Source organism: Scleropages formosus, chromosome 16 (genome assembly GCF_900964775.1).
Source record: "Scleropages formosus chromosome 16, fSclFor1.1, whole genome shotgun sequence".
Lineage (NCBI taxonomy): Eukaryota > Metazoa > Chordata > Actinopteri > Osteoglossiformes > Osteoglossidae > Scleropages > Scleropages formosus.
The window spans coordinates 12773135-13061492 of record NC_041821.1 but is presented as its reverse complement, the minus strand read 5'-3'; the positions used below and the strand labels follow the sequence as shown (position 1 = coordinate 13061492).

Here is a 288358-nt window from a genome sequence, read left to right as displayed (position 1 = left end):
TTAAGACCGCGTGCGTTGCCGCTTATTCGGAAGCGCGCGAGATAAAGTCTTCCATTCACGGGGTCCCGAGGGAGAGAAACCGTAACCCCGCACCTTCCACGAGCCATCCTCGCGCGTGAATAATGGCGTTGTCACGCGGTGCCTTCCATCCGTCACCGGGCCGAAGTCGCGCCCGCCTGCCGGAGACGGCGCGCTTCATTGCGACCGAGAATTAAGAGGGGCTCTTTAGCATATGTGCTCTTAATTATGCAAATCATCTTGGCGGCTCATTTCTTAATCACTTCTATGAGATGCAAATGCAAACAAGCCCTTTGTGTTTCTCGAAAGCCGTCGCTGCACAAAATAGGCACAAAATAAACACAAAAACGGCTCCCAAGTTCACTGTCTGAACAAGGTTTCTCTTACATTTACATTAAATGGTAATTAAAAGTGTTTCCTCAACTATAGCTCAATCAAAACACGTTTATGTTTAGGTCCTCACATTACGCGCCTGCTTTATTTATTAAAACATTTAATTTATTACTTGTTAACAGCTGCTTCCCCAGTGGAGGGTTGCAGTGGTTCACCTTGGAAGCACTGGAAGGAAGGGTACACTCTGGATGGGACACCAGTCTACTGCAGGGCGAACACACACACACCTTTGCACACTTTTGGCACTTCACAGTGACCAGTTAACCTGACATACATGTCTTTGAACTGTGGGAGGAAACCAGAGCACCCGTAGGCAACCAAACTCCGCGCAGACGGAGGCGGATTCAAACCCATGTCCGAACCCGCAGGTGCAGAGCTCTGAGGCCCTGCACCGCCCCTAAACACCTTAAAGATATTGGAATTACGGAGGGGAACTTTCAGCGTGCTGCTGGTGGATGAACTCAAACTGTGTCACGAACGAGTGAAGAACCTAAAACCTGAAGGTGCCTTGTTGGCGCTCTGGGAGAGAACATTTATTAACACTGAAACAGAGCGGAGTGGGGACATTTCGCCCAGTAGAACTCATGGGAAACGTCATTAATGTGGACAAACGTGCTGCTCAGTGATTCAGAAGCACGCAGACCTGGTGAGCCTCTCATCGTCTCGCTGGAGGCAGCTGAGATGCTGCTGTCAGCTTGTAATCATACTTGGGTCCTACTGTTTACCTCTACAGCGAAACCTGAAAGGCTTTCCTGTGCCTTCATCAACTCTTACTTTGTGCGCGAATCCATTTTTTTTGCATATTTTTAGGATTTTTTTTCCCCCCAAGTAAAACCGAAACCCTGCAAGTGAAATGCGCTCAAGAGGCAAAAGCCCTGCGATCGTTCTTGAAAAAATTTTGGATGCTTGCCGTTTTATTTCGTTCTCACGTTTCTTCCCTGGTGGCGTTGCTATGGAGCCAATGCTCTTTTTTTTAAAGAAAAAAATCTCTAATTGAAGATCATAGAGAATATCGGTGGTCTTCGTAGCTCAGGTTGATGGCTGAGGTGTTCGGTCGTTCGCCGAGCTTGGCATTTAGGTTGCAAACGTTTCATCACCAGTCGAGGTGACATCATCAGTGCGCAAGTTGTGCTTCCAACACAAATCACACAGCTTGCGCACTGATGATGTCACCTCGACTGGTGATGAAACATTTGCAGCCAAGCTCGGCGAACAACCGAACACCTCAAATCTGTAATTTTCCCTGTACTTTGGGGGTCACCCAAACTATGATATCCAACCCCAGCTCAGCTTCGCTTTTGCTCACGTTGAACTTCATGCTCCGCTGTTGAGCGCACTTTTCTGTCTTCCTGATTATGTTGCTTTGGAGAAAAGCGCCTGGAAATGAATCGGTGTAAACGGCGACACCCCGGCTACTGTGAACCCAACTTATGAAAGCGACGCGTCTTCGCATTGACATCTGCATCAATAGTCATGGTTATAGACTTCTAAAGAGAGTGGCGTGTAAGTTTTTGCAAGTTTGTGCTTCTATCTGATGTGTTGAGCTCCATCTATAAAGTGGGTCAGTCAGTAATTTATTCACACTTGTAAAAGTCAGGTACTGTACTCTACTGCACTCTACTGTTATTTCCCGTCTCAAGTGCAACTCCAATGAGTAGGAAATGTGCAGGTGTGCGCTGTGAACCCAGGGGTGGTGCCGTTCGGCCGTTCGCTCTCCTGTCCTCCCTCCCGTCCGGGGAAGTCTGTGCCTTAGCACAAGATCAGCGCAAGTCTCTTCAGGCGAGCGCTTGGACGAGGAGGAGGATAAAACCCTACGTCACTGCAGTGATTTACCACGTCACGCTGATGATGTCTGCTTCTCTACAAAGATGCACGAAGGGTAAATTTCCTGCCCCTTAGCACCATCTAGGGGGTGGCTGGTAGCATAGTGGTTAGAGCGACTACCTTTGGACCCCAAGGTCAGAGGCTTGAGCTTCACCTCTGGCTGTAGTACCCTTGAGCAAGGTACTTACCCTGAATTGCTCTACTAAAATTACCCACCTGTACAAAAGGGCAAATAATTGTAACCTTAACATTGTAAGTTGCTTTGGAAAAAAGGGTCAGCTAAATGAGTGCCTCTGTATATGTAGGGTATCGTGGTTGTGGAGCACGAGGCTATTTCCAGTGTGCAGTAGGGTTACCTGAAATCCTTAGTTCATTTGCTGCTGACCTGTGAACCACAGCTCATCCCAGAACCCTTCCCCACTGTCATTGCCTCTGAGGTTCCACTTCATCATTACGTTTCCATTTATCCGAAGCAGCTTACAACGATTTGCCCATTAGCGTCATTGCGTAAAGTTTACTGCAGCGGTCCAGGGTAAGAACCTCGATTAAGGGGACTCGAGCAGCTTGAGTGCGCGGCAATTGCCGTAACCGCTGCGCCACCTGCTGGCTCCTGGTGACAGTAACGGTAGATCTAAAGCTGAAATATATCTCGCATTTGTTGCACATAATGCAGGAATGTGCTTTGCTAAAACGCCCTGTCTGTTGTGCTCCGGGAGGAGTAATCGCAGCGGCGGCTGTTTCCCACCTTGTGTAAATTAGTCCGCTGGCTTAACTTCTATTTTACTGTGTTCACTTTTATTAACGTTCAACCCCACTGAGATTAAAATCTTCTCCCGAAGGAAACGAGAAGCACTGAAATATGAACTTTATACAATTTCCATGACCTCAGAAGTAATTACACACAATTTGACCTGTTTTTTTTTTTTTTTTTTTTTTTACCTGTTGGATTAATGTGTTGGTCAACATACGCTGAGCGCTGTTTTCATGAGCCACCGAGGTCACCAAGCACATCATTTGCTTTGTGGCATTTTTAACTGTTTTAATGTGGAGGTCCTGATGAGGCGCTTTCAAACCGGACTTTTGCTCACTATGCCGATTCCAGACACGTCACATCGCTTACCGTGCGGACGGCGTAGCCGCCGAGCACCTGCTCGCACCTGGGGTCAGCGGGAGGCACCTCCGTCCGGCTCGACGCTACATCCAAGCTGACCGCGTGGAGCCCCTCCGCCCCTCGGCGGCATGTGCAAAAGTACGGATGGGTGGAAGGGAGGAGGCCTTTTCGCCATCAAAGGTAAGAAAACCCCCATCTGAGGGGACGTGGGGACAATAAGATATTTCGGCACTAAGGAAACAATATTGATTGTGCAAAATCAGTACAGCTCGTGGGATGTTCACACGTGGAGCCAGTTGGTAGCGACGGAGTTTGTGCCACCACTTTAGTCAGCCAAAGGATGTGGGTTCAAGTCCCCACTCCTGCTGTTGTACCCTTGGTCAAGGTTCTGACCCTGAACTGACACAGTAAAACTTACCCAGCTGCATAAATGGATGATTATCACTATACATGCCTAAAATTGCAAGCTGCTTTGGACAAAGGTGTCAGGCGAATAATGGCTGGTAATAATAAAAAAGCAGTAAGAAAATGTTCATGGAAGGACGGGACAGGTCACTGTATGGCCAATTCGAGACTGTTAAATCTCCTGTAAATATTTTGCTAGCTAATACTAACTAATAAAAATAATTCAGAGTTTGACCTCATAATTCTTCCATTTCCATTTTTCCATCAAGCTATCAGCTCTTAAAAATAAATAGATTAGGCGCTGATTTATCCAGAACTAGTTTTCGTAATTTGATGCATCTGTGTTACTTGGCCCACCGAAATGAAAAAAGTGGTGAAAACTGCAATGTAGGCATTAAATATTGATGAGATAACATTCTCTTTATTTATTATTTTTTTTCATAAAAACAAAAAAGTGTTTTTAATCCTCTCGCGTTTACAGTTCATAATTCTGTACAGCATAAAAAGAAATAAGCACTGCTTAAGGTACAGAGTAAAATCTCAAACTAGAAAAACAACTCCAAAATAAAAATTCAAATTACAATAGAAATTAGTAGTAAGACATTGTCTGAAGTGCAATGGCGTAGCTTGGATGGGTTTAAGTGGAAAAAAGAAATAAAAATATGTCTCTTTTTAACAAACATTTCTTTACAGAGGGTATAGCCAGTATTATCTGATGTATTTAAACTTGTAAAAACATATTTACAAATAGTAATTTTATTTTATATACTTTTCTCATATCACATGTACATCAGCACCAGTAACAAATGAAACGATAGCAAAAAAAAAAAAAAAAAAAACCAAAGAGAAATAAAAAGATCTACATTTGACTTGGTCCCAGATCCATGCAGTTTGAAGGGAGCTTCAAGCGACAAGAGGACAATGCGACTATGGTCTCCTGGAGGACCAGAGTGCACCGTCCCGCGTGGAAGCGTCCGTCCTTCGTGTCCTCGTCGGGATGCTCTAACATCGCTTGCGGTGTGACGCGCAGCTCTTCCGCGTGCGCAGGGGGAACGGCAAGGGGAGAATTCCCCGGAGAATCACCCCCGAGGAGCTCTCAATGTGAGACGGGCCTCAGCTGGGCGACGGGATCGCCGGCCGCGCGCGCCCACCCCTGCGCTTCGGACGAAACGTCGCACGCGTACGCCGACGGAGCACGCAGGATTTGCAGCGTACGAGAAAAGCGCGAGCGGGCCGTACCTTAAGTTGCAAGGTGACTTTTAAAAATCGTTCGTTCCGATGACGGTTCCTAAAGAGCGCGAACGCGCCGTAACCCATCGTGGCCCCCATGGGTTAGGACTGAAGCAAGGGAGAATAAGACTCTGTCTGTCTGTGTGTGTGTGTGTGAGAGCGCTCCCAGCGGGCACTGACTTCATACACTGGCTCCTCTTTGTTCATTTCATTTGTAACGTAAAGTTAACTCCCCAAATAAGTTTCAGTCAATAATATATTTATAATGTAGATGTTCTGCGATGTACTTGCTATTTAGTGTCTGGAAAAATCTTGGAAAATGCTGTAATGAATAAAAAGTACTTTTGACTTTGATATTTTTTTTTAATTTTAAGACATATTAAAGCTAAAGCGTAGTATTTAGAGCCGCCATCTCTGGATGTGGAGGTCACGTGTTCAGATCCCGCATCCCCCAGCTACGGTACCCTTGGGCCAAGGCACTTACCCTAAATTATTCCAATACAATTACCCAGCTGAATAAGCGGGTAAATAACTGTAACTTGCGCCGTCGAAAAAAAAATCACACACACACACACACACACACACACACACACACACACACACACACATTTTCATAACCGCTTGACCCATACGGGGTTGCGGGGAACCGGAGCCAACCCGGTAACACAGGGCGTAAGGCCGGAGGGGGAGGGGAAACACCCAGGACGGGACACCAGTCCATCGCAAGGCACCCCAAGCGGGACTCGAACCCCAGACCCACCGGAGAGCAGGACTGTGGTCCAACCCACTGCGCCACCGCACCCCCTAAAAAAAAAAAATCAGCTAAATGAATTAACGTAACCGACGACAGAATTATGCTGGGTCCAAAACCGAACTCCTGTTCAATGCCGACCGATGACTGATCCGTGCCAGAAACACGTACGGCGTCCCTCCCGCGTCGCCAGCACTGACCGACACCGCGCAGGAGCCGCGGACTCCGTGGAAGCTCCTGCGGCATTTTGCCGAGTTTCACTGACACCTATCAGCCGGGTACGTTAATACAGTTCGCTCCGCTACAAAGAGACATCTTCGAGAAAGCAGCTAGCGAAAGACGCGCGATAAACCGGAAAACGTCGGTAACGCCGAGCATTCTTCATAAGAGCGTTCCTAATAGGAGGAGCCAGTGTAATAGATCACGGGTTCAGAGTTATTTCTCCCTTGCCCAGTGCGAACGTTTAACAGTGATCTTCAGCTGGAACTGAATGCGGGAATACTTTTTCATAACATACAGAGCATGACTCTGATAAAGTCACATTTTTGACATCTGACTCAGGCCTTGCAAGACACCTACCGGTAAACCCAAATGTCTTTCGTGAACATCCTCAGGGCAGCGCCACGGAGACCTGGCTGCTTTTGGGCGGAACAAAGGCGCGGGAGACCCTTGGAGTACTACCCAACCCCGGTCGGTCTGCCCGCCTCCCGCCACCGGACTGTCGATTTTGACGGGACGCGTGAGAAGCCACGGTCCGGTAGCGATGGGAGGGGTCGCGTGCGCGGCCCGCCGAGAACGCCGTGAAGTCTGACCTTGACTCGCCTTCAAACTCGGACAACTCGGACCCTCCTTTAACTCGCGGCCGCCATCCGGCAAGCGCTACACCAAAACATAAGGGTAGTCTTACACCAACCCGTTTCCTAGACAACGATCCCAGAAGACCTCTGAGCCGTGCCAAAACCGGGGACTTTATGTTTGCGGATGCAACATGAAAAGATGTATTCCACAGTACGGCAGGGGTGAAAAATGAGAACCTCAACGGAGCGCAACCTTACTCGTCGTTATGTCGTTTATCCTTGTAAGGATAAATACTTACCGCTTCTTAAAGGCATTATTTAGCCTTACGGCCGTATTATCGAACGGCTCGAAAGCAGTCATCGTTTTGCTAAGAGGCGAGATGTTTATGATTTCCTTTCTTTAGGAACAAAAACAAAGTCACCACCGGTGGCTGACGATACACTCGCTGCCTACCATTTCGTTTTTACCTTTGAAAAATAAAGCTTTTGATATCATATCGCTCCCATAGCTGCCATTTGACTCAATTTCCACGCTCCAGCCCCTTTGAACTATGGGTAGCAGCCAGGTCCCCTCACGGCACCGAGGAGAGACCCGGCCCGCTTGATGCCCGCGTGCCGGTTGCTAAGCGACGGCCCACCCCAGCCGCGTTCGTGTCGACATCCCACAAAGAAACGTGATTGTTTTGTTGTTATTTTCACAGTATAAACAGCAGACAAACGCAGATGAAATGCAAGCCTCTAAGGGAGAGTGGGGGGTGCGTGAGAGGCTGGGGGGGGTGCCGGTTAAGATGAGTAGAGAACGAAACAGATGTGAGTCACAAGGATGCTTTCCGCAGCTTCTTCCGAAAACAAAGACGAGTGTCGGCTATAAACTCGAGCACAGGTTAAACTTCGCTCCTCTCTGATCAGCGTGAAGATGCGTTCCGGCGAACCGACGACGCTCACGCGGAAATAAGGCTCCGAGTTGACAGGTCGACGCCACGGAACAGACAGCACGACACTTACAACATTCATATAACCCAGATACTGAAACATAACTGGTTTCTCCAAAGGATTCCTTTCCTTGGCCTACCGCGAGCACCTTACCGCACCCCCGCATCCAAGCAAGCGTCAGAGTTTCGGCAGAAGACTTGATTCAAACTGGAAAACGGAGACAAGTTTGGCATTTAAAAATAAAACGCAGCAGCAGTTCCCTCGTCTCGGACCGCCCGGCTTCTCGCCGTAGCCCCTCGATCCGAGCTACCGCGAGGAGCTGCTTCTTAAATACACTGACAGCACATACAGGACACGATACATTTGTTTTCTCAGCCGATTAATGTTTTACAAAATGAAAACAGTCATGTTTAATTCCTTTTCATCTGCGGTCCTTATAAAGTCTATGCACTTTGCTCTTTGCTATTGGCTAGGGAAGAACTCTTCCATCCAGCCGTCCGTCGACTCCAACTCGGTCCTGTCTGGGAGGTTAAAGGGTCCGCCCGCCGCGGCTTGACTCCCGTAGCCGTACGACAAGTCCTGACCGGCCGCGCGCTGGTACGTCTGCGGCTGGGCGCTCTGGATGTAGGAGCCCCCCGGGCCCGCCATGGGCTGACCGGGCCCCTGGCCGAAGGGGGTCATGCTGGGGACGCTCTGGGCCATGCCGGGCACGCCCATGGGCCGTGGCTGACCGGTCCTTGGCTGGCCCGCCATGTGAGGCATCATCTGCCCGCCCATGGCTGGGTTCATGGCCGCCGGGTTCATGGCCGCCGGGTTCAGGCTTGGGTTCATGGCCGGGTTCATGGCCCTAGGGTCCACCACAGGCTGGCCCACGCCCTGAGGAAAGTGCTGCTTTGCCATTCGAGGCTGACCGGGCTGCATCGGGTAGGCGGGGCTGCTGCCGAAGGCCATCTCCCCACTAGTCCGGCCACTCATGGCCTGGAGATTCTGCTGTTGCTGCGGCGGCGGCGGCGGTTGCTGCTGCTGCGGCCAGCCCTGCGGCCCCTGGGCGCCACCTCCCATCATGCCTTGCAGTCTCTGCGCTTGGGCCTTTGCAATAGGCTGACCCACAGGAGGGCCTTTCATTGACTGCTGGGGCATGGCCGGGTTCATTAGCATGCCCTGTCCATAGCCGCCCACCATGGCGACCCCTTGTCCTGCACCAGGCTGTCTCTGGCCCATACTCATGCCGCTCTGACCCGGGTGCTGCAGCATCTGGTTCATGCTCGAGTTGAGGCCGTACACCCCTTGCTGGCCGCCGGGCTGGCCGCCGTAGGCCAAGCCCATGTCCGGCTGGCCGGCAGACGCCGGCATGGAGGCCGAGTTCTGAACCGGCGCCATCTGGATCATGCCCTGGTTCTGCTGCTGTTGCTGAAGCATTCGAGCGTTTCGGATGTTCTGGAGGGCCTGGTTCCTAGCGGCCATTTCCTGCTGCGTGCCTGTAAAACACAAGCACGGCCTATAAGAGCCGAAATGAAGTACAGTGACCTCCCGGTAGCAAAATGCAGCTGTTGAGTCAGTGCTTTGGGACATTTGTGGCTGAAGTACCCCACTACACCGACGGTGATTTCAATAAAATGTTCACGTAGAGTTATAGCCGAACTATTTTTCATCTGGGTGGGTTCTGGGTGTCGTACCATTTTGTCATACCTTTCAGTAGTCCGCTACCCCTTTACTGTGGCAAAAATCAAAAAAGCGATGTGCTGATGTCCGTCTTTCCGCAGATTTTTTTTCAGACGCAGAAGACACACACACACACGCACGCGCGCATTACTCTTCACAGAAATGTTAATCGATGTCTCCAGTGAAACAGCGGCGAGTTTCTCCTCTCCATTAGCAAAGTAAATCTCTGTTTCTCACTGATCTCAGTTGAGTCGACAGAACACTTGAGATCTGGGTCAGGTTGCCATGGCAACAAGAGGAGACGAGAAATTATGCATTTCAGATGGACACCTCAGTTTCGGTACGGCAGCGTTACCGATAGATTAAATATGACTTAATACAATAGATTGGAGCGGAGTCAAAATAACTCTGGTGGACAGGATTTCAAGAGAAGAGATTTCTCCGTGATTGGGTGTAATATGGTGTGGAAATTTAAAATAATAGTGGATAAAGACAGGCCAGTTTTCCTTATGGAACAGTGTTTGGTAGGAGGTGCTTCAGGTCTCTCTAACAATTTGAATGACAAAGGTTCAAATGATTGTGAGATACACTGAATACGTGCTGGTAGTGAATGTTTAGGGCTTCACTGCATGAAGCTGTGAAACACCGGGCACAAATCAATCCATGTTACTCTTATGAAAAAAGACAAATAAGTTAATGCGATGTATTCTTTTGCAGAATGTGTGAAAAGCCAGCTCACCAAAAAGGGTGTAAGAGAGCGGACAGCAGCACACACACACACACACACACACACACACACTGACTGAAACCGCTCGTCCCAAGCGGGGTCGCGGTGAGCCGGAACCTAACCCGGCAACAGAGGGCGCGGGGCAGGGGACGCACCCAGGACGGGACGCCAGTCCATCGCAAAGCACCCCAAGCGGGACTCGAACCCCAGACCCACCGGAGAGCAGGACCCGGCCAAACCTGCTGCACCATCGCACCCCCCCGACAGCAGGACTGGTTCTGCAAAACTAAAACAAGTCCATGTGGAGTACGAGAAGAAGAAGCGGAAGAGCCTGCACTTGGAGACCTTCGCGTGGCGCAAATCACAAGTATCGCTTGATCGTGCTCCCGGGCAGCCCTGCCTTCCGTATGTGTAACGTCTGGGGAAAAACTAATGGTGCAGGCGAATTTACAGTTTTATGTCTCGATCACGATGCTTTATCACAATCAGGTGGTGCTTGGAGAAAGGATAAAAGCAACAATCGGTTGCTTGGGTGATTGGTTTGATGTTTAGTCGATCGCCGGTCGAGGGATTTTTGGTGCCAAAAATTCATTTCCAGTCACGGGAACGTTTTCAGCAAGCAGGAAGCAAAAGGCGGAAACTGGGCAGAGTGTGTTTATAGAGACTATTAAGTGACCCCAAGTGATGGAAGTTCTGCCTGACCGACGAGTTTGCTGCCGACCTGGACGTGAACCTCTTGACTTCTTTTTAAAACCCAACCTGCGTGCAGCTGATGCCTTTTGTATCACGCATCTTGGGACGCACCCGGACGCATCTTCAGTGACGTAACCGAGGCTCGCCGGGTGTTTCAGCTCACGGGTCAACACCAGACACCCTCTCCCGGGCAACCCGACCAGGGACGATCGGACCCCGGCCTGAATCCGGGGAGCCCTACCTCGAACCCACGGCCCACCTCTCCTGATACGCAAGCTACCGGTACGTAACGACGGCATCCCGAACGTCGTCCCGAAAGCGCGCGTCTAAAGACTCGAGACGAGCAGCCTCGCGCTTTGCGAGCCAGCGCTGCGGGCACGGTATGGGTTCCGGCGGAAGCGAACGTGTACGAAGGCCCGCTCCGCAGGTCTCCCAGCTGCACGACGGCCCCCGTACTGAAGCGATGCACCACCGCCAAGTAAACAGAGGCAAGGGTCTTACATAACCGCCGCCGCCGCTAATTACCCTAATCACGCTAATGTGCACCGCCGTGGCCGTTACCGTGATTGCGAACCTTCTTTGCGAGGCTCCAGCTTTCGATCGCGGTGACTTTAGCTCATTTACGTGACCGGCGATACGGAAAGACAACTCCTCGGTCAGCGAGCCGCTTCGAACGCGTTCTAATGACCGAGGAGAAAGCGAGGCCCCGAAGATCCAAACTCCACCGAGACATTTTACCATTATGGAAATCCCTGGTTCGTAAATACTGTGCAAAAAAATTAGAAATCAGTGCTTTATTGCCGGTATGTTTGACGCTCTGCCATTTCCTTACATTTAAAAATCATCAGTACAACATAGTATCATCTCCAGTTGCTTGTATACAGTAGGGACAAGGAAACGGGGATGATTCAGTAAAATATCCATCCGTATTTAAAGAGAAAGCGTGAAAATGTAATGCTTTGGATGAAAATGTGCGCCGAGCAGCTTGTTGAGTAATGATGTTAAAAAAAAAAAAAAGTCTCCTGAGATGCACAGGGCTTAGAAAAGGGTGCACGTGACCTCTTACCCTGGAACTGGTTGACCTGCTGAACAGGGTAGGCGTTCCTCTGCGGATGAGGCAGCTGGTGTCGGGGGTGCTGCTGCTGCAACTGAGAGGGGTGTGAGGAAACACAGGGTCACGCAACGTAATCAAGGTTCGCGTCTATCCGTTTAGCCGACGGACACGCAGTATTTCGCTACTTACGACGATTTAGCCGTTTATATTTATAGCAGGGTAACGCAGAGCGTGTCGGTTCGGGGCGGGGACCGTGCTCAAGGGTACCGCGGCAGGAGGTGGGATTCGAACCCGGGCCCTCTGAGCTCTAACCGCACGCTGCCCGCTCCACGTAGCCGCGCCGCGAGACCCGCCGACGAAAGCGTACCTGCTCGGCGAGGAGCTGCTGCTGCCGCTGCTCTCGCAGGACTTGCTGCTTCTGCTGCTCCATCAGATGCAGCTGCGCCCTCTTCTCCTGCTCCATCTGCATCATCTGCTTCATCATGGCCGCCTGCTGCGCGTTGCCAAGGTAACCGGGTGCCCCCGCGCCGGCGCCGGGCCCCGGCGCCACGCCGCCCGGGCCGGCCAAAGAGGGCTGGACGCCGCCCGGCTGCCTCGGGACGCCCGCCATACTCTGCTCCTGGGGAAGGGAGGGAAGCTGGAGGTAAAAGCAGGGAACCGAGCAGGGCGCGAACTCGGCTGACGCTCGCAGTAACGCGGTACGAGCCCCTCTGGCTGTCAGACTGGTACTTCTCACCGTGGGCCGCCTTTGAGCATGTACGTCATCTCCTACACCAGTTCAAGGACCGGAGTAAACAAGTGGTTTACCGTTACCATTTACCACCCTGAGCCCGGTCGACAGCAAGCGTGGGCGTTTTAGACAGAACGCTCGGTTCGGAACCCCCGGCGCGTCCCTTCGGGGAGACTGCCGACGGACCACACGTTCGTTCGTTACGCGGGAGGCAGTTTTATCGACTCGGACACCTTCCGCGGAGCCCGGCGAGGCGACGCTCTCTGGGATACACGCCGGGTGCCCCCTGTCATTTTTCAAAGGCTTCCCCTGCATAAATGAAATATGTGTAATTAACATTTAGAGACACTAACGCTCCTCGGTGATCCGGCTCCCCTCGATGCCGCAGCCCCGGTAAAAGGGATCAATCGGCTGCGGAAGAGCCCGGATACGGAATTCCGCGTTCGATGCGAACGAGCTGCGGTTTACGCCTTCCGTTTTGCAGAGCACTACGAAAGGGTCGAACGTTCTGCTTCTTCGGAAACGGAACGAACCGATCAATATGCCGTGCATTCTCGTTACAGCGCGCTAATATAAAAATACTGGGAGGTGCGCCGTTAATACTCGGGTCGCTACGATCAACCGCACGTTCTCGCACAAGACGGCCCATCTAGGAATACGTATAAGAACGCGGGCGCGACACGCAAATACGCATGATCCCTACAAACGGCGCCAACGAAATTTCAAGCTCTTATAATAGCAGGTAAACAAGCTCCCAGATTGTGTCAGCTTTTTGCACGTTCAGATTTCTTAATCCAGACGAGCAAATATTGTTGACTCTTGCAGCAATATTGCTCTGCGTAAGGAGACCGGACGCATATTCCAAGTGTCTTAACTTTCCTTAGGCGTAAATACACAGTGACAGTCATTTAACGACAGACAAACTGCGTCTGCAGCCGGAGAGCCGTCGGCGGGGCTGCTGCCGTACCCCCGAGAAAGGTAATTCGCAGTGCTGCTTCATTAACGGAGTAAACGTGAACCTGCGAGCAGCTTCCACGAACATGTGATGAATTGCACAAGTGTCCAACGCAAGGAGGGATAATCCCCCCCAGCAGGGGACGCTGTACTGCGGCCGGACCGTTGCGTAGCCGTGCCGGACCAGGACGCGCGCCGGGCGCCACCCGATCCCTGTTCCCCGGGCTCATTCCCAGTTCCCGCGCTGCCCCGGGGCGGGCGACCCTCGGGGGCCGCGACGCCGGTCTGCCGGCACTGCGGACGGCGCAGAAAGGAGAGGCCGCTCGATTTATCTCGATGTTCAACAAAGAGCAGCCGCGTAAACCGGGGGCTTCCTCGAGACGGCGCACAATGGTTGCCACGGCAACAGCCGTCCGGCATCGCTGCCCCGGACCTTGCGGGAGGCCCGCTCGGCGCCAAGAGGGGGGGGGGGGGCGAAGGCCGCTTGAGCGTCGCACGCCCGTCTCCAAGGAAAGCCGCTTCAGCTGCTGCAGGAACACGCTCGAGAGCCACCCCCGCTGAAGAGCGGCGCTTGGCGGAAGGCGTCGAACACGCAGCCTGCGCTCCCTCGCTCCTGCCGGCCGGACGGCCCTTTAATTTAAGCCGTTAACAGGCTGCGCCATCACTACGAAGCAGCCAGTTCCCTGGAGGACACACCTATGGCAGCCGTCCACACCAGCGCGCACACACGCACACACACACACGCACACACACACACACACGCTACTCCTGCAGGCGTATGCCAGATGGGGCCATGGATGAACCCTGCTGTCACTGCTAGGCTCACACTGTACATGTCAGGCAGGTCAGGCAGACTGTCGAAGTAGAACAAAAGTCACCGGACGAAGGAAGCACCTGCTCATTTGCATACGGCATAACGCTTACACCCCATACGCCACCCGGCAGCTTCGCCGCCGTCAATCATTGACCGCGATTCCTCGGTCGCGAAAAACGTTTTCAAACACGCGGTAAGGAGCGCGCTGCATTTTAATGCGTTTCTCGGCAACGCGGTGCCGCGAAACCGAAGCGGCGCAAAAGAGGAGGACGAAGAAGGTGGAGCGGATCCGCCGAGCGACACCCGAAGCGACGGACGCTCTCGGCTCGGCCGGAGGGACGGGAACCCGTGCCGGCAGCCTCCCGCCAGAGGGTGGCGACGTTACTCTGCCTCGCCGCCGCTGTACCTGGCCCTTTTCCCCACAGATGGCTTAATCATGACCAATGAAATATATGTCTCCCCTGGTCCCCCCGGATAATGCGTCTGACGCTGGGCTCCCGCGCCGGAGTGTGACAGCGGAGACCGGGTAGCCTGGCAACCGGCGGCGTAATGGCGAGCAGGTGGTGCTCGTCGCGCGTGATGGACGCCGCGCGCCGCCGCCCGAGACAACCCGAAGGGGTCCCGCGGGAGCACGGACCGCCCCCCCCCGCCACCCCCATCCACTCAAAATGAGATTTTGTTCACCGCCATCCATCTTCCGTCTCGAGGGTGGAGCGAAGGCTCTTCGGTCCCCCGACTCGAACGCACAGCTGTCTCCCGCGTGACCCGATCCTGCCCCCCCGGCTGCATATTCTAATCCCACTTAGGCGCTACTGTCGCTTACAGAGGATCATCGCTCCTCCTGTAATACAGCGCCGTGTGCAACTCGGCGGAAGGAAAGAACCTGCGGAAGATCTCCGAAATCCTCCGCGAGTTTCTCCCCCGGCCTGCGAGCGAAAGTCCTGGACGAATAGGGCGTGCAGCCATCCGCCGGACGGTCCCGCGTCGGGGCGACCCCGACGCCACCGCTCCCTGCGGCTCTCGGTGTGAATCGGTGTAAAGACGCGCGCTTCTTACCGCACTGAGCAAAGCCTACGTGCTGAAGGCGATAGGTTTCCGTCATTTGCGCCGCTGTCTTCAGCTCAGGGCTGCACTTTTGGATATACATTTCCGATGCCAGATGAACAAACAAAATGCGATGTTCCAAAATGTTCAGGGTTCTGCAGCCACGGTCCTTATTATATCTATATTGCTAACAATAACAGCAAGCGGTGCCGCGGTTCCGGGGTTCAGGGTTCGGCCCAAATTGGCGTCGCGGGGAACTTTTCCAAGGGTCCCTCCGTGAGCTCGATAAGAGAAGCCGGTCCAAGCTCGGGGTGTGCTGCTTGGCGACGGCGGGACGCAACGCGCAGCGGACGCACGAGGTGGGCAGCGTGTGCGGCGGTGGCCACGGAGACACGCGTCACGCCCAGAGAGTGGCGAGAGCGGGGGCTTCACTAGCGCCGGCGGCAGGGACCGGTATGTAGGCACCACTCCAGGTTAAAGTTCCCACGTGAACTCAGCCGGGCGCTTGGCGAGGCTCCGCCCACAGCAACCTCGACTCCCCTGCCCCCGCCGCGCCTTCCTTCTCCGCGGATCGGCCGAGCCGACGTAAAAAGGCAGGCTGGGCGGGGGGGCGAACCCCGCGACCCCGCAACAACCAACAGCCGCCCCTGAGACGGAGGGGAGCCCCCCCTGGTTCGTCCCAAACCCCTCAGGCGTACAGTGAGAGCAATAAGGCCCCCGCCCAGGTGGGCCTCCTTGCCACACCTGAGCACGATGTACAACAGGTGGCCCGCACCCTCCCCACCCCCATGGCCCAGATCACACGCCGCCGTTTCGTGGCGTCTTCTGAAAATTACGCAACACCAGAACACACGATAACCCCGAACAGATGGTGCCACCGGGCTTTCGTGGAATTAGGAGCCGTCCCGACACCGGTGGGCTAAAGAAGACATCCAGGGCCTCTCGCGGGCTTAGCGTAATCCGCATCAACGCGAGGAGCGGGGAGGACTGCGGGTGACTGCGGATCACCGAGCTCCTGGGGCATAACCCGACGGGGGCGCTACGCAGCGCTGGGTGTAAAACACGGTAAGACAAAGAACTGGCTTCCATAGGGGGTGGAGGGACTGGATGGAAATGCAGAGCATGCTAATGGTTGTGCTTAAAATTCATGCACCTTGCCAGTGACACACACGCACATACACACACACACACGCACACGCACGCACTCGGTCTCCTGGGAAAACGGCTCTGAACTAATGAAGAAATGAGCTCTCAAATGGGGCTCATTTGATCTGTAAGAGAAAGTGCTGCCGTCTCCTGGAACCTGGAGAGCGTTCTGCTACTGAAGTGTCCCGAGCTGCTGGCAGCGATTTACCCAGAGTGCCGTTGCCCACCGCGGCGAGACCCCTTCATGCGAACGGAGCACGCTGCCTAGGCGCGCTCTCATTAGCGTGCACCACGTTCACCGGTGAGCTCTGTCATTTCTCACGACTGCGGCGCCGAGAGGTCCGACTGCGGGGCTGCACTCCAGCCGTTTCGATTCCGGGGCCCTGCGCGTCGCACGCACGTAAACTGCCTACCCGCATACCGTAACCGGGGGGACTTCAGAGGGACATCCAATCGTGATTTGACTGAAAGAACAGATTTAAGATTTTAAGACGTGTGGTGGAAGGAGCAGCCTGTAAAATCCGCAGTCGGAAACTGGGAAAGCACGTTTTCCAGCAGCTCCCCGTCTCCCCGGTTGCGGTCCTGCGCTCTGGCCAAGGCGATGGGGTAATACTAGCATGCGAGGTGGCCACGGGTCCCGCTCTCCTGGTCACTAGCATCATATGTGTTCCATCAGCCAGTGCAGACACCCTCTATTGGAGTGGGAGGCGGGAGGGGCGTACAGATGGGGCAGCAAACTGCCACCCGCCACCACACAGCTGAGTCAACAGCGGCAGACGGCGTCCTGTCAACACGGGGCTTCGTCCTAACCAGCTTTGCGCAACGGGAGGATGGGACGAAGCAGGCCTCCAGCCCATTAGCTTGTCCAAACAATAAAACCCACAGGCGTCCACACGCATCCCTTCCCGCCGGCGTCTCAGCCGGACGGCACGCACGCCCCGCTGACTATACATCAGCCGAAAGCTCGGCTCAGTTCCTCGCGCAGGGCGGCACGGTGGCGCAGCGGGTAGCGCGGGCGTCTCGCAGCGCCCGGCCCGTGTGGTTGCATGTGGATTTGACTCCTGTTCGGTCTGGGTGGAGTTTGCATGGTCCCCCCACTAGTGCTCTCCGCTTTGGGTATAGCCTCCGTACCACTGGGGTCCTACTTTTGGATAAGTGGTTCTGGCAGTGAGTGAGTGACATTTACAACACATTATTATTATTCTTATTATTATTATTATTATTTAAACTACTATCTCCCTCAAAAGTACAAGAGCCATGTCCCTTGTATGACCTTGCATGAGCCTGATGGCTGCAACCCTCAGCCCACCGCTCCATTCTTTCCTTGCCGTCCTGGCAGCGGTCGCTCCCTCTCCGCGCTGCCAAGGCCGGCGACCGCTGGACTCGAGGGGACCGCGGAGCTTTGCAGCCACAGCGATTGTTAAAGTGGGGGCAGGAGGAGCCGGAGCCGGGGTGGCCTGCGCCGGCGCCCACAATGCGGCCCTCTCTCGCCTCCTCCCCACCCGGCGCAGCTCCTTCTAAACAATGGGGGAATTATGGGACGGGCAGATTAGCCATTATTGATCCACAGCTACAACAAAAGGGGGGTAGCGTGTGGAAATGAGAAAAAGGCCCTGAACGACGGGAGCTCCCGTCTTCTCCCTCATCTCCGGCATGTTTATCACAGAAAGGAGGCCTATTTAATGGTATTATTTGATTGCCTTGATGTCAAATGGTTGATTATCCTCCATCAGCGATTATCTCTGGTCACGGCCCTTCCAAGCTGGCGGATCTGAGCAATTTTGATAGTTTAGCGAGAGCATCGTTCCTGTTACATGCCTGTTAGAGGAGCCAATCGCAGCGTCCCTCTGCCGTTCCCTCCCCTTCCCTCTTCCTTTCCCTGCTCGTGACGCATTACGGCTCTTCGACGCACCGATCGCTAAATGTCTCAATTAAAAGCCCTGGTTCGGGGTCAGGACCAGAGGACGGAAGAGCACGGGCGGGGAGCTGCAGGCAAAAGCCTTCTGCAAACCTCACATCCAGCACAGGAGGAAAGCAGGCCTCGGGGTTTGGCGGCGGCAGCAGGCGGCGTAGTGGCTGGAGCCTCTGCCTTTGGACTCGAAGGAGGCAGCTTTGAATCCCACCTCCTGCTGAGGTACCCTTGCTCGAGGTCCCCCTGGGTTTATACGGCAAAAATTCCCCACGTGGCTAAATTCTAATTAGTTGCGCATTATAAGATAGTTCAGAGAAATGCATAAGCATGAATGAAAAAGTGTCATTTGAACAGCAGTCGCCAGGAAATACACTGCAGTACACCACTGTTTTGGGGTAACCATACTACACCAGACAGCGTGACACCTGTAAGCACAAACAGAGACTTGCTTTTATATTTACAACTGTCGGGGATATGAAACTGACTCACTCTGGTGCAACAAATGCTACTCTTGAAGTGTACTTAGTTTTCTACAGCTTCAGTATTATTTACTTTTTATTATATTAAAATGATTTACTTATTCATTCTTCCTCCCTTACATTTTTCACCATATGGCATTCATTTGTATCTTTGTACTGCATTACATTTCAGTTGCTTGCCTTTCCTTATCTTTGGCGCATTCCCTTTCCTTCGCTTGCCATGGGAAGCTCGTCTCTTCAGGAAGCCTCGGATGGTCTGTTTTACAAGCACAAGCAGATAAGGGAATATGGGGGTATATGAGGAACAGTGGGGAGCGACCGCAGGGCAAACATTGGGTTAGATTCTCCAGATGTGCAATAAACCATTTTTTAAGCTTATTTGTGTCTCATTAGCGAGACTCCGAAGAACCTTGAATTGAGCGAAAGCGATCAATCCCGACACTTCCCAACGCAAAGCCAACGCAACCTGCCCGACTTAAGAAAAACATTCTTTCGCGGAGATGTCGTAGGTCTGCGTTTTCAAGATTTTCTTCAAAAACCTCCCTAGAAATTGAACCGACGTATTCGAGAGCTGCAGAAGTAGTCTTCAGGAAACATCGCCGTTGATACGGGATACAACAATGCGCACATATGTCTCTACTGTTGTAATAACTGTTGCACTTTGGTTCTGAGAAGCTGTACTAAATCCAAGTACATGCTCTATTTAACAAGCGCGGCGCAAAGCATCCTGGGACGCTTCCGTAGACGACGGCAGGTGGCGCGGCCCTCCGCGTCGATGAGTTTACGAGTCGGCCTCCCGTCCCAAGTGAATAGTGTTGACAGTCGAGGCTAGGAAAACAATCTGCCACAAGAAACGGAATGACGGGGAATGTGTAATCCTTTCATGTTGTCAAAGATTTTTATGTTGGCCACAATAGGCTTCGGAGCGTCAAATTATTTGATCAGAGGCAAAGCGAGAAAAAAAAAAAAAAAAAGCAGTAGTTAATGCATCAGGGAGGCAAAATGATACAAACTTCGCAAAAAAATGCGTAATTATGTCACACGGATCGCTCCTTAGCCAGAAAGCACGGATACGGCTATCTATCGGCATCGAAAAAGCTAATAGCGGTTTCCGAAATAGAAAATGGAAAAGCCATTTAACCAAGTGCGCGTATTACGGGCCTAATGGCTGAACTCCAAATGTTCGGGAAAAGGGGGAAACGCGGGCTTCTCTCGATTTCCCTCTCTCTCTCGCACGCCGGATCTGTCTCCAAGGGGAAACGCACGCTTTCAATCACTCGACCGCCGCAACAAGAGCGGTAAACAAACAAAATTCGCCATTATTTTGGGCTCTGCCGAGGAAAGAGTCCAACGTAAATAGGAGACGGAGATCAGCGCTCGGCGCTCACGGCGCGAGCTCTGCCTTGCGAAAGGTCCCATCGGTCTCTGCTACTTTCCAGCGTCCCTCTCAAACCCCAGGTAGGGTGTATCACGCGGACTAAAACGTCCACTTCAAAAGCCACTCACGGGCTGGTGGTGGTCATTCGACAATTTTGGTAATTCAGCAATATTTCTTCCTAAAAGCAGCCATTATTCCCCTCGCCGCTGAGCTAATCAAAGGGTGACGGGGCACCCGTCATGCGATGGGACCGCGCTTTTCTCTGCGTCCGCACCGCACGCTAGCTCCGCTTCGGGAAAACTTCGCTTTTCACAGTGAAGTTCCACCACAGGTCTAGCACCCCCGCAGGCTTGGAAGAGGTATTGCGTAGGACAACAAGCAGGATGAAACGGTCGACATTTACACTGATTCGTTTAGCTGATGCTTTCCTCCAAAGAGACTTATTTAAGTATGAGAAGTATTGATTATATTTATCCATATATGTATAAATATGTGGGCACATACACTACACACACACACCATCTGAACCGCTTGTCCCATACGGGGTTGCGGGGAGCCGGAGCCTAACCCGGCAACACAGGGAAAAGGGCCGGAGGGGGAGGGGACACACCCAGGACGGGACGCCGGTCCGTCGCAAGGCACCCCAAGCGGGACTAGAACCCCAGACCCACTGGAGAGCAAAACCCGGACCAACCAACCGCGCCACCGCGACCCACCTCACGTACACTATGTACATTCATTTACACAGCTGGGTATTTTTACTGTATCAGTTTAGGGTAAGGAAGTGGTAACTGAACCTGGGTTCTTCAGGTGTTAGGCAGTAGCTGAAAGCACGGCACCACCTACGGCCACAAAACAGCGTGGAAATACAGACAAAGCATTTCTCTGGAACACCGGTGCTAATATTTATTACGGTACACTTCATCCAAGGCAGCGGTGCATCACCCATATTTGACACTGTGTCGTCAACAGTGAGGATTAAAAATTCTCAGGAAAAGGTAAATCAGCAAGATTACTGTGTTCTTGCCTTAACTGCCATTGTTGTGTATTTGCCTGTTCAAAATGAATGAGGTGATGCATTATTAAACCTGCCTGCTTTTCTGCATCCTGCACATTGCACACATCGTTTCAGAGTCGCACGACATGGGACCGCTGTCACGATGGCCTTCTTGCACCTCCACGATGGACGTGGCCGCAGTAACACCTGCGTTCTGGGCGCTAGGGCAGCTGAGAGTCAAGGCAATTTTTTGGAAGCGGCAGCCAATAAAGATGATCGTGATTGTGGGGATGTGACATGACGGAGCTGTTAGGAGATCTGGAGAGAAGTGGATCTGCATGGGATGCATTCCAAGGCCCTTCTTAAATGCCGAAAAGGATCCAGCAATTCTGAGGGCGTGAGGAAGGTCATCCCAACGCATCGGAGACAAAACCGAGAACCATCGCACTTTCAGTTTTGGACCTCCTGTGTGCAGGACCGCCACCTGGCCATAGCTACTAGGGTCAAGTGTCATCTGTTGAAATCCCCATTGGGTGCTGCTTCGGTACCATTAAGGAAAGCTCTTTCCTCCCTTCACACTAATTAAAAACAAACCCCGGTGCTATAAATGAGCCACAGCAAGAAACCGTAAGCGCTGCAGGTCAGCCCGAATGCGGGCGGCCGCCGCGAGGAGGAACGATGATGAGATCTCCAGACGCCGCGAGCCTTTGCAGCCTCGCGGTTCCCTCACCGATGGCCTCGTCCCCTCGTTCCAGGAGCCGGCATCCACCGCAGAGTCTCCCTGCTTCGGTCCTCAGAAATGGGCCTGGAGGATCTGGCGCATTAGAGGCCCGCAGTCCGCTGGGACAGGTGGTGATCTGTGGGGCCTTCCCTCCACCCCTCCAGCTGGAGCGGAGGAGCAGATGGTGGAGAGCTCTCCGGGGTTTCGGCACCAGGCCTGCGTCTGCGGCAGGGTGGCCTCCTCCCGCAGCCGTGCGCGGTGTCTTCTCTTGGCACGGAGTCCAGCTAAAGGGCACGATTAACGCCGCCTTCCCCTTACAGGCCGAGCAACACGAATCCGTCTTCGGCAACGCATTTACGATCATCTCGGTCACGAAGGTCACACGTTCGACGAAGAAACGTTAATTCTGGTTCGGAGACGGTCAGCTGATGCGGTCGCACAAAACTGCGGTCAAAGGAAAACCGGGCAACAAAAGAGGCAATATGAATACCTTCCACGGTCAAGCGATTTGTGCTGCGCGAGAGCTCAGACACAAGATGAATAGTCCACTCTGACAAGTAATATAGATGTGTCCGTGTTCCAGCGCAGCAAGACAAATTACATGCACGAAGGATGTATTTCCAAGTCATCCGCAGCAGGACTAAAGTAAGCGTGACCGAGGCAGGCCGTTCTTGGACCATAACAGAAGAAGTGTTCGAAATAGTCACCGCGCAGATATGTTGGAATGCCACACTGCTAAAAGAGTTCTCATAAACCCATATAAATATCCATTTAAGGCAAGGAGAATGGAGCGGAAAAGGTGCGGCCTCGGTCTACTCGGGCGGCTCTTGACTTTCGAGAATCAAACCCGATTTTCGTTCGGGGAGGGGGGCGGGGGGATGAGACGGACACCACCGCCCGCGAACGAGCGCGATGCCGCGGCGCGCGAGACGTGCCTTCTCCGGATCCGTCGCCGGATCTCCCTCCTGTCGTTCCGGTCCGAACGTGGGAGCCGAAGAGGTTTTCTTCAGCTTCGGAACGATTGCCTTCGCTCCAGCCCTAACATGCTAGCATGTCTCTGTACGACTGGAGGAATCCGCACGCGGGACGGAGCGGAAGCCGGTAGCGCGGCGGTTAGAGCTGCTGTAGTACCCTTGGGCAAGATACTTCCCCTAAATTAGTCCCTTGAAAATTACCCAGGTAAATCAATGTAAGTCCCTTAATATTGTAAGTAACTCTGAAGAGAAGTGTGAGCGAAATGAATAAATGTAAATGAGACAGGGTAATAAGGTTGAGGTCTGGTGGCGAACGGCAATGCCTTTTGTCTAATTGGCCAGGAACGCACACAGAGACATTGAAACACACATGAACACACATGAACACACACACACACACACACACACACACGCTCGTGCCTGATTAAAAAATTAATCAGGGCAAACACCAAGGGACGTAAGGCACATTAACCTACGGCTTCTCCCTATACGAGTCCTGCCCTGACTGCATCGCCCGCTATTAGGGCCGCAGCTCACCAGCGGGTGTGGGGGGACCAGAGGGCACACCTCTTCCCGCCACGTTGCCACGCACGACGCCCGCTCGTGCGCCTATGTGCACACGAGTGCGTACACCTGCACGCGCGGTCTGCTAGGCGCTCCGTCCGGAGACCAATTACTGGGCTTGATTTATGTGCCCGGTCGGCAGGACCTCGACAGGGTCCCAAACTCTTCCTCTTCTCGGACGAGTGGGACTTTTATCAGCTGGCCGTGCGATTAGAGCAGCCCGGGCAGCCCCGGAGATGAGACCCCCGTCCGATAAGGCCCGGCCTCCTCATTTCTACCGAGCGGCCGTTTAACATTTCTAAAGGGGGTGGGGGGTGGGGGGAGGGGCGGCGGTAGGCCAGACAGCTACTCCACTACAGTGCTGGGTGCCACCGCTGCTCAGTCCTCGTTTCGTAAGTTTTTAACGTGCATTCGTACAATTTTCACATCAGTTAGCTCGGTTATGCATTCAAAACCCACCCCCACACCCACTCTTTGTAGGCTCCCCCTTCATCCACGGTCGCATGCTGCGGCAGCGCGCCGCTTTCGGCGCAGGCTACGGGCGCCACGTGCGGCTCGGTAGGACGGGTACCGGCTAGCTGCCGCGGGAGTGGACAGATCTGCACCCCGGGCTACGCGCAGTCAATAGTACCAGATCGCACAAGCGTACGGCCTCACCGCACAAAGCACGCGAAAGCTCCGACCCAATACCCAACCTTTCAAATACGGAAGGGCAAATGCCGCAGCACAAATTCTAATATAATTATTCACACCTCCCCTTTTAAAAATGCCTTCCACACGCATGGTGAGCTACGCAATTTAGTTCTTCCGGGGTTCACGACGCGGCCCGTTATTAATATTAATTATTGTTATCAACTCGTATTTAGCTGACACCATTGTCCAAGGCAACTTGCGATGCAAGGCACATTTTTCTAAGCTGCTTGTAAATACAACAATAAGACGCACGCCTCCCCAATCACACAGTACGAATTTACCTAATTTACCTATTCAGCTGGAACAAGTCTTTGGACCGCGGGAGGAAACCAGAGAACCCAGACGCAACCCACGCAAACAGGGAGAACGCTGAAGCCAAAGTCTCTTGGTGTGTAGGATCCAGTCCCGGAGCGTGATCTCCAGGAAGCCCAGTTCGACCGAAGCCACCGCGACCGGCAGGAGAACCTCACCGAGAGCGATTCCCCCACGGTGAGCAAGAGTGGTGACTGTTAGTTGTTGACGGGAGTTCGGCAGCACCCCGGGGAACGGCGAGAGAAGAATAAAACTAATTACACGGCGATTTTCTAATTACCTGTGACTTTCTAGCGGAATGTGCAAAACGAGGAATTGGCAAAGTGCGACGTACGGAGACGCTGAAGCGGCGCCTATGTAAGGAGGGGAAGAGCGTAGGTAGTGTTGCCGGTGAGGCTGGAGGGGGAGGGTTGGAACTGGTGGCGTGAAATGAGCCGCGTTCCCACTGTCAGGGAGGAGTGTCTCCACGTGGACCGAGAAACATGTCGGCGAATCTACCTGTCAGTGAATCTATTCGTTAACATATTACTTTCTGCATTTTACATTATACAGTGGTTGCTTGCCAACTCAACTGAGAGTTGGTCTGTTGCTCGAAAAGTCTGCCAATCGAACGCGACGGAGCGGCCCGGGGTTCGTCTTCGATTCGATCGGTCCGTTCTCTTCAAATTCTACGTTCGGCTACCCGCCTACAGAGTTGCGGCAAAAGCGGCGGCTTTTCGCTCATTGTCCGTACCTCGAGAATCACGCGTATATCTCTGCATCTCTCCGTCCGCTGGTGAAAGGTACTTTTGTTTACTCCGAGTTGAGCTGTACATTTTTTCCGAGAAAAGCTCCCCACGGTGAGCCGAGATGCCTCTTGCAGGAGCCGGCGCGTTTTGAAACCCCTGCTTGGGTATTTATGGCCCGCTGTAAAAAAGAAAGCACGATAAAGAACTGGGCCCAGAGCTGAATCACGGTAATAAGAAACCTAAGGCAGCACCTACTTTCCACGATTCCCATCGGTCGGCTAATCGGGTAGCGCATTGGCCAGTGATACGAACAGTATTCTAGCTCAATTTAATAAAAAATAAATGTTATATGCGGGGGCGCGGTGGCGCAGTGGGTTGGACCAGATCCTACTCTCCAGTGGGTCTGGGGTTTGAGTCCCGCTTGGGGTGCCTTGCGATGGACCGGCGTCCCGTCCTGGGTGTGTCCCCTCCCCCTCCGGCCTTATGCCCCGTATTGCCGGGTAGGCTCTGGCTGCCGTGACCCTGCTCGGGACAAGCGGTTTCAGACGATGTGTGTGTGCTTCTCAATAAAGTCTGTAACTGTGAAAAGTACGTAAGTTGGGGAGCCAGTGCAATTTCTTCAACAACTGGCTCACAGTATCGATTTCCGTTGCAACGACTTTGGCGGGCTTTGCAAAGTTGAGAGAATCCGATTAAAGGGACATGCGACGCCAGGCAGAGGATAGGGGTTACCGTGCTCGCACCTAACCGCTACAGGGTGTGGGTGAGAAAGAACAGCAGCTCATTGGCAGTCTCCCCCAGCCTCCGAGTCGCACGCAGAGCCACGCGCCTCCAACGCTCCGCTACGGCAAACGGCAGCCACACCGGGGAGATTATAGCGCATTAAGTGGGGTCTCCTTGTAGCAAGCAGTGAACTGGAGGCACAGGTTGCCGAAGAGAGATAATGAAAGAGACAGGTTAAGTCCCTAAACAACTCTGCGATTTAAAGCATTTGAATAGGGTCTGGGGTGGCGGGGGTGCGTGTGCACGGGGAGCCAGCATTAACTGTGGTTAAGAGTACGGACTCCGGGGCAAACTGAGGGTGGTTTAATGAACCATCCGCCGGAGCAGAACCCAACAGGATCACGTAAGAAAGATTTCTTGCATCTCCTCTATCCTTCCCTTCTCGTGCGACTCGCACAAATACATATGTGCTCGGGGAGCGATCCCGCGGTCCGATCCCTGCTGGACGGAAGCCCGCCCGTAAATCAGGGGCGTCCCGGATCCGACCCTCTTGGAATACAGAAACACGAGGAGAGGAAAGACTTGGATGCAGGGCTACGGCGAACTGGACCGAAGGTGACTCGGATGAACAGCGTTACGAAGCAGCTGACCCGCATCTACGGTCGCTAACGGAAGATCCGTATGTGAGGAAGGTGAGGATGAAGATAGGGGCAGCAGGGGGTGCGGTGGCTAGAGGTTCCCCCTTCAACTCCTGGGTTCCTGGGTTTGAAGGCCACCTCTTGCTGCGGTGCCCTTGATCAAATTTTCCGGATGTGACACAGAAAAATCGACCCCGTTGAGAAAATAACCGTAAGTAGCTTAACGCTGCGAGTCGCCTTTTGGAGAAAAGAGTCGGCTAAAGGAAGGAACGCAAACAGATCTGATCCGAGGCGTCCGGATCCAGCTCGAAACCCGACACGCGGAGGGACCGCTTGCAAGAGGGGCGGAGGAGCAGCGCGGAGAGCGCGACTTCCTTTCGCGGAGAGCCCTGGTTTTTAGGGGCTTTCCAAGATCCCTTCTCAGCGGAGCAAGAGCAGAAGCTCTCTAAATAATAGCATCCCATTAGACGGATTTGCTACGGGCAGAGCTGCGGCAGCAACGCGTGCTGCAGACCAACCAAAGAGGGCGAAAAATCAAGGTCCGTTAAAACAAGAAAAGGTTTTCCATCGGCGGACTTTTCTGACGATATCGCGATTTCGGTTTAAGCGGGGAAATATAAATGTTTTCCAAGCAGGGGCCCAGATGGATCAAGCCAGCACTTGAAGAAACCATCTGTTCCATAGAACAGGAGAGGCAGGACTTAATCCACAAAGAGCTGCTCGTTTCCGGAGTACTCCGAGCTCTCCCGAAGCAAACCGCGCAACGAGCAGCTACCGGCAGGCAGAGGAAGAGAGGCCGCGCGCTCAAAAATAGACAGCCCGCATTCGGGGGGCTTTTCACAGAGAAGGCGGAGGTTGGATGCAACATCTGTATCATCTGTGCCTAATGTTCCTATTTTGTACAGTTCTCCCTTTTCCCCCCCGGGAAAGCTGTTGCTGAAGAAGTGCAGGCGGAGCGTGGAGCGCGGAGGGATGGGAAGTTTACCATTTACCTAACGGGCAACGCCGTGCGCCGTCCTCTCCGGGCCGGCATCACCTCATCACAGATGCGCACGGATGCTCTTCCCCAGAACAGTAGAGGAACCCTGCGTATGCAACCGATGAATCGCGTACATTTCAAATGCGCCATCGATACAATCGCGGCGTACGGGGTGACGACAAGTCGACGAGCACGCAAATAATACCGACGCTCATAATAACAAACACGAAATACACGATGAGATAATAATAATAACCCTTTGATCTTAAGTTGCATTACGTGTTTATACTGTGTGTATTTGTATTTTAACAGTTTACCGACTGTCTCTACGTTGCGGCGACCCAGTCCTGTTTGGTTGCTAATTAATAAAGATGAAAAGAAGAGGAGTAATATGCCACAATTCTATTTTTATCGGCAGTAATGAAAACGCGCATATGGATATGATGATGGACATTGCCATCAAGTTTACCCAGAAGCATAACAACCGCTCGTGTGGTTTGTAAGGGAGGAACCGAAGCGGTTTACCGGCGCCTTCTTCTGTGCTTCTCGAGGGTAGAAACGCGGAAGCCCCACGCACCCTGAGCAGAACTCGAACCCCACGCCCACGGAGCAGCTAAGGAACCGCGAGGCACCGGCTTCATCCACTTTGCCACGGCATCCCGATGTATCCAGGCGTACCGTTAATAATAACAGTAATAACAATAATAGTACTATAAAATCCTGAATATGAATCCTAACAACTGAAAAACATGGCTGTGTCATTGCAGCGAGTCTAGAGCCAAAGTCTATCCGCTGCCGTACAAGTGAGTGCTACTAAGCCTCTCTCCAGGGAACGCGAGTGGTCATCTGCTGCAGTCCGGCTCTGGCACCAGATGGAAATGACCATCTCCCTCCAGCAGATGTGACCGTGTAATACGCGGTTAGTAGGGGGCACCGGGGACAACGGAGCGGCGCTGCTTCGGCCAGAGCGCCAGATGCCACCTGGACCGGCCGGACGCAGGGTCGAACCTCCTCTCCTCTGGTGCTCCGCGCTGGCTGGAGTCTAAAGGCCGGTGATGCCGAAGCCAAGGAGAGGCAGGAAACTAAAGACCGGAAGCAGGAAGCAGGAAGCAGCAGCTTTTACTCCACCCAGTTCAATCTGAATTATAACAAACATCCATCCATCCACCCATCCATCCATCCATCCATCCATCCATTCTCACCAGGGGCTCATCAAAAGTGTGGTCACCCAGAGCTAATTCCAGACGCATAGTCGGCAACAAGGGTATACCCTGGGGGGGAGTGTTTTCTCCCCATGCTCTGGAAGGCTTGTGCGGTATGTGCACAATGTGGCCCGCGCACCCGAGCCATCCTCCGGCCCCCACCCCCAGAGAGAGGCCGGCTCGCCCAGCCCGGCGACCTGCACGCGCCTGTCAGACTCTGATTTATTGTCCCTAAATGGACCTATCACCACTCTTCCACAGCACTTTGTCAAGGAAGCCACCAGCCAGTGAGGAATTTCACAGTTTAAAACAGCTTATCGGGAGGAAGTCGCTGTCGTGACTCCATTGCGCAAAAAAAAAAAAAAGAAAAAAACGAATGACTCCAGGCTTGCCTCAGTCACAAGTCCTCCCAGTAGCTGCAACACGGACTTCAGTTCAAGACTGCAACCAGAAAATTGTGCACGTCAGAGAGGTGTCTCGTGACCCAGGCTTTCTGACTGTAGAGCCTATTTATAAGAGGGAGAACGTTTTCTCCGTGCGCTACCGGGGTGCGCGGCAGGATCGGCCAGACTTCGCTCCGAGGACGGGATCCGTCCGCGGGTGACATCGCATGTTAAAAAAATTAAACTCCCCAACCGGCCGGGCCTCAAATTCCCAGGTGCGTCCGAAGACGCGCAAGATCTATTTCCGTCTCATTTGCACGGGGGGGTTTGGCGCGGAAGCTGAGGTCTATATATATATCCTTGAACAACATTCCAGGGGAAGCGCTCCTCTTTCGGACCCGGCCGGGTCCGCACTCAAGGGCGGGGGGGGGTTGGGGGGCGCACCGCGACGGGCCCTTTTGCTCCCCCGCGCGCTGTTCGGCGGGCTCTTTCTTTCTCGTTCTTCATTTCAAGAGAAGAGACTCGCCGGAGTCAACGAGACACGTCACGCCGCACAAACAAGGAAGCCGGTGCTGGAAAAAGAGGGCGGCACGCAGCCCTTCTGCTAGCGCCCAGGCATCCCCTGCGCTGTGACTAACAGGCTTTGTTCCAGCATAAAGAGCGCCATGATTCAGAGACGCAGACGTCGCCGCCGTCAACAAACAACCTGCCCTTTTCCATTGGCAGAATAGATTAGGTGTTAGCTTCGAATGGCTGGGGACACGCTACCGCTATATGCTGCAGGCGAACGGGGGGGATCTGAGAACACGACGTGCCTTCAGGTTCATGCAGCTCAAACATAAACTTCCTCTCCTCATTAAAAAAAGAAAACATTTAAGTAATGTGTCATCCAGTAAACGGCTTCATCCTGAAGAGCCGATTTACCCTTCGGACATGCGGAGCATCAGATGTGCAGCGGGTCTCTGCGAAGTGTGCACATTCGCCCCGTGTTCACATGGATTTCCTCCAGGGGCTCTTGTTTCCTCCCACACTCCAAAAACATGTGTTTCAGCTGAACTGGCAACTCCACGTGGCCCACAGCATGAATGCGTGAGCGTGTTACACCCGTCTGGTGTATACATGTGTGAATGGGAGGCAGGGAGTTTAGCGCAGCGCAGCGTAACTCACGCACAAGCACACTGTCTGAACCGCTTGTCCCATGTGGGGTCGCGGGGAACCGGAGCCTAACCCAGCAACGCAGGGCACAGGGCGGGAGGGGGAGGGGACACGCCCAGGACGGGACGCCAGTCCGTCGCAAGGCACCCCAAGCGGGACTCGAACCCCAGACCCAGCGGAGAGCAGGACCCGGTCCGACCCACTGCGCCACCGCGCCCCCCGCAGGACAACTCACCTCGGGTAAAGGTGTGAGCTAAACGCTTGTCAGCGATCACCGTACGTTGCTTTGGAGAAAAGGATCTACCAAATGAATAAATGTAAATGCACTGAGTTTAAACACCTTTTTACTATTAGACTCCTGTGGAGTGCGCCATGCTGTTCTCTATCCAGAGCTCAGCACTCGTGCAGCGCGTTACATCCGCGATGTTCCTTCTGCCTCGGCCGCTCACCTTAACCGCAACCCCGGCCTCGCTCCTAAACGGACGCAGCGTGAACTCCTGCGTAACGCGGTATGTACTTACATGCCACTTACAGAATTGGGAGCTGCCGGGAACTGCCCTGAGTAATTACGCTTCCTGCCCTCCTACATCGCGACCGGGGTGTTTTTACCACGTCAGCGGTACCGGCTCGCTCTTCCTGACCCCGGGGGACCCGGAGGGCCCCCTCGCGGCAGGTCTGCCTGTTGAAAGGACCGGCAAAGAATCGGAGCCGTTGAATAACCTGGCAGACGAAGCTTAGGAGAGGCCTCCGAGCGCGACGCTCCTCCACGCGTGGCGCCGCACAACGCGTCACGGGCCAAGGCGCGGCGGGTACACCGGGACCCGGAGAAGCCGAGTCCTCGGGAGAGCGGCGGTCAGCGGGAGAAGCGAGAGGTCTGATGATCCAGCACTTCCCCGAGCCCCCACGCACTTAATTAGCTCCGCTCGGCGCTGGGTCCTGCACGAAAAATAGATTGCTTTGCCGTCCTTTCCGCAGCCAGTCTTTTCAAAGAAAACATGACGCTGCAGAAATACGCTCCTCTCATGCCAGCAGGGCATAATGTTTAAAAACTCTGCCGCCGGACTGACAGGTGCCACACGTGAGGGTCGTATCTCGCTTACGCCTTTGTCCGTCATTGCAGCACAGGGGTGAGCTGACACTGGAGAGGATGAGCAGCTCATCGCCCCGGTAGGAATTATGGGAGGGTCCTACGGCAGGAGCAGCGACCCAAACTTGCGTTCGCTGCGGCAGCTCTGACCGCGGCGCCACCTGCCGCTCCTCCAAAAAATGTTAAGAACTTGTTATTATTACTATTCATTTGCTTAGCTAACTCCCTTTCGGGGGGGCGCAGTGGTGCGGTGGGTCGGACCGGGTCCTGCTCCCCTGTGGGTCTGGGGTTCGAGTCCCGCTTGGGGTGCCTTGCGGCGGACTGGCGTCCCGTCCTGGGTGTGTCCCCTTCCCCCTCCGGCCTTACGCCCTGTGTTGCCGGGTAGGCTCCGGTTCCCCTCGACCCCGTATGGGACAAGCGGTTCAGGTGTGTGTGTGTGAGATTCCCTTTCTCCAGAGGAATTCACCATGATAGCTTTGTATACCAGCTTGCAGCGATTTACCCGTTTCTACGGCTGGGTATACTTCCTGTAACGTTTCGGGGTAAGAACCGCGATCGGTTGCACGCGCAGCTGGATTTGAAGCGGTCTTTCGAATGAGAAGAGGCCAGAGCTCCAGCCAGAGCGCTATGAGTTGGGAACCTAACCGCTTGAATAACCTTGACGAAGGCACACAAACGTTTAGAACGTAACGTATACAGAAAGAGACAAGCGGGCCGGCGGCTGAAATGCGGCACGTAGGCAGGCAGGCAGGCAAGCAGGGGGAGAGAGAAAGGCGCTTTAATGCTGTAACTGCCGCAGTCCTTCCTGCCGGATTACAGGCCGACGCCGCATTAGCACCCCGCCGGTAGGAGCCGGAGTCGCGAAGAGCAGCCTTCGGGCGGGGGTGGGGCGAGCGAAACGAGGCCGTCCTTTAGCGCACGCCGAGGTACGGGGAGCGAGGCGGGGGAGGGGGTCCGGAGAACGCGGAGTAGCCCGGAGCAGGCGGCGGGTCACACGCGGTGCGCGCCGTGGCAAACTCGGTTTACAAAGAGACATCTGTTCCATTACCTCAGTCCATTGTGGCTAATTACATCCTGGTCTGTCTGCGAAATGACAAGCTCTTATTCTCCGGCGAACCACTAAATCCTGCCGTGTCCCCGGAAAGGCGTAGCGGGCGGAGCAGAGGCGGAGCGGGCGGCGCACGGCGGCCTTTTCCCGCCGCGTCTTAACATACGCCGCACGTTTTCTCCGCACCTCCGCTTCGGCTTAAAGGGAGGCGACGCCAGGGTCAGGGCAGCGTGGACGCTACGGTCACGCTGGATTTTGCGTCACGCCAGCCGTCCGCGCTGAAAAACGAGGCGACCCCTAGACGTCGGAAGACGCCGAAGAAGTTTTCGCGGAACGACGCGCCCGCCGCCGAAAAAGACGCCGAAACAGGTTCGCCGCCGGATTTGGCGAAAATCATCTCTACGATGTTTTATTATCGCATCCACAGATCATTCGCTTTTGGCAAAAAAAAAAAAAAAAAAAAAACTGTAATAAAGGCACGGTGGAAATGCAAAAGGAGGCGCTGGATTTCTACTGAAGTTGAACAAGCAAAAAAAAGCGCAGAAGTACAGACAGAGCAACAGCAGCGCCAGTGGCTGGAACAATCTGTACCTGTTTTGAAATCCATAGCTACATAAAATTAATTTCGGTTGCAATTAGCTGACTGCATCTGGAAACGCAGACGGAGTTTTATCAGCGACTCATTATGGAAGAGCAGGTCTCCGCTCGGAGCCTGGGCGGTCATTGCGAAGCGAGACATTATCTACCGGAATGAGGAGCCCGTTAAGCAAAGAGAAGCGGCTATCATGGAGCTCCAGCCACGTTAGCAGATTTCTGCGTGCTGCGAAGGTCGCTACGGGCCACTGGAACGCAGAGCAGGGATTTTCAACCTTCCCGAGGCCACGAACCCCTTTAAGAATACACAAAAAACCAAATACCCCTCATAAAAAATTTAAAAGAAATTCGTATAAAATATCAAACTCAATATATTGCGTTGGAATCTCAATACCTTGACAAAGGATTATGTACTAGTAATAGCACATTAATGGGCTATTACCTTCTACTTAGTTTGATTCTTACGGTCAAAGTAAGCCAGGGCTTCACGGACCCCCAAGTTAAGAACTTCCGGCCTTGAGACAGCAACCAAGCAGCTTGGTCATAGAGACATTCGTTTAGCCTACAGAGCCAGTCAGGTAATAAATAGCTTACGGGCCTCTACTGAAGCTGGACATAGTACCTCTGGTAATATTACATACAGCAAGAAGATTTAGCTTCGAGACCCGGATTTACTCAGAGGAACATCTCTCATCTCGTTTCGGCATCATCGCAAGGACTTTGCAATTAAATGCACATAGTATATATACATATTTATAAATTCACCTGTGTAAATAGGTAACTCACTTAACATTGAAAGTAATTCAGAAGACATGCATCAGCAGAAGGAGCAAATCTCTGGGACAGCTGGTAGTGTAGTAGTTAGCGCTACTGCCTTTAGACCTCAAGGTTGTGGGTTTGATCCCCACCTCTGGCTGTAGTAGCCTTGAGGAAGGTACTTACTCTGAAACACTCCAGTAAATTACCCAGTGGGGGATGTGATGGTGAGCATGTAATAGTTGTGACCTTAACATTGTAAGTTGCTCTAGAGAAAAGCATCAGCTGAATGAATACATGTATGTGCACTGATTTACATTTAACATCTTCATAAGGCACTACCAAGTTACTCATGTGGAGAGAGAGAAAAACTCCCCTCACTACCGCAGGTGTGCATGATGCCAGGACTCGAGCGGAGACTCGAATTCTCCTCAGCGAGCGAGGGGTCCCGGCCCAACGGTACGAAAGCAGGATCCTCTCTTCCCCTTCGCGATAAGCCTGTCATCGCTCCCACGTTATCTGTCTAACCTTTCAGAACGGGACGAGCGCAACTCCTTCGTCCCCCGGTCAAAGGCCCGCGGTCCAGAAATTGCGACGACGCGCGGCTCCGGCAAAAAGCCCAACGACATGTACGCGGAGAAGCCATTAGTCTTCAACGATCCATCAAACGACGCCTCGCGTTAACGGCACCGCCAGGAGCGGGAGGTTGCAGGAGGCGGCTTCCGTGGGTCCGTGTCCATTACCGCGGGTAAACCGGAAAGGCTACCCGACGTTAAATTACAACGAGGAGAGACATAACTCACCCTTCTGCTCTGTGGCATTCTGTGACAGCTGATTTATGTTAGAAACTTGCAGAATGCTTCCTTTCCGAAAACGCAAGGCCCCTCGCAACGCACGCCTCACCTTGTCAAGGTGAACCAGGCAAAGAAAATAAATAAGCGCCGCGCACCCCGCACGCCTGCACGACGCAGACTGTAAAATGACCGGAGGCACAAGTCTGCTAATGAGTCTATGTGTTCTGGGAACAAATAGGCTTGCCTCCGAGCGCAGAAGCGATCGCGCCGCAGCGAGACATCCGCCGGCGGGTACGCGGAGAACCGATGCCGACCGCAAAAGCCGAGTCGCGGCGCCGCGCGGATTAACGGCCGCGGCCATTTCCACGGAGAAGCGCGTCCTTGGGGCGCGGGGGCTTTGTCCGTTCGTCCTCGCCTTCGCCTTCTGGGAACTTTGCTCCTAAGCGACATCGAGCTAAACTCCCTGCCTCTTCAGCATTCCTATTTCGAGCGCCAAGCGTCGCGTCGCGTCGGAACGCGTGCCGTTTTGCTGTAAGCGCTCAATCCCGCAGGGGATTTCGAACTAAAGCAAAGTCGTCTCCTCTGAAACAGCGCGGAGGAAAACACGGGGAGATATGCCCACGGAAACACCGGGAGAAAGAACCGGGCGCCGGTAAGCAGCGCAAAACAATCCCTTGAGGTTGAGTGCTAAAAACAGTTCCGACACTACGGTAAACAATATATACGAATTCAATTATCTATCCAAGCGGATGCGTACAGGCATCCGGGCTGCAGCACTCTGGCGGCTAATACGAGCTTGAAAGTATAGCTCACGGTGAGTATAGCTCGCTGGTGCCGCAGCGCACCGAGCAAGGAGAGCTCGTGTTACTTGAGGAAATCGCAATATTCCTATGAATTTCAATGAGGTGATTTTAAAAACGGGAAACCGGAAACGTTTGCGTTCCAGTTCGCTCTCGGTCGTGTTTTGCTCAACGGGACGTTTTCTGCGTCACAACCCGGTCCGCGCCGGTCCTTTTAAATCAGTCCGGCTTGCGAGCGGGTCCGATACTTCTTAACTGGGACGTTCGGCACTCGGCTGTTATGTCTTTTATCGCGGTGATTCAGCACAAAAAGTATTTGCGTTTTTTTTGTTTTATTGAAAAACTGGAAATGATCAAAAGCCGAGCTAAGTTACCACGTTATGAGCCCACGCACCTTATTCACCATGGTGACTTACACTGCTAGATATACTACTTCCACCGGGTCACTAATCCATACATCAGTGGAACACACTCCTCTGTGTCACTCACACACTATGGGGGAACCTGACCGGCATCTCTTTGGATTGTGGGAGGAAACCAGAGCACCCAGAGGGAACCCACACAGACACAGGGAATACATGCAAGCTCCGCACAGGCTGAACAGGGATCAAACCCACATTCTCTTGCACCACCAAGGCACTATAAAGCAACAACGCTACTCTCTGCGCCAACGTGCCACCCAAACAGGGGCCCGGTGCATAACACATCACGCTAAGCTTCGTCGACGGACTCGCAGCTTTATTAATTATTCAGCTGACGGACGCCTTTCTCGATGACAACATGCACCGGTTTGCATACCGCAGCATACAGCCGAAGGCACGGACCTTTGCCAAGGCGACAGCAGGAGCGAGGATTATAACACCGGCCCTTCGGTTGTAAGGCTACAGCTCTCAGCACTATATGAAACGGTTCCCCTACATGCATATCGTTTTCACAAGCGGTGAACTGCAACATTGACTGACAAAGATAAGAAACAGATTGAGCATATACTTGAAAATCACGATAAGAATGGCGAAAGAAGTTTCTCAGTTCTTCGCTGATCTTCCCATCGTGCAATAAATGCAATAAAGCACATTTTTCTTTGTTCTGCTGCACAGCAGCGGCTAAAATGTTGTTTGCAATCTGCTGCCTGACGCCGTTTGCTTTGTGGTTATCTCACGGGTTTATGAGCTCCTGGGCAGCCGTAGTTCTTGAGAGGCGTACCCAGCGCAGCCACATCTCGGTACCTTCTTAACTAATGCGACGGCAGAGAACGGCAGGTCAAGACAGGTAACGCCGGATGGTATAAATATAGGACGAGTTCCAGAAGATGAAATGGCGCGCTGTGATGTTTGTGACGTACGAGCGGGACAAGGGTGGCCGACCCCGATCCCGGAGAGCCTCGGCCCGGCAGATTTTAGAGAATACGTTGCCATTAATACGTGAGATATTATACGAGGTGAGGTATTATCCGAATAACGACTGCTTCGTAGGCGCCCGTTGACGAGATTTCGATATCGCGGGTGAAGCGTGAGTCTGCGGGGCCGCGTGCGATGCGAGGCTTACGGTCGGCTGGAGCAATTACCAGCGGAGGACTGGGCTTGTTTTGTGGGCCAAAGAGAATGTGGAGGCTGCTGGGGTCAGTTCTCTCCGCTGGTAGCGTGGTGGCTAGCGGCGTTGCCTTGCGCTTGAAGGACCGGGGTTTGAGTCCTGGCCCTGTTTTAGGACCTTTAATCAAGGTATTTACCCTGAATTGCAACAGTAGAATTTCCTCTCTTGTACGAATAGGCTAATAATCCTATGTTGCACGATCTCCGTCACAGCTCAGAATTTCTAGAGATGCTCACCTTTTGGGATTTATTCAGCTCTGCACTGTACCCTAAGCGAACATGACTCTCAGGTGGAGTAGATAGGTGAGGCACGGAGTTTCACAGTCCAGGCAGCGTAAGCCCCTGCACGCTAGACTGGAAGACAAGCACAAATGTGCGTGTAAGGTTTGCAGTCAGCTTGCGACATGTAGCAAGAAAGTGACCCACGAAAGGAATGCGTGCACGTGACGGAGCGTCCTTGCACTGTGCGTGCAGTCGGTTGGTTTACGGAAGTGGCTCAGTATAAGGGGAGCGTACAGCATAGGCCCTTTAGTGGAATACGGAATCACCCACCCACTCTCTCACACACACACACACACACACAAACTCTGGGCTAGAGTCATCCCAATCAGCCCTTTACATGCCGTGATGCCCATCAGAAACCCCTAGCATGGCGTGGGCCTGGTTTACACACCCACCCAGGCCACCCAGCTGCCAGTAAGTCTATCCCTCATCGCTCTCCTCATTCTCTCGCCACACAATGGAAGGCCTCCAGGGATGGAGAGCCGCCTCTCTCGCTTGCACACCGCAGGCTTATCAGGGCTCTCCAGTGCCGCAGAGGGTCCCGTCATCCCAGAGCGGGTGTCAAGTGGCTTGCTGGCAGAGGGCTGTATCACCAGGAGGTTTTGTGCAAGTCTGCCGCAAGAGGCTGGGGGATCAAATCGGTCCCCCGCCGGCCTGCAACGGCTGCAAAAGACAACCCCGAATACACTGCACAGGGGAATCGTGAACTTCACCCTGCTTCCAACAACATTTTTATGAAAAAAATTTACCCATTTGTACAGCTGAGAAATTTTTTACTGGAGTACTTCACAAGTAGGTGAGGGTACTACAGTAGGAGCTGGGATTTGAACTGACAACCTTTGAGGATAAGCTGATACAGAGCTCTACTTTCCACAGCACCTGCCATCCCTGCCATCCCTCCTCTTGTTTCCAGTGGTCCAAAGTCTTAACAAACCTAAATGCAAAGTTCCACACATACTTACTGCGTCACAAAGCCAAGACTGAGTTTAGATAACAGTGAAAAACCTGGAGGACTGACATATCTCTACAGTAGCTCTTTGTGAAAATTTCAAATTGCAGCTCATTATGCCTTGCAACATTCTAAATAAGTAAAAAAATCTTTCATAACTTGGACAACGTTGATAGTGACAGGCAGTACCTTGCTGCAAAGAGCAACGTTCTCTTAGAAAAATGATTTTCCCCTCTGATCAATATGTTAACAACGTAATTTCGAGAAGTAATTAATGCACCGCAAAGGCAAAAAATACATTTTAAGAACGTGACCAAAAAGTACGAATGGCAGTTCCATGAAAGGGGGTGGGTGGGAGACATGGGTCCATTGCACCGCGTTGACGTCCGATTGTGTCACAGTCCACCTAGTGGCGCCGAGACATGGACGGCGGTGCGATTTACGCAAGGGTACATTAGTCTGTGTTTCAAAGTAGGCTGAGTACATGTGACAGATCACAGAGCCCATGGGGTGCTCAGGGAACCCTTGAAGGATGTGGTGGAGTGGGGGTGGTCTGGTGTGGAGTGGGGAGACCCAATACTACCTGACCACTATCTGAACACCTTCGAGAGGTGATCTCATAGGACAAAAATGTAGGCCTGGCCTGTCAATCTCCCGCTTCATCTGTAAAGATTGGAAGACCGAGGATCACGAGGAAAGGCTGCCATGAAGGGGTCCGTACGCCAAGGCGTTGGGTAAACGCGGTCGCCCTCTCTTCGCTCGCCGGGACCGCCGACACCGCGAGGTGACCGTGGCCTCTCCCATCCTCCGTTGCGCCTATCTGTCATGAGCCGGTGCCAGCTGCTGCCTCCCCCGCCGTCTGTCAATTACTGTGGCTGATAAAATTGATTCAATAATGGAAACACAATTACCCAGAATCAAACCATCAACTCACTCCCAGTCATAGTCAATTCCGCTGGAGCGATAAACCTTTGAACTTCCGGCCCGGTACACGGCAGGAGGCAGAGGGAAGGCACGGGGCGGGCCGGGGAAGCCCGGTAGCTCTCGCGCGCCGCAAGTCCTTCGAAACTTTGGCTTCGGGGTGCGGCGGATACCAAACCGAGAGCTCGGCGCGGAAAGCGAATCGTCCTTGGCACGTCGGAGCCGCTTTCGGAGGGCGGGGAGCAGGAGGTAGAGTCGGAGAGCCTGGGAATCGACGACAAAAAAAGACAAGCGGCAGCAGCGAGACGCAAAAATGTGTCGAGTAATGCACGCAACGGAGACCACGCGCTCCACGAAGACCGGATCGCCACTTCGAACGCGACGGCCTTTCTTCCCACGCTTTCAGAGATTAACTATGGCTTCATTCATCCATGTCACACTTTTATACTATCGGTGTATTTGTGAGCCACCAAAAAATTATATGCGACTGGATTTATGGACCTTCTTCGAATGGGAATGAAGTCGGGGTTTGCCCCGAAGGTCTTAAAGGAAACTTTTTTCAGAAGTCAGGCACTGTGTAACTTCCATTATAAAAACTACTCTTCATGATCGACAGGACTGTTCCACGAATGAATGCAAACAAACAAAATGATGTACCTCCCTTCTCCGCCTACTGCCGATCCATTCTGATAACGCTACCAGGCACGGTCAATACGTTCGCAGACCGGCCTGTGCATAGCGCCGCTGCGATTACCAGCCGTCGGCACGTGGCAGCCAGTCTGAGAACTTATTGACTGTACCAACTACACGGAATTCAAAGTCGTCATGTTTGCTTTACTAATTTTCAATCTTGGCTGGTTATATTTAATTGATCGGCAACCAGCTTAAAATGGCATATAGCCCAGGCTGCACCAGCATTCCCGGGTTAAGAGGAGGGGTGTGGCGGTTTGCCACCCTGCCGGCACCGACGTGCAGGAGCCGCAATCGGGCTGCCGCGGTTTAAGCAAACACGGTGCCCTGGGCAGATAAAAAAATATATGAAACGAGCGACCAATTTGTACGCCTAGGCGTTCTTATCAGGCCCCGAGAGACAATAGGTCCTCCGATAGGGCCTCCTGCTGCCCCTGATAGGGAGTCTGCCTTCAGTCAAGCTGTCCATTAGGGTGATGGATACACTAAGAATAGGGATGCACATGTGTTATCCGTTTCGCTGGGAGCCCAGAAGGCCGCCGCGAAGAGCTGCCAAACAAACAAAGCCCTCGCTCGCCTAGATAATGGTGTTTACGGACAGCCACGTCACTAATGTGGGTGACGCTCGGCCAAGCAAGGACATCGAAGCCGCACAACGCGTCGGGAGGGCTGTTTTGGAAACCGCTTACTTCACGCTCAACATTTCCGATTAAAATTAATAATTAACATTTACGGTTCTTTTCGTTTTAGACGCGGCCGACTGATTACGTGGTAAAACAGAAAGACGTTCGTTAGAAGCTAACGGTTTTGTTTTTTTCTTTTTACCGAATGGGTTTTGAATCTAAACCTCAGCGCAGACGATAATTTAACAAGAGAGAGGAAAAGGAGCATATGTGTGGATTCCACGAAATCAAACTGCCATGATGGCGATGTGAATGCGCACAAATCGAGACAGATCGCAGCTGAAAAGCGCTTCGAGAGGGGGGCAAAAAAACGGAACCGAAGCCCACGGGCTCCACGAGGTGTGGAGAGCGGCGGTACGGGGGGCGGAGAGAGCACCGTCAGGACCATCCGTCATCTGCGCAGAGTTCACGTTTATTTGGGCTCATTTTTCTCTGCGGGTCGGCAAAGGTGGACGGCGCTGTGTCCGAGGGCAGGCCCGTCCCCCGAGGGGCCGGTGACCGGCAGCATCCGGAGGGCGGCTCTCGAAGGGAGGGGAACGGCACCCCGCGTCCTCTTGAACCGCACCGCCTGTCCTCCGGAAACGCGCCCCGTGTCCAGCTGCCGCTCCGCGTTCATCGCTACCTGTCCTCCGGCGTCCGTGAGAAACGCCGGAATTTCAGGCCGATGCCAGTTCCGGTACCGCGCCGAGCGCGAGTCCGATGGGCCGAGCTCCGGAGAGCCACGGGATTTAGTTTTCCTTCAGCTACCCAAGCTGGGATCTGACAGATAATTCTCCTCATCTCCTGCAGAGCGGCGACAGCCCCGCTCCCTCATATCCACGCCGCGGAGCCATCGCGTGCTGCCGTCGTCCGTGTGAAAACGCGATAAAAATCTCAAGAGCGAACAGGAAACGCTGCAGCTCACGAGCAGCACGGAACTGCAACGGGGAAAAGAGAGCTTTGCGTCGCGAACCTGCCGCGCCCTCCGACTCGGACCGCTTTCGCTCCGAGACGGCCGCCCTCCCCGGGGCCGAGAGACGAAGGAGCCTCTCCTCAAAGGCTGCCGCGCTCCGACTGCTACGTCCCCCCCGTGCGAGAACATCAGCCGCACTTTCCCTTCCTTTCGTGCCCAAATTATTCACGCTGCTCAAAGGAATGCGCACGGCCAGAGCTATTTGTTACAAGTCGTGCCTTAAAATAGGCCACCGAGCTGCTATATATAGCGGCGCAAATTAAGTTATTGTAAACTTGTGTGTCCCGCCAGCTCCATAGGGAAGCGATAGTATTTCAGCCCCCCTTCCCTTTTCTCCATACGCCGGCGCTCGGCTCGTTCTCGCAACTAGAGCCGAGGCACGCTTGCTTTGACCCCCGTCACGCGGGCCGTAATCCTTGGCAAACACGCTACCGCTCCGTGCGGCGCTGCGCTGATGGGATACATCTGTTTGCTCGCCGCCAGGTCACCACTTTCTGACAAAAGTGCACAGATTAAGGGCTTAAAGGCAGCGTGGGTTCGGAGGCAGCCCTCCCGACCGGCCCGCCAGCCACGGGTCAGGCAGACTCACTTCCGTGTCTAATGGAGAGAGGGGATGCCCGTTTACCTTCGCCGCACCACATCCTCCTCCAACACTCTTCCGCTCGCCCACGCTGCCTCGAAAGAGCCGGATCCTGGCTAGTAAACCGCGGGAGTGCCGTTTCAGGACTCTACCGGGATGCCGGCTGGCTAAGGGGGCTTCTCTCGCTGACCGTCTCTCACGACGTCAGAGAACCCGCAGTGCCATCCACCTCCAGCCGAGAGAGCAGCCTTCCACCGGACGCTCCCTTGAGGAACCTGCAGCAAAGCGAGGTGAGAGGATGTCTCAGCCTGGTCTGTGACCGGCTGCTCTGTGACTCCAACTCTCAACGTGGCTACGCCGTGCTCTGCCCGTCGATGCTACGGAGGGCATCCCGTTGCACTCATCCTACAGGAAGCGGTAATAAGAGGCGGGCGTAACTGGGGATTGGGTGGAAGAGCATTATGGGTATCGGCCGCTGTAGCCGTAGCCCGAGCGAACAGAGATAAACAAGCTCTGCAAGTCTCCTTAGGGGTATTTTCTCATACATGGACTAATTCCAAGCGAAGGGACCTGCGCACTCTAAGGTACTCTACAAGTGTGTACAACTTGTTGCACATATTGATACGCTACAACACCCAAGCGTAATCTACCGTAAGTATGAATGAGAATAAATTACATTACTTTGCAATGTCGATCAAGAAATGAGCTACTCAGTCCATCACTTTATCAGCTGTCGATCAGCCAACCAACAAGTCCATCAACTCGCCAGCCAAAGAAACTCACTCATCTACCGCGATAATACAGACTCGAAATCGCTACCCATTCATCTACGAGAACTTGACCTTCACCGGCCCTTTGTGTTCCACACGGCCGATCCGGTTGTGTTCGGTTCCCAGAGACGAGGCGGCAAGAGCAGAGGACGTGCCAAATGACGCAAAACCCGAATTCTCCAAAGCGCAAGAAAACCAACACAAGGTGGAGTGGCGGCGTGCTCTTGCTCCCTCGCTCGCTCACAGGTGGTGTCTAAATGACACTACCCAACTTCCCAGCCCAGTATCAGGTACCGGGATGGGGATTATGTACTTTTAAGAAGGGATTAACCATGTTTCGGCGTTCAAGGCAAATTGCTGCGAAGTAGAAGATTCCCGGTACAGAAAGTAAAAATTCTGCTCCTAATCCGCAAAGCTCCTTAGTGCTCCCTCTTCAATCTCCACGGATGGCACCAAGCCTGCCGTCCAACATTTTGAGGAGCGTCATTTCTAAAACAATTCCGCCAGCCCCATCCCAACCGCTCCTCCGCGGAGCCTTTCTCACATGACAACTATACTAATAAAATTAATGATACTAGCGGGCAGCGCTTTTATCGCTTGTGTATTACCATAGCATTGTTTGACATCAGACACTTCGATGATCCTCTTGCAGTGCAAAAAAATCAATTTTAGTCAAACGACAAATATTCCATGTGGGGACGTGCATCAGACAAATGTATGCAAGGGTAAATAAACATCCATATGAGAATACAAGCACACCTCAGGGTCACCGAAACCCTTTGTGATCTCTGCGCTTCTTCATCCATTCACCTCCACACTTGCCCTCAAACAACAAACATCTCAGAATCCTGCAAAACACGATGCAGCTCCTTCTGAAATCTGCTTCGCCAAGCTGCTAAGCAGAGGTGGCTGCTGATATGCTTGGTCATCCCTTTTCACCTACTCTTTCGTGACCTTGAGCTGAGCATCCTTCCTCATTAGCATCCACGCGTCCATTCATCAGTTGACGATAACTCACTATCTATTCATTTCTCCAGCGATAGGACTATTATTATTGTTTAAGCTTAGTTTAAACAAACATGCTGACAGCAGCTACTGAGTCTTGTGAACGCATGACCCCGAGTGATTCCCACAAGGACTTCCGAGGGCGGCCAGCAGTTCGCGGGAGATCGGTGTTCGCAGCGGTTCCTCCAGAATGACCCGTTCCCCTGTTCGCCGCAGTATCACCGATTTGATCTGTGTCTGCTAGGAGATGTGCGGATGCGGGGAGATCAGGGGTGGAGCTTTCGGGAGTTGTAAGTGTCCATCACGGTGGTTAACGCGGGTGCCTCGCAGCTCCTCGGCTGAGCATTTGGACACGAGTTCGAATCTTACGCTGAGCCTGTGTGGAGTTAACATGTTCGCCCCATGCTCGTGCAGATTTCCTCTAGGTGTTCAGCCTTCTTCCCGCAGTCCACTGACAAGTGTTTCAGGTGGATGGGTCACTTCGTGTTGCTTGTAGCGTGTGTGAGATACATTGCTCTGACGTAGAGACGAGTCAACGACGGCAGGGAGTCTAAAGCACAGTTAATTTGTTACGTTCCACCATATGAACCACTACTAGAATAACAGGTAATACTAGAAATGCTATAATATACTAGATATGGTATTCACTGTACAGCAATATTGAGGAAAGTGTTATGAATGAATGAATGAACGTAAATGTAGATGTAAGGAGCAACTTCAGACCGCGCCAGGCGTTGCCACAGGGACGGCAGATTCCACATCGGCCTACGTGATGGAGCTGGGGGTCGTACGCGGAGACGGATGCGTCGAGGACGACGGACCCCTCGGCGGCCGAAGGCGAGCCGCTGCCCGTACGGCGAAGAGAGGCTCGGGTTGCGCGTTAAGCTCCGGCTGCGTTAAATGCCGCTGTCCCCGAGCTCCGTGAAAACAGCTGCTGCTGGGAACAAGGAAGGAAGGAAGAAGGAGCACGGCGATGCACAAAGACGGGGATGCGAAACGCAACCGCAGCTCGGAAAAGCCTTCGGAGCGCGGACGCACCGCACGCACAAAGCAATTTACTGCCGTCTGCAGTTTTGTTCCCGACTGTAACCGAATAGCCACCAGGGAGCTGGGAGGCGTCTTACGCAGACGCGTATGTTGCGAAGGTTGCCGAGCCTGTCTCCGCAAATGAATGACAGGCAGAAAATGAACACAGAAGTGCCTTTTCCCCCTTTTCAAACATTGCCACTTTTAATTAAAACAATGCCCTCTTCACAAAGCTAATTGTTACTTCAGCGTTACCCGTTAAACTAATTGTTATTTCGCTGCAACCTGGCACTTTGCGGCAACGTAATTATTCGAGACAGTATTAACATGACGATGTGTCTGCTAAAAAACCCGCCGCCGTCTGACAGAGAGCTTGTTTCTTCTCCTTTTCTCCCCTCTCTTCTTTTTCCGAGCCATCAAGGAGCCGCGCTGCATTCTCGACGTCTTCCTAAGTCCCCCGTAACCCCCTCCCCCCCCCCCCCACTTCGTCTTAGAGCTGCCATCGATTCAGGCAGCAAGGTGCCGTGGGCAATGGTATCCATGGCAACCTCGAGCAGCTGAGGCTGCCAAAGTTTTGCTGCGCGCGAGGTGTTTGTGTGTGCGTGCGTGCGTGCGTGCGTGCGGACGTGCTCGCGTGTGTCTCCGTGCGACTGTGTGGTGTGGCGGGGCAAATCATTCTCATGCCGGAGCACGGATGGCGCCGGCGGATTCCCGCATGCTAAGCGGGGCCGCTCCTCCACCCCCCCCCGGGAAGTCCGTCGCCACGCCTCCCATTTGCCACATGCCGGTTAGACTGTAGCCGGCACAGACGCCCGGTCTCGACCTGCCGCCCCCGCCCACCTCGATGCCTGCACCTCGCTCCCCGGGCTCCGGCTTACGCACCCCGTGTGCCCGCCGGGGTTATTACAGCTCTTGGAGCGCAAGCGCCAGCTGTGCCACCTGCCCGCCCACTTGGCTGGCATTAATACCAGGTTTCAGCGAACACGCACTGGCTCTGGAAGGATTTGTAGCGATACTAAGAGGCTCCTCTGCACAGAGCACAGGGAGCAGACCTGCGGTCCGCCGCACCCCGAGGACCGTTCTAGCTGACAGGCTGCGAACCCGACGCACCTTTTCTGTTGATCGACAGTCGACGGGTCGCGCGATGGGATTCCTGCCGTCTTACTGGTCACGGCAAACTGTCCGCACCGAGGGCCGATCGTTGCCAACGGCCCGTCGCGCCACGCTGTCGGTACCAGTTGCATAATATGTATTTACCGCATCGTCTTCGAATGTGTCGGCAGATGATCACCCTACGACTTTCACGCCGTTTGGTATGTCGAATGTGTCTAAATGAGCATCCACGCCAAGTACCTTGTATGTGCCAACATGCTTGGCCATTACTTCTCTTATCCCGCGTTATTTACGATGCCACTCAAAAGGTCACAGGGCACCGTCCCTTCTAATGTCATGCATCTGTGCATTTCCTCCGGAGAGCACGTCTCAAATTAGCAGTGCTAATTCCATGACGGGGCAGATGGAGACACTATGCTTTGACTCATACATAACCTGTTGTCCATCTGTCTGGAGCTGCGGTGCCTATGATAATGTGGGCGGCATATAGGCGGGATGCAAGAGAGCGTGGCTCTGCCCACTGTGAGAAGACTGAATGACAAAGGGGGGCCGCTGAGCCTCGAAGGCGGGAAACTATCTTCTCCTTACCTCTCCTCCACCCCCCTTAAACTCAAGGTTTCATCCCTGCACTTATCCCGAAAATAACCGCAGGGACAGTGGCTTGTAAAGACCCACTCAGTCACACTCAGTCATTAACTGCTTGTCAAGTCAAGGGTCGCAGCGGTCCAGAGTCTATCCCAGAAGCATGGGGCGTTGGGATAGTCGGGGTGCACCCTAGACGGGACACCAGTCACCGCAGAGTGTCGTAAAAACACATCTCAGATAAAGATGACCCTCATGGCAGCGGGAAGTGCAACCGATAGAGCTACTGCGTTCACATCCAAAGGCCGCCGGTTCAAATCCCCCCTACCGCGGTAATACCTCGATCGAGGTACAAATCCCGAATCGCTTCGGATAAAAACACAGCCCAGCCGTATAAATGAGTAAATCGGCGTAAGTCGCGTTAAAGAAGCATGAGCTAAACGAACAAAAGTAAACTTATACAGTATGTCTATGAGATGATATTTGAATAGCATAATAAAATCATAGTCAACTGGATATCGAGAGGCCAGCAATTAACAACGTGCCACTTCTGTCGAGTGAAAGATAACTTACTTTTTTTGCACATATTAAACCATTTAATCAATTCTCACTTACACGTTATCCTAAACAGACAAACTACACCCCCCTTTCCCAAGGCCTTGGAAATTAGTCTTTACAGCACAATGTTAATAATTTAATTCTGTTCAAATTACTGCCGCTGCGGAAGCCATATATAAACTAGGCAACGATACGTTATTTCCACCTTGCTGTAGGCACACATAACTAACCGCTCGATTGAGAAGGGCCTGTATTGATCTGGCATCGACTGTAGAAGGGCTTCGATGCCAGGAATCAGGATGCGGAGGGAACCAGCAACTCCGAAGGGACATGTCTGCTCAAAGAATAACATCGGTGAGATGCAGATGCGCTCTTCCATTAGAGGGGTCGATGGGCAGCGTCTGACACACGCCCCGCGTAAATCCCCCCCCCCCCTCGGCACATCTCTGCGAGGCTTCCGGCCGCCGGAGAGCCGAGCCGCAGGCCGAACAATGATTTCCCCGCGCGCCTCGAGATCGCTCCGAGACGGTCACGAGGCAGGCGCGAGTCCCGGCTGAGCGGAATCTAAAGAGGCATGCTGGAGAGCGAAGGATGATGGGAAGGCACATTCTTACCCTAATGTGCCCTGCTGCCCGCCAATCCCTGATCAGTACACGAGTCGGTAGACTGAGCAGCCAGCGCAGGAGCGGCACCGGGAGGTAGACTAGGGGGGCTGCTCGGTCTCCCGATGCTGCCCCTGCGCCGGCTGTTCACCGAGGGTCGAACGGAGGGCTGCCGTGGACCACGACAAGAGGCTACGCTGCTCATACTGATCCCAAGGCCTGTCTTCAGTACCCCCCCTCCTCCACCGTTCCTCCACCATCCCCCACCTCCACCCCCTTCCCAGGAGCCTCTCCACAGGATCTGAGAGCTCAGCTCAAGCCCTGACACGTGTGCCAGAGCACAGGGAGCGAGACAGAGAGAGGATGGGGGCAGGGATGTGTGTGTGCGTGGGGGGGGGGGGCAATATCTCCTGTCTCGGCAGAGGACCGAGTGGCGGTGGGGAGCGGGAGGGGTGGTCCCTCCCTCGTCTCTCTCACTGACACACACAGATAGAGCGAGTAGCAGGGAGCCCATTTAACCGAATCCCCGATGTGGCTCTATGGTCGTGGCAGTGGAGGTTAGGTGGCTCCCTGGGGTGGGCACGGGACCCTCATTAGCATGCTGGTCTTGGGTGGGGCGGGGCAGGGGTGGGGCAGAACGGCACGCTGCCGGTGGTTATTAGTGCTTGGGATGGCCGCCGCTGGCAAGCTGCACTTCATAGCGTGCGAGCGGGGCTCAGTGAGGAGAAGAGGAGGACTTCTGGCAGGGGTGTCCTAGCAGGGCCACGGTGTCCAACGTCGATCAAACCACCCACCGATCGCCTCCGGGGCCGTACGTGCGAAATCCATTAGCTGGAGAGGGAAAGAGAAGCCCTCGTCCGGCACAACGCAGCCTTTCCGGTCTCCGCTACGGTCACCGTAGCCGTCCTACGCAACAACCCGGGAGGCTTGATTTACGAGTACGAGTCGGAGCCATACGGAGTCTTCGGTTGAGGTTATTGCCAGTAAATGAGGGTCTAGCGTTTACTGAGTATGTAAGAGCTCGCGTGCTCCTACCATCAGTGACCCCGGCCGTTGAAATCGTTCGTTCAGTAATGATAAGAAGATGTAAAATGGGCGTCTTTGCTAAATGTCGGATCACGTTTTAGGACCCATTCGTGCAGAAGTCCAGATAATCCCAAAGGACTCACGCGCGTCCTCTCACAACTGCAGGCGATATTTTATTAAAACGAAGGCAACCGGCACACACGAGAACGCGCCACGAGGCACCGCGTACGGAGGCTGCCGCGACACTTCCCACGACGAAGTGCGGAATCGCACATCTGCCTTACTTCATTATGCCACAGCCGCCGGAGAATGACTGCGGTCCCGATACGCGAAGCGAGCGGTGGCATTTAAACGTCGACTAATAGGGCTTTAAGGGGGGGGGTTGAGTTTCGTAATTGAGCATTAATAGGACGATGCAAAGGATGGTGTTTGGACACCCGTACAGCAGCACTTCGGGCTCTCCCAGCCTCGTCCAGAGCAGCGCGCTGAGCTCATAAATAACACGAGCGAGCGCTCTTCTCCAGCCCTCACCTCCCCGGTAATCAATATGACTTACAGTCTATCTGTTGTCTTGACACCTCACCGCTGCCCTTTGTAGAAGAGCAGAGCAGGCTAGCTCGAAACACGCCGCGTCCAGCATATCTTCTACAGGAAGAAAGATGCCAGGCACGCAGCGGGAGCGCAGGCGCACGAGCAGCCTCGCGCACCCCAGGACTACAGCTGCGGCGGCGAAAGCTCTTCTCGCGCCGAGCGACGGTAGCACGTTAGCCGCGTTACGAGTACGTGAGGGGTGTCTGCCGAGCGACGCGCGGGCACGGAGACGGCACGGCGAGAGGAGTCCACAACCGGTCTGAGAGTCAGGGGCCCGTGATCTCTTTAGTGACAGCCGAAATGCGGGGACAGGCCAGGCAGCGGGGAGCGCGCGTCCCCGACGTAGCTTCCTGGAAGCCGTGGCCGCAAGCGTTCATTTTCATAAATCTCCCCTCCTGCATCGGGTTTCGGAGTCTGGCTGCCGTCAGACGGGGGGGCGGGGGAGTTTCAACAATCCCTTTATCCAGCGGAAGATGAGCTCAACATTTAAAGGGACAGAAGGGACCGCGCGGATAGAACCGGGTATCGACGCTTGCCGATGTCATTTGCGGGCTGCGAGCGGACGTTACGCTGATGCTTCGGAGAGTCGCTGCAGCACGGCCCGCGTACCAGGACCGTGCTTTGCGGCTGCAGACCTAAACAGAAAATGTTATGCAAACGTGCTCCTGGATTTGAGGCCGCTGTGGAACCTGCGCCGTCCCTGACCGCCACATGGACTGACCAGCATGCGGTGCCTGCTGTCAAATCCCATAGTCCGAGTTCACCGCCAGCCTCATGGAAAGGGATTAGCGCTATCATAGCCTCAATTTACACTGACAAAACTTCAAATCACAGCGCATGCAAAATTTTTAGAAACGTAAACTTGGCCATGTGATGTGCAGCTAACCACGTAATCGCCATCGGAGCCCATTGGCCGTGGGCAGGGTGAGAGCCACCAGGTATTTAACCCCTCTGCAACACACCCCTGACTTTGGCAATAAAAGTTCTCCCATCAACTCATAAAGTGGGACAACTGGAGCTGATTGGCCGACGGATGTAGGTAACCAGGTCTGCGATTGCTTTGCCGGGGTCCCACTTAACCGCTCGGTGCGGCCCCCCTCGGGCAGGTGTGCAGACACATGTCCAATCTCAACCAAGGGGAAGGTAGGAACTCATGCTGCCAACTCTGTACCACCTACAGAAGTTGTGACCTACATAAGAAAATGACCCTTTTCGCACTACGTGCTCGGGCAAGATGTTCAGACGAACTCAAACATAAGGTCTGGGGAGTACTTTCTCACCAGTGTGCCCCCCGAACTCCTCAAAGTGATACTGGAGCACATCCGACCGCACCAGAAGCTCAAATCCAGAAATAAGAAGTGACTGGTGCTCAAAATGACTTAAACGTAACTATCTTATCCTCCCATTTCTTCTTACGAGCTGCCAGACACGAGGAGGAGTGCAGCACTCACCTGTCCGTGGGACTGTATAGCATTGTAAGGCATGCTCTGATTCAGCACCTTCTGCTTCATGAGCAACATGCGCTTCTGTTCCTCACTCAGATGTGCTGCTTGGCCAGGCATCTGCCCCTGGGCCTGTGCTGGCACCTGGCCCTGTCCTGCCCCCTGCCCTTGGGCCTGCTGCTGTATGAAGGGCATCATGGGGTTCTTGCCGGGGTTGGCCATGGGTGGGGTCATCCTCGGGCACATGGGGTCCACGGCACTGAAGTGGCTCAGGGGCTTGGTGTTGCTGTACGAGAGCACGGCACCCTGCTGCTTGTTCATGCCATTTTGGCCCATGTTGGTAGGCTGTTGGCTGACCATGTTCATGTGGTTCTGTGGGAGGTAGTTGTTCATGGCCTTCTGAGGGTTGTTTGCCATTGCAGGCACCATTGGGTTCTGGGCATTAAAGGCTTGTGGGTACATCATGGGGCTATTTGGTTTGTCCGGGTTGAAATGTCCCCCATACGGACTGGTGGGAGGCCCAGCAGGTGACCAATTAGCCGCTTGCGTCTGTTGCTGCTGCTGCTGCTGCTGCTGCTGCTGCTGCTGCTGCTGGTGCTTCTGCTGTATGAGTTTGGCTCGCTGCTGCTGCTGGGCAGCCATCTGCTTCAACTGCTCTGCGGGGGACAGTTCAGAGGTGGAGGGAGGCACTGGGATTGCACCATTCCCCCCTTGGCCTGGAGCAGCGGAGGCCCCGGGAGCAGACACTGGTGGCACCACCCCAGAGCCTGGGTTCATCAGAAATCCATTCCCAGGCCTGGAGGGCTGCGTCTGGGGCTGCGTGGGGGTCTGCGGTGACTGGGTCACGCAATTAGCGGGTGAGCCGGAGGCCAGGGCGACAGCAGGAGACTGCTGCAGTGGCTGCTGAGGCGGCGTGCTGTTGGCCGCTGTGGCGAAATGCGGCCCCGAGGAAGATGGTCGGACCTGAGGAGAGCCCATGGGTATCTGGTTGTTTTGTGCGGGCGGGATGGGAGGCGGCTCCTGGGGGAGCGGTGTCTGCGCGGTTGGCCGCGTGAACTCCAGCTCCTTCTTCTCTTCGAAGTCCTCGTTGAACAGGTCGTGCATGTCATCCTCGGGCACCGTGTTGGCCAGCTCATCGATGAGCTCCTGCCATTCCTGATCGTTGAGGTTGATGTCTGAGAACAGCTTGTTCTGATTTGACAGCGATGTGTCCGAAGGCTCGATGCCCGCACCGTCATCCAGCGGCTCTTGCTTCAAGTCCTTCATGAGGGCTAAGCCATCGTCCAAGTCCAGTGAGCCGTTGAGCTTGATGTCTGGGAGTCCACCATTCTTGCCCAGGTCGTCAGGCCGGCTGGGAGCATGGTTGCTGTTGCTGCTGGTGCTGTTGACAATGGCCAGAGAGGGCTTAATGTCCATCTGGTGGAGAGGGGACATGGGGGGCACACTGTTGGGCAAAGCAGACAGCGAGTCAAGGCCCCCACCGGACACTTCCTTGCGCAGCCTTTTCGTACTCGGAGAAAAACTCCCATCGCAGATGCCGTTCTGCTCCCCATTCAGCGGTGACCGCGCGCTGTCGAGTTTCCTCTTCACCGTCTCCTGAAGCTGTGCAATAAAGACGAGAAACCACAATGAGCGACGGAAAATCTGGACCAATTTAGCCCTCCTGCATACAACACAGTATCAACAGCAATGACGAACGGGTTCTAAAACAGAGCTCAAGAACACAGAGATTTCATTAAGGAATCCATTGTCTCTTCCGTTCGTGACCTGCCATGTGGGGGAAGGGAAAAAAGGAAATGAATCGTCGGCATCTGTTTACAGGCATACAAGGCATATTAAAGTCATTTCTCTTCCGATAAAAACACAAGCGACGAGCATCCTGGTAGCTCTTCATTATCACGTTATTAAGTTCTTTCTCTCCTCGGCAGACGCGGTTACTCGAGGTGACTCACCAAGCTAGCAACCTAAAAGACCAGGGTTTCCAGCAAAACAACCGTGTTCAGCTGCAGCGCTCCGTGTGCGAGCGGTCCCGTCCCAGATACTTTCGTACGCGTTAGCTAGCCGTCATGGTCTCGCTTCCAGGAGAAGGCTGCATCGAATGAGCGATGCCGCGATGACAATTAGCCCTATTCGGCGCTTAATCGCCATCTTTGGAAGAAGAAGAAAAGCGGCGGGAAGAATTTGACGTTAAGGAATGACAGTTGACGGAACTCTATTGTTCGCACTTGAGCAAGCACTTATTACACCACCGTCTCCCACTTAATTCGTCACAAATCATTAAACGCAGCCCATGCCGGTCGTCGAGAATCAGCGGGCGCTGCCGAGCGCGGTTGGGTAGTACAGCTGTGAGGTACGCATCGTACCCGGACGGACAATGAGATTTCGCCGTTTGCAGAATCCCAGCTCTTTTCGATGCGCCATTCTCAGCTACCCTCGACACAGCCAATACACCGTGAGAAATGGGGAAGGTCGAGTTAACTTTGGCCAGGTACTTTGTTGTGCTGGATACTTTTTGGAGTAGAAAACTGTAAAACTGAGGGGCACGAGAGACCCAGAAACTGAGGATTTCGGAAAATCGAATATTTCACCACAATTTAAAAAAAAAAATTATTTTCATGTATTCATCTCCATATTAAAATATGAATCATCAGAAACTGCATGTTCCATACAGTGTCGCAGGGAGCCAGAACCTGGCCCGGCAACACAGGATGTAAGGCCGGAGGGGGAGGGGACGCACGAGGGACAGGACAGCAGTCTGTCACAAGGCACCCCCAGCAGGACTCGAACCCCAGACCCACCGGAAAGCAGGACCCGGTCAAACCCACTGCATCACCACACCATCAAGACTTCTGCTCAAACTTGCCACAGACACAAATTCAACACATTAGTCTATTCCAAAAACATGCAATAATGCAAGCGTAATACTTAAATGCAGCAGTAATACTCTATCAAACTTGGACATGTACAAGATAAGATTCCCTAGAAAAGACGGTAAAGCCAGAAAAAGTTTGAAGGAAAAGAAGCAGACGAGCAGCAACCAAATGGATGGACTCGATCGCGTCAACTATGGATGTACCTCTTTCAAGGCTACGGATAGAGGCGGAAGGCACATCGTCCTCAAGGGACTACGCGGTCGTGTGATTCACACGGGCACCAAGAGCGTGACATCGAAAAAGACAAAATACCGGTAATTTGTCATCAGCGCTAAACCCCAAACAATCCGAAGACCGCTAGATGATAGAACTGCCAACGCTGTGGGATCATGGTTGACAAACCGTGAATCCGACCCGCGCTGCACTAGACAGCCCATCGCTGTACCGGACAAGAACGAGTCTACATTTAGACAAGACGTATAGGTAGAAAGAGAGGGAGAATGAGGTCGCTGAGCAACCTTTGTTGAAAAGCAAATGCTGGGAAGACTACATAGCGAATGCTGTCGAGCAAAGCCGCTCGCCGTACGCAGCGTTGCCGTTGACATTAAACTATCATCTGCGAAATGTTGCCTCCTGTCGCAAACGTGACGAAGCTCACGGAAGAGCTCTGCTTTCTAACGGAGCGGAGGACACAATGTAAAGATGGGCGGCGCTTAAACTCGGCAGTTATTCCAAATTAGTCTGCCGGATCCGGCCGAGGATTCGTCCGCAGCCCGGCGGCTCCCTCGCCTCCGTGCCGGCGACGGGCCGCGGTTCTTTCCGCCGCCGCTTTCTTTGTTTTTCACGCACGGTTAAGATGCCGCCTCCTTATCGTGATTTAAAATCTGCACTCCGTCCCAGCTAGTAATGATTTCGTTTGAATGCCTGCCATTTGTCTGCGCGCTTGTGCGCCGCTGTGCTTACAGTTAAGGGTGCTGTTAATATAGCCATGTCTTGTCATCATTAGAACTGCTCTGCAGAGGATGCCACATTCCTGCTGCATTCCGCTGCTTCCCCTGGGGCACTTTAGACCTATTGCACAATCAAATATCCTACAGCGAGCTATGAAAATATATTAAACCTTCTCCTCGGCGTGAAGCGAGATTTTCGTGGTGTCTTGATGTTTGTCATCCAAGGCTTTGCCTGCTTTAAGAGAAGCCCGGTCTGTAGTGTTCTTGGTGTAGGTATTTAACCAGAATTTCTCCAGTCAAATGAGCAAAAGCAAAATTAGCTCAGGAGGGATGGTGCCGCAGCGCGTTGGGCCCAGTCCTGCTCTCCGGTGGGTGTCACGTCCACGCCCACAGCCCAAGCAACGACACCAGACTCCGCGCTAACTCACGAGTAATCGCTCACCTTATAAAGACCCTCTTCGGCTCCCGTAGCCCTGCGGAATCTCGTCAGGGACAACCGCCCTTTCCCGTGACACTTCGTTCACGAGCATCGCTAGCTCTTCGTTCGCGTCCTCCGGTTTTTGACTCTTCGCTTCGTTTCCCGACCACGTCCGCGGATCCTCGTTCCCGTCCCGTTCGCCGTTCGACCGACCCTTCGCTAAGTCTCCCGACCTCGTCCACGGATCTTCGCTCCGACCCTGACCGCCGATCGACCGACCCTTCGCCTGTCCCCGACACCGGAAACTCGCCTCATCCCTCATCTCCGGACAAACAACGCGGCGCTTGGGTTCAGCCGTCCCGGCTCCCCGCGTTCCGCGTGACACTGGGTCTGGGGTTCGAGTCCCAGTTGGGGTGCCCTGTGATGGACTGGTGTCCTGACCTGGGTGTGTCCCCTCCCCCTCCGGCCTTATGCCCTGGCTTGCCAGGTTAGGCTCCGGCTTGTGTGACCCTGCTTGGGACAACTGGTTCCAGTCTGTGTGTGAAATTAGCTCAGCCTGAAGAGTTGGCCAAGCAAACAAAGCGATAAGCAATAGTACTATCCTGGAAATTGCACGTTCACCACAGCGGAACCTTTTCGGTTCGCTCGTTTGGAGGACCTTCTCTTCCGTCCCTCAGGGCGCCGAAAATCCGCGGTCTCGAAGAGCGACACCTGGGGGACGCCGGGGCCGCTGGTGGCCCTCCGGGTTCGGTAAGGGGCTCCCGTAGCCCCGCTCTCCCACACGGAATGACCGTGTGAGCAAAACTGACCGCAAAGCCTCGGTGCCCTCGCGGCGTCCAGGGATGCCTCGCTCTCGCCAGGCGCCGTCACGCCTCCGTCGCCGGCCGGGACGCCGCCATTTGACGTTAACCGCTTTTGAAAGGATATGATAGGAGGCCGCCCGGGGTCACATAAAACAGAGCCACTCCAGTTCCCTACTTAGCGCCTCACTCCCAACCAGTTAGCATCAATTACTCTCCAGGTGTGCTCCTTAAAGCGGGTGGCTGCTAATTAAGGTAGGGGAAAACACATTACCGATTTAGTGTCTCACCTTCCCTGTGCCGCGAGCCCCCCCCCCCCAATTCTCAGGCACGGAGAGGAGCGTAGCAGCCGGAGGAGAGCGAAAAAGAAGCAGATCCGCCGGTGCTTCCTCGCGCTCAGACCTCGTCTCAACCTTCCGACGTGCGAGAGCAAACAAAGGACTCGGCGTCACCAGGACACGCTCTCCCAGCGTTCCTGCCTCCGAAACTGCTCTTTGTCGCGAGCGTGCTGCCGGGCGCTCGTGGCCTCCGGTTTGGAACCTGCTGCCGGCGCCTGTCGATATCAATGGCATTTATCGCTATATAGGGATGATTATAAATCCTGTCAATCATCTGCGGGGGGGGGCTGTCACAGCTACTGCTCCCAGTGACACGATCCTGCGTGAAATGTAATATACGCCACCGCCACCTTTCAGAGGTGCCGCGCTTCCTATTTCAGCTTAGGATATTGCACCCGTAGGGGTAAAACCCGAGTAAAACGTGGTTATTTGCAGCAATGACTGCTCTCCGCACGTTCGCTAATATCTGTAATTATGCGCGAGCAGAAGCGCGGCGGAACGGCTGAGACCTCGGAGGGTGTAATTACCGCCGCGCGTCCGCGCTAGCGGCCCCGCGAGCGACAGCGCGCTCGGCAAACCGTGCGGTCAAACGCCGCGAAGGGATAAGAGCGCTCCTCGCGAAGGGCCCGTTTATTTGCCGAGACGAAACAAAGCGAGGTGCCACGTCGCGGGCGGCCGCGGCCACCCGCGCAAGGGAGCGCCTCCCGCCCGGCCGCGGAATATTAAAAGCCGGGCCTCGTTTGTTTGTTTGTTTGATGTTCGGGTTTTTTGTTCGCATCCTCTCCGCGGCGGAACAAGCCGTCGGCTCGGACGGACGCGGGGGCCACCTCGTGCTCTGTCCCTTATCGGTCATGCGGGGATGGAGGGGAGGGGAGGGGAGGGAAAGGAAAGGGGGAGGAGGAGGAGAGAAAGGAGAGAAGGACCCTTCAGTGAGACGGCGAGCCCTTTCATCTGACGAAAGGAGCAACCCGGTCTCCAAATCCTGCCAACAGCAGAGGCCCATTTGGAAGGCGGTGGGTGGGGGGGGAGAACCACTGAGGAGCGGTTGTTATGGCAACCTCTTGCTCCAACGCTGCACGGAGCCCCTCCTCCATCCCCGCGCGGCGATTGCGGCGGACAGCCTCGGCAGTAACGCGCAGGAAATGACCGGGCGGGATGGAGCCTTTGTGAGCGGAGCGCGCTCCGTCCCGCGCCGCATAAACGGCAGCTCCCTCGCGCCGTCGACCGCGAGGAAAGCGCCGCTTTTTTGTTCGAACCCGCGCGCTTCCGCATTTCTCCCACCGATACGCCCGGTCCCTCGAGCGCTCACGAGAGAACGCGTCTGGGGAAATACGTTAGAGTATGATAGAGAGCTGGGCGGAAGACAAAGACCGGCTGCCTTCCGGATACGCGCACGCTCCGTCGGCGAGCGCTGTGACCGTCCGCGTGCGACCATCTCACCTTCCGTGTGCTTTGGAGCTCGGCCCTCGACCCAATTGACATTTATATTTATTAATTTAATAGTGACATAGAACGATTGTTAACCTGCATTTAGCTCACGCTTTCATCCAAGGTGACCTACAGTGCTGGATACCCTACGGTCCACCACCTACCGCTATTCTCACATATACAGCACGGCAGCGTAACACTCATACGCACACGCCACGGGCCGTTTGGAGTCATCGGTTGGCCCGGAACGCACGTCTTTGGACTAAAACGCGAAAGGTCCGTTCCGTCTTCGCCCTCGATTGCCGAGAAACCGGCGGCCCGTGGGACTCGTTTGCTGCCGATGACCCAGAACTTGTCACGGCACAGCCGCCCCCATAGCCCGGTCTCGCAAACACACGATAAACACCCTCGCGCATCCCTCGGCACCTCGGTGCTCCGGCTCAGATAGGCTCCGCTTCCCCGGCGCACACACACCAGTGGCCCTTTATTGGTAACTCATGGATGTTAGGGAGGTTGAGGGAATTCTTATGTTTATTGCGCCACATGATATTAATCCACTAATTAAAGAGTGCTCTATTTACATTTTACCTATTTATCTGACACTTTTCTCCAAAGCAACCTATTGCGTATCCATTTAAACACCTGGGGAATTTTTACCTGAACAATTTACGCTAAGTACCGTGCTCAAGGGTACTATGGCAGTATGTGAGATTTGAACCTAAAAGCAGCAGTTCTAATCTCTACGGTAACCATCAGCTGCCCCATTTCATCACTTTCTTAAGAAATAAGCGGAGTTGGTAGCATAGTGGTTTGAGCTGCACCTCAGCTGCAGTACTCTGGAGCGAGGTACCTACCGTAAGTTGCTTCAGTAGAGATGGCTAAATAATTGCAAGTACCTTAGAATCTTTTGCTGCGTCAGCTAAACGAATAAGTGTAAAGAAGGTCGAAGATGGTTCCATCCACGTACCAACTCGTACAAGGCTGGCACGTCGTAGATTGGCCTTTCCTTCGGAGAGACGCCCCAATGCCAGGTGGGACAAGGATGCGCCCCCACCAAGTGAATCGTGCACCGAGGCAGGCACCATTCCGCCGCTCTGCTGACTGACCTGGATTTTAATAAGTGTCTGATCTTCCAAAGTTTCCTAATTGCTCGTGACACCGTCGGTGCCAGGTCTTTAGTCAAGGTTCAGGACTTCAAAGGGGCCGCGAGCAAAATCTCCACTAAGGGCATTATCTTCAAAAGCGTGGATCCCACACGCATTTCACCTGCTTTTTTTTCGCCCGGGGGGGCTTACCGGCATTATTATTAGCTTAATGAATTATAAAATGTTCGGCGCCACACTCCAGCCTGACACATCGGTTCATCCGGGGGGGCAGAGATGCGCGTGTCCTCACTATTGTGGCATCTTCCGCCGCGTGCGGTATCTTCGCCATGGCAACAACAGTAATAACAACAACAAAAGCAAGCGAATCAGAAGAAAAATGAACTTCTGGATTTATCAGGACAGAGCTCCTTCGCAGCACTGGAAGAGTCCTCGTTAGGTTGGAGGGGAAGGCTGCCCCGGTGCTGCGGAACGGGTTCGACGGTTAAGCTGCCCGGCTGTTGAAAAAAATCAACAGCGAAAAGCGGTAAGGAGGGTAAATAAAGAGACACTTGTTTATTGTTGGGGTCACGATATTGTCTCCACCTTACATATTTTTCTCTCAGACACGGGGGCACATAAACGCACACGGATGTGCAAGACCGGAGAGGAGAGGAGAGGAGAGCATGCTCAGGCACCCATATCTTCACTGCCTACCATGTGTGCTGAGCATGTGTCAAAAGCCAAATTAAAGTGAGCTCCCCTGTAGCACCGAGGATGCCTCCTGGCTTTCCCCTTCCTACAGTGTAAACGGTGTGCGTAAACAGGCCCCCCCGGGGGCGCCGGTCTATATAGGGGACCGCCCGTTGGGGACGGATGCGATACAGTCAGTGTACGGTCACGCGGTCTCGTGCCGCGGTCTCACTCATCTGGCACAGCCCGAATTATCGTGTCTTCCGCAGCAAAGCGTTCCCCCGGCCCCACCGGCCGAGGGAGCGTCTCTTGCTCTATTTAGCATTTATTTATGTGGTTGAAACAGGAGAGCGGCAGTTATTATCCCCATCTAAGGCTGGGCCCAGTCAAACTAAGACCGTCCATCAATGTTCTGGCCCCGGTCCACAGCCGCGCGCTCTCCCCTCACCTCCGGGAGCATGGGCCTGCGCGCTCCGTCTCCGCAACCCTCGCGTCGCTCGGCCTACGATACACAGTGTTAGCGAAAAGCAAAAACATCACGTGGCTTTATTGGGGGTTATATACTTTAAATCAACTTTCTTGCACCCTCTACTACTGTGTCAGGTGAGCGGAGTGGTTGAGGATTCAGACCAGCAATCTAGAGGCTGCAACTCTCCAAAATGACCTCCGACTACTTTCTCACTCTTCCAATAAGGAGGAGACAAACTTGTGCTATAAACGGTAATAATTCATTTTGTATAAAAGTGATGACAATGAAATAATTTTAAAAAATATGCTTCCTGACCACAAGGGTCAAACATTGACTTTGAGGTGACCTTCACGCTTCATGCTGCTGGGCAGATCTGCTGGCGACAGTGATGCATGGTCTCCCCTGTTCGGTGCTCCACGTTAAGGGACCGCGGTAAACAACTCATCCCGCTGGATTTCACTCCCCCCCCCCACCCCTCCGCTGAATTTTCAGGTGACGCCTCTTGCCTGTGAAGGTGTTCGGTCTGTTCGCCAGACTGTGAAATTAGCTCATTTAATCAAATGTGGCTTTAATTACAGTTGTGAGGGTAGCAGCAGACACCCCTGGAAACAGACTCTGCAATGAAGATACAATGATATCAATAACAAAACTTTAATTAAGTTACACTCGTATGTTCAGCTTATAGACTTTATCTTTAATTTGACACCGATACCGCACTATCTGCGGCACTTCTTGAAAACACCACTGGTCTGTATGGTTCGGCAATGCTGGCAATCGTGTGGAGTTAGCGCTTCACGGCGAGACGCATGATTCGCAAATAATTATGCATCCGTAAATGGACCGCAACATTTGCCAGCAAGACAAAAACCATCGCGAAATGTACGGCAGGCCCCGGAGAAGCGGGAAATTTACATTACTTCTCTCCAAAGGGACTTACAGCGAGAAGCTACTTAAAGTTATTTAGCCATTTACACTTACTAGGGTAAGTACCTTGCTCAAGGGTACTACAGCTGGAGGTGAGACTCAAACCTGCAACCTTTAGGTCCAAAGGTAGCAGCGCAAACCAGTACGCTACCAGCAACGTAGCCAGAAATGTAGGGAACGGAACATCCAGCTGTAGAGCATGAGCCACTCAAAAGAGCAACTTGTCACACCCAGGGTCCACGTTCCAGAGCGGTAACATGGGGCCACCCCACCGCTGTCGCCGTTTCTCTCGAATGTGGTCACTATTTACCCCCGCTGGCATGCGGTCGCTATCCCCTCCCACTTTTGCGCGGTCACTATTCACCCCCGCTGGCGTGCGGTCGCCACCACGGCGCTCGGCGGTTCCCGGTGTCGGCCAGCCGCGAGCAGCCCGGCCCTAGCGAGACGTTAAAGAGCGGCGCGCGCGAGCGTCTCGGCCATTCTCCCGCCCCGAACGCGGGGGCTCGCTCGTGGTGAGAGAGCCACGGAGGAAGGGTGGGACAAAGGAAGGGGAGGGAGGTGCTGACTGTCAGCGAGTTTTGCTTCCGCTCACATTCTATAGGGCTCGCCCCTCCCATCCCCCTCCACGTCCCCGGGTCCCGCAGACCTAATGGGCGCCTGTTTGAACACTGGATCTGTTTGCTCTGCAGCGGCTGGCTGCACGTTAAACACGCAGCCCACACCCCCAATAAAGACCCCAGCTGCTGAGAGCCATGTAGATGCGATCGGCGCGCAGCCCAGCGTGCGGCCGGAGCGCTCGGCAGGAAACAGGGAGAGGCCGAGAGGAAACGGGTTTTGGCTCGCGGTGGCGGTGCGGGCGCACACGCGGGAGCCCCTGCCCGGGTGGGCCGTGGGGGTAGCGGTCAGCGCCGGCTCCTGGCACCCCTGGGGTAGATGGATTGGCTGGAGACATACTGCACCCAGGGACGGCGGTCTGAGGTGGTTAGAGTCGCCGGACAGCATCATGGGAAGTCCCACCTTGACCGGGAGGAGCAGTCAAGAAGGGCGCTGCAGGAAGGCCCATTTCTAATATATTAACATAGCGATCTTTTATTCAGCAAACACAAGGGCGGTAATTCCAAGAAACAGCTGAACATTTCATTTAGTTGCTTAGTAGACAGTTTTTTCCCCCAAAGTAATTTACACAGTAACAACTTAATTTTTTTACCCAAGGAAATTTAAAGTAATACAGGGTAATTAAAGGTTCAACAGCAGGATTGCTGATTAAAAAAAAATAATTAATTAATACTCTTTGCGTAAAGCATCGTTGCGGAGCGGCGGGTGACAGCGGTTAGAGCCGCTGCTTCGCAATCAAAGGACGCGGGTTCGATTTCCTGCCCCTTCTGTAGTACCCTTGAGGGAGCCACTTACCCGGCAGCGCCCCAGAAAAATGAGCCAGCTGTTAAATGGGTACATCGTTTCAAGCGGCTCGGTAAACGAACCTAACGCCGAGTCACAGTGGACAAAGGCATCGGACAAATAACGCGTATCGTTAATAATAACAGCAATAGTAGCAATAAGAACGAGCCGGGCCCGTTCGACAAGCCTCCGCTATTGCCCCTCGCACGGAAACGCTGCTCTACGGTCCTTCGTAAGCATCTCCACCAGGCTTCTGTAGCATTCGGCAGAAACGCAACGCGGCAAACGACGGTTTCGTCAGGAATAAACCCGCAGCGGCCTCGTTTCCGCACGCTCGTTTCCGCGGCTCCTGTCGGAACGAGGGCCTGGGCGGCACGGCTCCCCGCACGCGCCGATCGGGTTAGCGCAGATGTACCTTTGATGTCTCCGGAACAAATTGGATTTTCGGCGGAAAAGGAGAAACCTGCGGTAAGATGACACCGTCTGTTTCGGGGAGACGCTCTCTAATGGCTGTTTTTGTTTGGGCTTAATGGAAGAGAAAAAGAAAGACGAAACAATGGATTTGTCACCACTTCTTGTATTTATGACAGCTGATTTCAACTGCTGTCACTCAAAGTTTCACAGGACAGCGGTGAGACGGAGCACCTCCTTCACGCGATAACCGTACATTATATAAATGCGCGTAATGAAAATGCGATTCGTTAATACGAACGACAGCCCGTTGACCTCGTCTTCGCCGCAGTCATCGGCGCTCGCGCTCGCTCGCGCGCGCACGAAAAACGGCGACCTCTCCGTGTGGAGGAAGCAAGCCGTTAGGCTCGCGCTTAGAGAGGACTAGGTTCCAGGAAGGAGTGGGCCAGCGGCTGTTAGGGCCGCCCTCCCGCCCGCGCCGAGAGAGGCCGTAAATAACGGGGCCCCGCCCGACGCCGCCTCCCCAGCCCGGCTCCGCATCCGCAGTCACCCCCGCTCCTCCCTTCATTATCCCAGCCGCCGATTAGAGCGCCCCTCGCTTAACATTGTTAATAGCTGTTAATTAGAGCGAATGAGCCTAGCCCGCCCTTCCTTTCCCACCCCGCGGCCTCTTGACACGTTATGAATTAGGACCCTCGCTTAGACCGACGCTACGCGGTCATCGTCGGCGGCCGGTTCCTGTTGGCCGCGACCGCGAGACTAACAGTTTGCATCCTTGAAGGGACGCTGTTGCTGTACCCCTAAGTACTCATCCCATAACTATTCGGCCACATAAATGTATGGGAGGGTGGAGTGCTGTCGAGCCCAGTTTGACCGATCACGTGGCGTTCACGGTAAAGGAAGCGATTCACCGCTGCCTTCTTTGGGTTGCAAACACGGGCAGAACGTGAAAAAGCCCATCACCCTGAGCCGGATTCGACTCTACGCCCGAATGAGCGGCTCAGGCACTGCGAGGTGTTAAGCTGCTGGGCGGATGCATCCGGGTTACCCGCTGCATATGGGACCTGTGTGAGTGTCTATATATATGAATATTATGTAGTATGTGTGCATACAGTATATACTGCATGAACTGTAATCGACATTTCGACTAGTGAAATAAATGAGAGCTAGAGAAAGAGATATGTACGAGCCTGGACAACGATGTTGACTGTGTGGCCACGCTAGAACACTTCTGTCTACAGTCCAACAATGCAAGCTTGAATTCTCACCGTATAAGCAAACCTTGTTCGGGCCTCCTCCTCCTCCTGGTCGCCGGCCAACAACAACGAGCAGCTCCCCCTTTCCTCCCATGAGGCCGAGCAGGGCAGATGGGCCTTCCCACAATGCACGGGGCCAAAGGAGCCCTTTGATCACCACGGGAGCCGTGCAGCGGGGAGAGCGGAGCGAACAGGATCGGCCGCCCCTCCGCCACAGGCCTGCGCGTGCGGCCACGCCCACAAACGCCCCGGAGGCGGGGTCATCCTCGCCCCCCCCCCCGCCCCCCGCCGAGAGATTACGACCGAGGGCCGGAACAGGTGGGCGGCGAACCGTTTGGCCAGCGACGGGTGCGCGCCAGCCTTCGGCCCCCGTCCCGCCCCGCTCGAATGCAGAAGGAGAGGACGCAGCGGAGAGCCGTGACTCACAGCTCTCCCTTTCATTATTAGTGCGTGCACGCTGCCTCCGAAACCAACCACCCTCTGCTGACTAACGCGCAGTAGTTAAGAGGCAGGCCCGGTTCGCACCCCGCCTTCCTCTCGGTCTCGCTCCCCAGACCTGGTGCTCCTAGGGCATGTCAGGCGGCATTAAGCAAGCAGGCCTCGTGTTCCTTAACCGCACGGTGCTGGTAACCTGACCCGCGCGCTCGATGCTGGAACCGGATGTGGGAAAATTGTCTCCTCACATGCTCTTGACCACAGGAAGTTCTGAGGCTGGATAACAGCTGTGCCACCGAACGGGAAGTCACAAATATACACAAGCGAAAGAGGACGAACGCACGCCGTTCATGTCCCGTTCGCCAACACACACTCGAAACCTACATAAACTAGGCTCGGGGTGAAACTAAAACTGGGGCTCTGGATCCTCATAGCGGTGGGTGATCACACCTTTGAAATTTTCCTACCTCTTAGCCCTGGTCGTATTTGCAATTTCTCGGTGTACCGTTCCTTTCTCTCTGCTGCCGTGACCCAACGCGGTTCTCTAAATCAATTAAAAGAACAGGGAATGTGAAAAGAGAAGAAAAGCGGTCCACGGAGGACACGGCTTGTAGCAGAGGGGGTGGAGTCTGGGAAGCAGTTCCTTCATAAACAGCGATCGCCATCGGATGCCCCGCGTTCAAAGAGCCACGAATGATAACTGTCCGGAAAGGGTGTGGACAGTTACCCGATTGCGCCCGGCCCTTCCGCGCTGCGGCCTTGTCCCAGCCGGCCTTGTACGGCAGGGACCGGCCAGCCAGTTGGGTCACCCTGCGTCTACTACAGCTTTCCCGAGATGCCCCTATGGCTGCCACTGGGGACGAAATGTGCTTCCACGTTAAACTGAGCACACGTGGTCGGCACCGCACCGCGCGAAGCGCTCTGAACGCTGTCCGTGCGCAAACACAAAGTATTTACATTTCAATTCGTCTGGAAAAGGCTCCAGCCCACCGCCGCCCAGCACTGGATGACGAATGGATGAATATCGCTCTTCAAGAGGTGAATACGACCGTCTCTGAAAGGACTGCATTTATAGGGCTCTAGTGCATGCATCCTTTTAAAAACAGGTGAAACAGCAATAAAAGAGCATCTTGCCCTTGAGTAGTTTTGTTAAAGCTTGTGGCATCTCCCTCATTTTCAATCGCCTAAGGAAACATAGGCAGGCATAGTTTTAAACCGTTAAAACACCGACAAAAGCCACTGAGACAACACCTCCATCAGGTGACTGGTAGGAGGGGCAAGTGATGTCCTGCAACGTCGTGCCCTACACGTGAAGTCCTCTTTCTCCTGGACAGGGGCAATGCACATCTCTCCAAGACAAAAGTTCTGCAGCAGGGTTTTCTGGAAGCAACCGGAAACGCGATGCCGTTCCAGCACGAGACCGGCACGGATATTTCCGAGACTAGATAGGCAGCCTGTTTACTTCCTGTTCTGACCGCACGCCGTGACGCGTCACCAGAAGGCGCGGTTAAAACCAGCGCTAGACCGGGACGAAAGGGAACGGATCGCACCTCGGTGCCGGGAACTGGGCGTACGACAAAAACAAACCGATGGCCGATGCCGAGACGAAATGGGACGGGTGGGAGTTCCCCAAGGTGCACCGAAACGAAGCCTGCGAAAGTGCCCCCTTTCGAGGCTTCGAGATTTTTTTTTTAAATCCAGCATTAGCACCGGGAGGTCTGTGAGTCATTGTGTGGGGAAAACCACAGGCTACTGGCGGAAATATTTTGTCAGTCTCCATCACGCGCGAATCCACAACAGCAAACCGTCCCTCCGCTTGTCCGGATCTTCAAACCGCTGTGGCTTTCGCCAACAAGGGCAGTTTGCTTTGCGAGGAACCGTTCCCCATTGCGATGCCAAAGTACAGCCACTTTTGCTTCGTGTATTGCGGAAGGGGTAAACCCCCAAGTAGTGTAGGAAAACTACTTTTAACGTGCTTCCTGTTGTATCGGCTAGGCTGACCGTACTGACTTCGTCCACCGAGGAGCGGACGAGACCGCTAGGACGGGTCCCAGAGCGGCAGATCTCGCGCCGGCACTGATGATTCCACAATTCGGCAGTCACCGCCCATCTGTGCTCAAACACCTGGAACGAGAACACCTTGGGAGCCTGGAAGCATTAAACCGAAGTCACGTAATTCACATACCGAGACATTCTTTTCACAAGCTGTTTTGTTACCTGGCTTTTGTCAACCCTTACAGCGGTTTTAGTCCTTACTACTCTTTATTTATCCGTTATTTATTCACTTATTATACTATAAGCTACCTGCTATTATTCACGCATTTACACCTCTGGGTAATTTTTACAGTATCGACTTGTGCTAAGTGTCACGTCCACGCCCACAACTCAACCGACAGCACCTGACTAACTGCTCCCCCTTTAAAAGACCCTCCTCAGCTCCCATACCTTTGCGGAATCTCGTCAGAGACAACCGCCCTCCTTCGTGATGTCCGGCGCACGCTCAACACTTGTTCTCCGCTCTCGTCTTCTGGTTTCTCGTCCCTTCGCTTTGTTTCCCGACCACGTCCACGGATCTTCGCTCTGACTCCGACCGCCGATCTACCGACCTTTCACCTGTCCCCGGCTCCGAGAACTTGCCTTATCCCCCGAATCGAGACGAACGACTCCGCACTTGGGTCCTGCCGTCCCGGTTCTCTCGGCCCCGTATGACAGTAAGTACCTTGCTCGAGTGCAGCACAGTGCAGGATTCAAACCCAGATCCTGCAGCTACAAGGCAGCAGCTCCAATCACTGCACTACCTAGCGCTGGAAGCATTTGTATTCAGTATGGTCTCTAGTTTGTCCACACATGGTCCTCTACTTTCAACGGGGTTCCATCCCGATGGCCTTGTTGACTTCAGTAAGTTGACTTCATCATGAGTCGCAAAATCCCTTTATACTTTACAATGTAAACCATAAGGATATAGGAACACTTAACATGCAAAAATGTTACGTTGTCTAACTGGGCTTTGTAGTAACTCGTTTCGCACATTACTCATGTTAAAATTATAATATAGAAAAATAATAAATAAAGTATTCGAATATAGGAATATTTTCATGCTGTACTATTATTTTCACTTTCATTTCTAAATCGGCTTTCTTTTGCATTTTCTTCTCCGTATAACCAGAACACTCATGTAAAAAAAAAAAAAAAAACTTGAATAAAATCACAAATGAAATGTTTTGTAAACAACCAGCAATTGTTGAGAGAGACACTGACTGAGTCAATAAGAAATACGGTGCCTTGCGGCAGTGCAGCCAGCCAATGTTATTGTACAACTGATATAGCCGGTCGGCGTTAGATGTTACATCCAAACATCGGGACACCTTAATAATATAATAAGGTCGATGGGACGGCCATCGTAAATCCAGGTGGCCGTAAGTTGCACGTTGTACCTCGAGAACCACCTGTAGGTAATGGTCATCCCAGGACTTGCTGGTACCATATGAAGGCTTCGAGTACATTACTCCCCGCCGCCTTTCTCGTGCACACTTGACAGCGAGATGCTTGCAGCGTGAATAAATTATGCAGCGTCCTGGTGTCACCGGGCCCGATATCTCAGGTACGGCAGCTTGGCAACATCTTCATTTCCTTTGTTCTCCCCCACGTCAATGGAGCTGCTACCAAGCACCAACAAAATAAAAAAAAGACTAACAAAAGAAATAGACCATACTGTCAAGAACAAATAACCTCCCGTTTCACGTTAAAAGTCAGACCGTTCACGGAATAACACAAACTTCCGAGGGACACGGTCGCCGTGCGCGCGCACACAATTACACGGAGTCCTCCACCGCCTCTCGGCAAAGCCCAGACAGCCTGTGCGAGCAAACCAGGCAGCGGCACAAAGATGCTCCAGTCGCGCAGAGTCCGATCCTCCGCAGGAAGGCGAGCGGAAAACCCCGGAGAGGCAGCGACAGCGTTGGCAGCCCGGTCTGTTTGTTCGACCCTTGCTCTCCATTAACAGCGCCGCTCGCAGGCGCATCTTTGTTCGGTGCGTGCCATCGGCGAGCTGCTGATGGAGGGGGACGTTGGCCTGGAACAGGAGCCTTTACACCGGCAAACAAGCAGTGCTGCGGCTGGGCCATCCTGCCAAATGATAGGGCAGTAGGAGGTGCGGTACCGGGATCCAGGACCTTCGGAGAAGAGAGGGGTCCATCTCTCGGGCCGGAAAAACAAAAGCTACCGGGCCGTGTCGGTGCCCCCGTCCCACTCCGACGTAGCAAGTCCGGCGGAGGCTGCAATGTGCAGAACATGGGCGGGATCACGAGGCCGCAGATGGTACGAGGCGATCCAGAAGAACTCGAGCAAAATGCATCGCAGGACGCAAATCAGAACCCGAATAAAAGTTTCTGGATATTTTCAGGATAAACCTGCTGGCGTTACCAGATGTAACTCCTTCTGAGTTCTTGAGCATATTTCTGACGGCCGCACACTTCCTAAAGCGAAGGGAACATTATGCTACGAAAATGTACCGAAGGGTTTGTTTAATGGGCAACTGTTAAAAGCACAAAGGCCGATCAAAACAGCGAGGAAGACAACCGCGAACCGTATCTGTGGTTTGCAGCCGCCCCTCTACATGGAGGTCCTACTGCGGCTACAGAACATGCGTGATGAACCTCTGCAGAACCCTATAAAGGAGGTTTATTAAGTGTAAACGGGTACGATGTGCCAAAGCTAAGAAGCATTAATTAACCGTTAATGTGTCACAGACTAGTAATTAATGTCAGAGTCGCAGGTCGTCTGTGAGTCACCTTCTCCCGCTGCAGGTTGCGAGTCTCTGTGAGACCCGGACCGAGCGAGGAGGTGGCGCGAAGGGTTTGTGCGGACGCGCCTCCTCCTTCCCCTCATCAGACTTCCCGTTAGCAGGGAGGCGCTCCGCGTGCTCAGCCCCCTCCGCACTATTTTTAGAGCCCTAATTCTTCCTGTTCCCGGAGCTGCACCACAGCACGCGTGTGTGTGTGTGTGTGTGGGTGTGTGTGCGCGCGTGTGTGTGTGGGTTTGTGCGCACACACGAGTTGAGGGACAGATGGAGGAAGACACAGGAAGTGGGAGCCAAGGGTTGCAGATCCAGTTGTGCCTTTAGCTGACCCCCTCCTGCCCGCTTACTGCGGCGTCCCCCCTCTGAACCGTTGGCTGAGTCTACGTCCAGCGAGGGGAGGCAGGGAAGTGGGAAGAGAGACCGTTGAGTACTAGGGGGCTTGGGGCCGGCGGAGTTGTGGAAACCCCAGCGCTTTGTGTGGGAGGCTGGGTGTAGCTTCCAGAAGTCCATCCTCTGCTTCTCCAGGGCATTCATATCACACCCACTATTGTTCCTTCCTGCAGGAGGGCGAACAGCCATGAACTTCACAGTCCAAGAGCACCAAACTCACCTAGAACCATCCACCAAGTCTGAACGGCACTAACTGGCACCGACACGTCGAACCCTTCGTGAAAATCACGAATCCGTGTCCATCTCTCGAGTGTGCGCTCTCTTGGACCGTTAATCCTTGAACCTGCTGGTCCAAAAGCTAGAACGACCCCTTTCTTTTAGATTCCGCAAACTCTTTTTTGTGCAACTTCCTCTGTAGACATCTGCCACGCTGTGTTGAGTTCAGAACAAAAACAAGAGGTCTAACAATGGGTTAGGCTGCAAGCTAACAAACAGCTTGCATTTTATATTAGTCAGACTGCTGCAGACTTCTGCACGATTAATCATGCGCCCAGAACGGTAGTTACAGCGATGAAGTTGGAGCCAAGAGAAGAGTGAACGCACGCAGAGACGTAAAGGCACAGAAAGTGGTTTCCATTGCATTATTACTGTTGGTTGCTTAACTTCTTGCCTAAAAACGTTCCTTGGGCACCATGCTTACTAGAGAAAATGAGAGGAGCTTTGAGAAAAATAGAATGAAATTCTGTGAAATACTTCACAGGGTCAGATCCTGAAAAACAGAGCCAAGCAAGATGTCGAAAACCAGAAGTATATGAGATCAAGCCCATTCAAGGCAGTAGTACCAAAGGATCCACAGAGACCAATCTGGCGAGGGCAATGGGCTGTTAATCTTGACCGCAACCACGTTTCCAAACCTACGCGATGGGCTCCTCGACCAGTCCAACTAGCCGACAGATCGCCATAAACCGTAGACGGAGACTTACGAACAATTCCGTATCTGGCTCTCTGCGACGCCACAACGTTCTGGGGAAGGAACCGGAAAGGAGAACCTGGGAACCACAGAAGTCCACCCTGTTTTCCCCAGAGGAGGTCCATTCAAATGTGCCTCTTCTCCACCTCCTTCATTTGAAACCCTAACCACACAATGGATCTGCAGGGCTCATTCTGGGTGAGTTCAGAAGGTGCCACGCACTACTGGCCACACAGCACAGCACAGCACAGGGCACTGCTGCTTTAGCAACGAGCAAAATCATTCATGTGATGTGACCATTCTGCACCGCCACGGACAGGTACCGTCACCAGACTACGTTCACCTTTGACATAACCGTCATACTTAGTACCGCAACCTTGTTCTGTTGTCAATGATCCTAACAAAATTGTTTCTCATCAAATCCTGACCCTTCTGTTGTCTTACCTGTCTCAGCAGACGTCACCGCAGCTATTAATCCAGCTCTACTCCGCACACCTCAATACGCCGGGGTATCCGTCGCAATGCTTTTCGACCAGCCGGCGAGCACTCTGATCCAGGGTCGCGTTATTGACCGCGCACCCACCCGCAAGGAGTGAGCTGCTTTGTTTCTCCGAACCCAAGGCCAGAGGTGGGGGGGTGCACTCCCCTTAATAGACATTGTCTTGCCATGGCTCTTAAACAAACCAGGAGATGTTTCCACCTCATTCTACTAATTAGAGTCGGTCACGGCTGAGCGCCCGTCTGTCGGTGCGCAAGTCTTTAATGAGGAGTGCGACGAGGGCGGCGGCGGGGGGGAGCGGGCCGGCCCCGCCGGTTTGGCTACGACGCACCGCGGAGACGAGAGATCGCCGGGGCGAGCCAGGGAGTCGGAGGTGGGCGTCGAGCGGAGCGTTAGCATTGGTCAACGACGCGGCGCAGCAGGCACGTGTACAAACGAGGGAGCTCCGTACGAACGCGTGCGAAAGGCTTGTCGGAGACAATCGGCAGCAAGTGCTTTGCACAGGGACACGCCCGTGGAGGCTAGGGATGGGAGCCCAGCCCTCGGTGTCAGACAAAGGGCCGAGGGTTCGCGCTCCGCGGGATGCCTCGGAAAGTTCCGGAAGCCGAGCGGCCCTCCCGCCCTCTCCCGGCTGACAGATGGCCCGGGCTCGGTGATCGGGAGGAGCCGCCCCGCACGGACGCGCACCGACACACGGCCGCCTCCCTTCGCATCTCCACGTGGGCAAGGAAACTTCCTCTGGCAGACACTGCGCCTCTGCTGCCGACACCTGTTCCACAGCTCTCATTAAAAAACGGTGCAGGGATAACAGGGCAGGGGGGCAGAAAGGAAGCGGCTTGACGGAGCAATTCCGGAACGCGCGAACAGACACCTGTTCGTTCATTTCTCCCCTTTTGTTTTTTTTGGATGGACCGAGCAGGAATTGCTCCTCTGCTCTCCGAAGCCTCGGGGTGAATCCGCGGTCCGGCTGCCGGAAGAGGACGATAGAGGGGATTTTTCACGCGAGGCTCCAGGTCCTGGAGGCGATGCCGAGAGCGAAGGGGTGAGGAAAGAGGCGATGATCGCAGGTGCGAAGGAGCAGCGGGCGTTTGCGGGAATGAAAAGAAGCAGGGGAGGGCGGGGCGGAGCAGCGGAAGACAAAGACACCTCTTACGTACCGCGGCGGCCTAATCATTCGGTCCTTTATTATTCCCGTCGGCTGTCAGATGCTATCGGGAGACGCAGGAAATTGTGCGGGAGGCAGGTTGCGAGTTTGCGTGAGTGTCTGTGCGAAGCACGGGGAAGCGGGTCTGCGTGCGACGGCGAAAGAGAGAGGGTGACGAAGGAAACGTGTGACTGTGTGCGTGCGAACGACGGTGGAAAGGTGTGCGAACGTCTGTGAGAGTACGTGTATTTTTTGTTACGCGAACGCATGCTAAGGTGAGTGTGCGCGCGTTGCAGAGCTCACATGTGGGAGCGGGCCTCGGAGAGAACAGGTGTGCACACGTGAGCGTGCGTGTGAGAGCGCAGGTGCACGACGGCGTGCGCAGCCTTCAGACCAGTAGAGTCCTTAACCTCCCGTATTCAGGTGGGAGGAGCCAAGCAGGGAGCGCGGGGGGGGGGCTGGAGGCAGAAGGCGGGGCCTTTACGACAAACCCGGGTGGAGGCGACCTCAGTTAAACCAATCAGACGTGTCTCACGGAAGATCACGGAACGGCAAATCAAACTCACCCTGAGAGGGACAACCCTGCCTGGTGCGTTCATGACAGTATTTTTTTTTTTTTTTTTTAACTCAAGAACAGAGTAAGCTGCCATGGCAACTACACATGTCTCCAAGTGTAGCGGAACCGATGGCACCCAACTGGGGCGTTGGCACTGCCCCTCTGGCCTCTGACGGGGGGTCCACGGCTAGAGGAGGCCTCGACTCGGCGACTCTTCCCAGGGACGACGGCGGCGGAGCCCACGGGTCTTGTCCTCTCCTGGAAGGAAGACTCCCGAGAGCCTGCCTACCTGTCTGTCCGCTACCGGCCGCTCGCACCTACAGCACAGGCCGCAGGAAAGAACGAGAGAGGGGGGCCAAGAAAACAAAGGAACGGGGGGGCATTCTTCTACAGAGCACCCCCAAGCCGGTCCAATTTGCCAGAGTCAACCTTAAATCATCCATCCCACAACCCCCCTCCCCTCCCCTCCCCTCCCCACCCCACCCCCGGCCCGCCCAGCGCATGAAGCGGCCTTCCGACGCCAAGAGTCAGCAATAAGCATGATTAAACTAACAAGGGCAGGGGCCTTCTTTGTTATAGCGGGAAGCGGGAAGGCATCCCAGGAATGTCCACGGGACCGGAGCCCAGCGGTGCGGCTAATTGCCGTGCGCACGGTCCCTCCGGCCAGGGCCTTTTCAGTATCACTGACCGCATAAGAATGCGCTAATGAGGGACAAAGGAAGACAATAGACGGCGGACGGGCTGCAACGCGCGGCTAGAAAGCCCTTCCCTCCTCCCAACACGCGGCTCCCGCACCACGGGAGCGGGATTTCGCACCTCCCCGAAGAGCACCGGCGGCTCTATACGTCACACACCCTGCGTGTGCTGCGAGCTTATCGGAACACATCTGCACGGGCTCCCCGCCATGTGATAAAGGGCTCGCTTTGTCGCCTTTACTGAAGATCCGGAGCATTTTTACTCAAAATACCCCAAAAGCGTCATTCTTCCCTTCCATCGCCATCAAAAAGCTAGTGCAGAGCTTTGATTACGGATCTGCAATAAAAATGTCAGAATATCAAAATGGATCATAAGCAATAAAATCCCTCCACGTGGGTTTAGAGGTTCCATGCGCTCGATCCCGGAGGATCTGACTTCAGGACTCGGTGCCATCGGAGGGCTGAGGCCGGGTCAAAAACTCCCAGGTAAAGGTCACCTGGCCCGTCGGCACCAGCTGCACCCGGTCCTGTTCAGTCGGTACTATTTGCTCAGAGCACTTTGGTGAACTTTAAGTTGCGCGACCTAACTGAAGTTTCTCGCCGCATGATGCGTTTTAAATTAAACTGCCGAATCGCTCATTAACGAAATGTCCGGGGGTCCGCGCTGGGCCACCAACCGCAGCGGGAAAAGGAGGCTGAACGTCCGAGGACGAGCGCGAGCCCCCTCCGTGCGAGGCTACCGTAGCGCTCCTGCAATTATGAACCTGTCTTCGATCAGCTAATGTCAGACTAGCGCACGCGAAGCGCCTTCAATCATCCCCTCGGCACATCCAAACCGGCCCCCGAGCTTTGAGGAGTCCTCATCCCGACCGCACGGACACGCCCGGCACCCCACCCCTCCGGCAGTTTCTAATTCGGGGAGACGGACCAAAAATCAGGGACCACAACACACGCCGCTCCAGCTTTTGAGCTCAGAACCCCGTCTCGGTGATGCATTTTGCGGAGACTCCTTCTGCGGGATCCGGTCCCGAGGCTCGTACATTAAAGATCAACCGCCTCGTCGGCCCACCTCTCCCCATCCCGGCGCCCGGCCTTGCAGCAACTGTCGGCACTAGAGGGCAGGTGGCGGTGCGGCGCGTGAAAAAAGCTCACGTGTTAACATAACGGTTTCCAGGTCGAATCCCAGGAGAGGTCATGCCGTTGAACACTTGAGCACGGAGCTTAAGCAGAATTGCCGCAGTGGAATGTCCAGCTGCGGGAAATAGTCGGATAACACGAATGCTAAGCTGGATATTTTTTTAAAATGTGCTGAGAATTAACAACGAAATACAAGAGCAGACCCCTCCAGGTGTCAAACTGACATCGTGGCACGAACCCGCAGAGCGATGAGAATCGGAACAGCATGACGGAGCTCCTGTTCGTCACACACTGGACGACGTGAAAAACGGGTTTTGATTTCAGCGGGAAAAAATAAACACAACGCACACACACACACACACAGAAGGGTGGAAGCTCCCCCACGCTTAGGAGTGGGAATAATTAAGAACTCTTTACAAGATGATTAATATGTGCGAGAGCATCGGCGCTACCTGCGTGCATATAAAACAGCTGGAACTTATAAAACACTTTGGCAATTATCAGAGGGCTTTGATGTACTAAATATTCATGGAAAATGATGAAGTCCTTGGCAGAAAGAGCTACCTGAGGAGTTACCTATGGCATTAAGGTGCTATGCTATACTATTTCAGCACATCAGCCCAGCACCTTTAAGGCATTCTTCAAGGATACTTGTGGACAGGAAAGACTCGTGTGTGTTGCCCCCGTCTTCATTTTCTGCCTCTATATTTCAACACTCCCATTTTTCATTTTGCATACTACCAAACTTTATTATAGTCTCCTCAGTAGCTCCTCTTTGCATACTACAGCACTTTTTCATACTTCCATGCTCCCCTGCTTTGCACACTCCGAGACTTTCCATCATTTACATTTATTGACTAAGCAGACACTTTTCTCCAAAGCGACTTCCAATGAACTCTATGTAGCGTTATGAGCCCACACACCTTATTTACCATGGTGACTTACCCTGCCAGATACACTATTTACAATGGGTTACCCATCCATACATCAGTAGAACACACTCTCTCTGTCACTCACACACTATGGGGGAACCTGAACAGCATGTCTTTGGACTGTGGGAGGAAACCAGAGCACCCAGAAGAAACCCACACAGACGCAGGGGAACATGCAAACTCCACACAGACTGAGCGGGGATCGAACCCACACCCTCTCGCACCACCCAGGCGCTGTGAGACAGCAGCGCTACTTGCTGTGCCACCGTGCCACCCTAACCCTTGACACTTCCACATGCTCCACACTTCAGTACCTTATATACTCCCGTACTGCCCAACTACAACGAGAAGGAGGAGGTAGTGTAGCGGGGACTGCTGTCACCTATCAGTAGAAGGTCTCGGGTTCAAATCTGCACTTCTGCAGTAGTACTCTCGATCAAAGTACTAACTGCTCCAGTAAAATTTACTCAGCTGTTTAGATGGTTAAATCACTGTAAAACACTAAGTCGGTTTGAAAAAAGACACTTCGTGATCCAATAAAGGTAATAAAAATATAAGCCCATACCATTACAGCTCCATACTTCTGTAGCTTACATACTTTCTACGATGCCATACTTTTCTTTTCTAAACCGCCAGGGTGCCGTTGCTTGGGCACATCTGACCAGACAGCGGATTGTGGCCCAGTGTATCTGCTAGACAGGCAATTCATCTGAAGTACAGCTGCTAGAGATAAAACTGAACAGATTCCCTTCTTCGTGATGTTTTTGTACAACGAAGGGTTGGAAAATGTTTAACAGCTCAACGCTGCTGAAGATCATTTTTGTGAGAAAATACTTGCTTCGGGGGTATTTTCGTCTCTACTCCTCGCACAAGCAGAAAATCCAGCTTAACACAATGGCACAAACGTCAAGCGACAGCATGGCCCGGCAAAGGAGCGGCGCGGAACAGCGATTGACCTCGTTTGGCACCCTCGTGTAAAACGGGAAGGACCCTGCGGTTGCACATTTGAGCAGGTTCTTAAAGTGAATTGCCCCAGGGACTCTATCCGGCTGTACAAAGTGACACTGAAGACCATGGCAAAAGGCACAGCTACAGAGTGAATCCTATGCGACCGTTCCCTGTGTCCATGTATGAGGTCTGTCAGTACCTCCACTGCCCACTGACACCTTGCCACATGGGGGGGGGGGGCAAGGTGAGAGCAAAGAGGCCAACCCCTTTGCTTCTTCTTGAATGTGAGGCTGAAACTTCTGGACAATTTTCAGTAAAACGAGGCATGGGCACTGGATGTGCGAACGAAACATCTTTTATCAGTTGGAACGAGGCGACTGAATGTTCCAGAAGACCTGAATATCTGCAATCAATCCGACATTGGAACAGGGCTCATTCTGAGAATCTAGCTCTTGTTGGGGACAGTGGAAGCGGTAAAGCGCGAGGGCTTATCAGGGAAAATGACTTAAATGACTTGCACTTGTGCTCCAGCCATGTCTGGCCTTTCAGAAACATTACTCTAGGTTGGAACCACGAGTGTGGTGTCACACACGCTGCAGTGAACTTGGCAGAGTGCAACTGCATGGTTTTCTCACCATGTGCACCCAAAAAGTTGAAAGCGAAAGGCTGCGTTTGTCAATGTGACTCAAGACCCCAAGCAATTTTAATCGATATGCCCCAGAAACCACAGTAGAAATACATCATGATCTAAGTGGTTGGCTTGTGGCCTCTATTTGACCATCCTTGGGATGGCACCAGCACTGCACGTGACAGCTAGGAAAAAGAAGAGCTGTTTCAATAGCGACACGACCCTTTACAGAGCGATGACTTTTGGAAATATCCACCATACTCGGCTGGAGTCAAATATAAATCTCAACACGGTTGAGAAAAGGGCAATGGCTGGCAACGGTGAAGGCGGTCGAGGAGAACGTTGAGGGTTCACCTTGTGTAAGCAGTACCACATCGAAGGACTACGCTTGGAAGTACAGAACTCGAGAAAACAAATACACCAAAAGTACTAGCAGGAGGTTTGAATAGAACAGCTATGCTCACAGGGGTGAGGCTGAACACACTGACAATGTTTTGCTGCTCTTCAACCACCAGAAGGATAATGATAGCTGTCATGAGTGAAGAACCAACAATCAGACAATGTGGTACATCTGGAGCTATTTTAAAAGACCGGTGCAGCACCGGCCCTAAGGTATGGGTGCTTTCCCATGCGTACGTGCCTCTGAGAAGCTCAGAGCGGACCTGATGCGGTGGTGTGCGAGTAAGGGTGTGTGCGATGTCGTCCTGCGGCCCCTCGGAAGCTGATCCCCGGGTCAGAGGGCTGGAAAAAGGAGATGGTGCTGAACCAGGAGTCTGCCACTCCTGTCCTCAACGTCACTGGGTTCTTCAACCACGTACAGGTGACCCATCCCCCGCTCAACCCCACCCCAAGCCCCGTCCTCACCCAGCACATTTCATCTGAGGTTTCTCTTGATGATGATCACGACTATCGCTCGGGAGGCCGATAAATCCAGGAACGGAGAAGGCAGGAACCGGGATCACACCCGAATCCCGCTGGACACGAAACGGGGCGGAACGGAATAAGGTAAAAGAAGCGGCTCTTTTTCCCTGTGCGCTCTGACAAATGCGACCGATGAGATCACCGAACGGCGCTCGCAGCGCTGCTCCTAGCGCACGGGAAGATCAGATGGCGCCGAGTGGGTGGCGCCGCCGGTCCAAGCCGGGATCGCAGAAACCTGCTCGACTCCATCCTGGAGTAAACAATGGCAAATGCGCACGGAGCTGACCTGATGCTGCACTTTGAGTACCGCGCTGCGACGGCATGCTCAGTGCACGCTCATTAAAATAAATGTCAACACGCACCGCCGTCCCTCTTGGTAATACCTCTCCCTAATTGATTTATTAGCAGAGAGCCTTAGAGGAGCCGCAGCGGAGTCGCGAGCGCGCTGTGCCCGGACTCCCGGCATGCTCTTGCAGCGGGGGGAGCGGCGGAGCGGCGGAGCGGCGATCTCACACCCCGTTCTCCAGAGTGCCTTTGCCGCTCGGACACCTGCGAGGCGCGCGCACGTGGCCGCCCAGCTGCGATTCACCCCAGATCCGCCGCCGCGCCGCGATCGAGCGCCTGCGCCCACCGTGCGCTCCGACGGCCCCGTCAAACAATGCGCCGCCGCGGAGCGACCGATGGTGGTCCTTCCCCTCCAACCCCGCCCCTCGCTGCTGTCGGACCCCTCCCCGGCGCTTCCACAAAGGCAGCCCGCGCCGCGCTTTGTGTCGACACAGGTCACCGGCTGTTACAGGGTGCTCCGGTCCTAAAGCAGGAAGCATTTTTTTCTCCATCATACCCCCTCCTTTCCTTCCTCCGTTTCCCCCTCCATCTCCATTAACCCCCCTCCTTCCATGTCTCCTCATCTCCTCACGCACACTCAGCCTCCTCTTGTCTCCCTCTTTCCCTCCCCCTCTACAAAGCGACACAGCCTCTATCTCCTCTCAGCACCATTCAAAGGTCTGCTTCCCCATCCGAGGGGAGTCACGCCGAGGATGTTGGGCGGGGGTCGAGCTCGTGAAGATGAATGTCCGTTCGGCTCTTCCTCTTCTCTCCCCACTCCGACGGGAGATGGCCTGCCGGCTCCCTTCAGCGGCACGCTGGCGAGCGAATCCGGCATCCGTTTTCCCGACTCGCACCGCGGTCGTAACCCCCCTCCTCGCTGCGCGCCTTGTTCTCTCAGAACATCCAGACTGAAACCCTACTTCAGCAGCAGGGGTGACTCTTCATGAGTCATGTTTCGCAAATACAAAAAAAAAAATTGCCATCTTCCTTTCACTCGCTGAATGTAAATTCCACAGATTATTGGCAATACAAGTTTTAAATAAATAACAAGCAACCAAATAAGATTAACAGATTTTTTTTTAAGCTATCTGGAAAGATTTGGGTTGCATAACTCAGTTCGCAACAGCGAGGGCAGCAGAAGAGCGTCTTCCCCACGTGTTGAACACGTCAAAAGCCCTTTATCTATCGACAGCCACAGACAGACGTAAAGAGCACGGAGCGCGAGCTCAAACCTTTCACGGCGTCTTAAGCAACACCTGTGTTGACCCTCTGCTTGAGAAGATCCTTAAGGACAGCAAGCAGGGGCTGAAGTCGCAGCACCCATCCACACCGTATTCGTCTCGCAAGACCTCAAAGACTGTAGACGGTGGCCTTTTGACCCAACTGAGACTCGGAGTATCGCTGGCAATTATGGAAGCCCTCCGCCGATGGGAGAACCTCATATACGCAGATCAAACACGGAAAAACACCGTCACGTGAGAGTTTCCTTTTGTCGACGGATCGTGCTGTTCGAATGCTCCGGTGAGCTCAGCAATGTTGCGCGAGGTCTGCTTCTACAGTACCGCTCTTCCGTGTTTGCTTTGCGAGGGGCTGTGGATAAGAGCATTAGCCAAATGAATAATTAATGACAATAATAAAACAATCGAGGCGAAGCCCACCTAGTATCGAACCCTGGTACACCACATTCAGACAGAACTCTTGCCCTGGATGTATTTCTCAAGTTTAATGATGTTCTCCTCCTAACAACTTTCGCCTATTGCGTGTCAACTTTCACGTGCCAACGGTATGGGCTATTAACCGGACGCCGTCCTGAGGGACAGGCCACCACGAAGACGGGGCCACCTTCACTTCAGAGTACCCAGTCAACCCAAGAGCACCTGGCAGGAAGTTGTGTACATGGGATGCAGAGACTCCTGCTATTTCTTACACGATATCCATGGGGCAGCGGGGAGTGTAGTGGTTAATGCTTCCACCTTGCTATCGGAGGGCTCGGATTGGAACCCTGCTGTAACACCTCTGAGCAAGGTACTTACCCTGCCCCGATTTTCTCCAGTAAAAGGCGTTAGCTAATCTAATAAGAATAATAAGAATCGTCATCATCGTCGCAATCCTCCTCATCCTCTACAAAGCCTCCTGCGAGGAAGCCTTTTCCACTCAACGAGCGAAACCATTGTATGTACTGCTGATGAGGAGCACTACCCAATGGGTCCCAGCTGGTGAGAGCTTGCTGATGGCACTCTATTCATTCCCTGCAGAAGAACACTATTCTACTCATTCGCCCTCAACGTGCTACCATTTGTTCGCGGTTAAGCATTAACTACACCTCCTGTCACGGCGAGTCCTGGGCCTCCGACTCGTACCCGCCTCCCTCGGTAAAATGCAGAGGGCTCACGGAGCCTCAAGGCCACTAGCACATGCTTCCAGAACTGTGACGGCAACAGACACATCGGCCCTGCTGGCCTTCTTTGGAAGAAAGAGCAAAGGTGATTCCGGCGAGCTGCACCACAAATGTCTGCTGGATGGAAGAGGACATGAAGAAGCGCGGAGAAAGGAGAAGACACGCCGTCCAGAAAGTGCCGTGCCCAGAAAGGAACCACGAGAAGCAGAAAAAGAGGGTGTTTTGTTAAGCTGCGATCATCACGCTGCCTTCAGAACGCCAGGGCAGGGAGAGGCAGGGCTCCCGGCCTCATGGGAGACCAGCAGATACTGTTATTAGAGCAGCTGATATTGATCCACCGTACCTGCCGTAAGCGAATGGGCGATACTGGGCTAAGAGATCCTCTAATCTCCGCAAATCACAGTTATCTTGCTGCAGTTGGGCTGCACTTGTTCGCCCCGCCTCACGGAACGAGCATCGCCATCGAAGCCGAGCCCATGACGGACCGGTTGGGGCGGGCTGTCATCTGTCGGTCCAGCCTGTAAAGAGAAACGAGGGCCTCGTTATGTGCGCTCGCGAGCCCCCGCAGCGGAACGGGCCACGTGCTCCTCGGCTTCGCCGATGTGTCCCGACAGCCGAAACGAGGTGCCGCTTTAACGAGTGCCGTCTGTCTGCCATGGAAATGAGGCGGGCGGTCGGCGGATCGCGCCCGGATAACAAGGATGCGAAGTCCACGCCGCTCTGGGAGTCAGTGGGCCGGGTCAGCGATGGTCCAGCGAGGCGGAGCGAGAGGTGGAGGAAAGGCGGAGGAAAGGCGGGGCAGCGGGCAGGGCAGCGGGCGGAGCAAAGCGGGTGGGATGAACGGAATGGAAGCGGAGGGGCGCGAGACAGACGACGGCTAAAGGCTAGACCGTGCCGCAACGACCCTGGACGTATCACTTGTTTACCCCCCTTCCTGCCCAGTGAGGCAGCTGAGCTGGTGCTGTGGGGGAGGGTACCGTTTCGCTGTCAGTTCTCTTGCGAACAAACGCGACGGCGAGACAGGAGGAGGGTCGGCTCTGACCGAGCGTGAACCCGACACAAAAAAGCCTCCAACGTTTGCTCTCTCGCGCAACCGAGCAAATGTTAGGGTCACGTCTCCCCCGTCGGCGAAGAGGTACAGCCCGATCCGACCGACGACACCGTCCGTTCGCTCTTCGCGGAGCGTTCCCTCTTGCGTTCCTGCGCCGAGGCATCTGACGCCGAGACCTCGCCGCAGTCCTGGGTAGGCTCTGCGCTCGGGGATTAGTTCCGCTCCGCTTGACACAGCGAGGTAGTAGATTAGTCGGTGCAACTTAGGAAAATAATGCCGTTTCTGATTATTTTTAAACACGCATCACGCACGTAGAATCACCCCACGTTCATATGCCTTCCCTTCAAAAGGAATTCTCCTTAATCTGTATACAAACCAAAACACATGTGCTCCTCTGCCCACAGCAAATTCATTCGAACATCACTGCCTGCCGCGTCCAGCAGAAAAGCTTCCATGCTTATTGGTTCTGAAGGTAAATAACGAGGGTCCCTAACTATAAATATGAAACAAAAATGTTTAAAGTAGAACATTAAAGAAATAGAAATAAATGACAAAGGCAAAGGACGTGAACCACATGGTCTGCCTGGATTACGAGGTGAACAAGACATCAGCTCAACGACAAGGGGACAAGGGTCCGTCGCTGTTAGATCAAACATGCCTCTGAGATAGATTAGTCAGGTCTGGCTACGTGGACCCCCCCCCCCCCCGTAGTCCATATTATACATTCAGATAGAACAGAATCGGACCGACCATGGCACCCGGGAGAAAATGCGACCGTCTGTATCTGGATCCGCTGATGTAAATCAGGAGAACTGGCTGCGCAGCCGTGTCACCATGGCGGTGACCGTGGCGACAGGCTATCAGAGCAGCTTTGCACAATTTTGACAGATTGCGCCTGCTTCCCCCTAGGCTCGAGATCAATGAGCCAATCCCGGGGACCGAAATAAATCTGCACTCATTTTCAGAACACCAAGTGCGGGCCTGAAGCCCAACCCCCCCACCTCGGGGAAAAAAAAATAAAAAAATAAAAAATTACACAACTCCGGCTCCAATCGCTCTGGCAAAACCAGCACGATCACAGTTAGGTGAAATGCTATACACCCCCAATACACCTCACCCCCTAACCAATTCCACCTCCAGCCCCCCCAAAAAACAAATTTGGCAAATGCATTACGGCAGCAAATGACTGCATTAACATATAAATGGATTCCCACTAAACACATCTGTTAATGGTGGGCTGGGAAGATGGCCCTTGCTGTACTGTACTGCCAGCCCCACAGAAGTAATCTCTGCTCGCACTGGCTCCCAGCTGGTACCGCAACTGCTGACATTCAACGTGTGCATGTGTGTGTCTGCGTCTGTGTGCGTGTGCGTTCCTGCGACAAGGTGTGGACACAACGGTACCCGCAGTGTCGGGCTACTCCGAGATCTGGATGGCGAAGCCTGAAGATCCCGCTCGCATTCGACCCGTTGCCAAGGCTACCTTCCCCAAAAACAGCAGGTGGTGCAGTGGTTAGAGCTGCTACCTTGCACTTGAAAGACCCAAGACTAAATCCCAACTCTTATTGCGGTATCACTGAACAAGGTATTCATCCTGAACCGAAACAGTAAAAAAATGACCCTGCGGGATAAGCGAGTAAATCACTGCAAGCGGCTTAACGCTATATGTCGCTTGGGAGAAAAGTGTCGGCTAAATGAATAAACGCGATGAACCGCAACGCAATTTATTCTTATAAACCGCCCTATCCTGGAGACACGGCGAAATGAAGTGCTTCCTCTCGGAAGCCACCTTTGGAAAGGCACGGTGAGGAGACAAGGGGTGTCCAAAGGTGCACCACCCAAGAAGTACGAGAGGTGAGCAGACAAATTTACCTGTTACTCAGAAATAAAACAGGGGGGAAACGGAGACCGAGGCCACAGAACGGTTAGCCTGAGAAACTGGAGAAGGTGCGGCCTCCGGGCGAACGATGGGGCCACTGGCTGTCTCTTGATCAATCTTTCCCTGTTAGGTCAAGGCGGTAAGCTGCTCAAAGGCCACCGTGGGAGCTCGACGGCCGCCAGAACTCCCGCGCCATGTGCCCTTATCCCAGTTGCTGCCTTTCATCGCATTCCCACCAAGGAAGACCCCGCCCCCGGTTGGCACCGCTCCGCCACCCTGGTGCACGATGGCAAACCTTTGTTTGGGGGTAGCGGCGGATCCCCATCGCCCCCACTTGCCCCCTCCTTCCACCCACGGTGGGGATACCCAGTCCCTCGTCGCGGGCCTCCGCAGCCAGCCGCCTCCCTCGTCCTTCCCCCACCGTCCCCAAGGCAGCTTCTTCGCCGCATCACTTATTCATGAGGCTTCATCTTTTCCGTCGAAGACGGTGCCCTGCCGCCGCCCCCTCCCCACAGCGGCCTGCTCCAGCGGACACCGACCGGCGCGATAGGGTTTCGTCGACACGCGGCCGGCTCCGCGGCGGCGGTCCCCTTCGCGCCAGGTACGGCGGCTCCGGCAGGGCCGGGCGTCGACGGGAAACGCGGACGGGGACAAGCGCCGGTGCTCGACGCGCCCGGCCATTTGCCCGCATTAATTCATCCCTTCTCGATTAGGCATGCTTGAGCGAGTGCCGCAATAGGGAAGCAAAAAAGCTTTAATGGATTTTTAAGACCACAAGGCCAGAAGTCAAAGAGGGCCCCTCTGGGTCAACGTGAGCGACATCGCGGAGCAATTATCATCCTAACATGCGGTACGCGACGAGTCAAAAGGCGGTCCCCCGCATTAATGGATTGCGGCGTGCTGGGAAGACACAAAGAAACCACCGAGCTCCAGGTGCTTCGCAGATACCTGCGCCAACACAGGCGGAACACGCAAAGCGGCGCTCCTTAATCACAACGCGCAGGATACATAATTAATCATGTATTCCTTCTGATTTGGCCTTCGAAAGCTATACGTTGCGATGACAAGCCGTTAGAAACGCTCATCCCGGGAGCGGGAGAGCGCGGGATTCTTGCGACAGCTCGCCTCTTCAAACACGACGTGAAAACGCCGTTTAGCGGAAACCGTGCCAGAAGTTGTCGTTATTTATTCCGGGGCTTCTCGCGGAATATTCCCCAGTCAGGGCGCCGTGCGGCCTTTGTTCTTTTGCACGGCGGATCCCGTCTCCCGCGCCGCTGACTCGGCCGAGACGATCGAAGGGCTCTCTCGGCACCGGGCGGCCAATAGCCGGAGAACGTCTTTATCTATTAAAGCTACTGATACTAAGCCGGCCCTCGGAGACGCGCGGTCTCGTCGACGGAGGCGGCCGCCGCACAGAGCCGGATTATAATTACAAGCACGGTTCTAACATAATTCCGATGCATAATACATAAACGGCACATCGGGCTGCGTTAGGGCTCCGCACCGGCGTGAGTGGCAGCGCTGCCGGTGTTGCCGTAAATTAAGGTCACGGCGGGAAGGAGCGGGGGCGGGGGCTTCGGGAAGGGGAGGGGAGGGGCGGCGGAAGCCGCCCGTTCACCTCGCCGCTCCGCATCTCCTGTCTGATTCATCGCCGCCAACCCGCGGGCCCCCGTACTGCTCAGCACCTTCAGGATCTTCACCTCCGAACGGAGCTCTTAAAGGCACACGGCGCCTTTTCCTCTCGACGGCCACGGGCATCCGCCCGCCGTTAAAGCGCGAATCACGTGACGGGCGCAGAAAAGAGCTCGAAAGCGGCGCTTGACGACACACCGAACGTTTATTCGGCCGGCATTCAGTGCCGTAACAACACGATCTTGCTACGGCTCCAACACGGTTTCTTTTTTTTCCTTTTTTCCTTCCCTTTTTTAAAAGCATAGAGCACCACCAGTTACAAGGCAAGAAAAACAGTCCATCGGTTCAGGCTGCTCTCGAACCAGGGTGTCAGGTGACGAGTGCCTCTTCTCGCTCTCATTGCATTCACATCTATTCATTTACCAGACACTTTTCTCCAAAGTGACGCACAATGAATGCTGTGTAGTATTTAGCGGACAACCCAAGGTTACAGTGACTTATAGTGCTAAATAGGCTGCGCTAATCTCTCTACAATCGTTCACGCATCTTGATCTATAGAGCGGGGCAACGTCTCGCTCGCACACGCACACTTCAGGCCATTTATAGACACCAACCGAACTGAAACGTGTCTTCGAACCGTGAGAGGAAACTCACGCGAACACGCAAGCCGAACGGGGATCGAACCCGAGACCGAACGCACGACCCGCTGCGCCGCCGTGCCGCCCCGAGCTCCGCGGCACGTGCCTTTCAGCTGCGAAGCGAAGCGCTTTCCCCGAAGGCTCCGGTCGGCCCCACGGTCGAAGGGGACCGCGCTCCGGTTGGCCGACCGCGCCGGTTAGGGCCGAGGGCCCGGCCTGCGGACGCGGTGACGGGGCAGAGATCGCACCTCTAACCCGCTAACGTGCCCGACCCGACAACCGAGCAAATCTGCCAAATCCGCTGCCTTGCCCGACACAGCTAACCTGTCGCCGCCGTCAAGCTGCCGGCGGAAAAACCCTGCTGACGGCGCTGGCCGGCACCTACGCGAACGCTACAGCCGACGGCCCACTTCTCGAATCCCTCGCGACGAGAAGGTCGACCGATGCTCTCGAGGAACACTCGCTGCAGCGTAAACGAGCATCCTTTAAGTTACCGGGGAAAGAACGGCGCCGGCGACGGACGACTTCCGGCATCCTTCATTTCCCCGTGAGCGAGACGCACGAGTCCGACCGGCTGTTAAATACGTAAGGCAGCAGGACGCGCGGCGGCTAAGGGCACGGACTCACGAAGCGAACGCCGCCGGTTTAAATCCCGGGAGAGGCTTCGTTTTCGTAGTCGAGCGCGACTGCCGTAGTAAAACTGAGCACCGCACGGGCGGATCAAAACGGCACGGTAATCGGAGTACGACCACCCGCACGGGTGAAACGCGCAGCGAGGTTTGCCGCGGATGCTGCGCCGGGAGGAAGGGGCGGCGGGGGATGGCGAGCGAGCGGAGCGCCGGGTATTCCGTCGGAGCGGCAAGGGGCCCCGGCGGGCCGGGCGTTCCGAGCGGCCCACCCCCCGCTAACTGGCGCGTAAGCCTATTAGTGAGGCGAGACAGCGCCGACACAGCTCGCCTCGTGGGGGAAGGGAGGACAGGGTCAGCAGACGAGAGAGGCGTCACAGGACACAGGAAGAAGAACGGGGGAGGGCTATAGCCTGCGCAGCGCGCGTGCGCGCACACACACACACACACACGCACACAGAATCTCTGCTTCCAGGCCCCCCAACCCTGCTTCCTGACTTGTGATCTGCAGCGCCTCCCAGCCCCGGGGAATTGGGGAGACGGGTACGAGAGCGAGCCCCCCACCCCCCCACCCCCGCCCGCCACGGGCGGCGCGGACAGCACAAGCGCAGACGGTCGCCTCTCTGGCTGCCACAGCGCTGCCCTGAACTCGTTCCATCCAGTTTGCGTCGCCAGGCGTTCCTGGAGACGCATTCCTGCGGTCGGGAAGAGGCGCTGAGCGCGAGGGAGGAAGGGAGGGAGGAAGGGAGGGACGGTGGCGTGGAGAGTGGGACACGCGGAGCTGGGGGGGGACGCCGCTCACATTTTTTCCTCTTACCAGCAGAAGGGTGAACTTCAGCAGAAGAACCAAAGTTATCTGATCCTAAGCAAGAGCGCCGGTGCGCCGGGAAGTAGGCACCCCAGGACACAGAGAATGACGCGCGCGCTCTCACATGCTCTTCTCGACAGCCGGGGTCCTCTGTCCGCAGGACATGTTTTAGCGGCGGGGGTGCGGCCCCGCCTGGACTCCACCCACCGAGAAACTCGACTCCCTGAGGGCCGTGTGACGCCCGGTGCTAAAAACAGCTCTGTGAATGAACTGGCGCTGGAGCAGGAAGGGAGAGACAAACAAACACATGCATGCACGCACACGCACACACACACACACACACACACACACACACACACACACACACACACACACACACTCTCTCTCCCTCTCTGCAAAAAATGCCACCCCCCCTCCCCAGCTAGGACCGTAATGGACGTGCCCCCCGTGCTGAGGGTGGGTCCTTCCCCTCGTACCCGAAGCGAACATCCTCCCAGGACACACGGTCGATCGGAGCCCCCCCGACCCCGACTCCCCCGGCTCCTTCGGCTCCTCTCGTTACGAAGACCGACGGTCCTTCCGGAAGCTTCTCTCTTCCCTTAGATTCCAACAGAAGGAGCCCGAATCGTTGTCCAAATACACATTCGTGGCAAACTGCCGTTTCCAACCTGTCTGGGGGCAGGAAATCCGGTGCATCTCCTTCATTGTCGTTTAGAGACAGACGCGCGGCACACGGAGCGAATGTAAAACAAACACAAACGCGCACCTCCGCAGAAGTCGGCCTGCCCCAAACCGCAACCGCATCAGAACTACGGAGAAGAAAAACAAGACGACGGACGAGAATGATACGAATAACGTGAGGTGCGCGAATATACGTGGGAAAAGGTAAACCGCAGAGTGAAGGAAGAACAAGCAGGAGCGGGAAGGAAAAGAAGAAGGGGGAATAGAGGAGAGGATCATAAAAAATGGGAAACGATACCTGGGATAAAACAGTGCGTAAAACGCAACTACTGCGATGCAAAAAGAGTACAAGCGATATTGAGGAACCCTAGCCGACATGGAAGAAAGGGAAGAGAAGACATAAATACACGAGAAGGCTGAATATTGCACATGGAGTAACGGAGTGGGAATGGATAAGTGAAAAAAAGAAAAAACAGCAGAGGTGGATGGATGGACGGATAGATAGATAGACAGAAATATGCTGCAGTTTATATAATCCAGCGGATGTAAAACGGGAGCCTTGCTACGTGTTTGTCCGCACGGAGACGGACCGCTGGGAAATCGGCGAAGGGCTGCAGCGAGAATTAGAGAGAGGGCGGCGGCTGCGAGCGGTCTGGCGCGCACCTGGCGAGAGGTGCGCGCGTCCCGTGTGACGTCGCGAGCCGCTAACAAGGGCGGTCTGAGACGCGTCTCCCGCGCTGCGGACGCGACGATAAAACGGCGAGAGGGACCGGCGCTCTCGGCTCGGGCTCCGCGGGACGGCCCCGACGGGCGCTTCCCCGAGACGCGTCCCCCGACCGCGGGGACGTGACAGCGCCTAATTACTACAGACAGGCTGCAGCCTCCGCTTGAAGGCCTGCGCCCGGTCGGCCCGCTGATGTTTCGCAGCTGTTCTGTCCGGGACCTTACGCAAGCACCCCCCGCCCCCCTTGATGGGCTGCATCACGCACACACGCACGCACACACGCACACACGCGCACGCCACGTTCCGCTGTGTGAACGAGCCCAAATGCAGTCAGCTGCGCTCCAGGCTCGTGCAGGAGATGTATCGCAGGCCCGCCAGGCCACGCTCCCCACCACGAGCCGCCGGACCGCAGGGGGGGGACGATGAGGCGTCAGGCCAATGTGTCTGCGCCAGAACCTATGGGGAAGCGTGGTAAGACTCACGCAGCGCTGGGCTGGGATGTTACACACAGGTGGTGTGAACGTGTTCCCGTACCGCTGCAGCGGACTGCCGCACACGGCGTCGACATATTCGACATACCATCGCTGTGGACTGCTGCGCAAATAGTGGGAACATAGAGTGCGGCGACACCTGGGATGTGCATTTGGACGTGGGTTCAAACCCGGCTCAGTCTCTGTGGAGTTTGCATGTCCCCCCCCCCCCCTCCCCGTGTTCGTGCGGGTTTCCTGCCACAGTCTAACGGCATCTGTTTCAGGGGGATTAATGAGTAAATTGAGCAGAATGTGTGTGTGTGTGTGTGTGTGCGAGCACTATCTGTGGTATAAATAGATGAATGACTGTACGGAGTTTAGTGCAGTGCAACTAGTCACCCTGGAGAAACACAAAATCTAAATACTAGTTAACAATCACTGCACATCACTCACACACATTTTCAGAACCGCTTATCCCATACAGGGTCACGGGGAACCGGAGCTTAACCCGGCAACACAGGGCGTAAGGCCGGAGGGGGAGGGGACACACCCAGGACGGGACGCCAGTCCGTCGCAAGGCACCCCAAGCGGGACTCGAACCCCAGACCCCCTGGAGAGGAGGATCCGGTCCAACCCACTGCGCCACCGCCCCCCGTCAGACTACAACACGCAGAAAGCAAACATATTATATAATAGCCCACTATAGACTTCTACAGAAAAACAGTGCAAACATATTCAAACACTATTATTGCAGACCTCTAGAGAAAATTCAGTGCAAACAAACTGAAATACTACTGCTGCACACCGTGACACAAACGCACTCTAAACATGCTCAAGTACTACTAGTGTACACCTCTACAGAGAGTAAATGCAATCAGTCCTCAACCCTGTACAGCTCTGAGTGACCAATGCGGTATGACCACCGCTAGACACCTTTCCATCCGCAGGTGTACGAAACCAGAATGCCCCGCCCCCCCCACTTCACTGCATTACCGTGTCCCTGGAAATCGGTGATGGGTGACACCAATGCTGCCTGGAGTATTCTGCAGGAGGGAGAGGGCCGTCCATCTCCCAGCGCTCAGAAGCACCCCGTGTTCCTCCGCAACAGGGTCCTGCTTTGAGGACGGGGCCACCGGGACCGGCTCACTTCATGTCCTCGAAGACGCAAGTGCTACGTCCCTCATACCCATCACCCTTTAGAGAGTCACCGCAGAAAGGGCTCAACATCTCCCTGACTCGACCCCTCAGCCGAGACTACCGACTCCAGCTCAACCGAGCGAAATCCACGTGCGGAGAAGAAGACATGCAAATCGGAACTTACCTGTTCCCAAAACGCACCATGCAGAACAGCACCCAGAAGAGAGAAAGAGAGAGAGAGGAATGAGTTAATCCACATGGTCACCTGGCGACACATCCCATGCTATAGCAGCTCACCTGCTCACAGGTCGGCCTGTGTGAAACCGGTGTTACTTTAAGTTTGTCGCTCGTTGCAACGATGAATGTTGGCCGACCGCAGGTCCGTTTTCCCCCCGGAAGAGAACCAATCTGCCCCGAGACGTGTGCAGGAACGTGGCTGAGCTCAGCAAGTGTGTAAAACCACAGTGCGAACCCTTTCTGACGTGATCAGTGCGCAAATGGGAGTGAGAAGACAGGACAAGGTTCAACACGAGACCCGCAATGCCCGAAATCCCTCTGGAGGGAAACACCTCTGGCAGCGGGAACAAGGTGCCCATGAGTTAAAGCATTTGTTTCATGGCAGTTATGTTTAAAAAAATAAACCGGAGCTGTAACAAATGAGAGAATCAGCCATTGGCATTGGATTTAAACACACTTATCAGGTGGGGCAGCAGGTGGGGCAGCAGGTGGCGCAGCGGTTAAAGCTGCCACCTTTATAGTCAAAGGACCTGGAGCTTTGAATACCACTTCCTTCCGTATTCCCTTGATTAAGGTTCTCACCCTGAACCGACACAGTAAAAATGACCAAGCTTTATAAAAAGAAGGGGAGCTCCTTACAAATTGCTTCGGAGAAAAGCATCAGACAACGAATCAGTGCTACATTACAGGTAAGAGGACCGTCAAGGACTAACACGCGAAAGCGCGGTCTTCGGACAACGGCGCTGCCGCGTTGCGCATTTCTGCAGGGCGCAAAGCGGAGACGGAGCTCCTCGCGCCCGTGGAGACGAATGAAGCCGAGCCGGGCCGGGCCGCTTCGCTCACCGCGCGCGTACGTGGCCGATCGTGCCGTAACCGCCCTGAGCGCGCCCGTGGCCCGACGCGATACCCAGACGCTCATTTACGTTCCTCCGAAGCGACTTACGACATTAGACATAAGCTAAAAACCTTAACTGAGGGCATCGCGGCAGGAGGAGGGGAGCAAACCTGCGTCCGAGTGCAATTTGGCAGGCCTGACCGCTACGCCGCCCGCGGCTCATTCACCCCTGTAACCCCCCGTACCTAAGATACGTACTTCAACGTGCTGAGCTCAACGGATCGCGTGCTAGAGGTGCTTTCGCACACTTGCATCAAGCACGGAACGCCGACGACGCGTTTTCACGGCCACGTTATCGTGGGACTACGCCGCGAAGAGCCGTGTCGGACGCAGCAGACCGATGCGACAAAACGGCAAGTTTCTCAGAATATCCAAGTCCTCGGTGCCTTTCGCGCAACAGACACCGTCTTGATCGTCCCGAACCGCCAAACGCGCGGAGGGGTGACGCGCCGCGTGGGTCAGGAGCTCGGAGCGCAATACGCCCAGCGTAGAGCGGGATGGAGAAGCAGTCCCCGCGAGGGCGGCCGCTCCCCCGCGTCACCGTGCTCAGCCGCGAGCGTTCGCCCCCGTCACGCGCTCCGATCCCATCACCTCGTGCCAACCTTCACCTCCCGCAACCCCGAGCTGGGCTGAGCCCCGACAAAATCCCTCTACTCTCCGATCGGGGGAATTAGTAAGAGGAGATGCACGTGGAAGAACGGAGCGGCTGTTCGCTACAAAGAGGAGGCGAGTCCAAGTCCCAAGAGGTAAAGGAAGAGGTGCAGGAAGAGGTGCGGGACATCAGTTGGAACCGGGCTGAGCAGGAAGCGCCTTCAACCGGGGTCCAAGGGGAAAGAACAGGTGGGGGCGTATCGCTCCTGACAACATCCGTGCCCTCTGCGACGTGAAGAGCCGCGGCTGGCCAAGCCGTAGGCCCTCCGAAAACAGTCCGGCAAGACCAACGCCCTGCTTCCGCCCCCGTGCCCACGCCCACCCGCTCCCCCAGCAAAGGCCAGTTCCTCTCCCCCGTGAAGACAGCAGTTAACACGGAGCGCGAATGCCCCCTGACCTAATCTGTGACTGCGGTTAATGGTCGACTTGCCGGCTGTCCTTCATTTCCATTCAGCTCTAATGCCGAAGTTACATTATTTCATTTAGCAGATGCTTTCCTCCAAAGCGACGCACGATACGGCGCAGCGGCGTAACGCACGCATTCGCACGATACAGGCAATTTCAAGCCGCAGTTCCCCTGAAACAGGCGTTTTTGGACAGCGGGCGGAAACGCACACAGAGGCAGGGAGGACGTGCAAAGTCCACACGGAGCGAGCCATGGATCGAACTCACGTCCAAATGCACAGCAGAGAGGCTGGGAGGCACCAGGGTTACCCGCTGCACCACCGTGCTGCCCAAAACCCTTCCACGGAGAGTGCATCCACCTTAGGGCCTTGGAATCTACAGCACAGCTGCCCTCGGATGCAGACGAAACCCAGACTGGCACTTGAACCCTGGACCCTCAGGTTAAAAGTTGAACACGCCGCCATCTGAGCTAAATGGACGTACATAAAGGAAGAGGGGAAAGGAGAATTAAAATTTAAAAAAGGCCAAGACTGCAAAAAACACAGCAAGAGAACAACACGAGTTGAAAGGCCTTTCCCTGTGGAAATGGACCTGCCGCACATACCGTTCTTTCTTCCCCCCCACATCCGGACCGAAAGGTGACAGCGCCGGGTGACAGCATTCGCTCCGGGCCGCAGAGGTACGTCGCCGGTGAAGGCGCGTTAACTGACGTACGAGAGGTCGGCTCAGCCGTTCTACACGGCCACTTTTCAAATGGGAAAAGAAAACCCGGGGTGAAACGGTGCTCGTAGAGCCCGTGCCGCTCCGAGGCCGGGTAGTCCCTTCCTCCTTTACCCATAAGTCTGTGGGGGACGCGCATCCCGCTGCGACTTAAGCGCGGAGGTGCTGGAGGGGACGACGGATCGGCCGCGGCCGCCCTTCTGAGCTCTTCCGAGGTCCACGCGCACCTTCTACGACTACAGGCCCTGGCCGCTGCCAAGGTGTGTGATGCGCGCGCCCGGTTACGCACACCTCGCACCTTTCTGAGGAAAGATCATGCACTACCTGCAGGTGAACGATTTCTCTACGTCGGCATCTGCGGAAAGCGACGGAGAAAGAAAGAAACGGAAAAAGAAAGCCGTTTCTAAGAATTAACATTCGACCAAAGAAACAGATGAACGCGTTTATGAGGAACGATGGATCGAATGCCGATCGCGAAAAGGGCCAGCGGCGCAGTTGGGAACGATCCGGACGCGGCGTTACCGATACGAGAGAGAGAAGCTCCCGCCGCTTCTCCAGCCTTACCTAACCCTGAGGCTTTGCGCTACGGGATCCATTAGAAACTCCCAGAGTGCATCTGGAGCGAATGATCTTTTAGGCCGCTTACCCTGACGGTATTATTTTACACGCTCAAGAGTTCAAGCAAAATCTGCCCGGCAAAGCAGCCGGGCAAAGAGCTGAGCATCGCTCCGTTTCTCCGAAGGCCTTAGGAAGCTCGCCGGAGAATGCGACCTTTGACCTCCGCCGTCAGCGCTCCCACACTCCCGAATGTCTCCATCAGTTCCACGTGACCTTCAAGGTGGGGGGGGGTCGGGGGGGGGGGGGATGCTGCCCAAGGAGGAAAAAGGAATGTAATGATGGAGATCAAAAAGGACAGAGATAGGTCTCGGCGCGATATGTATGTTACATAAGATCAATCCGTCGGAGGTCTTTCGAGTAAACATTCGGCGCCGGACCCGTGTCTTCGCAAGACGCACAGTAATCCTCTTACTGTACGTGGCAGAAGCTCAGCGGAGCCATTATATAACAACTCTAATCTACTGCGCGAAGACTGAGCAGAGCCGCTCTGCGACCTCTTCGCTTTCACGCTCTCCTACGGCCGAACCGTCTCCGGACTTGACCCCGGCGAAGTCCTTGCGCCGGATGCTTCCGCGCCGAAGCGACCGCGTGAGGAACGAGCGACGAGGCCAGCGTTCGGCCGCGGTGGCGACCGCGCGAAAAGCGATCGAATACCCCGCGTCTCCGCCTCGCCTACCTTCTCCGAAGGACCGGGCCGCTGCGGATCTCTAAGTACGATCCGCGTCTTGGTCGGTCGCTCCGGGGGCAGGAGGTGGCGTAGCGGTTAGCACCACGGTGGTTAAAGCTACCGCCTTGCGCTCGAAGGTCCTGGGTTTGAATCCCGCCTCCTGCTGTAGTAGCCTTGAGCAAAGTACTTCTTCTAGCTGATTACCCAGGAGATGACCTGTCCCTTAGTCTCCTTGTCACGACAAGGCCTGCTGTCATGTTCTCCCCATTACCCCCAACATTATCGTGTCAATATGAGGCAAACCAGGGTGAGGGGGTTGTTTCCTGACATTCGCGTCCCGCGGCAAGATGACAAGATGACTTCGCCCCTGGGATATACCTTTATATACCAAATAAGGACTTTGATATTGTAGACATGGAAACATGGATGTTTCTTTTACTTTCCAGCAACAATCTAATCATACTGTTCACCCATATAATTAAATCAGTGTCAGATGTTAGACTTTCTCTACCAACGCAGAGGGTTATGTTGAAGATTAATTAGTTTTTTTTTCTACCCCCCCCCCACGTGGTTCCCCTTTCCTTTCAAAGCTACACAACCTGTCTGTACTGTTTGTAGGAAACATAAATACACCAGGACCAAATATATACAAACACGGTAGAAAACGCGGTATCTCAGGGGCATCAGAAGCCTTTAAGGTAGCGTGGTAGTGCACAAGTAAACCGAACTCTGACTTGAGACGCTATCTTGCACTACTCAAACTTGAGACTCCAACATGCTTGCGATTTCATACTGCTTGTGTACAAGGACCCTGTTTGTATATAAAAATCCAGTACAGCTTCCTGTCCGCGAAACTCTGGAAACGCGACGCAAATGTGAAGACCGGTTCAAAACACGGTTAAGCCTGGTGTGTCAGCGTTTACAGGGGGAACCAGGGGTGCTGTCTCTCGTGTCAGAGGTTGTTAGTTCAAATCCCAAATCCTGCTCTAACATCCTTGAACGTGGTATGTACCTTGAATTGCTACATTAAAAATGACCCAGCTGTGTAAATGGAAGGGGGTGCATGGTGGCGCAGTGGGTTGAACTGGGTCGGACTGGGTCCTGCTCTCCGGTAGGTCTGGGGTTCGAGTCCCGCTTGGGGTGCCTTGCGGCGGACTGGCGTCCCGTCCTGGGTGTGTCCCCTCCCCCTCCGGCCTTACGCCCTGTGTTGCTGGGTTAAGCTCCGGCTCCCCGCGACCCCGTATGGGACAAGCGGTTCAGATGATGTGTGTATAAATGGACGAATCATGGTAAGTCGCTTTGACAAAAAGCATCATACAACTGGAGCGAACGCTCAATGGCCTGATTTATATTTAGGTGCTTTCACAGCATTTAACGATGACGCTCGCGGCTGAAAATCATCGTGCACTATTGTGAAAACAGAACTGGGAATTCAGCAATCCGGAAGGAGCGCCAACGAAAGGCCCAAAAGGGTGCCCATAATAAGGGGACAGGACAAGTAGAGGGCATCGCGGGCCCAATTACGACACCCATTCAAATTGTCCCACAGCGCCGCAGCGCACCGCGGAAGACGTGACCCGACGTGACCCGCCCGGGACATTGTTTCTGAGCGAGCGACATGGGTGTTCCTGGCGTCCCACACAGACAGACTGCGGCGATGCAGGAAGCAGGGGTGGGGTGGAATCCTAAAAAGGAAAGCGCGTTATTTACAACAACCTAATAGCACGAAAGAGCGTCTGCGCTGGATCGTGTCGCCTCCATCCGCGTGAGCTGCGGCGGGATGAAACTTCTATTGGTCCGAAGCCTTTGCCGCCTTTTCCCTCCACCAATGGGCCAGCGCGGCGGGCGGTTTGAGGGCGGTGCCCCGGCCCACGTGCCACGGAAAATATTCCGTTTCGTCACCGCAGGACCCGCACGCGGACCGAGCGAACCTCCACACGCTTGTACCAGGCAGCACTCCGGTGAGGAAACCCAGCGGTTCACGGCATTATGAGAGCACGCCGTCCCACGATGCCCTCCTGTCCCACCGCGGCCACCGACTCATTCTCCCCTTCGAAAGGAGCTCTGTTCCGGAACACCTTTCTCGGGTCGGCCAAGGCGCAAAACGCTCACGCGCTCAAGACCGCTGGGTTTACAGCCTCCGCCAAAATAGGAGGCTCCTCTCACCTTTTTTTCTAACCAAACTCTTCTCGCCTTTCAACGCTTCCCCATCAAACTCTCCGTCGCCTCGAGAAAAACATGACTCTCCGAAAGATGACGCGGTGCTCGTTTTCTTCTTCGGCACTCAGCGAATTCCACTATAATCTGTTAAGGGCCCCCAGCGAAGCATCTCAGCCAATAAGATTCAAAGATGCAGCATCCATTGAATAAAGAAATGGGCTTTATGCGTCGCATGCAAAGGGTGTTCCGCTTACATTTATTCGTTTAGAAGACACTTTCCCCCAAAGCGAAGTGTAACTCCGAGCCAACAACAGTAGATTTCACAACAGAAGAACACAAAGTCAAACTGTCCCAGAAGACTTAGTTTGTCCAACACCAACGATATCCGCCAGCGCGCATCATACAAGTAACTGCCTGTAGAACAGCGGAGCAAATTTATGGAGTAGGTAGGAGATCAGGGGAGCGCCGAGTCCAGAGATGGGTTTCGAGACCCTTCTTGCGTGCCGGAAGGGATTCAGGAGCTGCGAGGGAGAGAGGGAGTAACGAGGATCGGCTGCGGCGGATCGGGGGACGACCGCATAAAACACTCACGCGCGGAACCTTGTTCAGCCTTGATCATCGCTCTAGTGTGTGCTTCCTGACTACCTACCCTTCCTGTTCCACCCGTCCTCAACCCTGTTCTCTTGTCTCCTTTCCCTTCCTTCTCTCAACCCCACGGTTTCCACGATCCCCTGCTCGTCTCACGGATCACGGCTTTCGGATTGTCCCTCTCGTTACGTTTGCACATCGGCGACCCTCGGATTCTCGTGCGCTTACGGTTTCGGGATTTTAACCCCTTTTTAACCCCGACGCTCCGCACTCGGGTCCGACAACTTCCATCCGGTGCGAAAGCAAGACAGGGCGCTCATTCCACCGCATCGGAGCCGAGGCCGAGACCCTACGAATTTTCATCTTGTGCCTCTTCTTTCAGGTCATACATTAGATTTAACGTATATATCTGATTAAATATAACGTCACATGTAACACAGACAGGGAACGGGAAGGAGCGTTAATGACAGCTTGCGACGGAAGCTTCTGACTCCCACCCGTGGCATCCGCTCACGTGTCACAGCCAGGACAAGGACCATTCACTTTATGCATCGCTGCTCAATACTCACACAGTGCATTTAAATCATTAGGCGAGGCGAGCGGGAAAACGAGCAAGGCTGGTTGCCGCCGATGCGTCTATTCCAAATACGGACCTCCGCAGGTAAGCAGCATCGTGCTCGTACAGGCCTTAGATTCCTGCTCTACGTTAAAGCTGTCCTGTTCTGTCACGTCAGCTCATTCTATATCGGTTTTGCGTTCCCGTATTCGGATGATGCATTGCGACATTCCCCCGATCCCCAAAATACCAGTTCCTCCCCCCCAGACGCCTCCCGTGCGCAACCCATCCGGCACAGCTCTCCCAAGGTCACGTCATTCCCCGGTTGCATCCCGCAGCTGCAGCAGACGTCAGTGCGTTAACCGCTGCAAGCGCGAGGACATCTGGCTCAATCGTCACGTCTCACGAAGGGGTAAGTGTGACCGGCGGTAGGTGTTTGGCCCCCCTGGCAAGGAAGGGTGGCATAAGAGGAGGAGGAAGGAGCACACAGGGACAGGGGAGTGCAAGTTTGCATTCTGAAGAGAGGACCCATCCTCTCGACCATCGCTGTGGCCTGTGTTGGAGGAGGTGAGTCACCACCTCAAATAACCCCCTGCGGAGCCTCCCCGGGGCCCCCGTGACTCCCACTCGCTTTCGGCTCCTCAAGGCGTGGGACCGAAGCTCACGTTTGTCATGTTGCGAGGGGGTCCGCAATCTGCTCCGGTACTCCCGAATGACACAATTAAGCCGAGTGCTTCGGTAAACACTTCCAGCGGCGTGAGGGGAAAGGTACGAAGCGGCGGGATTTGTGTCGAGCGGGAGAAGTGCGCCGGGCCGCGTGACAGAAAACGGCGGAGCGTCGCGGCACGCCGTCCCGCCACACGCGGCCGTGCGTACGCGCTCCTTCGGAGATCAGCGGTCCGACGCTGGCCCCGTACGCGTGCGCTCCTGGACGACGCCCACCCTTGTGTTTAACGAAGCCGCGCCAGTGTACAACGTAGCCTCGCGTGACCCTACAAAGAAAGTAAAACCTTCAACGGAGGAGCCCGGTTCACTTCCCCCTAATACCACCTCCCACTTCGGACCCCGATGGCTCGCGCGAGCGGAGGCGCGGTTCCGAACCGGCGACGACGGGATCCTGTTTCCGGACGGGCCTGCCGGGGGTCCGGAGAATTTCGCCGCTTTTGAAAACGACACCGGTGAAGGGTGGGGGAAAATGATCTGGAGAATTTGACTGACAGAGCGGAGATGACCAGAGCGACGGACACCCTTCCCAGGAAGTCTTAAGAGTCCCCCCCCCGCCGCCGAACGGAGAGCAGATGAGCCGGCAGGTTGAGGGCCCGATGCCTGATTGAACACGAAGGGTAATCTGCCTCTGCACCTCCGTAAACCTGCTGCTCGCGGTCGCCGATGGCGAGAGCCCTATTTGTCACAGCGAACGCGCACAGATGCTCGCGCGCGGAAGACGTGGGCAGCGCAACGCACGCACGTACGCGCTCGCGCACCTCCTGCGAAGATCCCACGTGCCACCTCTCAGTAAGACGGAGCGCGAGAAGACGACGGCTCCTCCTCCGTAAGCGGTGAAAACGGAAGGGAACCAGGGGACTCTCGCTCCGCGTTCATCCGTTTTGCGCCGACGTCTCAAAATCACCCAACAAATAATCAGTTCAAGTTCAAGTGCGCGCAAACTGCTTGGGGGGGGGGGATGGCTCCTGCGGCATCTCCTCAAAAGCACCGAGATGTTGATCGCAGAGCTTCGCGGGAGGACGCCGCATTCCTGGCTTTGCTCTCAGGACAGTTTTTCATCCGCCCTCGAAAGAAGGTACAACTACCGCCGATCTTCCCTCCCACGTGCTTCCGGCTGCTTAAAGTACATCTTGGTTACCACGCTAAACGACGGAACCGTCACTCAACCGGGCACCGAACAAGAAGGAGCAGAAAGAGCAAGGCTTCGCCCGGCGTTGTTCGGGCCGCAAGTCTACGCTCTTTCCCGTCCGGGTCGGCTTTCGTTACGTCTCCGAACCGGTCCAAAGCGACATACGGTCCGAACCCAAGCGAGCTCGGCGGTACCGCCGCCCTCGGTATTTCCCCACGGTCCCTCTGACTACCTACCGAGAGCCCTGCGTGTGGCTTTGTCTGCCTCAGGCATGTCATATGATTAAAAAAATCATGAATCAGACATTTTTCCCCTCAAGATTTATTTATTTATAGGCCAAATCGTAAAGTTATGTATTAGTCATAAACGGCTTTGGCGCGACTCGAAAAGGAGCGAGAAAGAGCTACTCCGGATTCGGGGCTTTCGGACGGCGAGGCGAAAATGGAACGGCGTCGACGAGATGTCACCGAGCAGCGAAGAAGGTGTGGCTGAAAGTCCCCGTGGCCCTAGCGCAGAGCCGCACCGCTCTCTAAGTGCTGCGCAATTCCCTGCTCTTGGAAGCGGATAAGCAAAGAGGTGAAAAACAGCAAGGGACGGAGAACCGAAACAATCAGCTTAGGTGCCGTGTTTCTGGGGTGACCGCTCTAGACTTTTGAGCAGAAGAACAACTTTTTAAAAAAAAAAAAAAAAAAAAACACTGTTTGCTTACTGTAGGTTGCCAGATAAAGTTCAACCCTTAACCCTTCCCCTGCCTCTGCGTAGTACCTTAAAGCCAGGTGCTTAACCCGGAATGCTCCAGTAAAGTAGCCTGCTGCATAACTGACTAAAACCGGAAGACGCTTTGCACAAAAGTGCACTTAAATAAATAACGACGAACCTGACGACGATCTGCGGGGCGCCATTGCGAGGGGCCCCTCCGCGGGTGCGGAAACGGAAGCCGGTTGCGGAGTCCATTCTTCATTGTATCGCGCCCACGCGACTGCCGCTGTTCGCCACCCGGGCCTGTAGCGCAGTGCGTGTGTAAGTGCGGGAGCGTGTCTCCTCCCCCAGACAGGGAGGACTTGGACAGGGGCTCGAGAGACAGCGTAAGGACAATAAACCGCAATAGAAGATTCCAACTACTCGATTACAAACTACACGCACATTGTCTGAAACCGCTTGTCCCACGCGGGGTCGCGGGGAGCCGGAGCCTAACCCGGCAACACGGGGCGCAAGGCCGGAGGGGGAGGGGACGCGCCCGGGACGGGACGCCAGTCCGTCGCAAGGCACCCCGAGCGGGACTCGAACCCTAGATCTGCCAAAAAGCAGGACCCGGTCAAACCCGCTGCACCGCCACGCCCCCAGTTACAAACTTGCTCAATGTATTTCCATAACCGTAAGAACTTCAGCTCACACAGCTTCACGTCACACAGACACTTTACTCAAATTATTATAATAATAATTAATGGTTCCTAGGACATCGTGTTACACCGGCCTGGTGTGCAGATGAGTGATTCACTGTAGGTACAGTACCGTACTCAATCTAGCACTGTATTGTCACGTCCACGCCCACAACACAAGCGACGACACCCGACTCCGCACCAGCTCCCGAGTAATCGCTCATCCTATAAAGACCCTCTTCGGCTCCCGTACCGTTGCGGAATCTCGTTTGGGACAACCGCCCTTCCTCGCGTTACCACACTCTTGCTCCGTCCACGACCTCCGGTTTTTTTGACTCCTCGCTTCGTTCTCCGACCACGTCCGCGGAGCCTCGTTCCTGTCCCGTTCGCCGATCGACCGACCCTTCGCCCATCCCTGGTTTCGAGAACTCGCCTCTTCTCTCAACTTCGGACGAACGGCGCCGCGCTTGGGTTCGGCCGTCCCGGGGGACATACGTCTGGTCACTTTGGATGAAAAGGTGTCACCGAACACCAGACGGCGTTCAGCGAGTCGCTTTGGAGAAAAGCATCTGCTGAATGAATAAACATAAATGTAAATGTGAACGAATGAATGTCGGCGCAAGACACGTCGGGAAGATGCGTTCGTTAAGCGGAAAACGCGCTGTAACGGCACTTCGGCAGAGTAACGGAACACGCGTAAGGTATTTTTCAGCAGGCGATGCTCTTTTGCCGAAGAAACGAGAAATGAGCAACGAGGAGAGCGGGAGAGCGTCGGCGGGCGCAGATGCCGGCGCGGCACGACGCCGTTCGCCCCGGCGACCCGGCGGGACGGGGAAGGCCCGAAGACGGAGACGGAAGTAACGAGCCAGGAGAGAACGAAGGCCGGCTGCCGGACCGACGTGGGCGCGACGGGAAATATGACAAAGTGTCCCTTCGGGACAGGAGGAAATAGAGTTCACCTCACTTACCAGCGAATCTCATTTCTTTGGAGTCTCATTACCACTGGGTGATGGCGCCACCCGCTTACCGCAGCGCGCACCCCTTTTACCGGCTTTTAGAGTCATACTTTGTCATCGCCGGTCCGGCTGCGCTGCTAAGTGACGTCCGGCCGCCGCGACACGCCGTACCTGCCGAACCGGGCCGTCCACGATTACGAGAGGAGGCGCAAAACGATCCCCGCCCGCTTTTCGGAAATTTCTCCTAACGCTGGATGTATTTTGCCTTACATGTACGCGACTCCGGTTTTCGTAACGGCGCCGAAGCGACCGATTTTATCATTCTAAACAAACAAGAACGACGAGGCCCATTAATTATGTAAGGGAGCGTTCCTGTCTCCAGGGGGGAAAGAAAGGAAAACAAACAAAGAGAAGCTTCGGAACAAACACTCCGATTTACCTCGCTCCAAACTTTTTATTTACCGTAGATCAAATCCGAAGCACGAGTGTCTCAAAATGATTCTCTGCAACGTATAGATTTTTCTTAAAAAAAAAAGAAAGAAAATTGTCTGTTAAATATACTAAAAACCTTAATGGTTTTTTATTAGCTAATGATGTTTTCCCCCAGTTCAAACCTGTAAATATTACTAAATAGCGCAGTGAAATTACACACCTCCGCAAATTCGGGCCTTGAGCCCAGGGGCTATTCGCATGCAAATGTATTTTCATGGAGGTTCAGGGGAATTTCATGTAAATTTGAACCATACGTGCGCCGTCCACGACACATTAGCTAATAAACACGTCTTGAACCTCAAAGCCACAGAACAATGTTAAATACCCGAACAACCCAAGTTCATAAAAAGAAGATAACGAAGCACTCACGTTGCGACAAAGAAGAAATAACTCGGGAATTTTTCTTACCCCCCCAAAAACATGCTTTTTACTCAATTTTTGGAAGGACGGAGCAATCACATTAGCGTACTTCGACGCAACTCGGACACGCACAGGAGTCGGACTGAAAGCGGCGCTCCGACGGCCCGCGGCCGCACACTTTTCTCTCCTGGCAGCGCACCAAGCAGCGCCGGTACCTTCGAACTGTGGTTTGACCCCTCGCTCAATCAGCGTGGAGCTCGCGAGTCGGGGCTTTCCTCCGGGTGCTCTGGTTTCCTCCCACACTCCGAACGTTTCAGGTCGAACCGGTGACTCGGATTTCCCGTGGTGCGCACGCGCGTTACTTTGCTGAGCTGTATCAGTGGGTGAACGGTGACCCGACGAACACTAAGTCACCTTGGGTAAAGGTGTCTGCTGAACACGAGTTAATAATCGTGGCGCGTCGACTTGGAGAGCGGGGTCTGCCAACCGAGAAAATGTAAAAGCAGCGAGCATTCACGGCTGGGGGTCGAAGTGTCAACCTCCCCCTGCTCCCCGAAAGAGAAGAGAGCGCTGCGGTGAGCATTCCTTACGCTGACAGCGTCCAAGGGTACCGACCGTCCTACGGGGAACGCGCAGCCGTGGGGAGGAACAGGCGAGAAACGGAGCGCGGATCAGCAAGGAGGGAGGGAAGGAGAAACTTTCCACAGTCAGTCCTACTCATCCAAAGGATTCTTTGCAGACGGCCCGTCCGTATCAATCTCGGGCACGGAACCAAAAACCGCATCTATTTATAGGCTGTGTTTTTGCGAGCCACGTGTTATTTTTAGCCCGCTGCCGAACCGCAGGGCACCCCCTGGCCGTGCGGTTCGCCTTATTACTGCGAGGGAGGCGGGGACGCGTTTGGTGCTTTGCCAGCAGATCCCCTTCAGGGTATGGGATGTGCCTCATGGCATCGCACGCGTCCCCGCCTCTCTCGCAGTCCCTCTGGGCGTGAACGCAGTGACCCCGGAACATTCTGAAACGCGCAGAAGCTGAAGGAGGCCGCGATGCCACCGGGGTAGAAGACTTCCTCGGAAAATACGGATAAGCGGGGAAAGAAACGTACAATTTCTCTTCCGAGTCGCAAGACCGCTGCCTCTTAAAGGAACGGGACCTTTGTCACGTACCTTAAAGACGTGTGCGGTGCAACATACCGACACGTGACCACGACTAGTCTGAGACAAGCAGAGTTTGGGGTAGAAGCAGAATAATTTAAAAAGAAAACAACAACTAGCATCCTTTCATGTGTGATTTCAGCTTAAGTCAGTATTAACTACTTAACTACTCACACACACCATCTAAAGCTGCTTGCCCCATGCAGGGTTGTAGGGAGCCAGAGCTTAACCCAGAGCGCAAAGCTAGAGGGGACACACCCGGGAAGGGGTGCCAGTCTGTCGCAAGGCACGTCGAAGCAGGACTCGAACCCCAGACCCACCCGAGAGCAGGACGCGGTCAAACCCGCTGCGCCACCGAGCCCCCCCGACTATTAACTGCCGATATACCCAATAGTTTCAGCCGGTTGCTATGATACAAGTGACACCGATTTAAAAAGCGTTGAGTACAAGTGACATTTAGGCGAATCGCTTCAGTATCACAGCTCTGTACGGAAACAAACGTGCAGCGGCGAGATGAAGGCGTCACGATTTGGAAACATCCGTCCGTGTTCAGCTTTACAAATGATGTAAGAAGGGAATAAAGAACACTTGGCTGCTATGTAGCATGCGTTCCGCTTTTTTTAACGACAGCTTTGGAGGCAATACGTTTCTCGGTGCTCTGAAACGACACCCGTCCGGCGCTGTCACATTGCCTTCCGACATGTTTCTCGTTTGGCGCGCGCTCGACGTCGCAACGCCGACGGGCAGCTGCTCCGGGCTCCCGGCGTCACCGGTCGCCATAACGACGCCGAGAGACGATCCGCAAAGCCGGTCCCCCGGTTGCACGTCGCGGCGCGGCTTATCCGGCCGACGCCGCCGGGCGGGAGGGTGCGGGACCCGATCTCGCCGCTCAACCTCGCCGATCCGTCAGCCAGGTGGAACAAAGGCGAGATGAAAGTTTCCCCACAGAGAACGGGAAAGGTCACTCTGCCAGCTTTTTAACCGCGCGGCTTGTCGAGACGTATTCTGTGCGGCGAGCTCACGAGGCTCACCGGGCACCGGAGCGTAACCCGGCCGGCTGCGCGCTTTAGACCGGGCCTGGGGTTCGCTAGCAACTCAGACTCGGCCTCGCACTCCTCCCGCTCCTGAAAAAACACACACGGCTCCATTATAGCTTGCAAGACGACAGACTCTCCGCGTCCCTCCGATAGCGGCGTTCGATGAGCCGGCCCGCGAAGGACGCCGGGCAGCGGAAGTCGGAGGAGCACAGCGCCGATCGGCGCACATCACAAGCGAAGTCGTCGTCATCAAAACCCTCTTCCCAGTTCTAAAGGAACGAGTGAAGATGCTGTGGAGGGTTATTTACATTTATTCACTTAGCAGACGCTTTTCTCCGAAGCAACTTACAACAGGTACTATGTAGTGTTACAAGCTCACGCACCTTGTTCACCATGGTGACTTACAAAGGGTCACTCATTCATACATCAGTGGAACATACTCTCTCTGTCACTCACACACTCTGGGGGAACCCAAACAGCATGTGTTTGGACTGTGGGAGGAAACCAGAGCACTCAGAAGAAACCCACACAGACACGGGGGGAACACTCAAACTCCACGCAGACTGAGCAGGGATCGAACCCACGTTCTCTTGCACCACTCAGGTACTACGAGACAGCAACGCTACTTGCTGTGCCACGTCCCACACCGCGCCGCTTATCAAAATCTTGCTCCACCCCAGTCTTGCAGCACTGCACCACTAACTGAACACTTGCATTTACTCCTTCAGCATATGCTTCTCCCCAAAGTCGTTTATAAGGATTACCATGTAGTATTTAGCTGACGTCTTTATCCAAGGCGATTTACAGTGTTCGATACACTGCATTAAGCTCCCTACAGCTATTCACACATTGACACGGTACAGCAACGCAACGCGACACACAAAAAGGGCAATCCAGAGTCATCAGTTTACAGTTTACCTGAAACACATCCTTGCACTAGTGACGTTAGCAACGTTTGCACTCCAGACACTATCAGACCTCCCCAGCTGGCATGAATCGTGCCCCATTTATAATATGAGTCAATTCATATTCCATATCTGGGGAACAATTCTACTGTACTCACAGGGAGTGTACTGTTAAGGGGGGGCAATGAAAACCAATGGCATTTGGAAAACAAGCAAAAAACAAGCAGACAAACATCTTAATGAAGGGCAATAAAAAGGGCAGGTGTTGAAAACAGCAGGTGAATGGAATCGATACGTCTGCACATCGCACTAAGATTACTGTTACCGCCACCATCATCATCTTGTTCATCAGCTGATGTTTTTACCAAAAGAGTTTCCCAGAACCTGCAATCCCGCCCTTTCATCCAGCCGGAGAAGTTGAGGCGATGCTGCCGACTCGAGGGTTCGACAGCCTCGAGACCACGTTCGACTACCACACGGTCTCAAACCGCACACGAGTAAAATACCCCTCGGCGGTCACTCTTTCTTTGCAGTGTCGTCTAAATATAGCATTTGCCAATCAACAACGTTTGGTGCCGCGTTTCGGCGGCGCGGCTTCCCGTATTTTCTGCCGATTGTCCGTGGAGTTTCGCAGCAGCCTAAACAAAGGAACGTGAGCGGCACAGACAGCGTAAACAACCCATGTTCTGTCCCTTAGTGACCCTCCCGCCTGCTGAAATCCAAGAGGAAAGAGGGAACGGGGACCAAAAAGGTGGCGGGGGGGGGCACGCGCGTGCATCCCGCCATGCTTCAGCGTAACCCGCAACGTCGTCCCCCCCCGACATCGGCATGCGCGGCGCCCCCCGGGGAAGCCGAAGGAGCAGCCCTCCTTTCGAAGGACTGAGGGTAGCGGGGGGGGGGCGGCTACGCTTTCCCAAGGCCGTTCGATCCGGTCGCACCGCCTCCCGCACGCAGTGCCTACGACGTGGCAGAGGTACCAAACCTGTGGGTGGGATGTAATACGATTACCGAGTTCGCTCACCGTTCCTCACTCCTCCGTCTCAGCCAAAACAAGTCCGATAAGAGCGGCGATGGTCGCTTGCTTGGCGAGCGCTTCCATCCGAAACAAATTATACTTTTACCATTTCATGCCACTCGAAGTTGCGACGAAGGCGTTCGCAGCTCTGCTAGGTGCCACGTGCAGTCCTTCCCCTCTTACCGCTCCCGTTCACTAGTATTTATTTAGACGGCGCTTTTTCTCCAAAGCGATCGGGTGGGAACGTTAAGCCGCTTGAAGCGATTTACCCATTTATGCAGCCAGGTAACTTTTATTGGAGTAATTCAGGGAAAGCACCTTGCTCAAGGGTTCCACAGAAGGAGGTGGGATTCAAACCTGGGTCTTCAGGGTCCAAAGGCGGAGGATCCAACCAACACCGCCGGCGCTCTCGCTGACATCTACGCTCAGCTGAACACCTGGAGGGCTGAGGTTGAACGCCTGCGCCCCGTGGAGTGACGGGGGGGCGGTGTCCACCTTTGTGTCCAACCCTCCCGAGACGGTGCGGCCGTCACGCATCGACAGGGAGACGCAAGAACGGGGTAATTTACCGTGACAAAACCGGAATAAAAATATGAAATTGAGGTGAAGTACCTTTTCAAAGGGTACTACAGGAGAGCCTCTCCACGGTGCTTCAGGCCACCGCCTCCCTTCCTTATCCGCTACCTGCCAGCGGGAAACAATACTAACATAATAGCTCAAATCGAGAAGCCCTCGCCGAAAGATAGCGGCAAGTCACGGAGCGTTCATTTACGCAGCCTTCTGAGGACGCGGTACAGTGAAATACGGTAAAAGCAGGGAGCCGCCCTCTACATATTACATTTTGGAGAAATGCCCCAGAGCGCAAATTACTAAGGTCACCGGGTTCATGGTAAGGCAGCCCTGAGCTCCAGCCTGTATTTCGAGCGACTCCTCTCGAGTTCAGCAGCAGCGCGGAGGTCCCCGCTGACCCCGGCCGTCTTTTCCCTCAACGATCCGGGACAGCGCCCAGAAAGAGAGCCGCCGAAAAAGCGAAGCGTTCCCGAGAGCCCGATCCCACCGATACCCCTCGCGTACACCCTCGCGCTCTACGCTCTTTCGCGCCAGCGCAGCTCCTGCTACTCCTGACACGTTTTCTCAGGTGCGCTTTGCCCACCTCAGACATGTACCTCATAGACGCCCCCATCCCGGCGGTTCGACCGGGGGGCTCGGCGACGCGGACCGACGGGTCGCGCCGACTCGGTAAAGCGTGCGCGGCGACCGAAAGTGGCGGGCCAAGGCGCGGCGCCCGTTCGTCCCCGAAACCCGAAGCACGTAGCTCAAGGATGAGTGACCCGTTCTTATAGCAACGGTTAAGGTCCCGTGCGCCCGTAACGAATGAACCGTACGAGGCGAACGAATCCGAAAGCGCCGGTTTCCCAGAACCGACGCGGGCTGTCGCTGGCGGCCCACGGCGCACCAAGAGCTGACATTTCCCACTTTAATTTTCTTTTGTCTCGTAATGGGGAATGCAGACTCGTCTTGCGGTGAAGGCTCCATTTTTAGTAACGTCAGCCGCTTCCTTCTCCGAGATTCTTATCGATTTATTTTTGGATCTGTCTCTTCCCAACCAGGAAGTCATAAAAACTAACCTGGAGGGGCTGAGCGTTCTTAAGACAAAAGAAAGCGATTGTGCCGTGCCTTTGAGCGGCGCGTCAGCAGGAAGTCGGCGATGCGCTCCGCCGCTTTAGATGCCGCGGCAATCTGTGCCTTCCAGGAACGCAATTGAAGAACCTAAGAGGCTGCTTTCGACGTTTATATTTAGGATTAGTCATCTTTACGCCCGATGCCGACTTGACTCGACTTAAATTCCCGTCCCGGGAAGCGACGCGGTGACCCGGGGCCTAGCTCTCACGAGGAAGACCGGGCGCGCCTTGGCTGCCGAGCGGGGCGAACGCCGTCAGGAAATCGCGCGGGCATCTCCTCCCGGCCGAACCGCACCCCCTCGCCAGGCCGGTTCCGCAAGGCCGCCGCTCAGCGGCGACGTTCCCGGGATACGGCAACGCGGAGGGGCAGACGGCAGTCGAGTCGAACCGCGCGCGGCACCCGGACAGACCGGCCGCTGGCGTGAGCATCAAATATTTAGTCTAACGCTGATTATGGGGAGTTTGGCGAAAGAGCGAGGGATGGCGGGCGGACGGTCTCCTTCGTTTTAGTGTCAAAGGGCACCGCCGAAGAGCAGAGCTAAACGTTTCCTAACTGACACATACGGGGGCCACTTAGGCGGCACGAGTTTCCGCCGGCCTTTGCTCAACCTCTCCGCCCAGAGATAATCGGACCGTCTGATCTGTTGCGGCGATGAGTGGATCGTGACACGAGAGAAAAAGGGGACAGAGCCTCTGTGTGTGTGAGAGAGAGAGAGAGAGAGAGAGAGACTGCTGTTCACACCTGGTGACAGTCCTCCACTCCGACTCACGTCAGATACACAACCATCATTTCAGCGGGTTTAACTGCTCCGGGGCACCGCAGGGCGTCGACCGAACACAGCGGCTATCCGGTGGTCCGAGGGAGTCCTCCGGCACCATCGTTATTAGCGTCTGCCCAACGACGCCATCTCGTCCCTCCCCTAAATCATCTCCGGAACCGCTGACATGAGGGACACGAATCCAACCCACCGCCGCATCAGTTCGCCCTCCAGTCTGCTCCTGCTCCGCATATCCAGCAGCGGAGCCGCCGATGTAACTGGGAAGAAAAGGGACAACGTGCCTGTATGACAGGTCAGCAGACTACAGGTGGTCCCTTGTTTTTAACTTCTTGGCGCGTCAGCGTCGAGCAAAACGCCCGACCGCGTGAGCCCCACGCAGGTACCTCTTCGTTCCATGCATCGAACCCAGCAAGGAGAACTGCGGCGGCGGCAGCGGCGTGGAAGTTTAATGAGCGCCTCGTGCGTACGAGCCCTTCGGAGTTACGCGGCTGCTGCTCACAGGAGCGCGACGCCGGCATGTCCGCGAAGAGGCCCCAAGTGGAGCCCCTTCCTGGGAGGGTGACGCATTTCGGCAGGTCTTCGCAAGCCGGGCGACGCGTCCCCCGGAGGTCCGGAAACCAACAAGCCAGCTGCCGCTCTGCCGCTCATTCCTCGCCGACGCACCCCTCCGGCCGGCCGCAAACCCGAGAGCGCAAACTTCCAAGGACGCATTTTATCTTGGAGAAGGACCGCAGTTTATGTGCCGGTGCACCTTGAAATCAATCTGGCCAACATGGGGAGGAGGGGCATTCGTTCGGTTCGATTCGTCCGAAACAGTCCATCGCTGGAGCTGGAAGGAAGGTACCAGGGGGGCTCAAAGTCACAGCAGATACAGGTGTTTCTCCCCTTGAGAAGTGTTCTTGTCCATCTGTGTGTGTGTGTGTGGGGGGGGGGAGTCTGCTGCTGGAACAAAAGGGTGGAAAGCAGACAAGTCCACTATAGATATTTCTCCCGACTGATTAAAAAAAAAAGAAAAAACACAAGGTAGTTCTCCCAAGGGCAAAGCGAGTGGCCTCGTCAGCACATTTCCCCACAGAGCGATGTGGGTCCCGTCCCGCCTGGCCTTCATTATCCCCGGAGGGAACTGGCAGTCTTCACAGCGCCTCGCAGGGACTCCTTGGCCACGAGCTCAGCAAGAGGCCTCACCGACGCTACCTCCAACAAACCTATTTATTTTTCTAGCCACTAATACATGCGGTTATTTTCCACGTGTATATCCGTACATATACCTCCTCCGAGTGTATGTATGCCGTACATTATAGGCTACTGCATCTGAACTTTCCTCTGGGATTACTGGAGTTTCATTATTTTACATTTATTTATTTAGCAGACACTTTTCTCCAAAGCAACTTCCAATGGATACTATGTAGTGTTACCAGTCCACACACCTTATTCACCATGGTGACTTACACTGCTAGATACACTACTTACACTGGGTCACTCATCCATACATCAGTGGAACACACAACACTCTTGGGGAACCTGAACAGCATGTCTTTGGACTGTGGGAGGAAACCAGAGCACCCAACCCGGGGAGAACATGCAAACTCCACACAGACTGAGCGAGGATCAAACCCCTGTCATTTCGCACCACCCAGGTGCTGTGAAACAGCAGTGCGACTTGCTGAGCTACCCTTCTGCCCAAATTTTACTCATTCACACACACACACACACACACACACACACACACACACACATTCTCTGAACCGCTTGTCCCATACGGGGTCGCAGGGAACCAGAGCCTACCCGGCAACACAGGGCATAAGGCCAGAGGGGGAGGGGACACACCCAGGACGGGACGCCAGTCCGTCACAAGGCACCCCAAGCGGGACTCGAACCCCAGACCTGCTGGAGAGCAGGACCCGGTCCAACCCACTGCGTCACCGCACCCCTATTTTACTCATTCATTCAAACCATTTTGTACATTATGGCTTCACTCTTTCTTGCATTTGCACCGATTTATTTAGCCAACGCTTTTGTCCAGAAGCCTACGACTATTTACCCATTTATGCAGCTGGGTAACGTCTACTAGACCAGTTCCAGGTAAGAACCCTGCTCAAGGGTACGAGGTGGAGGGATGGAAACATATTCAGTTTGGCTGCGCTACATCAGCTGCGTGCTCCTCAACGTCCTCATTAACATCCAGAACTTCACTGTTTAGACAGCGACTCGTAACATGGAAAACCTATATGGCAAATCAAACCTGCGTGCAGCACAATAAACAAAAATGACCTATTTTCAACGATGCACTTTGAAATAAAACAATCCGTACATGGGATCATTCCCCGGTACGTTTCGGTGTCTATCAACGTGCAGACACGCTCCTGTGCGGCCCCCCCCACCCCAGCCTAGTTTCATTCCCAGCTGTCAGTCACTTATGACAGGAGGCAGATTGATGCGACCAGAGGCAATGCTTATTGTCCAAAAAGAGGTGTGAGCTGGAAGGGGAGAGAGGCGCGAAAGGCAAGCGCAATCTCAGCGGCACGGGCCACCACAAAGGAGGACAAGCCAGCCCTCCGAGTTTGGACATTCCAGCTCGCTGTCAGCGCCCACCGGCTCCCCACGCAGCTGCCTTCCACAGCCACGCATCCCTGGGGCTCGGAGTGAGGCCGAGGCCTTCGCGCGGCATTTTGTTATAATCATAAAAACAAAATCACAAAGCTGACAGGAAGCAAACATTTGCTCCACTGGAAGCCGCGCCAAGGACCGCTGTCCTGTTTATCGACACAGATTCGGTAAACAGGGCACTGGAAGAGCAGGGCCGGCTTGCCGGTTTCCTGAGAGGGGAACCATTCTGCCTACTGCTGTGTGCCGGGGGCTTTTGGGGGCAACAGTTAAAACAACAACAGTAATAGTAGTTGGCGTTCTGTCCAAGGCGTACCTTGCGTGAAACTCTACGCTTCCTGTTGACAGAGCACTGCAACTGTAAGTAAACAAAGGACTGCATGAATAGGTTGATGGTTATATGGATGGATGGATGGATGGATGGAGAGATGGATGGATGGAGGGATGGAGGGATGGATGGAGGGATGGAGGGATGGAGGGATGGAGGGATGGATGGAGGGATGGATGCATGGATTGACTCATTGATGGATGGATGGAGAGGCAAATGAACATATGAATGGACAGTTTTACAAATGCAAGGATTCAACTCTATTCAATTTACTTTTATAGAGCGCTCTTCTCACACAGTGACACAGGGGAGGATGGATGGATCTGCGTATGGATGGCTCTATGCACGGATGGAGAAAAACCAAGCGAAGACCTCCTACTGAAGACAAGCGACTGGCCTACTCCTCTGGGCTCACCATCACCCCTTGCTTGCTTCCCCTCCGCAGCAGCCATAGCCTTGGACGTCTGCCGAGCGCGGCCCCTTCCTGCCCAGTAGCCATAGGGCTCCGGCGGATGCCGCGGCATGGCCCGACACCACCCCCAGCTCCGCCCCCTGCCCCTTTGCTATCTTATTACCTGCAGTATTATCAAATAATGAGCTTTTTCCTTCTGAGCTCTCTGCTGCGCAACTGGCCAAAACGCAATTACTGCGCTCAGCTGGCTAATGGCTATTGATGCGGCCGAAGAGTCACAATCCAGGGAGCGTTCATAAAATTTCATGCCATGTGCTGGATGGAACACGCGGGCTGGGGCTACGGGCTGGCGGGAAGAGGACGAGAGCTCGATGGCCGCGCACCCTCGATCCTCTCGCCTCCTCGCACCACAGGTACACCCACGCACCCGCAGCTGGATGTACGCACTAATGGACGACTGCCTTGGCTCACGAAGACAGCGCCGGGCTAGCGTGCAAATCGGCACGCGCCGTACTGGCACAGAAGCCGAACGCAGGAAGAGCACAGGGAGGTGTCGGGAGTCCGTAGTCGAGTTTTTAACCTTTTTCATTGCGTCCATTCGTAATCGAGAACTGCAAGAATAATAAAAGTCAGCGAGGTAAGTCAGGGACTGTTAAACCGGACCTTGAGACCGTGCTGCGGCCTCACAGCCCGAATCCCACCGCGGTCAGGTGTACTTCGGACTCCGGGGCTTAAACGGGTTATCTTCCGGAGGGACGCACGCACGGGGGTCAGCACGTCCCAGCCCACCGCGGAATCATCTCAATCTGCTTCACATAGGCTCGTTTACGCCAGAGGGCAGATCCCGGCAGAGCAACCCGAGCGACGACATTTTAGATGTACGTCACGCAAGCGGAACATTGTCGAGACGGTGCGCAGAGCTCCGATGGGACCCTGGATTCAACAGATTTACATCTATTCAATTACCGGCTCTTTCGCTAAAGCGACTTAAAATTATTAACTAGAGAGTAACTAACACCTTTATCCCTGATGACTTACTGCGGCAGATACTCTGTACACTAAACTACCTACAATCGTTCACCCATCTGTGCACCAATGCAACATAACACACAAACACAGAAACACACACTCACACGCACAATGGGCAATTCAGTCACCAGTGCACCAACGCACAGTCTTGAGACAATGGGAAGAAACCAGAGCACCTGGAGGTAACCCATGTCAACATGGGGCAGCTGACAGCGTAGAGGTCAAGCCTGCCTGACAACGCAGTCCAGGATGAGTGCTACCCAATGATCAAAGGTTCAAGCATCACGCGCTGCTGCGAAGTGAGATTACTGCAAGGTAGCTCGGACTGCGAAGTCCTACAAAGAAACCTCATTCTGACCCGAGAGGGCAGACCGAGAGAGAGAGAGTCAACGTCGTTCTTTACTAAGACCGCAGACGAGGTCGACGTGAAAAAGTTTAAAGGCTGACCTTTGCAGTACAGGAAAACTTCAAATTATCTCACTGCATAACTGTTAAGTAAAGTTGGGCCCTGTTTGGGGCAGCAGGTGATGTACTGGTTGGAGCTGCCTCTTTTCAGGTTAAGGTCCCAGGTTCAAATCCCACCTCCTGCTGTAATACTCTGGAGTAAGATGGATACCTACCCTGAACTGATAGAGTAAAAATTACTCTGCTGTATAAATGGCTACATTACTGCAAATATCTTGACATTTTAAGGCACTTTGAAGACAAGTGTCATCTTACATAAATGCAAATGTTTATGTTGACAGAATGCTACTAGAGTTCACATGGAGCGCTGAATGGGGGCTGATGGGAAGTGTAGTTCTGAGCCGAGAAGACCAGACACATGAATCTGGACCGAGCGAGGAAACTCGCACAAACACAGGAAGATCCAAATCCAAATCCAAACCCTCGGAAAAAACCAAGGTGGAAGAAACTGTCGTACGACTTCGAATCGGTGCGTTTTGGTTCAGAGAGCACCATGCACCTGGACAGCTTCCGCTCTGCATCCAGGGAGGCCGCTGATCGCACCCATAGGACGTTAACCGATTTGTACGCTTTCCACTGGAAATATGCTTTCTTCTGGAGGCACCTCCAACCCAAGCTTGAAGTCACCACACCGTGCTCCATGGTGACAAACCTGCACCGTCTCCGATGACTCACTCATCCATTTTTTAGTGCTTTCTCATTTCATTGAGGTTGGCAGAAAGAGGAGCAGACGCCAGTGCCCGCGCATTAATTCTGCACGAGCCGCCTTTGAGATGCCGAAGGCCCCGACAGCCTCGGACGCCATGCCGCGAACACGTTACATCCTCAACCTCGCAGCTCAGCCGTGAGCCCCGCCGACAGCTGGAGAAATAGACCCGCAACGTTATCTTCGCTGCTCGATTAATTCATCAATACATCGGCTCGTGCGCCGGCGCCAGATGGAAGCGTGCGAACTTGGACGGGGCATGGAGCCGCGCCCGAACCGGCGCCGAAACGGGTTAACGAACACGGAACGCATTAGAGGCCCGCTCCTCCCACAATGCATCTGGAGGACTCTCGCGAGTGAAATTAAAAGAGCACATTCATCAGTGATATTCCACCGCCGGCCCACCTGTACGCAGCTGACAATTAGACTGAACAAATTGATATTAACAGCCATTCAAAGTACGAGAAGCCGTCTCTTCCCGAGGAGCTCGTTCGCCAACGACCGCAATTACGTTCCTGGGCCCTGAACGCGAAGTGACATGCTCCTTTGTCAAAAAGCCATTATCTAATGTTCCCCGGTAACTCCTGTCACATAAAGAAGCTGAGGCGTGGGTTCCGGGGGGCCGCAGGGCACTCTATTCCCAGCATGCTTCAGTCATTTACCTTCAACGCGAACTTGACAAGCTGGGGACACATCTCGGCAACCGCAGACGATCCAATCCGCATCGAGTCACCTCTTTTAGTAGCGATCCTAAAGCACCTGTACGTTACCAGCCACGTACGTGGTCCATTGCTCCCTAGGTCAGGCCGCTGATGCTGAGCCAGAGGTGGGCTGCGAGCCTATGATGCGCCCCTTCCTCAGTGAGTATCCTCAACAAGGTGGGACATCCACAAAACCTTTCTGACACAGGGTGGTGTTTGTGGTACCCAGGGGTAGAGCTAAAGGAACGCTGTGGCCCTGCTTCACACCACCGAGCTTGCACGACGACTGCGGAAAAGCAACTCGCATAGTGGTTAGAGTTGCTCCCTTGGATTTAAAGGACCCGGGTTTGAATCCCACCTCCCCCCGTAGTACCCTTGAGCAAGAAACTTGCATTACAAGTTGTCCAGCTGTATAAATGGGGACATCGGTGTAATAAGCGTAACATTTTAAATTTCCTTGAAGAAATTCAACAGCTAAATTAATAAATATAAATGTGGGAGGAGTCAATGATGCCATTAAAGAGAATGTGGGTTAAGCTCCGCCTCTCCACGAGTGGATCTGCACTTGAACATCCTCACAGCAGAAGCGGCCTTCTAGATATGTCCTCCTCAGAAAATATACAAAGAGTCCATTAAAAAAAAAAAAAAAGCTCACATGAATTAACCACTCACTCCTCACCCTCACAGAACCAGCTGAGTTTCAGTCGCCGGCGAAGGGATGTGAACAAAGGCAGAAAGTGCCAAAGTTGTAACTGAGCACAATTGTGAAAAGCATCTCCGCAACGCACAAACGCTTAGAAAGGTCTAGCGGCCACATCAAGAGTAAGGTCAGAAAGAAGGCCGGTATCAGCTGTCTGACATGTCATAGTGGTTTCTGCCCGTGGTGAAAGGCAACACCGGAGACCCTTCCAAAGCTCTCTTGCCACCCACCTCGCTGGGTACACAGACAGCCTAAGAAACGGCCCCCGTGGTCGATACCCACAGCGATGGGGTAAAGTACAGCGAAGCTGCAAGGTGAGCGAATATCAAAGTCAACGCTGTCGCAAAGGGGAAGTGATTGGAGTTACACTTTGAGTAAAGCACAACTGCACTACAGAGTGAGATGAGTTTTACTTTTTCACCTGTAACCTAAACTGAGGATGCAGAGCAGCCACATCAGGGTTTATTAATGCCTGTATTTGGACAAACTATATTGTCGGATGCTGCGGTACGTAACGTATCTAACGACACATTAGACTGGGAAGGACATATTGTACTGCATATTTAGTGACTCTTTAAATTATTTTTTCGGCAAACAGGTTGAGTCTCTGGCCCAGAGTACCGCCTCTCGTAACCCGACGCCGGCTCTCGGCCGAGCTTTCGGTCGAGCGGAAGGGTTCTTCTACAAGCTTCCGGTGATCCCGGCTCTTCTTCGCAGCCGGGACCTTACGGGATCCGGTGCCGTCGATCTCCGCCGGAAGCCGGGACAGCGGCCCACGGTAAAAGTGCAAATAAAGAAGGCCGCACGTTTCGAAGACCCCAACGTGAAAGAGCCCGACCGAGGACGTAGGACCCGCGGCGCACACGTGGACGGGGCCTATTCGCTCAAGGACCATTTCCCCGGTAACTACAACAGCAACGACACTTCAATTAAGCTGTTAATTACTGTCAAATGAAACCATACTCTATTATTTATGGCTTTAATATGAAAAGAACTTTATTAAAGTGCTGCTACTCCACCGCAAACCCAATACAGCAGCCGCTATTCCGCATTCAAGTCGTATTACCGAAGGGGTCAACGAGAGAAGCAAAGCGTGTACTGCCGAACAGGGCGCTTTCCTCTTCCGCCGCTCGGCCACATCCCTCGGAGGGACCGACGCATAAACGAGTAATTGTTTTAATTCATTCGCCCGACACCTTGGTCCAAAGGGACTAAAAATGTTAGGTTTGCATATTAAGCAACTTACTTATTTACCCTTTTATGCAGCTGGGTAATTTTTACCGGAGCAATTTAAGTCAAGTCAAGTCGATCAAGGGTACTACGGCAGCGGGCGGGATTTACGACGGGAGCGTACACCGGCGAGGCCATTCCGCCGAAACGCACCCGTCACGTTACTAGGAACGTAACTATTTCGGCTCTCCCATCTTCGCCACGGTTCTCATTTATGCCGAGGGGTTCCGAGCTCCCGAGCCCTTAACTGGATTCTTACACGAGCTCATGACATTGAACGAGGTGCCCAGGTCTGGAGAAACCAGAGGTTTTGCCACACGTGCTCGAATCGGCAGTGCACAAACACGCGCGGTTCAACGACGGCGGATGAGCAGATGAAGGACGAGACATTTAAAACGGCGGCGCCCATTAGAGGCGCCCCGGGAGCTGGGCTCTTGTTTATCGTTATTTTCGGACACGCGGGACCAGGCAGATGCATGACTCGGCAACGGCCGCAGCGGTTACGAACGCGCCGGGCCTCTCCGCGTCGTGCCGGGCGCTCGCGCACTCCCGCTGCGTTTGCGCGTTCCCCGGCGCAGCTGTCCCGACAGGTTTCGGACACCGCGAACGCGCATTACGGTCGCGCGGTCCAGGTGGCGTCCGCTTTCACTTTCTGGTAGCGGCGCCGGAGTCATCCAAGGTCACCGGCTACATTTATTAATCTGACTGCTGAAGAGGCAGGAGGATATCGCGTCTCGCCCGCTGCTGCGAATTCACAACATGGAGAAAGGGCCGTTTTCCACCACCCTGGAAACTTTGTCTGAAACTCGCGCGCGCTCCAGGACCGTTTTAAGTGTCTTGCCGCCGGAATATTTATGCAAAAGCGAAGGATTACCTTGATGTGTGAATAAAGGACAATACGTAGAAATGGCAGCTGGCTTTTGAAACCTGTAAATCTATATAAAAAAAAAGCAAGGGGAGAGGAGAATAAGAAAAAAAGTCAGCTCTGGCACCTCTGATTTCTATCTTGTTCCAAAAGCTAAATATAAACACGGGAGGAGGCTGGCCAACATTCCACATAAAGGCATGCGGCAAAAAAAGCGGCGCAGGTCAAATATGCGATACGCTAATTTGAACCCTCTGAGGCTCACAAAAGCAGGATGGGACAATAAATGTGAAAATGTTGGACTTTTGTAACGGGGAAGGGGAAAAAAAAAAACGTGTTTCCACGGAAAGGTCTCATCGTTAGAGCGATTTATGAAAAAATAAAGAAATTTTTAAAAAAAAAAAAAAAAAAAAACCCACATGGTAGATACTCTTACATGTGCCGGAGAGGCGAGCGTGTCTTTTTTCCCCAGCTGGAAAATGTGACTCCCAGCACCACATCTTCCATTCACACCGCTAACTAATCAAGGGCGGATCCGCTCGACACACTGGAACACGAGCGGGATCGCGAAGGCGAGCTTTGACACCCGTTTGCAACACAAATTCACACCGCTGCTCCTCCTGACGTGCGTTGCTAGAGCGGACGACTTCGGGACGTACGAAAGCAGCAACGCAAGCGACGATCTCGTTCCTTCTTTACGGGGCTAATGGCTCTTAAACTAAACATGGCCACGAATGAACAGGAACAGACAAAATATGACCGAGAAACTTAACACGGTTCCACCTGAATTGCATGCGGTCACCGTGGCCAATAATTGGACCTGGGCTGTAACGCAAATTCCGGTCCAAATTTTTGTTTGGGCGGCACGGTGACACAGCGAGTAGCGCTGCTGTCTCACAGCACCTGGGGAGGTGTGGAAAAAATGTGGGTTTGATTCCCCACTCAGTCTGTGAGGGTTTCTTCTAGGTGCTCTGGTTTCCTCCCACGGTCCAAACACATGCTGGACAGGTTCATCCATAGTGTGTGTGTGACAGAGAGAGAGTGTGTGTGTGTTCCACTGATGTATGGATGAGTGACCCATTGGAAGTAGTGTATCTAACAGTGTAAGTCACCACATTGAAGGTGGCATGGGGGCTAGGAACACTACATAGTATCCACTGTAAGTTGCTTTGGAGAAAAGTGTCTGCTAAGTGAAGAAATTTATTTACTTTTTTTTTTTTTTAACGCCAAACAGTAAATTCATGCACATCTTTTTCTTTGCGCACGTTAAAAGCACCTTAGACAACAAGCGTCATTAAGGTCAGCGCCTCAAAATTCACCGCGGTACGTAGCTACACGCGAGGCCCAAAGTACGGACCCGCCCATTTCACGCTCGTAGGTCAAAGGGGATGCTTCGGGTTCAACTCGCTCACCCACAGCGAACACCATACGTTGCATGGCGGAAGACGGGGTGTCGCGTAAACCAGTGAACAGCACCACGAAAGTCCGGCTATTTGCACTTTCGTGACACCGAACTGTATCTTTGTGTGGTTATGAGCGTCCCTCTATGACCATCTGATGCAGCAGGTGGTGCGGTGGTTAGAGCTGCTTCCTTCCTCTGCAGGGCCCAGGATCGAATCCCACCTCCTGCTGTAGGACCCTTGATCGAGGTACTTATCCTGAACCGATACAGTAAAATTTACCCAACTGTACAAATGGATAAATCATTAACAATAACATCGGCGCAGCGGGTTTGGCCTGTGCCTGCTCTCCGGTGGGTCTGGGGTTCGAGTCCCGCTTGGGGTGCCTTGTAATGGACTGGTGTCCCCTCCTGGGTGTGTCCCCTCCCCCTCCAGCCTTATACCCTGTGTTGCCGGGTTAGGCTCCAGCTCATTGCAACCCCGCTTGAGACAAGAGGCTTCTGACTGTGTGCGAGAGATTATCACTAACTTAACACGCCTTAACTTTGGGGGAAAAGCATCAACTTAGTGAGTAAATGTAATGTCTTCCTTGCACTACAGCTCAGGCATATTAAGACACTCCAGCCTCATCTACATTCGTATGAGAAATCAATATAACGCGCAAACCCAAAACGTGAAAGAAACGAGCGCCGCGCAAGCCTCGTGATATCATCCTCTTTTTCTTCCGTCTTCAGCTCCATATCCGTCCCCTGCCGAAGAGCCCCGAGCGGAGGAGGGGCAGGTTAAGAGCCTCCGCTCTTCAAGTGCCGCTACTGCGCGGACAGACTCGCGCTGTAATTACGGCACAGCCGCCGCTCGCCGGAGCTCCTGGAGCGGAGGCCACTTTGGGGAGGGGATCGAGACGATCGGCTTCTAAAGGAACGCGGCCCGGCGAAACGGCGCTCCCGCCGAAATGAGCCGCTGTTGCCGCAGCCCCGAAGCGCGTCTATAGCGGACGGGGTCTCCGGGCCGTCCGGAAAGCAAGCCGGAGCGTGACGCGCAGCGCCAGGGACGCTCGGGTTCGACTCGAGAGGGCTCCTAAAGATGCCACCCGAGCAGATTCCCGCCGGCGAACGCCCCGAAAAGTCGAAGGTGAAGGCTGAGTTAGGGCAGCGTTAAGCGCACGTATCTGCCGAAGACTCTCCTCTCAGTTGCTGTGAACTCTTGTTACCGGCTCACGGTCCAAAGGAATCCTTTTCTTCGCAACAGTGGACGGTGCCTGAGAGAAGGACTTGTGAAGAAAAAGTCTGCACGCCCCAACCCACCACATATACACACACACACACACACACACACACACAAATCCCCTGCTTTAAAAATCCTGACGCAGCAATAAACAGCAACGGTGCGAGGGAGGAAACCGTACGGAGGAGACAGAAACAAATTGGCAGGAAACTTTCATTGGAATTCCACAGTGAAAAACTTTTTGTTTTGCACAAAAGCTAGTTATAAACACACACACACACACACACACACACACACACACACACACACACACACAGAGGCTTCTTGCGCAGGAAAACAGCTTGAGGTTCTGCTAACTGTAACAAGTGGTCTACAGGGTTTCACAAGCCCCGAGTTAGAGGTTGGGCAAGGTGGTTTTACTTTTAGAAGCTACAGTTTCTTCTGTAGTCAAAGACTTCTTGTAAGATCTTGCGACCCTGCTGAGTTCCACCTCAAAACAGGGCTGGTTTCAGTCGGGTTTCACAACACGCTTCTCCGACACGCTGAAACTGAATAACCAGCCCGGAAAAGCATCGTTTTAAAAGGGCATGCTGACAACTGCAGAACTTTAAAATGAGTGCATAAACATATTAATTATCCCGTTTTTCCTTCACTTTTCCTGCACCGAATGCTTGTTTTCAAGCTCCTTTAAAGAAAGAAAAAAAAAAAAAATCACGGTTACAAGAACAGGTTCACAAATGCTGCGGTGCTGGTGAGAACCACGAGTGATTTAAAAAAAAAGAAAAAGAAAAAAAAAGATAGCACAAGGGGCAACGGCCACGGACGCGGGCTGGAGAATGGCACAGACATCTCGAACCAGCGCAGACAAAGGAGAAATCCTCGCAGCTGCAAACGGGGGCCACGGGCTCGGCGTTCTTGACGTCACGGGCCTGCGTCTGGGTGCCAGCTCACAAGTTAAATTTAGCACCCGGGCCCATCTCCCAGAGAAGAGAAACAATGTGATGCCCACAACTCTTTCTGCAGGACTCGCCGCATCGATGCTAAACAAAGTCGGAAAGAGCGAAGAACAAAATCAGAGCTGGCACCGTTCGGCTCATGGCTAACTGCCCTTCGCAGCAACACCGGCAGACCCCCCGCTCCCCCCCCGAAGCTGCAGCCGGACAACGGGGTAACGGGCCCGCGGACTCCCATCGTTGGCGGCTGGGTGTGAAATTCCCGAGAGAGGCGAACAGAGACAATGCCGTGAAGTCCTGGAGGAATTCAAAGGCAAACACCTTGGCAGAGATTTTGCAAATCATTCGCCTTCATGTCTACTACGGTAATTTGCCCCCAATTCACCAGTCGACAAGCTTCATAACAACGGTCTTGTTGCTGCCCCGTTGCACCGAAATTATATCAGTTGCAGAGTTGTCTTCTTCTTTCTGACAATTCTGTGTTTGAATAAAATTAATGCTGACACGTTTTTCACTGCATCGTATAAAAAAATGTATTGGTCTGTCAACGAGGGAAAAAAAAAAAAACAATACACACAATGGCATAGACTAATTTACTAAAGAGGAGTTCAGATTCTTTATATGTATTTTGCATTCAAACAATATTCTTTGAGAATTTATTGTCGGTCTGTCTTTTGGCGCTTTTTGCCTTCCCTGCAGTGACCACTTGTGGTTAGCAGGAGACCCAGAACATCCAAGGAGCTTTAGGTTCCAGCATTTCCTCTGAGTGAGGGAGTACCCCCTTTCCTGATGTTGGAGATAGTTTTGATGTAAGATCACACCACAGACATCAAACGCTGTTCCATGTAGATTAATGCTTAGAAAAACATTTTTTTTTTTAATCTTAAAAGAATAAAGACAAAAAATTCCCACATCTCTTCTTACTATAACCATTGTAAAACTGAACAACATCCTTCAGAAAGTCCCGCCCCCCCCCCCCCAAGACCAGCCAAGGCCAAAAATGATCATTTCAAATTTACGGGGAAACAGAAAAATGATCAATGCTCAGGCAAACAACTAAAAGTAAGAAGCCACTTTATCTGACATACACAACAAAGTATACACACTGAAACTTCACCTCTATTCATTTAGCTGACGCTTTTCTCCAAAGTGACGTAGAGTGTTAAACCACCTACAGTTATTTACCCATCTATACACCGGGGTAATTTTAGTGGAGCAGTTCAGGGGAAGTACTTTGCTCAAGGGTACTACACCCAGTGGTTGGATTTGAACCTACAACCTCTTGGCGCTGAAACAGCAGCTCTGACCACTACACTGCCAGCCGCCCCCTACTTTCAAGAACTTTCTAAAACTTCTGTCTTTACACTACAAGTGCTTGCTGACAGAGCAGTGAGTCCATTTGGGGATTTTGTCACAACTGCATCCTGCAACGGGGCAGATGCTCCAAATACTGCGAATAGCACTGTAAACACTTTCCTGGGCACCCTTAAGACACCCTACCCCCACAAACGCGTAAAAAGAGGCACACTCGGCTGTAAGAAAATGAGCTGGGGGGCGGGACGGGACTCGCTGCTCCAACCGAGGCTTCGATGCGCCGGCCGCAGGCAGAGGGGCACAGGTAGGGAGCACCATGCCCCCACATCACAAACACAAGGCAAGCGCCAGGAGGGCTGCAGTGTGGTCTGTGACCAGCTCCCGTCTCTTGATGGAAGAGGAGCGGCCAAATTGCCCCTTTCATGTGGGCAAAAAAGGGGGAGAGCTAAAAGCTGCAAGCAAGCGACACCGAGTGATGCGGCAGAACCCCGGGCCATCATGCCGGTCACTGCTTCATCACACTACAACATGAAAATGAGTGCGGGGAAAACGCAAGCAAAGAATTCCATTCCATGGCAGTTTCTATTACGATTGAAGAAGGAAAGGTGACCGTGGATGGCATTCACCAGCCACATGCTCTGGGTCCTTCCGTCAGCGCACGCGTAGCGCAGGGCCGCGATAAAAGGGCTGCTGCGCCTTTAAGAGGCACCGCGAGTGCGTCTCGTGTTGTATGTTGTGTCAGTTAAGGGGCGGTTCGGCGGAGGGTCCGCACGCTGCCGCCGGGGGGTCCTTTTCTCTCGCAGCCACCGCACACGCGCCGCCACGCCGTAGCCGACGCGCGTCTCGTATCCCTTCCGAATTCGCGCCTCAGGAAAAATGTACACGCGAGCCCCACAAATCGATCACGTGTGCGGAGTAAGAAAGCACGAGGTCAGCCTTTGGCTTTATTATGGCATGCGACACTCAGCAGCGATTGTTAGAGAACATTATTAAAGATTCGCCGTAATGGAGACCCACCGAGTTTTTCCTCGCGCTGCCCCATGGGCCATTTGCTCTTATGTCCCCTTCATCTCATTAGGCATTTCAAACTTCACACTTAATTTGAACGCGAAAAAGGCACTAGCAGTAACACGCCAAGAAACAAGGGACTATTTTAAGCCTCTCCACGCAGGACATTATTAACCACCGCGCGATTGTTTTGACAACCCGTAACACTCGATATATATGTATTATATATAGAGCGCGGTCACGCATCCACGCGCAAACAAAACATTTACTGAGCTCAGTTCCTGGGGGACACTTCTTGTCCTTCGGCAAGACGGGCGCGCGAAATTGGCACCTGGAGAGGAGCACACCTGGAAACGGGTACCGGCGGGAGCGAGCGCGCCCGCGCGCCCCACACACACCGCCAGACTGACGGTCGCAGCGAGTGTCTGGAAAATGATTAAAAACGCCCAGAAAGAGCAAAAGTGTGTGCGGTAGTCTCCCGAAAACAGAGTCCTCGACACTTTGGAAGTACCGCTAACTTTTTTTTTCGGGGGAGACTCGCACGCAGCCGCAGGCAGGGTCGACGTACCCATCATCATCATCATGTTTCATTTTCCAGCGAGTGAAGAAACAAAGAAACAACTGCAGTAAGAAGCGACAAACTGTGTCAACGTAAGGTGCGCACGACTTTACACACACACACACACAAGTCCCATGACGGCGATGCACACTCTCCGTGCGCGTGCCCGAGGCGACGCAGGCACTACTTCCCTCGGGACACCGAAACTTTGCGATTCCTCCGACCCTAAAATAAGAAGCCGACTTTTAAGTGGCACCAGACGAGCAGCGGTGCCGTGCCGTGCCGTGCCGTGCCGCGTCCCCGCGTCACCCCCACAACACAGTGTCGGCGCGGAGTGGTGTGGATCCGCGCGCGTGCGACACACACACGCACACACGCAGCACACTGACGCAGGAGCGCGAACAAGTTACTTGGTGCTCCGGCCGGGGTGTGTTGTTGTCGTTGTTGTTGTTGTTGTTGGGGAACGGATACTTCTCGCGCCGCGGACGCTCCAGGCTTACCGCGATGAGCGTGTTATTTCTCTGCTCTGCCGTGGCCGCCGACTCGGGCTCCTGCTGTTTGTTTGGCTGTTTACTGTGGACACACTTCTTAGCCCTCTGCTCCAGGCTCCTCTGATAGAGGCTCACCGTCTCCCTGCGCTCGAGCTCCAGCTGCTCCGCGTGCGCTTGCTGGTACCTGGTCTCGCAGGTGACGTGGTGTCTCCGGCAGCCCTCGATCCGCTGCCTCAACCTCTCCACCACGGTGCTGTGCTTGGGGATGCCCACGCTGCCGCTGTTATTGTTACCGATGCCACTGTTTATGTTGCTGCTGTTAATGCAAATGCTGCTGCCGTTCGCAGCAGCGGGGGTGGCAAAGTCCCCCATCATACGGTCCGCGCACAGTATTTTGGAAGAACTTTGTTAAGCCTCCTTCGCCAAAAAAGTGTTTCCCGGGCGGGGGGAGGAGGAGGGGAAAAAAAGAAAAGAAAAGAAAAAAAAAAAAAAAAAAAAACAAAAAAAAAAAAAAAAGAAGAGGAAATTTCCAATAACTATAACAAGCGCCGAGTGCGTCCCTCCTTCGCGGGGAAACGTGTCACTCAACCATGCGATGATGCCATTAAACAACGCAGAGCGCGCGGCGCGCAAACAGACAACAATAGCGGAGCGTGACTGACCGAACTCAGCAATCGCCCCCTTCCACTCACTTCCAGTGCCACCACAGCGCGACCACGTAACTCCACGGAAGATCCCGCCGTAACAAAAACGATCATCGCACGCGGCAGCCAGTGACAGTGTCGCGAGCCCTCGCCTTTATTGCGTTGTCCTTCGAGAAAAAGTTTTGCCGTTCGCGGCGCACGGGCTCCGGAGTAGTTCCGTCAACTTGCATCTCATTCATTTGCGTGGAAAAAATCCGCGAGTGCGGAGCGAGCAGGAGGTCCTTGGAAATCCGGGCCACTCGGAGGTGCGCGCGAGCGAGCGAGCGAGCGAGCGAGGGCCCCCCCCCGCGCGCGCGCGCCCGCTCAAAGTCGACGCCGCCGATCTGCGGGCTGCTCGCAGCTGCTGCCACCATCACAATGATCAAGTGCTCTCCTCCTCCTCCTCCTCCTCCTCCATGCCAGCGGAGTGATATCAGGACATGAAGCTGAGTAAAAATCAGCTAGAGGCTGTGAGTAGCCCTGCGGCCGCACGCAAAACCCGGAGCGGATCTCCGCGGACCTGCGGACGCGGACTTGGCTGCGCCGCATTGAACAGAGCGGAGCGGGGACGAGCCCGCTGTCCCTCAGCGCAGAATGCACCGCCGGCGCTCGTTCCTCGCGCTTCAAACGTGCGATCGTCTGCGCGTCCACGAGGGCAAACAAGAGCATTGTGGCAATGACTGAGCAAATCGTGCGTGAAAAATCATATTTCATGTTGGCCCTCTTATGCTGGACCGGGAAAGAGCAGGAATGGAGAAAAAGTTTTAATACCCTCTACTGCTTGAGGTTTTCTTTTATAAATGTGAGCGTGAGGCAGCACGTAGCCTACTATGACGTTGCTGGCTTGCAACCGGAAGGTGAAGGGTTCGAGTCCCACTTCCAGCTGTAGTGCCCTTGACTTACCCTCTTTACATTTATCCATTTACCCGATGCTTTTCTCCCAAGCCACTTACAATGTTGAGGTTACAATTATTACAAGCTTACAATTATTTACCCATTTATGCATCATATGTTTACGATTTGTTCGTTTAAGACGTGTTTTCAATTTGTACTGTTTATATTTATCCATTTTTGACTTGATACAAAGAGAATTTTGCTTAACTATGTCGTTCAGTGTAGAAAAGTTCATAAGAACACACACATAGGCTGAAAGCACTTCTCTCAAGCAGGTTCACAGCAAACTGGGGCCTAACCGAGCAACACAAGGTGCAAGGGACACACCCAGGACAGGATGCCAGTCCATCACAAGGCACCCCAAGCAGGACTGAAACCCCAGACCTGCTAGAGAGCAGAACCCAGCCAAACCTGCTGCGCCACCGCACCTCCCTTTCGTAAGAGTGGATACCGTCATTGGATTTGAACCTGCAATAATTTCGGCCCCAAGCTCATTCTGTAACCTGTGCACCGCTACACACAGTGTAACCCAATTTAGCCCCCTGCTTCCCAGAAATGTTCGCTTTAAACTTTAGAACCACTCGCAGCAGCTGAAGATATTTTTGTACCTGGTGTTATGATATCAAAAAAGTTAATTTTCCCAGATTTTTTCCATGGTTAAGGAATTAAAATGCTGAAAACGACACCTTTTTCTTTCTGGAATTTTCAATGAAGTTCCTTGTTATGACAACAGTTTCATCTCTCTTTCATATGCACCTCATATTTACAGTGTATGATTTTGCCTTATGTCATAGCTGTTCACTAACCAGGAAGTTTGTTTTATATTATGTGGCAGTGCGGTATGACCAGTTTAAGATAAGGACAGACAGAAATCGCCAGCTGTTCAGTGTGACTATGAGAATGATGGCATGTTGATCAAAATTTTGTGAAGGCTTTTAAAGTTTGTCAAAAGAAGTTTAGCTCATGTGCATCATAAAAACAGCTAATAAAAATTCTTTTGTCTGCCTGACTGGGCATCACTTTCTAGGAAAATGAGCCTTTCTTGACAGCATAACCAACCAGTAATGAAAAGAGGCAGGTGCAGTGTGGTACAGGTAGGACCATCCATAATATTTTCTCATACAACATGGTGACAAGACCTACTGTTCATCTTGGGCAGCTTGAAAACTTGAGATTTTCTGAATGTTCCCTACTTTAATCTATACCCCAGGGCAGGTGGGCAAATAGTGTACGTTTCCCTTTGTCCCAGGCTTATAAGGGCATCCATGGGGCTACCGCTAACCTCGATTTCACGTATCTGTGTTAAACCAAGTCACCGTCATTCATAGTCCCTTTGCTCCATTCAGATTAGCTGTAAAACCTTATTTACATTTATTTAGCAGAGACATTTCTCCAAAGCAACCTCCGACAAACTCTATGTAGTGTTATCAGCCCACACACCTTATTCACCGTGGTGACTTACACTGCTAGATACACTACTTACAATGGGTCATTCATCCATACATCAGCGGAACACACACTCTCTCTGTCATTCACACACTACAGCTGAACCTGAACAGTAGGTCTTTGGACTGTGGGAGGAAACCAGAGCACCTGGAGGAAACCCACACAGACACAGGGAGAACATGCAAATTCCACACAGACTACGGAGGGATCGAACCCACGTCCTCTCACACCACCCATCTGGGGGGAGACACCAATGCTACTCTCTGTGCCACCCTGATGCCCTCTGGAGTAATGTTCATTGGCACAATGTTGTGCAAATAAGTGAAATATCAGAAATGATATTTAAGTTGTTCTAAATAAAATGTACAGTAAACAAATCTTATTATTTTAATTGACTTGGTTTTGAAGTTGCTGGTCTGTCTGAACTAAATCCCTTAAGCAGTCGCCAACATTAAGGACTTATAATAATACACATGAAAAGGTCAGAAAACTAAAACTGCTTTGTTTTTACTGTAAATTCTTGCTGTCAAGAAAGAGATGTGTTAGTGTGATTAGCTGAAACCTTAGGGGTTAGGGTAGGCTATTGCTGGCTCCAGCAATTTACACAAACTGCTATTGATCATTCAGGGATGTCAGACTACAGGATGACACAGCAACTGCAGGACGATAAATGATACAGACGGGTCATCCTGCACCACCATACAGATACGCCACCAAGCGTAGTGCAGATACAGGCCGACCCTTGGAGACCTGGATCACAAAGATTTAAAGTTGAGGTACCTTGCACATCGTATAGCCGCCAGATATGTGCTCCACAGAGTGCTCGAGCACTGGATAATCCTGCACGATACAGGACGGCTCAGTCACTATGAACGTTGTGGAAAAACAGTTGCAGTTGTAAGAACTCCTTGTTTCTCTTAATGACATCATGTCCACAGTTGCGGTTACTGGCCGTCTACCGCTGTCAACCCCAGACCTGTCCTGGACTTACAAGCAAAAGCAAACTGTTTTTTACAAGCAAAAACAACTCATCATGCACGGGCAAGTCTTCGTATGAGAGAGTGGCGATGACTCTCTATGTAAGTAAATGCAAGTCATGCTTAAATCTGCAGTGAAATAATAACCAATCGGGGGGGAGCATGGCGGCACAGCGGGTTGGACCGGGTCCTGCTCTCCGGTGGGTCTGGGGTTCAAGTCCTGCTTGGGGTGCCTTGTGATGAACTGGCATCCCATCCTGGGTGTGTCCCTTCTCTCTCCAGCCTTTTGCCCTGTGTTGCCGGGTTAGGCTCCGGCTCCCCGCGACCCCGTATGGGACAAGCGGTTCAGACTCCGTGTATGTGTAATAACCAATCCACGTTCTCTGCTTGGTAGTACACTGCAGAACATGATTTGTGCACTGCACCACGTAGCACACACAGGTATGGAAGCCCATCACCAAGACGGTAGTCAGTCTCCAGATACAAATGTGCAGCAATGGCCAAATATATAAAATTGTAGCCAGTTCTGTGTGAAAATCAAAGCCAGTTTGATCGTTACAAAATGGAGCGAGATCAATTTATCCAACTGACCTTATCACATCAATTTGTACTTTGGATCAGCTTTGCTCTTTCAAAGGCTCTTCCCAGCAGAGATAACATGGTTAATGTAAAGTATTTGAAGGCCCGTGTGTTGAGATGTGTCTGTGGGTGATTTGTGAGGGTGTAGGGGGATGTGTGCAGTGGATATCACAAGGACTTGGGCTTTATTTTTCTAGGTACCCGTTGTGTGGAACAGTATGTGCAGAGCAGCATGTTAAGGAGCACGAAAACACTGTTTCGAGCGGAGCGATGATCTCTGCGTCGAGCTGTGTGTTGACTAAGGTGTTGAGCAATGCGCGATGCGTTGCCTACACCGTATCTGGTGTTGCTGCCCAGTCCAATGGGCCGAGCGCTGAAAGAATGACAGGAATGTCGGTCACTCCACCCCCACAGTCCTCAGCAGTAACACCGAGCCCAGCTGGCCCCCTACTGCCCCCGGCCATCCGCCCTTTCACACTTCGATACTGTGCTTTCCATCTCGCTGTCTTGGCGTCGTCCACTCGGTTTGTTTCCTGAGACGACTGTGTTTCCTGAGTTCGACAGTGCACGATGATTGCTGATTAGCGGATTCCTGTGGGGCGTTCGTGGTGGAGATCCTGGGAGGAGCGAACCCAAGGTCCGCGGTGCCAGCGGTCACATGCAAGCCGTTCTCCGCCACAGTGCCATGTGTAACAAAGATAAAGGAAATTATGAATACACTCTCCAAAAGTGACATATCCGCACATATCCAAAGTCCACAGCTCCCAGTTTGGACGAAAATGTGCTTCTCATTACAGTTTTTTTATATGGAATAAAGTAAAACAATCAGTTTTACTATAATCTCAGATGCAAATATATAAATATACAGTATGTAAGCCTTGGAAAAGTATTCAGACCCAGGACTAATTCTCTCATTTCACCGAATTGCAAATGGCACATTGAAGTGGTCTACTGAAATTCTCAGTAACATTTTATTTCAAAACACTGAGATTCCAAATGAATTCTTGACATTGACATTTCAGTTGCTTTTGTGTTACTAAATTCTCACTCATTCACTCACTGTTGATAACCATTTATCCTAAGGCAGGCTTGCAGCGGTCCAGAATTTTTGTGGGAAATAAGTTGCTGGGGTAGGCATTATACTCCGTACATGAGGCACCTGTGTGTCGTAGTCTAGAAAATTTTTTTGGTAAAAATAAAAATCTCAAGTGCGCTGTCTGTATAAGTGTTCAATCCCCACACAATAAGACTTAGTAGAGCTACCTTTTGAAGCAACAACAGCTTTACGTGCTTGGGGGAAAGGATGTACTGGCTTTGCACGCTGTTGGGTATATTCTTCTCGCCAGATTTGCTCCAGGTCGTTCTAGACACTTCTAGAATTTTCAGATAGTGCCACAGATTCTCAACTGGACAGGACTTCGACTGGGCCGCTGTCGGACGGTCACATCTTTGTATTTAACTCAAATGTTGTTTTGTCCTTGTGCTTGAGATTGTCTTTATGAAAAGTGTACATTCTCTTGAGCTTCAGCTGTTTGCTAGACTGAAGTAGGTTCTTTTGCAGAATTTCCCCGTGTTTCGCTCCATCTATCGTTCTTTCTGTTTTAACAAGTTTCTCAGTCCTTGCTGATGAAAAGCAGTCCCCCAGCATGATGCTGCCATCACCATGCTTCACTCTGGGGATGGTGTTTCTTGAGGCATGTATGGTGTTAGGTTCGGGTATAAGAGGCTGCCACAAAAAGCCATTACTCAAAAAAACCTGGAGTTTGCCAGGAAGCTTGAGAGGGATCCAGCTGCTTATGTAGCAAAGGTTTTGAGGTAATATGAGGCCGAAACGCAGCTTTTTGCTGAAATTCATAGTGCTATTTGCGAATCGAACCTAACGCCGCCTATGCCTCACAAACACTTGCGTGATCACAAATGCGCAAAAAATGCTGAAATATACAGCAAAAGAGAGGTTGCCGCGGAGTGTAAATAGTAAATGTGCGTCCACTGTGCTCCTCTGAAAGCAAAGCGTTGGACAAAACAGACTGAACACTGAGAGCAAAATTAGAAACCTGAAAATCCCTTTAAATCTGTTTGTCCCTGTAGCAAAGATAGGAACCTACTGGAATGTGGCCAGTTCAGCTGAGCCCAGGAGTTCTGCTACAGTGATGTTGTTACAGGTGCCCTATTTCAGTGTCAGTACTGTACTGTCTCCGATGAGCTGTGGAGAACAAAATCAAAGAACTTACTGCCAAGTACATGGGTTTTGGAGGAGAATCTGAAATGACTAAACTGGGCTAGAAAGAAGAGGAAAAGGAAAAAAAAAATCACACATGATGAAAAACAAAAATGGCTTTACCCTCTTTTTACTGAATCTTATTAAAAAGCAACACAGTTAATTTACGGTATTCAAATTTTCTTGTTTCTTCTACTGAATTCTCTTTCAGTTTTCACTCGCAGTAGAAATCTGCTGCTTCTTCAGTATCGGTTGCAGCGGTAGATCTGCACTTGATGTTAAATTGCAAAAAAAAAAAAAAAAAAAAAAGACAGTTAGCCTTTTGTCATTATTCTTAAAAGCTTTCGCTCAGTCTTAATCCAAGAAGTTTTAGACTGATTGTCTCATGTCCTATTTAAACAGTTCTAAGTGGTCCAGCAGAATGGATTGCTGTACTGTTTGCACTGTTACAAACTGTGGTTATTCCTGAATTTCACACACATTAAGCGCTCTTAATATTTCGTCTTGCAATGACTTATGAGATGACAGAACAGGGAGTGAGAGCCCCACCAGCTATTTTAAACAGAGGAACTGCAATGTGGAGAACATAAATCAGAACTCAGAGATAATGACATCTCCCACTCGCCTGGTATGAAGATACATGCTTGTTGGTTTGCCGTTAGTCCTCCATGAAATGTCTTTACTATACGGAAGCCTTTTCTCAAATAGTCTCCTCACTCATTTGTCATGCTTGCTTGTGAATCTAATGTAAGACTGTTGTAATTCCACTCTGCTAAGCTTGGGTGATGTCCAAAATCTTCAGGTTTGGTGGTACTGGGGGCTCTGTGAGCAGCTTGGCAATGGGGTCCTGGACCATCTCCACCCCCTATCTTTTCCAGAGAATAGGCCAGGCTGGAATAGCTATAACATTGGCTTGATACCTGGGGTTTTAGTAGCAGTTTTGTTTCTCCTCCTTTCCCCTTCAGCCACAGGAGGCAATTACGTCTTCTATGTATGAAAGGACACCACAGTAAAATGGACAGTAAGTGGTCCAGTCATGGAGAGCAATAGACCTGAAGGCCATGCCTCTGGCAGATCTCTGACTGTGAGTCTTTGGTGTTGGAAACTGCTGAAGGGATTTAACTCAGAGAGACAAGCAACTTCAAAACCAAGTCAAAATACCTTTGCATGAACATAAAATCAATTCGGCTTTAATGCCTACCTATGTCAAGATTGATTATGCCAGTAATTACACTGGCTCCTGCTGTGTGCCGGTGTCCTGGTTAAAGATGAGCTTCAACCATAGTGAGGATCACACCTCAGACAGGTTCAGCAAAGTTGGTGGTTTTAGAGAAACTTACATTGCATTTATTCATTTAGCAGAGACTTTTCTCCAGAGTGACTCCCAACAAACTCTGTGTAGTGTTATCAGCACATACACACCTTATTCACCAAGGCGACTTACATTTTTTCATTGAGCTGATTTAGTTCATTTTCTCCAAAGCAACTTAGGTTACAGTTATTACAAGCTTACAATTTTTTACCTATTTATATAGCGTGGTAATTTTACTGGCACAAGTTTGGGTAAGTACCTTGCTCAGGGTACTATAGCTGGAGATCAAACCTATGACCTCTGGATCCAAAGGCAGTAGCTGTAATCACCACGCTACCAGTTGTCCCCTTACAGTGCTGGTACTGTACACTACTTACTATGGGTCACTCATCCATACATGAGTAAAATCCTGAGAAAAAGGAATCTGCACGTATCTGCTGACACATGTAATTAATTCATATATCATGCGCTGTACACTACTTAATGTGCTTAACCAGAGCATGTACGATTTCCACCCCGTTCCACATTTTAGAATCAAAATAAGAGCAAGGTAACAATGAATGCCATTATGTTAGTCTCTAAGAATGAAGATCTGCAAGTTATACTTTCTTTCCTTGCCACAGACTTTCATATGAAGCATGGTTCATCATAATGCATGAACAGGCTCTTGTTCAGCAATCCCAGCAAGCAAGGGGCAGTAAAAGCATCCTACCATTACCAAAGGCACAGGTGCACATTTCTGCCGCAACACCCACTGCAGGGTTACGGAGCCTCCAGCCAGGTTGCCGGAATATTGCGTGAGACTCTCGTTAAATATTTAACGTGCTCAGCGACGCGTTAGGCCCCTGGTGGAGATGGAACCAATGGGCCTGATATATTGACTATCAGAGTGGGGCAGCGGCGGCGCTCGGCTCACACGCACTCTCCAGTAATATTAACATTCTTTTCATGTTCTCGTGAAGAAAAGTACCTGCCAACTGCACTCAGACCGTGCTGTGATGTTTGAGGTAGTGAGGGAGCGAGGGCGGGTGGGGTAGTGAGGGGAAATTGGTCGGGAAGGGGGGTAGGCTGGATGACATTCAGATTTTGTTTTCCAGGGTCAATACTAATTATACGCAAAAATGAATGGCCAAACGGACGAATTAAAAAGCGAAAGAATGAATGAATGAATGAATGAATGAATGAAGGCCAAGTGATGTAGCTAGGTGGTTAGAACTGAGATGGCCTGATTTTTTTCCCATGTGTCCTGGCTTGCAGGCTCCTCCCTCACCCAGTTAGAGCTGACAAGTAGCGCAGGATAATTATTACCTCACAGCACGTGTTCATGTAGAGCTACCACCACAGTTCACGCTGTTCTCCCTATTCTATTCCATTTACGCGGCACTTGCGGACTCCCTCGCAGGAAGTTTCCATCCATGCATTTGTGCAGCCAATGCGTATGTGCTTTATACAAAATTTATTTTCTGTCTCAGCTTCTGGGGACACCGCTTTCGGATGCTGAAAGAGGATGATTCCTTTGTGAGATGCAGGGTCTGCAGCCATATGGTCAATGCAAGCCTGGTCACACCTTTTGGTTCTATTACATCTCTCACAGCGAAACTCCTTGTCTGCCTCCCCATCTTCTTACCTTGGGTGGTGCACGCTGGGGAGCGTGTGGCTTGTGTGACTGAACGCCAGCAAAGAGCGTGTTGCACCTGCAAGTCAGCGTGGTGTACAGTAGTTGAAGGTGCCTGGGCAAACTCACCTCCACTAGGACACAGAAGGTTTGCCTTCCAGACCCAGTGACAAGAGCCATTGTCCAGAAGAATATCCTGCCCTGTGGATGAAAGGCTTGACATAGACAAATATCCATACATGTGTGAACAGACACTATCACAGCATGGTCCAAAATGGCATTCCTACAAGGTCTCCACAGCAAGTACCGTCAGCGATTTGTGAGTCGGAGGGATGCGTCTCACTCAGGGCATACAGGCATTTTCACAGCTGGCTATAGGTTCTCAGTTTCATTTGAGTGACATGTGTTGCCTTTGACCAAGCAGAGATTGGGATTCCACTGTCTCCTACCCTCCAAGGACGCAGCTTTTTGTTTGTGTCTTTTTTCTTCAATTTTAATGATTAAAAATGGGTAAAAGTGGGCAAAAACTTCTATCTAACAAACATTAGGGCATTCTTTTATAAAAGTAAGTTAACTTCTGCAAAAGACAGCTGAAAACAGACATGGACGGCACTTCTTCAACGCCACCTATTGTTTTACAGCAAAGATCAGCACTGTTTGGAGTCTGCTAATTATTTAATTGTGCTGTATAAATGACAACGGTGGCTACTCGCCCCTCCCATATGGAAGTCACATAAATTTAATTATTTCTATTTGAAAATTACCCCACAATTAAATTATATATTTATACTCTGGTATGTATTGTAATATATTTTAATTACGTATAAGTCACATTTAAATTTCTCTCCAATTATTATTAATATATGGGTTTACTACAGCTACCCTGCAATAGTCTGGGGTCCTGTCCAAGGTGTACTTGCTTAGTATTATGCTCCATGCTTTTGGGTTCAGCTCCAGACCGCCACGATGGTCACCACGGTATCCAGCAGATAAGGAAAACGAGCGAGCGGATTTTGATACGTGGGGTTGTTGTTTTCAGATATATTTGTATATTCTAAAAAATTCAAAATATATTTCTTTGCTGTATGGGAAACACAGAAGCCATTCTGAAAGAAAATTTTGATGAGCACAGTTACAGGTTGCGTCACCGATGATACTTAAGATATACAATATAAATGCTGGTGCCGGACTGTAACAACCACGAAAAGACTGGTTGAGAACTAGAGCTGGAAAGACAGCAGACAGTGCGGTGAGACAGCAAACGAGGCAGTGAGGGTTGGCAGCCAGACCTGCACCAAACCTCAGGGGAGCCCAGGAGGCGGTTGGGGAACAAGGCGCCCATAGGCTCGGATCAAAGGTTACCATAAACAAGGTTTGTACCAATGCTGACAAGTGCAGAATGTGTGTGTAGCAAAGGCCGCGAAAACTGACAAGGCCTACGGTAAAAACGCTGGCTGGTAGAGCTTGTGTTACAGTGCACAGGTGCCATATATGGTAAGACAGAGGAGGGCCCAGGCAAGAAGTCAACCCACAGTGCCTGGAACCTCAAGGAGACACATGTCCAAACCCCAAGCAAAACAGTAGGGTCAAGCGGCTTAAGGTGACAAGAAGAAAGTATGGTGCCAGTTCATTGAAGGTGTTGGCGGCAACCCCAAGCACTGACAAGAAGCGTCAAAATATAACAAGTGTCAGCTTAAACTGTCAGTTTAAACATTAGTGGAGGAAAGAGTAGCACTTGCAGAGTAGCGGTGGTCGTTCTAAGGAGGGCTGTCTCTGTGGATGGCAGCGTGGCATGGGAGGAGGAAAGAGGGAGCATAAAATCTGGCAGCAGTGCCAGGAGATGCCCTTGCGTTCAGTAGATGGCCGCTTCTCCGCTGCAAGGAGAAAATAAACAACTGTTTCCAAATCACGAATGGTGATTGTTCCGGCGACCAGGAGCCAGGGGCGTGTAAAGCCTTGATAGAGCCACAATGGTTCCTGGTTACCTTGAACCTATCTGGAAGGATGAGAAGCTGTTGGGAAGGCGAGAGAAAGCTCAGCCTCAAGAGCAAGGAAATCGGATTGAAAGGGGAACGCATAGTAAATATGTTTTCAAGCGTCGTATCGTTGAACATCATTTGAAAAACATATTGAAGAGCATCAGAAAAGCCATTTTTCAAATGTTAAAATCAAGTCGTCATTAATCATCATACCTGAAATCAGGCTGGGAATTTCAAGTCAAGTCCCATGCCCTTGGAAAAAGCAATTGCATTTAGGGGCAATTGCTGGACATAGCTAATGAAGCACAACTTAAGGAAGGACACGGAGTAGTAGATGAAGATGAGGACGTTTGGAAGAATGAAATGAAAGAATGTGTTACTATGTGTTTGCATTTGACAGCACCATAAAAACAGAGCAACACATTCAAATAGACTTTCTGGCAATAAAATGCCAACCATTTCAAGTTTTTTCAATGTAATTAATAATTAGGAAAACATACATAGGAAAACATACCTTTTTCCATTGTGCAGATTAGCAAATAACACAAACGGCTTGTCATCACCAAGGAGCTATGAGAGGACTGTGATAATCATGCTAATAAGCTGATAATAAGATGCATTTGGTCTTCTCATTATATCTGTCTATATTCACTTTTAAAGATATTCAAATGCCATTAATCAGACTGACATGTGCTTTACATTGCAAACACATTTAATCTCTTGAGTACACCAAATTATAAAGCAGACTCATAAAATCACAAGTGAACACCTCGTATTTTCTGCGCACGTGCATGCGTGTTTGGTTTCTTATGCTTTTAGGAGACTTTTGGCCACAATGTCCCAACAAAGATAATGAACTCTGAAAAAGAGACACTCTAGGGACATTCTCGCAAAATAAAGTACTTTTATAAAGCGCAACCAGCTTCTGAAAAAAAGCTCTTCTGTGTTGTCAAATTTCATGTTTTTGAGTTCCATTGGAATGGAGTTGCTGTGGGAACCATTTATTGTATTAAACTGGGAGTCAGTGTGTACGTGCTTGTGTCCACACAAAATATATCATGCATGTGGAAGGTATCAATGTATTGTATGTTAGAGGGTAGAATATTGCGTGTAACTAAACTAAATGTGGACACTGTGACCTCAAACAGGCCAAAACATGCATACAGGTTAGGCCAGCTGAGGCATAATCATACTCGTTCATTTATTTCATTAATATTAGTCCTGGAGAGAAACATGACACACATGGTTTTTTAAAAAGCTTCAACCGCATATCACCCTCTATTATCACAGGCCCGGCACTTAAATTACATTTTGAAATCATCACATGTGGCAAATTGGCAAGAGAAGTATGGAGAAACTGAATTTCTGAATCAAGCCAAATGAAACATTTCAGTTAAGGTATTGGGCTTTATTCAGTGTTGTGAAATTGTTTCAACCAAAAAATAATAATTTAAAGCTCTTATGGGAGAAGAAGCACTGGAGACGCTTGCAGTAGCTCTTCGAGCCTGTCGTGACAATTGGGAACAGACTCGTATGATCCTATAGAGCAGTGGAACAGAGAGGTGAAAGAAGAACGATTCTACACTATTTTCCTTAGGCAAAACAAGGGGACGTCTCCCCCCAGTGTTCATCCAAGCCCAGTTTGTCCCCGTCTCCTCTGAATTCTATTGTTAATACCATTTTGGTCCCCCAGTACCTGGCAAGTTGTTGCACCCCTGCTTTTTTCATTGTCTGGTTTGATGTGGCTCTACAAATCAACGTATTCCGAAATAAATCTAATTGAACTGGAATACCAAGTTCAAATTTTGGGCATGAATTCAGAGGCTCAGCAAAAGGTAAGGCTCAGGGATGCCTTCAGTTCAGATTTTCCTGTTTCTGATTTGATGGTCAGACTGCAACGTTGCTGGGTTTCTCAATGTTTTTCTTAATAATTAAAAACCTTTGATTTGTCAATGTCAAAACCAGTCATCAGAGCAGCATTCGAATAAAGGCATTCATGTCACTTGCGCTTATTTCCATTCATTCACACACACACACACACACGCGCACATTTTCAGAACTGCTTGTCCCAGAGGGGGTCACGGGGAACCGGAGCCTACCCAGTAACACAGGGCGTAAGGCCAGAGGGGGAAGGGGACACACCCAGGACAGGACACCAGTCCACCGCAAGACACCCCAAGCGGGATTTGAACCCCAGACCTACTAGAGAGCAGGACTGTGGTCCAACCCACTGCGCCACTACACCCCCTCCATTCATTCAGTTATTTATTAATAACTTATATACTATATCTTCACCACCCCTGTATTTGAACATAAAATCTTGGAAGACCTTGTTATAGACTCTTAACACTGAGGCTAAGACAAAAAGAGAGCTCTGTTAGTGCATACCTCACTGACATACGTACGCTCAACAAAAATGTCCTTCAACCTCCAAGGGTGGAATCCCTTCTTAATGACACCTGTAAATGTCAAATTACAGCGTATCCTTCACGTTGTCCTCCATTACGAGGAAGCATTTTATTCATCTTCCTTTCGGTAGTAACAATTTAAATGCTGTAAATACGTTTGCCCATAGAAATGTGTTAAAACAGCCCTTACTCTACTCCTGACTTCTCCATTTATGCAGCCAAATTGCCAGCAGAAAGACCAAGGGTACAGCATCAGCAATTATGGCGGACTTGGCTGCTTCACGGAGTAAATTTAACAGCACTCAAGCGCAAATTAGATATATTTTAAACTTGAAAGGGAGAGATAAAGGGTGCACTCTAAAGGTTACTGAAGCTAATTAAAGGTAGGCAAATGAATTGGAATCCACAGAGAGGGCACCTTTACACAGGCCTAACTAGTAATAGCACAAGAAACCTGGGGACTTGTGAGACGTCTTCCCTCAGAGCAGAGAATACTTTGATAGTAGCAGTGAAATCACAGTTTCGGTTGTTTGTTACTTGATAGGTCTTCCCAGAGCCTAAGACATACACAGAATTAATTTAAATTCATTAGTAAGTGGAAGTTAGGAGTGGCCCTCTATGGACGGCCAATCATCGCGTGAATACAACATTTTTATGAGCTTGAATACTGACAATCACATGTGACTATCTTTGATCACTGGCAACGTTTAAGGTTGATGAAACTCCGTCGAAATGGAGTTGGAAAAGATGTGAAAGGACTGTAGATGTTAATGACACCAAACGCGTGATCCCGTTTGTCTGCTTCGTGACAAGTGTTTGCAGATGTTTTAGATGTTTGTTTTTCCCACTCGAGGGAACTCATGTGTCAAGGCTCTTCTCAGAAAGTACTAGTTTAGTGCATTTTCAGGAAACGAATATTCATCTGATTTGCACAGTTCCACAAACGGCGATTGGTAAAGCTCAGCCAATCAGCGCCAGAGCGACAATGTCGCAAGGAGCAAGCAACAGATGATGGGATGCTGCGTGTTTGGGTGGGTGGGGCTGGCTTTATTTCTCCAACCATCTCTGCTTCCTGAGCAGCCCCACTCTTGCCTGCTCTTCTAATTCCTCTCCAGTATTACTGTACAGGAGCTCAACAAACAGACCTATGTTACCAGGCAACAAAGACAGTGAGCATCAGACAAGCCTGTCAGTCCATCAGATGCTTTCCCATGGTCAGAAGTTCAGCAAGCTATATTTAAAACTCTTTATTCACACGTATTTTAGCTTAATAATTTCCAGAGATGAACCCGGGGTCTCCTGTGTCATTAGGTACCAGATACCATACAGGAATATGAGGACAGGGTTTAATTTAACGTAAATTGCTTCCACTTTAGGATCATTATGGATAGAAAGAACTGAGGGACCTGTAATATCTGGTAAAAACTTCATAGATGGGAATGCATGTTAACAAAAGATGTTTGCCAAGTTTCGAAATCAAAAGTTTGGCATTATGAAATATAATCCCTAGTTGGAAAGCATCCAAGTGTTTAAAAAAGGTCACCGAAGCATATTTTCATTTGAGCTTGCCCACTAAGAAGAGAGACTTTCCTTTGCTCGCCTGAGACCTTTTTTGCAAAACCACAGACTTACTCTGATTTCAGCAGCGAGCGAGATAAGATATAAAAAGCGCAGTCGGAGACCTAGTGCGTACACTGCGCTGCATGTACCGTACATAATCAACATTCAACTTTCAAAACACCACGTATTTCAGTTGTCATGATCTTTTTTGTTGAAGTTCTAAAGTACACGTGTAATGAACTGCATGAAACCTGCTTTATTGTCACAATGTCTGCATGCTCATATATTAGCTAATATTCCATTGGATGTGTAGTACAAATCCTTGGCCAATGGAAGAGTAAAACCTTTCGTGTTGGTGTAAAGGTGTGTCTGTGTAGTGGGTCAACAGTGGCAGCCATGCATTCTGGTGATGCGAGGACTGTTGTGATCATAGTGTGCTTTTGAAATGAGACACTGAAATCAACGAGAGTCCCTGACACTTGGCAGTTGAAAGGGTTCTAACATCAATGATCCCCCGAAATAAACACCGGTTGGTTTCTCTACTGAGAATTCTATTGAGACTGCCGCCTTGTCGGACTGAAATCTGTCTCAGCTGGCTTATCTCTCAACTCCACGAGCCTGACCAGGAGACGGGATGAAGACTACGTTCACGAAGTGGCCATTCCACATTCAGCGGAAATGCCTTTCCCTGTAGACCCCCTGACATCGTCAAACAAGATCCCCCTCTTTGAACCTCTGTGACACTGTTGGAGGAAGAGATTACACCTTTGGGTCGGCTGAAACGTGTGCCTTTCAGAAAGCCTGTCATTGCTGTGATGTCTTCTCCAAGAGTGTGTGAGCTGCGCGGTTGCAAAACTTCTGCCTGAGATCCAGCTTGGGTGTAGTGTTGCGTGTGAGCAGGACCGCTTTTAAGGCTGCACCTCGGACAGAAACGGCGAAAATTAATTTAAACAATTATTTTTTTTCCTTCACCAAGAGTGGTACCAGGTCTCTCTATGTGTGTGAGCTTGTGTGTATATGAGTGCGTGCGTCCGTTCAAAAACCATCTCTCTGACAATTCGCCTTTGCCAGGCATTCGTTCGGTGATGCAAAGCATGTCTCGACCTGTCCATCCTCCCAGCCCATTTAGACACAGTTTAACCCAGCATCACAAGACAACCATAATATTTACGGTTCCTCTGCTGGGTGTGGATCTCCGTCACTGTGGGTGAGGTGATGCCATTAGCGCACAGGCAGCGTATACTTTTAAATACCAAATTACTGTTTTCATTATGCCAAGTCACGTTGTTTTGACAACAGCAAAAACTACATCTGATCTGGCATCTGAGTTCTGTACATTCAGCAGCTTGCCAAGCTCTTCGTAGTAGAACTAGACTGAAGAAAGAAGTACACTTTGAATTGAGACTGATTTGCCGTGTGCATCAAACAGCAGATTAAATCTACTTTTGGACAGGACTCTACGTCCAATCTCTTATTTTGGTCGATTCAGTCAAAGAATGAAATGCAATGTAATGTAAAGACCCCTAAACAATGTTCGGGCTCAAAACCCGTAGGCTTCCGCGGCTGGTGTCAACTGACTGGGGATTTAACTCTTCTGGATTCGACCAAAGTTCAAGCTCGTTCAGCACAAAGAGCTTTCGCATCAATTTCCGATTTCACTGGACTTAAGGGCTAAAGCAAAAAATGTAGGAATTATCCATGCGCCAGTATCAATAACCTCTAGTCCAATACAGGGTCGAGGTCATCCGGAGCCTATCGTGGAAGCATAAGGCAAGAGGCAGAGTACACCCTTCTGCTACAAGGCTGTCATACACATTCACTCACACACAGACACACACAGTGGCAATTTAGAGTCACCAGTTCACCTGAAGCAAGTCTTTGCACTGTGGGAAGAATCCAGGGTGCCGCCACAAGGCCACACGGTTCAAGAGCCGCGAGGCATCGGCGGTGCTTGCTGCACAACCCGAGAAAGGAATTAAGCAGTCTCAATTTGCGGAGACTGAACGGTTTCACAACTTATGTCTATTTCTTTATTGGTTTCATTACCTTAACTGCCCTGCAAGCCGTCACCCACCCATTTGTTTATATGGAAAAGTCATGTCCTCAGTTCCAGCCCTGCCACATCAGACAGCGCAGCCTTACTGTGCAAAGGGGGAATCAGGAGAAAGGCCCTCGGAACTGGCAGAAGACACGCAAAGGTCATAAACTGACACTGTAATGTCACGGTGTCGCCAAAACCCTGGGCTGGCTTGCCGGAGGTGGAGTCCGGGGCTCAGAATCCCAAAAGCTGGTTGATAAAGAAAACTGGATAGAGTCCAGTTAGAACTAAATGGGAAAAGAGCCGTGTGTTTTGTTGTAAAAAACCACAGTTTTAATGCTTATATATTGGACGTGTAGATCAAGATGGATTTTTTTTTTTTTTTTTTTACTAATTTTTCAGTGGTGGTGTGGTGGTACAGTGGTGCAGTGGGCTTGGCCAGGTCCTGCTCTCTGGTGGGTCTGGGGTTCGAGTCCTGCTGGGGTGCCTTGCGATGGACTGGGGTCCTGTCCTGGGTGTGTCCCCTCCCCCTCCAGTCTTATACCCTGTGTTGCCAGGTTAGGCTCCGGTTTGCAGTGACCCCACTCAGGATAAGTGGTGTGTGTCATTTTTCAGATTACCTTTACTCAGCACGTTTTTATAGAACAGTAAACAGTATCTTTTACGGACCGTCCAGTAATGTAAATTTTGCCCATTGGTATCAAAACTTAAAAAAAATTTTCATTGTGTTTTCCAGCTATAATATTGTATTACATGCCATTACATGCCTCCCTCCATCTTTTGCTGTGTGGCCTATAATTTCCCTCTGTCTTGGATAAAAAACTCCAACGTTTACACATTTACAACATCTGAATGCATCTGAAAATTTGCGAAACTTGCATAGGTAGCCAGCACAAAAAGAGGTCAGAATTGAAACTACGCCGGCTTCAATTGTCTATACTGTGCTGAATTAAATGCAAAAGAAATGTTCAGATAAAAGAAATGTTATTAAAAGATCTAAGAAAAGAAAATAGTAAAATATACAATAGATGTAAAATATAATAAAAGTAAAAAATTCCCTATAGACGTTAATTAGTTACATTAAAGCCCTCAGCATAAAAACAGACAGAAAATGTAGTCACTATTAGCAGTCACCTAATAAATGAAATCAGAAATTCGGTGCTGTAAGGTTAGGCATTTCATGATAGAGATATTGTAAAACCAAACCTATAACCCACAGTAATTTGCACAAGGGTTTTAGGACCTGATTTTATCGAGCATCACGAGCCTTCACATTCAAACTGCAGATCACCTCAGATTCCCCAACATCGCTCATTTCTGTTAGTCGCTGATTTACAGCGATCTAAGAACCTTTCCCAGCTATGAACGTTTTCTTTTTAATTCACTATTCTCATTTTAATACATACTGGCTATTTACTGAATGGTTTTACTGTTTTGGCCTCTAGCGAGGACACTTCTAGAGCAGCTGAGCAGTCATGAGACCTCAATACAACACTGTAATTCCTTTAATTCCAGCCTTTCTTGAATAATTCCAGTTTACCGAACACGGGTGCCATGAGGCACAGACAGCTGTCATTAAATACAGTGCATTCAGAAAGTATTCACCAGCCACTCTCATTCTGGCCCGTTAAACCTTCAGATTTGAAGGTATGGAGGAACGTTTTCCTTCATTTCTGAAACACCAATTCAACGCATTTATGAAGCAAAAACACACATACAAAAATATTTTCTTCCACAATGAGATCTATACACGTCATTTTAAAAAGTTAAGACCCCACTAGTGTCAGCATAGTCAGGGGAGCAGTGGTGCGGTGGGTTGGACCAGGTTGGACCGGGTCCTGCTCTCCCGTGGGTCTGGGGTTTGAGTCCTGCTTGGGGTGCCTTGCGACGGACTGGCATCCCATCCTGGGTGTGTCCCCTCCCCCTCCAGCCCTTTGCCCTGTGTTGCCGGGTTAGGCTCCGGCTCCCTGCGACCCCCTATGGGACAAGCGGTTTCGGATGATGTGTGTGTGTGGTTGGGTGGTGTCAGTATATTACAGGCAGGCCTTGTGTAGCAGTTTCAGCTCTTCGCAGGTTTGCCTCCAAGAGCTTTTAGAACTGTCTTTCTTTCCGCTAATGCAAATTTCCTGCCACATTAGAAAGCATCAGCGGACGGCAATTTTCAGGGTGCACCGCAGAGTGCCACTGGCGCTGGGATTCAGTTCTGGGTTTTGGCTGAGCCGTGCCGCCGTACCCACCTTCCTGTTTTTCAGTCATTCCTTCGCTCTGCTCTGCGTTTTGGGTCATTGTCCAGTTGGAACGTGAATCTTGGCTCTAGCCTAGAGATATCATGCTGAGTAAAACGTGTCCTCCAGGAAGAGTTGCCCGTATTTTAGGAGAAACTCAGTTAACATCAGGTTAATGAGATGCCTGGAAGCAAACAAAACACACAGAACGTACTGTTATTTGCTTCCTTAGAGAAGAATATCTGCTACTACTGGAGTCAGTCATGCTGGACGCCAAGGGAAGGAGCGTCATTCTGCTCAGTGCTCCATTTCAATAAATAAAAACAGCAGAAATGAGAAGACCTTGCAGAAGCGTGTGCCCGCTAACACTTTGGCTGCGTAATCTGCATTTTCGTGTTGCCTCTATTCTTTCGGATCCATACTTGCCGCACCGAGAGCCACGTTTCTGTGACGGTGAGCGTGTGCTTAAGTGGTTTGAAATGGACACTCTCTCGCTGGCTTTCATTCGTTTTCTTGCTGTAATTCAGGGAAATGCCTGAAAAAGGCTCTTTCCGCATTTCACCGGGTCTGTTAAAGGAGCTACATATAGCATTAAATGTCTTCGCTGCACACCTTTCAGCAGCAGTCAAGTTTCTAAACACCTCTCTCTTCTCGAGCCGACTCCGCCCGGCTGCGTGTCCGTGTTTTTCGGTGCATTTGCGCGTTTGCGACTCGTGAGTCAGCGTTTGTGCGTTTGCGGCATTCGTTCATCTCTCTGGTTAAGTGTCCACTTGTTTCTTCCAGTGTGGCTACGCGATTGTGGAAACGTGCATGTGCGGACATGTCTGCCGGCCTCCAAACGTCGTGTGTATCGATGGGATTAGTCTTTTTTCACTACTTCTTCCACAGTCCACAAGGCTACAGAGGGATAGGAGATGCAGGGCAGAAGAAAAGTGTTAAGTGGCAGAGGGGCGTGGGGTAAAACAACAGAACAGGGAGAATGAGGAGTGTGTGTGTGTGTGTGTGTGGGGTAACTGAATAGTGCAAATCAGGCCCATAGAGGCTAGAAGTCCTCGCTTGGGCCCTCTGTCCGTCGGAGTGTGTGCGGGGAATGTTTCCCAGCTGGAAGATGAGATCATGACATCGTGTCAAGCTCAACTGCATGTCCATGTGGATCCCGTGCCATCTTTCCAGCCCCGCTAGAGAGGCCCAGAGCAACGTTTAGGTGCCAGCCAAGGTAAGTCAATGTCCCTTTCATGCTCAAAGAAGGGCGGTCACAAGAACAGCCGTGACACCTCCTCGTGCCTTTTCTTTCAGGTCTGAAAGAGGCTATTTGAAGCAGGTACTTGAAAGAAAGTGTGAGCGTGTGGCTTCGGTAAAGACTGCGCACCCTTTCTAATTGCTTTGAGTAGAAATAAAGCACAGAATGTGCTGAAAGCTTTTCAAACTCTGCGTGTTTTCAAGGTCGTACAGTCATTTCAGGTTCATGCAGTCATACATCTACTTTTGTGTAGAGGGTGTCTCCGCTTTGCCTTGCCTACGCTGGACACCAGAACACAGGATAACTGTAATGTATATATAGTCTTATCCCACCTTACCAACATAACTGGTTTGAATAAAATCCTCTGGAAGGTGAATTCTCATAAACAAAAGATGTGATTAGTTTCAATGGTAAAAATTTTCCTGACATTTAAGGTAAAACATCGCGAAATCACAGTAATATGGGTGCTGTTACTTTGACATTTAACAACAGTTACCATAACAAGGCGGTTTCATAAATTACTACATAATACTGAACTCTACCTGCATTTGAAGAGCTCTGTCATAGCTATTATCTACCATGCAGTTAATAAATAGAAACAAAACGTACAGATACACGATATTCAATGTTTATGTATTAATTCAACCCTTAATTAAGAAACCAAACAGAACATTAGAGCCAAAAGTGATGAGTGAAAACAAGAGAAATGAGATCACATGCGCCAAACAAGTTGACATGGTTTGGACAGTCGAAAGGAGGGCCACGATTACTGAGTTTCTAACAGGCGAAAGCAGGAAAAAAAAGGGGGTAATGGAGGTTTAGAAGAAGAGCAGCACGAGCCAAACTATAACTATAAGGACTGCGTGGTGGCTTTGGTTACATTCAATTGATTTCTCATAACCCAGTGAGTCCATCTTGGGTTATGACAATTTATTTTCATTATTTGTGATTGGGGGGGTGTGGTGGCGCAGTGGGTTGGACCACAGTCCTGCTTTCCGGTGGGTCTGGGGTTCGAGTCCCACTTGGGGTGCCTTGCAACGGACTGGCGTCCCGTCCTGGGTGTGTCCCCTCCCCCTCTGGCCTTACGCCCTGTGTTACCGGGTTGGCTCCGGTTCCCCGCGACCCCGTATGGGACAAGCGGTTCAGAAAGTATGTGTGTGTATTAATATATTATTCAGTATTTCAGAATGAAACACGATCCCATGTAATCGCACAAACTTTCATAAGCGGGTGAGAGAACAGGCACTCAAAGCCAACCTACACCTCATCACTCCGCTGCTTCAACACTGATCTCCTGCTTAAATGGTCTCCTGAGTTAGATGGATCAATCAAGGCCTAGATCCAGAGCCAGTGCCTTTTCAAGGGTTACCGTGCCGTTTCCCAAACCCCACGCACGTCACATCACTCGCAGGCCTGAATCCCTGAATCGTCATCTCGTGCGACACCAAAGTCAGCAACGGACTCGTGCGGGTCTCTTCCTTACCTCTCCTCTGGTAGAACATGAAGCTTGTTACGGTGAGCTTCTGTCCACACTAAGTGCAGGAGCACCGTGAGGCACCATTCACCGATACTACTGTCACTCAGGACAGAGTGTACGGTAATAAACAAAATCTTTGTCTGTATTGGATTTGGCTGCCAGCCGAACGTGTAAATACACACCGGGAGTGTAAGTTAGCGCCACACATTTGGCCCCAAATCAGGGTTGTGCAGCCCGTAAGCATCGCTTCTTACTGATTTGCAGTGGTCTGACCGTTAGGAAATAGATTCCTCTTCTTCCGGTAGACAGTGATTGGAAAGCTCAGGCAGTTTGGATCCGGGGTAGATCACGCACAGGTGAAGCTGCCGTGGCTCTTGGCTCAGGAGAATGGCGCTCAGCTTCTGTGATGAGCACGTGTGCGCATGCTTGTGCCCCGAAATTATAGGTGTGTGCCTGCGCTTTGTACGAGTTCCCGTACCCTGAAACGTGCGTATTATGCGTGGTGAAAGTACGCAGAGATCTGTGGATGTGTGGGCAGCAGCGACAGATTGGACCTTGATGGGGCGCTGTGGTTCTGCTACAGGAGTGCGCAGGATGACTCCTACCCAGCCCCTCCTCAGCCCTGCCTCATGGTTCCATAGCTCTGGAGCAAGCGAGGCACTGGGCATCCAGATCTTCCATTTCCTGGCAGGAGAGCATGGTGGTGCCAGCCCGGCATGGGCGAGCATGCTGCAGGCCACCGCGGTCTGTCCCTAACAGGTGCTGCACCTTAGTTGGAGGCACACACTACTCCTACACTACTCCCACACCGCACCCAGCAGGTCTTAAATGGAAGAACTCAGACGGTGTTTACCGTCACCTTAAATCTGTGTGTCTCAGCAGCGGCACTACTGGAGAGAGTAGAAGGCCTGTAAATATTTCTTTATTTTTAACACTGAGGTGACAGGAAAGAATTAAGGACTTTAATATTTTTCTTTCCAATTGTAAAAAAGTTTTCTCTTTTTTTTGGGGAAATTTCTTCACTCATTTTGTCTTTATCAGCAATGCTTTGCATAAACACATGCATCTGACACTTTTCTCCAAAGCAACTTACAATGTTAAGGTTACAATGATTTACCCATTTATACAGCTGAGTAATTTTAGCGCACGTACCTTGCTCAAGGGTAATACAGCCGGAGGTAGGGATCGACCCTGCGATCTTTGAATGCGAAGGCAGTAGCTCGGACTACTACTCCACCAGCCGTCCCACATGCGATATGGACACAATAAATAATGCTAGCATTTTATTTCATAAGTAATCCATTCTCTGTATCAGCATAAGGTTTTAAATTTACTGTGTATCAGGCAACCAGTGGAAAAGCAGGGCTTCGTACTGGAAGTCCGAATGTTGCACGTTCAACTCACTGGAATAACCTGGATCAACGCACAGCTCAAACTGAAAGATGTTGCAGCTTCAGCTGTTCGACTGGGCAAAACTGTGATTTCCTTTAGCTGAAAAAAAAAAAAACAGTTAAAAAGTACAGGTGGTTTCCCACTTGCTTCATGTGCAACAAACTGAAGACGCAAGAGCAGGAAATGAATGAGCCAGAAGAGCAGGATATGGTACAAATAAGTTTCACGTTGCAAATATCTAACATCTCGCTTCTATATCATGAGTTGCAACGCAGTTCAACCATAATCTGGATTTCCCGCACTGCAGAACCAGAGCAACCAGAGCAACCAGAGCCACTCCTCATTGGGCTCCGAACATTGCCGCTCCCTGTCCTGGACACTCTGCCGCCACTCGGGCTCTCGGCAGCGACAAGGCCAAATAAGAGCATCTTCAGCACAACAAATACCTCATTAGAGCTCAAAAAGTGTCTGCTTCGTGGGGTCAGCGCTTCGTTACCTCGGCAATTACCCGCAAATTAGTTGGACCCGCGGAACCCTGCTGGGCGCACTTTGTACGAGGATTACGTTGTTCTAGTTAATTAATCCAAACGTGCGCTCTTCCTCTTGTCAGACTTTCCGACTTGTTTCCTCTCCAGCTCAAAGGGAGATTTGTAATTAGCACGAGTGTGCGCAAAAACGACGAACAATACGCAAAAGTCTGACTTTGCGTGAGGTGAACAGAAACTTCAGCCGCTCCGTCTGCAGCGCCTTCGCCGACAGGTGCCCTTTTGTCGCTCATACCGTCATTGAAACTCCCCTGGCCAGTCCTCAAGGTGATACCGAAACATTGCCCACTACATCTTGTCCAAAACCCATTGAAATATGTCAGGTTTGGGTTCTTATATTCTTCATACATCTTCATACATACATGTGTATATTAAACACTGTCTTCCTAGGGCTGCGATTATGTTTCAGCGTTCCTTTAAGCAAAGGTCACATAAAATACCTTTACAGTATTTTTTAATTCAGTAGCTTAGCACAAAGTATTTCATCCAGTTTTTCAGCATTTATTCAGCTGGACATTCTAGCAAAGCCATTTAAGTGAAGGTACACCAGCAGGGCACACAGAGTACAGTACCTGAAACCTTTTGGTAATCAGTCCACTTCCTCAACATGTACATTATCCATTGTTGTTTATGTTTAAAACATTTACATCTCAGTAGCTGAATGAAACTGAGAATAATTATATTGTTTTGGACAAACAGAGATCTCAGCTGACAATTGTCTTTCAGCTATTAAAATGACAACCTTTTTCAATTAGTTGGTAGTTTTTATATGCAAATGAAACTGGAAGGTGCCTTCGCACCTGATCAGATGTTTAGTGTGGCCCATGTGGCACTGAGCTGGGGCAAAGACCTGTCCATTATCCGAAAGTGCATTTTTTCTACAGTTGGACACAAAAGAAGAATTCTGCATTAAATACATGAAACGCATTCCACTCCCTGCTGGGGAAATGCTGCAATATTTTGTCCTTCGCCCATGAAAAGGAGGTTGAGTTAAATTCCTGGAAAATAATGGAACCGAAAAATCAATAATTGAGAGCAGACAATCCAAAAACCAATAAGCAGTAATTACCCAATAAGACTAACAGTTGACTGGTGGCTAGACAGGTTAGAGGGAGGGAGAGCAGGGGCAAAGAAAATGAATAGGTGCACAAAGGAGGGTAAAGAAGATTAGCACGTAAGCATTTCACATCTTGCAACACTTATGAATGTGGCATTGATTAACTTTACATTCTTCGGTGTTTTTATTATGTTGCTTCGAATGGAAAGAGGCTCAGCTTCAGCGATACAATAAAATCGTCAGAAATTAGCTCTGAGGAAAATACAACTAAACACATAGAGAGAATAAACTCTCCAGGAGTTACTTACTTCCTCCGGCTGGACCGTACGACACCCTGGCCTTCGCGGATGAAACTTTTGACAGCACGTATATGGCGCTCATCGAATCAGTATTTGTTTCAGAAGAAGCTACATTTTAATTTTAAAATGGTACGTAGGATCTGAATGAATCGTAAAATCGAACGTGAACACCATGAACAAAATGTACTGTCATGTAGCCCCAGATTTCCTCATTAACTCCGCTGGATTGCAGAAAGCAAGCGGGGCATACAAAGGTTGCCGTTAGCTGTTTCTATGAGTGCATTTACGGCGTTTACGAGCTTTCTTTGTCCTGCTTTTGGGCGCCCAGAGACCCCGAGTGCATCCTTGCACCACTGGAGCCCTGAGGCAGATGGGCCACGATGCTTCCAAATTTTCATTCTGCACTTGCAAATTCCAGGGTGGACCACTGCCAAACCTGACATCCAATCCCTACGTTGGCCAAAAAGAAGAAATGCCACAGAAAAGGCCTTCTTCTCGTGGACTGAGACTCTGATCCTCACCGAAACTTAAGCAGGTGAAAGCAGCAGCCTTACCGTCTCCAGGCGATCGGTCGCAGCTCTCCGTGGTACGAAGAAGGCGGTCAGCAAGCCGAGACTGTCTGTAGTTGTTTGGCACGGGAGACGGACCATTCGCAGCAGATGGAGCAGGTGCTGTCTCCAACAAAGACACACAGATTCCTGTAAGCGTGGTCCAGGCAAAGCTTGGACAATCGAGAGATAAATTAGCAAGAAAATCTGAGGAATCAGCATAGAGATGCTTCCATGTGCACCAAAGTGGAGGCACAAAAAACAAATAAATTGGAGCCATATTGCCAAGAAAATGGTGAAATCAAAACAGGCAGGTGGCCTTTTCCATTTCTTTTCATGCTAGAGTGAAGGCAAAGGATCCTCGGGAAGGGGGTCACACTGCCACCCTACCCCCCCCCCCAAGGCATCTGTTGCCAGCATGGCCATCTCCAGCCCCGACTGGGTGTATCTGAGCCACTTGGGTCTTTACTGTCCCCCTGCAGGTGCTGAATCATTGTGAAACACAGACTTGGGGGGCACTTTGTAGTCAGCAGTTCCAGGAGCCACGGACCTCTTCTGACATCTCCTCTTGCAGGACTAAGAGGCTTCAGTCAAACCGATAAGTGACAACGAAATGACAGCAGACAGGTATGTAAGCAGACACTTTTTATTTGTTCAATAAACTGGATGGGGTCATGACAAGAAGACAAACGCCAGTTTAAATTCAAAAAGTATGCTTTTCTGCCTGCATATATCCCACTTATGCTGTATAATGCTTCTTGGTTGAGTGAAGGCCAATGAGAAAGAGACTCTTAAGCCCTGAACCTTGTAGAGCTTTTGCCAGTAATGACCATATTTGAGACGAGCTGCCAGTACTTGTTTTCATATTATTGCCAGTTCCCCCGAAGCTGAATAGGTGAAGGTGTCCTCCACAAATGGCCATTCTGTTTATAAAACTTAACCCACCTGCCTCTGGACACCCAAACAGTAAAGCCCCAGATCAAGGTGGCAATGATTTACAGTACAGGAAGAACCGGGCAAGGAAACAAGCAAGGTCACAAGTCAAGTAATGTTAGTTTTATCCAAATAAAGATTTTATGCATCGTAAGCAATTTAGAGTTCTTTCACCTTTACGTTTTCAGGAGAATCTAGTGCTTTGGTTTCTTCATTCTTACGCTTGTAGTTGGCGCTCGATCACGAATGGGGCACATCTGCACACAAGCGGCTCAGTGAGGACTTCCATTTTGCTCCTGTCTGTGCAACAGGCTGGTGCTGCTGCAGTTTCCACTTCCTCACCGGGGCACAATGCAAGGGGGTGGTGCACGACTGTCCCCCGAATCTGATCTTCTGCTCTGTAAATGAAGTGAAACATCAGAATGTTCCCGAGTGTGACGTTTCGGAAACGATCTGGAGCGGAAGACTCATGACAGCAGATGGCATGTTCACATTTTTGCTACTTCTAGCAGGTCTCTCTTTCCACTTCTTGCATAACCATTTGAACTTGATGAGGCTGTTATGGTACTGCTTTGAGATGCATGGGACTAGGAGTGAGATCAGCTAAGTTGTAGGCTAGAATCTGTGGTGTCTGCAAGCAACTCTAGGGCCATGGCTGACATCCAGCGTCTCCTCCACCATCACAAAGGCACGTGTTGAAATCAATGTCATCCTCCTATGTAAAAAGAGAGCTCGGTGAAGGCCCTTGTAGACAATGTCAGTGACTCCATTCTTCTTACATTCTCCAATCCCCTTCAGAGTATATTATTAAACAAGACATGCAATCCAGATCTTGTCAAAGGCAGCTTTCAGGATGTGTTTTTCACAATCTGCTCAGGCAAATTTGACTCAAGGATCTAGATTCAAAGTTATGTTTCTAGCTCCCCCTCTGGAGGTAGCATACAAGAGATATGGAAAAGGTTCAAAACCTTCAATCACTGTTCATTACACAGTGTCACATGTTCAGGGCTTGAAAGCTGACATGGGCTTGGTTTACCGTTTAGAAGACGTGACCCTACCTCTGCTTGGCTGAGAAATATAAATGCTGGCAAAATCCTCACCAGTTTGCCTGAGTTTGGACCAGGTGCAAGGTGTAATGTGCTTCTTCTGCATGATCTGTGCCATGGTTTGACACACTTTGCAAATGATAACAGAAAAATGCATGCCATGGAAAGCACAGCAAACACCGAGAGTTCAAAGGCAAAGGCGGCGCACTTCCTCAAGGGACCAGCATGTCTTAAGGTTGTGTTGCTATGCAAACACAGCACATAGGAACCATTACTGTGATGTGGCTGTGTGTGGACTTTTACAAATACTGAATCCCAAACTCTCTCTATATCCCCACGCAATACCTCACACACACACACACACACACATCATCTGAAACCGCTTGTCCCATAGGGGGTCACGGGGAGCTGGAGCCTAACCCGGCAACATAGGGCGCAAAGCTGGAGAGGGAGGGGACGCACCCAGGACAGGACGCCAGTCCATCACAAGGCACCCCCCAGCGGGTCTCAAACCTCAGACCCACCAGAGAGCAGGACCCAGTCAAACCCACTACCCCCCCTACGCAATACCTTACACACTTTATTTATTTAGCCAAAGCTCTTATCCAGGTGATCCACTGTCACGAGAAACCTGATGAAATGACACATTTAGTTTAAACACAGGTCTGCAGACCTACCGATTCCAATATTATATCGCAGCTCAGTCTGACCTGCTGAAACGTTTGGCTAATAGTGTCATGGTGGTGGAATAATGTGGAATAACATTATTCCAGCAGGAGGTTTTTTTCCTTCGTCGGAGGTCCTACAGTTGGGAATGTTAGCTAGCGATGCTAGCCGCTCGATAAAAGTCACATGTTGTTTTCCAGAGAAACGGGCACCCTTTTAAGTCAAACTCCTGATGGCGCCTAATGACACAGGCGGTGTTTCTGCTCCCGCTTACACTGTAGCGCAGCTGCACTGCACATGCTAGCTGTCGTGCCAGTCACGTGGCGCCGCCTTGTCTCCCGCATCTCCCGTCTCTCCTCTCCGCTTTCAGCTACGATTGTTACCCGCTGCCTCCCACCCGGAGCCGAGGGCAGCGAATCGAGCGGCTCCCGCGCTCTCCCGGTGTCTGTCATCGCCCGTCGGCTTGACTGACATCTGTTGAAACTCCGCCACGGTTTTCGAGCCGTCTTCCCTACCCATCATGCACCGGTGCCCGGGAGCCATCACATTCGATTTTGTGTCACATTGCTCAATTATCTGCATTAGTCTCTCTTGCTTGTCGGCGGTGAATTTAGAAATGCTCCATCTGGTCTTCATTTCCACTTGACGTTGTTGAAGCGTTTTTCTTTTTTCTCTTGCTCGTGTTTCCGTGCACGACACGCACTCTGGGTGGGGAAAACATTATGAAAAATGCTATCGGTTTTCTTATCCAGCGGTTGTTCAAGCTTAAATTTGTTGTAAGCAAACAAAAAGTCAAACTCGGTAGTCTTTCTCCAAAGTAGCACGGGTGGGATTTCTTCAGCGAAGAGATGGCTGTGAGAAGCAGGACCGAACGCGGAGGCAAAAGTGGGCCCTGCTTCTGAGGACGACGAACAGAGATTATTTCTCCAGCTCTGTTGCTCCACTCATGACCCTGAAGAGCAAGAGAACATTTCGGAGCCTCGGGATGGATGAGAGGCGCCGGGTTCTTCTAGCTGAGGGTCCTTATGACAAGCTAGGTTTCCATGAGACTGCCTTCCTGCTAGTCGCTATTTGTTTGAACACGGCCTCCGCCTCCACCCCCCGCAACCCCACCCCACCCTCGGTCGTGCGGAGTAATGCGAGTGCGCTGAGGGGTACCTCGGGCTACATGGCGCTAAGTGGCTGAATGATGGCTCTTGCTCCACGCAGCCCGAGGAGGTGTGTAATTAATACGGGCACTTTGATTGCACATGCGGAGGGGAAGGTTGGAGGGGGGGGGCACTCGTCGCCACTTTGACAGGAGAGGTGAGCTAATGAGAATGGGAAGTGTCGGCGTGCTGATGCAGACTTTCTGCGCATGTTGCTCACTCTCTCTCCGCCCAATGCGCTGACTCAGTCAGATGGGAGACTCGCATGGGAACCGCACCCTGGACAATGGAGGCCAAAGCAAACAACGTCCACGTGGAAGCCAATCGCGCCGAATCCGTTCGACAGGAACGGACAGCGGAAATGGGACAGCGCCTCAACCGGCTGCAACCGGTTCTCATCGGATGACCAAAGCCGAACCTGGTTTTGGAGCCAAACACAAACGTTTCAATAGATCGTCTCGAGGACGCCGCTACGATATATTGCGCCTAAGCGTCCTACCCGAGCCGTTAAAAGGAGGGGTTTTCTTAAGCAAGGTGTATCCAGGGGCATCCATGCTAGGCTGGATCTGTTTCCCCCTTCCACGGAGCCGGTGTTGCAGACAGAAGGAAGGATCGCGATGGGTCTAACCACGTGGCTCGAGGCAATTCGTGCTCTGTTTCTTGCGGAGGCCCACGTGCTCCACCTGCTGCCTCCCAGACCTCCGTCGCGAGGAACACGTCTGAGCACAGTGTTGTGCGGAACAGCGGTGTCACCAGGAAGCAGCAGAGAAGCAGGAAGGTCTCACAGCGCTCTGAGCTGCTGCTCCGAGAGTCAAATGCTGCTCAAAAAATTTGTAGGAAGGTGATCAGGATTCATCTATCCTGCGCTTTATGCACCTACTGGAGCGATGAACATCGGCGCATCAAGTGGAAAGTAACAAACTAGGTTTACTTAAGAATCGCACGTCTGCAGCCATGTCTCTTTCTCTTAATGTAATGCACAGATTGTATTTTCGCCGAGATGTACGTCGCTTCGGAGAAAAGCGTCTGCTAAATGAATAAATGTAAATGCAAACAGGATTGCGGTGAGGTGATTCAGGTCTGTACCACAACAGCCCTCAAACTACCGTGAGTGGTACAGAAGACACATGAAGCGGCCCTGCCACCCCAGCACAGATCATTTCAGAGACGTTGGCCTGGTTAATGATACCTTTTCTGGTGCTACTGATACATCATCATTCTGCTTTTATGGGTACATTTCAAATAAGTCAAACTGAAATATTTAGCGAGTTCCAAATTCCAGTATGAATCACCGGAGACGAACGAGAGACTGATTCTTTTTGCTGCGAAAATTTCTTAACTACTCTTCATCTAGCCTTCTATGTCCATGATTAGTTGTGTCAACAGTGAAGAAATACTATGGTTTTTCAAATTAGCAGCCCCAGAACAGCATGCGTGTGGCCCTTGCCATCTCACTCCTGTGGCGCTCGAACAAACCGGTGTCTTGCAGACATCGGTCAACGTGCCGCTGCAAGGTGACCGACAGAAACGAGCACTTCGCCTGGAACATGCATCAGCAGAAGGGCTCTTGCAAACCTACCTGTTCACCAACCCTTTCCAGGGGCCGTGATAAAAGGAAAACAAGCTTATACATTTAATCTGCTCTTGAAACCCTCCTCCGCACTGGTGCGAGAAATCCATATCTCTCACCCAAAACATCACTCAAAGCTGCAAAATATACCTGCCAAGGAATACATTCATGAATGTGAAACATGACAGCAAAGCATCTTTTTATGTATAAATATATGTGGCTCTGAAAAAAATGGACCATCAGTACTGGGTGACCATGAGCACCAGGAAGTCTGATGGTCATATGTTTGCAGCCAGCCAATTTACCTGGAGTAAGGTAATTTATCACCTCTGTTACAGAGTAAACCTACAGAAATGTGCTGTACTCAGTTCCATTTACAGGATACATTCCTCCAAAGAGACTTACAGTGTTCAGCCTACTTGCAATTATTTACCCATTTATACAGCTTGGTAACTTTACTGGAGCAATTTAGGGTAAGTACCTTGCTGAATGGCACTACAGCCAGGGGTGGGATTCAAACCTGCAACCATCACAGCCAAAGGCAGCAGCTCTAACTGTTACGCCACTACACAGCCCCTGTATAACTGTCTAATAAAACCAGTACCAACAAGGATGAGGTCACATGTCAGTCCACAGGACTAGTGAAAACAAATAATTCAGTCCAAACCTGGGGCTTTCGCCAGAACATTGATCCAGGGAACTCAGGACATATGAGGGAGCAGAGTTTGTGCCTGATTGAGTCGCATACCTTCACTGATGTGGACGCTTTCATGGTCCCTGAAGCCCCTGACCGTGGCAAAGCACACGCTGCTCTGTCTCCATCACAGCATTTACCGGGATGCCAAATCAAATCAGAAGTCACAGTAATCGCATTGCATTCAGTGCAGATTGAATACCTTAGATTTCCCTGGGCGGAAGCAGTAGTTTTTGTGAAATGGGTGAGCTTAGAAAAAATCTTTATTATTCCGAGAAAGGAATGAGACGAAGTTCACAGCTCTGCTATGTGAATTTAAGACACAGGCAGTACTGACCGCTGAAATTATTACAATTAAACATTTATGAAGATCCTAGGGGAAGAGCCTGGGGAAGGATTTATCCGAGCATATTGATGTAACTGTCACCACATGTACCACTAAATGGCTGTATATTTACTGTTCATGCATATACACAAGTTAATATATGTAATTTTCAATTAATTGATTTTAATTATCAGTTTAACATACAGTAAGTTGCCTTTATTAGTAACATTCATCTTGAACTCAACTTCAGTTATACCAGTGATCAGTTGTTTTTCTCTTTGTGTTGTGCAGTGACTCACTGGGAGAAAGAAATCAGGAAGGTAGGTAGGCCATGAAAATAAAATATAATAATAAGCAGCAGCAGCCAATAAAAAAATAAATAAATTCCATGTATTTTCTTGCGTCTTTTTCCGTCAATCTCACTCACTGTTCATGACATAGACAGTTTGATTTAGAACCGCTGCCCTTTTCTGAATTGCTCGGTCGAAATGACTCTGTTTTTTTTTTTTTTTTTTCCCCCTAGAAAATGCAGTTAAATGTTATAACTGAGCTCCAGTAACCAATCTAGCTTTCTGGATCAATCAGTCAATAGGAGGAACGCACCACCAGAACATTGTTAGAGCACCTTTCACTAACTGATGGCCAGTCCATATCTGACATTCAGTGATGTAAAGATTTTGTTTCAGATGAGAATGCCAAGATCAGCAACATCTACTTCTACACAGCCAAGAAGGAGAAAACTGGACTGTAGTTTTCTTCACATCCTCTGCCAGCAAAGCAGGTAAATGTGAGCTCTGGCGCCACCTACAGGTGAGCTGAGCAAACACAAATGAACTGAGCGTCGCCACAAGGCATCAGAAATGAATGCATACAATGGAATGCAGCTGCTTAATGTGGCACATTTAAGATTTATAATTTAACTGTTTCTCCACGTAATGATTGGCAGTTAATGGCATCTAACGATAAGGGTGGCATGGGAATCTAATAATTCTAATAAAGTTTCTGTTTCTGTCGCTGGACACGCTCAGTGGCACTACCTACCTTTGAATGAGATGGTGATTTTTTTAAATGACAGAAATACCAGCGTAGCTCTTGCTTCCGAGTTTGTTATTCTTCTCAGTCATTTAATCATGCCTATGCTAAACCCAAGCATTGTCACGAAATAAGTGGACCCACGGATGTGGAGAACATGTACTTAGGTTAAACAGGCCCTTGTACCACTTCATTTGCATTAAGCCTCCTCCTTCTGAAAACTACAGCACCATCCATAGACTTCTAGAGTAGGGGGGTGGGGGTGGGGGTTGGGGTGAGGGAGGGGGGCACTCCTCTCTTGTGAGGAGAAGCTGGAAACCGTGACATTTCCAGAGCGGGGTTCTGAGTCTGCTGCCATTGACAGGCAGCGCATGAACACATGCACACAATTAGAGTACAATTTATTCATTTAGCTCACACTTTCCTCCAAAGCGACTTACAACGATTTACTCATTTACACAGCTAAGCAACTATTACTGGGGTAATTCAGAGTAAGCATCTCGTTCAAGGGTAATAACAGTAGGAGCAGGGATTCAAGCCATGGCCCTTGAAGTGAAAGGTGGCAGCGTTAACTGCTACTCGACCTCCTGCCACCCCTCCATGTCTAATATATGCATATGGTATAGTTCATATGTTTTTGCTATAAGACTAATTATAATATACGTGGCGGTATTTTGTCCCACTTTATTTTTTTTACTTTGTTCAGAGTCCAGTGTGACACTTGTACATATCTATGCATAAAAGATGGGCGGAAATAAAAGAAAGGCTTGATGCAATTTAAAGGTGTGCTATATCACATCTTAAGGAGAGACTTTATGGCGTCACTGACAAAGGTTTCGGAGCCTTAAGAACAAGAAGCAGGCAACCCGCATGGCAGGGGCACAGCATAGGCACATTAATGCCATCTGACATGATGAGTATGTCAGTCCTTCCACAGCAGTCCATTCCTTAAAACTGAAAGGCCAAGTTAAGGCAATGAAAAGTCTTTTCTCACACACACACCTCCGCTGAAATGTTCCCGTCTCTTCCGTCGCCTCGCACTGCCGCAGCGCTAGAGCTGTGTGGGCACCGTTTATCACTGACCACCAGATGGTGCTGTTGACGCCACCCATGACCAATGGACATGGCATCGTATTACACGCTCTCTGGTCTCCAAGAAACACTTAACAAGGATTTAATGACGGCGAAGATTTCGTTCGTGGCACATGAATATGCCAAGATAAGGATAAAATGTAGAAGGCACATAGTCGAACAATAGAGAAATACACGCGGTTTATGCCGTCAAGGTCTCGAGTGCGTGTTCTGCGTTCACTGTGTGTTTTCGCAGCTGCCAATTTTGTGGGAGAGATGAATGCGAACGTGGAGCGGCGGAGGGGAAGCGGGACCAGAACCTGGATCGGGACCAGGACCGCTCCACTCAGTGGCACATAGGTGGTAGGAGGGTGGGGAAAGGAGGGTAGGGGAAAGAGGGGGGGTGCAAGAGCGCCTCTTTTTTATTCGCTAGGCTAAAGGGCGCTGAAAAAAGAGAGGTGTCAGGTGAAGGAGCATTTGGAGGTGACTGACTCACGACAACGGAGAGGCGAGGTGCGGACAGGACCTGTATAACAGACTGACACTTGAGCGCACCCTTAACCAGCACTGGAACCTCTACTACACGACTACAGCCAGATTCATTTTTATCCTCCTTTACTACTTACTGCTGCGGCAATCTGAGGCAAACGCCCGTTTGCGCACCTCAGTATCGTGGAGAAATATATGCAGATCCGTTAGCACGCCTACGTTCGCGTATGCCGCATACGATCCCTGTTAAATTTCACCATAAACACTCTCTATACCTTTCCGCAGAGACTCCGCGAGACCTCGGTCGCGCGCTTCGCAGCGTGACGTCACCGCAGCGCACGGGCCGGCCGCCTCGCGCTGCTCACCGTCTCCCTCTGGCGGCCGGACGCGTAGCGGCTGCGCAGTGACGCCGGGAGGGAGTCGTCGGCGAGGAACATCCGCAGTGTGCGCTTCGCCGGGATCTCTCGCCGTCCGACGCGCCGCTCACCGATCGTTTCGCTTCTTCCGGCCCGGTAAGGCCACATCGCTTGGAACGGCGGGCCCTGCTTTCGTGCGCTTGGCGTAATCGATGTCGACACGCGCTGTGTGAGCAGCTTGTACACAAATGTCTTATTATTTCGCTGCAGCAGGATCCGTCGTCAGTCAGTCAGTCAGTGTGTGTAGTTTGAGCGTAAACACAGGCCTCCGCCTGTCATTGACTTGAGATCTGTAATTTAAAGCAAACCGATCGTGCTTTGTTGTGTGGTGGGAGAAACTCTGGTGTGTGTGTGTGTTTGCTTAATGCAGCGACAGCTGGAGGAGATGTCATGTGTGTTCCCCGAGCGCCTTCTTCTTCTACACGGGCATCCGTCCACATCCCGCCGTCCGCGCGCAAACACACGCAGCATCCGTCGTCCGCGCGCGCGCACACATCATCGTTTGTGTCCAGAGCGCGCGACGGGGAACGGATGAGATGAGAGGAGAGGGGCTGGGTGCATCATTGTGCTGTGCGTCCCGCTTCAGCCTGGCATCCCAACCCTTTCGTCTCGCGCTTACACCCCCCATCCACATCTACTGTACAGAATATTTATATGTGTGTATATATATACAGTATATACAGTATGTAGGTGAGGTGCACTGTACATGATACATCATACAGCCTCGATGCTTTCTTTCACATTGATTTTTGTAAAGGACCCGACCTGTGCGCTTTTTCCTCTGTCCTCTGAAAACGGTCCCGTCTTTTGCTAGGAGACATGACTGAACAGGAGAAGGAGGACGGGATTTACTGTACGTACTATAGCAAAGGGATGCGTTACGCAGCTCGCTTACGGTATCTTGTACGCGTTCTTCGCGAGAGCAGCAGCACTAAAAAGTTTTCACCCTGCGATGTACTTTGAGTTCATGTTAAGGAGGCCTGGATCTTTTAGTGTGAGCACCATAACAGCAAATATTTCATTTTTTCTCTTGTGCAGGAGGTCACTTAACATCGCATTTATTCTTCTTCTTCTTATTATTATTATTGTGAAGATGGAGAAGACATGTTAGTTTTCAAATACTGGTTAAGTGTCCCTCCCCGGTGAAGGTTTTAGCCATTGACTGTGCAAGTGATGAGGGAGGTCGTCGTTTTTTCTGGAAATTTATGAGCTCTTCGGAAGCCTGCGTTTACGTGCAGCGTGTCCTTTCTTTTCGGCAGGCAGCGCAACTGCAACCCTGCATTCCAAACGGGAGAACGAGTGCTTCGCCATGAACTGTGACATGGATGGTGAGTGCTGCTCTAAAGCGGAGCTTCGCTACCTGTCGTGTGTCCGTCTGTGACGCCCGCATCAAGGTGCGGGCTCTTGCGTTGGAGGTGTAGCGTGGAACCGTTGTTCTTCGCACACAGGAGATGTGGAGGACCAGCTGGAGATGGAGGAGAAGACGAGGCTCATCAACCAGGTCCTGGAGCTCCAGCATACACTTGAAGGTAGGAGATGTGAGGCCTCCCCCGCAAACACATCCCATACCAGCCTCCTAAATCCTTGCTGTCTTCTTTAGCTGACGTAATGGCTGCTTATAATTGCGTTCGCATTTAATTTAGTCCGGTGTAAAGAGCATTTCAGGAGTGCGTCCAGCAGGAAATTCACATTTTACTCAGCTGGTGCACTTAGAGAGATGCCCACGACCATAGTGGTGGATATGTACTCGGCTGAAACTGCGTTGACAGTGATCTCGTCAGATAACGCAGTCCATTGTAAGTCGTGATACAGTCATGGTTGTGCTGTTGTAAAAATATGGTTCGGGTGTGAAAGGCTGCGCGCTATGCGCTTCGTGTGCTTACTCATGAGTTACACGTATCCGCCCTGCAGATCTTTCAGCCAGGGTCGACGCTGTGAAGGAGGAGAACCTCAAGCTCAAGTCTGAGAACCAGGTACTGGGGCAGTACATCGAGAACCTCATGTCGGCCTCCAGCGTCTTCCAGACCACTGACACAAAAAGCAAACGAAAGTAAGGGACAGACCCCAACACCTTTAACAGTTCACCGAGTCCCGGGGGCCTCCCTGCAAGAGCCTCATTTACATCCTCTTAATCTCATAACAAATTCATCTGAAGTTTTCTTGAGTTTTTCTTTCCCTGTGTAATTTTTCAGATGTATGTATGTAGTATTTAATTTTTTATGGCTAGAATGATTCCCATATAATGTATAGTTATAACTCCTCCCTGGTACACAATTTTTACGGGTCACTTTTTTAGAATGTAAAGTAACAGTTGAAAACCCTTTTATGAACCTTGAGGCAACGACTTTAACCTTCACACTGACTTTTCATTCTACAGTTGTAGCCACGCTAACTTTTAAATGGAAGGGGCTGTTTTCAGGCAACAGGCTCTCTGAATTGTGATCTTGTGAAAGACACAGACTCTGTATGTATATATAATAAATTCCTGAAAGTATGTATACTTAATGTTAATAGAAAAAAATTATATAAGCCACTATGGCTCACATAATGAATAACATGCACTGAAAGTAATTACCTTTTCTTACTGGATACTGTAACAAAGACACTTTTGAAAATATTGTCATTATATTCTTTCATTTTTAGTAATGCTTATAATTTATTTTTTCTTCATGTGTCATATTTTGCAGCATGTTGCAAAAGTAAGTGCTACTGGATAGGTAAAGCACAGAACGTGGCCTCATCTCATGGCCTCGTTATCATTTGATTTGTAATGTGTTTTACCCGTTAAATATATCAGTCATGGAGATGGTGAGTTCAATGCACTGAGATACAGGGATATAAAATGCCAGGCCGTAATACTGAAACTCAGGCTGCGTCCCTCGCCATCTCTGGCCACCGCTTTCCCGGGATTCAGAGGCCCAGCTAGTAGGCCAGTGCAACTGGAAAACAGCCCGTTCCATTTCCCATCACCAGCGTTTGACTCAACAACTGCCACGAAGTCGAACGCCAACCCATCTCCGAGTCATTACAAGCCATATTATTGATGATTGTCAGCAGAAAACTCTCAGCCGGCTTGGTGAAAGATCTAAACTCAGGCCCTTGACAGTATCTTCAGAAAAGAGGTGGAAGGTGTGCGCTCAGAAATGATTGACAGGGGCCCAAACAGAGCAGCCACCTGTCTGAGGTGGAGAAACATAGCAGAGGACAGACCTGCAGGGGAAGACCTCCCAGGAGAGCGGGGCTGCTATCCTGCCCAGCCAGTCCATTCGGCATGGATGATTCCAGACAAAGGATGCAGTCGATCAGTGTTGCGTCTGTCGGCGTCCTGCGCCTTGGCATTAATGGCCTAGGAAGAAGGCCTCTGCTCGGAAATGGTGGGTGTGGCAGGCCTTCTACACAGGAGCCTCTTTGAGCTTGGAGAAGGATGGGGGTCTTTCTTACAGGGCATTCTGGGATGACATCCCTGCAGTACAAAGAAATAACCTCCTAACTTTGTTTTAAAACGTTCAATTTGTATTGTTCTTCACTGATTAGTCCACAAAATGTAATTTACATAACCTACACAACCCAAGGCATAATGGATTACTGTGTAGACTGTACATTTTATGACTGTGTAGCCAGTTTTGTTTTAATAAAGACATTATTGCTTTTGCATGAGTCCATAATTTGGTGGTTTTTCTTTAATCAAACTCTCGAGGAAAACTTCTTTACCCCTCCAATCGTGTATGAGTGATCAGTGAAACACACACACACACACATTTTCAGAACCGCTTGTCCCTTATGGGGTCACGGGGAACCGGAGCCTACCCGGCAACACAGGGCGTAAGGCCGGAGGGGGAAGGGGACACACCCAGGACGGGACGCCAGTCCGCCGCAAGGCACCCCAAGTGGGACTCGAACCCCAGACCCACCGGACAGCAGGACTGCGGTCCAACCCACTGCGCCACCGCGCCCCCCATCAGTGAAACAATGCACCTTAAATTACAGATGCTAAAATCTAGCATGGTCACCAGAAGTGATCCGTGTACTTTAAATACACTTACATGTGCCATTATATGATTAGTCACAGCGACAAAGACTTATCAGGCTACTGTTGCACACACATGTTGCAGTAAATTGCTGAAGACCCTTTCAAACAGATAGCTAACTATTCTGTCAGCAAGTGATGGCTGGAACTGTTAATTTGAGGGCTTTACATTCTACTACATTGCAGATCACAGTATAATTAAAAGCATAAAGCAATGTCCTCTCCAATCAGCTCCCTCCAACAAGCCAAGTACTTGCTCAAATGGCCATTTACATATTAGTTTGAGAAAAAATTCCAAGAGTGATACCAGAGTTTACTTCTTCAGCATCTAAACAGCCAAAAACCTGAACGAACATTGGTCCTGTAAGTCAGCATTGCAAAGAAATGCATCGAAACTCAGTTGCTAATATTAGATGTATCATTTGCAACAGTTCAAGCTTTTTAATTTATACACTGTAGACCCGATATGACGTGAATGGCGGGGTCTAAACTTTCATGCTGCATTATAAGTGAGTCTGCGTCGCAACGAGTTTCCGGCTTTGACGAAGCTTGAAGAAAGTTTAACTCCAGTTTGCTGCTGAGGAAAGATTATTACTAGGCGTCGTTCAAAAGGTTTTTCACAAAATGTCAACGTTTTTTATTTTTTCACTGTAGGTCTGTGTTGTACTAACCGCTATATTGCATAACTTTACCTTTCGACTTTTGGAAATGTGTTTGGGAACCAATCAGATTTGAAACACATGGAAAGCAATTGATCGCATTATGTATTATATGCGTTATATTGATATAATATATATATATATATCGAGCCATGTTGTATCAGGTCTACAGTATACTGTATGTAAAGCAATGGTAAAGAAACCACCAATGTTGTTTAGCTACCGTTACAGAATCAGAGGCTGCAGAGAATATTTGTATTAAATATTTATTTCCAAGAACAATGTATAATCTGCAAACATCTGTAAACAGGAATCTGCCAATGGCTGGCAAAAACACAAAAGCTAGAAAAGCAGAAAACGCTTGGCTACACACCTCTTTGGAGACACAGGAAGGAGCACTGCCATCAGAGGCCAGGCCAAGGTCCCACGGGAACATCTACTGGTGGCCAGATAGACTTTCTTGTGCTCTCGCTCCCGCAAGAGGCCTCAGCTCACAAGTGGTCAAAGCCTAGCTACTCGTAGAAAACCACCCTAACTTTACCTGAACTGCTTTGTTGTATCGGTGGAAGAAAACAAAAAACTAAGAGAATGATACATTTGAGTGCATCTTTGCTTTTCAGTGCATACCAGACCTATTTAATAAATAATAAACATACTTTCAACATATTCACTCTAAACAGTAGCATTATTGGCAAATATACCTGGGATGGGTCTGTAACACTTAACACCAGCAGTTAACTTGTATATAAACTTTCCAACAGCAACAGTAAATAACTATGGCTGAAAAGGAAGACTAAATGCAAGAGGGGTGGAGCCAGAAAGTTGGAAGGGTCGACCAAGGGGAGGGGCCAGACACGGAGAGGGAGAAGTGGAGTTAGGCCAGCCACGTCAATCACGGACTGGACAGCCTGCATGCTGAGGGATGCACCGCAGTGGGAATGTCGTCACAGGCTGAGAGGATGGAGTCAGTCTACTGTTAGCTCTCAGTCCTTCCGCACTCGCCTCCTACTCACTGTCTGCTTTGGCCCTTCCCCGGTGCCCTGGCTGCCCTCATCTGTGTCCTTCATCTGAAAGAGTGCACATGAAGCCGGAAATTGAGTCGTTGGCAAGTTTTCAAGTTACTACTTCTCAGGATGTGAATGTAATAACTATAACAGAGTGTCCAAATTGTTTCTACATGACATACACATTTTTAAGAGTTTCATTTAATCACATACCATAAAATCATAACAGTTCAGCAACAAAGTACAGTGATGAGCAAATGATCGTGGTCTTACCTCATCATTGAATGGGGTCTCACTGGACTTGCATTCATCTTCTATCTCTCCCTCTTCCTGACTCTCCTCCCCAACTTCTCCATTTTCTAACTCTTCTTGATTCCCTTCTTCCTCTTCTGGGATAGTAATACTCAGAGTTACATTACTGAAAACTTTCACGTATGCAAATAAATCACAGTGGGATCAAAATCCCCAAATTACAAGCTTACTTCAAGGTCCAGCTAGCCAAGGGGAGACCCTTGTAAACTGCAGACTAACAAGAACAGACTCGACTCTTTTTCAAAACGAGAATGTCTATTACTTTTGGATGGTTCCCCTTCTCTAACCTGCTCCAATGTCATGAGCCTTTTCAGCCTCTGCTTCCTGCTCTACTACACCTTCATCTTCTTCATCTGCATCTTCATCCTCCTGAGAACAAGGTGAATCCACCTTCTTGTGTGCATAGTCATAATCCGATTTCTAAAAGACAAAACCCACACAATGCACAACAGTATGGTTACATGAACAACCGATACATGTTGCCAAATCTACCCTTGGGCAAAAAAACTTGGTAGCAACAAGGTGATATTACATGTTTTACTTAAGTAATAAAAATAGTAAAATTTTAATCATTCAGAACAAAATTAACAGGTCATGTGGGGCTCCTATGAAAGGCCTGTAAGATATTTTAAAATCTTGCTATCCCTGATATCCCTCAACCTTGTTCTGTCCAGAATATTCTAACCATAGAACGTCATGCAAAGGCCAAAGTAAGCAAGCACACCTACGTTACAGATTGGCAGGAAAACGTCTTGACTCAAAGGGAAATGATGCTAAAGCCCCTGTTCTGGTATACCCTATGTGGTCCTACCAACCAAGAACATTCAAGTATTAAAGTACTGAGTGGTAAGACTTCTCAGTGTGAGTGCCATAAGCCAGTACAAAGATCTCAATCAGACATGTTATAACGATCTGTTCTTTACTAGAGTCTGAGCCTAAAATGATATGATTACTGTTCTGCAGAATTTCACCAGGTTATTATCCCGAATGTACAACCATGCTGCTATTCATGCGCCCATGTCCCGTGTGCTTGTAACTTACCTACCAGCACATCTCTATTACATTTTTTAATACAGCCTGAAACTTAATAATCAGTATGGTCTTAAAACAAAAACTAGTCAAGACGTTTCAGCAGCTATTCCTGCACTGTGGAAAACAAACAAGTTAAACAGGCATTCTGTATTCTGGAACTCTATACTGTGGAACTCCCGACAGCACGCAGTTCACAATAAGAAGTAAAGAACAAGAATAAAAAACATGTTATGAACAATATAATGAAGACCAGTAAATAATAGAGTAAAACAATAAAAAGTAGGCACACTCCAACAGACATTTGGCCAAGGCATGTTCAGCAGAGCCAGAGTGAATGGAATTTTTCTCAGAAGACACCTACTCACCCTGGGCCAGCAGAAGAGCACCAGCAAACCCACAGGAAGGGCCACTGTAAGGATGTAGATGACCCACAGCCAGGGACGCTCCTCTGCTGCCATGGTCAGCTGGGTGAACACACCCGGCTATGGCCCAGCACATAATTTGTTAATCATAAAAGCTACTTTAAAAACAATGCTTCCATTAACAAAAGGAAGTCAGGTTAAAAGACATTACATTCATCCTTGGGATATCAAACCAAAATACTAAAGATCTCCATTTATGACAATTTATATTATCACCCATTAACAGACACATACTGCATATTATTGCACTTGTGCACTTGCCCAACTTTTAAAACTGTAAACTGTACCCGAGCCTGAAAAGACACAGTTATGAACTACCATATATATACATGGTGTAACGTATGAAAAGTCACACAGTTGTGAACATGTGTGATATATGACTAGCACTCAACAGAACCAAGTTTGGGCTATAGCAGGGACCCCCACCTCGTTGGCACTAGCAACCAGCCTCTTCAGCCCCCAGCCATCTGAGGCCCAGCGGTCAGCCACCTCCTTGTCCTCAGTGATGACGAAGTTGTCGAAGTAGATGTCAGAGGTCATGGACCAAAGCTCAAGGCCAACAGCATTGAATGTTGTCATTCTGAAAGGGTGGAGGTCTTCAAAGTAGTCTGGATTTGGAATTTTGCGTGGGGTCCAGATTCCCTGGGCAGCACAATTTATATTATTGCCATGATGCCATGAGAGCTTCCATAAAGATTACCAGTCAAAACTTGGAATGCAATTGCCATAAAAATCTTAAAACGTTTCAGATTGCGCTCTATAAATTCCACCTGGTAGTTGGGGTTATCGATGAGAGGTGCCTTCCACTTTCCCTTGTACACAGGATTGTTGATCATAGGTGGCTTCCATTCTCCACAACCAGGGGCTGTCTCACAGACAGGGTTGGGCACCTGAGGGGCCTCCCACTCTCCATCCATCTCCTCATCCCTACAACAGCACAAAAATAACACTTTTTACATTGAAAACCTAGAAACACTATAGTCAGTCACAAGCTCCCACTTAAATCTATACAGGGCCTCACTTGTTCATTCCTTGTTAAGAAATAATATCAGTCAGAACCACTACCAGTATATGGCGTAATACTGTCAGGTTCAACTGTGCCTCACTTGAGAATAGCTGTACCGTTAGGCGTCACGGCTGGATTCCATACAACTATTTTCATAGGAATGAATTTCATGTAAGCACATACCAGTCCTCAGGCTTTTTGGCCTTGGGATCAGGGACTAACTCAGGCTCATCGTCCAGCCAACCTTCTGGTTTGAACACCTCTGGATCGGGGATCTTGGCTGGTGCCTCCTCGTCCCTGAGTTACAGACAAAGGCTGTACTCATCACTGCTTCCTCTTGAAGGTCAAGATTAATTTTCATATGTCTGACAAAAAACCTAATTCCTTTGCCGAGTACCTTTTTCATAAAAGCCAAAAGACTCGTAGCCTGGTCTTCTGTATATCATAGGTTTTATTTATGATCAATTGCAGATTATAGAAAACAGGAGCACTGCAAACATACTGTTAAATATAACCTTCCATGTGTTCATGGTGAGGGGGGCGCGGTGGCATCCCGTCCTGGGTGTGTCCCCTCCCCTTCCAGCCTTACGCCCTGAGCTGCTGGGTTGGGCTCCGGTTCCCCGCGACCCCATACGCGACAAGCGGTTCTGAAAATGTGTGTGTGTGTGTGTGTGTGTGTGTGTGTGTGTGTGTGTGTTCATGGTATGATCTTGTATGATCTCAGAAAACCCCATAACCAAAAATTGAATTTTTAATTTGTGTACTCCATTACATAAACACATGCACAGAGCAAGTAAGCAATACATCCTAAAGACCACTGTGTATATATCTTGTTATTCTACAAATGTTCAAGTCATTTCATAATAACTACCTTATGTGGTAATGCACGCAATATATTTGTTTCCAATTTAAACTATTAAAAAACAAATAAACAGCAGACACATTTGTAACAACAAAATTAACAAATTTTAGTACACAGCTATAAATTCATATCTTTTACAATTTTTTTGCATCTCAATTTACATGCATCTTAGCTTAGGCATCATAGAAATGTGTTCTGTGAATCTATCGTTCATAAGCACACATCTGACTTAATGGAGTCACAAGGCATTTTGGATTTGGTATTTACCAGTCATCAGGTTTCGCAGCCTCTGGGTCAGGGATTCTGGCCCGCTCATCCCAGTCCTCTGGCTTTTCATCATTGGGGTCATCTATCTCTTTTGGTGGGTTCACTGGAGGCACCACATCTGAGAGGAGACTGCCTTTGCTCACACTTGACTGGTCAATGAAGACCTCATAGCTGTTATCTGGGCTAAGCACTAAGAGACAGAAAATCATACCTCAGTTCGCTTCCAGGACAATTAAAGGTCTCATACATCGCACCTTTGCATCAGTTTTCAGAGAAAACAATAAGAGACACTTTACTTCTGTGATGGCTACTGACCTTACTAATAAGTGGTACAGAAGTGATGTGTATCTAACAGAATGAATGCATTAAAAAAACAGTATGCATTTGTTTACCCAAGGTGAACAAATGGGTCTTTCTGTCAGTGTAAAACTTCTTCAGGTCCACATCAGGTCGCTTTGCATGCTTTTCCTCAATGTCCCCATTCTTTGGATTCTTGTGTCTGAAGATAAAGTGTAGCTTGTAGTCTTCACCACACTTGTCTGGGCCAAACATGATGGAGTATGGAGTTCGGTCGTTGAACTGCTCCTAGGTCACCCAGTGATGACATTTTAAGAACACCGATAAGTTGATTAAACACCTCAACAACAAGTCAGCTTCTAATACTGCAAGTAATGTATTGGTTAAAGACACAGATGTGTGTCCAGAAGACTTCATATGAAATGATAATAAGGAAAAAATTAAACAATTAAAAAAGCTTGAACATTTTACATACCAAATCTAAATTGTCTGCTGCTGACAGAAGTTTTATGTAAGCCCCACCACAGTCAATTCCATTCTGAAAATTGACCTCGTACCTAAAACAAAAAAGCGTGAGATCATCACCTCAGACTGAGGATGAGCACCTAGTAAGGAACTGGAAATTTCAGGTTGCCCACCTACCTGCATCACCTTTATCAAGCAACATATAACCTGCAGTGTGCAAGGAAAACAACTGCAATGACAGAGAGTGCTTTAGATGACTGCACTGTCTGGTAGGTGTGGGAGTTCAGGAGAAGACAACATTTTCTTCTTATTTATTAAACTGGAGTCTGCAGAGAAGGACAACAGCAGTACTCATGGGGTGAGTGAAGGAAATGAGGACACACTAACTGGACAATCAGGGGTTTATCCTGGAAAATGAAGGGCTTCTTCAGCCAGGCCGCAATGGCATGGTGCTTTGCTCGGGATTTCAACACCAGCCCCATGTCTCCAGGGACCTTGTTCTCCTTCAGAGGTTCCACCTCCCACTTGCCTAGAAGGGGCAGAAAGAGCCAGTCAGTAGGAGGCAGAGCCATGCCACAATCAGGACACATACATTTACTGCAGGAGTCCTTGAAAATACTCCAGTTTTTGTGGCACAGATAGAATGAGCCTGTGTCAGATTCTTTATATACACTCTGAACTTTCTTCCAGATTAACAAAGGGAGTAATTAGATGCTGGAACATATGGTTGCTAATTGAACACAATAAATAAATAGTATTTTCATTACTGATTACTGAAAGTAATTACATGTGCTATTTGAAAAATCATTAACATTTTATTTAATCACAATAACCATTTAGAAAGTAATTTTTTCTTTACTAATACTGTTTACTAAAGAAATCAAACAAGATGGCACAGTGAGCAGCACTGCTGTCTCATAGCACCTGGATGGTGCGAGAGAACATGGGTTCGATCCCTGCTCAATGTGTGTGGAGTTTGTATGTTCTCCCCATGTCTGTGTGGGTTTCCTCCCAGAGTCCAAAGACATGCTGTTCAGGTTCACCTTTAGTGTGTGAGTGACAGAGAGTGTGTGTGTGTTCCACTGATGTATGGATGAGTGACCCATTGTAAGTAGTGTATCTTGCAGTGTAAGTCACCTTGGTGAATAAGGTGTGTGGGGTGATAACACTACATAGAGTTCATTGAGAGTCGCTTTGGAGAAAAGCACCTCCTAAATAAATATATGTTCATGTAAACAGGTTACAGTAAACAGTGCTACAAATACACTTTATTGAGGGATCTAAACAGCACAACACTAAAATTCCTATAAAACATTGATACTGACCGTCATATTTTGCTATGTCATCTTCTGCATCCTCTTTCATTGTTTTGGACAGCTGCCACCTGGATGAAGGTTAATATGATTCCAATTTTACATTTCACCACTTCAGTTGAGAAAATACATGGCCAAGGTAATAGTTTGAACATCGGCAATATGGGACAGTTGTTTCAGTTCAGAATGCTGACATACCCATCTAGAGTGCCTTTATCAAATGTCTCTGCAAAGTATACATCTCCTGTAGGTACAGGGGTCTTATATGTGATCTGCAGTGTAGAAAAAGAAAACGTAAAACATAATCAAGGCCTGCAGAACACACTATGCAACACAGTATTAATGCAAAATAATCAGGGAAATTCAGCATTTACAAAACATTCTTGTCGTTGCTGCTTTTATGCCACTCAGAGAAATTCAGTTTCACTCTTCTTGTTATTTGAACATGCAACCTTCAATTTACAAGCTTATCATGTTAAAAATTTGAACCACTTCCCTACTTGCATAGTAATTGTTTTAGCTTTTCTTTATCCCTGAAAGGGACTTCTTCACCTAGTACCTTGGTCCTACATATGAATTACATCATAGCACCACAAATACCCAACCAACCACCAGATTTATTTATTTAATTACTTCTGGGATGTTTTTTCTGCACAGGGACTTACAATGATTTTGCTATTTACATAGCTAGGTAATTTTTACTGGAGCAATCCTGAGTAAGTACCTTGCTCAAGGGTGCTACCGCTGTGGGACAAGGATTCAGAACCAAGTTCTTTGATTGGAAGGCAATGGCTGTAACCATAAATATTCTGTAACCATTATAACACCTGCAGGCAGCAGGTAGCATAGGGGTTACAGAACTTTTATGCACAGATCCATTCTAATTAACTAAGGTGTTATTAACTCAGCTGTAAAAACAACACCTTTCTTTGTATATATTCAGATACAATACAACTTTCAACTGAACTCAACATAGTTACATGTGGAGGAGGTAAGGTCAGTGTTCAAGTATGTGTACAACTCAGTGCAACTCAGCGCTGAAAGCCACTAACTAACCTGGAAAGAAACATCAGAGTCAATCTCTGCCATCTCTTCTTCAGCCTCGCTGGAGTCCTCAACTAATGCCTCCTCCTCATCCTCCTGTGCAAAGATGACTGTGGCTAGACAGAGCAGCAGCAGGCAGGTCCACCTTTTTCCATATCGCAGCTTCATCCTCAGCATTCTCACTGGAGGCACAAACGTGTACAACAGATATGTTCACAAGCAGACAGTCAAGCAGGGACAAGGCCCCTGCAACAACACATGGGTTGGCATACGTGGTTGCAGCATTAATTTCACCTTGTGATCACTGACAGTTATAACTAAACTTGAAACACTGCATCAGACAAACAACTTACAAATTTCAGGGACGGACTAAAGTAGGGGGGCGCAGTGGTGCAGTGGATTGGACTGGGCCCTGCTCTCCGGTGGGTCTGGGGTTCGACTCCCACTTGGGGTGCCTTGCGACGGACTGGCGTCCCGTCCTGGGTGTGTCCCCTCCCCCTCCAGCCTTACGCCCTGTGTTGCCGGGTTAGGCTCTGGTTCCCCACGACCCCATGTGGGACAAGCGGTTCAGAAAGTGTGTGTGTGTGGACTAAAGTAGAACACCGAATATGTGAAAGGTCTTGAAAAAGAAGAAAGATAAATGTGTTTCTGACCTACAGTTCCAATCACAGTACTAAATAGCACCAAAAATCAGTAATTGCACATTGATGTGTATGTATAGTGAAAAGTTTAGTCACTGGAACTACCACTAGAGCTGCAACACATTTTGTGTTATGAATTACAAAAAGAAATAAAAGATGGGGTGTAACTCTACAGAGTAACAGAAATAAATCGAAGGAATGTGTATTAATCTCCTCTACTCATTTCTCTGCACTGGCTTCTTATAGCTGCCCGAAATAAATTCAAAACCCTGGTTACTGTGTACAAATGCATCAATAGAACTGCTCCCAGCTATTTACAGGACTTAATCAACCGCTACACCTCAGCCAGGCCCCTTCGCTCGTCTACTTCTGTTCGCTTGGTGGTCCTGAGCACGAAAGGCAAAGCTCGGAGGTTCTCGGTTCTGGGTCCGTTGTGGTGGAACGACCTTCCCGTGTCACTCAGAACTGCGGAAACTCTGTCCGTTTTCAAGAAGGGTCTGAAAACCCACCTTTTCCAGATCCGCTTCGCCCAAAATCTCCCCAGCTCATATGGTGTAACTCACTCTTCACGCATCGTAACTTCATAAGCATCCCCAGATACAACCTTTATTCAGCCACTACTCTGGCATTGCATTTGCTTATTTGTGTATCTTATAAAATTTAATAAAAAAATTTTTAAAAAAAATGGTGGGAGGGTATCAGGATTTGTCTATCCTGCGCTTTATGCACCTACTTGATCGATGAACCTCGGTGCAGCAAGTGGTAGGTAACGAACTATGGTCTCTGTGTGGACCATAACCGTAACACGTGGAGCACGTGAGGGGGCACGCGGGTGGCGCTGGTTGGGGGTTGGGGGGGGAACGCCCCCAGTATATATTGCCCCGCCAGCCTGGGTAGCAGCTCGAGACACACGAATCACCTCGGACTAATGAACGTCCTCGAGCTCGGAGTCCAGGACAAAGCAATTAGCCTAGGAGGAGGCCCTTCCTTACTAGCAGAAGGTTCCAGCAATTCAATACGTCTCCAACTAGCCAAATGTTCATGTTACATGATTACATGTCATTATAAATCATGCACATGTCGAATTACAGATCTATAAAATGGCCGTAATTTCACCTCATCTTGGTGTCACCAAGTGAAGTGCCCGGCCGGCAGCTGGCAGCAGAACCGCGCATGCTAGCTATCATCATCATCATCATGCTATCAAACTAAATCAATTTCCCGTTATAAGTACTGCTAATTAAATATCATATGCGTCTATATATATAAGTTATATATTTTTTAAATATGTAATAGTTTTATCTGACGAAATGTAATTAATTTACAGTCTACGCTGCATCGCAAGTGGTCATAGCAACCAACGCAAAACATCCTGTCATTGCAGCATTCTGCAGATAATGGATGCGGCGCTTCATCAACAAACCTTAGCCTAGGCTAGGCCAGCGTGTGGAAAAACACCCAACAGTGTCGTCGGTTTTTCTGAAACTGTCACCCGACCGCGGTCTCCCGTCAGCCGTGGCCCGTCCGCACCGTGTCCTCGGGGTGAGATAACGAGCGACAAGCGGCGCTCCGCTGGCCGACCGGTTAGCTGGCGAAGCACCGAACCTCACGGCGCCACTGCTGCGGACGCGCATGCGCAGACGGCACCCCTAGCATTCACCCCCTTCACTTTCTCCTTTCCCCGGGGCGCGAAAGAACTTCCGAAAACAAAATGTGCTACTCTGTATCAGGCTTGCAACGCCGAGAACTGTTAATCACATCTGGAAACAGTTCAGCAAAATGGTTTCTAATACACAAGTCACTCAGTTCCGTTATCCACCCCTGCTTCCCTGTTCCGCGCGCTGAACCGCGGGTACTGACGACGTGCGATTCGCAGTGAATCAATGAATGTGGTGAATAAACGGGATGAATGAATAAAGGTCGCCAGGCGCTTTAAGGTGTGATCGATACCACAGTCATTTAAAACACTTTAAATGTTTACAATATTTAGAACATTACAACGGACATACATGATGATTTTACAGTAAATAATATTATCCAAATTACCTCATGGAGAAAAACTCTACACCTAATCATACGGTACTTTAAAATGCTTTTTTGTTCAACCCAGTCCAAATTTCAAGGTACTCACCACTGCGAAATACCGTAGCCCACGTTATCAGTGTAAGTTGTTGGTGCACTTGCTCTAATTTTTCAAATCCCGCCAGTAGATCGTAAACATGCACTGCGGCTGCGCACAACTGCGTCCGACATAAGTACTGTACTGTACGGTGCAGGAAGCGCCAAATGAGCAGATGTCTGCGCAGATGCGGCTGCGACAATGATCATACTAGTGTGGAGCCCATTCTAAAATGTACACATGGAACAATAACAATAACTTATTGGTCTGTCCAATAACCCTGTTCGTGTGGTATGAATGATCAAGAAGTGTGAGAACAATGCAGATTTTTAGCTGAATCCTTTTAACCAGCTAGGTACGTGCACTTGGCTCTGTTGCCTGCTCTTCTCCTCTTTTAGCTATGGACACATTTACACAGGTCCATTGTAACCACGGGAAGGGTGGGTTGCCACTGGAACTTGGATCCACAGAAGTGTATTTCTCTCCCTTTTCCCATGGCAAAATGCGATGAAATGAACAGGAGTCCCAAATAACCAGGACTTTAGAAAGCAATTTGAACACCAAAAACAAGGCATCACCCAAATGACCTGTACCTGTACATGTTGAGTAACTTAACAACAAGTAAACTGTGTGGTGCTATCTAATTGCATCACCTGGCACTGGATGCATTTTGTGCAAATTTCCAACCTAATACTGTCAACTGCAGTGTACATGTGGGCAATTTAGACTCACCAGTTCATCTGAAGCATATGAATTTGAGTGGAAACTAAAGCATCTGGATGAAATCCACATAAGGCAGGATGAACATGGAACATAGAAATTCCACACAGACTGAACTGTGTGGAAAGCTAAGGAGCAATGTCTAAACCCATAACCCATGAGATATTGAGGATTCAATGCTACTTGCTGTACATCCTTTATCACTAATAAGCAGAATTTAAATGATAGGGATTCATTTCAGTAGTCTGTTCATTATTCTTTTTTTGTTAGAGTCCAAATCTTCAAAGCCTTCATTTTCTGTTGTACATCCAGAATTTTTACTGAAAAAGGGGGTTCTGTGGGAAGCAATTGGCCAGAACTGTAGTTGGTTGCTGTCAGTCTTTCCCAGAATGTATTTGTAAATTGTGCAATTGCTGTTACCTAAAGTAAAAGCATGTCACCATGATGGTGACATAATTGGACCATTATGTCACTGTGCCTCATGTTTCAAGTAAACCTCAGACACCAGTTAAAAGAAGTGCTGGATTTTGGCCCTATAGGCAGGGGGTTGGCCAGTCATTCTATGTGTTGAAAAACATGCTGCATCTTGCTGTATGTATAAGACACATTGATGTAATTGTCTTTAACACACAGAATACAATCTGTTCATTGACAGCATCGCATCCCAGCCATATTGTGTCTGTAGCATATAGATAACAACTTACACAATGCAAGTGGTTAAACACTTTTGTTTCCTCTCATTTGTATATCACTTTGGAAAAAAGTGTGTACTAAACGAAAAAATATAAGGGTATTATTTTTATTTTTTCTTTACCTGATGCCTGTCCCAACCCCTTGGAACAGTACCCCAGTTTACCATCAGAGGCCCTCGCTTGGAACAAACTAGAGGACTCCAACACATCTTTTTTTTTTACTCTGTCAGTCAGTCAATATATGAACATTGTGGTCTTTAAAAGAGAGTGGCAACAGTCAGCTTGGGGATTCTCGGACAGCACATGTCAACATTCTTGCTCTACCTGAACTGCAGTGCCTTACATTTACTATCCCTGTATTCCTGTTCCAAATACCTGTGTCTTGCTTTCAAAGTCTTTTCTGTGTTCTCCAAATTCTTATGTTCCCTAAGTCTTCCAGCAATTGTTTTCACAGTGTCATTATTCCTTCATTCTTAAGTGATCTTTGCACGTCACACTTCTAAACAGCGCTATAAATAAACTCTGCACTCGAGTCCATGAACTTCCACGTCTCTGATCATAACAATGCTTTTGTCCAAGGCACCTTAAAAGAACAGTTTAACAAGAAATGTGAATACTTACTAAGCCACAAGATAATGATCAGATGATTATAATCCAGGATGAGACAAAAAATGTGGCTAATAAAAAATGTAGTGCAGCAGAAAACAATTGTTTAATAAGAGAATTCATAGGCTTAAAACAAAAATACACAAGGAACACAATGGAATACTAAACATAATGTGTAAGAGCCGTTTAAACATGTCAATGATTAGGGAAAAGTCTTCAAAATGTAGTGGAATGTCTGAAGTTGAGTAGCACATCTGAGGATGAGTGGATGTTCATTCCACGGCTTGGAAACAAGACAAGAGAATGAATGATCCTTTTGTGTGTTTGTAGGGAGAGCTGGTTTAGAGGAAAAGGCCAGTAGATGCAAAGCAGCAGTTCAGCTGAGGACGGTAGGCAAAGAGGCAGGGAGGAGCCATTCCACGTCGGGACCTGTATGGTAGCACGAGGGTCTAAACTGGGTTCAGGCAGTGATCAGGCACCACTGGAGAGACTGGAGCAGAGCAGAAGAGAGATGTGTTGTACACTATACAAGAAGCAGTATATTGTATCGGTTGGAGAGTGAGGATGGCATACGCAGTAAGACCAGATGAAAGGGAACTCTGCTTAGACAAGCAGTAGGGTAGGATAATCAATGAGGAAGAGACAAATTGTGCAGGTGTTAAAGGAATTAGTGACAGGTGTCAGCCAACAAAGCGCTATGATGATTGCATTTGAGTGGGCCACCCAACATCAGACTGTCTTTTTATGTCAAACGAGATATTGAATTCAAGGTCTGTGGAAAGATTTATATAGGGATGTAGACAATGTCAGATTCAGAGAGGTAAAGTTTCAAGTGATCAGATATAGAAAAAGAGATATCCAAGAGGATGTCCGATATCTCGCTTGAGACCCGAGAAACAAAAGAAGGAAATTACATGTAGGTTTCGGAAGCATCTATATAAATCCAGTAGGAGAAGCTTTGTGAGGTAATGAGGGTTCCCAGGGAGTGAATGTACAGGTAGAACTGTAGAGGTCTCACCATTGATTGCAGAGGTACACCTGCAGAGAGGATAAAGAGTTTTGCATAAGCTGGTAATGTTGTTGTTAGCACTGTAGCCTTTGGACCCCAAGGTTGCAGGTTTGAATCCCACCTCCAACTGTAGTACCTTTGAGAAAGGTATCCTAAATTACTCAACTGTAAGAATGGGCAAATAATTTTAAATTGCTTTGGAGAAAAGCGCCAGTTAAATGAATGAATCGACGCTTCTCTTGACTCACATGCATTAACAGCAGATGGCACTATTGCTCATATTTAAGACAACTCTCCTGGAACACCATCATTCAGCAGCCTTCTGTCATGTTGTACGGCATAGGACATTCATCCGATTTTTTTGAAGATGATGCATTAAAATTTACATGCATTTGCCCAGAGGTGCAATGTAAAAATGTTGGAGAATGACCTCTGAAAACTGAGAAACACTGAAGTAAAATAAATTTTACAAGGAAACAGATGCATACACCCCCGAAATAAAACTTAACTCTACTGTAATTATTTAGTTCAAACAGTTTGATACCTGATGACCAGTACAAGAACTTTAAAGCACCTTTAAATTTTTACTATAATGAAGCAATGACTCTTCAATGCAAAAATAATCAATATTATGAGAGCAAGAAGAGTGTATTTGACACTAGCCTGAACCCTTGATTAGATTTTAGAGCAGTGAAATGTATTGGTTCAAGGGCCCAAAGATCCAACACCTAAATGTGTGAGTGGGATAGGAAAACCATGGCTATGTGCTAAGTAAAGTAGATATGAGAATCTTTTTTCCATAGAGAATCCTGACTCCATTGTCAAACACCACCTCGGCTGATCCAAGAGGCCTTGGTACAAGATGCAGGGAAGGTTGAAGTACAGCTGAAGGGCTCTGCTTGGAACACCATTATTTATATTTAGGCTTTTCTCCAAAGTATGGCAGCATGGTGGTGCAGCAGGTTTGGCCTGTGCCTGCTCTCTGGCGGTTCTGGTGTTTGAGTCTTGCTTTGGGTGCCCTGCGATGGACTGGTGTCCCATCCTAGGTGTGTCCCTTCCAGCCTTGCACCCTGTGTTGCTGGGTTAGGCTCTGGCTTGCCACAACCCTGCTTGGGACAAGCAGTTTCAAACAATGTGTGTGTGTGTGTGTGTTTTCTCCAAAGCAACTTACAACATTAAGCTACCTACAAGTATTCACCCATTTACACAGCTGGGTAATTTTACAGGCACAATTTAAGATAAGTACCTTGCTCAAGGGTACTGCAGCTGGGATTCAGACCTGTAATCTCTGGGTTCAAAGCCAGCAGCTCTAACCACTACACTACCAGCTGCCCCAGATGCTATTATTAAATGTAAGGCTCTATCACCTGGCTTTTTCAGTTGTATATAATTTGCTGAATGAAGAACGGCCTCAAAAGTAAATAGCTGACATCACTGATTGTTTAGTTTTATCCTGACATGCAATAAAATTGCACATACCCTGCACTGGAAACTATTGTTCATCTTATAATAATGTATTTTGTTCCAGAAAACAAAAGCCATTTGGGAAGAGGGAAAAGCTAAGTATCGCATGGCTTAGAGATGGTAATTCTTGTAATTATTGCTGCTAGTTATCTGCGATTTCATATTGAGAAATTACAATGTATAATACATAACATTATTACAGTATGTTTTATAGCCTGTGTGCAGGTTCAATGAGCTCTGGAGATGAAAAGGGTGAATATTTGTGTATGGCATGCCAGAGTGCTGTTACACTTTGCTTGAGGCTTGAATTTATTTACTTTATTATTTGGAAAAGAACCATTTCAGAATAGTCACACTGCCGTGTTGCTGCAGCATCTATTCTGTGTCATTTACATTCAGGTGAAAGGGGTAAAGAAAACAAAGTACACTGCCCCCATGTGATAAAAATGCTATTTCCTGATTTGTTAGAACTGTGGGGGAGCGTGGTGGTGCAGTGGGTTGGACCGGGTCCTGCTCTCCGGTGGGTCCGGGGTTCAAGTCCCGCTTGGGGTGCCTTGCGATAGACTGGCGTCCCGTCCTGGGTGTGTCCCCTCCCCATCCGGCCTTACGCCCTGTGTTGCCGGGTAGGCTCCGGTTTCCTGTGACCCCGTATGGGACAAGAGGTTCAGAAAACGTGTGTGTGTGTGTGTGTGTTAGAACTGTCAGTGGAATGCAAACTTTTTGTGTTCAAGAATATCTCCAAGGCCTGTTTTTGTCATATAAAAAGAAATTGTATATTTTAACTTAAATATTTTATTCTCGGGGGGCGCGGTGGCGCAGTGGGTTGGACCGGGTTCTGCTCTCCGGTGGGTCTGGGGTTCAAATCCCGCTTGGGGTGCCTTGCGGCGGACTGGCATCCCGTCCTGGGTGTGTCCCCTCCCCCTCCAGCCTTGCGCCCTGAGTTGCCGGGTTAGGCTCCGGTTCCCCATGACCCCGTATGGGACAAGCGGTTCTGAAAATGTGTGTGTGTGTATTTTATTCTTGGGGGGTGCGGTGGCGCGGTGGGTTGGACCGGGTCCTGCTCTCCAGTGGGTCTGGGGTTCGAGTCCCACTTGGGGTGCCTTGCGACGGACTGGCGTCCCGTCCTGGGTGTGTCCCCCTCCAGCCCTCCGCCCTGAGTTGCTGGGTTAGGCTCCAGTTCCCCGCGACCCCGTATGGGACAAGAGGTTCAGAAAGTGTGTGTGTGTGTATTTTATTCTTAATTAAGTACATGACTACTGTATTATATTTATAAATACAAGGGTGAGCGCCCTTCATTATTGATGAAACAAATGTGAATTTAATGTGGGAAATTAATTCAGACCACACCGTAACTACGTACACAATTATAACCTAATTGTAACCCAGTGTATGAGCTATAGCTTAAATTAGTTTTCATCATGGACTGAAGCACTGTATCACGATAGGAAGCAGCGTTGCTTGATAATTGAATTTAGCCCCGTGCTAAATGGCTTTTCTATTCTATACATCAGAAAATTAAAAATCTGTCTATTCAGTGAGTGTATATTTTCATTTTGGACAAGATAAATCTTTAAGAATCAAACTCCAAATAGCCAAATATTGTTTATCATTTCCATATATCGTATACTTTAAGTAGATTACAAGGTCACTTTGCCAGACAAGGAGGTATATTTACCAAATAACTGTCAAAAGTATTGCATGAAACTATATTACATATACTACACAATGCAGCATATAGATTTTGCTAGACACTGCTTAAACTTTACATGTCCCTCCTTTTTTCACTGGTTTCTAAAAGAAAACAAGAAAAAAGACTTTGACCTTAGAATGTATAATGCACACATTGTATTTTTTTCTGTGAGATGCTGTAAGTCGCTTTGGAGAAAAGCGTTTGCTAAATCCATCATGTAACTGTAAATTAAAAGAGGGAGCAGGAACCTCTGCAAAATACGTTGTCGTGTTTGTATTTAAAAAATATATGTCATTATATATACTATCATGTCTAGAAACGTAGAATTATTTGTTTTATTTAAGCTTGAATTTTTGCAGCACGCAGCTAACTGAGAGGTGGGTCTAAGTGTACATACAAGACCTCTGGAATAATCAGAATCAGAACGAGCTTTATTGCCAAGTATGTTCACACATACAAGGAATTTGTCTTGGTGACAGAAACTTCCACAGCACAGACAGAATGACAGTGACAAGACACAGATGAGAAGATAGATCAATATGTGAATGAAAGATAAAAAATATACAAAAATATAAAGGACCCAATACAAAAAATAGTCACTAGACATTATACGTATGTACAGGTATGTTCTCTACAGATAAAAACAACTGAATAATTAAAATAAATACTCATAAAGCCAAAGCGAGGATTATACTGGAAATAAATATCTACGCAAAGGAAATGGCAATTAATTGTCTGTAGGCACTGAACCATTGTCAGCAAAACCCGTTGCGAGGAGCGCGCACTCACTTAATATGCACCTAGTGCGCGCCTCACATCTGGGCAGCGAGGACATTCCCTGGAATTAAGGATTCCTTTGATCGCAGTCGTGACGTCAGCGCACGCGCCCTCCGCTGTGCGGGCTTGGGGACCACGCGTAGCAACACACCGTCTCTTCGGAGCGCGAGCCCAGCCTGCACTAAGCATGTATAAAACACGGGGCGACGGCCAGATACAGATACACAGGTAAAGACGCCAAAGCAGAAGAAGAAGAAGAAGAAGAAGAAGAAGGCTAGTAGTTACAGTGTGTCCCCGCACTCGAGAAATGTAACAATACCAAGGCGTAACAGGGGGGCGGGGACGCGTCCCCCCCCCCAGCGTTGAAACAGCGAGCCTCACGTTCGTCGTCGTTCCCCACTAATATTTAATCATGTAACTGACTCCACTGCGTATTATTTCTAATATTTTTTGCTCCCCGCTATACCTGACTGTCAAGGCTGCCCGTGCGCCGGCGTCTCTGTGGAAACACACCGAGCCGTGACACACGTCGTCGAAAAAGCCGTCGTCGGCACCCGACTCGAGCCGGCGGTGGTCGCGGCGATCGCGCAGTGTCTCCGGCCGGGGCTGCGGGACCACACAGTGCGTGTAGAGGTGATCCCTCCTGCCCAGCAGTGGCTGCTTGTGTCTGTGTGCACCTAAGGCAGAGAGGCAGGCAGGCAGGCAGGCAGGCAGGGACGGAGGGACGGACGGACGGACGGACAGACAGAGGGAGGGACGGACGGAGGGAGGGAGGGAGGCTGAGATCGCAGGCAGGAAGGAAGGGAAGCGCATTGAATGCTAACGAGGGGAGTGAAGGTTCAAGCAGCGCTAAAAGGTGGGGGGTGGGTGGTGGTTTAACATCAAGCAATGGAGAAGTACAATTAACCTGGTATGTGCCAGATCGCGATTCACGCCGGTCGTCATCATCATCATCATCACCTACAATCGGTACAACCATCTTCATCTTCGTTTCTGCTGAGTGAGATGCCTCGAGCCTGAATGGGACCCGCGTTCTGACGATGGAGATTGAGAATATCGTGGCCAATACTGTGCTGCTGAAGGCGAGAGAAGGTAAGCAAGAGTTGCGGGTGCAATGAAAGGAGCATCCCTGCGTCCTTGCACTCACCACTGCGCTCCCCTGCGATGATGATGATCGCCCGCGAAACACGGGCTGCGCTCATCATCATTCAACAATAATAAAATGATAACTAAGTAATAATAATAGTAATGATAATGCTCGAAAGCCCGCGTCATGAGAAAGGCGAGAAAACGCCTCGTCATATGGAAACACAAAGCCCGAAAAGACCCTAGGCCAGCTATGTATTTTAGGCGTTATGAATGTTTAATATCCGTGCCGCTTGCAGCACGAGATCATGTTAGGAAATGCACATTTGTGATTTTTTTTTTTTTTTTTTTTTCATTGTTGTTGCTTGTTTTGCTCGATCATGTGTGAACTGCACAGCTCGGCTGGGTTTTTTGTTTCTGGCCAGTGAGATACACACACACGCACCAGCTCGGTGTGTGTTTTCGGTTTTTGCCGAAGCGACAAATCCACAGAGCGGTGTCGTCCGCGCGGCAGCACATCTCTTTCGTGTTTTTTTTTATTATTATTTTTTTTTAATCTGGACATTTCCCTATTCCTTCATTCAGGCCTCGTATATAAATATACCGTGGCGTGGGGCGAGGGGGGGGCAACTGCACGTACTGAGCCCAGCTTCGTGGTTTTCACCTGGGGATGGGGCACAACTGCAGCCCCAGGCTTCTGCATCGCCGCTATTCAACTAAAATATGCAATAATCGCGGTTATCATTATGGTACGGGCTCATATTAATTAATGCATGCAAAGGGTTTCGAATGACTTGAAGGCAGTGAGCGATCGCCTTTGATACATGATCGTTACATGATGTATCCAATTCCTTTGCCATGTTCAGTTGTGGGGGGCACCCTGTTGAGTCTTTTACACAGCTTTCGTGAAAGAGGATGGAGCTCATTTCTGTGTGGAGCCAATCAAACAGCAAAACCCCGTTTTTGCTATAATCACGATGTGCCCGCGGAAGACCCTGAAACTAAGCGCCGTTCATGCGCACGAACCGCTGCCGTGCGGCGAAAGGGCCGCGTACGGTTCGAGTGCGATCGGCGTAACGCGGAACAATGGATGGATTAATGATCACAATTGATGGTCGGATATGCGAATTATTCACAGGAAAGCGCACTGCGTGCGTTTAGATTTGCCGCCAGCGCGCCGAGGCACCGCAGTAAGAAGAGCGCACAGCCTGGACTGAGGGTTTCCTTCTCAAACCCCTGGGCAGATGTTTTGCTAAGCAGCAGCTGAAGCTCGCAGAAGCACAACTGGTGTCCGTCGCTGAGCGGATCTGTGACATGATGTTTTTGTGCGCGAGACGCACTGGAGCCTCTTGGCGTCCGACCGCAGCTAATATATTATCTGGGAATTAAAACCGCTCTTCTGTCATCTTGCTTTGTTTCCATGAAAAGAAGCATAGAACGGAGAAGGCGGGCCCAATCATGGAAATTAAATACTCTAATTTTCAGTATCCTAACCATCACCCTGTGCCTATGTATATGATATGTATCATACATTCAATGCATTTTTTATTTCCAGTCTGCGCATATTGTGTTGTAATCTGATATTTTAACTGAAATCATTAATTGTTCTTTTCTTTGGTGGGGGCATATTTGTACTTGACCACCAGCAAGGGTAATTTAAAATACCCATAAACCTTGAACAGCTCTATTGTTTGTCCTACCTTGCAGATACAACAGCAAAATTCAGTCAAACCCTTACATTACAGTAATCCAGCTATGGAATCAAACCTGTAACCCTTATTCAATGAGGAAGTGCCGCTCTTCAGTTATTGTTACCACTTAGATTGCTGTGGTAACTTGAGTGATTTCCTAAATTCAGCTTTTATTTCACACTTCATCTTAGCATGCATTTTAGTTTTATGGGCAGCAAATGAGAAGAAGCTTTACTAAGTGATCTTTTTAAAGGGTAATATTCTCTAACAATAACATCAACATCAGTGCATTCTCTGTAACTGGAAGCAGATGAGGACTGAAAGACTGCACCACATTATGTATCACGTGGGACATCTGAACCACCTACTTCCTCCACAGAGTGATTGTAATGTGATTGCATTGTTTGTACTGTACATCAGGGAGAGAACAGTGGTCAAGTGCATTTGAAAAGCACTCCCTTTTTTGTATGGCCTCTGCACAAGATGACCTTATGAGAATGCTAACTCGTTAACATTTACATTCACATTTACATTTATTCATTAAGCAGACACTTTTATCCAAAGTGGCGTACAACTCAGCAAAAACAAAACTGCATTTCACCAACATATGGGAGAGTCATAGATGCAGTAGTCAGATTTTATGATGTCACCGTTTAAACAAGCATACATCGGTAGCTGTTTATGGAATTTGTAGTGCAAAATTTTGAAAGAGGTCAAATTACCAGTAACATTGTATGAAAAGGAATATATACATTTGATAAGAAGTACAAAGGTATTCATGGCAAATCATGTAATATCAATTTATGACCCTGATAAGGGGTCTTGATAGAAGTCAATCTGAAAGAGATGTGCTTTGAAACCCTTCTTAAATACTGAGAGGGATTCAGCTGAATACTGAGTGTGAGGGAGTGGTCATTTTACCACACTGGAGACAGAACTGAAAACCTTCGTGCTTTTTATTTTGGATCTAGTGTGTGGGACCACCAAGTGGCCAGAGGTGGAGGAGCACAGCAGTTTGTTTGGGGCGTAGAGAGTGATCAGATCTTGTAGGTTCAAATCTGTAGATGGTCTTATAGGTCATAACCGCAGTTCTGAACTTGATACGGGCAGCTGTAGAAAGCCAGTGGAGAGAGATTAGGAGGAAATATAGAGGAGGTACTTTTGTTCGTCAAACACAACTCATGAAGCAGCCTTCTTTATCAGCTGGAAAGGTTTGATGAAGGAGGTTGGGACACCAGACAGGAGAGTTGCAGTTGCCCAGGCAGAATATCATCATTGTCTTCACCTGAAGTTGTGTAGCTTCCTCTGAGATAAGGGCAGATCTTGCAGATGTATCTGCAGAACAAGGATACTTGCTAAATGTGTTGAGAGAAGCAGAAACATGAGTTGATCATTATTACCAGGCCCTTAAACAATATGGCAGGTGAATTAAGTGAGTTCTCCAATTTTTTTGCACATTCTTGACAGGTGGATGGACTGGCTGAGAGGTGAAAGATCTGTTTTGGATAGGTTGAATTGCAGGTAGTAATCAGACATACAGGCAGTCAGGAAATGTCTGTAGTTCTGGGGGGTATGAGAGATAGAGTTGGGTATCATCGGCACAGCAGTGGTACGAGAATCCATAGGAGACAATGAGAGAGCTAATGAAGGGGTGTAAATGGAGAAAAGTGGGGGGCTGAGTACTAGGCCCTGTGGAACACTAGCTGAGAATACAGGGAGTCATGCAAGACCACTTGGTAAGATCTGCCATATAGATAGGACTCAGACCATTTTAGTGCCGTTCCCTTGATGCCAAGCTGTCTATGAGAGGTGAGTATAATTTGGTGGTTGACAGTGTCTGGTGCTGCAGATAGGTCGAAGAGATTGAGGACTGGGGAGAGTAAGGCCACTGTGACTTACTGAAGAGCATCTGGTATTGCAAGGGAGGCAGTCTAGGTGGAATGTCCAACTTTGAATTTGGACTGGCGTCAAAGAGATCCTTCTGGGCAAGGAATACAGATACTGTTTGTAGGCTGCATGTTCCAAAGTTTTTGACAGAAGCGTCAGAAGAAAGACAGACCTGTAATTCTGGACTGAATTTGGATCCAGAGAGGGTTTCTATAACAGCGGTGAGATGAGGGCAGTTTTAAAGGCTGATGGGAAACAACCAGCGGAGAGCGATGAGTTGATATCAGAGACGAAAGTGTGAAGAAATGGTCTACAGAAGATGTGAAAGGATGGGCACCCTGAGCAGTTTGTGTGTCTTTGTGAGAGCAGAGGTTGAAGTTTACATTTTAGAAACTTAAACTGCGTTCCTGAATTGCTCTTATTATGACGTCCATTAGAATGAATAAATTTAATGTATAAATTTGTGTGTATGGAGTAGAATGTTTGTGATGACTAATGTCAAATCTGACTGAGGTTGCTGTAAAATGTGTGTGTGTATTGTTATAGAGATTTATGGTGAAAGCAAATATATCATTACTATAAGTACTGGATAACAATACTGAAATGAACTCTAATGCAATACACAAAAAAGTGAATTTCAGGAAAAAAGGGGATGTTAATGATACAGTTTACTGACGATTATACGTGTAATGTACTATTCCATTAAAAGCTTTGAATTTTAAACAATCAGTATTGAAGTTGTATATGTATGTATCTGTATTTGTGCATATGTGTATGATATAAAGCATCAGTATACAAAAATGTTTAGTATAAAATTTCATGGGATATTTTGGATAAATGGCCTTCTCCAGTTAAATGAACACATTCTGTCCAAGAGGTGTTATGATGAATGTATATTCTTATCTTTAAAGCAGATAATATGAGATTCAAGGCCATCATCAAAGTTTCCATGGCATCCAGAGAAAACCTTTACAGTGGTCAGTGTTAAATCGACCAGAGATTCAGGCATGTGATACACAAATGTCAATAAAGGCATTGTGTGTGTGCTCTAATGCTGAGATTGTGAATCAGATTTTCAAAGAATATATAGATTGCCCTGGAGGAGACATTAATTATTTCAGCAACTGTCCTGTGCTAGGTTATCCTGTCCCTGAGGGGCACATCCAACGTGATGCTGAGACTCAGCTGGGTGGACGAGAGATGCTCCCTTGAGGTACACAAGACAGTTGAGCTAGGGCATGACCATCCAGGTGCTGAGACCACAGTCCAGCAGGAACCATATGAAAGCTGGTTTTGTTCATCTGTTCATTAGTTCATTTCATTTTGTTCATTTGTTCATCTCTCCCACTGGTCTTGTGCAGTGTTTCGCTGTAAAGGGTTGACATGGTGTGTTCCTTGTTTGCAATGTGTAAAGTAACTGTAGCACAATTTGAAAGACAGAAGGGAAAAGGAAAACTTGGAGTTGGCCAATATCTGAGTGAAGGAACCCATTGAACTTCAGCAGGAGAAGGACATATATTATTGGGCTGTTATTTTGAGGCAATGTGGTAGCCATTGGTAACAAAGCCCAGAAGTTGTAGCATTATTGATAATGGGTCAGAACGGAGAAGAAATCTCAGATGTCTGCTGTACAAAAGGAGAAAAGGAAGGACTGTACGACTTCGCATTATCTCCGAGCACAAATTTTGCCCCATATCTGGATTCCTCTGCGCTCTCCTGCTCACCTCCAGTATTACAGCTAAGTGTGTAAAGGCAGAGATCTTGATTTTGTTTTACAAAACAAATGAACTCATCAATAAGACTGGGTAGAACCATGTAAGATGTAAACCATGTAAAAACTCTTCATCTTTGATGTGATTTGAAGAAACGTGGTTCTGTGAAGCCAAATCCCATTTTCCTGATACATATATGTTCTATTAATAAATGCAGACATTTGCACTTTTTTCTGTACAGCATATTGGCAGTTGCATAAATGGCTATAGGTCGATAGAAGCTTGAAAAAAAAAACGGTTTCTACTTAACGGTGAATATCCCTTCCACTTTATGTCTCTGTGTAATTAAACACCTAAATCATTGCAGCAGAAAGGTGGAGTGGGTCAGATGCCTCTTTCGGAGGGCTGCTTTCATCCTGCCTGACATAAGCCGTGCGTGTGGATGTGGATGTAGGGAGCCTGTAACTCTGCGCTGTCCAAAGCCGCAGAGCTCTCAAACTGCAGTTTCAACCCAGGTTTTGTCACAGTTTCAAAAGGGTGCTCACGTTTTTAGTCACTCTAACTGTTTTGTACTGTTGTGAGCAAAACGAATATTCTGGATAAGCTCACACTCCTGATTTACGGTATTACGCTGAAATAATCACTCTGTAGTCCTTATGGCCTGTCAGAAGCATGCAAAAATTGAACTACACTGATATGCTTTGCAGATGCAAGCTGGGGGGGGGGGGGGGGGGGGGCAGTCCAGTCAGTGAAAACTACAGTTTATACCAGTGCAGAAGGTTACACCACCCAATCGCAGCTGTATCCTTGTGTCAGTTGGCTGCCCTGGCTTTACCCATGCTTTGTGAGGTCAGATTAGTTTTCTGTATCATCTCTGTTTTTTCTGCCACAGCATGCTTTACTCTGTGCTCAGCCAGTCGATCAGGGCCGCCTATGGATAGGAAGCACGGTCCCTGGAGATGTGAAAGAGTCCATATCCCTCCCGCATTATAGTGTGCATCGATGATCCCTTCATTCTTATATGTCCTTCCACGTTGACGCCATGAGTGTGAGACTATGTGTACCACAGAAGTTATTACGCGTAGTGAACGACACGCTCAGAAAAACCGAGAAATGAAAAAAAATTCTCTGACAAACGTGTTCCTTATTTTAAGATACACTGTAAATGTAAAATGGGCAATGTTACATTACCTCTGCAGAGAGTTTTGAGTGATTTTTCAGTTTTTATATTGAAACTCCCTTTAGAACTGATATAATGCTGCTAATGTGCTGCAGTGATTGTATTCAGTGACATCAACAGAACTGCACGTAAAACACCACTATAACTAACAAACATCAGTAAATTGCCTTTATAGCTACAGCGTTTCAAGTGCTCTCAGTGATAAAATTATTATTGCTGATATTAATTTGAAAGGGGGGCATGGTGGCGCAGCACATTTGGTCCGATCCTGTTCTCTGGTGAGTCTGGGGTTCGAGTCCTGCTTGGGGCGCCTTGCGATGGACTGCCGTCCCGTCCTGGGTGTGTCCCCTCCCCCTCCAGCCTTGCGCCCTGCGTTGCCAGGTTAGGCTCCGGCTTGCCGCGACCCTGCTTGGGACAAGCAGTTTCAGCCTGTGTGTGTGTGTGTGTGTGTGTGTGTGTGTGTGTTTGAGATATTAATTTGCAATTAGTTGATGCCTTTGTTGGAGGAAACTTGCAATGCTAGACATACTGCATTAAGCTGCTTACAGTTTCCTGCCCATCCACACAGCAGAGCAATTCATAGAAACACACACACACACACACACAAAGGACAATTTAGATTGCACAATTCACTTAAAACACATGGGGTGTGGGAGGAAACCCACGTGAACATGAGGAGGACATGCGAACTTCACATGGACTGAGCCGGATTCAAGCGCACATCACAGCCCAATTTACAATCGACCGACGTTAGATTAAGTAGTTAGATTTTAGTTTTTGCAACTTTAAACAAGTCATTTTTCTGTTTTCTGTACATTCTCACACTTTTGATGGCATTCTGTAGAAGGGGTGCAAAATCTTTTTAAAATTCTCTTAAACCAAAATCTGTCTATTCCTGCTTCTTCAAGAAACTCTGTATTGGACTGCATTATTTGCTTTGTTTCGTAAAGATTTTTGCGGTTGACGATGAGACTGTATTTGCGTCGGCCGTTGATGATCGCGTATTTGTACAGCACTCGCGTCAGGCAGCTCGGCCTTTCCACCATCCTTGTCAGACAGAGCCCTTCACAAGACAGGCTGCTGGTAAACCGTGGCTGGTTATCTGGCTGCTGCAGGCCTGGAGATGGCTGGGTGTGATCATATCTGGAGGTGGAGATGAGAACTGAAAGGCACTGTTGAAGGGGAAGTGGTTTTTCTGTAGATGAGGTGTTTACCGGTTTGAGATCCTCCAAGGGCGTTTCCTTCCCTCACACTCCTTACATGCATGTCTGACCCTAATACCAGTAATCCACTTCTCTACTACAGTTACTGGGTGGGGGTAGTGGTGAGGATGGGTGGGGGGGACGGGGGGTGTCTTCGGTATGATGCTTGCAGATGCTCAACAGATTGTTTATTCTGGACTTCAGGAAGTACTTTACTCTGTTTTGTTCTAAGATACCCCACCAGCCTCAGAGGAGAAATAGTTCATGGGTAGACTGTGCCGTTCACGCCCGGCCCTCGCAGATCGTCACAGGCAACAAATGGTAGATTGCCACTTGCAGAACGATGCTGACGCCAAAGAGCGCAAATAAAATTTCTGTGGCGAAGTACAGCCTGGATGTAGACCGGTTCCACTGCGTGAAACCGCAGTGCCCGCCGCTGCAAGTGAATATAGCTTTGCATGCTTTAGCCAACATGTGATTCATCAGCACGCTCTACGCAGCTTCTCGAGCCTAGTTGGTCCGAACAGCTGTTTCACCGGCACTGGTTGCCGTAAACAAGGAAAGCCGACAATTTGCAAGGAAGCATTTTAACAAAATGGTGTTGTTCTCATCTCCTCTCCGTCCTCACGTGCGTTCTGCGCTAAGGAAATGGCAGGTCAGCGGGGAAGCGAGCGCTTTGTTTGCCTTGTACGGCGGTCCGGTGCGCAAAAGCGTATTCTACGACCGCGCGCTCGCTGCTCATTCGCCGGCGCCACAGGCTCATCTCGCCTTCGTTCAGACGTGGCGCGTGGCCGAGAGGACGCACGGGTGACGAGTTCTCGGCCCAGCAACTGAACAAAGTGGGGTTCGTCGCGCCTCCGGAGGGTTCGCCTACACTCGTGAGGCTGCAAACAAAGAGCACGTGTCGTTGGATGTTGACTTTAATGCGCTCAGCGAGATTGATTTACGTCGTCACTTCACAGGCCTGTCAGACGTGCTCGGTTTTTTTACGCACCGTGGTCTGACTTCCTTTGTGTCCTGATCTTTGCCAGATGAACGCCGAATCGCACGCCGGATCACGTTGTTCCTCGGGCTGACGTCTGCGAAACGCAGGGCTTTGTTCTGGGTTCCTTCATGTGGTCTCTGATAGCCTAGCAAACATATGTGGACTGTGCGCGCATCATTGACCAGCTGCTTAACTGAACTTACAGGCCACTTCGGAACCACACGCGTCATAAGTCTGTCTAATTCCCTAATAGATGTGTTGTCCAATCCAAGGGATTTGCAGTTGACCGCGCTGCATGTTTCTGGTTCATTCAAAACCGAACATGCTTTTATTGCAACATAAAAAAACAAATAAATGCCTTTGTCACACCATCTAAACTTTAATTAAATTTATATGTTGCCCTACACCTGCAACTGCCTGCGTCACTACAGTTCAACTGCTTTTCATTTTCATCAGTGAATAGTACACGTTTTGAAGTCTGCAGCATTTAACGGTTTTGTGTTCCTCTAAATACCGTTTGGATTTCCTTCCTATGTCAGTTTATTGGCTCATACTTTCTTGTGCCTTAAGGTAGTAAGAATGAGATCGACCTCTTTGTCAGGCGACAGATTGCGTTAAATTGTAAATTAATCCAGCGTATTCAGAATGTTTCTGTGTTCTCTAAGGAATGAATTACAGAAACACCCAAGTGATAAGATGTTGTTCCAACACAGAAATTTAGTGAGTTTTTTTTTTTTTTCTCCCGTGACTGAATGGAAGAGGTATGTGATAAAGTGAAGAGAAAAAGTTTTTCAAATCCTGGCACTACAAAGCCAATATTCATATTGGGAAAATTACTCAAAAGGCTCAGTAATTCTTTGTGTCATAAGATCATGTTATTTACATTGCAGATTTGACCTAAATTGGTTCTCCATCAATTATTCCAGTGGATGAGAGCTGATATCCTGGAATAATTTATGGAAGATGCATTTAGGTGAAATTGGACAAAATATAGGATTTTGTTTTCATTGGACTCCATACTGTTCCTACTGTCTGCTCAGTTACGTTCAGCCCCCCCACCAACTCCTGCTTCACCGTAAAAGTTACTTTACTGGAATTCATCTCAGCTGAGACCATCTGAACATTTGAAATCGAAGCTTCTTTGAATGACCACAGCTGTAGCCTTCGCCATGTAGCCCTTATTTTCTGCAACCTGTGTAAGTAATATACTGTTTAAATTTATCTGTGTTTGAAAAAATTCTCTAGACAAGGAAGGTTTTTAGATAAAAGGTTGTGTTGCTTTTGCCTTCCACGTCACACACTGCGAGCCTGAGCCAATGAACGTTCCGAGATGATGTGTCCAAATGGTGTTCTCATTTTCTGCTCTTTGGGTGCTATAAAGCCCTTTGTGGATGTAATAATCCAACGTTCCCCTGGAACATCTGGTGGTGAAACCGCAGTTACATCAGCAGTCACATAAGAGTGCGGCTCTTTGTCTCCTGAGACCATTTTGGAGTTGAGACACTAGTCTTTCACTGTGCTTTTTTTCACATGAAACAGTTTTCCGCACACCTCACCGCTACGGCCGTAATGAAGCAGTGTTTCTACTTCGGGTCCCTCTTTTTTGGTTCAAAATTTGGAAAATCAGGCTAGTTTTTATAACTCAGGGAAAGAAGTTGCAGATTCTTGATTCGACCAATGGTCTTTTGTCCTCTGCCATGGGAAATCCTCAAGGTCCCCACTATCCCCTTTGTTAATCCTTGTACCGTATTGCTGAGGGCAGCCTTCTGTAGGAAAATGCAGAAGGAGACAACCGAGACAAAGCATTTCCCAAAAATGAGAAGCAAGTGTTTTAGATAGCTTTAAGATGACATTAAAGAAGACAAAGTGTCTGAGTTTTGGAAAGAATGGTGGGCCACAGAGACCTAGAGAATAAGCCAGGCCAAAGAGACACTGCAGAGCCAGATGAATTTTCCTTTCTGATGCCCTTTATGAAAAAATAAACTTGAAACAGTTCTTTCACATGCATGAATGGTGCTTTGCCTTGCTTTCTTTCGCAGAACCTGTAACAAGTGGATTTGAAATATAGCATGACAACCAAAAACGTTAACAAGGCTGTGTAAATATAAGGAAGTGTTTATTTTTCTCGTAATTACTTTTTAATGTATAAAACACAAGGTGTGGAAGCCCATGCATGTAGGTTGACCTGGAAATCTATGCAGTTAAATTAACTGAACTTTGCAATTAATATGGTTGTAATGCCTGAACAGCCTGCTTGTCAAAATGGGAAATTCAGACAGGAACACCATTGTCTTAGGATATCTGGGAGGTCCGATAATGTCTAAAAAGGCATAATTACACTATGTCTAATCGTGGATAATTTTTCCTGCATTTGTGGTTTGATAATGGAGGCTCCACTTCCCATTTCTTTAACTCAATTGGAAAACCATTAAGTATCTTCCCTTGCTCACCCAGTGCTCAATAGTGTAGTCTGTTTCCTCTGAAGTTCCCTTCCATTTCATATCCTGCATTCATTCAAATATGTATGCTTTTGTTAATATGACCTTTTTGATATGTAAAAGTACACATTTCCAACCCCATGTTATGGGTTTGAATTTCTTGTCATTTTTGACACTGCTGCTTGCTACAAATGAAATATTTTCTCTAACATGTGCATTATGCTGTGTCCCCTCCCCCTCCGGCCTTACGCCCCGTGTTGCCGGGTAGGCTCCGGTTCCCCGCGACCCCGTATGGGAGAAGCGGTTCCGAAAATGTATGTATATGTATGTATTAGACGTGATGCAGTTTCTCTAATTTGTCCTTCTACTACTTCTACTTCTTCTCATACTCTCAGAATGGCCCTACTCACTGTCTAGAGCCCAGATTGATCAGCTACATGGAGAATAGTTTGTTGGTTAGTTTTTCTCATCACCCCAGGTGGAGTGTTGGCCATCAGTGGTTTGGCCAACAGTGGTTTGCCAAAGGCTTCCATTCTGTTAATTCCTAGAGAATGCCACATTGCTCATGGGCAGCATAGTAGCTAGATGGGGCATTTCCCTTTTTCAATTCTCAAAGATCTGGTGTTCCTGTTGTGGTCCTTCAGAACACATGACACAAGCACTCTGAACACATCCCTGCCAATCTCATGAGCTGGTATTTTGTGGATGAGGTCTCCTGTCACATGGTGAAGCACAGCCGTGGGTTCATCGGATCACTTAGACGACTGAATGATGTCGGAGAGTACGCCTTGATGGAGGCACGTTGGTGGTCAGTCAGCATCCTGTCAGCCTTGTTTCACGCTGCCAGTTCCCGTGACAGACTTCGTCAACAGGTTTCAGGAAAGGCAAAGGAAAAGGTAATTATGTAACAATAGGCACAACCCGTGACAACAGGCACAACCTGCTCGCTGTGTGACACAGCAGATTGTGGAACATTGCAGCCAGAACCCCAAACAGCACATTTTGTAAGGATAAGAACCAAATTGGCACTCTTTTGAAGCTGAAATCTGAAATGATTGAGACCAGTTGTCACCAGTGTGGAAGGGCGAGCGATCCAGGCCTTGTGACAGATGCTCGGTGACGTTTGCGAAGCATGACTGAGAACTGCCTGGTGGTACAGAGCAGCACACGCTGTGATTTGCGCGCCTGTTGACGTATGTTCCTCAGAATCTCTGTTCGGTAGTGTGTCACAGTTTGATCTGCATAGCCCTGGTATGGAAAGCGTTTTGCTCTTATATCGTGACTTGCAAAGTTTGAAAAAAAAAAAAAAAACATAAAAATGCTGGCACAGCGAAGTCATAAAATATTTTATATTATAGATCCCCGCTGGCTGTCTAGTTATATCAAAGTTTAAAAAGTTTAAACCAAAAAGCCAGGCCTGTTAAACTCCCTTGAATTCCTAACATACATGACTGCATAATGAGGCTTTATCAGAACAATTTTTCTGGAATTCGCTGGACTTGATCAAGCTCTGCTGTGGTCTGTCCTCACTGTGTGTGCAGCAGGGCTCCAAAAAACTCGAAAGGAAATATTCTCAATTGAAGGCAGGTCTAAACCTGAAGAGGATGGCATTAGAACAAAGGGGAAATTTGGCATAATGTTCAAACCTCTTTCTAAACTTGAACGGTCTGTTACGAGATAGGCAATGGAACCGGTAAATATGCATATTCCACATTCCATTTATTTGGTGATGTTGAAATTTACTGATGACATTTATCTGTCCTTCCAAAGAGCAGTGTTTAGAAAAGCATGTTCTGTTGGAAAGACCGTGAAAACATGCATGTTGAAATACATGTTGTACGAAATAAAAGGACATCTGAAGAAAAAGGTGTATTTTAAAGTGGTATTTTCCATTCTCATCTGCTCTCACACTTGCTGCTGTGTGTATTTTTAGGTACAATTTGGTTTTGTAGTAACCTCTTTAGGGCATTAAGCATGTCTGGTGCAGAACTATATCCCTCATACTGACTTTAACACTACCATGTAGGTCTACCTTGACGGGGTGAGGATTCATAAAACTACAACTGATTTTACACATTCAGATTAACCCCCTTGGATGCCTCACAGTCAGTTGCATAAAATATTCTATATTAAATATTTTCTTAATATTTTTGACTCATAATTTTATCATTGTGTAAAAAATTAAATGTTTTTTTTTTGTCTCGATTGTGCCTAATAGGTGGTCACTTTTATTGCTTTAGGCATACAAGATTTAATCTGATTTTAAACATTTCAGATAGTGTGTGGAATGCTTCCATATTCATTTAGAGTGCAGCATGTCTTGCCAACGCTTGAGGTGTGAAGTCAAAGCATATGTGATGATGTCATATTCTGGAATATTTAAAGCTACAGAGTCCTGTAATTGCTGTAACACTTGCCTCATCCTCTCACTACTTTGAATTTTTTGTGTCTCAACAGGATTTAAATGTCGTACGCAAGCCTACATTAATAACACTTCTTTTTTTATATTGGAGTTTTGTCTTAATGTAACCTCAGCCGTACAGACGCACACCATAGTCCTAAATAAATACTCTTATCCAAATCTTATCTTTTGTTTACTTGGTTGGTCATTGAATGCCTTTCTCATCCTGGTGGATCTACAATGATGTCACTGGTGTCCAGCAGAATGCTGTATTATGCTGTCCTAGTCAGTACTAGCGTGAGAAAGAAGATCCCATAGGAGGTGGTCTGAGAGGTCTAGCTGGTTGGGTGCAGCTGGGTGTTGGCACTTCGCAGCAGTGGTGCTGTCATTCCTCTCTCTCGGTATTGGATGGCAGCGTTTGGTATGACACAAGGTCTAACCACCTCTAGGATCATGAACTGTGAGCAGCCTTTACTCCACTTCCTTGTTTTGCATTGGGTCAGCGTTCTCCTAGCTTCCTGCATTCTCATGAAGGTGGGCATGAGGAAACCCAGTGTGGTCCCTCAGCAGGGTAGATTCTCAGGTCTCCGTTATGTTCCCTTATTTGGTGAGATGTGGTATCTTGGGCAGCATCGTGCCGGCCGTAACTTCACTTTGATACTGTAGCCATTGTGTGATCTGACTAACTAAATGCACAAAGTGGATTTGGATTAGTCGGGGAATTCAGTATTTTCTTCTGTTTTTCCAGAACATTGGTAGCCCTGGATAAATGATGCCAATGATAAACATTAGCTTTGCCCTTAAATGGAAAGAAACCAGCCTGTGGTATGGGAGTCACTCATTCACTCACCTAACTGCTTACCCCAAGGTAGGGTCATGGTGGTCCAGAGCCTGTCCTGAAGGCATAGGGGGATACACTAGAGAGGGTACACACTCAATGGGACTTCAGAACATTGCAGAGCAGCCACACAAACTGGCAATCACACACTACAGGCAAGGTAGAAACGTCAGTCCACCTGATTGTCTTGAATGTGGGAGGAACTTTTTCTGTGAGACTGGGATGGCAGTTTGAATGAAGAAATATTGCCCATGTACTGTATTGTATGATTCTACAGGGGTGCTGTATGCTTTATTGATCATGGTAGTAGCCCTGGTCATCAAGAGGTAACTATTGGACAGGGCTGGAATGGTTGCAGTGGACTGTGTCATTGTTCCTCCAAGTGCTCACCTCAGTTATTTCAGCTCACATTAGAAGGCTCCAAAGTGCCTGTACCCAACAGAAGGATGCAATGAAACAAAAAGTACGCAGATGTGCTAAAATTTGGGCTGTAAACATGCAGCACATGGTGTAAGCAGTTGATATGAGGAAGCCTCTTTTTTATGGTTCAGAGCTGTTCAAAGGACAAACTGAATTTATTAATTTAATTGAGGGTTCTACAATATTTACAAGTTTACTTAAGCTGCAGGGTTCTGATTGCCCCCGAAAACACCTGAAATGCTGGTTCAGACCATGTGGAGTGAATGAAATGATAAACTCTCAGGAGGTGAGCGTAAGCTACATTGTACCATGTGGAAAAATGGAAGCGAGTCGCATGCTTTCCACTGAGCTGCATACCAATGCAAATAACTGTTAAATCCAAATCTTCTCCTTTAAACCAAGACACAGCCAATTAGCATTAGCATAATGTCAAAGTTACTTGCTTTTTCCATTTGGATCCCCCACCCCCACAATCTTTGAGTTCAGCCTTCTCAAACAGAAACTTCACAGGAGGGCTGTCTGCTGTCTTATTATGTGTAACTCATAACAGTTTCCTGACCACTGGCTTCCATAGGTTGACATCAAAGGTCTCTTCATGTAGATTTGCTAAAGAGACAGCCTTTCTCACCCTGAAAAGTGACCCAGCCTTGCAGTAGTTTGGCACCCCACCCCACCCCACCACACGTCTTTTTTGTTTCCTGTCTGAATGGCAATGATAGTTTTACACTATTGACTCACTAATTTGTTGACTCTCATAGGGATACAGCAGCAGTTCCTCTCCTTGGAGCCAAAAGTGGGCGTTTCTCATTTATCGCTTTGTACAACACACACTGTATAGAGTCCCATTCTTATTCATTAGTTATTTCATGAAACAATCCACTGTTTTCTGTAAAAAAATCAGTTGTTATTGTGAATCCAAGAGCTTTCACAGAAAGGTTTTTGCTGCATGTCAAAGTTGCTCTAAACAAATGGTTTTATATATGATTGTTGAAGAGCAGATATTGTATATGCTATCTTTACATAGCGTGCATGGAAGGCTCTATAATTATGGAGGTTAGGTGAATTTTGCTTACATTCCAGAATCTGGGGAGATGTACAGACTCAAGGTCTGCCTATACTCTAGTGCTAATAAACCATTGTGGTGTCTTTCACAACCCATCAGAAACATTCCAGATCGTAAAGCTCTGATTGTACTTAGCAGGTCTGCCATTTCTCCACTTTAGTAATTGAAAGTCTCTTGGTATCTTCTTTGGTTGGCAGCCATTGAGAGACTGGGACAGACGCGGCTTTGTCCTTCATTTTCCCTCCAACGTGGCTTTGGAAGATCGGCCTTGTGCGCTCATCCAGCCTGAATTAAACAGCAGCCTCCTTCTTGTTTGTTTTTGCTGGGGCTGATCCCTCACTTGATGGTGCCTTAAAGGCACCCTAGCTCAGTCGCGGTGACGCCTCTTTTTGGTTGCCTTTAGGGCATTCCGGGACCAAAGACGCATGTGGGGCTCGTTGCTGAGTCATGCTTCCCGGTTATTCCTCCCAGCATCTTCTAGAGTGGCCCTTGAGACCCCTTTGCGCCGCCATCACTGCCTGTATGTGAAGGGATTGTTTCCCCTCCATCGACTGACTGGTAAATCGGCAAGTTGTGACATTGTTAAGATGAATTACGGCTCAGTATTCCATGCTATTCGTCACCCATTTTTTTGAGCGGTGATCAGTAGCAATGGTGTTGTCCAAATTCTGGTTACCAATGGCAACATTGTAGTTCTGCTTCCCTTGGAAATGGCAACAGCTCAGTTCAATACAGTTCTATAAGCTGAGTAGGTTGAGATTCAGCAGACAGCATATCAATAAATTAGCGAGAAGGACAGTTGCTGTTAACTTCAGTACCAATGAGCTTAAGGTGCCAGGCAGGCTGATGACACTGTCGAACAGCCGCCCCATGCTTAATGGTCTGTTAAGTCGTCACCATTCTTATTACACTGTGTGTGGCTTCATGGTGGCTGAGAATAAAAGAGTAAACTGACTGCACAGGGATTTCTATGACTCTGCTATGGCGTCTGCTTTTCCTCTCATCGCAAGCCCGCCCCCTGTGTGCTTCCTCTGTGGGATCACACTGAGCTGCTCTTTGGAAGAGAGAACGCTCTAGTGTCGCTCAGTTCACCGGGGAAGGCCTGCCTTCATAATGGGGAGGGAGACTGTGGTCAGCCCGTGTTGACGCGGGTAGGCCGCTGTGTGTAGTGTGTGCGCACGTCTGTGCAAACAGATGCTCCCTGGATTGGGGGGGAGCGGGCAGTAGGATTTACCTCAGGATGACATCATTTGCATGCTCCAGCGGTCTGGAACAAAGAGCCCAACTCGATTGTCTTGCAGTATTCCTTTCTGTGCTGTGGCATGTAGCAGTATTCCTGTACTTGAACTGTCCAATTAGGGACACTGAGATTGTTTTCTTGATGGTCTTTTAATAGACCAAACATCATTTCATTCCTGAAAGCAAGACATACAGTGTGAAATTCATTTGGGGTCCATCCTTGATCTCAAGGTCTCAACACTCTGCACATTCTTCTTTCCTCTCATTGGTCAGGTTTATTTAGATGGTTATTGAAGATTTTTTCTGATGGGGTTAATAAACATAAATGCCTGGATCTTTTCTCTTCAAGGAGATCTGGTATAACTCTGGTCTGGCTGGAAGCACCTGTGGTCCAGGAGCTTGTCAACCACTGTCTCAAGTGTTTGTGGATGGGATCCTTTGTATGTACATGTCTACTTCTATGACCATTCTCCTCAAGAAGGGAATTTCTCAGCCCTTCTCCGAACCACTACCTAGATGCTATGAAATGTTCCTCTAATATTTCTCTGGCAGCATCTGTAAACCTAACATATTGTATTGCTTCTTCTTGAAGGGCCTCTTAATTGCTCAGGGCCAATTAAACTAATTGTTTGATTAAATGGGCAGGAAATTGGTCCATTAGGCTGGCTTGGATACTGCCAGGGTCAATAAATGTGATGTACCTGCTTTGTTACTTTGTTCCAATGGACGCTATGCTTTCGTGAGATCTGTCACACCAAGAGCTGCCTGCGGTTCATTCTGGAAACAAAATGGAAGTGAAACGTTGCCGACGCAAATATGCTTTGTTAATACGGTATATTGCCTGAAGGGAACTATTCCTGTTAGACAGTCCATAAATATTGGTATAGAAGAATGAAAATAGCCACAACTGCAAAAGTCTGTGGTTTCTCTTTCATTAGCAAATGATCTGTATGCATGATATTTCCTGTAATGACACAGAGCAGCAAGCTTGCATTGATGTAATGTATCTGTGGGTTTTTCTAACAGCTGGTACCCTACCAGTATTTATTTAGTTTTTTTATTCATTTAGTTTACAATTTTTTATCAACAAGAAACTGCCATCTTTGCCATTTTTCTAAAAAGTTATGCTACTATAATGGTACGACCACCGTTGTCTCCGATGCAAACGTGGAACTGGAGACCTGATTGCTTGGTTTTTCCATAAAACTGATAGAAATATTAATTGCAGAGACCACACATGTGACCCTGCTGAATTGCTTGTTACACGGGAAGGGAAGTGCGAATAGTCAGTCTAAAGTGACCCGCTCTTAATGCCCTGAATGTTCCAAGTACAGAGAAGCATACTCCCATGGCCCCCAACAGCACTGCAGAGGAAATGCCCTAGCTTACCTGTTGCTTCCCTGGTTGCTATGGAATCTGGATTCCGTTGGCTATATCCACAAGTGACTGGGGTCAACTGGGCCTGGGAGGTAGGCTGGTGCAAACTGGCATTTTTCCAACCCTCCATCTGTGTGGTTGGACTAATTTACACGCATCCCCCACCATCTCAGAAATGTAGAATTACAAACAGGGTATTGTACCTTATTCTGGATGTTCTGTCAAATGAAAGATGATAATATTATGGTACTGCGAATGTTACAAAAATGTGTTTTCTGTAAGTTGGTAAACCTGTAGAAGCATGTTTCATTTTATTTGGCATATCCGGCGTACCGGAAATGATTTTCATGTCTGGACTCTGTGGTGTCTCTGTAGTGACGGACAGTCCCATTGACCCGTTCTGGCTTCACGTCACTTCTGGACCAGTTGCTCTGACTTTTTTACAGAGATGGTATCTGCTTTGCTTAGCAGGCGCCGAGAGGAATTTTGCAGAGGGTCACCGCTGATACTGTAAGATGATACTATGGGCTGGGCGGTCGTGTATGAGGAAACACGTTCAGAGACCCAGCTTCAGCAACAGGCAGAGCCGCCTGCATTCCTCCCCAGCAGCCACAGATAAGAGGCCCTTTAAACATGGCTGGTTGTGTAACACTTTCCACGCCACTAGTCTTGTGCCGTTAGTCTTCTGCTGGAAATGTTTGCTTATTGGGTAACTCTTTTTGGACAATTGGGGTTGCAGGACCTCAAGAAGTGAAACTATTGGACCCATTCATTCCTCTGTTCTTTCAGATGGTGCTGTTGCTATTTAGATAAGTGCACCATTGTGTCCCATTCTGTTCCCAAACCATAGTATTTGTTACTCCACCATGCAAAATCTGAGGCCTCTGTGTTACAAGTCCTGAAGGAACGAATCAAGGCAAAGCTACTCGCTGTTTGTTTATTATCATTCACACCCGTTAGCCTTGCAGAGCCGTCACACTGTGCATTAGAGAACAGAAGACGTTTTGTTGGCAAAGCAATTAATGAGATTTTTGTCGAGTATCGTGGATGGGTTTCTTGGATTAATAAACCAATTAGAAGGAATATCAATATCATAACTATCAACACAGTTTAACGTGGGTGTCTTGATAACGTGGGTGTCTTGAGCATGCTGTTTCGATGCTGTCCTCTGTTTAGCGCGTCATGGAAAACAGACGGTCTTCGGCGCTATCGCCGGGTGGCATGTTAAGTGCAAATAAACATAAGCGGTTAATGATGCATTCCCCAGCGGACGGGGCCGCTGCCCGGGGCTGTGTCGTGAGCGATCCGAGGAGGCACCACTGGCTGTGAAAGGCTCCAGCAAAGACCACTACTCATGCTAAGTGCCACTATTCCTGTCTCACTCTCAAGCAATTGGCTTCAGATTAAAGCAGATGGGAAAGGTAGCTTTTATTTTAATCTGCAGCCTTGACACACATGCATACATTTCAGCTGCTGTGCCAGAGGGTAGCGTTGTGGTGACAAACATAGGGGGTTCTGCTATTGAACGGTGTGTGTGTGTGTGTGTGTGTGTGTGTGTGTGTGTGTGCATTTAACAAATTGCTCCAGTGACATATCTAGTCACTGCTATTGAACGGTGTGTGCGTGTGTGTGTGTGTGTGTGTGTGTGTGTGTGTGTGTGTGTGTGTGTGTGTGTGTGTGTGTGTGTGTGCATTTAACAAATTGCTCCAGTGAAATATCTAGTCAACAAATGGACATCATTTGGATTTCACAGATATCAAAGTCTTTGGCTAAGCAACAAAATCATCTCTATAATGCATCAGTCACAGATATTATTGAACAGATCCGCATATATATGAAGTATGTTTTATAATACAAATTAGTTTATAAAGTTTTTAGGGTTTAAAAACTGTTTCACCTTCCATGAGATGTTCAAGGTCCGAAAGTCTGTAGGTTCTTAATTCTGGCTCAGATGTGGCGGAGTGAGCTCCCTTCTCACTCAGAACTGCTGAATTCCCTTCAGTATCTGAGAATGGGGTGAAAACATATCTCTTTCAGTCCCACTTCTCTCCTGATCTGCTAACAGCTACACAAACTTGCTTCACTCTACCTGTCACCATCATATTTGTTTATCCCATCAGAATCAATCCTATATGCGGCTACTGGTGTGATGTGCACTGGCAGGAACAGTAGTACTGGATGGATTGACTGCTTCAACAATCACATCTCTGTAACTCTTCGCCTGTTGTTGAAGCACTCCTGTTTCCTTTGAGTTGTGTGTCGCTTTGGGGAAAAGTGGATATATGTAAAATTCAATGCAACATTCCCAATCAAGACTTTTTAAAACACTTGCAACATTTGTATTGATGAACTATACGTCAAGCCTTAGAACAGGAAACACTACTGTGTTTACTGGCCAGTGTTGTCATTTTTCCTGCACTTATCCCTTGAGTCACCAGTGGGCTCCATGCCCAGGGGGCCACGTTGGCTGTGGGCTGCAGTTTGCAGCTCTGCTCTCTGCTCGGACAGCCCGTTTTAGGCACGTCACCTCCTTTTTGTCCCACCCCCATTGGACCCTCTCCCGAGGGTGGTCACATGGCCGAGGGGTTCCTGGACGCTGCAAGGCAGCTGGCTCCAGGCCGCGCTGGGGTCAGTGGGATCCATGCTGTTGTTTGCTCGCGCTCCATTGTCCTCTGTTCATGAGTTGAACGGGTAACTGCTGAGTGGGTTACATTGTTTTCCTTTCAGTCAATGGATTGGATTGTGAAATAGAAGAATAAACAAGAGGAAGTGTTTGAAAAGTTCTTACTTTCGAAGTATAACATTATAAAATAAACCCTGATTAGCCATCAGGGTCTTGTATCTAGTGATTGTTATGGATATACTGTACATGCTCTGGTTTTTGTATGTATACAGTTAATGTTCAGCCTTGGGAAGGGTCAATAGGAGAAAAGAGAGAAGTGATTTACTGGAGAAGTAACCTCTATCCTGGTACAAGTTACAATTTTGCTTTGTGGACAAATTCCTCAAATTCTCACCGTCTGCAGGGTCCCTATGATAAGAGCTACCTAGTCTCAGCAGGCTGCTCTCGCACTGGGTTGTCGTGGTGACTCCAGTTTCGCCTGTTCCAACCAGTGGTTTGCCATCTGGATGATGGCATCACAGTGTGTTAGGCTGGAGGGAGGGAGACCATGTAAACCATAACACTGCATGAAAAAGTGAACTACAGATAGCAGTAAACCAGTCCACACTCCTCCAATGTATCATTTATAGTTCCACCAGCGCTATCTGAGAATTGCATGGAAAAATATGTTTATAATGTAATTCTTGACGTGAAACATGCTTTATACAGTATATGGGCTCCTCACTGATGTCAGCATTGTGATCAATATAATTTCCTTCCAGCCACTCTAAAAAAACGCAAGGCGTATTAAGGGTCATACCAGTTTTCTTAACAGTGTAGATTCTGGTCTCTGTGACTGCAACCCTTATGGTTGGCCTGAACGTTGGCTAGAGGTGCATAGTAGAGGCCTCCGGACACCTTGGAATCATGTTTAGAGTGGCTGATGCCCTTAGCTTATTCTCCACTGTCACATAAAACTCACAGTCTAAGTGGATGTAAAAAATGAGCGATCTCTGGTATCTGCCACGCCTTTTGTGGAGCACTTGTAGCAATGGCTTTTTTGAACTTTCCGATCAAGTAACGTTGGGAATTCTGTGGTTCTTCCAGCAGAGCCTTGTTGAGCTGCTCTCGGGTGATGAGTATCTGTGGGCTGGCTCCGGTTCAGCTAGGGTAGGGAAGGAGCAGTGGGTCTTGCTGAGGATGGGCAAAGCCCACAGAAGGGAAGTTGAGTCTTATGCCCAAGACTCTTTGTGTTGTCCTTCACTTTGACCTTTGAAGGGGAACTGCTGAGGAAAAACAGTTGTTCTGTTGATCATCTTGGCAAGCTCGAGCTAGGCTGCTGCTGACAGGGGATTAGCTGGCTTTCCTAGAATTTTTACCTAAGCCGTAATAGGAAGGCCAGTCCTGGTGAGCATTCTGTTATCTCTGTGTCAAACACAGTTTTCAGGGAGATGCCTCTTTGAGTAGTTAGGAATCGAGGAGTACCTTTTCCCCAAGACTAATCTCACTTTCTGTTCTTCTCTCTGTCTATCTCTCTCTGCCTTGCTTGCTCACTCTCTGTCCCTCTCTCCCTCTCTTTCTCCCCTGGCAGGCGGTGGTGGGAAGAGGAACGGAAGGAGCAAGAAATGGAAGGAGATGCTGAAGTTGCCGCATATCAGCCAGTGTGAGGAGCTAAGGAGAACTATTGGTAGGTAGTGAGCGAAAGGGGGTGAGCCCAGGGGTAAGAATCCAGACAGGGTGGTTTATATGGGTATGTAATGGTTTCTGAGTATCAGCAGGACCAGTGACTCTATGGAAACCCATGGGTTCTGCCTCAGGTTGCGGGGCACCTCTGAAATGATTCCAAGTCAGCCTGCAGTCGCCAATTAGGCTCCCTGCTTTGAAACCATATGGGTTGTGCCTGAGTCAGAATTTGGCTCCTGCTACATTACCCCTCTATCAGGTCCCAAAGCCCACTTCCCCATGGGCACTGCCCAGGGAGCAGAAGGTGGAGCTCCTCCTTTAGAAGCTGTTTTGTTAACCAGATATTAACCAACCAAGATTGTCTTCATATCTTACATTTTGTGTCACCAATTTAAATTTCATCATCGCATTTTAAGTGTTCCCCGTTATACACACCTGATTCGTTCCTGAAAACGGTCTGTAAACCCTGAGGTCATTTCCCATTAATTGAAATAGGATATAAAAATATGCTTCCGTGGGCTTTATGGACGTACCCAAATATACCCAAAAACAGCCTCCAAGCACTTAAAAAAGTCTCAAGAAATAGTTATTAAAACATAGGAAAGATAGAAATAATCAAGAAAAAAATTAAAAATAATAAATTAGGGCAGAAATTTTGTTTCACTAGTGTACAGTAGGTACACTTAAACATCCGAAATACACATACAGTACATTTACATATTGTTGAAAAGTCCACGATTGATTGACTCAGGACTTTGATGTCATTGGTGAAAAGTCAGTGCTTGACTGGCTCATGACTGCTACATCATGGTTGAAAGGTCTGTTCCCCATTGGCTCATAACTATATCATCGGGGAGACGTCGGCCTCAAGCGACCAAAAAAAATCCTTAATACTGGGAGCAGTCAGTCCGTATACTAAACATGGGTACAACTTTTATATGGCTCTCATACTGAAAATCTGTAAACTGTATTCTGGGGTATACCTGTGTATGTTTTCCTCTCTATTTTTTTTAAATTTTAATAGAGAAAGAGTGTAGTAATGTACAACCTTCTATTAACAAAATCAGAGGGTTTTGAATATGAGACATCTAGGTCTATGTGTAGATGTGCAGAGATGCCCCTGTCACATGCACCCAGCCCGCACCTGCCCCTCATCAAGGTGGCAGAGGTTAAAAGGACCGGGAGTCCACGCCTGATTGTGGAACCTCTCACGAGCAACCGTGACTTCAGTCTCTCCAGCAATTCTCGCCTGTTATATGTCCTGCTCTTCTGGCTTCTGACCTCACTTCGTTGTCTCGACTACGTTCCTTGTCTGTCCTCGAAACTCCGAATGCACATCGCCTGACCCACACCTGTCCCGACTACTGCTTTTTCTCGTGCTTTGCATTTGTTGCTCATTAAACAGAACCCGCGACTGGGTCCCACTCACCTTCGCTCTGGCGTCCCTTGTTCTGGCATGACAGCGCCCCCCTGGATTTTGACTGCTTTGAAAGTACCTGAGAGGTGCCCCTGACATTCTGATCTCAGAGATGTTTTCAGGCTGTTATCATCTTGGATGCCAGTTGAGGGATTTGCTCTGCAGTCAAGCCAGATAGCAGCTGAAATTCCCTTGGTCTGCACCGGTAGGCATATTGCATTGGAGCAGGGAAGCATGCCTTACATCCTGCTGCTGACAGGACGAGTATGGGACTGTGAGCAATGAAATCCGGCCTGCCAGGTGCCGGAAGGTTCTTCCCGGAAACAGGGGTTCCATGGAGGTGTACAGCTGAGGAACTGGAGCTTGCTGCTCACCTATGTTTTGGCATGAAACAGATTTTGCACAGCGGTTGGAGTCCAGTGAAAGCACAAACCATCTAGTTCCACCATGTGCAGCTCATGTTGGGGAGTTCTTCACTTTGACAGTAAAGAAGAATGCAACAGAATGGCAAAGTAGCAGAGTAGTGTTCCTGGCAATGAGTATACATGATAGGGATTGAATGTCTTACTAGATGGGCTGATTGCATTATCATAGCAGTAGACACAGAGTCTGCAGTATCTTAAATAGCAATGGTTATTGATAGCACTATCAGAAGCATTGATGTTCATATGAACCTCAATGCATTACCGTCTTAGCCTGTAAGACACCAGGGAGTTTAACTTCCTTCAAAATGCTGTAAGATAAGTCTAAAGTATCCACGTTCCAAGTGCAGTTAGACAGAGTTGAAAAATACTAAACTGAAATCTCAGCATTTAAGTAGTAGTATCCAGAGGGTGGAGGGGTTGTGGTGGCGCAGTGAGTTTGGCTGGTGCCTTGTTGTGTGGTGGGTCTGGGGTTCAAGTCCTGCTTAGGGTACAGGGCAGCTCTGTGTTTGCCCCCCCACATATGGAGGAAGGGCCGGACAACTTACCTTTGCTCTTCCCTTGCCTTGAAATCCACACAAAGCAGTCAGGTTTGACTCAGCACCTTGCATGCATCTAGATGGTACAAGGGGTAACTACAAGCAAGGGCTCTTCTGCTTTTCCTTTTGGAAAATGATATTCGGTTGTTGTTAATATGGTTGCGGTCCATTTCTACTATGTAGAGGTAGTTAAATAATTAAAAAATATCTCTTTGAAGTGCATGCGTGAGCCATTTATGGTACTTTTAACTACTGACTACTAAAGAGAGGCTGAAGTGGCACACAGGTCCACCTGACAGAATACATATGGCCTTCTACACACCCCTGGAAGCTAGAAAATCACCTGGCTAGGTTGTCAAAGATGCTATAGGAACAAGGAGCACTGGTGGGTTGCCTGAAAATGTAGATGTGTGATGTAGTAGAACAGCATCACCATTGCATAACTGCAGAGTCAATATTCTCGCTGAAGGTCCTAGGCCCTGCTCTCATACAGTGAGGGCTGCCTTAGCAAAGAGGACAAAGCCACTTTGCTGAACCAAGAGACACCTTTGTGGTCAAACAGAAAAAGTCTGACTATTAAGGATGCAGATTTGTACCACAAAGAAAGAACCCTTGCCGTAGCACCCATGAGCAATGCTCTTAATCTGAATAACTTCAGTAGGTAGCCATCGGCAGGGCTGAGTGAAATGTAAGAACAATATTTTACAGATCAAGCAACTAAGCAATAACAATAATAAGTTGCTTTTCTGTTTATGCACCATTGTCTTATTGGTCTATATCATCACAATAACCTTGCTCTGACATCACGGATTGTGTTGGCTTCATGTTGTTATCTTTCAAATGAGTGATGGATGTGGATGATCTGTTCCGTGGCTGATTCCTTGTTCAGGACCTGGAAGTCTTCTGCTGTCCTTTTTTTTTCTGGAGTGGGGCACTGGGTAACCCCATCGTAGATATGTTCTACCCGATTGACAGCAGCCCAGGTAAATGCCTCAAAATACCTCTTTGTACAGGTTTGATTTAATACCCCATTGAGGGATTGTCTTGTCTGTGTTGCAAAGAAGTTTTTCCATATGTTAAAGTTCAGATGCACTAGATATTCTCTGAGAGGCTGCTTTTGTCAGCGCTGTTATTTTTTTCCAAAGAACAATACAAGGACACTCTAGACAGCACTCCGTTAGAACCTAGTTGATGTGGCAGGCTTTTTGGCCCCTTCATGTTAGATATAAGTGACAGGACTCATCTGTTGGCCAGTATAGTTGTTCTACTTTGGGAAATGGCTGGTCATGAGAAGTTTCTGGAAGCAGAATTCAGAGGGTAATAGCCACTAGACCCATCGACAGTAGCTGTTGATGTTTGTTTTACAACGGCTGCGGTCACATGCTAGAGATCCATGTGGCTTCAGGAGCGTGTGAGCGTGTGAGCCAATGACCGTGCCTTCACCCCAAAAGAGCAGACAAAGGGGACTGATGATGCTGCACATGCACAGGACTATAGCTGCTCTTCTGGATGACTGACACTGGAGACTGCAGCGTCCCTGAACATTGACCTCCCGGACACTCTGAAAGGAGACGTGCTGCTCCCTTCAGTTTGCCCGATCCAGAGCCAGGGAGGAAGAAAGGGATACTTGTGACAATTGAATATTTGATGCAAAAAGAAGGTCTGGACAACTGAGGTCAGTAACATCTCCATCTGCCCTGTTCCATCTTGTTCATAATTTTATGTTTTCTAGACATTTTTAGAACTTTGACAAAGTCAGGCAAGACAGTGACTGATGACATCTACCTTTCCCCCCTTGTGGTGGATGCTTTTGTTCCCTCCGAAAGGCAGCAGAGCTGAGTGAGCTATCAAATTATTATATTACAAGGATTTTCTATGAGATGAAATACAGTTGTTAGGGATTTTACTCTCAACAGGTAAAAGTTATGACAATGAATTAGCTTTTTAATCTCCTCAGTGAAGTGTACTAGTGCTTCGTGTCTATGTGTGTTTGAACCCTCCATTATGCTAGAGGGATGCAGGCCTACCGCTGTCTGCAGTATCTGTCATCATTAGGTGGTGAGTGGTGTTGTATACTGGGCACATGTTCCTACACTGAGAGGACTGACACATAGCCACGTGTTCGACGTTTCCCTCTCGTTAGTGTTGCTCTGTGCACCTTTTAAAATTTATTTAAATAGCCGCTGGTTGTGTGTTAAACTTCATTTTGTAACTCTTACAGCCCAGTCTAGGGTTGGACCGCAACACATGGTTATTGGGACTGACTGCCACCAGAAGGAAGTGCATCAGTTCTTTCAGAATGAAAAAGGGTTTGCTTCATTGACCATTGGCAACCCATAAGCCGTCTTTCCAGGGGTGAGACATGCCAACAGAACAAACAAAAGTGAACCCTACCCTTAATGACATTGTCTACCCTATCAAAATAAAGCAAACAAAAATACACCATTCTAACCTGACTCCTAACTGAAGAAAAACAGGAGAAAAAACAGTGCAAAAGAAAATAGCACTCACCCCTTTCTGGTAGTTGCTTGTTTATACTTACTTACAATGAACTATTTACGTATATTTTTCTCACAGAAAACACAGTTGAGGCTTTTACCAGTATTTACAAAGCCGTTACACTTCCTCTGCACATACGTACAAGTTCTCATCCCCAAATATAGAGTTCAATTACAGCACATTGATAGCAAGACCACGAATCCCTCTCTGGTCAGGTGGCCGTGATTTTTCAGCCTTCTTCCATTTCTGCTGGCCAATAACTGTTGGATGTCAATTAGTCTTCCCAGTTCTGCTTGTGAATAGAGAGGGACACGTGCCCACAAACAAAAAAATAACAGGTCTTTGGACCAAGGCCATAACAATAACACTTGCAAATACTGGATTTTCCAGCACATAACACAGTTTTGTTTTTTTCCTTTAGAATTTTAGCTTTTTCAGTTGCTGTTCCACATGGCCTCAGAAGCTTTTCTGGTATTTCTTCTCCAGAGTTTTCCTCCTGGTGCATTTTTCCTGTGAGCGATGGATACTCCCAGAAACATATTAGTATGATTTAGACAGCGTCTGAGGAGTATCTATCTAGTTCTCAAGCCTTCAAGGGCTTTTGAACATACACCACTAACATAAGATCATAACCTCTCTAGTACTCTTAGTAATTGAGTTTTCTTGCTTAACAGAGCACTTTTTTCAAAGCTGCAGATTTACAGTTATGATCTGTTTATACTGCGGAAGTGAACCAATGTAAAAATACCTTTCAACACAGGATTAGTTCAGTCTAAGAAGGAGAGTTTCTCAAGGGTATCATAGCTGGGGCCCTAACAGGACTCAAAGTTACTGATCTATTTTTAATCTGTTAACCAGTATGCCACTTGTTTTGCAAGCTAAAGTACCTTAAGAATTCAGATGAGACCAGGTACCATGTAATTACTTTAAGGAACGCTATAGATGGGGTAAAGTGACACGTTTCAAAAATGGGAGGTGTCATTCTGCTTACTCTACTGTGGGGTGCAGTGGTGCGGTGGGTTTGGCCTGTGCCTGCTCTGTGGTGGGTCTGGGGTTCAAGCCCTGCTTTGGGGTGCCTTGTGATGGACTGGTGTCCCATCCTAGGTGTGTCCCCTCCCCCTCTGGCCTTGTGCCCTGTGTTGCCGGGTTAGGCTCCGGTTTGCTGTGACCCCAACATGGGACAAGTGGTTTCAGGTAGTGTGTGTGAGCGCTCATCTAAATATGACATTTTTCTTTGTTTTTTAAGTGAATGTGAGACGCTATAATAGCTTACATAACTAAACAATGGGTGCAACCATTTCTGGCCTTTTGGAAATTTTGAAGGCCACTTTGAGGACTTGTAACCATTTTTTTGCCCGTGTACTTTGGGCTTTTGGTGCTCTGGGCAGACAAGCACTTTAGGCTTTACACTGGGGTGTCCAACTTTTTTTGACCAAGGGCCACGATCATTATTGTGGAATGGTTCGAGGGCCGCACATGTAAAAACCATTGTGAATCATAATAACATAAAAATCATAGTAAGTGTTATTTTAAATCTCTAAGATATAAACTATCACTAACACACACACACAACGTCTATAACCGCTCGTCTCAAGTGGGGTTGCGGCAAACCGGAGCCTAACCCGGCAGCACAGGGCGCAAGGCTGGAGGAGAAGGGGACACACCCAGGACAGGATACCAGTCTGTCACAAGGCACCCCAAGCAGGACTCGAACCCCAGACCTGCCAGAAAGCAGAACCTATCCAAACACGCTGCACCACCACACCCCCTGCTTAAAAATTATTATACATATAATTGTTTTTTAGGTGTGGTGTTTCTTCTTGTGGGTGTCTAGCTATAAATGAAAGTGGCACCTACAGTAGGTTCTTGGTGGTTCTTTCTGCACCTGACACTGACTGCTGTTTGCACTGTGCCATCAGTAGGTAATATGGAATATATAAATTGGTTTCTCTGCATGTTTTTCTGCAGGCTGGTATACTTGAAGGAGCTTATTAGATGCGTCATGTTCAATGTATTTTAATACCCATACTTATAGGCTGATATATATACACTATGTGTTCTTTTGAATAATGAAGGTTTCGCTGATGATGTGAAAAAAAAGTACAAAAATTTTTTTGGGTGAACCACTGAATGGATATTTCGATGGCCACTGTTGTGACCCTGGGCATGTCAACCTTAACTGTTCTTACCACAGGCCAGCGACACCGAAAGACCAGTGGAGGCCATCCCACGGTTGCCATGGAGCTGGCGGTCAACGGCACTTTATTTAGAAATTTCTGTGTCGTCCCCCTAATAAAGTTAGTTTGGCATTTGATGAAACAAAACTTGAATGCTGCTCTGTGTCATCTGGCTCTTGTTACAGTGTCTCCTTGTTTCCCATCAACCAAGCTTACGGTACACTAATGACCTGCTCCATCTTGCTTGCCTAATGCCATTACATTTCCCCATTAATGTAACACACTCTGTTTAAATTTCCACTGAAGCTAAATGGGGGACCCAGACAAGTGTAATCATGGGTGAATCTAGTATCACAAGTGCATTATTTAAAAAAATGTCTCTTTTGATAGTAACTCAGTGCTGGGTCAGTGTGAGAACAAACTCATAGTGAATTGATTCAGCCCTGCTTGCTTGGTTTCAGCCTTTCGTCGTTATGCTTTTACCATTATTTGCTAGGTCATTTCCCCATGTTGTTCTTGAACAGCTCACAGTTGGGTGCCACACTGTTGTTGTTTTATGTCCCAGTGCATTTTAGGAGGACATAATTCATTATGTGGGGACCCTCTGAAAACCAGTACGCTGGGTTGATGTTACACAGTGTGTGTTCTGTCCGGTTCTGGTCCACCATGATTTTCTTTCAACACAGTGTTTTATGAAGTATGAAGTGCAAGGAGGCAGTTGCGTTTTAAAGTAAGAGGTTTAAGTCACTTTAGCAGCTGAGGTACACAAGGTAGTGTGGGTGCCACCTATCGCCTATGCTGCACGTTTCGACGTAGGGTCCAGGTTTCTTGCAGCAGTCCAGTGACGTGTTTCGGGTGTACCTGTCACTCGTGATTGTCCATAGTCTATGTTTTTGTGTGTGTGTTTTGCATTGCTCCAGTATACAGGAGGTTAAACGATTGCAAGGGGTTCACTGGAGAGTGTCTAACACTGTGTGTGACCTTGGGTAAAGGTGCCAGCCTAATATTAGTTATAATAATCTTTTAATGATGCTTTGGAGAAAAGCATCTGCTAAATGAATAAATGTACTATGGATGTTTAGATGCAAAATGGACAGAGTGGACTCTCAAATGCGTTGGATAAAATACCCTTGTTTTCTGCCTGTTTATATATGTAGCACTTACTTTTGACTCTCGTTCCAGACTGCCCGTACTGTCACCAAATTTTTGTATTGGCTAGTACTGTATTGTTCCACTGACCATTGTCTTCATTCGGGAACTCTTCTGACTGCCTACAGGACTAATGCTTTTTACCCAGTGTGAAAATTTACTGAACTGTTGCCTGTTTCAAAATGGTTAATTAATATTGCGTTTCTCGTAATGATCACCAGTAGGAAAGAATAAAATGTAATAAAAACTTGAATCGTGTCTCGCTCAAAAGCTGAGTATCTGGTTCTGTATCTTGTCTGTTTCCGTCAGAAAGGGACTACTCCAGCCTGTGCGAGAAGCAGCCCATCGGACGGCTGCTCTTCCGGCAGTTCTGTGACACGCGGCCAGAGCTGAAGCGATGCATAGAGTTCCTAGACGCTGTGGTAAGAGCTTTTCCTTTGGCCCCAACGTGTCATTTCCTGCACGGAGGCCCTGGGGGTATGGGACTGCGGCCGGGCGGGGGGTGGGGTGTGGAAATTAATATGGCCCCTCGCCGTTCAGCCCTGCTGCTCGTGTGCAGACGCCCCACCGTTCATTGACATCAGCGCTGAAACAACATTCCAAGTACAGAGAATTGCACAAGACTGCAGATGTGTTCTGAGGAAGGCTGGCTTTCGACTCGGTGACGAGTTTACTTACACGCTCTGTCGGCCTCTAAAAATTACAAACGGCGATAAAGATATCAAATGTCTTCGAACAAAAATGTTTCTAAGAATTCTTATGAATGGACAATAGCAAGGCATCAGGTTGTACAGTAATTAATGACAGGACCTTGCAACCTGAAGGTTGTCCATCTGCATCCCACTCCTTGTTCCTGCCGTTGTACCTTTAAGTAGGAAGGTTACTCCTTAGCAGAATACACAGGTTTTATGGGAGGCAGTTAAACACTGGTGGCAAAGTGATTAGAGCTGCTCTTTTGCACCCGTAGGAACAGGGCTCATAAGCCCTTGATCCAGGGATTTACCCTGAATTGATACAGTAAAAGTTCTCCAGCTGAAAAAATGGGTAAATCACTGTAAGGAGCTTAACACTGTAAGGTGCTTTGGAGAAAAGTGTCAGATCAGTGAATTAATGCATCAGTGCTGGGTGTCCCTAGTGAATTTAAGCATGGGTTAGAGAAGAAAATGTGAGCAGTTTGGGCCTCTTAATGTTGTCCCCTTTGAACTGCCTCCACTGTGCTTCCTGGTGACAGTGTGGGTGGAGGAACAGACATCAGCGGCAGCCCGCGGGGATCGGACCCTGCCCAATCACATGTTTCCTGGCCCTGCCCAGTTGAGTTCCCTTCTCGCGTTCTGCCCCGTGCTTTGTTTGGGAAGTTGCTGCGCTGCTTTGTTGTTTCTGATGGTGCCATGGACTCGATTCGGGATGTTTGTTGGCGGTTTCTGGTTGGCTGCTGCCACCGGAGCTCAGAGGAGATGCCTCCCATCCCGCCCTCGTCTCACTCGGTACTGGTACCCTCCCACCTCTCATGTGTTCAAGTTTTGCCAGTCCTTTGACTGGGGTGGCCTTCGCTTCCTCTCGCTCTTCCCTGTGCTTTGTCCTGCCCTTCACCCATGATCCCTGGTTTTGTTAGCACCGCCTGTTTCGTTCAGTGTCCACTGCTCCTGGAATAGCGCCCCCATCTGACATCCTCCCCTTTCATGACTGCAGCAAGACCTCTGTGCCAAAAACGTGTCTCTTTGTGTTGACAACCCGTTTTTTTTACTCTACGCTTTACAATCAGAAGTCCTGGGTTTGAATCTCACCTCCCGCTGTAATTTCCTTGAAGGACACACTAAGCCTAACTTGGTTCAGTACAAATTACCCAGCTCTATAAATGGGGAAACTCATTGTAAGTCACTTTGGAGAAAAGTGTAAAGTCAATGAATAAATGAATGGATGTAAAGGAGTTAGCGCAGTGTAGCGTTGTATGCGCAGTGACATGTGGCACCTTCTCCTCAAGGATGGACTCTCACCAGGGTAACATGGAAGGAGGCCTTGGTAGCGGGGATGTGGTGAGTATTTTTAGGTACATTGTAACATCAGGTCTTTCTCATTCACAGGCCGCATATGAGCTGGCGCCAGACGAGAAGCGGAGAGACTGCGGCTTGAATGTTTTAGACACGTACTTTAATAACGGGGTAAATATGAACAACAATCTCTCCCTTCTGTTCTGTGACGCTCCCTGGCACCTCACCTCTCGTCACTTCAGTGGACTTGCATGGCCACTCCTGTCCTGTCTATGTTGTGGCTCACTGTCCTGTCCTCCCCACTTAAATCAGTCTGAGTGTGAAAGGCAATTATCTGGCGATGGTGATGATTTGGTTCGCTTTTATGGCTACAAATGTCACTCTGTAAGAAAGGTCCTTGAACCTGCTGGACTGAGTTGACCTGAGTTACTGGCCCTTGTAAAGCACCAAGTCTCACAACAGCTTGGACTTTAATTAGCCCTTCTGTTTCCTACCATTCTTCCACCAAGCCTTTTCTCTCTTTGTATCCTTCTTCCTATTAAGTCAGCGGCCCATTTACCAGAAATACCTCAGGAGGTCGTGGGGGAATGCCGAGAGAAGCTTGAGAGGAGTCCGTGCAAGGAGCTCTTCAAGGAGTGCACAAGGTAAAGCCCCTGTCTCATCAAGTGCTTCTTCCAATTTCAAACAGATGTCTGCAGAATTATGACACAAATGGGCCACAGTCGCACTATGGTGATGTGAGAGCCTGGTCAACAGCTACAGAGGGTGTTGACTTGCAGTCATAGCAGCTACAGGTAGTGCCACCAGTTATTGATTGTGATTGATTGATTGGGGCACATTTCATTGCCTTCCACAGCAAGGGATGGAGAAAAGAAAACAATACTGTCATTTTCTTCTCTCCCAGACTCAACCTATATGCTACTAAACGTGACCAATAGATCTGATTAAATTTAATGTAAAAAAGCTGTAAAAACAAAGAAAATCAGAAAGGGGCAAATATTTCTTTACAGCATTGTAGCTGTGCTCAAACTCTTCTCCCCATCGGTATGTTCTAAAACTCTTTTCCATTAGCTTCGAATTAAAATGTATGAAGAAGTCTTTTGAATGAACAAGGGTGTGCATACATGTATGTGGTGTGTTTGAGATCTAGTTGTTTTAACCATGCAACGTTAACTGAGTAACAATAGTGTGTCACAGCCCCTGGGATGAGTTTGAATCCACTTTTGTATGGAAATGGCACATTCTCCTTGTGAATGTTGTTTCTTCTGGGTGCTCTGGTTTCACCCTACTGTCCAAAATCTGAGTTTCAGGTGAACTGAGGAATCTAAATGGCCCTAGGAGCCAGTGAGGACACAGTGATCTGAGACTGTCATGATTGCAGCTGATTAGAGGTTACGGTCTCTTTTCCTGGAACTACAGTATACTCACCATTCAGCTCCATCACACAAGGCTATGGCCATGGTAACCACCTTTACTGGAGACTGTATTTCTACTTGCATGGATGTTAAATATTGTTGTAGTCACCAGTTGCCACGCCCACACCTGCAAGCTCAGCGACAGCACCTGTTGCCGATTAGCACGGCCAGGTATAAAGGCAGCGCCGTCACGGCAACGGGTGCGAAATCTTATGCCTACCTGCTCGGCTTGTGAATTCAGCGTCTTGTTCCCTACACCCTGTTCCCTGTCCTCGTTTCTCCTGGCTCCCAACCTCTGCATGTTCCATCATTTACTGAGTCTTGCCTCGCCCCTGAAAACGACGTCCGCACCTCGGAATACCCATGCCTGTCCCCAACCAATGATTTCTTCTGCTCCCGTGTTTGGCACAGAAATAAACACACCCGCACTTGGGTCCAACGCTTTCCTCCGGTCTCCCAATCTCAGAGCTGACACCAGTAGTGGTGTCGCACGAAACCGAGGCCGAGGGGAAGGCTGGACCCAAGTGCAGGATCGTTTAGTTGGAACTGAGGGGTCGGGCACGTTCTCGTTGTCGGGGACGGGCAAAGAGTCGGTCGATTCGACGGTCAGAGTGGAAGCGAAGATCCATAGACGAAGTCAGAGGGTGAGGCGAACGAAGAACAGGAACCAGGAACGAAGAAGAACGGGACATAGACGCAGATTCTGAAAGTGCGACGGGGCTGAGGAGGGTCTTTCAAAGCTGAGTGCTCTGATTGTCATCAGGTGCTGATGATTGCGGTTCGGATGTGCACGTGACAAGTGGTTGCACTGTTTTTAGAGTGGGGGATATTAGGAGGTCTAAATCCCTTTATATTACCGAAAACTTATAACCAACGAGCTTTGGGTAGATATAGTTTGATGGGCCGACAGTCTCCTCCACACTCGTTACTCACCCTTTCTCTGCAGTGGTGCCATGTGTTGTCATTCCATGTATCAGTGTTCCAGTCCCTGTTCAATGTGATCTTTTTCATTTCTTCCTGCTGCTGTGGCAACTGCCCAGGCTTTGATCGCGACCCACTGACTGTGAACAAGGCCCTGGATCTTCTACTTCTTTCTAGTCAGGCACCTTTGAGTCCATGTCCTACATGAGAATGAGAGAACCATTTGAGAGGTCTGGTCCCATCAGTCCAAGCATGTAGATGCTTACAGAACTGAGCTGTAAAACGGCTGCAGGGAACGGGGGTTGGACTGTAGCTGGAAGAGGAGGGCCAGTCCGTACTGGTCGGAGAAAGTCGGGGGTGTGTGTCTGAGGGCCTGGCGCGGGTTCGCACCCAGGCTGCGGAGGAACAAGGGTCCTCAGTGTTTAACTGACAGTGGCGCAGGTGTCCAGGACATGAGCAGGTCCATGACTTGCACACCCCTCAAGCAGCCAGCTGGCACAGTCAGACCCTAGACTGACACCCTTGACGGCACTCCCACCTCCTACCCCCAGCACACTGAAACAGGGGCAAACAATGACACCCATTCAGCCCACAGCTCTTTCGATGTCTGTTAAAAGGAACAGTGCTTTGACCGCCTCTACCCCAAAACCCCAGAAAGGCTGGTCTCATGAATGGAGTTCAGGCTTGAGTGGTGTCAATAGATGCCAGTGCATATGCAAGCAGGCTACCCCTCCGGGCCAGCCGTATCAGCTGTTCTTTTTTGAGGATGGGAGATGTGAGTCTATAGGTTGAGGAAGAGGATTCTGGAGTACTTCTGTTATTACTGTTTTAATAAGATTGCTCTGTTATATTTCTGTCATTCTATTTTACTTACTTTTAATTTTTTCCATTTAATTTCTTAATATTAGTAAGAGTCACATTTACTGTGAACATTCAGCAGTCGGATATCATTGGACTGTCTCGTATCAGATGGCCGGGGCATAATTTTGCTCTTTGTATTATTTTGTTTTTCTTTAAATTTAGTTAATTTTGTTTTATTTTAGTGAATTATCTGTTTCCCTAATTTTCAGTCTGAATACAGTTAACACATTTTCATAATGTTCCTAATGTTATAGGAAATACCATGTCTCCTCCAGGCTAATAAGGCCATAGTCCTCTACTGTCAGTGCCTCATGAAGACACCGTGGGCTCATGTTGTACTTGTCCTTATTCCTCAAGGCCCACATGTCCCTTATAACTACCACAGTATGTTATCTTGCCAGCATTCTGAAACCTAGTGGGTTTCACATTTTTGTTCTTTGAATTTGAAGGATCCTTCCTGGGTTAGCATCCCTTGTTGCAAGCAGCCCCTGACCTGAAGCTCTGACCTGTTCAAATGCCTGCCATTTCTCCGTGCTCAGTGTTGACAGTAATACAGCCTACTCCTTTGCATCATGTGCATGCAGTGAACCATCACAGTATATGTGCTTACTCCTCCCTTGCACACAGTTGTCATGGAAACACAAGCTGACGTCCCCTCTCCTGGAGCCAGTTGTTTTATATACCCACCTGACATCTCCTTCACCGCTTACACACCATCACTGAGATAGACAAACCAATTAAACTGGTCACAAAGATACCTTGGGCTAAAATTCATAGTTGTGCTTATACTAATGAACAGCAACGATCCAGAAATATTTAGTCCTGTTATTAATCCTTACTATAGCATTATATCAGTGGTTCAAGAGTTAGTTTTCTGTTTTGGTTCCGTGGCGTTCGGCCTTTGTACACTGCAGTTCATTATTGTTCCCTTTACCCTAAAATACCCCTACTGTGATGGGAAATGTTGTCAAACACAAGCAGGCACCATTGTCTTTACGCAGGGGAGTTCTAGACCCTGAAGCATTGGCTTCAGGACTGGGGATGTTTATGTAAACTGGACCACTGAAACAAACACATTAGTCTGAGGTCAGTGCCAGAAGCATAGCTGCAAAGCTCTTTTGTGTACCTGGTACCCTTTTGGCAAGCTTGGCTATTCATTCCTTTCAGAACCCTCCACTCTCAGCATTCGCATTGTTGTACCCTAGAAGAAGGGAATCCCATTGTGGTACGATTCATTTCACACTGCCTCAAGCGTTCATGCGCACCAGTATTCAAACAGATCCCTTCTTGGTTCATGCCTGGCAGTTTGAGAAGGCTACTGTTAGTGCCAGCCAACTCAACTGGGCAACAAGTCAGCTTATAACGCAGTGTGATAGCAAATCATGATGATGGATAACTATTAGCAGAGCTTCAAGGGGAAAGAGGGAGGCTCATTCATATTTCAAAAATGTTTGAGCCCCTTGGCTAGATTTTATTCATATTTTCTCACATTGTTAATTTTTTCATATAATTGGATATAATAGCTTAACATACTTCTGAGAATTAGTTTAATTTTCTTGCCTAAAGTTGAACAATGTACATCTGAGAAAGCTTTCAGGCCTGTTGTCTGTAAAAGTAAAAATTTGAGTAAGGAGTTCCAACAATATATCTAAAAAAGCATGGTTGTGTCACAAAGGGGGCACAGTGGCGGAGTGGGTTGGACCTGGTCCTGCTCTCCAGTGGGTCTGGGGTTTGAGCTCTGCTTGGGGTGCCTTGTGACGGACTGGTCCCCTCCCCCTCTAGCCTTCTGCCTTGTCTTGCCAGGTTAGGCTCCAGCTCCCCACGACCCTGTGTGGGATGAGCGGTTCAGACAATGTGTGTGTGGTTGTGTCACAGAATGTTGCCCTGATGTTATGGAACTGATTCAGAAAGTGTTATGGAAGAGAAGAAAAATCTGCTTTAGTATGTATTGATTAAAAGGCTCTGTTAAAGTCTTCCGTATTGTTTTTCCTACTGACAAATAAGAAACAACTTCTTCAGCAGTACATGTGAAAGTGATGATGTTTGGCCAGAGCCCTGTGCAAGCTAGTTTCCAGCTGAGCTCTTTATTATTTTTAATGGAGATCATTGAAATCTGTGCACGACTGAAAAAAATGGTTCAACTGAATGCTTTAGCTGAGGGCACATTGTTATATTTGATTGTTAAACCAAATGTGTGTTATATGAGGACTATCTGATCATGAAAAGACCAGCAGATACAGTACGTTCCTTAATTTTCTTGTGCTGTAATGAATAATCCAAAAGTAATTACTTCAATTAAAGTAATTAGAACTACTATGTGCGTAATTATTGAAATGCTAAGAAGTAAGTGACTGAACGATCTAGGTTCAACTGTTACTTATTCATTTTTGCCTAAGTGTAAAGAATAATCAAATAAATTCACATTTTATTTGCAAAAATACACTGCAAATAGACAAGACCTTTACAAATTTCAACAGCATATTTTTTCAGCAAGGCTTGTAAAATGGCACGATTTTTCTGCGTTCTTCAAGTCAGTGATGATTGCTGGGGTTCTCAGGGATCCAGGCTCTCTTCAGGCACCACTGAATCATCACTTTGACAGCAGCCAGGACACCATCGTACCAAACCCCAGCCCGAGTGAAGTGTACCTGAGTCCACACCGTTCACCTTGGACTTGAACCCATCCCAAAGAAGTTTTCACACCTGACTGAACAAACTGAACTGAGGTTGTAATTGGTCCTGGCTCTAGTCAGTCATCTAACCAGAAGCTACATTAGTAAAAATAGGTCTTAAAGGTAATTTCTGACCATTTGGTTCAGAAGCGCTTTCACAGTCGGGAGTACTTTATGCATCTCTCATTTGCCCCATTTTCATTCTCCTCCCTCGTCCTCCACTATTAACGAGTTGTTTGAGTCATGCTAACTGCCCAGAATGTCTCTCCAGCTGGTGTGTTTCCGGTTCTTTCTGGAGCGACCACCTCTCGTTTCGTGCCGCCATGAGGTAGCAAGGGTGTGCGGTCGAAAGGGGCCCCTGGGTCGGGTAGGAAACGCTGTGGCTTTGGGGGCACGTGCCGGCATGCACCACAGACGTTTCCCAACCAGAGAAACCCATTGCTTCTGCCAGCTCATCAGAAAAAAAAAACCCTCAGGCTGCACCCCCACATCTGTTCCTGTGAGCATGCTCACTGCGATTCCCCAGAAAACATCCATCTCAGAAGGCCTTGATTATACATGCATTCATGAAATGTTTAAAAAACACCATAAGCCATATTGCAGATGGCAAAGTGGACTTGGAAAGAGATAGTGCTGGCAGAGTTTTCCCCCTTGGGAGCTGCTTTCAGTTTGACTTTTCAAGACAGCCATTCCTTGTGGCTGTTGCTTGTGTTTTGTGGGAGGGGGCATTTTTATAGGTTAGCCATACATTTTATTGACCATCATTAATGTGTCCTTCCCAAAATTTGGCTCGTACATTTGTGAACGGGTGGCGCTTTCATGGGGATCTTGATGTATCTCCAGGACTGGTCTTTTTGAGGACACTGAACTATGAGCAACGTTAATGCACAAACTGTCATTTATATATAAGGATGCTGTTGGAATGTTGTATTTTCTTTATTGATTTTAGTGGAGCCAGAGTTCAAGTTTCATAGCCATCTTGCACTACTTGTGGGTTAATTTGAGCGGAATCAGATTTTTCCAATCCGAAATCATTTCTTCACCACATCCGTCCATTAATCCATTATGAGATGGACTGCTTGGCAGCTCTAACATTATTCGATATGCTGCTGGGCTATGTGAGGAAAGGTGAAGAAAGAGAGCAGCACAGTCTCTCTTTTGACACATAGCGCTTACAGCTCTGTGCTTTCAGCTCGGCCGACTAGGAGGCGAGAGTTATGACGTCACCTTTATTTACATTTACATCGCGTTCATTTAGCTGACGCTTGTAAGCAAGGTGACATACATAGCTAGCCTGGAAAAATATGCTGCTTTCAGCCTGCTTGCGATGGATGTTGGTAAAACTGAATCACTGCTGTTCATGTAGGTTCTCGAGTAAAAACGAAGCCATTACTCCTCTTTTGAAAGTGTTTGTGTGTCTGGGTCCGTCGGGGACGGACAACGCTACTCAGATGCCGAGCAAGACAGGATGGACCCGTGCCATCGGGCTCTGGGGGCCTCCGCTAACAGGAGCCATGTGTGCAAAGCATGCCGGTCCTGGACGCACATGACAGAGCGTGCATACCTGGGCCGTTGGTCGGAACACACTCTGCGTCATTCATACTTGAAGGGCCCGGGCTCTCCACTGCAGGATGGCCAGAGATGAAGCCCTAGGGAAGGAGGAGAACTTTCCAAATTGGATGGAAGCACGTTAGTCTCCCGGACCATACTATTCCTGTTTTACGTCCCTCCCATTCTAACAAAAGCCATATTGTGAAAGTATTTATGCCGATTCCTTGCATCCGTTCTGGTGCCGCGTAGCAGCTCGAGCGGATCTTGCTCCTGTTTCTGGGGCAGCTTGGCGATGGGTTCACGCGAACAAGCTAATGTACAGCTGCCCCGGACTCAGGGTCAGCCAGGAAGATCCAGCAGGGGTCGCAGCCCAGATGGTATAGAGACGTGCCTTTTTTTCTGCCCGCAAAAAATGGGCACTCACTTCTGGAAAATTCATTTGTGAACTACCTGCCAAGCTCCGTCCACGGTCGGCTGTTTAAAATGTGTGGTATTCAGTGCGGCGGCGGCGGGTGTGGGGGGTGCGGGGGGAAGTGGAGGGTGGAGCGGTTTAACCTTTCCTGTGTACGCTCAGAGGCCCCCGTGTCCCATTGGTGCGACACACCCTTCCGATGTCAGCGTTCGCGACTCTGCGCTCTCGTCGCCGTCACAGCGGCGACCTCTTGGCTAGGCCCGGAGCAACCCGCTCCCAGTGTCGTCATCTGCTCCAGGTTTCACTGTGGAACACCCTTCTTCGGGCCCAGCAAATACCGGACTCTTGTCTTCAAAGAATCCTCTATCAGCGGACTCCTAGTCCTTTCTTTTTCCTGTTCGTTTTGACAAGCTGCCTAAAAATGTTTGTTTGGATTTGTCTTTTTTTTTTTTTTTTTTTTTAAATTAGAAGCACTCACTTGTTATTCTGCTGCATAGTGTCCACCTGGCGGAGCAGCAGAAATCCCTCACGCCTGTCTTAGAGGGATTATGGGTGCAAGCCTGAAGGGTCTTAGTATATGTGAGTTACACCTGCAGCCAGCTGCTCCCCTCTTTTTGCATGGCATGGCTGGATAAGGCGATGTCTACGGAGCGAGGAGGGCAGATCGCACTCTTGATGCCTAGGACGAAGACAGCCTGCCGCCTGCCTGTTTCTCTGCAGTTGAACCTTTATCTGCAGCACCTCGTACAGCTTGTAGTCTTACGCTGAACTTGCTGCAACGCTTCCTTGACCGTTCTTGCAGGATGACGCTTAGACTCAAAATTGCCGAACTCAACAGTACGCTTTTCTGAAAAGATATGTGGCCAGGGCGTGGCCAGGGCGTGGCTGGGAGACAGGCAATCCTAAGGTCAAACATGTGACATAGACTTGAACTGCAGAACTGTGGTCTCTGCACCTACTCATTGTGAAGCGGGGTTTTAAATATGAAAATTGGGAGTCACAGTGAACAGGTGTTCGACTGCTGGATTCAGGTGTATTTGTTAAGGAGGCGAAGTAACAGCACGGTTGCCAGAAAGGTACAAGTGTTGGTGTTGAGTGCGTTGGTGTGCTTCCCCCTCACACCCCCCATCAGTTGATAAAGCTGGGCACTTACAAGCACAGTGTCACACCTTTATTGAAAGCACAGTGGTGAGGATCCTGTCCTGGGTCTTACATGTGTAGCTATTAGATTGCACAGTTACATCCTTTACTATTCCATACAGTACTCCTCGTGTTGCTTCTTTCTAAACGTGTGGTATCTGCTGCATGTGTGTATATTCGTGCTTGCCAAGAAGAGCCCAGATAAACAATTGTGATGCTCTCATAGCAGTCTTGAGTGAAAATAAAAACCTGCAACTTCTCACAATGTCCTCATGTAAATCTCTGTGTAAAGAGCAGAAGGGACGTTCACATTAAAGGAACGGGGAGGAGGGACGATACGATTAGGAGCAGGCGGCTCTCAGAGTCATCGTCCTTCGCTTTGGGGTTTGCCTTCATCGTCTGCTTCTCCTCGGGCCTCAATGCAGTGCAGAACCTGTTGTCGGTCAGTAAATTCCTTCTCTATTAGGTCCGAGACACAGAACAATTGCCTGTGTGGCCTGCTCCCTTGCCGTTGTCTGGCCCCGGGAGCAATCCGGTTCAAACCGTCCTTTTCCTGTGTTTGTTTATTATTTTATTCACCACTGTATGTTTTTGCTTGAATGGGTGAATGGCCTCTTTTTAACAGAGACCAGATGTTTGGTAGTACTTTGCACTGTACTGTGTAACCTTTTGCATATGTATGGGGAAGGGTGTATTTGACAGTGTATTCGTTCTGCCCTTCTTCCCATCGGTCACATTTACATTTGCATCTGTTCACTGATCACATGCTTTTCTCCAAAGCGATGCATTACATTAGCAGAAAGAGAGACGTAGATGCGGACACGTGATTCTTAAGTACAGTTAGTTACTTTCCAATGTATGAACCAATGTACATCACAGAAGTAGCTGCATAAAACTTTATCGGAATATCCACGATTCCTGATCACCATCCTAGTAATTTTTATTTTTTTTTGGAGATACAGATAGATATTTGCGTTACGTTACAGGAGTAGCTGCGTAAAGGTTTATCCGGGGATGATCTTAAAGTTATAGTGCATGAACATTTACACCTTATATGAACTTGAGAGATCAGGGGCGAAGTGAGTCTGAACAAAGTGAGGTTTAAGACCATTTTTAAATGTGGACAGAGAATCAGCAGTTCTGAATGAGAGGGGGAAGTCATTCCACCACAACGGAGCCAGAACCGGTGACGTTTCACAATTGGTCTGGGTTCGTTTGCACGGATTCAAAGAGTTTTGTATTCTTTATGCTCTGAAACTAGAAGAACTTTCTTTGAAGTTATGTACATTTATTCATTTATCCAATACTTTTTTCCAAAGTGACAAACAGAGATGAACTTGTATTTAGCTGATGCCTTTATCCAGGGTGACTGACAGTGTTAGATATACTACTCTTAACTGTATAAGGCAGTTGGCGGTGGAGTGGTTGGAGCTGCCGCATTTGGATTTAAAGGTTTCAGGCTCAAATCTCACCCCCAGCTGTGGTACCCTTAAGCAAGGTTTTTGTTGTTGATGCTATCGAGTCAAACCTGACCCATAACCACTGGCAAGGGAGGAACGGAATGGGGCTGTCAGTACCGTCTTCTGTATGTTGGAGGAGGGACACTCAGGGAGAAACACAGAACTGCCATGCCCCCTAGCAGGACTCGAGCCCATATCTGCCAAATAGCAAGGTACTGGTCAAACCCACTGCACCACACCCATTGGGGTGTGGTGACACAGCGGGTTTGGTTAGGTCTTGCTCTCTGGTGGGTCTGGGGTTCGAGTCCTGCTTGGGGTGCCTTGTGACGGACTGGCATCCTGTCCTGGGTGTGTCCCCTCCCCATTCAGCCTTATGCCCTGTGTTGCCGGGTTAGGCTCCGTCTTGCCACGACCCTCTACAGGACGAGCGGCTTCAGCCAGTGTGTGTTGGGGTTGAAGTATAAAGCGCCTCATCCCTTCAGAAACTTGGTGAAAATGACCACCAGCCTGTACCAAAACTTAAATATTTTTCAAACGCTCCACGTTCCTTTGCTCTCCCAAAAATTGTTGGCCTCCGACACTCGGTGATCTCCCGTCTCATGAGTTTGTTCGTTTGTTCCCAGTTTGCCGATGATCAACTACTCGTCTCTGTCCTTCGACCCGCAGGATTGTTTGTGAATACCTTAGTGGAGCGCCGTTTTCTGCCTACCAAGAGACAATGTATTTCTCTCGGTTTCTGCAGTGGAAGTGGCTGGAGAGGTAAGAGGCCCCCCCCACCACGAGCACATTCACCCTGTACTATACATGTGTCACATGTTCTGTAACGTGAACTCAGCACAGAAATGTTTCGTAAGTTGCAGTAAATAGACTATTTCTAGTAATCAGTGTAAAAGTCCCGTACATAGTTGTTTAATACAAACTTACTTTGGGCGAAGAGAAAGGCTCTTTGTGAAGCGGAACAGCTAGTACGATGGGCAGCCTTGCCTGGGGAAAATGAACCTCATCGGGTTATTTTCAGTTATTGATAGAACTTTCTCAGGCATTCAGTAACTGTACATGTGACTGCTCATTCAACGGGAGCCAAATATACTAATTAGTATCCATATCCATTTTGCACGTCCATTGGTTTCGCTCTGCAATCCATAATACTTCCATCATATTCATTTTTTAGGCAGCCCGTAACCAAAAATACCTTCAGACATTACAGAGTACTCGGAAAGGGTGGATTTGGAGAGGTAAGGTTCCGATCCGATCCCAGTGACATAAGATATATCCACAGATTGTACAGGAGATGTACTGTATAGTGCATGTGTGCTTAAGGAAAAAGTCTACTTCACCTTCCGCCAGCATGGGCTGCTAAAGACCCCTTTGCCTTCCCTCCACAGGTTTGCGCCTGCCAAGTCCGCGCCACCGGTAAGATGTACGCCTGTAAAAAGCTAGAAAAGAAACGAGTAAAGAAGAGAAAAGGTGAAGCCATGGCATTAAACGAAAAGCGCATTTTAGAAAAAGTTAACAGTAATTTTGTAGTAAGTACTATCTTCTTTTTTCTTCCCTTATTCCGACCTTCTCCAGTCACGTGGGTTGGTCAGCGTTGGTGGTGCCGATGCCCGTGAGGCTGCGCGGAGAGGGAAACGGCCCGCCGGGCCGTGGCAGCGGTAACCGGTGACCGGTACCCGGCCGTCCGTCAGCTCGGCTGGATGTGAGAGCGTTTGGCTCGTGAAGCGCGTCAGCCCGGCGATTTATCCAAGGCGTCCGTAACATCAAAAGCCGCGTTCTTCGGCATTCCGCGAGTCGGACAAATGTGGCGTGAAATTTCGATTTTTGTCGGCTCTCTTTTCAAGCCCCGCAGATGCTCGGCCAGAGAAAACTTATCTTGGCTCGAGGTCTTCATTTTTCTTAAGTGTGAGACAAGAAAATTGGCCGCCGTGTTTACTTAGCATTCTTGGAACGTTCCTTCGGCTGGATGTTTGCGTTAGCATTGTAATTACAGCCGCTCAAAGGCCTGTTTTCGTTTCCCGCCGTGTGTTTTCCTTCTGTGCTTATGTGCGGCGTCCGGTAAGAGGTCGCGCGGTGCACCTGCAGCCCGCCAGTTCGGGGCAAGTGCCGCACGTTAAAAAAATGGTCGTTCTTGCAGCGAAGCTCACCGGACATGAGCGGAACGCCTCGGGACCGCAGTCTTCAGCGAGACGGCCACCGCCGCACTGTCTCCCCGCAGGCCTTTCAGCGGCCGCCCACACGGGAACGCACCTCTCCCTCGCGCTGCGAATCCCTCTGCTGATCCTCTGCACCGTGCGACCCGTATGCTAATGACTCGAATTTAAATTCTCCGACTGTTGTTACTGTTCGCGTGCCCTCGAAGCAGACCCCCGTGCGGCGGCTCCGCTGCTCGGCCTGCGGCCGTTCTTCACGCGGTGCTTCACGTTCTGGCAGAGGCTCTGTTGCTTAGCAACCCTGACCAAACACCAGCAGTAGAAGAAGCAGTCAAGGGCTCTACAGCAAGCCCACTGCTTTTCCCTCCCCCACCTCACACTACTGCTGTGGCGTAGCGGTGAATTGTGGGTCCGAGGGCATCCTGGCGACCCTCTCTGTCAGAGCTCTGTGTGCTTCCATGGGAAAGTATTGGATAGGGGTGCGTTCAAACCCAACAATGCCGGCAAAAGCGCGTATTTGTTCGTTTAGCAGATGCTTTTCTTCGAGAGAACGTGCGGTGATTATGTTGCGGGATTTAGCTGACGCCTTCATCTAAGGTGACTTACACCGTTAGATACGCTGCTCTGAGCTCCAGACTGTCATTCGCACATCTATACACCATGTAACACATATGTGTACACACACCGAAGGCAGTTTAGAGTAATTAATTGACCCGAAACACATGCCTTTGCGCTGTGGAAGGAAGCCCAGGCGAAAATGTGTAAACTCTGCTTGGACTGAGTGAGCATCAAACCCACGTCCAGTTGTACCATATAGACACTGTGAGGCACTGTATCCACCCCCACAAAGTGCAGAGTGTTACACCAAGTTACAATTTGTATGTATATGTGAAAAATTAAAAAAAAATAATAATTAAAAATACAGCAGCACATTTAATTTAATTGCCTGTTTTTTTTTTTTGTTACGCCACATTATTTGTGCGAATCCCCACGTGGCACTTCGCTCCTCACGGTGTCTGCGAGAACAATTCTTCCACCTTCATCTACACTAATGGTTGTCATCAGTCTTTCTGGAACACGTTTGAAAGAGAAGGCTCTGTCATCAGAGCTGCGCAGCTCTTGCTCTCTGTGTTCGCCCTGCGCTCCGGGTTTCCCTGCGTGCCCCGACTCATTGAGTTCGGCGACCTGTCCGTCAGGCTTTGTGAAGAGTTGCTCCTGTGGGCACAGCAAGGCCTCTCCAAGAGCTGGCTTTCTGCTCTAGGGCCCTCGCATGTTTATAAGAAGTGCCCTTGACTGTAATGAGGCCAGGGTGACCCTGTACCACCTCCAGGAAAGGGGCCCAGGTCATCCCACACATGTGCACGTTCACTGGAGGGTGGCAGACACAGAGCGAGGGCATTACAGCCAAATGTGACAAAAAATAAGAAGCAGCTGGAAAACATTTTCGTGGTAACGGACTGTCTGTTATAATTAGACGGTGACTCTCATTTCAAGTTTCTGCTGCAGTCTTATCAGCGCATGAAACCATTATCCATGAGAGCTGTGTGTGTGTGTGTGTGTGTGTGTGTGTGTGTGTGCGTGTGTGTGTGCGTGCATGTGTGTGCGTCTTGCAAAAAATCTTTTTTACCATATGGATTTTATTATTCTCTCCACCTGATCTGACCTTCCCTCCAATGTGGTGATTTCAAACCGCTCCTCCGCAGTCCCTTCCCTTGAATGCACCGGCTCCAAATAACCTTGCATCAGTAACACCGATCTTATGGCTGTGGTATAAAGGTTGGATATACAATTTTTCTGTGTTGTACCGCAGCATTCCATCCTAACGAAGTGCTCTGTTCTCTTTTTCCATCACAGGTTAGTTTAGCATATGCCTATGAAACCAAGGATGCCCTGTGTCTAGTCCTAACCATAATGAATGGGGGAGATCTGAAGTTCCACATCTACAACATGGGAAACTCGGGCTTTGATGAGCAGCGGGCTATTTTTTATGCAGCAGAAATCTGCTGTGGCTTGGAGGACCTGCACCGGGAGAGAATTGTCTACAGGTACCAGGCTAACAGGCCCCGCCTCTGCAAGGGCATCTCACTGACGAACGTCTCCGTATTGCTCAACAGCGCCCCCCAGGAAAATGATCTCATTTTAAAAACAGCAAAAGAAATCACTGCTTGTTACCGCAAACTATACGCCTGTCTTTGCTTTCTTCCAGGGACTTAAAACCTGAAAACATCCTTTTAGATGACCGTGGTAAGTTTACTGTGTCTGTAATCTGTGACTGTTTGTATGAGCTCCAAAAATGAGGATCATAATGGAACCCAGCCCTAAAACTGCTTAATTCTGTTTTCTACTACAATCAATGTGCTTAGTATATTTTTATATTTGTAAAAGTTCATATAAAACGTATTGTTATAAATATATTGAAAATACGTAATGTTTTAAGTATTATCGCACTAAAATCCAGAAAATGTAAAAGGCATAGCTGGTCATGCTGTAACCGCTTAAGCATTGCGGTAACGTGACTGCTGAGCGGTGGAAAAAAAGGTTATGTGAATGTGTATCATATAGAGTGGGCAGGAAGGCTCACCGCTGCGTTGTAAAATGAGGATCCTTCCATCCTTCCCTCCGCTCCCTCCCCAGGTCACATCCGAATCTCTGACTTGGGGTTAGCGGTGCAAATCCCAGAAGGAGAGACGATACGAGGCAGGGTGGGCACCGTGGGCTACATGGGTGAGTGACCGTTGCCACATGTTTCCTTTTCCTGCCCCCCACCTGCAACACCTGCCTCCCCCAGCATTTCCGCCACAATGACATCAAAAGCGAAAAAGAGAAATGACATCACCGGAAGCCTTGCTTGCTCATCTTCGGGAGGCGATGACGACGAAAGGCGACTCGATACAACGGAATCGTTGGGGCTTCCGTGGCAAGAAGAGTTGGCCTCAGGAACCCAGCGACATGTGTTTCTTTGTGTGAAAATGCAGACTTGTTCACACATCTGTAGCTCACGTGAGGGGACAGCGCAGGCTGGGAACGCGGGAGATTTGGTCCGTTTCCAGGCTCGCCGCTAAATGGTCTCCCTGCTGTGGACCTGGAAATGGCTTCATTGTTCAGGTCTGTAATGAGGGCAAGGTCCCCGACAGAGACCCCCTGGGATGGCCGTCAGCTCGGCGCTGCGTGATCACACCCTGCGTGACACGCAGGTCTCCTCTCATCTGTTATGCTCTTGCGAACTGCCACATTTCCTGTAGAGCCACCCCTAATGTACTCGTGTTCAGTGCATTAAGCGTTAACCCATGGCCTGACTTGATGTTTATCTGCCGACAGTAATGCAAATGGGGAAAATCCTATGCAAAAGAGCTTTTATCAAAAAGCGTTATTGCAGCTGAAGGGTGTGTTCTGAGAACACCTTCTACCGTATGTTTTGCTTTATTAGTGCTCTTTTTATTGGTTTTGCGCTTGTTTGTTTTTTAAATGATATGGTTCAGCAGGTTGTTGACGACAATGCGGCTTTAATTTTTCCGTTAACCTGAATTGCTTTAGAAAAATATGTATCCGATTAAATCAGTTAAGTTCCTTTGTTTAAGGAACAAAAGGAATTGTCTTGGACATGAACTGACAACCTTTTCAGTTACGAGGTACTATACTGGTAATTCGTACCGGTACACTGGTAAACCGACGATTGTTTGGGTGTCTAGCGATGATTGTGTTTTGTTTACAAACTTTTTCTTTTGTGATCCCCTTCAATTTACTCTATTTTAGAATGGCTAGCAAGCAAAAAGTGACTATTCTGATGGTGCCCAAATGAAAAAGCAGAAGACAATAAACAATTTAGAAATAAAAGTGAAAATAAAAGTGCAGCATTAAAATATATTTATCATATTGCACTATGTATTATTATTCTACACACACACACACACACACACACATTTTCAGAACCGCTTGTCCCAAATGGCGTCGCGGGGAACCGGAGCCTAACCCGGCAATTGAGGGCGTAAGGCCGGAGGGGACACACCCAGGACAGGACGCCAGTCCGTCGCAAGGCACCCCAAGCGGGACTCGAACCCCAGACCCACCGGAGAGCAGGACCCACTGTGCCACCGCACCCCCATTATTGTTCTATATTAATATTATTCTAACTTTTAAAATAACAGTGCGTGAAAATAATGATGTGTGAGATAGCAAAAAGAAAGCAAAACGCTTCAAACTAGCACTCATGCATGTTAGTTGTTTATATATTCCTGTATGTAACATATAATACAGTATACATGGATTTTCAATCACCCCAAAAGTCAATTTGTGTCGAGGTTGTTGGAGCGGAATCTTGTCATAAGTCAAAGACTACTTGTACATGTTACTGACTACTTCGAAAGATGTGGAGTTTGGATTGTCAACCAAGGCAGTGGTTTCCCATCTCCCACATGGTCCAATGAGAGTCTCTGTCATTGCCTGGCAGCTCCGGAGGTGATTCAGAATGAGAGCTACACCTTCAGCCCAGACTGGTGGGGCTTGGGCTGCCTCATCTTCGAGATGATCCAAGGCCAGTCGCCCTTCCGCCGGCGCAAGGAGCGTGTCAAACGCGAGGAGGTGGACCGCCGTGTACGTGAAGACCAGGAGGAATACTCAGACAAGTTCTCCGAGGAGGCCAAGGACATTTGTAGGCTGGTGAGTATTATAGCCTCTTCCACTGGAGGTGACCTGGACCTCCTATTCCCCTGGATCTCCAGTGGTTTCTCAGCATGCCTTTGCCAAGCCAAACTTCTGAGCACTCTTGTACCAATGTGCAGCCAAAGTTTTACCCCCCATCTGAACCTGTTACTGTGAGAATAACACCTATTGATTAAGCACAGGGCAAAACGATTGATGGTGCAAGTTGGCAAAAAGTCCAAAGTATATGTGGAGTCTTTGCCGTAGAATCCCAAGGTAAAATACTCAAAAACACGCTACTGGAGGACCTTTTGGGAGATCAGGTTCCAGGATGGTGTTTGATTGCCGTGAGCAAAACTGCACTGCATCAGTACCTCTTACTATACAGGTTAAGGTGTTTCGTGGTCTGCTGAATGGTCTCATGATGAGCGAATGATGCTCTTTCAACCTTCTTTGCTAATATTAGACAGTACAAACAGTATCAGCCCTGTCTCTTGAGATGCCGTTTTGCCTAAGATGACTTGAAATGATTAAGCACTCTGTTGGTAAAGCTGGAATGGAACATTTTGACCTCGGTTTTGCAGAAGCCAAACACTCCCATGATAGATATCAGTTTAGAAGAAATTGCCTGAGGACAATGAGACGTTCAGAAATAAGCAATTTTTATTTAAACCTTTCCTTTTAATGAAAACGTTATTTGTTAAATGTTGTATAACAAGCAATTCATGTACCAATATAAAATATATTCTGGAACGGGTTACATCACAGGGTTTTTTTCGTCCGAATATTGAGTGAAGAATGGGTGTGTTTTGTAAAAGTAATCCCTATTGGGTTTTTTGAGTTTTGCCCTTTAAGGGCAACAGAGCCTGGTCACATTTTTAACAAAAAATGCACTAAAATCTTGTTGATTGATGCCATTATTAACACACTGTGGCTTTTCATTTGCACTTTACTGCTTTGTAGTGGCTCACAGTTTACTTTAAGGACAAAACGCTCACAGACAAGTTCATCTTCTTTCACAATACTTATGGTTGGATAGATTGTGTTAATATTAGTGTGTGCTGAAGGTCATTTGAAAGCTGGATTTTAAAACATGATCCAAACAACTGGAAGATGCATCGGATACGTTGCAGTCGGTGTTTTGTTGCGAAGGTTTCGTAAAATACGTGATGCTGTAGGTAAGCAAAGTAATGACGCAGTAAAGAATGCAGGCAGCTAGGGTTGGTCTTAGAGGTGTGGCTCTGACTTCGAGGGATACCCAGGCCCTGTTCATGGTTCGCATGCCGTCTTGCAGCTGCTAGCTAAAGACCCGAAAGAGAGGCTAGGCTGCCAGGGCCGGGGGGCGGTCGAGGTGAAGCAGCACCCCATCTTTCGCAACATCAACTTCAAGAGACTTGAGGCCAACATGCTGGACCCACCCTTCATCCCTGACGTGAGTGTCCGCCTCCTCTCCTCCTCACCCGTTCTCACCACCCGCTGACCTGCCAACTCTTTAGTGGCTCTCACAGAATGGTCCTTGTAATCCCTTTCGTGAAAGCATGAAATAAAAATAAATACAGCTCTAAAAAGAGCTCTCCACCCTCACGAAGAGAGAATGATAATATACACACGCAGCCCGTAAAGTAAAACAGTGCAGGTTCACTCTGGAACTCTTTTAACGGTCGTCTTTCGGTGCACCTTCTTGTGGTGTCCGTCCGCTACGCCCCGCTGCTACACTCAGTCTGTGGTGTGGTCACCGTGGCAACGCCCCCAACCTTCATTTCCAATCAGCCGTTCTGTCTCTCCTTCAGCCGCGGGCAGTCTACTGCAAGGATGTCCTGGACATCGAACAGTTCTCCACTGTCAAAGGAGTGAACCTGGACCCCACAGATGACGACTTCTACCACAAGTTTGTCACAGGAAGTGTCTCCATCCCCTGGCAGAATGAGGTACTGCATCTTCCAGGGAAACGCAGTTAAATAAACCACTTAAATACGGTGTGTCCCGGATTCCTGAATGTTGCGGGGGATACTTCCTGTAAATCCAAACAGTATGATAACACTGATGAAGTTATTATGCTCAGTCCTACTTACAACCAACTATGTATTTACTTAGCCTCATATCGTCCCGCACGAACACACTTAATTTTTGTCACTGTACAGATGGAAATAACAATAAGCATTTTACTAGAATATTCACAGTAGCCTAGCATCTGAGGCTACTTCTTGTAATAGTGTTTTTTCTTTATTTTTTTTTTAAATCACAGAGGAATGTCTCATGTCCCACAGGGGGCCATGCAGCTGAGCGAGCAGAAAGTACGCAGAGCAGGCTTGCGACTGGCTGGACAACGTTCGTTGTGTTACAGTGGCACAGGCGTTGTCTGTGATTGCAGTTTATAATAAGGAGAAATAGTTGAAAACCCAATCTAGTGTAAAAGACATCTTAAGAGGAGGGGCTATAAAGGACAGTTTCGGGAGGTTTGTGGAAAAGCCAGAGATCCGTTATGGCTGTATTTTACATAGATTCACTGTGTTCATTAGCTTAGTGGGTGTATTTGCTCTCGCTGCTTTGTGCAGATCCTTGAAGCTCCTCTTGGAGACAAGTAAAATATAAGTTAATATTCAGTTTTATTTTCTTCTTTGTGATTTAGTCTTCTGTGATGGCCTGGCATGCTGTCAAGGGTATACCCTCCTGCCTTGTGGCTTTTGTTACCAGGGTAGGCTCCAGGCCACCATGACTGCGAATCAGACAAACGGTGACAGTGAACAAATGAATGACGTAGATTCCTCTTACTGACTGATCTTACCACACTAACCCTAACCCAGCATCTCTGCACCCTATGTGTTTTCTATCAACCGCTGTATTTAGCTTTTGTAGCTAATTAGCCCAGGGTCTTTAGTGGAATCGCAGCCTTTTTAGTTCCTATTCTGAAGACGTGAGAAACGGTAAAGAGTTTTCTGGTCTGAAGGACCGCTGCTGGTGGAGCCACACCTCTGTGTGATTTTGGAGGTTAATGATATGGCCTCTGGGACGGCTCTTTTCTTGACAGATGATCGAGATGGAGTGCTTCAAAGAGATCAACGTTTATGAGACGGACGGTGCCCTGTGCCCTGACTTGGACGTGAACAGACCGAACCCCCCGCCAAAGAGAGGCTTCTTCTACAGGCTCTTCAGGAGAGAGGCAAGTTCTGCCCTATGTGGGACACGTTCACGGCGGGAACCCTCAGTGCACCTGAAAAGCATTCCAGCAGTGGCTGATGTGTGCCATTAGATCACACTTGCAGCCAGAGTTTCAAGAACTTCTATTTCCCTAATTCCAGGACTAATGAAATATAATACATTATTATTAGCAGTAGTAATAGTAGTAGTAGTAAAACTTTACTCAGCCTCTGCTTTTAGCCAAACTCATTTACATGTTTACCTTCTAGCTGATTATTTTAATACACCAATTCATTTCGGGGTCCCGCAGCAACCTTAACCTTACAGCTCTATGCCCTTCACTACACCACGCTTCCAGCTGCCACTAGTGTGTTAGGGTAAGGTCAGATGGGGGAAAGCTGCCGTGTCCAAACTCTAAGTACAGTAGCTCCGATCCACAGAAGGTGGACCGGAGTCTCCCTCGGAGGGCCAGTAATTACACTTTTCCCTGTTCTCAGGTCTGCTTTAAGAGTGGCTACAGCGACGAGGAGGAGGAGCCCTCCAGACTTTAAACCACTCTGTCCGCCAAAAGATCGCAATCTTAACAAAATGAATGTGTTACTGTATTTATGAACTGTATCAAAAATGTATTATAATTAAAGAAAAAATATGACTTTAAAGATTTTGTACATTTGTACTTGAATTATGTCTAGATGTATATTTTCACTAAAGGTTGTATTGTACAAAAAGCCATATAAGTACCACTTGAATGCATACATTGTTTTTTCCCTTTGGAATGAGTATGAAAATGTGTATTTAAGGATTGTTTTTAAAGCACAGTATGATATCTGTCTTATTTTTTTAAGTAGCATAGGGCTTAATGTTTAATGTTGAGTTATTTTTTTGGTTTTGGACAAAAAAATGTTAGCACACACCCTTTGCCAGTGTATAGCTGCAAGACCTTTAAATGCAGCGGTCTGACACAGTCTAGATGATGTGAAAGGTACGCTCCAGAACAAGAGGAGGACCAGGCGTGATTGGGCCTTCACTGTACGGAATGTTCCAGCAACTGAGGAAAAGATCGTAACCTGGCAACCGCTTCAGTTTTGCCATGATAGAGAATTGTCCCCTAAATGCAGCTGATAAGCAAAGTTTATATGACTTTGCTGTACATCCCCGACACCAATCACATGCTGGATTTAGGGTGGCCGTTCACTCCATCTGAAGGAGGACACGTTGAGGCGGGATTTTTGGATCCTCCTATAGAATGCGGGCCTATAAAGCATCAGTTAATGTTCACATCTTTGCTGATATGACCGAATAGACCAGTTGTGTTCAGAAAAGATGGGATGAAATTTTTTCCTAGAGATTAACTGAGAAGCCTTCAGCAAAATCTTTTTTTTGCATTTTTATTTGTTTTTTTCCCTCTTTATTCACAACTAGTTAGCCACTTAATTTTACCCTTAGAAGTGTGACTCCCAGGCAAATGCAGGCCCAGCCCCTGATATCTTCCAAAGTGTGAGCTGTGAGCCACGTACTTCCTTTCACTCCACGGGCAGCAGAATTCAGCTGACTATGTAAGACACTTTCAAGACAGTGCTATTTTACCGATTTCATCCAAATCCAGTAGGCACGATGGTGACTATAAGGTTCTTTGTGAGCTCAAGGGTGAACAGGACCCAGCTATCTCATCCATCCAAGGGATCATGGATATCGGATCACTTTGTGTTGCCTGGGCCTTCTCACCTTAGAGCCTTTAGCAAGGGCTCAATCACTGCATAATGCATTAAAGGTCAGTTTCAAAATCCTGTCCCAGCTCAAAGTGTCCAAAGTCAAACTGGAGGCAGTGGCCACCCTAACTGGTTTCCCTAGTAGTTATTTAGAGGAAAGGCTTAACAATGGGTCAGCTGAACACCTGTCCTTGGCGCTGTTGGGTCCATCGGGAGAGGTTCTTTTCAGTTCAGTTGAGAAAGTTGCTAGGGGTCCTGTTTTTTTTTTCAATCTTCACATGCGAGTGCCAATATACGTCATTTTTGATAATTACCCCGTAATTATTCTGTCCTTTTTTGTGTTTTCTTTTTCTAAAGAAGCGTGCTTCGTGATGTGAGCTGTTAACATTATGCTTGTTGCTAACAAATTAGAAAACCAAGTCTGTTAAATCTGGGAGTAGTGTGTACTGGTTTCGTAGTTATCCGTAGTGGTCAATGAATTACATTCCAGTATGTTATGATAAGATTAGAAATACAGTACAGATGACAAGGTGCCTGATTTTTTTCCCTGTTCATTTTGGTGAGCAACTCGGTGTACCCATGCCTTAAGCAATGGTAATAACTGATCCTGATGTAAAACGTTCCTAAACACTCCTTCGGAGACCACTGTCTTACACACAGCCAACACCTGTCAGAAGAAAAAATAAGGCTGGCCTTAGCATTTTTCAATAGTTTACTTTTTTTAAAGACTAGGGAAAATATAAAATCTGAATGGACTTTTAGAAGAAAACAAGTCTGTATGTACATAGTATAATTAAATGTATTTAGTGCTAGACAGGACTCTAGATTTTGCATCGTTGTGCGTGTTTTAAGTATCATTGCACACATACAGCCGGCCACACACAATGCTATTGTGTCTGTAGCGCTAAGCCAATAAGCTGGTTAGCATGTGTGTGTAGCTAACTTGTAGGTCTACATGGCTTGTTAACATTCATTCAATTTGTACAGTTTCCGGTGAGCCACGCTGTCTGTCTCTTTTCCGAGTCCCAAATCTTTACACGCACCACCCTCGCCTGGCGGTGTTTGGGACAAAGGCCATTGGCTATTTCCTGAATGAATGGGAAACAGAATTTTGCTGCAAAGAAATAGCCAAATCTGCCATTTCTGTTAAGATTACACTTGCCGTCACTTTTACCCTTCCGTCCCAGTAACTTGTACTTGTTAGCACGACGAGCTCTGTCCCCTCTCTATTTCTCATTCTCTGTCGGGGATTGCTTAGAGCATAGAATTCATCCTAACCCTGCTGCAATGGATTAACGCAGTAGATACTCCATGTTGGCATGTTGCACAGTATTTTAATTCCTAACCCGTTGAAAAGCAGTGCTGCCATTTGCAGTAAATGTGTCTGATTGTCAGAGATGCTCCTGCCATTCATGTACCAAAGGGATATCTCTGTAGTATGTACTCAGAGCTGGGTACATGTATTTATATAAATCCGCTTAAGTGTAGATCGCAGTATCGTTTCACTTGTGCTTTGTCATACTAGCGTAGCATCATCTAGGCGAGAAGCTAATGCTTTTCATGTGATTGGGAGTCGCACATTAGCAGGATGTGCTGTTTTGTTCCGCTGTCTTGTAGTTCCCGGAGCCTTTTCACGGAGTGTGAAAGGCCTACCTTTAATGCTGTGAAAACACCTGCAATATCTACCTATTGTACACTGGCAGATGTGTCACTGTAATGCTTTTTTGAGCAGTTCAGGAAGAGACAGTGGATTTGAATTTGTTCTCTTTTCACTAGTGCATTTTGTTTGTATTTAAGAACACAAATGTTAGCTTTCTCCGGAACTCTGAAAGCCACACATCCTCTTGTAAACCTGTTAAAAACCGAGAGTTAACCCAAAACTGAGGACTGTCTGAAAAGACGTATAATCCTTTGCCTCCCTTTACAGTCACACTTGTTTCAATGCATAATTTTGTGTACCAGTTGAACTGCTCTTTGCGTGTGTTGAAATTGTGGAGTTCTTGTCTGTGTAACTTGGGAACTGTTTCTGTTTGGTTTAGTAATGGGCTCTGGGTTTAGGTCAATGCTCTACATGTACGTATGAATGCACGGGTCACACATTGTCTCTTTCCTTTGTGAACAGGCAAAAGACCTGAAAGTACTTTTAAAGGAACAAACGGTTACTTGACAATGCAAGGTTGTCCTCAACACCCCCAAGGGAATGTACCATGATGTAACAGAGTTTTAGCCATGATTATTGTCTCTTTATTAGCGTGTTTTTGTAGTATCACAGACACAACTGAAGACGCTTCCGGGGCTGAAATGTTTTGAAAGTAGTTGAACACACAAGCACTCAAACTACCGTAGGCTGGTTTCAACACACCTGGTAACTTCAGCAGAAAACATTTTGATTTACGTCAGAACTAAGATTTAATGCGATGAGTTTTTCTAGACATGGTGAACGTCTAATTAAGCAGCTGATAAAATTACATAACAGCATTCACAAGCATTGTTTAGCAATCAGCAGATTAATACGCATTTTATGAGTGACATGTATGCTTATAAATGTTAATGAATGACTGTGTAAGCCTTTGTGTCTTGTGAAGCACTAAAGTCATTATGTATGTGTACATAAAATCTCATGTAAGAAGTGTCTTTTCTAAGAGATCAGAGTAGGAAATCTGTTTTGATCTGTTGCAAAAATTATCAAAATGAGTTGGATAATTTCTTTATTTTTATAGTTGATGTTAAACCAAGACGTTGGCCTTGACCTGAGTGCCAATTCACTTTTCTTTTTTGTGCTCTTCTCTGAATAATGGGCTTATTGTAGGGGCAGTTTCCATCACATGTCCCCCTACTTGCTGATGAGGAATTAAAGAAAAAAGTTTGAATGTCTGAAAAAAGTGCATTTTAATGCCTGTTTTGAAACATTTTACTAATCAAGCATGTACTGATAATAACCTTCAGGTTTCTTGTTTGTAAATGACATTCCGGTGCCAATGTATCGGATGGATCGGATGCCGCCTTTATTAACTCCAGGTGACCGATTTTGTAGGTGTACAGTCATGTCTTTCAACCACTGCAGTCAATGTAATTCTTGTACAAGTTCGATCACTGGGTGTTGTACCATATCTGACATTTGTATTTATGAAATAAAACACTGCCGTTTGTATAAAAGATGATGTCTTTATTACTGGATCTACTCATCGAGTGTGTTCTGTAATTATTTTGAGCATTTTATTTACTTCTTACAACACCAAATACAATAACTGTCTTCACAAATGCCCACAAAATGCAGCAACATGTTAATAATAATAATAATAATAATAATAATAATGAATTGCATCTCACTTTCAATAAGGCCTTAGAAATTACATTTATATCTATTCATTTAGCAGATATTTCTTTCACAGCAAAATGTATGCAGTAAAATCCAGGAATTAAATGTCCTTGTTTTTGGCCTTATTAATGTTTACACGGTCAGTCATTCCAAAAGAACACTATCCCAGAATTTACCTGGCGAAACTGAAATGGTACATTTTTTTTGCTGGTATAAGTGATGCTCACAGTCTGTCTTTGGTGACCAGACAACGCTAAAGCAGCCTCGTCATTCATGATCAGAGGAACAAGAAGGACCGTAAAATAAATCTGGCGTACGCTAATTTAGCTGCATCTGATTTGGCCATTGCAATTGCCGACACATTAAATGCACCACTTTCTCAAGGCATTTGGTTACATGCAACTTTAACAACGTGCTGTATTATTCAGATCAGTACAACTTTCCTCCTGCACGCAATCTGCTTGTTATTGTTAAAACTCAACTGTAGTGGATTAGCAGAGAAGGGCTCATTGGCCCAGACCACCATCACGCTCCCCAGCAGACTCCCGGGTCACATGATTTCTGGGATGCGAGGCTTCGAAGTAAATACGGGACTCTTTTGCGCTACGAGGACGCTCCCGGCAGCCCATTGGTCAGCACCGCTGACAATCAAACCGAGGTCTCCTCTGAGTGGCTCTCGCCGTGCCGTCCGCCCTCGGAGCTGTCAGAGCGCCCACTTCCTCGGGAGGTCGACGGGATGTATCAAAGATGGCTCGCGGAACTGGACGTAGCTCGAACTGCGTCCCATTCATTTGAGCGCGGCGCCGCGGACACCAAGAAGGACCCGCGGTGACGGGAGCGAGGGCTGCGGGCCGGGAGACTCTCGCTCGCTTCGGCACGTTGGCCTGCTTTGGTTTCCGACGCGCTGCTGCGGCGTAAACATTGGTGCCCGCTAAAATGGCCACCCTGGAGAAGCTGTACAGGGCCTTCGACTCGCTCCGGACGCTGCAGCAGCAGCAGGGGCCGCCGTCAGCCGAGGAGCTCGCGCAGAGGCAGTGAGTATCGCGCGGCGCCGCAGCCGCGTCTTCGTGATCCGGCCGCCGGGGCTCCGTGGCGACGTGGTCGTGGAGCGGCTCGACCGCGCTGTGCGCTCGCGGCGCTCCGCCGGACCGGTCCCGCGCGCGTCTCGTGCGTCTCGTGTCGTGATCCCGCTCCGCTCCTCCTCGGTCCTCCCGATACTTCACGCAAGTTGTTGAAGTTCGGCGAAGGACAGCAGTGCAACAGTATTCCTCAGTTATACTTGTCGTCGAAGTTGTTGTACCTCGTAGATAAAATAACATGATGATGATGCGCTCACACGTGGAGGGACAGCCGACCCGACAGGTTGTACAGGTGCCGGGCAGTACGAGCGGTGCTGCTCTGCTCTGGCTGTTGTGTTGGGGACCGTGCGGGACACCTGTGTGACACGTGTCCCCTGTTGTGCGGTGTCCCACTTCTCTAAATAAACGTGTGTGCGTTCATCATCACGTCGCCCGTTCGTTCCCACAGTGAGTAAAGGCGCGGATCGGTGTGTCCGTTTCACACCTGAACCCGTGACATGAAACCCGTGTGACTGCGAAGGCTGCGCAGCCCGTCTGCAAAGCAGCCAATAATTATCAAGTGCTTAGAATCATAATGTGCCTTAAATGTACACCCCCGCGGGCATTTGGGCTCTGGTATTAATACTTTCTAAATTATTCGTTATTAATTTCTAATTAATACATTCTAAGCAATTTGATTTAGATGGAGTTCCTGTATTCCTGGTAAGAACCTGGAATAACCTTAACAGGTTGTGGACCCTGTTGAGGATGTATATTATTACTTATGATAATAAGTGTTAGCGTAAGTTTTTTTTACTAAGTCGCAACACTGTCTGGGACTCTGTGCCTGTCTTGACAGGGATCAGTACAATCAAGCTTGAAAAATTATAAAAATAAATGCCTGGCTGACGAAAAAAAAGACGGCGACACCGGTGCTCCGTAGGTTTTACTCTGCCGCCTCTACGCTCCGATTTATGTTTCTCGAATCTTTCTGGTTATGCAAATGTCAGTCCGCGTTTATCAAAATATTGTTCTGTGGCCTTGGTTCAGCCGCACGCCATGTATGTAAAATTATCCCTGAAGGTGGCCCGGGGACCTCGGCTCGGGTTTTAAGCCGTTTCCAGGCAAGGCCAAGTTGAGGTCCGAAGAGAGCTGCTAGTGATGACTTACTTTCTGTCTTGCTGGTGTAGAGCTGAATGCTTGCGGGGACAGCTGTTAGTCTAGTGCCTAGAGCTGCTGCCTTTAGGCCCGAAGGTCTTAGGTTCAAATCCCATCTCTGTCTGTAGTACCCTTGAGTAAGGTACTTACTCTAAATTGCTCTAGGGAGAAAATTACCCAGCGGTAAAAATGGGTAAATAATTATAAGTAGCTTAACACTGTAAGTCACTTTGGAGAAAAGCACCAGCTTAATGGATATATGTAAAAGTAGGGCTGCTAGGTGTTGTTAACTATAGCAGAAGACGGGGCTTTCAGTGGGGTTTATTAGGATTGTATGAAAATCTGGTGTTTAACTTGCTGTTTCCATTGCAATTTAGTATTTGTAACAAGTTCCTAGACCAGGTGTGTAAGTTTTTATATCACAACACCTTCCCATGGTTTTATCGCTCCTCCTTAAGGGCATATGTAATATAAACTTCCTCTGAATGGTCTTTGCAGTGCAGTGGTACTTCAGTAAGTAACACAAATGGCTTCAATATTCACATCTACAGTCTAACTGCAAAAATTGCAGTAATTATCCAAATTGAGTCATTCGCGAATTTTCTTTTAGCAAAAGTCTGGGTACGCCGAGCCCTTCGGCAGCTGAGTTAAACCCCGAGCGCAAGCGCTGTTTTCAGAGAAGGCATCACCAAAATGACATTCTTTGCAAACTCATATAACACTGTATAATATAGAGGGATGGAAAAAAAAGTTCAGTTTTTGTAGATTGTATTTTGGAACGAGGAAGTAAGTGGAAAAATAGCAACAAAAAGATTGTGGCCTTCGTTCGTCGGGGCCGCGGGAGAAAAGACAGGTTCTGCCACCCAGAACGGTTTCATCTGCCCGCATCCACACGTCTCGTCGAAATGGGCCCCGAGTGTCACAGACGCCCAGAACCGAGATCAGGCTGCTTAAAAACAGCAGAGCCCACCCGTGTTCCAAGTGTCTTCCCAGCAGTCTTGAGCCCTAGGGTCCACGCTGACTCTGCCTATCGACGCTCTCTTGCATCACTTCTTTTTCTCTGGACTTCTGCTAAGCAGGTGTCTCCTGTGCAGCACCATCGGTGGGTTTTCTGGCCGTCACCGCCCCCTGTAACCCATTCGATGGGGGCAGAATTGTGCTAACATTCCTGTGTACTCGTACTCCCGTGCTTGCGTTTCGAAACGCGTAAGGAGCAACAAAGGAAAAAAAAATCTCTGACCTGTGTCTATAAATGTTGTTAGCAATTCTTAGAATTTGAACATTTTCATAGATGCATGACTTCTATTATGGTTTGTGGTGTTGAATCAGTACTTTTTTTTTTTTTTTTTTTTTTTTTTTTTTTCCCCCTGTTTCATATTTTTTTAAAAAGTTTTATTTTTGACTGATTTCTTCAAACCGCTCCTCAACAAATAGTTCATGTTTGTAGCTAAGAGGTGATGATTCATAATGGCAGATGTAATTTTCGGGTCATGGAAGAAGGTGTGGGCAAAACGGCAGGCCACCTGCCTCATACTGCTGTAGGTCTGCGGCACATTTTAGGGGAGACTGGATGGGTGCAGTGGCTCAGCAGCCTGACATTACATCACCACACACGTTAAAAGCCCTCCGGGGCTGTCTTTTGTGCTGACGTGACTGCTGTCTGCCACTGTTTCAGTGTCAGTGGAAGAAGAAACAAAAATAATTATGTAAGGTTACTTATAGAAGTCCTGCTTTGTGAGAGGTGCCAGTTTGCCAGATATTGTTGTAAATGATGCCTGTTAATTAAAACAGTCTAGTGTATAATTGCCTTGATCTTATGCATGAGGCTCTAAAATGTGATCTCGATGTTGTTAACCTGGAAGATGCTTAGCAGCCCCCCCCCCCCCCATAGCAGTGCTATGGGAAGAGGTCAAAGCACCATGTGTGCACCTGTGACCAAAGCTGTCCGCGGCCCTGGAGGCCTGTGACCTGCGCCGCAGGAAGCTGCTTACAGCCATGGCAAGATCACGCTACAGGCGCCCGGCGCATTAAAAACATGTGCGCTGCCAGCTTGTCTTGACTGACATCAGGGAATAGGCACCAAAAGATTATGGAAATAGAGGTACAGAGCAGTAATGGAATGAAAATGCAAAAAAAGGTGGGTGATGAAATATTTCCGACTGACACATCAGTGCTGCTGTCATCCCACAGCACATGAAAAAATCATGGAGTTTAGTGCTAGAGTGCTTATGTTCCCATCCCATACGGATTGCAGTGTTTTCGTAGTCATGTTTTTATTGTCTTACTCTTGTAGGAAGAAAGACCTCGCTGCCACCAAAAAGGACCGTGCAACTCACTGCTTGACAATATGTGAGAACATCGTGGCCCAGTCCTTGAGGTAAGTCCTCTCTCCCTCTAGTGCCATGCCCCTGGAACTAGCGCCGCAATCGGAAGCCGTCGCTTAAGGGCTAATCAGCTTTTGTGACGTTGTCTTCATCATATGTAAAAGCACACTGATAATTACCTTTGGTTTTAAACAATCACATTACTTTAGTTGGATTAGTGAAGTGGAGGGTGGTTTGCCCATAGACCCAAGTCTTCAGCAAGGTCAGTGGCAAGCCTGAGAGGAGGGGGAATGTCTGGTCTCTTCAGCTTTCTGGTCCTCCAGGATTGTGATGGTTGGTTTGGAGTGACTTTGAAACCTGTCTCTTGCCACCTATGGCCCTGGGATCAGGACATCCTTTGAGTTCCAGAAGTTGCTTGGGATGGCCATGGAAACAACGTTAGTATGCTGCGACGACGCTGAGTCTGATGTTAGGATGGTGGCAGATGAGTGCCTCAACAAAATCATCAAGGTGTGTCCCTTTGGATTTCTAGATCTGCAATAACATTATTCTGGCCAGAATCATCATCTGCTCTGTGAGCTCCATCACATTGGACATTTTCTCCAGAACTTAAGTAATATTCTGTCTTTATGCTGCAAGGTGTTGAGTGACTGCATTTGAGCTTAATGTTTTCACAATAAGGCCACCTTCTGTGTCCCATCAGGCACTTATGGACTCCAGCCTTCCCCGTCTGCAGCTTGAACTGTACAAAGAGATCAAGAAGGTATGCCTGTGTAGTCTTTACTGCCTAATGTCAACTTGTTTACAGCCATCATCAGTTTTTTTTCTGATCAGTGTTGCGCAAAAATACGCACTGAAAAGATATGCATTGGATGGTAATATGCTTGAGTGAAAGTGTCCACCAGTACATGGGTGACAAGGTGGTGCAGCAGGTAGTGCTAGGGCCACACAGTGTCTGGATTGCTTGATTGGATGTAGGTGGAGCTGTCATGTTCTCCCTGTGTTCATATGGGTTTCCTCCCACAATCCAAAGACGTATATTTTAGGAGAGCTGATGAATTTAAGTTGCTCACTGTGCACATCTGTGTGTCACTTTGCTCTGTTGTGTGTATGAGTAGACCCTCTTAAGTAGCTTACTGTATTTAGTGTTTTAAGTTGCCTTGGACAAAGGCACCAGCTATATACAAATTAATATTTAATAATTATACTGCACCTCTGAATCACACTGAATAAAAGCACTGGATAAACAGAGAGTATACCTGGAATTTGTGCACCATGCCACTGGAGTGTGTTTATCACTGTAGTTGTAGAGGCTGGCTGTGGTCCTCTGTGCCAGCGGACTGATGCATGCTTCCTGTCTTTTCAGAATGGTGCATCGCGAAGCCTCAGGGCCGCGCTGTGGCGATTCGCTGAGCTCTCCCATCTCATTCGCCCACAGAAATGCAGGTAACTCCTCTCCCTGGTGCACCATCAGTGATGTCACCACCAGGGGCTGTTCCAGTGCACTCACCCATTTCGCCTCTGCCCCGTCTCCATCCCCAGGCCCTACCTAGTGAACCTGCTGCCCTGCCTGACGCGCATCTGTAAGCGACCGGAGGAGGCTGTTCAAGAGACGCTGGCTGCCGCCATTCCAAAAATCATGGCAGCACTTGGGAATTTTGCCAACGACAGCGAGCTCAAGGTGCGCAGTGATGGCGGTGTAGCTTTTCTCCTGGCAGGTTGTGGAGAGGAGGGTGATCTCGCCAAAGTTACAGAGACTGCTGCAGTTTGCACTTCCTCGCTCTTGTAAATCAATATGCTGTTGCCCTTGAGTGTGAATTCTGCTGGACTTGGACATGGCCACAGTTGATAACTCAGTCTGGTGGAACACCAGTAGAACCCCAGGCACCTCTCAGAGAAAGATGGATTTGAACAAAGAATAGAACAGTCACCACTAGGATCATGTTATAAAACCTGTTTTGTGAAGGTCACAATATAATAGGATGGGTAAAGCTGTGATTTATGACTTCTGTGATTTATTTAAGGCAAAAATCCTTCCTATCAGGTCATCAGGGTGTGGAGGAAAGCAAGGGAAGTTGAAGGCCTGATTCCAATAGAGAGCAGACTGCCCCATAAGGGACAATTGTGTTTACTCTGCTGGAGGAAGAAAATTTATATTAATTCATTTAGGAGACACTTTTCTCCAAAACGACATACATCTCAGAAAATAAAACAAAGTGCATTACACCAACAGGCAGAGAGGTCTACATGTAGACATGTGATTCTTGAGTGCAGTGAAATTGCCTCATACCACCATTAAATATACAAGTAGTTGCATATAGAGTTTTTTAAAAAGCAGATGACGTAGTACCTGTTTATTGAGCACACAAGGAGGTCAGAGGGGAAGTGAGGATCCAGAGGAACTGAAGATCTAGAGCCTTTGGGATGTTTTTCTTCCAGCCAGCTGAACCCAGACTCTTTGCCAGTGAAGCAAATGGTGCTGCTTAGACTGGGACCTCTGGGATGGTTTCGCAGACTATGTGGAGCATGGCAGAGGTTTGTGTGTACATGTGCATAAAGAAAACGGAGGATTTGCACTCTTAACATTTGTTTTATTGGCCAGTAGAATTGTTGTTAGGTAGGGTGGCACAGCGGGTAGCACAGGTGCCTTGCAGTGCCCGGACTGTGTGACGAGACGTGGGTTTGAATCTGGTTCATTCTGTGTGGAGTTCACATGACGTTTCTCCACGTGCTCTGGTTTCCACCCACACTTCAGACGTTTTACACTATGCTACGTTTCGTTGCTGTATAGATACGTGAATCATCATAGAGTTCAGCGTGGTGTATCTAGTGTTGTGAGTTGCCTTGGATAAAGGTGTCACTTTTGTGAATATGTAGAGCACAGAATATAGTACTTTTTAAAGTGTGCGTTGTTGTGGGGGAAAAAGCCACAGCTGCACAGCTGAGCTTCCGGGTGCAGTTATATCACGCTATGGGAAGTGGACAGGGCGGGACCCGTTTGCCGGGGGAGACGAGGATAACGGGAGCAGCGTTGCGCAAGCCTCTGTTCCTAGACGCCTCGGCAGGGTTACGTCATGCACTGAACGTAATCGTACACAGAGCGGTTTCCTTTGCTCCTCACAGGCTGCAAGGCCTGACGCGGCCAAGCCCGCTGGCTCTCCTGCTGATCATCCCTTACGATCGCAGAGAGCAAGCGAGAGTTACAGCCTAATGGAACCTCACCAGACATGTGCTGGTAGCTCTCATCCGCAATGGATACGTGGCTTAGCTTGTCTGTCAAGTGTGAAAGTGCTGTGTGCTCACAGAGGTGTTTCTAAGCAACGTGCTTCTCTGTAATTTGCAGCGATTCTCTTGTCTTTATTGCTCAGTCAGTATCTTTCTGCCCGAAACCGTGTGCAGAACAAGTTTTGCTGATGTGATTCATGTTGCTTTTTATTTTTCTCAGTTAATAAACAAAATGATTTGCAGTTTCTGTAAGCGTTATCTGATAGTATTTAGATTAGGGTTTCGTATAAGATGTTTGCTGGTTTCATTAATATTGGTTGTAAGCACCAGCGTTGCTTCCGTAATTTTTTTTCTGCTTTGTGTTCAAGGCTAAATTGTGCAGAAATAGATTTTTCAAGCTTTACTACTGTTGTTGTTGTTGTTGTTGTTGTTAACCTGGAAGGTTTTCTTGTGTGCTCCAGTTTTTTCCCGCAGTCCAAAAAAGCATGTTACTGGTGAATTGCCCATTATGTGTGACTATGTGAGAGTGAGTGACAGTGATTACCCAGTGATGGACTGCTGTCCCATTCGTTGTGTTTCCCGCTTCACAAACGGTGCTTCCTGGAATGGGCTCTGGACCAATGGACAGACAATTAATGAACAGGGATAAATCAATGAATTCTTATTTATTAACAGTTGATGAGCTGACAACAATGTATAAGTTGAATTGCAATGTTAAGTAAGCAACTTTACAATGATTTATCCATTTATACAAAAGTGTATTCTTCCTGTGTCATTTCTGTAAATTTATTGACCAAGGGTATAAAAGCAATAGTGGGACCTACTGATTACAGGTTAAATACCCTAACTGCTGCAGTACCTGCTATCCCTATGTAATTGGGACCAGTCGACAGACAGGGGTGAGTGTTTGCTCACTCTCTGGTCCCAAGTGCCACTCGCTCCGCTACTGTTACAAATAGGGGTTAAATAGGGTGAATGATAAGGTAGGTGGCTGTTAGTCCTTACTCCTTAATCCCGCTGCTTCTTGATGCATGTGTGTGCTGCACCCAGCAGTGAGTTAATGAATACAAAACAGTGTGAAACTTTTCGATAAGGCACCCTCAGTAAGCACTACAAACATAACAAAACTTGCATCAACAACAAAAGGCTGTCATGCTCAATGAAGGACCCTACTTAAGACCCTCCATAACAATAGTAACCTATTACAGAATCATAAATGTTGCATGAAGCGCAGTAAACAATACTTTTTTTTTTTTTTTTTTTCCTCTTGTTGTAGGTGCTCCTGAAGGCGTTTGTGGCAAACCTGAAGTCGAGCTCCACCACGATCCGGCGCACAGCAGCCAGCTCGGCGGTCAGTGTCTGCCAGCACTCTCGTCGGCCCCAGTATTTCTACACCTGGCTGCTGAATGTGCTACTCGGTGGGTCCGCGGAGCAAGCTCCTCTCAGATGTGTTCTGTTTTCCTGTCCCACTGTTGGTACAACCATTCTTTCAGCCTGTGACTTAATAGGGGAAGCAGCATTGGTAGCTTTCTTCATCGGCATCTTTTCACCCTGTGCTTACTGTAGTTCTGCTAGTTGTAAAGCTGTTGCAGCTGTAGAAGTTTGACCGTGACATGTCTCCACGGCTGGCGCTTTATGTTCTTCTCAGGTCTCCTCGTGCCTGTGGACGATGAGCACCCTAGTCCCCTCATCCTCGGGGTACTGCTGACGCTGCGCTACTTGATGCCCCTCCTTCAGCAGCAAGTGAAGGACACTACAATGAAAGGCAGCTTTGGGGTGACACGCAAGGAAGCAGATGTCTCCCCTTCGCCAGAGCAGCTGGTGCAGGTAGCGCATCTCTTGCCTTTCCTAAGGAACCATTCTGAGCCATGTAATTTACAGGGGTCAGTGTTTTAGAAACAGGTGGAAGAACTATATGCAGTGGGATTATGACCAGAGCTGATTCGTAGCTATGATATATTAATAACACTGGGTCACGGTCTGCACTAGATGGATTTATTTAAATCAGTAGACTGATTTAAAGGGTTTTGCTTCATTTGCTGTATTTTACTGTAATTACATACACTCATACTTGCGATCTTGACCAGTGAAACCCACTCACCCGGCCATGCACAGGTACCGTGGACCTCACTGTGATCTGTGTGTTCTTTACCTCACGCGCAGGTGTATGAGTTGACACTGCACTACACGGAGCACTGTGACCACAACGTGGTGACGGCTGCCCTGGAGCTCCTACAGCAGACGCTTCGAACGCCTCCTCCTGATTTGCTGCACGTGCTCATCGCACCCGGGAGCATGCTGTGCGTTTCCGTGTCCCGTGAGGAAGCAGAGAACCGCGCGCGCAGCGGCAGCATCCTGGAGCTCATCGGTAAACCTCCTGAACCCCATAACCCGTCATTCTCACACACAGTTGTTTTTGTCCATCCATCGCAGTCAGAGGACACAGACCTGCGTCTCCACATGTCGGTTGCACGCACATCAGACATTGCCGTGATAACAGTAAGCCCTCCCCCTCCTCTTCTCCGATCCTGGCTGCCCTGTGCTATTTTCTTCTTGACCTGTGGGGCTTGGGTGACAGTGACCATCCCCTGTGGTTCCCGAGGCCTTTTTTCCTTGTCTCTTTATCTTTTCTCTCCTGTTGCTTGCAGCCGGAGGAGGGTCTTCATGCAGTCCGCTTCTCCTCCGGAAACAGAAAGGTGACTATAAGCCATAGTGTCCCACAGCGTCGCCTAGCATACCTCTACATCTTCTGTTTACATAGAGCGTGTCACCTCGTGTTTCTGTGGTCGTATGTGTTGGACATCCATATTGAACCAGTCTTTCTTCAGAAGTTAGAGCTTGAGGCTCCACATTCAGATGGATTTATGCTGCTTTCCTTCAGACTGTAGTGTATTGAAATGTTCTAAAGATACATTTGATCTCTAAATTTCTTAATCAGTCATGTTGTCTTTTCAAAGGAAGGTGTTACGTGTAGAAGTTGTCTGTATAAAATTTGATGAGCCTGATGACGACTTCAGCAGAAATCCTTCCGAGCAACATTTTTGCCTCCAGTAGTTTCTCTGATCATAGACTTTCAATTCTAGGCAAACTGCTCTCTGGAGAGGAAGAGGGGCTGGAGGATGACCCAGAGACCAGGTCAGAGGTCAGCACTGGAGCCTTCACTGGTACGTGTTTGGGAGATTAGGTGAAGAAAGAAGGCTGACTTGTCATGACTGCAGTGCTAGAGCCAGCCATGGGTGTGCCGTGACAACAGTGGATGATCAGTTAGTGAGGGGAAGCTGATTTGTGCAATCCCTTTCCCCCCACCCCCATCATTCAGCCTCAGTGACCAGTGACAACGCGAGTGATGCACCTTCGTCCTCGGGGGTCTCTACCCTGGCCTCCGTGGACATCATCACGGAGCAGCCGCGCTCTTCGCAACATAGCCTGCAGCCTGGCGACTCCGTGGACCTGAGTGCCTCCTCAGAACAAGGCACGGCCGACACTCCTGATGAGGAGGACATGCTGAGCCACAGCTCCAGCCAGGTCAGCAGTGCAGGAGCGCCCGACGGCAACCGCCCGGCCTCCTCCCCACCCAGCGACAGCTCCCAAACCACCACGGAGGGGCCTGACTCTGCTGTTACACCCTCCGACTGCGCCGAGCTTGTAAGTGTGCTGCGGCAGGCTGGTCCACCCTCTCCGACCTTCACCGAGGGGCCCGACGCCTCCTCCAGCTCGGACTTCGGGTCGTCCAGCACTACTTCCTCTTCTTCCTCTTCTTCCATCGCTAGTGGTAGTGACAAGGTTAGAAGCCACAAGGGAGGGGGCCTGCAGAGAGCTCTCCCTTCACCCTAAACCCTCCTCTTCCCTTTCCTCAGCCTTTCGGCCCCTTCCATGGCTCGTCTCCTGCCCTGAATTCCACCCTGTCATGACCGCAGCCAGTGCTAACTGTCTTATTTCTCCCTTACCAAACCTGCCTGCTTTTTCTTCTCTGTTATGGCTGCTGCTGTTCAGAGAAAATGAGCATTTGTCAGTCTGAAGTCACCTTTGTACCAATTACAGTTTTAGCTTTTTCTCAGTTATCCCAAACTTAACCTTCTCGGGCCTCGGCATTGACAGTTTGCTTAAATCTGAAAACTTTAGCAGTCAGTCACACAAGGGTTAACTGCACTAGTCCACTAGCAATAAAACCCTAATCCAAGAAAGGAAACTCCCCCCCTTCCCCTCTCTAACGCCAATTAGTAATTTATCTGACTTTCTCTTTAACAGTACTTTGACAAGTCATTCTTGCCCTGGTTCTCATTTTCTCGTATACATATAGCAGAAATTAATTTGGCTGCCTTACATTTAAAATAAAATTATGGCTGAGCACCCAACCCCCCATTATATCAACACTTGTTATGGGAACATTCACTGATCCAGATTTCCCAGAATATAGACTCCGTCCCAGATTTTCTAGAGTTTTTGCTCTGCGAGTTCACCAAATTTCAGATGCAGCATTTCCGACCAACTGAAAGAACCATGTTCTCGGAGCAGCTGTGGAGGAACTGCACAGACAAGTGTGCAGTGCTGCGAATGGATGCCATTATGCGCCATGCTTACATGAAATGCTGCATTGTGTTTTGTGTGCATATTATTATTTTCATTTTGACGTTTTTGGTTTATATTTGTCTTTCATTTCATCATGGATCCAAAGACAGTTTAAAAAAGCTTGAGAAAGTAACGGCAAAAACGGAAAATCCAAAATGAAAATGGCTTTGAGCTAGCTTGAGGGGGGGCGCGGTGGTGGAGCAGGCTTGGCTGGGTCCTGCTCTCTGGTGGGTCTAGTGTTTGAGTCCTGCTTGGGGTGCCTTGCGATGGACTGGCGTCCCGTCCTGGGTGTGTCCCCTCCCACTCCAGTCTTACGCTCTGTGTTGCCAGGTTAGGCTCCGGCTTGCCGCTACCCCGTATGGGACAAGCGGTTTCAGCAAATGTCTGTCTGCCTGACTTGCTTGTGGGGTCATGGTTAGGACACAGCCGTGTAAAGGTTACCGGTTTAAATCCCTCTCCTCCTGTACTACCTTGAACAGCTCCAGAATGAATAACTGGCTATGGGTAAATTTACTTCATGTTGCTTAGTTTAGAAAACAAGCATTATATTAAGTTACCTTTTGAAAGAGTCTTTAGCTAAATAACCAGTAATACATCTTAATTAACAGAACAGCTGAGGGTCAGAACAGCGCACTGAGGTGGAAACGGTGCACTGAGACACTCGTATACATAAAACAAGATGAAAAGGGAACAGTATTTCAAAGGTGTGATCTGTACCACTGTCTGAGGTTCCAGAAAGGACCTTTACCTCTTGGGCAAAGTGCTCTCAAAGCTGTTGCCTGGTTATTTTCTAGCTCTGTATTGTCCCAGAGTCTTTACCCTGGCCTTCATGGGCTTTCCTATGGTACATTTTGTCGAGATTCTGCCTTCCACTTTGGCATTCGATTCAAATTATGTGCACTGCATACATACATTCCTTAAAGATCCAACAAGCAAGCTTTTAAAGTCAGTCCTGACTTAGTTTGTGTGTCCGAAAATTTTCGAGAGTTGCTCTCCTCGAATCCATAGCATTCGCTCTTCAGTCACATCAAACTGCATAACAGTTGTGCCTCGTGGACTTGGTAATAAGGACAACTATTTTGATAAGGAGCCTTCTTACTAAAGCTTAGAAAAATTTTCTTAATAGTTATGTGGACTTGTAGTCTTTTTTGAGTTCAGTCTTTGAAAACTTATTAAACTTATAATAAACTTATTGGGGGAAGCTGGTAGTGTAGTGATTGAGTCTGAAGGCAACAGTGCTAGTGGTCACAGGTTCAAATCCCACCTCTAGCTGTAGTACACTTCAGTAAGACCCCAAATTCCACCAGTAACATTTCCCAGCTTTCTAAATGGGTAAATAATCATAGGTAGCTTAACAGTATGTAGCAGCTAAATACAAAAATAGAGCTAGTTTTCTTGGTTTCCAGACCCCTGCTTTAAGAATTGATTTTTGGGAATAAATTAGGTTTGGATAAAGGGGGATATGTGTATTAGAGTTATTTTTTCCCCCTCCATCCATTTTCAGTAACTGTTTATTGAATATAGCCTCAATGGGACACCAGCCCCTCACATGTGGCACTCACATATACTCACTCACAAAGGCGCACACACTAAAGAGTATAGGCAATTCAGAGTTGTCAGTTCACGTAAAACACATCAATGGGCTCCGATAAGGGGAAAAAAAGGCTGTGCTGGGTTTGGACCAACATTTGAACCCACAGCACATTAGCTGTGTGGTGTCGCCTCTATCCGCTTTTCCGCTCTACAGCCCAATTCATCTTTTTTAAATCAAAATTGCAGCACTGGCAGAGTTTTTACTCGGAATTTTACTATGAACATAATGCCTTCTCCCCGTTATGTTCCGTACCTTTCTTAATTCAAGGCTGCTAAATGTCCACCTTCCCCTATTTTGGATGTGATGGTTTGCTTGCTTGTCTGAAAGCTGACAGCTCCGGAGGGGTTACGGTCAAGGTCTGCTGCGCTCGCTCTCCCTGAGCCAGGGCTCAATGTCTCACAGTCCTGGAGGGCCGAGTCTTGCAACTTTTCCAGTTCAAAAGTAAGCTCAGATGGTTCGGTCAGCAAGTCGAATCAGTCGGCCTTCCCGGACCTTGAGTAGCCCTTCCTGAGGCCATCTGAGCCAGCGGAAGAACTGCATGGATGCTGGCGTTCACAGCCACCCAAGAACATCTTGTATCTTTCATTTGCTTCATTCTTACCTTAGCTCAGCTTTGTTTGTTATATGCCGGAGTGTACTGTGTGCTGGCTACTGGTTTGTTTTTTAAGATGATGTGTCTGAACTTGTGACCCCCTGTGCTGCTCTGAATCGGCTGAAAACGCACAGTGTGAAACTGCTGCAAGGCCAGATTCAGTTCTGTTTGTGGTCTTGCTCGCTTCTGTTGATGGTCTGCTTGTGTGTGATTGTAACCATTATTCTATGAATGCCGTTGTTCTGTGTCTCTGGTCTTTTTCTTGCAATTTCATACTATTTTCTTATTTACTGTTTGAACAGTAGTGTCTCATGCTTACTGTACCTAAAGATGCACAGTAGCGTAGAGCAGTCTGCAGAGTATTAACCTACTATTTCGTGATACACGGAAGTGCCACAGTATCCCACTTTATAGAACTGTTTCGAAACTCATCTGTGCCATACATTAGAGTAAAGGTACTGTAGGATTTGTTATTGTTCTGCCTTTCTTTTCTGCTGAATACAACTGAGCAGTTCCCCTCTCCTCTTGATAAATTTAGCTATTGAGTCAGAATTAAAATGCTCCACCCACACCAGTATGTCATGCAGAGCTGTTTGTAGATTTATTGTGTAGATAAACTTCTGAGTTTGCGAAAGAAGAAAAACTTATTGCTTTGTGCGTCACTTCCCCTTGTTCGTTTTATCATATCTCATTTTGAAGGACTTTACCTGAGGATCTCAGTGGCTTTAGATTACTTGAGAGGGATGCTAGTATGGCGGCGTTGTTTCTAAGTTGCGCAGTGCTGTTGCTAGGTGTTCCGGCAGTTTGAATGTTTTATGCCTGTTGTGCAGTAGGGCTGAGTCTCTGTGTATCTTGGTGTTAGGTTCTTGATGGCAGCGAGAGCCAGTACTCTGGGATGCAGATTGGGACACTACAGGATGAAGAGGAAGAGGCGACCAACCCCACCCCTGAGGAATCCCTGGAGCCCCTCTCTCGGACTGCGCTCGGTAGGACCTCCAGAGTATCCCCAAAATGGGCCTTTTTTTCCCCCCTCATTGTTTGGGGGCTCATCCCCTGCTGCGCTCTGAATGCCAACTGTTTTCTCTCCCTTAAAATCCAAGTGACAAGCCAAATAAAGATGCTCTTGTGAGAAACTCATCCATAGTTGTCCATGCTCTCTTTTGTAACCATGTTTGCTCTTCTCTAATTTGGTGTTCAATGAGAATTTGGAGTTGTAGTTTAATAAGTGCTCACCAACCACTCTCTGCAAGAAAGATGCCCACAGTGTTTGTGAGAACCAACATGTGTGCTGTTTTGCCAACGTGTTTGTCTGCAGTGCTGAGCAAACCTCACTTGATGGAGGGCAAGGGGCACAGTCGGCATTCCTCAGATAGCAGCGTTGACAGGTTCCTGCCCAAGGAAGAGGTCATGGATTTGGCAGAACTGGAGAACAAGGCAAGGGTTCCCGTGTTACTTGGTAGTCTGCTCTGTATTTGTTGTATTTCAAATTTGCTGTGATGATTATTATAGTTATTATTCTTAAACTTTATTTAGTTGACAACTTCACCTAGAACAACTTTTGGATAATATGAGGCAAAAGTGCTTACAAGGTCACAAGGTATTAGTTGAGTGATAATCATCAAGGATGAAACTGTGTTGCAGCTCAGACACGGTCAGCCTAACATTTGACTAAACGCGCTACTTCGGGGAGAAAACGCACATCAAATGTAAGGGAAGATTTCACAGCATAAAGGCAAGTCAGGCTATTGCAATCGAACCAGGGTTAAGAGCAGGTAAAGGTCTTGAGTAACAAAAGAGATGCTTTTAGACAGGTCGAAGATAATAAGCAATGAGACAAGTCTTCAAAAGCAGGCAAAGGACTAGAAGACCTGTAGTATACCTGTTGAGTGGAGGTTTATTCCACTGCTTGGGAGCCAGAAGAGAGAACAAGTTATCGTTTTTTGTGTGTTTGTAGAGGGAGGAGGTTTGCAGACAAGGTTTGTAGATACAGCGGTGATTTGGCCAAGGTTATAGGGAGAAGTGAGACACTGGAGGCACCGAGGAGCCATGATATGTAGGGAGCTGTATCCTAAAATGAGGGTCTAAAATTGGATCCTGGCAGTGATGGGGAGTCAGTGAAAAGACTAGAGCAGAGGAGATGTGTGTTATACAGCATTTTCTATGAGCAGGACAAGGAGGATGGCATATGGAGAAAGACCAGAAGAAAGGGAGCTGTAATACAGAACAGAATAAAGGCCTGGATAAGGAGCTGGGTGGCAGCTGGAGTGGTGTAGGTTTACTAATGAGACTGGAGCAAAAAAGTTAATTTCCTGGAGTTTTGTGGAAACTCAAAGTTTAACTGTACCACTTTTCAGCCGTCAAGAATAAAAGGTGACATTGGCCACTATACAGACCAGAAAGCAGAGCCACTAGTGCACTGCATCCGGCTGCTGTCTGCTTCGTTCCTCCTCACTGGACAAAGTAGTGGTAAGGCTAACCGCACTGGTCATATGCAGCACAAACTCTGTCGTGGGTTTGAGGGGTTTAACATCAAGAGGAGTGCTCCAGAGGCATCTACACGTTCTTGATGTCTGTCTTTGTCCCCTGGGAGGCCTGATCCCCGACAAGGAGGTACGGGTGAGTGTAAAGGCGTTGGCTGTGAGCTGTGTTGGTGCCGCTGCTGCCCTGCTCCCTGAGGCCTTCTTCAACAGGCTTTACTGTGAGCCCCTGGAGGGCCAGCCCCCTGATGGTGAGGACCACTATAGGAGGAGGGGCTTCTGGCATGTTTACTTCCTCCCAGTTACACTGCTGGTTTACACTATTTCCTTCCTTCTCTACAGAGCAACAGTATATAACTGACATTCTGAAGTACATTGACCATGGGGACCCGCAGATCCGTGGGGCCACTGCCATAGTCTGTGGAACTGTGATCGCCTCTGTTCTCAACAAAACCCGCTTCAACGTGGAGCTGTGGCTTGCCAGCATCAAAAGTTCCACAGGTTGGTGTTCAAAATGAAGACGCTGCAAGGTATTGTTAAAAAAAAAAAGGGTGTTTTCTGAAATGAAACCAACCAAGAGGGTCATTTTTTTGATGGAAAGTGCTCAACCATCTTCTTCCTGTTTGTCAGGAAACCCCATCTCCCTGGTGGACTTTGTGCCTTTGCTGCAGAAAACCTTGAGAGACCCATCCTCTGTCACCTGTAAGATGTCCTGTGCTGCTGTAAAGGTAAACTTGTGGATGGAAGTTCATTTTGAAATGAAGTTTACTTAATTTCTCTCTTCTTGCTTGTCAGCAGCATGAAGCGGTGTTGATTGCCTCTCAGACAGTTTTAGAAGTGCATCTTCTGTGGGGAAAATATTTTTTGACAAGAAATAATATCTTCTGTGTCTTGCAGCATTGCATCATGGCCCTATGCTGCAGTAGCTACAGTGAGCTGGGCCTGCAGTTGATCATCAACCTCCTGACCCTCAGGGACTGTTCCTACTGGCTGGTCAGGACAGAGTTGCTTGACACTCTGGCTGAGATTGATTTCAGGTAATAGTGTCTCTGAGTCCTCTGACAGCAAACCTTGCAATGCCACTTTAATACATACGCTTTGGATGGCGATGATACCTGGCTTTTAATGTCTCTAGATTGGTCAGTTTCCTGGAAAGAAGAACGGAGAGTTTGCACAGAGGAGACCACCACTACACAGGAGTAAGTGTGATCTTGGTTTCCTTTTTCCTTCTATCTGATAAATAGTATTCTACTCTCAAATTCTGCAGAAGGAGTTCTTCATTGCTGATACATGAAAAGAGTAACGTGGAATCATCGTTGTGCATGCAAATATGAATTTCAGCGTTCCTGCACTTGGTGGGAATGCATTTTTCCTGCAGGAGTGAAATGGTTTTTAAAAAGTACTTGAATTTTAATGTTAAATTCCCTTGCATGTTGATTCCTGCTGTCTGTAGCTGCTGAAGTTGCAGGACCGCGTGCTGAACGATGTCGTAATTTACCTGCTTGGGGATGAGGATGCCCGAGTTCGCCATATGGCAGCCGCGACAGTGAGCAGGTGGGCACACCTCTGCATACTCCCCCAGTACTGTACTGATTGTTGAGCCTTCTGCTTGCACTGAACATGGTCTCCTTTTGTGCACTAGGCTGGTGCCCAGGCTATTCTACAACTGCGACCAGGGCCAGGGGGACCCGGTGGTAGCCATTGCTAGGGACCAGAGCAGCGTGTACCTGCAGCTGCTGATGCATGAGACGCAACCACCCTCTCACTTCACTGTCAGCACCATTACCAGGTACGCGGCATAGGAGGCCTCAGTGCCGTCGCTGTACTGAACGAAGAAGGCCCTTCGTAGATGGAAAGCATACACAGAAGAGAAGTGCCTTTCACTGGGACCTACTATAGCTGATAATGTTTCAGCAACCAACATGTCTACATATACCGTACTTTGAGCTCACTGTTTTTAAAAAGAGACAAAAAAACAATATGTTTTTATTTTCTGATTTTGTCCTAAAGATAGTCAGTAAACTCATCAACACAGCAGTAGGTGCTCGTGTAGTTGATTGTACGTTGCATTATAATGTTAAAGTATTCTCATATCTCTCCTCTGTCTCCCCAGGACATACAGAGGGTACAGCCTCTCTCCGAGTGCCTCTGACATCACTCTGGAGAACAACCTGTCACGCGTGATCACAGCAGTGTCTCATGCCCTCACTTCATCCACCTCCAGAGCCCTCACAGTGAGTTTGGTGGCAGCTGCCATCATAGCCCTCCCGAACAGAGCACTGTTGCCTGGGAGATGTCAGGAGGGGCGTGTTGAATTTTAGTTTCTGTCAGCAAGCTGTGGTCTTTACAAACTTGGGGATTATGCTCAAAAGAAGCAGGATTTGTTTTTTCAAACAGTTTTATGGAGAGTTCTCATAAACTGTTTAGTGATTGCTCCTATGGGATACTATTTGGATGAAGTCTTTTTTAAAGCATTTTTATTAGAATCCACTGAGTCATTTTACCAGGAAATGGTTTCATTTGGGAATATAACAGTCATCCCACACAAATCTTATCTGGATCAAACCCATAAACAAATTGCATCAAGTAGTATTTATTGAAAAAGTGAAGTAAATAATGACTCTTATTAGTGGTTCAGTGCTCATTATACAAATGATGATTTATCTCAGTAATGCACTGTGGTTCTCCGTATTTGTGTGACTGTCTGCCTCCTTTGATTGTCTTTTACAGTTTGGTTGCTGTGAGGCCCTGTGCCTCCTGTCCTCCGCATTCCCAGTGTGCAGCTGGAGTGTGGGCTGGCACTGTGGGTACGTCAGCTCCTCTGCCGGTCATCTGAACCGCTCTAGTTTGTACAAGAACAGGAGCCGTTCTTTCAGGTAGCAACACCTCCTGTCAGTGGTGACCCTTACCTCAGTTGGTGATGATCTCATGAAATCTTTGTCTATATTGGTTCTTATTGTACTGGTGAAGGTTTATTCCATACAGTGATCTCTGATTCCTAAGCAAATTGTGTATAGATGTTGTAAAATTAACAGACTTTAGCGGTAACCTTTTCTAGTGAAGAAATATGAGTGTTTAGAGCTTTGTTCTTATGGTCTCTGATGTACTTTGTGGCTATGTCTGTAGCATGTCGCAGCCAGGCACCGGAGACGATGCAAAGAAGACCTTGACCGTTGGAATGGCCAATGTGATGCTGTCATTGCTTTCCTCTGCCTGGTTTCCCCTCGATCTTTCAGCACACCAGGATGCCTTGGTGCTGGTGGGCAATCTCCTTGCAGGTAGTGACTTTCCACACCACTTCCTGTCACATTACACTGCATGCCCTCTTGGCCTTTTTCAACACAGACTGCATCTCAGCACTCATTACAGCCCTTCTGGTTCTCCCCATGTTTACACTCCTGTTTTATGGCAACTGGTCGTGTAGTGTTTAGAGGTGCTGCCTTTGCACCTAGATGTTGCAGGTTTGAATCCCACCTCCAGTTGTAGTACCCTTGAACAAAGTACTTACCCTAAATTGCTCCAGTAAAAGTTGTCCAGCTGTGTAAATAGCTTAACACTGTAAGTCACTGTGGAGAAAAGTGTCAGCTAAATGAATAAATATAAATGAAAATGTCAATGTTTCAGCAGCTGTTGTTCCCAAGTGCATGAAAAGCCCCTGGACAGGGGAGGAAGAGTCCAGTTCAGGGAACATCAAGCAGGAGGAGTCATGGCCAGCACTTGCTGACCGCACCTTGGTCACCATGGCGGAGCAGCTCTTCTCCCACCTGCTGAAAATCCTCAACATCTGCGCACATGTAGTGGATGATGTGGCTCCTGGTCCTGCCATTAAGGTAACCTGGACGGAGGTTACATTTAATTAGCACCACTATCCCGGTTAGCGTTCCTGCTTTTTAAATGGAAATACTATGCGCTTAATGTCCAGTTGATCACGGAGCTTGGGATTTTGCAACAAGTTACATTTCGTCCTCAGTTTGGATACATGTCAACACATAGAAAAAAGGGCAAAAATGGGAAGAAGGTGTTTACATAGGCTTTTCCTAAGTCATCTGGATTGATGCGCACTTGTGGTTGGTTCTTTGTTATATCTCTCATCCTAGCCATTTGCTGCTCTCTGGGTTTTTGGTTGTGTTGAACCCAGTTGCCCTATTTGGGGCTCCATTATGAGAGCTCCTTATCTCTTATCGACTTGCAGACAGCATCAGATTCCACATGTTGGTGAACTGAATCCTGCCTGGACAGTAATATACTTCAGTAAAGTCCCTGTCTTGTCTGTAGGCAAATTTTAGCCACCCCAACTAATAATCTTCTTTTTTTAAATCTAACACTGAAGGGCCCAGTGTTGCTGTTGTTGCAATAATAATTAAAAAAAAAAAAAAAAAAAGTTCAATTAGATAAAAAATGAAGGGTCCTTTGTAAGACATTAATAACATCTTTGTGAGCTATGCACATCTTTTAATTCATGAATTAATTAGAGATTTGCTAGGAAATACCATACATAGCCTTTACATATTTTTGTACGTACCATAGTAAGTATTGCATAAATGTTAATAAATAATGTGTGGTAAAGATCTTAGGAAGGGTCTGACTATGTTCTCTGCTTTCCCAGGCCACACTCCCTTCACTTGCCACCACCCCATCCTTAAGCCCCATTAGAAGGAAAAGCAAAGAGAAGGAGCCTGTGGAGCCCAGCACGGCCCCCATGAGTCCTAAGAAGGGCAGCGAAGGCAGTCAAGGTGGGAGGTTGTCATCAAACTCCTGGCAGCATGTGGTAGCATTGTGGTGGGTGCTGCCTTGTACTGGACCAGACCTGATCATCACTAAGGTGTGCACATCTTTCTCCAGCATCTAGACCCACGGAGAGCACAGCGACGACGACTGTCAACAAGTCCACGTCACTGGGTAGTTTCTGCCACCTGCCCCCCTACCTGAAACTGTACGAAGTGTTGAAAGCTACTCATGCAAACTACAAGGTGACCTTCCACACTGCCTGTTCCATTCCATTTTGTGTGCACATATACCCAGTAATGATTTACTAATGGGGCCCATGTAAAACATTTGTGAGAGCTCTCAACTACTGAATAATTGTCTGTATAAAACACATTAATAGTTTGTCACACAATTTCCTTTTTGTACATGAATTTTGAAAACTGACAATCATTTGTATGCTGGTGATCAGAAACATGCATCATTTCGTTCGTTTATAACAAAATGTCCATGAGACCAAGAAGGGGCTCATGTATAGTTTTTCCTCAGTGATTAAGTATCTAATTGTCTAATATTCTCTAAGTATTTAATCTATCAATCAGTGAGCTCTTGATTCATATTTAGGATCTCAAGTGGCACAAGCTAGATTTAAATGTGTCAAATGTTAGTTTCCCAGTAGTTCTGAGATGAACAAAAGGATACGATAAAACCTTGAATGAATGGGTTGAGGTTTAGTACTGAGGTACTCTCAGGTTGCAGCTCTTCAGTGAACATGCTAATTTGGTCTGGGTGTTAATGGCACTTTTCCTGTTGCCTAGGTAACGCTCGACCTTCATAGCACCAATGAGAAATTTGGCAGTTTTCTCAGGTCAGCTTTGGATGTGTTGTCTCAGCTCTTAGAATTGGCCACGCTACATGACATCGGAAAGGTGAGGCTTTGCTTCTTAAGTGGCAGTTAGAGAGTGTCAGTGTCGTGTTGTGTGTTCTGCTTTCTGGCCTTCATGTGAATGAACGTGTTTGTTACTTACCACCCTTTAGTGTGTCGAGGAGATCTTGGGCTACTTGAAGTCATGTTTCTCCAGAGAACCCACCATGGCCACCATCTGTGTCCAGCAGGTGAACTTGTTTGCCATACTGATGTTTGACAACTGCCGGTTAAAATTAGCCGTGATGTCAAATTACTGTCCAGAGATTTTTTGCACATTTGACAGTTGAAATGTTGGGTTTTCATACCTTTTTTTTTTTTTTTTTTTTTTTTTTTTAAACCCCCGTTCTTATGGGACTTAGCTGTTGAAGACGCTCTTCGGGACGAACCTGGCTTCCCAGTACGATGGTTCTTCGTCCAATCCCTGCAAGTCCCAGGGCAAGGCTCTGCGGCTGGGCTCATCCAGCCTGAGGCCAGGCCTCTACCATTACTGCTTCATGGCGCCCTACACCCATTTCACTCAGGCACTGGCCGATGCCAGTCTGCGCAACATGGTGCAAGCCGAACAGGAACAGGACACCTCAGGGTGAGTCCCAGTGCGACTGTAGTTGCCCTCTCCGTCTCTCGCAGGCTCAAACTCCTCCTCACATGTCCACTCAGACATTTTACAGAATTCCGTCTTCCCTGTGGTGCCTTCTGAACAGTTATCCTTTTCTTCTGTCTCTTGAACAGTGTAAATTTTCTTTCTTCATCTATGTATCCATTTTGAGCAATAGCAACCCAACCCTTTTCTGTATGACAAATATTAGATTTCTTGCACATTTTTTCAATGAGTAATAGCAGATATGTGTTCTGCATTGCAAGTCTGTATATATGTCTCAACATGGTTACTAATGAGATCCTTTTGACCCCCCTCAGGTGGTTTGATGTGATGCAGAAAGTGTCCAACCAGTTGAAATCCAGTATCACCAATGTTACCCGCCACCGAGGGGATAAGGTAAAGCCATCTCACTGTTTCTGCCACTGAATTGGTGCATGTTGGTAGCTGTCAGGGAACAGATAGTAGTCGACAGCTGTACAAATGGAGCTGAATGTCACCGCTTTGTTGGTCAGTGAAGATGTGATTGAAGCTTGATTAATATACTTGCTGTGTTCAACAAATACAGGTGGTGCTCAATGGTAGCAGTCATTTCTTTCACACACCACTGCACTAAATGCCTCCGGTTCAACAACATACCTCCATTATTGTGACTGACCAGCTTAAAGTTTTACACTGCTGCATGCATGTCGTAAGTGTTAGGCCACCTGCTGGCTCCCTGCAGAGTGTAGAACTATAAATTGTTTCTCCTGTCTGCAGAATGCAATCCACAACCACATCCGTCTGTTTGAGCCGCTGGTGATCAAGGCACTGAAACAGTATACCACCAGCACCTCCGTTCTCCTGCAGAGGCAGGTCCTGGATCTGCTGGCCCAGCTTGTGCAGCTGCGCGTCAACTACTGCCTGTTGGACTCAGATCAGGTCGGTAGCTCAGCTGTAGTCTCATCTGTCATATACGTTTGACATTGCATACTAATAATTAAAGAAAATCTGTTGTTATATAGTTTTTACAGATTTTCTTTTCTAGCATGGCCAGATCATGTGTTAAGTTCTTCCTGTTTCTGACTTTATTTTATTTACAGGTGTTCATTGGCTTTGTTCTGAAGCAGTTTGAATATATTGAAGTTGGGCAGTTCAGGTAAGAGCCTTGGAATGACGCTACATTATTCTGAGATTAACATAATAAAATGATGTGAAATCTAATCTTCAAGGCTTTGGGCCTTAGTTGGGTTTTATAGCACAGCATCTTATGTTTGTGGATGAATGAACGAGTGATGCCAATGCTGAAGGTGATGTGTTTACACGCTCTTCTTTGTCAGGGATTCCGAGGCCATTGTACCGAACATCTTCTTCTTCCTGGTGCTGCTGTCATATGAGCGGTACCACTCCAAGCAGATCATCAGCATCCCCAAGATCATCCAGCTGTGTGATGGCATCATGGCTAGTGGCAGGAAGGCTGTCACTCACGGTGAGCTCTGCCCAGTGTTTAAGAGAGAGGTATACTTGGGGTCAATCGGCATGTTTGCAAATGGGAAAATATCCACTTCTGAAAAAATAGAACCTCAGATATTCAGCACTCTCTCCCCCCCCCCCCCCCCCCCCCCCTTTCTTGCATTTGTATATGGTTCCTTGATGTAAGAATGAAGCTAGGACCAGAATTCTGTTCATAACTGCATAATTCCAACCACTGTGTGGCAAACAATAAAAGCTTAATAGTACAGATTCATTCTTTTGATTAATTCGTGGGCTAGGTTCTGTAAAAATGTCAGCTAAAGCTATAATTAGTTGAAAATTCACTGTACAGCTTCTATTTGTTCCATTTTCATCAGCTAGTCGTCTTATGTGGGTTGCTGTGCTCCAGAGCCTATCGTGGAAGCATAGGGTATGAGTAAGGGAATACCATGGATAAGATATCAGTCAGTCGTAGGCCTTTTAGAAGCTTTTGTTGACTTGTCTCAAAGATTTGTAACTTGAGGAACCAATGCATAAGGCCAGTTGTCACCAAATGATCACAGAACTTAAAATGACCTTAATTCTTCTTAGAAGAATGCATTTAGGCCTGCCAGTGGAAAGACATGAAGTGTCAATAAATGGCCATTGTCATGAATAAAAAAATTGCACTTTATTACACGATGAATCCTGGTGTTTTGCCCTGAGGTACAGAGCCGTATAGTATTAATGCAGTAAATGCGCTCATGAATTTCTCCCGTGGTTGATCTTGGCCTATGTCACAGTAGCAGACTGTAGTGCTGTCACTAGAGGAGCAGACAGCACCAGTGCAGACAAGTCACTTTGGAGGAAAATGTCTGCTAAATAAATTAATGTAAATGTAAGCCGTTATCATCACTATTCAGTTGTTTAGTAACAGCACTCAGTCTCTGGGAAGTATTGGTAGAGCCTTGGCCAGGCTTCGCTTGGGTTTCTCCTGTGACCGTGGCTGATGTGCAGTGAACCTGCACAGTGTCTCCATAACCGCTACTCAGAAAATCTATTCAGTATATCTGGTTGCCGTTTGCTTCGTTTCCTGAGTCGATGCTGATACCATAGAGTTCTACGACAGGATGTTATTGTTCCTCTTTGACCTCTCTACCTGCTGTTTTTTGGCTCCCTGTTGAAATACTGCTTTACTTTTACTTACCTCTGAATGAATCCCTCATCCAAATGCGTGTGCAGGTCTGCCATATGGCTGAATGGCCTCGCCAGACTGTTTCATATTTAATGAAGCATAAACTCACAAGTGTAGCTGTGCAGTGTTCTGGCTGTAAATTTTGTTTTTCTGTGCTTTCCATTTGTTTTGAGGTTTTTGGTTTTGCCCTCCTCTCTGTTCTCTGGGTATCACATTGTTCGTTAGCTCATGACATCTGTTGTTCCCCACAGCCATCCCTGCACTACAGCCCATCGTCCATGACCTGTTTGTGTTACGAGGCTCCAATAAGGCCGATGCAGGCAAGGAGCTGGAGACCCAGAAGGAGGTGGTGGTCTCCATGCTGCTTCGCCTCATCCAGTACCACCAGGTATACTGCTTCTACCAGCTCCTTCTGTGGTCCATGGCTAGTTGCCGCTGCAATGTCTGAACGTGTGTTTTCCTAACGTATCTGCTCATGCGTGCTTCTCGGCCGTCACCTGCAGGTCCTAGAGATGTTCATCCTGGTGCTGCAACAATGCCACAAGGAGAACGAGGACAAGTGGAAGAGACTGTCACGCCAGATTGCCGACATCATCCTGCCCATGATTGCCAAGCAGCAGGTATGTTTGGCTTTGGTAGTCTAAATCACTGGGTTCTTTCCATTTGTCCCAAAACACAGTTACTGAAGTGATATGAATGTACTTCTCGTAGTTCATAACATGGTTTTCGAACACCCAAGGCTGAAAGGAAGAGGATGCTTTTCTGTGCTGATTAGCAGAGGATGTCAGGAAGCCTTGTTCTGCAGATGCATTTGGACTCTCATGAGGCACTTGGGGTTCTGAACACGCTGTTTGAGACGGTGGCCCCCTCCTCCCTGCGGCCGGTGGACATGCTGCTGAAGAGCATGTTTGTGACCCCAGGCACTATGGTGAGTCCATTTGTCCGTGTCTCATTATTTTTATTGATCTGTGTGTGTGTGTGTGTGTGTGTGTGTGTGTGTGTGTGTGTGTGTGTGACTAGCATGGCGATCAGCTGAGTGTTTTCCCCTTGTTCCCAGTCGTCAGTCAGCACGATGCAGCTGTGGATCTCAGGCATTCTGGCAGTGCTGCGGGTGCTCATCTCCCAGTCCACGGAAGACATTGTGCTGTCCCGTGTGCAGGAGCTCTCTCTCTCGCCCTTTCTCCTCTCCTGCCCTGCCATTGAGCGGCTCCGTGATGACAGCCACCGTACAGTTCCACCTGAGGAGCTCAATGGGGATCCGCAGCGGCCTCCTCCGGAGGAGACTTTCGCAAGGTGAGCCACCGAGACAGGAATGGTTAATCAAGAAAGCCTAAATCTCTGGAAATTAAGCGACTGCTCAAAAGCTGTTTTACGTGTTTGCCAGGTCATTTTAATACAAATTCATTGTTAAATGAAAAAAACTGTCCCTTCAGAAACAATTCTTTTAATGTTGTGCAAGGGTTACAATGAACCTTTCCTTGCTCTTGTTACATCATTCCAGTCTTTAGCTAAAGCCTTGGACACCTCTGATGGTTGCTGTTAATTTGGGTGCTGCCTTTGTGTGTATCTGTGTCAGGTTCCTGCTACAGCTCGTGGGTGTGCTCCTGGAGGACATCGCCACCAAACAGGTGAAGGTGGACATGAGCGAGGAGCAGCACACATTCTACTGCCAACAGCTGGGCACCCTGCTCATGTGCCTCATCCACATCTTCAAGTCTGGTAATTGCTGCCACTGGTGTCTTTTTGAGCTCTGTGTCTGACAAGGGGCTGCATATGTTGAGTGTTGGTGAACTATCCCACACTGAGTGGCCATTTTTGTGCTGTCTTGATGTTTTGCTAATTCTTTTGGAAATTGAAATGTGAAGCTATCAGCAGAGATCTTGTCACTGTAGGTCAGTGGAGCTGCTTTGGGTTAGCTCTTCCCAGCTTTCCATCAACAGACCCATTCAGGACTACTCTGGTTAAGTTTTTTATTTTTGCAGGCATGTTCCGGCGTATCACAGCTGCAGCCACCAAATTGCTGAAAGCAGAGGGTGGTGACGGTAACTTCTATACTCTGGAGAGGCTCAATAACCTGGCGCAGAGCCTCATCACTACCCACCCATCCCTAGTGTTGCTCTGGTGTCAGATCCTCCTCCTCATCAACTATACCAACTACGCCTGGTGGTCAGAAGTACACCAGACACCCAGGTATGACGTATTGCCATATGGGGGGAAGCTCATGATTCAGAGTCTTAATGCAGAAGTCTGTTAAGGATCAGTGCTTTTGGGTGGAATGGAGGTTAGGGTCAGATTGCGAAAGATGCCATCATACTGTCGTCTTCTCTTTGCAGGAGACACAGCCTGTCCAGTACCAAGCTGTTGAGCCCGCATTCCTCGGGGGATGGGGAAGAGGACAGACCAGAGTCTCGGCTCGCCGTGTGCAACAGAGAGATCGTCCGCCGGGGAGCCCTGGTCCTCTTCTGCGACTACGTGGTGAGCTGCCTGTACTTTGCATTTCAGGTTGATCTGTTGGTCACTTCTGGTGATGAGGAGGTGGCAGATTTCTTGAGATTAAATGGTGTCTCACCTCACTCGCTTCAGTGAATGATGTGTCAAATTTGCCGCTTGCCCTTCCCGCTCTCTCAGTGCCAGAACCTGCATGACTCGGAGCACCTGACGTGGCTCATTGTGAACCACGTGCGGGACCTGATCAGCCTTTCTCATGAGCCTCCGGTGCAGGACTTCATCAGCGCTGTGCACCGCAACTCTGCGGCCAGCGGCCTCTTCATCCAGGCCATCCAGTCGCGCTGTGAAAACCTGTCCACTGTGAGTCTGTCCCTCTTTGGACTCCTTCACTCCTGCTGTAAAGTTTTAGTGCAGACATCTGTTTCACTGTATCTCAGCCCTCAAGACTTGATTTTTTTTTTTTTTTTTTTTTTTCTTGGCTTCAGAAAAAGGAATTGAAATTCTCCTAATAATGTTTTCAGAAATATGTCCAAGTCTTATAAATCCATATTTTAGCCATGACTATAGTTACTTCACTTTTTGAAAATCATGCAACTGTATTGTCAGGTATTAGGCTGTGCGTGCGTGCGTGCGTGCGTGCGTGCGTGCGTGCGCCATATTCAGGATCTGCAGTGTGACCCAGTCTGCTTGACCTGTGTAGCCCACAATGCTGAAGAAGACTTTGCAGTGCTTGGAGGGAATCCACCTTAGCCAGTCAGGGGCGCTACTGATGCTCTATGTGGACAAGCTAATCAACACTCCGTTCCGTGTACTGGCACGCATGGTGGACACTCTAGCCTGCCGGCGTGTGGAGATGCTGCTGGCCGAGACTCTCCAGGTATATTCTCTCCTGAATTACATTGTCTTAATGACTACAGTACATCCTCCCAATAGGAGATTTTCACACTTCCTGCCTCCCGTTTTCCTCCAACCCTTACAGAACAGTATAGCCCAACTTCCAGTGGAAGAGTTGGATCGGATTCAGGAGTACCTGCAGAGCAGTGGTTTAGCCCAGAGGTAGGCTTCCTGCTGCATGGTATGGGCTTTGAGGCCCCAGCATCGAACTAAGCAAAGTGAACTTCATCCGTTACCTCATCTTCCTCCCCAGGCACCAGCGGCTCTACTCCCTACTGGACAGGTTCAGAGCCACCATCGCAGAGGACACGAGCAGCCCCCTGCCACCCGTCACCTTGCACCCTCTCGATGGAAAACCTCCACCTCCACCTGAGACAGTCACACCTGATAAGGTGGAGCCTGGAGGGCATTAGCTTTCAATAGCTGCTTTTTTTTCCGCAGTCATCATCTGCTGTTTAGTCAGCTGGATTTGAGTCTTGCAGAATTATTTCCAACATGTATTTATGGTGGTGTTTTGCTGGAGCTGTCTAGTGCTCTGTCTGTCACAGGACTGGTATATGGCGCTGGTAAAGTCACAGTGTTGCCTGTGCTCTGACACTGCCTTGCTGGAGACAACTGAGCTGCTGACCAAACTGCCCCAGGAGGAACTGTCTTCCGTCATGACGTGCAAGGTGAACTGTTTGTTTTTTTTTTTTTTTTTTTTTTTTTTCCCTGCATGTTCTCAGGTGTGATGTCACAAGCAGCAGGTAGCATAGTAGTTAGAGCTTCTACGTTGTATTTGAGTCACCTGGGTTCAAATCCCACATCCTGCTGTAGTACTCATGGTCATGGTGGTGACCCTGAATTGATAGAGTAAAAATTACACTGCTCTATAATTGTAAGTAGTTTTGGAGAAAAGTATTGGCTAAATGAATTAACATTACGGACTGGTTACCTGTCAATGGTTTTAATTATCTTCACTGGATACATGATTTCTAAATATGAATGGATGGAGGTGGGTTTCTAGCTGCCGCACTGACCATGTCCGTGTTGTTGTGCCACTAGGAATTCAACCTGAACTTTCTGTCTACATGCCTGAGCTTGGGTGTCCAGCGTCAGCATCACGACCAGGACGGTGTATTGCTGGAGACCACACTAAAGCTTACCCTGGACCATCTCTCAAGGACCATACAGCTACTGCCCAACCCACACAGGCCATTTTTGCCTCCAGCCAATCCAGGTGACCCTGACTATTGGGACAAGCTCTCCGACATCTATGGTGAGCTCCCCTCCACTCCATTGTCTGGCTCATCCCTTGAAGCTCCTGTCCGATCTCATATTCACTGTCTGTGTCCCAGGGGAGCCGGCTTTCTACCACACAGTGATGAGCCTGTGCAGAGCCCTCAGTCAGTACCTGCTGGCCCTGCCCAAGCTTCCTGCTGCACAGCAGATCCCCAGGGACCAGGAGGCCCTCATCGTCAGGTTCACTGTGGTGATCATGGAGGTACATGCTGAGACCTGTACTTTTTACAGCTGCACTGTTATCTTCTATATTTGCTAAGGGCAAATATAGTTATAAGTTATATATATATAATATATAAGTTCATAGAAATACATGGGGTGCTGAACTTACAAACACGTTTGGGAGCGAAAGTCTCATAGTTACTCTAATTATTGATAAATCCAACTGCTACCTCACAGACAATAAAAGCTTAATAAAAACTTCTCTTGATTTATTTGAGGGTTGAGTTTGGAAAAAAAACTAAGACGAGTAATAATGAATTTTAAGAAAATCCCCTAAGACTTTTATTTATTCCATTTTCACCAAGAGCTCAATCAGTGGTCACTGTGGTCCAGAGCTTAGGCTGGAAACAGCAGTTTAGAAACAGGGTGCACTGGATAGAACATCAATCTGCTGCAAGCCTTTTATGTATTTGAAGCGACTTTAAAATTAACAGAACGGCAGGTGACATTTATTCTGCAACAAACATTTTTAACTGAAGAAGACGCAACAAAAAATAAACTGGATCTTGAAAAAAATAGTATTTCTTATTGCACTGTTTTAAGGAAGCATAACTAATGCAGTGATGTTAATATAATGGACAGCCGAGTCCATCGCGTTTTTTATAATTCTCCCTCTTCTTTCTCTGTCCATGTTTTCCTCAGATGGTGCTGTGGCGTCTTCTGCAGGACCGGGTTCCCCTGAGCATAGACTTACAGGCAGCTCTGTCCTGTTGCTGCCTGGCTCTGCAACAGCAGGCGATATGGACCCTCCTGGCCTCGGTTCCCTATGCCAGCCATGCCTGCTCGCTCATCCACTGCACACGCTTGCTCATCGAGGCAGGTTCGCTCCAGACTCCACCTCCTACCTGAGACCCCTACCTAATTTGTGTCTAGTCTTCGATGAGTTCGTTAGCCTGATAAACTGTCTGCATGGCATATGAGCAAGCAAGTATTTATTAGTGGATGATTCACTGTAGGAAAGTGTTGGCCAGTGTGTCCCCGCTGTACAGATCCTCATGAGAGGCACTGATGGAAGTATGTATCCATCCCCTCAGTGGCAGTAAAACCTGGAGAGCAGCTCCTGCAGCCAGACAGAAAGAAGGGTTCCTCTGACAGGAGTAACGAGGAGGACCAAGTGGACTCTCTGTCTGGAGATGGTGAGTCTCAGCCTTTCTCTTGATATAGAGCTTCTTTGGCAAACAATGGTTGGTGAAATGTCTTACTGACTCTGGTCCTTCATACCGACCTCCACCTCTTTCCTTCCAGGTGTCTGCGTGCGGCGGGCGTGTGAGGTCATGTCGGAGCTGGTGGAGGGTCTGCAGAGTGTGCTGGCGCCAGGTCACCCCAGGAATGCCAGGATCCCAGCCTTCCTCACCCCAACGTTGCGCAACATCGTCATTAGCCTGGCTAGGCTGCCGTTAGTCAACAGCTATACCAAGGTGCCTCCACTGGTGAGGAGGACCTTTTATAATTCACATCTTTTATACATTATTTAGTTTCAGCTGCCAATTAAGAACTGTTATAAGCTCTTCAGTTTACTCCTGTGAAGGTAACTTCTGTTTCTGCACTGAAAGTGGAGTTTGTTGGTGATCCAGGAAGCAAAATCGTGTTGCTCTGTATATGATGTGCCACTCCGCATGTGGAAGGACACTATGTGAATGTTGTTCACCGATGTCTCCTCAGGTCTGGAAGCTAGGCTGGTCCCCCAGGCCGAGTGGAGAGTTTGGCACGTCCCTGCCAGAGATCCCTGTGGAGTTCCTGCAGGAGAAGGAGGTCTTCAGGGAGTTCCTGTACCGCATTAACACCCTGGGTATGACAACAAGCAGTACTGGAAATGTTGAAACTTCACCATGTGTTAGCAGTGCCTTATGACCTTGTGTACACCACTGAATACAGTGGGGTAATGGTGAAGGACTGAGCTTATGCTGGAGCAAAGAAGCTTTGATAACTGAGTTCAGCTGCAATGTGTGTGGCAGGGTGGAGCAGTCGTACGCAATTTGAGGAGACCTGGGCCACTCTGCTAGGGGTGCTGGTCACCCAGCCAATCACTATGGACCACGGGGAGGAGAGTCAGCAGGAGGTGGGTCAGATAAGTTAGGCAACACCTAAAATTCTCCACAATGTGTTTAATTCACATTTCATATACTTTAATATTTGGTTAGTTGCACCCTGTTGTGAAAATGAAAATACTATTTCATACCTAACAAAAAGAGCCCAAACTGTCGCCGTGTTCAGAAACACTGTCTAGCTTGAATGATTATGTTGATGTATACGATTGTAGTCTTTTACATTTCTTAGGATTTAGTGTTGATTCACATCAGGCCAAGCACTGCCCAGTTCTGCACCATCATGTACTTGGCTGGACAGTGGAGAGTCACAGTCCTGATGGGTGAAGGATACTCTGTACTGCATGTCACAGGAGGACCTGGAGAGGACCCAGATCAACGTGCTTGCTGTGCAGGCCATCACGTCTCTGGTGCTGAGCGCCATGACGCTCCCGGTGGCTGGGAATCCTGCCGTTAGCTGCCTGGAGCAGCAGCCCCGCAACAAGACCCTCAAAGTGCTGGACACACGGTAAAGAGGCTGCCCGCAGAGTTACCGCACTTGTCCCACCTGGGTGTATTTTCAGTGTGTAAACTGGCACAGTAACAAGTTCTCAGGAAGAAGGTGCAGTGAGCCATAGTTTGTTCAGTCAGTCAGTCAGATTTTATATAGCATAGTGCATGAAGACTGGCATGTTGTCACAGAGCATTTGATACTGCAGAGGGGATCAGTGATGAGAAACCCTTCTTTCTAAGTACAGCAAGTAAGTAGAGTGACAGTTTCTCTAAATGTTCAAATCTCAATCAACATTGATTGAGGAAAGTTCAGCAAACTCTGCTAATTTGGTGGCCTGGGCACCAGAAGGCCAAGACCTCACTCGGAGCCATGTGCAGTATGGTGAAACAGGTGTTGACATTCCTGGTAGCTGGTGTGTCCAGCATCTCTGACACCGCACCTTGTGTCCCTTGTAGGTTCGGGAGGAAGCTGAGTGTTATTCGTGGCATGGTGGAGCAGGAGATCCAGGCCATGGTTTCCAAGCGGGACAATATTGCTACACACTTCCCATACCAAGCCTGGGACCCTGTGCCCTCCCTGAGCTCCTCCTCCACTGGTTGGTTTCTCTTTGTCTCAAACACACTTGTCACAGACTGGGCAACTGCTCACTGTGGTGAAACTCCTGTCCTCTTGTAATGACAGATAGTGGCCTCGATATGGAGTTTAAAATATACCCATATAATTTTGAATCAAGTTTTGTTCACTATCACCAGTTGCAAATGATTTCGATTGCTAATGATGGGGCAGCAGGTGGCATAGTGGTTGGCGGTATTTTAAGGACCCAGGTTTAAAACCCCGTTCCTTCTGTAGTACCCTTGAGCAAGATACTTACCCTGAATTGCACCAGGAAAATTGCTCTGCTGTATAAATGTGTAAATCATTGTAAGAGCTTAATACTGTAAGTCACTTTGGCGAAAAGCCTGCTAAATGAATTAATAACGAATCATGTGTCCTACTAATACAATGGTTTAGGCCTATATTAGTGTTCACTCTAGCCTATGAACATAATATACTAGTTTATATGTATGAGCAAAGATACATGCTATAGTAGTGCAATGATTTTATAGTTTTGGTTTAAATTGATCTGTGCTGCTGTACTGGTTTAGGTGGCCTGCTTGCATACGTGTACCTGTGTGTAGGTGTGTGTACTTGTACCGATGTATGAGCTGATATAAATGCTGGATGTTGTGTCCAGGGACCCTGATCAGCCATGAGAAACTCCTCCTGCAGATTAACACAGAGAGGGAGATTGGCAACATGGAGTACAAATTGGGACAGGTGAGAAATTGTGGGACTTAACACTCACGGAAGACTTTCCTGTGTCACTCAGTTTTCTTGCTTGTAGAACACACCATGACCTCTAGTTGTAGTAAGACAGGAAGCTGCATTTTAGTAACCAAGTCCAAGAGAAGTTTTGTTCCGCTTTTGAGCCATTTAAACTGACATTTATTCGTGGTGTCAGATGCTGTGAATTCTGTAAGGCCCCAGAGATCTGACAAGCAGGGGCTGAGAAGAGATTTCGAGCCTTTAAATTAAGCATTTGCATGTGTTTTCCCCATGCTGAGGAAAGTATATTACTTAAGATGTATGCAAACAAGTAATGGGGCTGCCAGTGTACTAGAAGTAATGCCCTGCAACTGTTTCTATGGACCACTTGAGGTGATGTACACCCAGCCTAATGAGGGAAGAAATTGTTTTGAATTCTTTGTTTTTAAAAAAAAAAAGAAAAAAAAAGGTTGTTTTGGAAGAGTGTCTGTGACTGTGTTGTCTAAAGCGGATGTTTATGCTGGAATGAAAATGAAATTGATGCAGAAAAACTTAAGTTGCTCACTGGACTGCCTTAAATTTTTAAAACGTCACACTACGTACGAAACTTTCTGTATACGTTTCCGAAGCACTGTGCAGAACACAGATTCTAGTCTCATGCCATAATTGTGTACTTGTTCCAGACTGTTAGCTGCTGGCGATGCGTCAGCAGTGTGCGCGTTACCGAAAACGGAGCTATGAGGAATGGGGCCGAGCTCCTGCGCAGCCCCTTTTGGGGATCGCGCTACGGTTTTGTTGACCCTGTTAAACTGTGACCGAGATGTTTGCACCCCATCAGGTCTCCATCCATTCTGTGTGGCTCGGCAACAACATCACGCCTCTGCGGGAGGAAGAATGGGGTGACGATGAAGAGGATGAAACGGACGCTCCAGCCCCAACATCACCCCCCACCTCTCCCATCAACTCCAGGTGCGGACACACATCCTGTCCATTACTTTTCACTCTTAGTAGTACAGGTAACAAACACACGTACGCACACCCTTTGAGGAGTGCTTATACACTCTGTTCCCCCCAGGAAGCACCGGGCTGGTGTAGACATACACTCCTGCTCCCAGTTCCTGCTGGAGCTCTACAGCCAGTGGATCTTGCCTAGTAGCCCAAGTCACAGGAAGACCCCAGTGGTCCTGATCAGCGAGGTGGTGCGCTCGGTGAGTAGATGAGCACCTCAGTGTTCCTCCCGGTGCCACAGGATCAGGGCCTGTCTCATTGTCCCACCTGCCCTTCTGTCCCCTCGTAGCTGCTGGCCGTGTCTGACCTGTTCACGGAGAGGAACCAGTTTGAGATGATGTACAGCACGCTGAGCGAGCTGCAGAAGGTTCACCCGGCCGAAGATGAAATCCTCAACCAGTACCTGGTGCCCGCCATCTGCAAAGCAGCTGCAGTACTGGGCATGGTGAGTGTGTGCGCTGTCTCTGGAGTCACTGTTTCTTTTTTTTTTTTTTGGTACCACATTTGGCTCTCTGTACAGAGTAATTTTGTTTGAGATGTACTGGTGCAGTTGTTTTTTTCTAAAACTGCACGAAGAGACAGGAATGCATTTCCATACACGATTGTACACTTTTATAAGGTACTTAAACACACTATATTTCTGTGCACATTGATGCTTGTGATGAAAGCTTTTGACAGATATGATGGTACTGAATGTGATAACTGATGAAAGGTTTCATCGCTTACTGTGTATTCCCAGCGTTGAACAGCAGATATATTCTTAATGCGTGAGTTTTGTGACTAGGAGACCAGTGTTTGACATCTGTGTGTTCCTTGCCTGGGCCCATGACCCTTCAGGACAAGGCCACAGCTGAGCCGGTGTGCCGCCTGCTCGAGGGAGCCCTTCGCAGCACCCACATGCCCAGTCGCATTGGCGCCCTGCATGGTGTTCTCTACGTGCTTGAGTGCGACCTGCTTGATGACACTGCCAAACAGCTCATCCCTTTTGTCAGCGAGTACCTGCTCACCAACCTGCGTGCTGTTGCCCAGTGAGTCTGTGTGTACACACACACACACACACACACACACACACACACACACACACACACAGAGATATACATGCAGAACCTGTGAAAGTTGGTGTTGTCATTGTTATGCATAAAATACATTTTGTCTTGGTATCTTAATTTTAGGCACCATTTTTCCATTAGAAATAATGGTAATTGGACCCTCTTACAGCAGAAATTCACCCACCGCAGTGATTACATGGAACAACCGATATGTAAAGAAGAGATGTGTGTGTTTTACACATATATTATCTGTAAATGTATTTAAGTAAGACTTGGAAACATAGAACTCGTACCTGTCTGGCCTGATCCAAACTGTTTGTGTGTGTGTTCCCTTTTGCAGCTGTGTGCACCTGCATAATCAGCAACATGTGTTAGTGATATGTGCAGCTGCATTCTACATGATGGAGAACTACCCGCTGGACGTTGGGTCAGAGTTCACCGGCGGTGTAATCCAGGTCTGCATACTTGGAGAACTAGACGCTGACGTTGATGCTTCATTCTGTGGAAATATAAGAAAATGTTAGGAGACTGCAGTGATAATGTAATCTGCACGGGTGTACATGGCAGTATGTAGGACAGTGGCATTTCACGACAAAGGCTGCTGTCTGAGTCAGGTTGACTTTTCTTACGTAACTTTGTCTGAACTTGATTACATTTTTTTGCCACATTACTTTATTACATTCATTTAGCTCACGCATTTCTCCAAAGCAAATTACATTTTACCCATTACACAGCAGGGTAATTTTTACTGGAGAAATTTAGGGTAAGTACCTCGTTCAAGGATACTACAACAGGAGGTGGGATTTGAAACGTCACCCTCCGAGTTCAGTTGTGGCATCTCTACCCACTGCACCACCTGCTGGCTATTTGTGCAAGTTGCATATCCCAAATGGCTTCAATAAAACACTAAGATGTATAGAGTCAGTTACCTTAGATATCTAAGCAACAGCTGGAATTGCATTATTTATCAGTATTATTCCAAATATAAATATGAAGGTTAAAATTCTCAAAAACTGGTGTCATGCCCCCTGTAAATTAAAATGAGTCTTTCACACTGCATTAAATGAAAATTGTTGCAGAATAAAGAGGGATTTTATAGTTTGTCCTTCCTTCCTGCTTATTCCTTCAATAATGCTAGGCGTGTGGGGTCATGGTGTCAGCCAGTGAGGAGGCCACGCCCTCGGTAGTGTACCACTGTGTGCTGCGTGGCCTGGAACGCCTCATGCTCTCGGAGCAGCTCTCCCGACTGGATGCTGAAGCGCTGGTGAAGCTGAGCGTGGACCGTGTCAACATGCCCAGCCCCCAACGAGCCATGGCCGCCCTGGGCCTCATGCTCACCTGCATGTACACAGGTGAGCACATTGTATTTCTTGGGGGTCTCATGTGCCCAACACATTTGATCAAACATGTCTCGTGTTGTGTGTTAGCAGTAACAGGAGAAATCAGAGCAGGTTTACTTTTAGTGTTTTGTGTTGTACTTTGCAGTAGTTTTTGATGATGTGATTTAGACTTCTGGAATTAGTGAAACAGATATGCCACCTGACAAATTGATGATGGTAATATTAATTTGAAAACAGTAATTTTTGCTGCTACAAAGAACAAGTGCTGGTTTATTACAGGCAAAGAGAAATGCAGCCCCGGCCGGACCACGGATGCCGACCCTACGGCCCCCGATAGCGAGTCGGTCATCGTGGCCATGGAACGCGTCTCTGTGCTCTTTGACCGGTACGCACTGCTGCCTGCCATATGGGACCTAACGGGGTCTACTGTAGATTTCACACAACCGGTTCCTAGGTTGAGTCATTTGTGTGAACAGTAATGGATATTTATGCATTGTTTTGATACAGCTAAAAACATAAGGGATCCGAAAATGATGCGGTTTCATCACTTTACGCAGCTTCTTATTTCTCTGTAGGAAATGTGAGCCTGCTCTCAGTGGCCTTTGGGCTTTTGTCCTTTGTATCCCACTGCAGGATCAGGAAGGGCTTCCCGTTTGAAGCTCGCGTGGTGGCACGAGTTCTTCCCCAGTTCCTGGATGACTTCTTCCCCCCGCAGGATGTCATGAACAAGGTCATCGGGGAGTTCCTGTCCAATCAGCAACCGTACCCACAGTTCATGGCTTCTGTGGTCTACAAGGTTAGGGTTCCGTAAGATCCACCTCACTTTGAATGTCTCCTCACAAACAAAACTGATTTAGATACCAGATGTCTGCCCTGGTCTGTCTCCTGAGTATTGTTTCCTATTCAGATGAACACCATATGTTCTCTACTTGTGCAATCATGCATCATAAAGAAAGAGAAAGAAAAGCATGTTGTTATTGTGTTTGTGTAATGAAGCTCTCTACTTGGCTGAAAGTGCTGCTTTTTTCTGCTTATCTATTTGTCAAAAGTACTTTACCCAAGGGCTCCCCAGCGGAGCTACATAGGACAGCTGACTGACTCTCTGAAAAGTGTTTGTGTCGCTCGCACATCTAAATGCAGTGTGCTTTTGATAAGAGGCCTGTCCGTCACAACAGTCATCCAACCACCCTCACCAGGTGTTCCAGACGCTGCATGCCACAGGCCAGTCGTCCATGGTGCGTGACTGGGTGCTCCTGTCGCTGTCCAACTTCACCCAAAGGACCCCGGTGGCCATGGCCATGTGGAGTCTGTCTTGCTTCTTCGTCAGCGCCTCTACCAGCCCCTGGATCTCTGCTCTGTATCCTGACGAGTCTCCCATCTCTCAAAAGCTTTTCGTTTCACCTGCTGTTTTCCTTTTTTCTTTTTCTCCATCCTGCTCCACAAGGTTTTGCATAATTATGGCTACATTAATAAGGCCGGCAGTCAGATCATCTTGAACATAAGCTCTGGACGCTTGAGATTTGAAGTTCAGAGAGAGCATGGGTCTTATATCTGACACTTCAATGTTTCAATGCTTGTTCTTGATATGACACTGTACTAATGCACAGGGATCAGTAAGGGTGCAAGTGTGTGTAGAGTGTGGAAAAAGTACCTGTGTTCTCCTTAACCTGTCTGTCCTCAGCCTGCCTCATGTCATCAGCCGTATGGGCAAGTCGGAGGTGGTCGACGTGAGCCTCTTCTGCCTTGTAGCCATGGACTTCTATAAGCATCAGATCGATGAAGAGCTGGATCGCCGGTCCTTCCAGTCCGTCTTTGAGATGGTTGCGATGCCTGGCAGCCCTTACCACCGGCTGCTAGGCTGCCTGCACAACATCCATCAAGTCACCCCCTTCTGAAGAGGCGCCTTGATCGGGTTTGCGTTCGAAGGTGAGGGGTGGAGGGTGGGCGTCATCGCTCTCACCCCTCCTCCAGCACCGGAAGGCATAGTGTCCCACTGCCACTAAACTCGCATCTCCTCCAAGAAAAATATTGTCTTTTAGCCCCTCACAAACAGTCTGGCTGTAATGCTTTTCGGTTTGGCTTTGGCCCCTGCACTGACCTGTACATAAGAGTTTTGTCAGCACTTGAAACTAAAGTACATATGAATGAAAATTAATTGAGACTTTTCTTGAAGGGACTGCAGAAGCCATGTCTAAGAGGACCTCCTATAGTTAAAGGAAAGTACTTCTATTTTTGGGTGAGCTTTCTTACAGAGATTGAATTGATTACTATATACGATGGGCCTGGGAAGTGCTAGAAGCCTGCTTGATATTGTCAGTGGTTATCCTTGTAGTTTTTATTTTTATTATCACTGTTCGGTGCTGATGAAGAGCGGGAGAGTCCAGGGTTCAATATTGTTGTGAAAATGAATTTTCTAAATAGCCATAGTGAACTGACAAGGCTGAGGCTGTGTGACTGTGTGCTGCAGGGAAGTCACAGGTCGTTCTTGGCATGTTGCAATCATTCCCTATATGCAGTGATTCGGCAAAGTATGTGTCTGTGAATCTGTAAAGAGGCAAGGGAAAAGAAAATGCTTTTTTTTTCTTGTTTGTGCTTTCTTAATTCTCAGGATGTAAGAAGTGATATACTGACTGGAAGTATCTTTCAATGGAAACATGTCTATATCTTGTAAAGTATGTACAATTGTAAAACCTGTGGTGCACGAGATCTGTGTTTAAAAATCAAAAAAAAAAAAAAAAAAAAACACAAAGAAATCCTGAAACTGAACACGACGTTGTTTCCGAGGGTCTTTCCACCACTCCAACTGTGTGCGAGCACAGGGACTCGCCATGTTAGTGTCGCGCGGAGCTGAGAACGGCCCTCCGTGCTCCTTCAATCCAACACGTTCCACACTAAGCAATAATCTAACTACTCAACAAGTACAGCTCACTCTGTGCAAACAAATTATGTCCAGACAGACTGAGCGACCGACCTCCGCTTTAGAGGTGTCTTCATGTGTGATGGGTGGTCACATCTGGAGTGGATACTCAACTGTAAATATGAGCATTAGTTAAGCGAATCAATATTCTGTGTATATTTCAGCTGAAGCATGCTGTAGTCTGCGTTTGAATTGAAGCGGCTCTTTTTCCACATGGTGTTGGTCTTGTAAAAGGGGGCTACTGCTTTGGCAACAGTGGTGCAGGAACAGCTCAGTCTCATGGAACTGGAAGGTTTGTTAGCAGTCAGCACATAATACACAGTTGCTTGCCGCAGCGTTGAACAGGTTGTCTTGTTCCGGTATCTCAGAGCTTTAAGCTGTATTTCCTTAGTTGAGGATTATAACAGCACCCCCATTGTTGTAGTAATCAGATTCAGCGCTGTTTAGCACTCAATTTACATAGAGCTATTGTGTCTCAAGTGTGTTTTACTCCTTCTCAAAGCTCATTTGCTGACAGCGGGTCACTAGCATCACACCACAAGTACAGCTGTTTTGGCAACAGGACTAAATGGTTTTCCTTTTCTTTTTTAAAAAAAAAAAAAAAAAAAAACTGTAATAGCTGTAAGTATGTTGTTTTTCCACAATAAATGGGGAAACTCACTGATTGGAAACTGTGTCCAAGAAACGTATATTCACAAATGCCAAGCAAGGCTTAGGAAAATACTGTATAGGGTATGGAATATTTTGATAAGATTGATAAGTATAAGAGAGAGATGTCCCAAAGAATTTAAAAGTATGAAACTGAGCATGTCGCAAGGGTGTGGATTATAAGCTTTTTGCTAAGTGTGAAGTACTACAGCTTTAAAATTTTTCCATGCCACCTTTTTCCCGGGAAGTTTAATTACTTCAGCACAGATCAGATGAAGGTAGTTCCATTCCTCCCCTTCATCATTATTATTATTATTATTATTATTATTATTATTATTATTATTATTATTATAATAATAATAATAATATTTTTTGTTTTGTTCCCCTTTTTTGCCAATGATAAAATGAAACGGGAGGATCGACTCCACTGTTTCCTGCGGGAGCAGCTGTATGCCCTGATCCCATGGCGTTTTCCTTTGTAAGGCAGTGATGGGATTAAACCGGAGCCTGGACAGGAATCCACTGGCACTTGTGTTTTCGTGCCACTAGAAAAAAAATTGTATTTAATTTTGTGTCATGTTTTAACACTAAGTGAAAATATGTAAATCAATAAATTGTTATAAATTTAATTTTTCCTGTTTCCCCCCCATATTTTCTTTTTGTTTAATTTTCAGTATAGTGTATCTTAAGGCTGCAGAATTACAGGGCACAACTTTAATGAATGCCTTATTGAAATGATGATCATTAAAAAATTGATGAGTACTTATGAAGTCAGCAGCTGAAGGCTGAAGTGGAGATTTATTTACAGTGTTGGTGTCTTGGGGACAGTGTGTATGGTCACGAGAGCAGGTGTTGGCCTCCCTAACGTATATTAACTTTGTATGTTCCCAGAAAATGGATGGATTTTGCTTAAAAGTTTATCAACCGAGGTCAATAGAATTGGATTTTTTGTGATTGCCAGGTAGGCTCCGGTTCCCCGCAACCCCGTATGGGACAAGCGGTTTGGAAAATGTGTGTGTGTGTGTGTGTGTGTGTGTGTGTGTGTGTGTGTGTGTGTGATTGCCCAGAAAGTGCAAAGAATGGATTCCCTGGAGGCTAGATGAAATATTAATTTGCTGGAAAAAAAAATAATTTGAGGAGACATTTCAAAATGCTAACTGGGTGTGTACTTTTTAACCCATTCTGACACCAGCTGTTGAAAAACTGAAATCAAATTAAGCAACACAAACAATAAGAATGGTAAAATTGCATTTGTTGCCATTACAGAGACAGTGTCCCTATGGGTTGGTGGTGCCTTAAAATTACTGTGTTTTGTTCTAGTTGTATTTTATTTCCACCAAATGGATATATTGTTTTAAGAGTGTGTGTGCGTGATAGAGAGATGGATGCTTTGGGCTGTCGCGTCACCCGCTGTCACCCTGACTTAGTCCGCCTGCAGCTGCTGTGTCTGTCTGCCATCTGTGTGGACTGGTCTCCAGTCTAGCCTTATGGAGGACCTTAACTGGGAGGACAGAATCCGCAGGATACGGAGTCACCCGACTCCCCGTGAAGTCATGAGCCCCTTTCAATTTGTAAGACATATTCATATACCCTTGTTTACTCAGCTGTTTTTGTTTGCACTTCTTATTTAGAAAAAGTACAGATCAGGCTAAATCACCCTTTATGAGGTGAACTGTAAACAGCGCTGATAGGAATGCTTCCACTGCAGACAAGGATGCTCTGCTGGCGAACAGCTTGGGGTCATAATCTCTCTGGAGGGCTACACATAGTCTGTCCATCTCAGCAGGGTTCCATAGGCAGCAGCTGTCTGCCCCAGGCAGGGTCTGGCTGGAGTTCATTTGTTTATTAGGCTAAAAGTGATTTGGGGTTAATTAGCATCAATCGACTCCATCATCACAGCTTGCCTCTCTCCCCCATGCTGAAGCTGGAGGTGGGTGAACACGGAGCAAGATTTACATCAGCTCTACCATTTTTTTGAATCCGAGTTCACTACGCTGCATCTCCAGCGGCAAAGTGAATTTAAATTGAGAAAAACAATGGCATTTTATGTTCTGTCCCTTTACGTAACATTTACTCTGCAGTAGTCAAAGTGCACAGCACATTTTCTTTTCTCTAAAGTGACTTCTAGTGAACACTAACTAGTCTATATATCAGTAGGACAGAGCAACACTATGCTACACTGAACCAATGAAATAAGTTTATTACTTCATTCTATTCACAGAGAAACTATTGGTTAACAATAGAAATTGGAGTCTTTCTCAAGTTATTAGATTATCTCTTGAGTTCTGCATTCTTTTCCTCTGCTTTGTGATGCAAAATCCAAATACCATCTGTCTGTGACATCTCACATAATGCTCTTATCTTTCAGCCTTCCTCTTGCTTCTTGCACTTTTGCACAGTGTATTATTACCATTGTTATTCAAGTTGTCAGGACTGCCTATTGGAAGGGATGCTGTCGTCCAGTCACGTGTATAAAAACACGGCATCATCTTTAATACCGAATAAAAAAAAAAAAAAAAAATCTTAACCTGTGAGAATAAAGACAGATTGAAAAGATGAGACAGTGACGAAGTATGGATTTATCAATAATGTCAGACTTCAGCAGAGAGAGAGAGTCTGAAGCAGGGGTCTCAAATTCAGAATGTCAGAGAGCTTATGCACAGCAAGGGGACCAACAGTGCATTTACTCACCAGTAATGTACCAGGAAAACAACTTTATTACTGAAGAACAATTTAAAACCTTCTCTTGCACATAGATATTTGTGCATTATACAATATCATTCTGAGCAATGTATATCCATACTCAATTACCATATCGTCCATGTGTGTCTTAGCTCACCTTGGCATTTTGCATATGTATAAGAAATACTTTGCTATATGTGTGTGTGTATATATATATATATATATATATATATATATATATATATATATATATAATATATAGTAAAGGCACCTAATGCTGTATTCTTGCATAACTGCTCTTCCCTGTAAATAAAATAGGTTTCGTTTGCATCACACTCGACAAAAAATAAGTCAGTTTTTCTTGAAAGCGTGTCAATTCAATTCAAGATCAACTTTTCTTTTCGGCTTGGAAAGGGCCACCTGCTAACTTCTGAAAGGTGTGTAGTTGAGAAGGCTTTGCTTGCTTGCTTAGTTTTAACAGCAGAACAATAACAGGCATTGGAAGCAAGCGGGGCAAAGCGCTTTATTCAGATGTGTGGACACTGTGCAATGTAGTGGGGCCGGCGTTGGCCTGCGGGTTAGCAGTTTGAGACCCCTGGTGTGAGGCTTACATGAAAAATCACATTTGTCTTCTTAGTACATTGCAAAAAAGGCAGCCAAGTGTGCCCACGTGTTAAAGGTCCGGTGTAAGAAGTGAAGGTTAAGTTCAAGTGTTTCTGATCACAACCAGCACACCCCCCCCCCCCCCGCCACTTTTTTAAAACAAATTTTAATTCCATTTTAATACCCATTTTCACACGTTCTCTGTTCATGTTTGCATGTAGAGTACTGTTTAATTGTCCACACAAATAAACAGAAGCACATTAAAGTAAGACTTGTACTGGTGGGATACATTTATCAGATTGACGTGGCCAGAGCTGCGAAAGTCCAACGGGAGGTTCGTTGGCCACAGCAAAGTGTTCTGTACAACAGGCTCGAGATGAGCTACGCCCATTGACTCGAGCCCCAGCTGCCAGCTAAAGCGTACATTCCGGTGTCCTCCATCATCTGCGCCCCACGCGGGGAGGCGTCTTGCCTACCGGCTACGTTCGGGGAGTCCCCCGCAGCAAAGAGGGTCCTGCCGGGGCGGCAGCAGCACAAGGCGGAGACGGGCTGTCCCTGCATCTTGCGTCATGGAGAGGGTGCTGCAGCGCTTCATTGGGCCACTCATTACTCAGGAATGCGTCCCACGTGTGGTGCACCATGGTAATCGGAGGCCCCGTACACCAGTGAAACATAAAAGCATGCTGCTCGCGAGTAATTTCAGGAATGCTGGATTTACTGCCCTGCAAATTAGTTACTGCATTTTTAATGAAGC

General features: G+C 48.9%; 4 protein-coding genes and 1 long non-coding RNA gene across 12 annotated transcripts; 2 read left to right on the top strand and 3 right to left on the bottom strand.

Moving 5' to 3' along the window:
* Positions 1-5767: 5767 nt before the first annotated feature.
* Positions 5768-126486, bottom strand: LOC108925737 (mastermind-like protein 3). Of its 3 annotated transcripts, none has more exons than XM_029258824.1 (5): positions 125138-126486; positions 50574-52166; positions 11966-12217; positions 11611-11692; positions 5768-8940 (listed from the first exon to the last, which is right to left on the bottom strand). In XM_029258824.1, exons 1-5 carry the CDS (start codon positions 125501-125503, stop codon positions 7925-7927), a joined length of 3309 nt encoding a protein of 1102 aa, XP_029114657.1. In that variant the 5' UTR covers positions 125504-126486; the 3' UTR covers positions 5768-7924. The 3 variants fall into 3 exon arrangements, with proteins under 3 accessions (XP_029114657.1, XP_029114658.1, XP_029114659.1); XM_029258825.1 differs by having other exon boundaries at positions 125264-126486; XM_029258826.1 differs by lacking the exon at positions 125138-126486 and adding an exon at positions 63617-63662.
* A 23997-nt stretch (positions 126487-150483) lies between these two features.
* LOC108925753 (uncharacterized) lies at positions 150484-160960 on the bottom strand. Its single transcript, XR_001965428.2, has 3 exons — positions 160870-160960; positions 151627-151743; positions 150484-150714 (listed from the first exon to the last, which is right to left on the bottom strand). It is a non-coding gene; the product is annotated as an uncharacterized LOC108925753 (long non-coding RNA).
* Positions 160961-163605: 2645 nt separating this feature from the next.
* Positions 163606-176555, bottom strand: clgn (calmegin). Of its 2 annotated transcripts, none has more exons than XM_018737971.2 (16): positions 176493-176555; positions 173733-173902; positions 172875-172948; positions 172689-172747; positions 171751-171892; positions 171374-171455; positions 170994-171186; positions 170602-170791; positions 169656-169769; positions 169237-169393; positions 168893-169108; positions 168410-168526; positions 167300-167432; positions 166974-167089; positions 166070-166763; positions 163606-164473 (listed from the first exon to the last, which is right to left on the bottom strand). In XM_018737971.2, the coding sequence occupies exons 2-15, from the start codon at positions 173895-173897 to the stop codon at positions 166680-166682; spliced, it is 1842 nt and encodes a 613-aa protein (XP_018593487.2). In that variant the 5' UTR covers positions 173898-173902; positions 176493-176555; the 3' UTR covers positions 163606-164473; positions 166070-166679. The 2 variants fall into 2 exon arrangements, with proteins under 2 accessions (XP_018593487.2, XP_018593485.2); XM_018737969.2 differs by lacking the exon at positions 176493-176555 and adding an exon at positions 175785-176014.
* Positions 176556-184153: 7598 nt separating this feature from the next.
* LOC108925730 (G protein-coupled receptor kinase 4) lies at positions 184154-238365 on the top strand. Its single transcript, XM_018737925.2, has 16 exons — positions 184154-184530; positions 207151-207246; positions 215755-215867; positions 217527-217604; positions 217977-218077; positions 228532-228624; positions 229037-229100; positions 229251-229391; positions 231870-232060; positions 232222-232259; positions 232650-232739; positions 234463-234671; positions 235948-236085; positions 236444-236581; positions 237682-237813; positions 238289-238365. The coding sequence occupies exons 1-16, from the start codon at positions 184479-184481 to the stop codon at positions 238340-238342; spliced, it is 1728 nt and encodes a 575-aa protein (XP_018593441.1). The 5' UTR covers positions 184154-184478; the 3' UTR covers positions 238343-238365.
* A 5153-nt stretch (positions 238366-243518) lies between these two features.
* On the top strand, positions 243519-283516 carry htt (huntingtin). 5 transcript variants are annotated; one of them, XM_029258852.1, is made up of 67 exons: positions 243519-243853; positions 247329-247412; positions 247749-247869; positions 248063-248122; positions 248726-248805; positions 248902-249040; positions 251861-252002; positions 252233-252411; positions 252748-252952; positions 253233-253280; positions 253668-253748; positions 253904-254229; positions 258202-258325; positions 258655-258773; positions 259694-259805; positions 259930-260067; positions 260159-260317; positions 260447-260544; positions 260714-260853; positions 260952-261015; positions 261270-261370; positions 261459-261605; positions 261930-262050; positions 262547-262692; positions 262943-263094; positions 263444-263646; positions 264423-264549; positions 264659-264786; positions 265339-265449; positions 265559-265636; positions 265808-266031; positions 266364-266442; positions 266803-266964; positions 267126-267181; positions 267363-267511; positions 268921-269057; positions 269173-269289; positions 269475-269597; positions 269727-269962; positions 270246-270388; positions 270652-270859; positions 271003-271144; positions 271298-271477; positions 271818-271994; positions 272097-272173; positions 272265-272403; positions 272560-272682; positions 273056-273269; positions 273349-273494; positions 274157-274334; positions 274549-274650; positions 274760-274944; positions 275177-275303; positions 275470-275573; positions 275913-276067; positions 276508-276647; positions 277287-277369; positions 278196-278326; positions 278433-278565; positions 278655-278810; positions 279203-279393; positions 279755-279869; positions 280553-280766; positions 281034-281139; positions 281388-281550; positions 281951-282111; positions 282436-283516. In XM_029258852.1, the coding sequence occupies exons 1-67, from the start codon at positions 243756-243758 to the stop codon at positions 282647-282649; spliced, it is 9321 nt and encodes a 3106-aa protein (XP_029114685.1). In that variant the 5' UTR covers positions 243519-243755; the 3' UTR covers positions 282650-283516. The 5 variants fall into 5 exon arrangements, with proteins under 5 accessions (XP_029114685.1, XP_029114684.1, XP_029114683.1 ...); XM_029258851.1 differs by having other exon boundaries at positions 263441-263646; XM_029258850.1 differs by having other exon boundaries at positions 253904-254367.
* Positions 283517-288358: the final 4842 nt, after the last annotated feature.

Excerpts from the sequence above, each read along its gene's own strand:
- htt (XM_029258850.1), top strand. The coding sequence starts at position 243,756 with ATGGCCACCCTGGAGAAGCTGTACAGGGCCTTCGACTCGCTCCGGACG. Across the intron at positions 269,290-269,474 it reads CCATGATTGCCAAGCAGCAG|ATGCATTTGGACTCTCATGA; the intron begins GTATGTTTGGCT and ends CTTGTTCTGCAG. Across the intron at positions 271,478-271,817 it reads GCTGTGAAAACCTGTCCACT|CCCACAATGCTGAAGAAGAC; the intron begins GTGAGTCTGTCC and ends TGACCTGTGTAG.
- LOC108925737 (XM_029258824.1), bottom strand. The coding sequence starts at position 125,503 with ATGATGGGGGACTTTGCCACCCCCGCTGCTGCGAACGGCAGCAGCATT. Across the intron at positions 12,218-50,573 it reads CTATACAGTCCCACGGACAG|GAGCAGAGTATGGCGGGCGT; the intron begins GTGAGTGCTGCA and ends TCCCTTCCCCAG. Across the intron at positions 11,693-11,965 it reads AGCAGCTCCTCGCCGAGCAG|TTGCAGCAGCAGCACCCCCG; the intron begins GTACGCTTTCGT and ends CACCCCTCTCAG.
- clgn (XM_018737971.2), bottom strand. The coding sequence starts at position 173,897 with ATGCTGAGGATGAAGCTGCGATATGGAAAAAGGTGGACCTGCCTGCTG. Across the intron at positions 168,527-168,892 it reads TGGTTGCTAGTGCCAACGAG|CCGGGTGTGTTCACCCAGCT; the intron begins GTGGGGGTCCCT and ends GCTGGGCCATAG. Across the intron at positions 166,764-166,973 it reads AGACCCCATTCAATGATGAG|ATGAAGGACACAGATGAGGG; the intron begins GTAAGACCACGA and ends GCACTCTTTCAG.
- LOC108925730 (XM_018737925.2), top strand. The coding sequence starts at position 184,479 with ATGGAGATTGAGAATATCGTGGCCAATACTGTGCTGCTGAAGGCGAGA. Across the intron at positions 217,605-217,976 it reads ACACGTACTTTAATAACGGG|TCAGCGGCCCATTTACCAGA; the intron begins GTAAATATGAAC and ends CTTCCTATTAAG. Across the intron at positions 237,814-238,288 it reads ACAGGCTCTTCAGGAGAGAG|GTCTGCTTTAAGAGTGGCTA; the intron begins GCAAGTTCTGCC and ends CCCTGTTCTCAG.